The following is a 281,686-nucleotide window of genomic DNA, read 5'->3' as shown; positions in this document are numbered from 1 at the left end:
GTAGTTGTAAAGGCTAGCCTTGCTCAGACAAGTAGGTTTTGTGCTTCTTTCTCCAAATTAGTCTAATTCAGGAAGTACAGTAAATTTTCATTTGCTGTCCTCCCTTTTGAAAATGGTCATTCAGAGCCACGCCCGCCCGCTTCTGCTGCAATTAGACAGATGTATGAGCTTTTTCCTCGGATGGACCCTAGATTTCAGCAGGACGCATGGAGAGGCAAACGCTTTATGCAAATTAGCATCACATCATAATTTGGCCTCAGAATGGAAACAGTTTGAACTTCTTTTTTTTTTTTTTTTTTTAAGCTATGTGGCCGAACTTCTTGATAGTAAAATACGAGGAAAACGGGTGGTGATCGGCGATCTAAAGTAAAGCCCTGTTAGGACTCAGGACCAGCGCTGCAAGGTGCTTTCACATGGGCTGGGGTGGTGCTCAGCCGCCGCCCAGCTCAGGGGACGCCCTGCTGTTTGTAACTAGTTCCCAGCCTCTGAGGACGCCATTTGCCTTCCATTTCCATCTTCAAGAACTTGAACCAGCATCTTATTAATCCTTTAAACCAGTGGTTCTCAACCTTCCTAATGCCGCGACCCTTTAATACAGTTCCTCATGTTGTGGTGACCCCCAACAATGAAATTATTTTCGTTGCTACTTCATAACTGCAATTTTGCTACTGTTATGAATGGTCATGTTAATATCTGAGATGCAGGATGTATTTTCATTGTTACAAACTGAACATAATTAAAGCATAGTGATTAATCACAACAACAAAATGTAATTATATATGTGTTTTCTGATGGTCTCAGGCGACCCCTGTAAAAGGGTCGTTCGACCCCCAAGAGGTCACGACCCACAGGTTGAGAACTGCTGCTTTAAACTCTGGGGAGAATCTTCCAGTTCCTACACTCAGATATGCATCCCTTTTATTAAAAACAAACAAACAGTGCTGATAGCAGGCAGTGTGTTTAAACTGCTTTGCAAATATGATGTATGGTAGGAATGTCTCTCAGGAGGAAACACTCAGCCCTTGGGCCAGGGATGTATCTGTTTCCGTGTTAATCAAGGGGAAGGCTAACCAGGCGCACCTGCAGCAAGATGACCTGGCGGGTCTGGTGTGGTTGGTTTTTCTGTTAGAAAGTAAAGGCCTCACAGGCCAGGCTTGTTCTTCTCTCCTCTGGGAGCGGAACCCATGATCCAGGGCAAGGAATTTGCAGGTGCTGATCCCTTCGGAATGCGCATGACCTGCCCGAGGAATCTGAGAAATGACGCCAATAAGCTGCCCTACTTTAGAGTAGTCATTCCATCTAAATATGTCAATCCTAACTTTTTTATTCTCGGATGTGATTGCTGATGTGTATATTCTTCCTTTTTCTTCTAACGGGCATCTGTATCCTTGTGGACATTTTGGAGAGAGCTTTTTCTTGGACTCTCCCATTTACAGACTCTTTCTACGCTTTCACGGTGCGGTTCCCTGCTTTTCACAGATTGCTGAGACGAATGTCTTTCTGCTTTCTTCTTATGGTAGGATGACAGCAAAAATAGCTCACTGAGCTGTCAGTTTTACCAGTTAGATAAGACACTTTCTTTATTACGGTGTCAGGGACGATCTTTTCAGGCTATTTCTCAGTTATTCTAAGAGCCAAATTTTGTAAAATGTCCATCAGGAATGTCCGTCTCAGACGCCCTTTGTGTAGCCTAGGCCTTAGGCATCCCCGCGCAGGAATGTCCCGGTTCCCAGAGCAACCGTCGCCATGGACCGACTCTCGCACATGCTTCTCAGAGGTTTGGCTTCTGCTGATGACTGGTTCTTTCTCACTGTCCACTCTGGGGACTGCTTGGTTCTGTCATATCCCCTTTGCGTTTGGTGACCTGGCAGATTCTCTCTTCCATAGCAGCTCACCTTCTCCTGGCCCCTTATATGGAGCCAGGTTTCCAATCACAGTCAAGTGGAAACAAAATTATTAAACTCAGTTCTCCTCTTCCAAAAAAAAAGAAGGAAGGAAGGAAGGAGGGAGGGAGGGAGGGAGGGAGGGAGGAAAGAAAGAAAGAAAGAAAGAAAGAAAGAAAGAAAGAAAGAAAGAAAGAAAGAAAGAAAATGGTCATTCAGTAGATTCACTATTGGTGAAGTAAGGGTTTACTGAGAAAATTCATAGAGCTAATTGAGTTTTAAGAATGATTTTGAAAAATGTGCATCATGATACATTGTTCCCAATGGGGTGCAGTCTTTACTAGAATCACTTACCCAACTTGTCTAAAAATGATTGTCTCTAAATACATGCAATTCACCACCACCCCCAACAGTCTCTCAATGTCACAACCTCTGACAAGCTGAGGAAAACTGTGAGGCATGATTACATTTAATCTACTTTGGAAATAAATGTTATTAATTTTACACTGTGAAGCATTGCGATGCGTTGTTAGCATTGCTTGTGCCAGGATAACTAAATCTACTGATGTTTTGGGCTCTTACACTTGCTACTCAATTTCCTAACAATTTTGTAAAAGTGATGTTAAACTTTTGTTGGCACAGAGCATTTTATTTAATTGTAGGAAAATAATGGAAATGTGTGTGTAGGTAGATAGTGAAATAAATCAACTGAAACACAGGCCTCACAGCTTTTTTAAAAGCACAACTACTGTATGGCTTAAATTTAAGTATGTGCACAAATACATGTAACATGTACAGGATGCAAGGTCGTATGGGTACAAGGACAGATGATGGGGGAGTGTGTACTAACATGTACAGGGTGGGGCCAAAGTAGGTGTACAGTCTCGAGTATGTGAAATAGCAAACTAGCTAAAACAAGGGCAAAGTGCGCATATGATACTGATGGGAATGAAGATTTCAAGACCACTGGGCAGCTGGGATGGTCTTCCCGCTCCACCCCCTGCCCCCAACCCATTCACAATTGTCCTCAAACCTAACATAATAAAATCAATTGTTACAATTATTTTTTCTTCCACAGCATGACTTTGTGCATATATCACATGATAAAGTACAGGTGAGTTTTAAAACCTGTATTGTTATTCTAGCTAGTAAATGTATAACATATCAAATTGAGTGTTAGGTAGTAGCTGTAGACATTTTGAAGCGAGCTGTAGAGTGCTTTTTATTATATTATGAGAGGCCCGGTGCACAGATCGTGCACAGGTAGGGTCCAGCCGGCTGGCTCCAATCAGGGCCACTTGGGCGGGGCCGGCCACAGGAGAGACCCTGGGTGCTTGGCGGGTCAGCCCTGCCTCCTGGTCAAACTCTGGTTGAACTCCTGGTCGAGGGAACAATTTGCATGTTATCCTTTTATTATATAGGATTAAAGTGAATGAATTGTTTTTGTCTTAAGACCCATAACACTTGAGTTATTGAGGATCCCAAAGAGTATTTGTTTATGTGGGTTATTTGCTATTTACTGTATTAGAAATTAAAATGGAGCTTTAAAAAATAAGTCCACTGTATTTTTAAACAGTTTTTATTGCGTTACTGAAATTCTGAGCTGGATAATCCTTTGTTGTGGCAGATTGTCTTGCCCACTACAGGGTATAATATGCAAGACAATATGAAAAATAATTATTTTCCGCACCAAAATTTGAGTGGACATGTGTCATTAATTTACATTTTTGCAAATTTTTTAAATGTCTGGCTTAATAGAAGACACCTGATTCTCATGGATATTCTGTCTGCAATCATTTATCATTACTTCAGTCATCTTAATCCTCTGCTTTGAAGAAGTGTTAGGAAGACCCAGCCTCATGTAGCTATCTGGCTAGAAAAAGCTGTATTTACAAAGACTCAGATAATTGTGATTATCCTTTGACATTGGACCAAAAGTCCACAACTGCTGGTATTTTTAAATTAGGTACAATGGAAATTTAAATTATACCCATGAACTGACAGTAGGTACTCTGTTAAGTTCATACCGATTGATCTGTCTGGTAAACCAAAGGAATCTTTCACTTGTACATTATTTTATGATAACGTTAGTCATTTGGAGAGTATTGGTCCACTTTCTTACTACAGTGTCCATACCTCCCTTTTGTGAGTATCACCACCAATCTTGCCAGAAAAATCTCTTAAGTATTGAAAAGCTGCCCAGCAGACAGAGCAAGGCACACATTGTTTCCCTGGTCGAATAGCTCAGTTGGTTTGAGCGTTGTCCTCAGATGTCAAAATCATGATTTTGATCCACAGTCAGGGCACATACAAGAAATAATCAATGAATGTGTAAAATTAAGTGGATCAATAAACAGATGTGTCTCTTTTTCTCTCTCACCCCCTGCCACCTCTTATTCTATTTCTCTGAAACAAAAACGAAGAACAAGAAAGACAGTCCATGTTTTCCCAAATCCTGATTGTTAGCTTGATAGCTTGATAAATGTACAATTTACTTTCCTTGATGTGACAGGCTCACTGTTTATGTTTTGAGAGAATGGCAGTTGTATTCTCAGGTAAAGATGTAATTGTAAGGAAAGAGTGGCTTGTTCTGCTCACAGCTAAGGCACGAGCGCTGTTCCTTAGCACAACCACATCTCAGTGTGCAGAGTGCGTAATGCACACCCTCCCCCTGTTGAGAAGGTGAAAACAGGATCCACGTTTCATAATACTCTTCCTTTGTATCAAGGGCGTCCTGAAGTGAGGCAGAATTAGTTTTCCAACTGCAAGTGGCAGTGAAGAATACGCTGACTGCCAGCACAGTGTGGTACCACTGCCTTCATCCATGTCACACACCAGTTTTGCTCATCTTTGATTTTATACAACATTTCAAAAGTCAGTGTAGACTCAGGCAATGCCTCAATATTCCTCTAGCATGAGTGTTGACTGCATGGGCCTCCTGAGAAATAGGGCAGTGGTTCTCAACCTTCTGGCCCTTTAAGTACAGTTCCTCATGTTGTGACCCAACCATAAAATTATTTTCGTTGCTACTTCCTAACTGTAATGTTGCTACTGTTATGAATCGTCATGTAAGTATTTGATCTGCAGGATGGTCTTAGGCGACCCCTGTGAAAAGGGTCGTTCCACTGCCAAAGGGGTCGCGACCCACAGGTAGAGAACCGCTGGTCTAGGGGCACCTAACCCCAGTGGCCTGCAGAGCTCACTTGTTCCAATGAGCAGAGTGTTTTAGTGCGGAGAACGTTGCAGTCAAAAGACTGGTCACTTCTAAAATAGAAAGGCGCCTTTTTAATTCAAACCTTTAACAGATACAAGAACAAATTCACAATAAGAATGTAATACAGGAAAATAACAAGTGGAAAAACAGGACATAAACATGAATGTCATTCCACATGAATTAAAATTCTAAACACATTGTAGCCCAGCACTACTGCTTTATAAAGTGTTCTTGTGTATTCCAGTGTGAGCTGGAGGGTGGAACCATATTTGGTTTACCAGCATTGCCTGTCAGGGAGGGTCAGTGGTTTTGAAGGCAACTCTCGCTGGTCATTGCAGAAACCATTGCACAGGATTTGATGTACTGAGTAAAGAGAAGTCTGGAAACCCTCTTACCGAGTCAGTTTGTCAAACTGCTTTGTGGAAAGTTAAGCTTCCCCCTGAACCCCGTCTCCACTCCTCGATGATGTGTTGCTGAGATACTAACATTTCCTGAGTAAGGTTTTCAAATGCATATTCTTGTTTTATAGAGTTGGACGTAAATCGATGGATATTTTCAATGAGAGAACGCACCCCTTCAGAGTAAGTGTCAGTTTTATTGAGGTTCTATTTGTCTCTCCTACTGTGGTGTTTATTTCATACTGATCTGCTCTGAAATGAATTATTAGAAGAAAACGACTCCCTCCAGCTTGAAGTCAAAATCATCTTTTCGGTCTTCTCCCCACGGCACGCTGTCTCTGATGATTTTACAGAAGGAGGCTGTGTGAGGCCACGTCAGTAAGAACTGGGCCACAGCTTTGTGTGGTCAGGGAGCTAACGTGAGTCAATGTGCCCCAGATGAGGAAGTGTATCGTTCTTAAAGAAACATCTCAGGAGCCCCAAACAATATAAATGTCTGTAAATAGACCTACAAGGTATGTTAAGACTCTTTGAAAAAACGGAGGCAACTACTTAAATTTTAAACCAATTAAAATGAGAGGATTTCCTGCTTCCCTCGTCTGAAGCTCTGCAGCGACATGTAGCTGGTGCCTCCTGGGGAGCACGGCACAGCCAGAGCCTTGGGGTCACAGGGACACGAACATGTGTTTTCAGAGCTGGTTGCAGAGAAGAGTGACATGGGGTCAACATGCCTGTGAGCCTAAACATGGTTTACATTTCGGTAGACTTCTGTGGGTGGGGGGAGGGAGAAACATACATAACTGTATGCAGGTTGTACCTGTATCTGTGTTCAGTAACCGGTGAGTATAGAATCAGTGTTGTTTAAGATCATTGTTTATACCTCAAAGACTAAAAGAGCCCTAGCTGGTTTGGCTCAGTGGATAGAGCACTGGCCTGCGGACTGAAGGGTCCCGGGTTCAATTCTGGTCAAGGGCACATGCCTGGGTTGTGGGCCCATCCCCAGTAGGGGGTGTGTAGGAGGCAGCTGATCAAAGATTCTCTCTCATCATTGATGTTTCTATCTCACTCTCCTTCTCCCTTCCTCTCTGAAATAAAAAAAAAAAATGACATTATTTTTTCAAAAGGCTGAAAGACATGTCACCTAATCAAAATTATTTTAGGGACAGGTGGGCAAAGTAGAAGGCTGCTAGCATGAGAGCTCTCATGTATCTTCCTTCAGTGGGCACTTATATTGCCTTTTTTCTCTTTTCAGCACGAAATACTTACAACGGACCACTTTCTGCATGACCCTGACCTGCAGACTGTCTACAGATTTGTCTGTGCCCTTTTCCGTGCTGAACTCCTCACCGCTGAACATGCGATTGTGACCTTGGTAAGACAGCTCTTCCCGAGGCTGCTTCTCTGTCCCGGGCACAGGCGATGGTCCTGCTGTGCACATCAAAGCAGGTTCCCGACATGATCCTCAGAACTTTATTAAGAGAAGCTATGAAAGGGAGTAAGCCACACACAGTGGAGCTAAATAATCGTTGGGATTGGAAGTGTTACCATTGCAGTTTCTATCACAAACAGTTGCTATTAAAGACATGAGGGGAGGTTTCGGTTTCTTCCCCCAACTCCCCACCCAACCCCAAGAGCTTATATTCTAGTGAGGAAGACATATGTAGTTTTTTAATGAGTGTTTTTAAAGAGATGAACGCTTCAGGTGGTGTGAGCACCAAGAAGATAAAGCAGGATGAAGTGGTGAGGTGATCACAGGGGTTTCCTCTTTTAGGCAGAAAGGTCAGAAGAGCCTCTTTAAAGAGGAAGCATTGGAACCGTGACCTGGCTGAGCGGAGGGAGATGAGCTCTGGCCTGTGGGCAGGGCCCGAGGCACGCTTCTGAGACGGGCACAGGGTTAGTGTGTTCAGGGAGCAGTGAGGTGTGGCCGTGTGGTCAGAGTGTGGAAAGAGGAAAGAAGATGAGGTCACAGACGGGCAGTATCCTGTCTCCTAGGGCCTGGAGGCTTGCCGGCCATGGGAAGAAGTTACGTGATATTTGTTTGATAGGAAACCTTCGGCAGACAATGAGTTGGGGGTGAAGTGCTCTTAAGGAAAGAGGCTACTCTGACTCCTGGGGAGAAGAGAGTGTTGTTGGAAGTCCGAGTGGAGGCAGTAAAGTCAGGAGTCAGTAAGAGGCATACAGGTGAGAGGTGCCCAATGCACTGGAAAGCGATCAGATTCCACGGAGAAGGGGAGGCCAGACCTGCTAGCAGATCGGAGCAGGCTGGCTCAAGTGGAGGTTTTTGGTCCCAGCAACTAGACAAGTGGCCGTGCCCCCTATGCTGTTAGGGATGGCGGGGGAGTGGGCAGTGAGATGAAGAGCTCTGTTCGTACTGCGAAGGCTCCGATGCCCTTAGCAATAGCAGTTTCAGTGGAGTGACAGCGCCAGGGGCAGACTAAAGTGGTGAACGAGAGAATGGGTTGTCCTCTAGCTTTGGCTGGCCAAGCAGTGTCTGTAGAACATAAGGATAGAAGGAATTTCACCCTTGCCAGATGGCTCAGTGGATAGTGCAGTAGCCCGCACACCAAAGGGTCACGGGTTCGATTCCTCGTCAAGGACCCCCACCTGGATTGCACGTTCGATTCCTCTCCCAAAACAAGCAAGTGTGTGTGTGGGGGGGGGGGGGGGGCAGCTAATCGATGTCTCTCTCATATAGATGTTTTTCTCTCTGTGAATATCTCTCTCTCCCCACTTCCCTTCCTTCCACTCTTTCTAAGAATCAATGAAAAAATATCCTCCCATGAGTTTTAACAAAGAAAAAAAAAGAATTTCAAAAATGGATCAAATCTGTCATTTCTAACACTTCTAATCAAGCATTTACACTGAGCTAAAGTGAAAGACCAGTGCTCTACTTTTGCAGATTTTCATGGAAAGGCTGTTGGACTATGCACATATTGACATGAAGCCCACTAACTGGAGAAGAATACTTTTGGGATCCGCCCTTCTTGCCTATGAGTATTGGGACAAACAGACTGTGTGGGGCATGGACTACTGCCAGCTCATCAACAACATCATTACCATCGATGACATGTGAGCGCTGCTCCCAAATTTCCTTTCCCACTTTATTGAGCTCACCCCTGTGGGCAGGCTCCCCTCTGCTCGGGCAGGGGCAGGGCGCTGAGCAGGGCAGGACGCAGCCCCACCTGGGAGAACACGGTTGGAGCCTGACTCCGTGCCCGTCAGAGGTCAAGTCCTAAAGGGGGCTTAGTCCAGCCAGGTCATCTGTCTTTCCTGTTTCTGCTTTTCATAGTTTAAAAAGTGCAGCCTGTCCTGTCAGGAGGACTAAGGTGAACAGAAACTTCCCTTTCATCCTCTGCTGTTAGTCGCATGCACTGGGTGGGGGATGGGTCCCCTTTCCCATCAAATGTGGCTGATTTAATTAATTTATTTATTTATACTTGAGGAATCCTTGTTGCCTCGAGAGTGTTGCCCCTCAGATAGTAGTGGTGGCTTCCCATGGATCCCTTCACGGCGGTGGTGACGTGCCCGCTTCGTTTGTTGGTACCTCTCTGCTTCCACAAGCCCCTTCCTGTGATGGGCCTGGTGGAAATGCCTGCAAGTTGGTTAGGGCCCAGGAGCAGCCTACATCACTCCTTTCATCTGAACACTACAGCGGGCCCTGGTCAGTGAGCCCGGAGCACGAATCCACAGCCGCACTCAAGGGATTCTGAGCCCCAAGTCAGCAGCAGGAGAGCAAAGGGGGGCGGTCACCTCTTCACACTCCTCCCAACTCCAAGGGCTGGGATGCAGGAGGGACCTCAAAGAGCTGCACCTGGTTTGATGGTTACAGTCTTAGTACAGCTGGGTAACCTTTACTTCTTTCAAAACACAATTTAGAGTCATTCTTGTAGCACAGAGTGACATTTTTGTCGGTAGCCCGGATGACTAAAATGTTCTGTGTCCGTTTTGTCTCCTCCTCCTCCCCTAGGAATGAGATAGAACTATATTTTTTACGTTTAATTCGGTTTAATACTCAGATCACTGGCAGAACGTATGCCAGATATTACTTTGACCTTCTAGCCATAGCCGAGAAACACAACGTGCATGATCTATTTGAACCTTTTTGCAAAGTAGAGCGCAGAACCCAGAGGTAAGGCTGTGGAATCACTAAGTGGGGTTTTCTGTCTGTCACCTAAGCCAATATCTGTTGATAAATTCTGTGAAACAATGATTAGGAAAATGAAAAGCATTATAAAGTTAATACATTAAATAAGAGCTTTTTAACTCTTTCACATCATATATCTTTTTTTTTTCCACTGTTGCAACTCCTCTTCTACTATGGTGCTGTTCTCAGAATGTCCACAAGAGGGCACTGTTGCACCTAATCCCTTATTAGGGTGCTGTTGTCAGAATGTCCAAAAGACAGCACTATTGCAACACCTCCCTGCAAGGGCTGGAGCGCTCTAGGTCCATCCTTTGGGTTTTCTTTTCAGACTGGCAGAATTCATTACTAGGGTGGTGTTCTGAGAATGTCCACAGGAGGGCACTATTGCAGCACCTCCCGTATTAAGGTGCTGTACTCAGAATGTGCACAAGAGGGCACTCTTGCGACCAGTCTGTTACTTTGGTGCGATTCTCAGAATGTCCACTAGAGGCACTATTACAACACCTCCCTGAAAGGGCTAGAGCACTTGAGGTCTATCCTTTGGGTGTTCTTTTCAGACTGGAAGAATTCATTACTAGGGTGCTGTTCTCAGGATTTCCACACGAGGGCACTATTTCAACACTGCCCTGCAGGGCAAGAGCCCTCTAGAACTGTCATTTGGGTTTTCTATTCAGGTGGGCAGGATTACTAGGGTGCTGCTCTAAGGATGTCCACAAGAGGGCACTATTGCAACACCTCCCTTACTAGAGTGCTGCTCTCAGAATGTCCAGAAGAGTCTCCATTGAAAGCCCTCCCTGCAGGAAAGAGCCCTCTAGGTCGAGGGTTTTCTTGGAAAAATGATTCACAACTGAATTGGACACATTTAAAATGGACGCTTTCTGTGGTACCTTGGTGGCACTTTAGAATAAAATGTGTTTCTACCATAATTATCGTGCAAGTGGAATCGGTCCTTCTGATGCTGCAGTCATTAGGCCTTCCCCACCTTCCAGGGAAGCTCAGCACATGCCCCCTTCATGACAGTTTGCATGGAGTGGAGAGTGACTGGTGAAGATTGGGCAGAATTTGAACAGCTCACAAAACACTGATTGTGCCCAAGTGTCTGTCTAGTGTGTTTACGGAACAAATGTTCAGGCACCAGACGGTACTGTTCTTTGCTGTCACTGAGAACCCAAAATTCAAGTAATTCTAAATTCCCTTGCTCTGCCAATCTAATTATAGCCCTTAAGGGACTTCCCTTAGTGAATTTGCAGAAACAGGCATCCACAGAACCTAGCAGTGTAGACCTCAGCTACCCAAAGGGGCAGGAACGGTGCGCTATGTAAAGGAGTGTGAACGTGTGGCTCTCAATGATGCTTGTTTTAAAGGGTTGGAACCCTTTTATTTTTTAATTGTGCCTTCTTTGTATTTGGTTTCCTTTCCTAGGCTATTTCCAGAGGCAGTCAAGGAAAAGACCTGGGCAGACCTGCTATAGAAAGATCTCTTAGCGCTGACAATGTTATTGGCATGCAACACACCAAAGCCATGCTCTCTAAAGAAAATCAGGGGTTGTAACATCATGAGACCCTCATCTACAACAACTACAGCAATGCCACCTCTCCTTCTCAAAAGCAGTGGCAACAAGCAGTTAAAGAGATAAAGGAGGTCCCTGGCCGGCTTGCCTCAGTGGTTAGACCTTCAGCCCATTCACCTCAGGGTCCTGGGTTCTATTCCCAGCCAAGAGTGTGTAACTGGGCTGCAGGTTGGATCCCTGTTCCCAGTCCAGTCCCATGTAATAGGAAACAGTTAATGTCTCTCTCATATAGATGTTTCTCTCTCTCTGTCCTTCCTCCCCTCCCTGCCTTCTCCTGTCCCTCCCTCTCTTCATCCCTCCCTTCCTCTCTTTTTAGAAATTAATGGGAAAAATATCCTAGTGTGAGTATTAGCAAATTAATTAATTAATTAAAATTTAAATTTAAAATTAAATAAAAACCAGGAATAAATAAGAGGTTTCCCTCAAATCTTAGTGAAATTTTAAACTTTGATTTTGTGTGCTTTGGCATCTAAGGCACCCCTGCAGAAGTATAAATGCTACAGAATTATAAAACACCATTTAAAACTTAATTAGAAAACTTTGCCAGAGAGATCCAAGATGGCAGTTAGGAAAATGTGGGTAATCGCCGCCTCCCACAGCGACAGCAAAATGACAACTAAGTTACAGGACAACCGTCAGCCAGCACCACCTGAAATCTGGCTGAATGGAAGTCCTACATCTAGAGAGTAAAGAAGATTGAGACTGGTAGGAGGGCTGAAGGCATGGAACTGGATGGCCTGGCGCCCATTAGAAGAGCAAAAAGAAAACAGATTCCAAAAATATGAGGATTGTGTAAGGAGCCCCTAGGACAACTTCAGCCATACCAACATTCACATCATGGGGTGGCTGGAGGAGGAGACAGAGAGCAAGTTATTCAAAATCTATTTGAAGAAATAATGATGGAAAACTTCCCCTGCCTGGAAAAATAAATAGACTTACAAGTCCAGGAAGCACAGAGAGTCCCAAACAAGAAGAACCCAAGAGCCCCACACCAAGACACATCATAACTAAAATGCCAAGGGTTAAAGACAAAGAGACAATCTTAAAAGCAGCAAGAGAAAAACAGTTAGTTACCTACAAGGGAGCACCAATATGACTGTCTGATTTCTCAACAGAAACTTTGCCAGAAGGAGTTGCAAGAAATATTCAAAGTAATGAATAACAAGGATCTACAACTGAGATTACTCTACCCAGCAAAGCTCTCCTTTAGATTTGAAGGTCAGATAAAGAGCTTCACAGAGAAGAAAAAGCTAAAGGAGTTCATCACCACCAAGGAGGAGGAGGAAGAGGAGGAGGGGCTGGGGGAGGGAGAGGGAGAATGGGGAGAAGAAATCAAAACTATGAACAATAAAATGGCAATAAATACAAAACTACCAACATAAAACTCAAAATAAACAAACAAGGAATCTACTGAACAAAATAAATTGATGAATAAAATAGAACCAGAGGCATGAAAACATGGAACAGACTGGAGAAACTCAGAGGAAAGGGGGCAGTGGGGGTGGGAAGAGATTATCCAAAGATCTTACATGCCTTTATGCATTACCCATGGACTCAGACAATAGGGGGGTGAAGGCCTGGGGCAGGGCAGGAACCGGGTGAAAGGGGACAATGAGGGGCTAAAAGGGACATCTGAAGTACTCTCACCAATAAAAATTAAAAATAATAAGAGTTTAATTACATTTCTCTTAAACTGATTTAGTTTTGTAAGTTGTAAATATTAAGCTTTTAATTTTCTGTTTCAGCCCCCTCGTGAAGATGGCGACGATTGGCTGGAACAAAGAAATGTAATATTTAAATATTAAACATTATGGTGGTATCAGCCATCATTGGATGAAACAAAATAGTTTAATATTTAAATATTAAACATATCAAACATTTTTGATTCAGCTATCTTTGATAGAAACAAAAATACTTAGTTTTAAATATTAAATTTTTGTTTCAGTCACAATTGGCTAAAAATATTAAAATTTTAAGAGTGAACATTTTTGTTTCTGCCAATATTTGCATCTTTAAGAGGGGTCCAAAACGATTAACATTAAAAGCTAAATATTTAAAATTTACCAAACTAAATATGTTTAAAAGGAATTTAAACTTCCAAATGATGTTTTATAAATCTGTAGCATTTATACTTCTACAAGTGCCAAAGATTAAATTTCACTAAGACTTTAAGGGAATACCTTGTATTTTTATGGAAATGTCCTCTTTTAAAAATAGTTCTTTGAAATGGGGATCCGAGGATCAAACTGGAATTATAACTAAAACATACAGGAGCGATTTTCAAACATTTTCATGTCATGGAATACGTAAACTAATTACAAAAATTCTGCGCACACACTAAAAAACATTTTCTGCCTATCTGACAGAAACAACATATATAATTTTTATTCACTCACTCGAGACATTTTTTGGTCTGTTGGCTGTTGCCTTTTATTTTTATTTTATTTTATTTTATTTTATTTTATTGTGACAATCTAAGGGAAAAGAGGTCAGTGCTCCCTATTAAATAGTCAAGTATTGCATGTTATAAATTTTTTGCAGCAAATAAGTTGAAAGTAATAGAACTAGAACAAAACTCAAAAACATATTAAACACACACACACACACACACACACACACAAATACAAATATCCAGCGCCAACAATGTGAAATCCACAATGCCTGTCAGCCAATAAAAAAAACTCCCAGGCAGGGAGCAGGGTTGGGGGCGGCGGGGGTGGGGGGGGGTGGAACTGGGTGGTTGGAGAGGGGGTCGTCGCAATGAAAGAAAAAAGGGGACATCTGTGATACTTTCAACAATAAAGATAAATTTTTAAACATAAACAACATGCTTACCCATAAAAAAAGAAACAAACAGAGAACCAAGATGGCAGCATAGGTTAACGCCGGAGTTTGCTGCTTTGAACAACTACTTCAAAAGTGAAACTAAAAGACGGAACGGACATCACCCAAAACCACAGGAACGCTGGCTGAGTGGAAGTCCTACAACTAGGAGGAAAGAGAAACGCATACGGACACTCAGAGGAGGCGCAGTGCTGAAGTCAAATTCTGAGGTGCGGAGTGCGCGGAGCGGGCTGGCAGCGGAGGGCACGGTTGGTGTTTTCAATCGGGAGGGAGTCGCAGACTCTGAGCTCCAGATACGGGCGAGTCTTTAGGGACCCAGACTCAAACGGGAGAAGCGGGACTGTCTGGCTTCAGTCAGAGCGAGTGCAGCTTTCTCTCCGAGCTTTGCAGCGGGTGCTGGGACTCAGAGAGGCAGAGCCCCTGGGGACGGGACTGAGAGCTGCCATAACTGCTCTCTCCAGCCCACCCTGTTGATCCTGTGTGACCCGCCCTGCCCAAGACCTGCACAGAGGCATTTGCCAGATAGCCTCAGGCAAAGGCTAGATTAGCACCTCCCTAGAGGACAGAAGTTCTCTCACTGCAGACACAGCTGATTCTCATAGCCACTTGGCCTGGAGGTCAAACCCTCCCTGGTATTAGCTACAACAATCAAGGTTTAACTATAAGACTGCTCACAAAGACCACTAGGGGGTGCACCAAGGAAGCATAACAAAATGCGGAGACAAAGAAACAGGACAAAATTGTCAATGGAAGATATAGAGTTCAGAACCACACTTTTAAGGTCTCTCAAGAACTGTTTAGAAGCCGCCGATAAACTTAATGAGATCTACAAGAAAACTAATGAGACCCTCGATGTTATATTGGGGAACCAACTAGAAATTAAGCATACACGGACTGAAATAACGAATATTATACAGACTCCCGACAGCAGACCAGAGGAGCGCAAGAATCAAGTCAATGATTTGAAATGCGAGGAAGCAAAAAACACCCAACCAGAAAAGCAAAATGTAAAAAGAATCCAAAAATGCAAGGATAGTGTAAGGAGCCTCTGGGACAGCATCAAACGTACCAACATCAGAATTATAGGGGTGCCAGAAGATGAGAGAGAGCAAGATATTGAAAACCTATTTGAAGAAATAATGACAGAAAACTTCCCCCACCTGGTGAAAGAAATGGACTTACAGGTCCAAGAAGCGCGGAGAACCCCAAACAAAAGGAATCCAAAGAGGACCACACCAAGACACATCATGATTAAAATGCCAAGAGCAAAAGATAAAGAGAGAATCTTAAAAACAGCAAGAGAAAGAAACTCAGTTACCTACAAGGGAATACCCATACGACTGTCAGCTGATTTCTCAACAGAAACTTTGCAGGCCAGAAGGGAGTGGCAAGAAATATTCAAAGTGATGAATACCAAGAACCTACAACCAAGATTACTTTATCCAGCAAAGCTATCATTCAGAATTGAAGGTCAGATAAAGAGCTTCACAGATAAGGAGAAGCTAAAGGAGTTCATCACCACCAAACCAGGATTATATGAAATGCTGAAAGGTATCCTTTAAGAAGAGGAAGAAGAAGAAAAAGGTAAAGATACAAATTATGAACAACAAATATGCATCTATCAACAAGTGAATCTAAGAATCAAGTGAATAAATAATCTGATGAACAGAATGAACTGGTGATTATAATAGAATCAGGGACATAGAAAGGGAATGGACTGACTATTCTTGGGGGGGGGGGGAAGGGGTGTGGGAGATGCGGGAAGAGACTGGACAAAAATCGTGCACCTATGGATGAGGACAGTGGGTGGGGAGTGAGGGCGGAGGGTGGGGCGGGAACTGGGAGAAGGGGAGTTATGGGGGGGAAAAAAGAGGAACAAATGTAATAATCTGAACAATAAAGATTTAATTTAAAAAAAAAAAACAAGGAAACAAAAAAAAGAAAAGAAAACCTATCCAACACATAAAGAAGCAAGGAGAATATTATCTATAATCACAAGAGAAATCAGTCAATTGAACAAGACAGCAGACAGGGACATTTAGAGAGTTGTTATAACCATGTAAGAAAGTTTGGGCATGTTAAGGTGGGACAGGGAAGGAATAAAAAGACATGAATCAAACTCCCAGAGATGAAAGAGCTTGAGATGAAAACATGGAATGGGATTAACAGTCGACTAAATACCACAGAAAGAAAAGATTAGTGAACGTAAATACATAACAGAAAACTACACAAAATAAGACAGAAGACAAAGAAAAATAACAGTATCAGTGAGCTATGGGCCAACTTAGAGCAGCCCAATATATATAATTGGAATCCCCAAAGCAGGGTGGAGGAGGAGGAAATGGTGATACAAAATGTTTTTCAAAATATTAACCAAAATGAAGACTGTGGCGCCACATTTATAAAGGGCTGAAGGAAAAATATTGTCAACATAGAAATCTTTTAATGATACAGGCTTTTTTGTTATATAAAACCTGAGAATATTTGTCCCCTGCAAAACTGCACCACAAAATTGTGAAAAGAAGTCCCTCCCACATAAGAATGATGGGACCCAAAGAAATCTGATACTACTTGAGAGAATGAAGGTCTCTAGGAACAATAACTAGATGGGTAAATATAAAATCATTTTCTCATTTTAAAATGGCACTAAAATAAGATGATTTGACTTTGGGTGGTGGGCACACATGCAATATACAGTTCATGTATCAAAGAGATGTTCACTTGAAGTCTGCGTGATCCTATTTACCAATATCACCCCAATGAATTTAATAAGAAATAAAAAATAAATCCCTAGATAAAGCCTAAGGACATAATCAACCCTATAAAAATTTATGCAACAATATTTCCTACATAGCTTTAATAATAAAAATTGAAGCAATCTAAACATGCAAAATGAAATAAATGGTATATCCATGAGGAATATTATATATTCACTTAAATTGTATCTATAAGTTTTAATAGTTTGGGGAAATAATTGTGCCAGAATATAAATTTATAAAATAAAGGGTATACTGCATTGTATTTTACTGTAATTTCACCCCCTGAAGAACACATTGTGCAGCAAGAAATGGAAGGGTAGGTACTAAAATGTTAATCATCGTTCAGGGTAGTGAGACTATGCGTATTTTTTCTTGTTTTTCACATTTCAGAATTTGTCTCAAATAATAAAGAGGTGTTATTTTGAGAATGAGAAGAAAGGTAAAAACTAGAAAAACATTTCTATGGAAAATGTATTCATACCGCAGTTCAGAAATCTACCAAAAGTGTATGCATTTATGCTCTAAACTAAATCCATCAGGTGCTTTTAAATATACTCTTATGAGAGTCAGATGATTCAGTTCTCATAACCCCTACAGGTAATTTATTCCAAAGGATAACAATCAAAAAACTTGAAACTTAACTGCAATTTTTGGTTTCTATTTGAATCCATTATAAATTAGTGAGTTGTGGGAATATGTCTATATCACATTCTAACTCCTCTTTCCTTTAGTAAGCAACTGGGTCATTTCATCTTTATCTTCTTGTGTTATTTATCATCCCTTGATTATTTTATTCTCTATCATCTCAAGTTCTTGGGGTGCTAATCTCCACTTTATTGTGTCCCGAATCTGCCACACAGTGGATCATTTTCCCATGCAGTCTATAGATTTAATTGTGAGCACATCTTTAGCAAGGTGCATTGGTTTTTTAGATATTCCATGTGCCTTGACTCATAAAAGTGTACCCTAGAGAGATTGTGCATTTGCTTCTGTCATAGCTCTTCAAATTCCATCCCATTCAGTTTCCATTCTTATACTAATACCTGGCCTTCAGAATTTCAAACCATATGACCAGTACTAATTCAGATCTTACACGTTGGCGAGGGTTTTAATTTCTCAGAGGAGACCCCTTCTTATGCACAAAACTGCTAAGGCACAAACTCTTTTAGACCCTGGATGTGGTCTGTCTAGTGCTCTTGTCACAGTGGGACCAGCTCTCCCAGGGTGCTGCTTTTAACCAGCAGTCTGAGTTCTGGCCACTTGCCTGGTGTGAGCCCTCATTGTGGCCTCCATCCTGGTATGGACACTAGAGTTCCAGCCCATGGTCATTCGGACCTCTGCCTGGCATCAGTGCAGGCGGGAATTCATGGACATCATTTCATACGGGTATAACTGTAGTGTTGAGTTCCATCTTCTGTTATGACCCCCAGGTGTTTCTATTCAGAAAACAAACTTGCTGCGTTCTATACAGAATCCTACTGTTGGGAGTGGGAGCAGTTCGGCTATTGAAACTTTTGGAGTGGGAAGCGTGGCCTCAGCTGCATTTTGAGTTCAAAAAGTTTCCTAAACAGGACTCTCAGACCATGTTATTAGCACAATTGGTGTGTTGCCGTCTGTTCTGAGGAGGTGCACAGGCATTAGCCATTCACAACTCCTGGAGCATCAATGTTTTCAGTTTTTTACCTTTTAAAGTAAATACAAATCTCTTCCTATTTGATAACATGATTCTCACTTTATGAAATTCTGTATGTGTAGAAATGTTTTAAATATCTTTCATGTGTGTTGAGTTTGGCAAAAAAAGAAAACTAGGAAGTAGGACGTTACTCTGGACTGTCAGCATCACCCTCTTAGGTGTCATCTGAAGGCACCCTCCACACAAGTTATTATCAAATTCATCTTTAAAAGTAATCCCTGTGCTTTATAACAAGCAGAAAATGACACTTACTTTCTGTATCTTTTCCGAAATTTCATTTTCATTAATTCCAAAGTACAGTTTCTTCAAATACATAATTTCTCACGCACCTGAAATGGTTGCCTAGCTACCGTAAGAGGAAAATGAATTGGTTCTCTTCCCTCATGGCAAGTCCATGCCTACGCCTCCGCCAACAGCCCAGTAAGGAAACTGCCGCCTGCCTGTGGGCATCCCCACCTGTGCCTCTTCTCCAGGCCAGTGGCACCCTTGCTCCTGAGAGCTCTGGCCCTGGCGCCCATGCTCTCCGTGTGGGGAGGAAGATGTGACGTGTGGAGGGTTGGGGACAAGGTAGGCACAGCCCAGGGGCAGTTCATTGGCAGGTTCTCATTTCTATCTATATCCCTGAGATGAGGTTCCCTCAATTATATGACCCCTAAACAGAGTAATAGTGGGAATTATCTTTCAAAAGCAAAACTGTGTCTGACTGTATAGGACATAACCAAGCCTTTGTAAGCTCTTTTTGTCATTTGTCACATCATTGGCTTTAAGAGCGTTTTCTAAGGGAAGGGTGGGGATGACCCTTCAGGTGCTGCCAGGACGACAGGCCTTCAGGTGTCCGCTGGGCACTGCACTGATCTGAGACCTTTCTTCATGCAAATTTCCCTTTTCATCAAGGATCTCAATTCAGTGATTCTTTCTAAATGTTCCTCCTCTTTGCCCAATAGGTGAGTCTAAACCTCTTCTTCCAATTCCATGTCTCATCTCCACCACTACTGAATTTCCCACATGTATCACCATCCTTTTGGCATGGTTTCTATAAATGCTGACTCCGACTAATACGTAGCTTGTAGACCAACAGCATGCTTGTGTAAATTCCTAGGAACTGCCCTGGCTGGTGCTGGTCAGTGGTTAGAGCGTCCACCAAAGGGTCACGGATTCGTTTCCAGTCAAGGGCACGTAACTGGGTTGCAGATTTGAACCCTGCCCCGGTTGGGTGCGTGCAGGAGGCAATAAATGTGTCCCTCTAATCTTGATTTTTTTCTCTCTCCCCCTCATTCCTTCCTTTGCGCTCTCCATAAAAATCAATGGGAAAAATTTCCACGGATGAGGATGAAACAAAAATCCTAGGAACTATCTTCAGAAGATACAGAATCCGACCTTCAATCACCCCAGTTCCAGGAGTTTTGCTGACCTTCAGCCGCAGACCCAGGAGGACCGAGCCCAGGAGGACCGCGCCCAGGAGGACCGAGACCAGGAGGACCGAGACCAGGAGAACCGAGACCAGGAGGACCGAGACCAGGAGGACCGAGACCAGGAGGACCGAGCCCAGGAGGACCGAGCCCAGGATGACCGAGCCCAGGAGGACCGAGACCAGGAGGACCGAGCCCAGGAGGACCGAGACCAGGAGGACCGAGCCCAGGAGGACCGCGCCCAGGAGAACCGAGCCCAGGAGGACACACACAAGGCCATCGCTTGACCAGTTTCAAGATGTGTGGGATGGACTGTGCAGGACTCATGCAGAGAACTTTTCCGTCCCCTCCCCTTGATATCTTGTTTGCTTTCCCTCTCCTTCCCATGAACAGCCCAGCCTGCACTGAGATGTTGAGACGGACTTTGTGACAAGAGCCTCCCCATCTTCTTCTTCGTCGGCGCTTGAATAAACCACGTTCCTTTTTTACCAACATCTGTCTCGTGAGTTTGGCTTTCATGGCCCCAGGCTCCTGAACTTGGGTTATGGTTAAAACCGGTAAAGTAGGTGATACGGCGATCGGACCAGGACCTTGGTAAGTCCCAGTGGGCCCAGCCTGGGTCCCAGAGGGCTGTGGCAGGCTGACTCCATGGCAGGGGTTGCAGGAACTTCCTAGCAGCTGCCAAGAGCTCTTCAACTCATTGGCGTCTTGCTCTCCCTCTCAGGGCATCTGGCACCTAAACTCTTCGCTGGTGAAAGGAAACGGGTGTCCGGGGAGTCAGTGGACTCCAGAGCTGGGTATCGTCTGGTGTGCAGAACCAGGAGCCACTGCCCGCCGTTTGGGGTTCTTTGAATCCTTTTGGATTCCCTGGGAATCAGTAGGCACTGCCTGGTGGCAGACACGGCTCAGGGACTAAGAAAAACCCCAGTTCCCAGGTGTGGGGTTTGGTGGGAGCACCTTTTGGTTTTGGTATTTGAATTTTGGTGTATTGTTTGCTTTTCTTCTTGCCTACCTCTTGTGGGGTGTCTTACTAATCTTGATTTGAAGTAGTATTACTTGAAGAAACTTGCATAGGAGCCATGCTGCTATCGAGGTGCCTGTCCTTCCTGTTTGTCTAGCTGTAATTCTGTGTGTGAACCTTGACTGTTAAGCATGGGGGCCTCTGCCTCAGTACTGAGTGGCAGACCTCTGGGTCTCTTTCTGGCCATGAGTGGTCCACCTGTGGTTATGAGCCAATGGCCAAGAAAAATATGATTTTTTTAATTGTAACACATCTTGGCCCGTGTATGTTTTGGAGTTTGAAGAGCAATGGCCCCTAAATAGTTCTTTAATCCAGCGGTCGCCAACCGATGGTCCGCGGGCCACTGGTGGTCCATGAGGTCCGAAAGGTTGGCGACCGCTGCTTTAAACTACTATACTATTTGCAATTGAAGTTGTTTTGCCAAAGGCCTGGTAAATGTGATATGGTCTGTTCCATGCAAGCTTTCATGTTGTTACATCATAAGAATTCTGCTCAGAAAGATCCAGATTAGTGGTTCAAAGAGGGGGGGAAAGTACGTATTTCCCTCCCAGACAGTAAAACTCACGAGGAAAGAAGTCTTCTAAACACTCTAAATCGTCCTCCTTGAGGCCAGGGGCTGACTCAGTCCAGGGAACAATGGGGAAATTAATGCCTCCCCAAACCCCACACAGGCTGTGCATGCAGCTGGAGCGACTGCCCCACCCCCTGAATGTGAAGGGGAAAATGGTACTTTTAAATGCCAGCTGCAGGGCCTGGTACCCCCCTGCCGTTTCCCAGCTTCCCGGGAGTTGTCAAGGTCAGGTTATCTCTGTTATGGCTCTTTAAATATGTGAGTGTGTTTGTCAATTTAAAAATAAAACATGTTTCTGAAAAGTATGAAATGTTTTTAGTTGTCACTAAAAATTAAAATTTACAAGAATTTAGAATTCTAAGTTGTAAAAAAAAAGCATATGCTTTTGATAATAAAAAGTATAAGTTAATGCAATATTTTTTTAAAATTGGAAGAAAATTGTTCTTAAGTTAGTTATTTCTGAATGAGTTAAAAAAAAAAAAAAGAAAGTGACTAAGAGAGACACAGAAGGTTCATGGATGTCACAGAAAGTTCATGCAAGTTGCATAGGGTCTTTGCAAGTTGAGGAAGGATTTGTGGAGGTAAGGAGCAAAAGGAGAAAGAATAAAGGAAATTGAAAAATGAAAGAGAATTTTAAAGGGGACATACATATTACAGGAAGATAGGACAATGAAGGAGGACTACTCCTGAAGGTAAATGGGAATGGGGGAGGGGGAATAAGGAACAAAAGAAGGTCCATAAGTAGTAAAACAGCGTGGCAGTTTTAATGACAAATGAAAAGGCCAGGAAGCTCCACTTAATTTTTCAAAACCAACTGTAATTTCCCCATTGGAATCCCAGGTACAACTGACACTGGGGAACTAATTAATCGCTTTCTTAATCTGATACACTTTCATTTCGAATTCTAAATGTTATCTTAAAATGTTGTTACCAAAAAAGCAAATTCCTTTGTCAATTGCATTTAGTCAAATCTATTGCCATGTCATTTTAAAGATTTTTTGCCATTTATACACAGTCATTCCTTAACTCATGCATTTGCAAAAATGTTACATCTTCTGACTTATTCTGAATATGAATTTCTAAGAATAAATTTTCCGATCATACCTTTAAAATAAATAAAGACTTATGGAACTCTAAGAAGTAACTGGAGTCATAGAAAGACTGTGAAATAATCAAGATAAATAAGAATTGATTATGGGACTGAATAAACTGAAAATAATTATTGTTTATGACTTTGTTCAAAATGTTGCTGATTTTTTTATTTTTGTCTTTGTTTTCTTAGACCAGTTTTGTGAATTGTACCTTAATAAGCAATATTAAAGCATATTTTTCTCCAAACTTGATCTCTCCAGAATTTAAAAACTCTTTTAATAAGTGACTATTCTTATTTTCATGGCAATATGTTTGTTTGCATGAATCCAGTAAGAATTTGATGTCTTCATAACAGACCAATTGCAGTTTTATTAACCAAGACTTTGACTGAAATGTTATGTTTGCGAATGTCATGCCTAAATTTTAAATGTTGGCAAAAAACTTTAAAAAATAAAGATTGACTTTAAAGCCAAGAAAAAGTCCTTTGGGAAAATGTCCTGGTACCTTTCCTGGGAAATGACAAGGAAAGAACCTTAAGAGATTTTGGTGAACTTGAAAACATGAGGCGTTTACCCAAACCTGTAGGTATTACAGGCAAAGCCTGATGGCAACTGTGTGGCTTGGCTTTTTGCCCTGAGAGGCTATTTAAAATTCAATCTGAAAATTTATTGTGAAATTCTAGCAAAACAGATATTTAAAGGCCTATATAACTAATTGCTCTTCCTATTGTGGTTATACAAATAATAAGGCTAAATTGAAACTGGACTTAATACACTAAATTAATTGGTTATAATTTGACTGTTTACTAAAAATAATAATTTTTTAAAATAAGTTTCAATAAAATCTATAACACAGTTATAGATATTAGACTCTAATACAGTTAATTGTCAGTAAAATGTTATTTTTTGCCTATAACCTAGACTAGCGCCTACATTTTCCTAGTTTTCTGAAATATTTTGGACATAACACTCTAACTTCCATGGAAATGAAATAAAAATTGTAAGTGGGGAATTGTAACTCATCCCACCATTCTTTTGACATTGTTTCTATAAATGCTGGCTCTGACTAATATGTAGTTTTTAGATAAGCAGCATGTTTGTATGAGAATCCTAGGAGCTAACTTCAGAAGATACAGACCATGACCTTCAGTCATCCCAGTTCCAGGAGATTTGTTGGTCTTCAACCATAGAACAGGATGATGTAGAACCAAGATGACCAAGACCAGGATGACATGTACCAGCCCATCACTTGACCAGTTTCAAGATCCTTTTTGGAATGGACTGTGCTGGCCTGCACATAGAGGACTTTTCAACCCCTTCACCTTGATATCTTTGTTCTGTTTGCCTTCTCCCTCCTTATAAAAATCTCTGCCTACACTGAGATGTTAAGATGGCCTTTGCAACAAGAGTCTCCCATCTTCTCAAGTGTCTGGCACTTGAATAAACCACTTTCCTTTTTCATCAATATCTGTCTCATGAGTTTGGCTTTCAAGGTGGCAGGCAGCTGCAGGTGACTTTCAGTTACATTATTACCATAAATCTTCTCCCTGTAATTCACAAAATGAGTCTACATGGGTTTTACATGAGCCAACTGCACATTTATTACTTTGCCTTGTGTTGACTATCGACTACAATCTTCTAAGTCATAACAGGTGAACTGATGTGATCAATGCAGGAATGGTAGAAATGACTGTGACAAATTTTCAGAAAGACAAACATGGCTTGGTATATCACTTGTGATGGAAAAGTATTCTAACATATAAAAGACATCTGAGCCCTAATTGGTTTGTCTCAGTAGATAGAGCACTGGCCTGCAGAAAGAAGGTCCCTGGTTTGATTCTGGTTAAGGACAAATGCCCGGGTTGCAGGCTCGATCCCCAGTAGGGGATGTACAGATGCTTTTACTATAAAAGAATTTTGCTATAAAAGAATTATTGAAACAATTGGCCAAACTTAAATGGGGACCACATATTATTAGGTGGCATTATTAATTTCTGGATTTGGGCTATGTTGGAAAGCAGTCTTATTTGTAGGGAAACACAAAGAAATAGTTAGGGGTGATGTGGTGTAAAATTGACAACTTACCCTCAAATGAGTAAGGAAAATAAAATTCTTTGTACTTTCAACAATTCTGTTGAGTGTTTCAAAATTTAAATTATTTCAAATTTTTAAAAATAAAAAAGTGCATTCAGAAGGGTCAAGAATTACATTTATATTTATACTATCAGAAGCAGCATTACCTATATCAGAAAACTAAAAAAAAAAATGAATAACAATTTTAGATGATGACCTCAACTGTTTAAAAATATAGAAAAGTTATTATAAAGAAATACATTAAAATGTTAATGGTATGTAGATCTATGTGGAAGGACTATGGTTTTGTGTGTATGTGTGTGTTTTTTGGTTTTTTTTTGGGGGGGGGGGAGCAGTAGGAGGATTTGCATTATATACAGAAAGAATGGGAAGGCCCACTAGAATCAAGTAGTAGAATTTAATCATAAAGCTGATAGAAGTAAGGAAAGGGATTAGATGAAATATATATAGTAAATAGCAGGATTTAAGAATAGAGTGAAATTGGATCTATATCTTTATTTTCTGATAAGTCAACTATGCATACTTAAACTGTATTTCTCATACAACCTAGACCTGAAATGCAAGCTAATGACTTCCTCTGTTGCTTAGCAATAGAAATAGTGGTGGGCTCCAAAGCTGGAGGAAAGCTGATTGCAGTGGATTTATTAAGAAATGGTCAAGAATATACCAATACTGCCTACTGCTATACCATGGGAATCCAAGGGTTTACCAAAGTAATTTTTTAATTTTTATTTGACTCTCTGTGTGTAATGTCATCTTTAGTTAAAAAGTGAGTTTAGTCTTGATTTTAAGGATGAATTTTAACATGTACTTTAATCTTTCTAGGAATCTTCACTATATAGTCTAAATTTGGTTTTAAAATCAAGATATAATTCAAATAGCATACAATTCACCTTCTTAAAGTATTAGTTTGGTTTAAAAGATCAGTTTTTAACATGGCACAAAAATTTCACAGAGAAAATAAATCTTTTTTTTTTTATTCTTTTTTTTTTTAGGTTCGGTGTTCAGACAGTTTTACTTTTTTTTTAATTAAATCTTTATTGTTCAGATTATTACATTTGTTCCTCTTTTTTCCCCCCATAGCTCCCCTCCTCCCAGTTCCCACCCCACCCTCCGCCCTCACTCCCCACCCACTGTCCTCATCCATAGGTGCATGATTTTTGTCCAGTCTCTTCCCGCATCTCCCACCCCCCTTTCCCCCCCAAGAATAGTCAGTCCATTCCCTTTCTATGTCCCTGATTCTATTATAATCACCAGTTCATTTTGTTCATCAGATTATTTATTCACTTGATTTTTAGATTCACTTATTGATAGATGTGTATTTGTTGTTCATAATTTGTATCTTTACCTTTTTCTTCTTCTTCCTCTTCTTAAAGGATACCTTTCAGCATTTCATATAATCCTGGTTTGGTGGTGATGAACTCCTTTAGCTTTTCCTTATCTGTGAAGATCTTTATCTGACCTTCAATTCTGAATGATAGCTTTGCTGGATAAAGTAATCTTGGTTGTAAGTTCTTGGCATTCATCACTTTGAATATTTCTTGCCACTCCCTTCTGGCCTGCAAAGTTTCTGTTGAGAAATCAGCTGACAGTCATATGGGTATTCCCTTGTAGGTAACTGACTTTCTTTTTCTTGCTGCTTTTAAGATTCTCTCTTTGTCTTTTGCTCTTGGCATTGTAATTATGATGTGTCTTGGTGTGGTCCTCTTTGGGTTCCTTTTGTTTGGGATTCTCTGCGCTTCCTGGACTTGTAAGTCTATTTCTTTCACCAGGTAGGGGAAGTTTTCTGTCATTATTTCTTCAAATAGGTTTTCAATATCTTGCTCTCTCTCTTCTTCTGGCACCCCTATAATTCTGATGTTGGTACGTTTGATGCTGTCCCAGAGGCTTGTTACACTATCTTCGTATTTTCGGATTCTTTTTTCATTTTGCTTTTCCGGTTGGGTGTTTTTTGCTTCTTCACATTTCAAATCTTTGACTTGATTCTTGCAATCCTCTGGTCTGCTATTGGGAGTCTGTATAATATTCTTTATTTCAGTCAGTGTATGCTTAATTTCTAGTTGGTCCTTTATCACAACATCGAGGGTCTCACTAGATTTCTTGAGGATCTCACTACATTTATCGGCGGTTTCTAGAAAGTTCTTGAAAAACCTTAAGTGTGGTTTTGAACTCTATATCCAGTAGTTTGCTTTCCTCCATTTCTGCCATTTGTGTCCTGTTTCTTTGTCTCGGCATTTTTTATACTTCGCTGTGTCGATAGAGTGGCTTTCTGTGCTAAGTGTCCTATAGGGCCTGGTGGCTCAGCCTCCCCAATTACCTGAGGTAGACACTCTTGGTGCACCCCCTTGTGGGCTTTGTGCTCAGTCTTGTTGTAGTTAAGCCTTGATTGTTGTAGGTAACACTGGGAGGATTTGACCTCCAGGCCATTGGCTGTGAGAATCAGCTGTGACTACAGTGGGAGAACTTCTGTGCTGAAGACACCCTTATGGGGCAAGACTTGCTTCAGTGGGGCTTTGGTGCTCGCTGAGTCTTTCCCCTGAGTGTGTCCCTTATGGATTTGCGGAGTTATAATTGGATGGTCCCACTCTGACCACTGAGTACACTGGCTCTTGGATCTAAGGAGGTGCTAATCTAGCCTCTGCCTGAGGCTACCCTGCAGAAGCCAGCTGTAAAGCAATGCAAGTTGCCCTGGGGCCTTGGGCAGCTGCAGTTTGTTAAGTAATTTTCAGATTACAAAGGTCCAGGCCTTTCGTATGCAAAAGCCTCCATGCCCGGCTTGGGCGGGGCAGAGCCCCAGGGGATCAACTGGGCGGGCAGAGTGAGTAGTATGGCTGCTCTCAGTCCTGTCCTCAAAGGCCCTGGCAATCGCTGCGTGTGCCTCAGAGAGCTGCCCTCGAGTTCCGACCAATGCCAGACAGTCCCGTTTCTCCCGTATGAGTCTGGGTTCCCAGAGACTCGCCCAGAACTGTAGCTCAGAGCCTGAGACTCCCTCCCAATTGAAAAAGACAATTGTGACCTCAGCTGCCAGCCCTCTCCGCATGCACCTCTGCACCTTTGTATTTAACTTCCACACCACACCTCCTCTGAGTCTCGGTATGCTTTTCTCTTTCCTTCTAGTTGTAGAATTTCCACTCAGCCAGCCTTCCTGTGGTTCTGGATGATGTCCGTTCCGTCTTTTAGTTGTATTTTTGAAGTGGTTGTGCAAGGCAGAAATCTCCGGTGTTTACCTATGCCGCCATCTTGGTTTTTTCCAATAAATCTTCTTTTAAATAATTCTACAGAATTTTGTGTGTGTGTGTGTGTGTGTGTGTGTTTTAAGGATATTCATATGTTAACATTTGGAAGGAAAATGATGAGTTGAAATGAATGGGGAAAGGTCTGACTGGCTCCTTCATTTGCTTTAACTACGAGACATCTGACCTGGCCACCGCAAGCCAAAGTAGTAAAAGTAAAGTTGATCTTCAATGGTAACCCAGCCCAATTTCTTCCCTTTCATTTATTTTCTCCCCCCCCCTCCCCTACTTATTCCCCATCACTTCCCTGTGGCCCTACCTCTGGACAAAATCTCTTTCCCAAATCAGAATCCACCTTTGGGCTGTATTGTTGTCATTGGTGGTGTTTGTTGACCCTCAGAATCCACTGAGCAGTCGCTGTGGCTCAGGCTCTGTCAGTGGAGCTGTAGGGAGTCATGTCCCATTAGCTACTGCTCCTGGGAAGCAAGTCCCAGCCCTCTCAGGCATCTTCATGGTCTCCCATGAGCCGCAGGCAGCCTGGTACAGGGAAAGACCAGCAGTTTGGAATCAGGCAGGATTGACTGAAACACTGCTTTGCAGTTTACTCTGTGTGAGATTCTGAGCAATTTCGCCAAGTTTCTAAGCCTCCCTTTCCTCTTGGTGAAATGGTTGTTAAGAGTTCCAGCTTTGTAAGTGTGATGTGACTAAGGTTGTTTTCCGTTTGGGTTAGTTTCCTGTGGCTGCTGTAACAAATCACCACAATGTAGTGGCCTAAATAATACGGCGTTGTTCTTGTAAAAGTCTGGAGGTTAGAAGCTTAACATGGGTGTTACTGGGCTAATAGCAAGGTGATGGCAAAGCCATATTCCGTCTGGAGCCTCCAGGGGAGAATCACTTCTTTGTTTTTCCAGCTGTTAGAGGCCGCCTGTGCCCCTCCCATCCCTCCAAGCTCTGCTTCCATCATCATATGCTTTTCCTTGACCCTCTTATATACAAGGACCATTGTGATTTCATCCTGCCCACTCAGATAATCCAGAATAATCTCATCTCAAAATCCATAGTTACATCGGTAAAGTCCCTGTTGCCATGAAAGGTGACCTATCCCAGATTCTGGGCTTTAGAACATGGATCTCTTTGGGGAAGGAGGGCATGAGTTGGCCTCCCACACTTTCCTCACCGATTTCTTAACCCCCTGCTGTTCCCCGACCTGGACAGAAGCCTCTCTTTCCTGTTTGAGTCTCCCATGGCTCCTACTCTGGCCTCCACACTTCCAGCCATCACCTTCTCTTTTTCTTCCAGTCCAAATCCTGACTCCATCCCATTGGGTAAAAATAAATAAATAAATCCCATTGAGTCAAAATAAACAAACAAGCAAACAAATAAATCCCATTGGGTATATAGTAGCTCACCATTCATTTGGCTCACACGCTGCCTTCCTGGCATATATTTGTGGCACTCAGGCACTGAATGTATGTTGAATGAATAAATGTCCGTTACCATACCATAAGCTAAAAGAATATCAGTAAATCATGGAAATGTGCAGCATAGGGAAAGTAGTCAATCCTGCAGGTCTAGAAAAAAGGGGAGGTTTTGTAATGCAGGTGAAGGGGACACTGGAGAAAGCTTGAATCACAAGCAAAACCACTGGCGATGGGGACGCGGCAGAGTTGGGCCAGTTTACAACGGAAGAAGAGATCAGCAGGATTAGGAAGGGCACAGAGTGCCAAGGAGACTTGAAGGGCTGGGGAAAAGCCTTACCAAAACTAACAAAGGGGCAAATATTTTTGCAAAAGGGTCCCACCTTATGATTAAGATGCACAAATATTGCCCTAGCTGGTTTGGCTCAGTGGATAGAGCATTGGCCTACAGACTGAAGGGTCTTGGGTTCAATTCTGGTCAAGGGCACATGCTTGGGTTGCAAGCTTGATCCCTAGTGGGGGACAGTGGAGGCAGCTGATCAATGATTCTCTCTCATTGATGTTTCTATCTCTCTCTCCCTCTCCCTTCCTCTCTGAAATCAATAAAAAATACATATTTTTTAAAAAACACTTTCTTTAAAAAAAAGATGCACAAATATTTATAAAAACATAAAGATGCACCATTGTTAGAGAAATTATTCTAAACAGAATAATCAACCCCAAATCATTCTATGCATAAGTATTAGTGCATTTTACTTTGGTCACAAAGATTACTTTTTAAAATATATAAAATTTTAAACATAGATTTCCCATGTGATCCAGCAACCCCAAATCTGAGTATATACCCAAAAAAATTGAAAGCAGAGATTCAAGCACATATTGGTGCACCCATGTTCACAGCAGTGTTATTCACAACAGTCAAAAGGGAGAAACAACCCAAATGTCCACTGAAAAGTAAGTGACTAATCAAAACATATGTGCATACAGTGGGATACTGTTTAGCCTTACCAAGGAAGGGAATTCTGAGACATGCTACAACATGGATGAACCTTGAGGACATTATACCAAGTGTCACCAAAGGACTGATACTGTATGATCCACTTACGATGTCCCTGGAGTGAAAACCATGGAAACAGAAAGTAAACTGGTGGTGATTGCCGGGGGTTGAGGGAGGAGAAATGAAGAGCTAGTGTTTGATGGGTAGACAGTTTCACTTTGGGAAGATGGAAAAATTCTGGAGCTAGGTGGTGGGGATGGCTGCACAACAATGTGAAGGTATTTAATTCCACAGAACTGGACACTGAAATGTTATGTGTAAATTGTCCTACCATTTTTTAAAAAAATAATGAAAAGGTAGCTGAAAATATCATCAGCTTATCTATATCTATTTATATTAAAACCCTGGGTGCAAGCGGCGGCTCTGGAGCTGGCTGCGGGTGCAAGCAGGGCCAGTGCTGGCAGTGGGTGTGAACAGCAGCTCTGGCACTGGCAGCGGGTGCGAGAGCCGGGCGGATCCATAGCGAGTGGGACCAAAGAATTTTCAGTAACCACCAGAGGCTCATCCTGATGACAGCGACCAGCGCTCCTCCTTGGTCTGGCACCCCCACTCTCTTGCTCCACCATCCCGCCATGTCCAACACTCGCCATGTTCCATGCATGCCCCCTGGTGGTCAGCACACATCATAGCGACCAGTTCGGTTGTTCTGCCATTCAGACTATTTGCATATTAGCCTTTTATTATATAGGATTTTTTTTGGTTAATCCTCTTCTGAGGATATTTTTCCATTGATTTTTAGCGAAAGTGGAAGACAGAGGAAAAGTCAGAGAGAACCATCGATGTGAGAGAAACACACACAGGGCGACTGCATACGCCCTGACCAAGGCCTCGGCCAGGGAGGAGCCTGCAACCAAGGTAAGTGCCCTTGATCAGAATCAAACCCGGAACCCTTTGTTCCACAGGCCAACACTCTATCCACTGGGCCAAACTGGCTCGGGCTCGGGCATATTTTTAAATGGAGGGTATTCTTAAGTCTGCAGACCCTTATTTGGGAGAAGGCAATGGTTAGGAGTGGTGGAATCCAAAGAGGGGAGGAGCTCTGTTTGATGTCCCATAACCCCACCACCCCAGGGAAGTGAGTGAGTCCTCTAAAAGTCGGACCTCTCACCAGGGCCGTGCTCATGGCAGCCCAGAACCAACTTCTGAACTTTCAGGAATTTTGTGAATCGGTTGTTAAACTGTTGGTAGCTTGAAACCAGCCACAATGACAGTATTTGTATCACAGAAGTCTACACACTCTGCAAATGTTACAAATCAGGACTTCCCACCACCACCTGCTAACACTGTCTGTTAAACGTTTACGTGTGATGAACAACATAAGCTGATGCACAAAAATAGATCCAGAGACATAGAAGCATTGAACAGACCGTCAAATCCCAGAGGGAAAGCAGGGGAGGGGCGGGGTAAGAGATTAACCATAGGACTTGTATGCATGCATAGAAGCATAACCAATGAACACAGACAGTAGTGGGGTGAGGGCCTGTGCTGGGGGGTGGGAGTGGGCGGGGAGAGGTCAACGGGGTGGAAAGGAGGCATATGTAATACTTTCAACAACAAAGAATTTAAATTTATAGGGGAGGGTGGGGATAGGGGGAGAGATCAACCAAAGAACTTGTATGCATGCATATAAGCCTAACCAATGGACACAGACTCCAGGGAGGGGTGAGGGCTTGAGTGGGGGGAGGGGGGGAGCAATGGGGGGATAAGAACACATATGTAATACCTTAATCAATAAAGAAATAAATTATTTAAATTATTTTTAATAACAAAAAAAATGAGATTTTTATCTCTTTGGCAGTCTTTTAATAAAATAAAATGAAAGTGAGTTCATTTTAATTGATGAAAGAAACATGGATTCATCAAGTTGGAAAGGCAAATAAACACTGTTTGGGGCAAAAAAAATATAATAATAATTTAAATTTTAAATTAAAAAAGTGTTTACATGTGTACCACTGCCTCTAACTTCATATCTTCTCCCTCCATTTCCACTGGAAAGGCAGGGTGAAAGGAAGCTTTTTCCCCGGGAGCTGCTCCAGGCAGGGCACCTGCAGCCACTCCCAGGACCAGCAGGGCCCGGCCCAGGACCCTTCCGTCACACTCCACACGATGGACCCAGATCTCCAGACAGACCTCACTTCCCTGCCTGACACTTCTGTCCCCGTTGCCCAGCCTGGATCAGCCCAGGCCCCTAGGTGCTGAGCTGGAACTGCCAGGTTTGTCAGTGTGGGGCCCGTAGACCCTGACCGTGGCCACACTGGGGAGAACTCACACCCCAGTCCTCATGCAGCCAGATGGGGAAGGAATTTCCACTCCACCCTCCAGTGGGAAAACCACGGGAGAAACATCCAAGTCTTCTCTGATGGGTGCGCTTGGCATAAAAAATCAAGGGTACCCAGGTGAGCCCTCTTTTCTCTCTCCTGGCTCTGCCCACCAGAGCAGGCACACCGCTGAGGGGGCAGCTGGTGAGCCCATAAAGCCCTCCTACCCAGCTCAGGTCAGAAGTAACGCTCATCTTGTGGTTGGTGCCCATGATCACCCTCAGTCTGCCACCTGCACCTTTCAAGTGGTTCAGACTCCAAAGGCAGGAAAAGGAGCCCCTAAAACCTAAGCCATCTGTGAGGCCCCATCTACCTCACCCCTTCACATCCTATTGCTCGCCCCTTGTTCCCCCAACCACACGGACCTTCCTCCAGTTCCTGGAAAATGCCAAGTTCACCCCCAGCTCAGCATCTTTGCCTTTTTCATCTTCCTCAGTGCTTCCCAGGGCTGGTTCCTCCTCCTCTCAGGTCTTGGCTCAGAGGCCCACTCTACGAAACATACGCCTCCATCATGTCACCCTGGTGTATTGTCTGGGTTTCTGAAACTGTGATGTGCTCACCTGTTACCACCCTGTCCCCTCAGGTCCTTTCCGTTTGGTTCAGTGCTGTGACCTAGCACCTAGGACAATGCCTGCACAATCGCAGAGGCAGAAATGTGTGTTGAATAAACTGACTGTTTTGGGGACAAGAGAAAATGAGTATTTTTCTTTATTTTGCTTTGGGGGTTTTTTAATCCTCACCCAAGGATATTTTACCATTGATTTTCAGAAAGAATGGAAGAGAGAGGGAAAGAGAGAGAAATATCAATGTGAGAGAAGCACATCGATTGGTTGCCTCCTGCACACACTCTGACCAGGGCCTGGCGGGGGGGCAAGAGTGGGGGGGCAGAGGAGCCTGTAACCGAGGTGCTTGGCCTGGATCGAATCCGGGACCCTTCATCCACAGGCCAATGCTCTAGCCACTGAGCCAAACCAGCTAGGGCAAGTGTTTTTCTTTAATAGCAAAATATAGATTACGAAAAACTTGAAAATACAAAAAAAAAAAATACAGTTTAGAACCTTCATTAACATTTTGATCACAAAAGACGAGTCACGCCTGCACTTCTCGTGTCTTCTCCGTGCATGTAGGTAAAATCAGTGGTGTGGGGTGCACATGCAGACCGTCCTTCCAGGCTTCCTAAGGGCCCTGGCTTCTCAGGACCCCCTGACTCCTAACCACACTCCTGTGCGCCCACCCTGTTTCTGAGGACCGCCCTGAGAATGCCCCTTCACGGAAGACCTCTGGGGCTCAGTAAAGTGTAAGGCTTTGCAGCGTAAGCATGAGGTAACGATGGCCTTCCCATTTCCAGATGTGGGGCCCAGACTGGCCGATGTCAGAAGCCACACACTGACCATTCCAATTGTCTGGCAGTGCAAAGCCTCGCTTCTCTCTACCTTTGGCCTGCGGGCCGTCTAGCCTAATTCCCTGCCCTCTGCAAGGTGCTCGCTCACTCATGAAACTGAGGCGGATCTCAGCCAGGTGGAGTCATACCCACCAGTCCGTAGACTCTTTGGGCCCGGCCCTGAGGATGACCAGACAGCGGGGCAGGCCCTGACACAGGATCCTCTCCGCCTCCTGACCCTCCCACCCCAGCCCCTGCAGCTCAAGGACCCTAAGCCTGGGCATGGTGCGGCAGGAGGAGAGTATTTCAGCCGGGGAGAGCGTTTCCAGAGCGATGAACGGGGCCTGCAGGCACAGGCTCTCCAGCGCCGGCATTCCCTCCAGCACAGACAGGCCGGCGCCTGAGAGGCCCGTGGCCGTGAGCCGGACCTTCCGCACATCCCGGAGGTGGCGGCTGATGGCCAGGAGGGTGCTGTCGGCTGACAGGGCACAGCCCAGCACCTCCAGCCTCCGCAGGGAGCTCAGCTCCTGCAGGCTGGCATCCAGCCCGGCCTCAGTCACCCGGTAGGCACCGCCCAGCACCAGGGAGCGCAGGGCGCGGAAGCACGTCAGGCCCCGCAGGTGCTCGTCCCGAAAGGCAGGGACGCGGTCCAGCACCAGGCACTCGAGCAGGGGCAGCACAGGGGGGTCCCGCGCCTTGAGGAGCCAGGCCATGGGGATCTCACAGCTGTGCAGCTCCAGCGTCCTCAGGGTGCAAGGCAGGCTGGTGACTGGCACCACGCTCAGGTCAGCCCTGTGCAGGCAGAGACGCTGGAGGTTGGGGCACTTCTGGCCCAGGGCCCTCATCAGGGCTGGGGACAACTGGGAAGCCTGGGAGCCTGCGGACAGGTAGCCACACAGCCGCAGGGAATGGAGTCTGGATGCCATGTACCGGCGAAGGAGGTGCCACATGACTTTAGGCCGCATCTGTAAGAGCCAAAGATAGGGGTGAGGAGGTGAGAGATACAGGGGATCGTTCAAGGTCCCCGCCTGCCTGGAGTCAGACAAGCCCCAGCTGGGGTTCTCCTGCTCCCCTAGAATTGTCCTTCCACCACCAGCCTCACCTCATCAGACACCCCTCCGGGGGGAACAAAACAGTCTAACTCCACCACTTTGACTCCCAGAACTGAACAAAAGCAGTGAAGGAAAGAGAAGATCATCACACATCTGTCTTTAGCAACAGAGTGGATTCTCATCAGGTTCTGGAACAAGTAAAACAGCAAAGCAACCCCCCGGATTTTTATCCCGTTTTTAACGACCACCATGGAAAGAAGTAAGCAGTGTAAAATAAAACTGAAAAAGGCTCCAACTGCCTAGGTTTTAAAAAACAAAACAAAATGCCATAGCCTGATAATAGCGAAAGCTGCCAAAAATTTATCCCAGGAAGTTAGACTTAGTAGAAAACAAACGGATAGGGGCCGGATCAGGCTGGTTGGCTGCTGCAGTGCGTGTCATAGCCACCCCTCATTCTGCCGTTCTGGTCGCTGGGCTTTTATTATATAGATCTCTCTCTCTCTCTCTCTCTCTCTCTCTCTCTCTCAAATCAATCTTTAAAAAATAGTGTGTGAATAAAGCTCATTGTGGGTGGATACAAGTAAAATAGCATTTAATTATCTAAAGAGTAGCAATAGCATTATCTAAACTTTAGAAACACATTAACAATACCGTATGTTGCTAATGAGCACACACATAGGAAATGAATAAAAACGCCAAAGGAAGGCCACGATTCCATTTTAGAATAGTGGTTACCTCCGAGGGGGGTTTCAAAAAGTGCAGGAAACATATCAATAAAAGTTGTGTGTGTGTGTGTGTGTGTGTGTGTGTATATGTTTCACATGATCGCTAGTAAATAGGGCCAAAGCCTAAAACAGGTTAAATCTAGGTGGTGAGTACCTATTTATCTGAAACCATGTTATCCTCTACACATTTCTATATATTTGAAATAGTTCATAATAAAAACAAGAAAAGTAAAATGCAAATGACAGAAAGTGGAAATAGTTTGTTTGCACTACTCGGGAAGTTAATTCTGTTGACTGTGGAAAATGATTTCCCCGTGAAGACCCGGTAATAATAATCCTAAGTGATCTGATCGCCAGCCAGCATTGATCGTACGCCGACTGACACTCGGACACGGAGCCCATCCGCGCGCTGTCCCGGCTGTTTACATTTCGGAGGGGGGAACAGGCCGGAGGGCGCAGAGGAGTGGGGTGCGCCCCCGGCGCCTCGGCTGAACCGGCCCAGGCCCGCCCGGCCTACGCACTCACCCTGCAGACGGTCAGGTCGACGTGCCGCCACAGCCACCGGTCGCCCACCAGCCTCTTCCAACGGTGACAGACCCTGAGGGGGGGGACCGCCGTGAGAGCAACCCGACCCGGCCTGGCCCTTCGCCCCCGCCCCGCCCCGCCCCGGCCCCACCGCGGGGCGAGGCCGCACCTGGAGAGGCGAATCCGGTCCCGCACCGGGAGGTAAGAGAAGATCTCCAATATGACCGAGTCCGGCAGGTCCGAAAGGGTGGCCATGACCCCGCCGACTCGCATTTCCCCTTCGGGGTAAGGGAACTCCGGGACTCGCCCCGGGGGCGCCCCCGGAGGCGGGGGAGTGGGGTGCCAGCTGGGAGGTAGCCACGGCTCCGGTAGCCGGTGGAGAGTGTTAGCTTTCCTTCTGAGCGAACGCGGGGGAGTCCCTGCCGGAGATCTGCCCCGGCCGCCAAAGAGCCTTCAATTTCAAACTAGAAGTAAGCTGGACTGCGAGGCTGGGCCGCGATGACGTAAGGGGGCGTGGTTAGGGCGGTGACGATAGTCGGGGGCGGGGACCAATCCGGAAGGCGTGGTTAGGGCGGTGACGATGGGCGAGGGCGGGGACCAATCCGAAAGGCGTGGTTAGGGCGGTGACGATGGGCGGGGACGGGGACCAATCCGGAAGGCGTGGTTAGGGCGGTGACGATGGGCGGGGACGGGGACCAATCCGGAAGGCGTGGTTAGGGCGGTGACGATGGGCGGGGACGGGGACCAATCCGAAAGGCGTGGTTAGGGCGGTGACGATGGGCGGGGACGGGGACCAATCCGAAAGGCGTGGTTAGGGCGGTGACGATGAGCGAGGGCGGGGACCAATCCGGAAGGCGTGGTAGGCGGTGACGATGGTCGGGGGCGGGAACCAATCCGGAAGGCGTGGTTAGGGCGGTGACGATGGGCGGGGACGGGGACCAATCCGGAAGGCGTGGTTAGGGCGGTGATCATGATCGGGGGCGGGAACCAATCCGGAAGGCGTGGTTAGGGCGGTGACGATGGGCGGTGACGGGGACCAATCCGAAAGGCGTGGTTAGGGCGGTGACGATGGGCGGGGACGGGGACCAATCCGAAAGGCGTGGTTAGGGCGGTGACGATGGGCGGTGACGGGGACCAATCCGAAAGGCGTGGTTAGGGCGGTGACGATGAGCGAGGGCGGGGACCAATCCGGAAGGCGTGGTAGGCGGTGACGATGGTGGGGGGCGGGGCGGGGTGGGGACCACCCCCGGAAGGCGTGACTGGAGCTGTGACGGGAGGTCCGGGAGCGGAGCCGGGGCGGTGATGAGGCCGAAGCCGGGGTTAGGCGGGCCTGGACCGAAAGGCTGGCTGAGGCCCGGGAGCAGATCGCGAGTCTTGGAAGGCGGGGCTGGGAAACAAGGTCCAGCTGGGAGGCCGGAGCTGCGGCGGTGAGGACCCCTGGCGCGGGGTTGGGGGCAGAGGACCTGGCGGAGCGCGAGGCTTCCACTTTTTAATACTTAGCAATGCTTTTTGATGCATATGCACGAGGATACATTTGTTGAAGTGGAGTAACTTAAGAGGCGGGTGAAGTCCTGGCCGGTTTGCACGGTGGATAGAGCGTGGGCCCGTGGGCACGTAGCCAGTCAATTCCGTGTTCGATTGCAGACCCCATCGCGGGTTCCACTCGCGTGCGCGGGAGGTAACCAATGCACATCTATGTTTCTCTCTCTGTCTCTCTCCCTCCCTTTCACTCTAAAAATCAATTTAAAATGTCCTCGGGTGAGGATTAACAGAAAAATAAAGAGCTCTCATAAAAAAAATAAAGGGCGTGTTGAAATTTCTTTTCGATTGATAGTGACAAATTGTTCTCACAGAGGCTGAGTTGACAATCCCATCAAATATCACTCATTTTTAAAATAGCAATTCATAAGGAAAGTAAAATTTATTGAAACATTTTCATATGAGTGTTCAGGTTGCTTCCAGATTTACCACAATTATTGGAGTTAAGGTTTCTTTTTTATATATGTATGTATGTTTGTACATGTATATGAATGTGTATGTATTGTAGGGGTTCAGAACGAGTCACCTCAAGATGTGCCTCTGAGGTATGGAGATTGTTTTGAGCTAAAGGCAACTTAAGCCTCCAGCGCATGAGAAACTTGTGTTCCTCCCTTAACTTCCTATGACTTGAATTAGGGGGCTTGTGTATAATAAGAAATTGAGGTAACTTCGCCTGCTTGTAGGACAGGGCAAACTTCTATTTGTTAAGCATCTGCTCTTCCATCATCCTGCAAAGACCTTGGAGTCCCTACGGCACCTCACCTCATCCCCAGCGTGGACTGTCTATTCTCATTTTTCCTTTGTCTCTGAATCTCATGCATTTGGGGTCTCATGTATGAGGTACATATGTATGCAACTGATAGAAAGTGGAAATAGTGGCAATAGTTGGGGGTGGGGCAGGAACCTGGACCAAACTCAAAGACATTTGGTTATTTTCTCGTGTTAATCTGATGCCCATGATTAAACCAGCTGAAAGAACCTTTAGAGGAAAATTTCTTCCTCCCCCACAGTGTGTGTGTGTGTGTGTGTGTGTGTGTGTGTGTGTGTGTGTGTACGCCTTCTGTGTTTTTATTTGTATAAGATAAATAACCAGGAGTCACTTTGATGACTCAAAGGTCAAATAAAGTTTAGTTTTGAATAGGTTTTGCTAAATCACACCCTCAAGAACCTACAATGGCAATAAACAGGTTTTTAATACAATATGCACTAAAGCAGGAATTGGAGCAGTTGAAACTGTTGTCAAAAGAAATGCAAAACTCATTAAGATGGATACATTAAATATATACATTAAATTTTGTGTCAATTATATTTCAATAAAGCTAAAAAATACATCTGTATGCTCACACTTATCCATAAATAAGAAGTAAAACACTATGATTTTCACATATTAGATTAAGAGATGAAGCCAGGAAATACCCACACTGGCCTTGGTGTGAGGCGACAGACCCTCTCCACCAGGGCAGGCGGGCATAATTGACGCAAACTCTTTAAAGACAGTTTGGCAATATTGATTGTAGCCTCTGTTGGACCCAATACTACTACTTCTAGGATCTCAAATTGTCAAAAAGAGTGAGGAGGGTCTTTCTGTGCTGGTTGGAACAACCTATAGGATATTGTTTGCTTTTAAAAAAAGTGTAGAGAACAGTGTATGTATGTATGTGTGTGTGTGTGTGTGTGTGTGTGTGTGTGTATATATATATATATATATATATATATATATATATATATATTTCCTATGTTTTTATTTGTATAAGAAAGATAAATAACCAGGAGTCACTTTGATGCCTGTAGATATCTCTAATTCCAATAAAACAGATACACAAGTAGTTGTACATAAAGGCCTGTAGAAAAATTCAATTGGTTGGGCATCGTCCTGAGCACCAAAAGGTTGCTAGTTCAATTCTCTGTCAGGGCACCTGCTTGGATTTCAGGCTCGATCCCTGGTAGGGGCATGCAGGAGGCAGCCAATAGATGCCCTGCTCTCGCATGGATGTTTCTCTTTCTCCCTCTCCCTTCCTCTCTCTCTAAAAAAATCAATAAAAAATATTTAAAAACTAAATCATTAGCCCTAGCTGGTTTGGCCCCGTGGACAGAGCGTCGGCCTGCAGAGTGAAGGGTCCCAGGTTGTATTCCAGTCAAGGGCACATGCCCAGATTGCGGGCTCCATCCCCCGTAGGGGGTGTGCAGGTGGCAGCCGATCAATGATTCTTCCTCATCATTGATGTTTCCATCTCTCTCCCTCTCCCTTCCTTTCTGAAATCAATTTTTAAAAAAATACCTAAGTCATTAGTTTCTGCCCTTTGACATAACTCAAAGGGTCCCTGTCTCTTTTGAAACATGTTAGCACATTTGAAGATGCAGAGATTATCTTTAGAAAATGGGAACTTTCGAGGATGGTTGTTCCTGGGGAGGGGCTGGGGAAAGGGTAAGCAGACCTTATGTGCTGTGTATATACTTTTGTACTTGAATTTTTACCAGGTGCCAGTATTACCTTTAAAAAACATAAATTCCAGCCGCAACCGGTTTGGCTCAGTGGATAGAGCGTCGGCCTGCGGACTGAAGGGTCCCAGGTTCGATTCCGGTCAAGGGCATGTACCTTGGTTGCGGGCACATCCCCAGTAGGAGGTGTGCAGGAGGCAGCTGATTGATGTCTCTCTCATCGATGTTTCTAGCTCTCTGTCCCTCTCCCTTCCTCTCTGTAAAAAATCAATAAAATATATTTTTTTAAAAAACACATAAATTCCAAATGTTTATTAATAAATCAAACCCTTTGGTATTTTTCCTCGACAAGACCACAGAAAACAATGCTTCCCGCTCTGGCAGCCATCTTGTGACGGGGAGAAAAGGTCAAAAGGATTGCGCGGAGGTCAAGTCACTTGGCAGGACCCAGGACCGCAGCCCAGATCTTCCTGATGCCAGAGCCTGGGCCTCTCCCACACTGTTCCACGGCCTCCATCTCCCCTGGAAACCCCATACCACCATGCAGCGGGGATGCCTCCTGGGCACCCCACCACCACCACCACCGCACCTGTCAATGCATTGCCAGGACCTCGTCATTGGTCTTTTCACTTGCCCTCTTCCCCTATCGGACTGAACTCTGAGGTGGCAGGACCACCTTGGTCACTGCAGTATCCCCAAGGCCTGCCGACACACTGAGATGTCGGGGAAAGGGGCCCCCTGAGCGACGCCCTCCACCCCTAAGATTATTCCCCCGGGGTGAGCCCTGGGTGGGGGGTGGCCTTGAAGTTCAGCAGGACCCAGGTGTCCTGCTTTCGCAGTTACAGGAGGTTCCTAAGAACCATCTGCTGCCCTGCCTGCAGAGTGAAGGGAGAGGATCCCCGCATCCAAGCCCCTTCCTGTGGGTCGGAAACCGGGAAACAAGGGAGCAGAGGGGGGCTGCCCAGCTTGCTCCTGGCGTCATGACCCCGAACTCTCCTTCCTGGGAAGCACCCACCTCCCCCAGAAGGAGCAAATCTGGCTGCAGAGCCTGCTGCCTCCCAGACAGGGGGCTGGGGCTGCCCTGGCCCTGCAGCGGGCAGTCACTGCGCCCCTTCATGGGAAGCCCCAGTTATAATTACCAGAGTGTGGGATGGACAGGAAGGGTGGTGTCCTGTGTCCTGAGGCTCTTCTCCCCCTCACGTGGGTTCAGCGAAGTGTCTGTAGCCCTGGCAGCCTAGGCCTGGGACTTCCCATTAGCCCACCTGGAGCTGGGAGCTGGGAGCTGGGAGCTGGGAGCTGGGAGCTGGCAGCCCGCAGCCCGCAGCCTGCAGCCCGCACCCCCAACCCCAGGATCCGCACCACGCCCCATGGAGCCCAGCCCCCAGCAATCCCAGTCTTTCTTTTCCTCCCCTTTCAATCCCCCCCCCCCTCCCCGCCAGCCCATAACTCAGCATCATGATCCTGTGCTCGAGCTATCTTTGATCACACATTGAGAAATTAGAACTTTTTAAAAAAAAACATTTACTCCTCCACCCCCGCCCCCACCCCTAATTACAAAAGTAACATATGTTCGTTGTAGATAATCTGGGAAAATACCAAAAATCGAACAAGGAAAATTAGCCTCAGCAATTCCATCTGGTGGTGTCAACGTAAGAAACATCCAAACCTGTAGAGAATTTTTCTAAGAGTTTATCTGAGCCAAACTGATGGTCTGTGCTGGGAGGCAAGATCTGAAATGCTCCAGAGAATAACAGCTTTTATGCATTTGAAATTAAGGAGGGAACCTTCATGCAGATGAGAGAAAGCAAGGCGGGGATTGGACTACCTGACAGTTAACAAGATTACGTGCTCTCTCGCTGGGAGCGAAGCTTATTACAAAGGTGATAATCTAGGTGCACAGAAACATGGACAGCGCTTGCTTAAAGCAAATTTAATTTTACAAAAACATCATAGGCCTGGGACGAGACTACCCACCATGACCGCCCAGTTTGGAATTTGTGATCAGAGCACCCTGCGAGATTACTTTTTTCATCCATAGATTTTAGGGAGGGAGGCCCCCTGTCTCATCGGCCCTGCAGTACAGGGGCTACAGGGCGAGTGTAAGATCTCAGAGCGGGAGCGACCTTTCTTTAAGACAAAGGCCTGGAAGATTTTGCATGTGCTGTTTCCAGCTTCTTTGCTGATGTGGCCGGTTAGCGCTCAAAGTCCATTCTAATAAGGGGTGGCACCCAGGCCAGGATCAGGCGGTTCCCTCTTTATTAACTACTAGAGGTCCGATGCCGGGCATTCGTGCACTGGAGGGGGGTGGGGGGGGGGTAGGGCATCCCTCAGCCAAGCCTGCTCCCCTTACAGTGGGGACCCCTGGGGGATGTCCGCCTGCCCGGCTTCTGGCTGAGCAGCGCTCCCCCTGTCGGAGCGCACTGACCACCAGGGAGCAGCTCCGCATTGAGGGGCAGCTCGCGCATTGAGCGTCTGCCCCCTGGTGGTCAGTGCGCGTATAGGGACCAGTCCTTCGTTTGCATATTAGGGTTTTATTATCCAGGATAGTCTGCACGCAGGTGTCCGCAGGCGGCAGAGCAATTGCCAGAGGGGAGGCCCGGTCCTGGATGAAGGCAGGGGCCCCGGGATGGCTGCAGGGCCCCACCCGGCTCCCCGTAGCTGCAGCGAGAGGCTCCGTCGGGCTCAGCAGCGGCAGGTCACCTACCCCTCCCCGCTGTCGCTCGGGCCCCTCTAGGGTCCTCACCAACTGACGGTGTCTCCCCACAGCGAATGGCGCCTCAACCAACGAGCTGGGCCCCGGCCCCTGACCTCTGACCCTCCCTCCACGGGGCGGGACCCCCACTGGGCCCGCGCACCAACCGCAAGGGTCCCCCTGCGGGGTCCGGAGCCCCTAAGCCGCGCCTGAGGCCCGCACTGCACGCCACCGGGGTTACGAGGCCCCGAGGAAGGGGCGGGCGCTGCAGGCTGCGCACTTCCGCTTCCGGTTCCCAGCGCAGGCTCCGGCCACCGCTCCGCTGTCGAGCGACGAGGTTGTGGCGTCGGCTGGTTCCAAGCGATTCGAGGTGAGGGGTCGGTGGGGCGGCCCCGAGTTGGAGAAAGCTGACGGGGTCCGGCCATCGACAGTCCAAGGGCCTGAGGGGGCCGGCGCCTGGGCTCCGCGGTCCCGAGGCGCGGAACTTGGGGCCCCGGAGGACCCGGGTCAGAGGGGGTGGGAAGTGAGCCTAAGTTTCAAGCTGAGGTCTTGGGGTGTGGGGGGCCCTTAACGTGCTGACTCTGCTGCCCCCAACCCCCGCCCTGTGTGGCTCCGGACAGGATGATCGAGGTGGTTTGCAACGACCGTCTGGGGAAGAAGGTCCGCGTGAAGTGCAAGTATCCACGGGCGGCGGAGAGACAGTGGCCCGGGGCGGGGGAGGGGGCGCGGGGCGGGTGTCCGTGCTGCGGGGGGCGGGAGGGGTGCATCTAGCCCTGCAGCGCCCCGCGTCCTACCGTCCTACCGTTTCCCTTAACTCCTGGGCGCCAGCACCGATGACACCATCGGGGACCTGAAGAAGCTGATCGCCGCCCAGACGGGGACCCGTTGGAACAAGATCGTGCTGAAGAAGTGGTGAGCGCGGCGGCCGAGCCGGGTTCGGGGGTGCGGGGGCCAGGCCGCGGGTCCGGACCGGGGCGCGCTTGCCTCCAGGGTGAAGACCGCCCGCCTTGGGTTTCGGTCTGAAAGGTGTCTGTCCCGCAGGTACACGATCTTTAAGGACCACGTTTCTCTGGGCGACTGTATCCTTTGTGTGGTTTCTGGAGGACGGGGCTCCACGCCGCGCCCTGGTCCTTGGTTCAACCCGGGGTCTGTCTGTCTGTCGGAGGCTGTGCCCTAAGGAGTCTCCCCGAGTTTGTAGCACGCGGTGAGCATTTGGAGCAGCGGTTCTCAACCTTGGCTGCCCATTAGAATCACCTGGGAACCTTTTTAAAATCCTGATTTCTGGGCCTCATCCTCCGGAAAGTCTGTTTCTTTGTTGTGGGGCGGGGCCACAACATTACTAACAAAGAAACAGAATTTCCGGAGGATGAGGCCCAGAAATCAGGATTTTAAAAAGATTCCCAGGTGATTCTAATGTGCAGCCAAGGTTGAGAACCGCTGATTTGGAGAATGGGAGTCGTGTCAGTGTTTTGCTGGGCGAGGAAGGTGGTAGGTTGGTCAAATATTCTGAGGCTTAGAAGACACTTTGAAGGAGGTCGCAGTGGAGTGAGACTCCGCCATGCCTGCGGCGCAAAAGGAGCATGAAATGTCATAGTTTGTGCTCTTTCCAAATCAAAGTGACCCGGCCCAGAATGGCCTCCTTGGCTCCGGGCCGAGCGAGCAGGCCGCCCTGGCCCAGCCGTGAGAGGTGAAAGGCGGGGCCGAATCCACAGCGAAGGCTCCTTAACACCTTCCCTCCAGATGAAATCCATGATGGGATGAACCTGGAGCTTTATTACCAATAAAGCGGAACTCCTTCCCCGTGCCCGGTCCCCCCGCCCCTCTCCTCCCACTCTCAGCCCCAGCCCTGGTATGGATGCTTGTTTTTAAAAAGTCATGTTAATAAAAACGTAGAACAGCTTCACTGTCGTCATGTTTGACTGAGGCCTGTCTGGTGCGGGAAGGCTGGTATCTGGTGGTCACTGTACTCTCAGTGCCCAGCTGCCCATTCAGAGTTCAAGACTGACTGGGCCGGTGAGGGAAGAGCGAGCCAGGAGACTGGGAGGTGGTGTGAGCTTGTGGAGGGCAAGAGGCCTGAGGTGATTGTCACCCTAAGAGGCCCAGGGCCCGCTGAGTAGGGACAGTGATGTGGTTAGGAATACAGGCTCTGGACTGAGACAGACTATGGGTGGAATCCCAGCGCTTATGTCAACAATGACCCTGGGCAAGTTCCTTGACCTCCCTGAGCCTCCATTTCCTTTTCCAAACTGGAACTGATAGTTCATGGTCGTGCTGCAGAGTGTGGCCGAGATAAAATGAGGTTAAGCATCTACAATTCTTGGCACTTATGAAATCCTAGTGGACAGAGCAAAACAGCGTGGCATAGGCTGAATTTTGACTGATGATTAGTAGTGGGGTTTGGGGTCGTCGGCTTCCTTTGATCTTCAGTTTCCTTTTCTAAAATGGGGTACCATGATGACACCCACATATCATGAGAAATGCAAGAGAAATGCAGTTAGAGCAGCAAGGATGTCTGTTACATGGTGTTACCAGCTGGCTCCAGTCTTCTCCCAGGTGTGAGCAGTCAGGACACCAAGCACCCCACCTCTGTTCCCTTAGCCACAGGTCCTGGGGCCGACCTTGTCCCTGTCCTTACCAGAGCCATATTCTGGAACCCTTCTCAAGAGCTTCACCCAGAACCTTGCTCTGTTCTTTCTCCTGCACGCCCCACACTGTATTGACCTGTCCTATCCTCCTCAGTAGCTCAACACAGTCAGCTCTAGCCCACTGCTCCCCCTGACACCCCCCCTGCCCCCAAGCTCCTGCCAGCCTCTGCCTTCCCTTCACCACCAAGCTTCTGGGGAGATGACCTGCCAGCTGTTTGGGAGGCTGCTGGCCTGGATTCTGTTGAGAATGGTTTCTCTTTGGTCTCTCTACCTGCCTCTTGGCTTCCCTTCTATCGCTAAGACATGTCTGTTTCCCACTACCCTTAGAACTCAGTATCCCCCTCTGACCTGTTAAAAAAAAATTTTTTTAAACTACAGGATGGCCTTTTATTAACCAACTAGAGGGCCGATGCATGAAATTTGTGCAAGAGTAGGCCTTCCTTCCCCCGCCTGCCAGCACCGGCTTCCCTCTGGCACCTGGCACCCAGGCTTCATCCAGAAGGTTGTCCAGAAGGACCTCTGGTCTAATTAGCATATTACGCTTTTATTATTATAGACTAGAGGCCCAATACACAAAATTCATGCAAGAGTAGGCCTTCCTTCCCCCGGCTGCCAGCACCAGCTTCTCTCGCAGAGGGAGGCCCTGCCCACCTGCCACAGCCTGCCTGTTGGTGGCCTGGCCCTCCCTCTGAGGGGTGATCATGGGGTGATGGCCGGGCCCCCGACCAATTGCATCACACCCGCCTTGGCTGGCCTGGTGCCAGTGGGTGTCATAGCAGGTCCCAGATGGTTGTTTTGCTGTTTGGCCATTTGGTTGATTTGCATATTATGCTTTTATTATATAGGATAGATGTCACCCCAATAAATTTAATTAAAAATATATAAAAAATTAAATATAAGGCCTCAAGTAAAACAAAATAAATAAACTACATGACAGCCTTGACAAGGTGATTCCTTATCATTTCAAATCGGCATAGAAAATGTGTGCAAAAAGTAAAGCCCTTTTCCTCACCCCTTTTTCTCCTGAGGTCAGAACTTTTTCAGCGCATTTGTATAAACTTCAGTTTTACTTTTAAAAGATAACTATGCAATATCTGCTTGTAAAAAAAATCCAAATGCTTTGTCAAACATTGTTTCAGCCCTAGCTGGTTTCCCAGTGGTTAGAGCTTTGGCTTGAGGACTAAAGGGTCCCAGGTTGGATTTGGTCAAGGGCATCTGCCTCGTTGCAGGCCCATCCCCAGCCCCGTCAGGGAAAGTGTGGGAGGCAACCAGTCAATATCTCTCTCTCACATCAATGTTTCTTTCTCTGTCTCTTCCCCCTCCTTTCAACTCTATAAAAATCAATGGAAAAAAATACTCAGGTGAGAAGTAAAAACAACAAAAATTGTTTCATATTAACATCCCCCCTCCCACCACTGGCAGTTATTAACATATTTGAGTGAATCCAGACATTTTCTGAAATCTAACCTATAGTTTTTGTAAAATTGGGATAATTATACATTCTATAATATTCACATACTATGCATCAGTTTGTTTTTGTATGCTTTTGATATCCTTCCATGTAAATTATATGTCTCATTCTTTTTTCATTGGTATTTTTATTGATTATTTTTTTACATATAAGGGCAGTTTGGAGGGATTCTTGTGATGATGGAACTGTGGTGGTGAATGCAGGACTCTGTCAGAAACAATGTAGGAAGGAATGGAATGCAGGCCGTCTAATGAATCTGCTTGTATTACAAATGAATCACATGACCACACTGAAGAAGGTGGGGAATATACTTTATTGGAGTAAATCTGGATGATCCTACTCTTTTGGAGCAAACTGAGTGCTTACTGGTTTCCAGTTGTATTTAGCTTGTGGTTGGAATTTGAAAAAATGAAAACCTAAATAAAATAGGTGAAGTTCCCTGACTATTCAGGTGAATACACACACACACACACACACACACACACACACACACACACACACAAGAAGGTGGGAAAGACAGCTGACCTAAGTTTGGGGAAAGTGTATGCTAGGATACAAGAAGGCTAAAGACAAAAAGAAGTGTAGAAAAACACTGCACTCTAGTTGGTAAATATGTTTCTCACAGGGACATGATTTAACAATTCTGAAACGTACGTATGTATCCACACACATAGTTGAACAAATGGGCAAATATATTGTAGGTAGTGAGATCCAGGTTTCTCACTGCTGGAGAAGCTACAAATAGCCTAGCCAGCGTGGCTCAGTGGTTGAGTGTCCACCTATGAACAAGGAGGTCATGGTTCGATTCCCGGTCAGGGGATATGCCTGGGTTACAGACTAGATCCCCAGTGTGGGGTGTGCAGGAGACAGCCAATCAATGACTCATCATTGATATTTTTATCTCTCCCTCATCTTTCCTCTCTGATATCAATAAAAATACATTGTTGTTTTTAAAGCTAAAAATAAAATGAGGCAGGAAGGATGGAAGGGTGTTGTTAGAATGAACTTGTGGAACTGGATTAGAGTTAGAGGCATCAGTGTGGACTCGTGGTTTTTATTTACTATGTATATAGACATGCAGATATGTGTGCATACATATATTTTCTTGCTTTTTCCACTTAGAGGGACCAGAAGCAGTGACACCCCAGGTGCAATGAGCATGTCCAGCACCCAGATCTTTGTTTCTAAATAACATTCTCCAATGAAAGGAACTAGAGCTTCTTGGAGAAGTGATTGGTTCTAGAGCTAGGGCAGGGAAAATACAAGCTGGGCATGGTGTATCTAGTGGTGTCAGGAGGTAAGAAGTGCCAGAATAAAAAGGATGGAAGCATGTTGAAAGGGCACAATCTCAAAGTATCCCTCGAAAGTATTATTACAATAGTAAATTCAGAAATTGCCTTAACCAAGTGATCAACGTTAATATTGCAAGTGTGGTAGGCAGCCTCTAAAATGGCCCCTAATGATCCCCTCGTCGTTGTGTATTCACATCCTTGTGTAATCCCTTCCTCTTGAGTACAGGCTAGAGACCTAGCTTCTAACAAGTAGAGCATGGCAAAAGTGGTGGGATATCACTTCTGAGATGAGGTTGCAAAGAAACTGGCTTCTGCCACTTGCTCCTTGATGAAACTGGCTGCTATGTTGTGAGCTGCCTTATGCAGAGACCCCCAAAAAAGAACTGCAGTCCTCAGACAAACATCCTGTTAGTACTTGAATCCTGCCAGCAGCCACCTGAGAGAGCTTGGAAGTAGATCCTGCCCCAGTCAAGCCTTCAAATTAGACCACAGCCACCCCTACTGACACCAGCTAAACTGTGCTTGGATTCCTGACCCATAGAATCTGTGAGAAAATAATTGTTAATCCACTAAGTTGTGAGGTAAGTGTTATTGCAACAATAGATACCTTAATACAACCAGGAGTAGATTGCATACCAGGTATGATGCACTGAAGTTATATCGTCTCTGTGGTATCCTTCCCAAAAATGTATAACCTCAATCTATTCATGAGAAAATATCCAACAAACCCTATCATGATAAAACATCAGAATGGGCATTTTGCTATTCAAAAGTATCAGGATCATGCAATACAAGGAAGACCTACAAATTGTCACATGTTGGAAGAGACTAAGGAGATGTGACTGTGGATTTAAGTCTAGTCTAAAAGTATTATACTGCCCTAGCTGGTTTGCTCAGTGGTTAGAGCGTCAGCCTACGGACTGGAGGGTACTGGGTTCGATTCCAGTCAAAGGCACAAGCCTGGGTTGCAAGCTTGATCCCCAGGGTGGGGTGTGCAGGAGGAAGCCGATCAATGATTCTCTCTCATCATTGATGTTTCTATCTTTCTCTCCGTCTCCCTTCTCTGAAATCAATAAAAAAAAATTTTTTTTAAGAGTATTGTACCAATGTTGATTTTTTAAAATGTATCTTTATTGTTGAGAATATTACAGATGTCCTCTTTATTCCCCATTAACCCCCTCCACACTGCTGCCACCCCCCATGTTGATTTCTTAATTTTGATAATTACTCTATGGCAGGGTTTCTTAGCTTTGGCACTGGTGGCTTTTGGGGCTGGATAATTCTTTATTGTGGGGGCTGTGCATTGTAGGATATTTAGCAGAATCCTGGGCTTCTACCCACTAAATGCTAGTAACAATGACACCCCCCCCCCCATTTGTGACAACCAAAAACGTCTTAAGACATTGTCAAATGTCCTTTAGGGAACAAAATCACCTCTGGTTAAGAACCTCTGTTCCGTTATTAGCATCTGCTAATACAAGGGAAGGCTGGGTGAAGGCTATATGAAATTCTATCTTCTATACTAAAACCTTTATACGACTTTTGTAACTCTACCCTAACTCTAAAATTATATATTATTTAAAAGATGATTATGCTAATACATGCTCATAAAAAATGAAAATGGCATCATTTAAGTTGTTCATTTCTCCATCTGTATCACCAGTGGTAGTTATGACATATTTGATTGAATCCAGAAATTTTCTGTGATGTAAATCTATAGTTTTTACACCGTTAATTATACATATTCTAATACTGATACTGTTCATTGGCTTGCTTTTTTATATTCTTAATACTTCGATATATTTCCATGGATGATGTCATTAAAGAATTTTATTTTTTTCATTTTGTTATGCCTTTCCACATAATATAATTGCTATGCTGTACTATTATTTGCTTTTTTCCACCCAGAAAATACATCCCTGCCATGTATGGGCCAGGCACTGTTTTGAGTGCTTTACATAAATTAACGCATTTACACTTTACATCAAAGATATGCATGAAATATATTTTATTTCTTACCCTCATTTTTCAGGTGGGAAAGCTGAAATGCAGAGGTTAAGTAAGTAATTTGTTCAAGGTCATAGGAAATGGTAGAGCCAGGCTTTGAACTTAAGCAGCTCTTAACCTTCTACCGAATCCTGTCTCTCCTTTCCTGTGAACACGTTTCCCTCGTTTTCACTGTGCCTCGTTCTTTTTAGTGATCACATGAGGGCCCATGCTGTAGATGAACTGTAATTGAACCCTTTCCTGTTAGTCTCTTTTACTTCTATACCTATCTCCAGCCCTGGGTCCCCAACCATCTCCTCAGTGTCCTGTGGACTCCATTTTAAACTGACTCAGATTGAACTCATCATCCTCCAACCCTCGCCTCCTTCTGTGTCCCCATCTGAGTGGCAGTGCCAACACCCACCAGTCATCAGGATAGAGGCAGGAGCCAGCTTGAGAGGGGATAAGTGAAGGTGTTTGGGTCAGTGGCACAGGCAAAAGGTTAGCTTTGCACAAAAAAATAAAATAAGGGTTAGGCTTGAACATCTGAAGTAAAGAGGTGGGAAGAGGGAGGATGGAGAAGCCAGATTTAGGCTTCTGGTTATTAGATGCTTATCACCAAGGCAACTGCGTTGCTATGGCAACAGTAAAGCCAGCACCGCATCTCCAAGCATCTGGTCGGCTGCCCTTACCTCCACACTAGCTTAGACGCTTCCGTAAGGTGGGCTGCGGCCCTCCGGAAACGGCCTAGGGACGGGAACCGCGGCTGCAGTAGCCAATCAGACAGGCGCTGTGGCTCAGGACGCACGGGAGGGACGGGGCCTCCTTTGAAGCTTGCAGAAGGGAGTCGAGAAGGCGGGAGTGTCTCCCTTCCTCACCACTTAGAGGCCCGAGGAGAGCGAGGGGCGGGGCCCAGGTAAGAAAAGGCGGGGTGGGTACGCCCGCTTTCGCTTTTGCCCAATAGAAAGCCAGTCAAGATGCCCAATGGGAGTCGCCGCCAGGCCCGGTGCAAGGCGCACCCCGCCAATAGGCGGCGGCGCTGGGCGGGCGCGGGCGGCGGAGGCGGTGCGCGGAGGCGGAGCAGGCGCTGCCGCAGGAGGGAAGATGGCGGACGAGGAGAAGCTGCCCCTCGGCTGGGAGAAGCGCATGAGCCGCAGCTCAGGTGCCGCGGGGGTCCGGGCTGGGGCGGGGCCGCGCGGGTCTGCGGGAGCGGGAGCAAGGCTCGAGCTCGCCCTCGGGCGCGGCGCCGCCGCCCTATTCCCGTGGGGTCCTGGCTCCGCATCCTCCCGGTAACGGCCCGGCCCGCCCTGCTGAGGCTTGGAGCCTCTGGCGCCGGGAAGCCGGAGGAAACAGGCTGGGACCGGGCCGGGGAGGCCCAGCGCGCTGCGGGGGCGCGGGGAGGGGCTGGTGATCCCGCGGCCTTCCTCCCGGCGATGGCCCTGGCCCTGCGCACCGGGCTGACACCCTTCGGCCTAATGCACCTGACCTCGCCGGGGAACGTCTCCGCACCCCGCTGGCCCTGGGGGTCCACCTCCGGGGGAGGACACCCGAGGCCCATGCTTAGGGTGTGGCCCCGGGGTGCACCCCGCCTCGGATGCACAGCCTGCTCCTGCTACCACGCCGGCCACCCACACCTAATGCTGAGCCCCTGTTCTTGGGTCCGATGTAAGGCTTATCCATAGTAATAATGTCCACAACAGGGTACTTTTATCAGCTGCAGGCATTGTGCCGAGCGTTTTCAGTGTCTTCTCTGATTGGCCACAACTCTGGGCAGTTGGCAGTCATTGCTCCCATTTTGCAGGTGAGGAAACTGAGGCCAGAAAAAATGAAGTTTACCCAAAGTCATTCATGGGGGGGGGCGGGGGGGCTGGGTTAGAATCCAGTCATTTTGACTCCAGAGCCCCATGCTCTTGTCACTGCAAACTGCAGAGCAGCAGGCCCTGCATCTTGTTCCACCCGTCGTTGTCCATAGTAGTCATCCTCGCAGTAAGAGCTCTGATGAGCCCTTTGTGTGCATCATCATGGACTCTCCACATTAACCCCATGAAGTTTGACGGCCTCATCTCTCACTTCACCGCCACTTTTCAAGGAGATGGAGCCCATGGCCATGGTTTTATAGACCTTCCATGGCTCAGCTCTCACTCACCTTGCTGTGGCATAAACCTGATGTTCTGCCATTTCTGCATGACTTGACCCTGACAGTCCTTAGGGCGACATCCAGCCCTTCACAGGGCTGGGCACAAGCCCTCCATGTAACCCAGTGGAATGACACCCCTTTTCTACTGGGTCCCTCGCACTTCAGGTTTCCTGTGTGCCGTGTTTACTCCATGCTCCTCAGTCGCTGAGTAACGTCTGGCCCCTTGCAGTGTCGCACAGTCCGCTGTAGGGGAAAGAGCAGAGCTTTGCTGTCTGACGCCATGCCTCCCTCCATAGCGTGCCTGAAGCACAGTAGACACTCAGGAAACACTGCCTAGGTTTGTCCTCTGTAAGATGGAGCTAGTGATGGCTATCACACTCTTAAATGTGAGCCGGGAGCCATCCTAAGCACGTTACAGATGTGAACTCATTCAGTCCTTGCAGCAGCCCAACAGGCAGGTCCTGTTGTCACCTCCACATTCCAGGTGAGAAAGCCGAGGCCTGGGGAAGGTAGATCATACGGTGAGGAAGGGGCAGAACCAGGTTTGAGTAGGTGGTCTGACTGCTGAGTGCATGCTTTGAACCACTTCCTCTCCCCGGCCCTGGTCCACCTCTGGGGTGGGGCTGGCTTCTCTGTTGTCACCTGGCTCATTCAGCGTTATCAGTGACTGAAGTTACCCTGTCCTATTTGCTTGGCGGGTGGCGATCTGTCCCCACCTGGAATGTTCGCTCCCTAAGGGCCTGTGGCATGTGGTGGACACACAGGGAATTTGCTGAATCATGGCGTCTCCTAGGCCAGTCCCTTATTCTGGCCTCAGGGTGGTGTCCTATGAGCAGTCCCAGCTGAATATCCACCTCCTCTCCCTCCAGGCCGGGTGTACTACTTCAATCACATCACGAACGCCAGCCAGTGGGAGCGGCCGAGTGGCAACAGCAGTGGCAGTGGCAAAAACGGACAGGGGGAGCCTACCAGGGTGCGCTGCTCACACCTGCTGGTCAAGCACAGCCAGTCACGGCGGCCGTCATCTTGGAGGCAAGAGAAGATAACCCGGACCAAGGAGGAGGCCCTGGAGCTGATCAACAGTGAGCAGAACTGGAGACAGGATTGGGGGGGCGGGGGGGGGGCCCTCTCCCTGAGGGGCCAGAGCAAGCCTCGTGGAAATCACACCAGGCCCTCTACCCCAGCTTGCTCAGCTGTGAGGTGCTGCATTGGCCGACACAAAAGTGCCTGCACGTGACGTGAGCCTGGCCAATGGCCACCTCTGCTTTTTCTTTCCTTCCGTGGGGGTGGGAAGACCCAGCGTTGGGGCTACCAGACCCCTGTAAGCTCTGTGACCTTAGGGGCCCAAGTCACCTCCCTGAGACTCAGTTTCCACCTCTATGAAATGGGCATCGTCATATACCTGCCTCTGAGGGTGGTTGTGAAAATTCAGTGAGAGAAGACGGTGCGTGGCGCACGTGTGCCCTCAGTCAGTGGGAGTGATGGATGATGCTGTCATCGAGCAGGCCTCTGCGGTGCACCAGGAGTGGGTCTGGAGGGGGAGGGAGGTCGGAAAGGTAGCCGTGCAGAGCTGGCTGCAATTTGTAAGTTCATTCTGTCCGGAGAGAGGAGGCTGTTCTTTGCTCTCTTCTGTTTTCTCCGCAGTCTAGAACAGTGGTTGGCAAACTTTCTTACGAGGCCAGATGGTAAATATTTTAGGTTTTGCAGGCCAAACAGTCTCTGTATGCTCTGCTTTGTAAAATGATAGCGTTAGACAAAAGGTAAACAAATGGGCGTGGCTAGATGCCAGTCAGACTCTGTTTACAGAAATAGCGAGCCTGCCGGTCATTGTTGGCAGAACCCTGCCCTAGAGCTGTCCACTGCCTACATCGGCGATGTCCACTGAAATGAATTAAAATGAAGAAGTATTAAAAATTGGTTCTTCAGTCGTGAGGCCACACTTTAAGTGTTCAGTAGCATCGTGTGGCTAGGGCTGCATCTTGTACAGCGCAGATAAACATTTTCATCCTCGGGAGAAGTTCTTGTTGGACGATGCTAGTCTGGATCTCACCTGTGATTTCATCATCCACTCAGCCTCTCCCACCAGAGACCCCAGACCTCTCCCTGGCTGCTCCTACCCCACATAACTGGTCCCTCATCCATGCCCAGACAGCCTGAGTTCCCATCGGGCTCTGCCAGGCCCTGGCTGTGTGACCTTGAGCAAATTGCCTAACGTCTCTGAGCCTTAATTTCCTACCTGTAAAATTAGTATAATAGGACCCACCTCACAGGGTAGTTGTGAGGACTCTGACCTAATACAGTAAAGCACGAATAACAGACCTGGCACCTAGTAAACGTTCTATAATTACTCGCGGTGGTTATGATTGTTGTTATTAACACAAGCCTGGCAACGAGTACACAATAGTCCGTATTGGCTGTGTTTAGCTATCATATCACTTGGTCCAGTACTTGGTTGGTAAGATATTACTTAACACACATGCATACCCCCTCCCCCATATGGTGTCTGGCATGATAAATGGCACCTGTTAGCCTCATAACATTATAGGGAGGATCTTGGTTCTTGCACAGAATCTGAGGCCGATTAAACTCGCCTCCTAAGCTGTATGAGGGCAGGGACTGGATCTGTTCTTTCCCCGTTTCCCACTGCCCAGCACACAGCCTGGCCCCTGTGAGCACTCAACATTGTTCGTGAAGCAGTAGGAAACAGGATTCCTGGCAGAGGACATGACAGAAATAAAGGCCTGGAGCTGGGCTGTGAACAGAACTCTGGAAGGCTGTGCAGGGGGCTGAAGAGGGACCACATCGTTCAAGAGCAGGTCCTGGCCAGGTTGAGGAGGGCCCAGAGCAAGGCAGAGAGTCAGGGTCTTTCCTGGTCATGCAGGAAACATGGCCAAGTGTGACCCGGAGAAGGGCCCTGCAGTGGTGCTTTCACAATAGTGTGGCTGGAAGTGAACGGCCAGGGAAGCCAGAAGGTCCAGAGGCCAGGTTGGCTGGGACCAACTATAAGTGATGAGGAGGTTTGGGGGGGGGGGGGGGGGGGCGTGGCTGCCTCAGGGAAAAAGGAGGAAGCGAGTGGAGAAAGCCCAGAGAGAACCTTGAGATGACATCTTGGGTCCTCCCAGCTCAGGTGGTCCCTGTTCCAAGGCTTCTGGACCAGAAGAGAGAGAGACGTTAACAGGCATTTGCGATTGAGTGACAAGAGGTACCACTGGTAGAGAGGACGTGGAGAGAGATGCAGTCTGAGGAGGGACTCACTAAGTCTGAGGGCCTGAGGAAGAGCCATTGGGAAGGCAGCTGGGAGGGGGCTGGGCTAACTGTCAGGCTGTGAGGCCCGCCTGGGATGGCAGGTGAGGGTGCTTCCCATCACTAGGGGGGCAGGTGTGCGGTAGGCTGACACTGCTGTGGGCCTGAGGGTGCTGAAGTCAGCTGGGTCTTGGGGAGGGTAACTTGGGAGAGGGTGCTCCCCGCAAGCAGCTGGGCCCTGGGGCCAGACCTTCAGCGGATGCAGACCAGGGTTAGCAGGGGGAGGGCATGCCCACCTGCGCTGGAGGGCCTGGTGGAAGCTGTGGGAGGAATTGCAACTACAGATGATGTGACTTGAACTTGGAGGTGGGTGGGAGGGGTGGAGCGTATTCTGGAAAGATTTAGGAGGCAGAATCCAGAGGAATGGGTGGTGGATTAGATGGGTGGGGGTGGGGTAAAGTCGGCACCAAGTAGTCTGACCTGGAGTCACACAGAGATGGATTCTGGTGCCAACTGCGTGGCCTTCAGCAAGTGTCTTCATTTTCAGAGCCTCGGTTTCCTTTTCTGTAAAATGGGGGCAAGGCGGCCATAAAGGTGCAGGGAGTGCTCAGAAGAGCAATGGGCTCAGTGTCTGGCGCTCACTGTCTACGTCAGGGGTCCTCAAACTACGGCCCGCGGGCCACATGCAAATACAAATATTGTATTTGTTCCCGTTTTGTTTTTTTACTTCAAAATAAGATATGTGCAGTGTGCATAGGAATTTGTTCATAGTTTTCTTTTTTAAACTATAGTCCCGCCCTCCTACGGTCTGAGGGACAGTGAACTGGCCCCCTGTTTAAATAGTTTGAGGACCTCTGGTCTACGTGCTGGAGCCTTGACCTCAGTCAGGCGTGTGTGGTGGGGGCCAAGGTCAAGACCAGGCCTTTGCTCTCTGGCAGCCCCTGCTGCTTCCCCACGGCCGATGGGAAGAACTCGGGCCCAGGAGAGCTTTGGGCAGGGGTGCAGGAGCTGGTGGGCTCAGCGGGCAGACCCTCTGATGACCTTGGGCAGTGAGCTTCCTCTTCTGCCTCCGTGTCCTGAGACACTGAGATGGGGCTGGGGCAGGCCTCCTTCAGGGCTGCTGGGAGGGAGCAGTGAGGTGCAGGCTGTGGTGCCAGGTCAGCGAGCCTGGGCGTTTGGGCTCCTTTTTTCTCCCGTGGAAGAGAGTGTTCCCCTGTCAGGGGCTTGTTCCAGGTGATCAGGAGATGAGGATTCAGGCAGCACACTTTGTAGCTGGCAGCCGGGTCTGGAGCCTCATCAGTACCCATTTAGAGCCAGTGCAGCCCGTTGCCCAAGGGGACAGGCTGCCTGCAGTGAGCCAGTGCTTCCAAGTTTTCTGCTGATGCCCCTGTTCTCAGCGCCGGCTCCTCTGCAGCTGCTGGCCTGTGGCCAGGAGCTATCGGAGATCAAGAACTGGCTGCCTGTAATCCTGGTGTCCTTGTCTGAGGAGGCCAGGCCCTGGAGAAGCAGGGAAGGAGAGCAGGTGGGGAGGGCTTCTCCATGACCCAGTCCAAGGATCGAGGGTCAGTTAGTGCTGTGGTTCAAGTCTTCCCCCCCAGGGCAGTGACTCCCAGCCTGCTGGCTTCAGGCTGGGTCTCTGGTCTCTCTGGGCCCTTTCTGCTGGGTCTGGGACTTCTGGGATGACAGAACTAAACCGTTACCTTTTTTCTGTCCAGGCTTCTTCCCTTGTTTGTCTCCAAACCTTTTTAGGGTCAGAGACCCCCTATTTGTTCACTCACTTCCCTCCGGTAATTATGCTGTCATCACAAGGCCTGTCCTTGGTGTGTGCCCATGTGGAGGGAGAGATGGAACTCTCTGGTGTCTCTTATAAGAACGCTAATTATTGGACTTCACTTAACCTTAATTATTTCTCCAAAGGCCCATCTCTAAATACAGTCACATTGGGGGGTCAGCACATTAATTGGGGCACACATTGCAGTCCATATTGTGGGGACCGATAGCTAGTACCTGTCAAGGGCTTGCTCTGGGCCAGGCCCTGCTCCAGCAATACCTTCTTTACGCCTCACAATAGCCCTCCAAGGTAGGAGCTGCTAATTAGCCCATTTTGCAGGTCAGGAAAGGAAGGCTCCAAGAGGGAAAGTCACCCACCAGGGTCACAGGTTCAGGAGCAGTAAAGCTGGGATCTGAACACAGCAGCTAAGGTTCCAGGTCCACCCGCTCAGCCTCAGGGCTGTGTTGTGATCTGCCAGCAGGGGCAGAGGCTGTTCTGTTGTGCATCCTCTCAGGAGTTCCCGAACTCCCCGAGCAGGTGGAAGGTGCCGCTGCAGACTGGGAGCTCCGGGTGAGGCTGCTGGTCTGCCCGGCTCCTGTCCCAGCCGGAGCTCCGCTGGATGGGGGTTGGGTGGGCGCTGTCTTGGTGACTGGTGTTGACACGGTCAGGTGAGGCCAGGGCATTGCCGGGAAAAGGCCAGGGCGTCTGGTTTGTACTTTCTGTCTTGCCTCCTCTTTAGTATTTGGGCCTGAGGGTCACAGAAAAGGTATGAGATTCTGGCATTTCTGCCTACAGAGCCCAGCGGCGGATCCCTCTCCCTCCTTCCCCGTGGCCTGTTTCTGTCTCATTTATTCATGAATTCCTTCAACATTAGTGAACATCTGCTCAGTGTATAGTGCCAGGTGCTGGGGACACAGCAGTGAGCAAGGCTAACCCAGCCCCCATCCTCCTAGTACAGGCAGGCCACAGACGCCCAAACAGGACAGTGTTAAAGCAGGGCCCAGGGGAGGCACCTCACAGAGCGGGGTCTTGGGGCGCGGGAGTTGCGGGGCGGAAGGCAGCAGGCCAGCTTCAAGTGGTAAGAGATGCCCGAGCAAGGATGGCGTGTGGGCACCATCAGGGCGGCGGGTGGATGGGGCTGAGGGAGCCGAGAAGCAGGGTGGGGCTGGGAGGGGCACCCTGTGGGGTAGAAGAGTGGAGCCGAGGGGACACAGGAGTCTGAAGGTTCCCTTGCATCTTGGCTTTTGGCCAAGACCAAACTCCTGAAGGTCAGCCTCTAGAACAGTGGTTCTCAACCTTCCTAATGCCGCGACCCTTTAATACAGTTCCTCAATTTGTGGTGACCCCCAATGTCATTGTCACAAATTGAACACAATTGAAGCATAGTGATTAATCACAAAAACAGTATGTAATTATATATGTGTTTTCCGATGGTCTTAGGCGACCCCTGTGAAAGGGTCATTCGACCCGCAAAGGGGTCGCGACCCACAAGTTGAGAACCGCTGCTCTAGAAGGTGAACTGAGGAGGGAAACGTTTTTTTAAAATATCATTTCAGGCTCCATCTGAGCAGAATGTTTTCTGAGAGAGCTGGCTGCTCGGAGGAAGATTTGGGTGCTGTGAGCTATGGGGCAGGGAGTGGTTAAAAGCTTGGCTTTTGCCCAGGCCAGTGGTTATAGCATCCGCCCACGCACTGAAGGGTCGGGGGCTCAAATCCTGGTCAAGGGCACGTACCTGGGTTACAGGTTCAAGATCCCCTACCCTATTGGGGCGCACGCAGGAGGCAACTAATCAATGTGTGTCTCTCACATCCATGTTTACCTCTCTCTCTTCCTCTCCCTCCCACTCTCTTCCTCTTCCTCCCACTCTCTCTAAAAATCAATGGAAAAAATATCCTCGGATTAACAAAAACAAAAGGCTTGACTTTTATCTGATTTTCAGGCTGGTAGCGCCTGCTCACACACACACCGTGTGCTTCTTGGCAGGCCTCTGGTCTTGAGGGTCCCTGCAGTTATGCCCATGGCCCAGCTGCTGGAGGATGGGGCCAGGTGATGCTTGGAGTGGGCTCAGGTCTCGACCTGGCTCTGCAGGTGCTGCGCATGTGCGGACAGTGTGCCTCTTAAAGGCAGGCAGGTACACATAAAGGGGGTGTCAGGATTCCCAGGCTGGCAAATTGAGGTCCAGACAGAAGAGAAGAGGAGGAACCTTGGTGCTGCGAGGGGGAGGGCAAGGAGATAACTGGGAGTCCAGGGAGAGGAGGAGGAGGGGTATCCTAGTGACATCTGGTGTCGGTCAGAGGCACCACCTAGCAGCCCAGGGAGGTGTTCCAGCCACACCAGGGCATTGTGGTCAAAAGCCACCACATCATGCCTGCCAGAGCGAGTGGGCCTTCTGCCTGAGCAAGCAACACACCAGACCAGACTGCGATGTGCCCGCGAGGAAGACCAGGGCTGGGCAGGGCAGGGGGAAGTAGCGACAGCCTCATCAGGGGTGTGTAGCCCACATGGAAGGGAGAATGGTGACAGCAAGTGACATTTCTCAAGTTCTCTCTCCGTGTCCGGCACTGTGCAGCATGTCACTGTGGTCTGCTGGCAATGACTAACAATTCAGACTCAGAGGCAAAAGCATGGTGAGGACAAGACAAGAGTGACAGGGACATGGGGAAGGCAGGGGTGATGGGAACGGTCGTGGGAGCATCCAGCAGATCAGACACCAGGACACTGGCTGCTGCTGTGATGTACAGTGAGACAGGTGATAAGCATACTGTCATGGGCATGCCATTCAACTGGGGTCCCTGGCAGATGGGCGACCGTGACCTTGAGGTCATACAGGAGTCCGAGAGAGCTGGCTGCTCCGAGGAAGATCTGGGTCCTGTGAACTATGGGGCAGGGGTGGTTAAAAGCTTGACTTTTGGCCTGGCCAGTGGTTAGAGCATCATCCCATGCACTGAAGGATCAAGGGTTCAATTCCTGGTCAAGGACACATACCTGGGTTGCTGAATTCTTGTTATATTTGTGTGGACTGGGGAGAGTGGTAAAGGGAGCAGGAGTTTAGGATGGGTTGTGAGACCAGCATGGCTGTTGAGGTTACTGCAGGGTCACAGTGCACATGCGTGTGGAAGACACCACTTCATGGACTCCGTGCCTCCAGGCGTGTGCAGGGAGAAGGCATTGTGGCTGTGTGTTAGCATGTGGGGGTGGCGACTATTCACATGTGCATGCATGTGTGCGCATACGCAGAAGAGCAAAGGTGGCACAGCTTCGTTCTGAGGGGTGTGCCACCGTTCATCGAGCTCTCTGCCCTGCCCCGCCCCGCCCCGCCCCTGACATGGTCTCCCATGTGCCTCCTGTCGTGTGTGTCCACAGGCTACATCCAGAAGATCAAGTCCGGAGAAGAAGACTTTGAATCTCTGGCTTCACAGTACAGTGACTGCAGCTCGGCCAAGGCCAGGGGAGACCTGGGTGCCTTCAGCAGAGGTGCGCAGATAACGGGCACCACCCAGCCCTGGGGACCCTCTGGCCCCCCCCGCCTGCGGAGCAGGGATGGGACCTGTTCTCTGCCAAGGGCCATTGGGTATTTATGACATCACTCACGGGCCATACAAATTATCAACTTAAACATTAGCCTGCTCATGTTTGGTCAAACATGTGATTAACTCACCCCTAATGCCTGGGCAGGGCCAGACCAAATGACTTCGCAGGCCTACACTGCCCAGCGTTCCCCCACCTGCTGTAGAGGATGGGCTGGGTGGCCCCTGCGGCACACGCCTTCAGGGTCCACCAGGTGGCAGCACAGCCCTTCCTCAGGCTCCAGAGGCTGCCTTGCAGATAGAGGCTGGGATGACTGCAGAGCCTTCTCCCGAGTCATTCTCTCCTGGGTTGGGGCGTCAGTCTGTGTTTCTTTGCACATTTTTCCCGTCACGGGCCCACCAAGCTGCATTTTGCCTCTCCTCCAGTTGGAGGTATAAGGCAGGGCCCCTGCGAGCCCCAGGGTAGTCTCCCATAACCTCTGCCCACCTTTACTGGTGGGGAACCAGGGGTGAGGGTGGATGGGTTGGATCAGCAGCTCTGAGTTTAGGGCTGTCTGGTTGGGCCAGTGGGAAGGGAGGAGCAGAGGGGACCAGCTGACCACCACCTCTTCTTTGTCTTCCTTTCCCTCCATCCCCAAGTTGCCCAGGATGGGGTGAGGGGTGGGGGGTAACCAACCAAGAGCTGCCGCCCACCCCGGAGGCAGACGGAGCAGACAGGACAGATGATATGGCCGGGGCTGGGAGCTGGGTCTAGGGAAACATTCATCACTGAAGTGCATCTCTCAGCACAGCAGCAGCAGCTCTGCCTGACGTCCCTCATGCTATCCTCAGGCTTCCGGGGCCTCTCTAATGGCCCTGCCACCTCCAGCTGGGCTGCTCAGCACTGTGACGGGGCCATAAACCCAGCGACAGATGAGTGGGACACTGGGCACAGGCGGGAGCCCCATCTGGCCGTCCTGCCTGGTCCGAGCTTCTGCCACGTCTTGACCCCCACGCATCCTCCCTTACATTTTCCCCAGGTCAGATGCAAAAGCCATTTGAAGATGCCTCCTTTGCGCTTCGGACCGGGGAGATGAGCGGGCCCGTGTTCACGGATTCCGGCATCCACATCATCCTGCGCACGGAGTGAGGGGGCAGGTGCCCAGGCCTGGCCTTGGGATGGGGCGGGGCAGGCAGGGTGGCTGGGCCTGGAGGCCCTGCTTACTGCTGCCAGCCGAGCATGGGCGCCTCTCCCTGCTGATGTCACACAGTATTTATTGTTCCCAAAATGGCTAGGAGAGGGGCTCTGCACCATTAGGGTCTCCCTGTCGGACCCAGGTTGGGGCTGTCCCCGCCAGATTCCCCCCTCTTTTGGAATTGACTTTGGAAGGACAGCGGTGTGGGGGGGCTCCCAGAGCTCCCAGACCCAGGGGGTGGGGGTGCCCTGTCCCAAAGGGCAGGCCTAGTTAGCTGAGCTGTCCCGTGTCCAGGATGGGGTAGGAGGGCCTTACGTTGTTCCTGGTTATGCCATGTTCCTCTATTAAATCGCAAAACACAGATGCTCTGTGTGGGGCCCAGGCTGCTGCTGCTGTGGGCCCTCTGAGCAGCAGTGCAGCACCCTCACACCCTCCATTAAACCTGGAACCACTGCTCCGCTGTCCTGTGTCTCATTTCCTCCCTGCTGAGTGAGGGCGCACTGTCGGAGCAGGCCTCTCCCGCCACCCCTAGTGTCCAGCCTGCGCGTCCTCCCTGAGAAGCCTCCACATTCTGGGCCTGAGGACAGCCAGGAGTGCACCCCAGCAGCCAGGCCCCAGGGAAGGGGGCACCGGTCAGCACCAGCGGCCCTCAGACCTGGGTGTTCCCGAATGCAAGGACCCTGCCTGGACCCCACAGCCTGGACTCAGCAGGTCAGATGGAGCTGGAGACCTGCAGGGGATCCTGGGAGAGCCACACACACACACCCCACCCACAGGCACCCCAGTTAGAGTGAGTGATGCCCGCACCCTGATGCTTCCCTGTTGCAGCACAAGCTCTTCTGGCAGGTTGTGCCTGGGTCCTGCCGCCTCTGCAGATGCCGGGAGGCCTTGTGCTGGAACGGGGCAAGGAGGCTGTGAGAGCAGAGGGGATCCCTGTGGCTGACGGGGGAGGTGGTGGGCTCTCCCTCTTGGGGAGGGGGCTGTGGGTGTGGCCTACCTGCTCTTCATCCCTTCCCCACAGCTGCCCCTGTGCCAGGGCCTGGGCTGGGGACTCGGAGTTCATTCTGGGAGTTATGGGCCTGTTAGGTGGTTATGCCCACTCTGCTGACCCCTTAATGGGGACTAGCCTGCATCAGGGGGATAGCAGACTGCCAGGGGTTGGGAACCTGAGCAAAATAGGGCCTTGACTGGCTTGACCCCAAGGGAGGCAGGAACCCAGGGCTGAGTCTCAAACAGTCACCTGGGCGGACTCCAATCTGGCAGGTTTCTGGAGCAGTTGCTCTCCGCCTGCCGCCTGCCGGAGCATTTGTCATTAGGAAGCTTAATGAAGTTCAGCTCTAGTGGGCTGGGGAGAGTCAGCTAGTTGGCTGCACCTCCTGGCAGAATCTTCCATCGCCTTTGGGGGCCACAAGGCAGGCAGGCAAGCAGCCCCACTGTTTGTGTCAACAGTTCTGTGGTCAGGGGAGTAGTCACTCCGCTCCTGGCCCAGTGGTGCCTCTGGGAAGGACCAGAAATGAGTGCTGGTGGGGCAGGAGGGTGTCGGAGTTCTGCTTTAAGGCGAAGGGCCTCTGGAGAATGGGCACTTTCAACACCAAAGGCCCAGAGAAGGTGTCCCCGGGCCCCCAGGTGGCTAAGACGCTGCCAGGGAGAGGGGTGTGATTTTCTGTCCTGGTCTTCGTGGCACTCCCTGTCACTTTGGGCATCCACGTCTCTCACGAGTGCATGTGGCCGTGTGTCCCTAGTTGTTCTAGGTATGTGTCCATTGCGACCCTGGGAGTAACGCCCTTCCCATCTCCCACCTCCCCAGTCTGGGTGTGCCCCCTCCCTGCCTTTGTCTAGCTGTGCAGCAGCTGAGACCCAAACACAAAAGAGCGTCACTGTTAGATAAACAGGTCCCCAGAGCCCACTCAGTGTCAGGCTGATTCACGGTTCAGTGGCTGTGGCTTTCCTTTCCTGCTCCACATCCCCCCTTCGGCCCAGAAGCGAGGTCAGAAATCCCGGCCTTCGGGGTGGTGACAACCGTGTAGCCTTCCCTCCCAGCTGAGCTCCGTCCCAGGGGACTGTGCTCACTCCTCTGCCCTGTGCACCAGCCCCGGCTTCTGTGGCCACCAGGCAGGGCCAGTGCGGGTCCCCTCGACTCAGGGAAACGCTGGTACTGCAACCGTGCTTTCCCAGTGGAGCAGGTGCACACCCAGGAGGGGAGTCAGTCAGCAGGGGGGCGGGTGAAGTATTCCTGCCTGCCCTTTGTTGGATGTACTGTTGGCCCTGGAACAACACGGCTGTTACGGGGCACTGACCCTCGTGCAGTCAGCCCCCCAAAACTTAACTAATAGCCTACTGTTAACTGGAAGCCCCGTGGATGATACAAACAGTCAGTTCACACGTATTTCCTAAGCTATATGTGTTATGTACTGTATTCTTGCAGTAAGCTGGAGAAAAGGAAATGTGCTCTCCCTCAGCACACACCCTTCTCCCTCTTCCCCTAGGCCAGTGGTCGGCAAACTGCGGCTCGCGAGCCACATGCGGCTCTTTGGCCCCTTGAGTGTGGCTCTTCCACAAAATACCACGTGTGGGCGCGCACGTGCAGTGTGATTGAAACTTCGTGGCCCATGCGCAGAAGTCGGCATTTTGTGGAAGAGCCACATTCAGGGGGCCAAAGAGCCGCAGTTTGCCAACCACCGCCCTAGGCGCATGACCGCTGCCCTTCTCTCCTAAGCTCCAAGGGTCCTTTTGCTTCTGTAACTTGCTTGCTCACTTCTACTACCTCTGTAACTCTGTAAGTAAACTTTCTCTTATAGTTTGAAAAAAAAAATTCTAAGGAAGAGAAAATACATTTGCTGTAGATGTGACAGACACACACCCACCCACCTATGCCTTTTCTCATGCGCGTCTCCAAGTCTGTGTATATTTTGGACAAAGATTGTCGAACTCAGCATCGCAGTCCCTCACCTGACGTTGGGAAAATTCGCTGTAGGAGAACAACGCCCTCACTCCCCACCCCACTGCCCTGCTCACCTTGGAGATTTCCTCCGAATAAACACAGTCGGAGGGTGGCGGGCAGATAGATGTTCTGAGTGCCCCAGCCCGGGGCCTGTCTTCTAAGCAGGTTCAGAGCAAAGTGCCTTTCAACATGTCTACCCAGGGATCGATTCTTTTCCTGTCAAACTTGTTAATTTAAATGGAAATTAATTGCTCCTCTTGAACATTTCTTTAAAAATTGGTTTTAAATGAATGCATTAGGCAGTCACATTTATTATTCATTGGTTTCCTTCACAATATGGCCCCGGTGTCCCGAGTTCCCGGAGATGCCAGCGTGGAGCGGAGATGATTTAATCAAGGAGGCCATTAATTAGAGCTGAGCAGCTGGGGGACGGGGTTTCCACCCAGAGGACCAGGTTTCACAGCCTCTGGCCTCAGCGGGTGGGGGTGGGGTTTGGGCCAGTGGGTTCTTTGCACGGTTTCTGCTCAGGAGTCAGTGGGGACCATATATTGTGGTGGACAGTCCTACCTTTGTTCCTGGCCACCGGCCCAGAGGTCCCTCTCCCACTCGCTGCTGCTCATCCAGGCCACCGGGGACCTGGCAGAAATCAAGCCTCCATCTGCTCTTCCCTCCCGTGACCACAGCGGCCCCCATCTCTGCGTGATGCCCTCTCACACCCCTTCCTGTCTCCTAGCTTTTCCTGTCCTTCGCCTGCAGCAGTTGCAGTCTCCGCGTTGGGTCCTCCATGTCAGGCCCACGCCTGCCCAAGCCCGTTCCAGGTAGATGGGGTCCAGGTGTGGGTGTGTTCAACTGAAGGCACCCAGTGCACCTCCAGGCTGTTTCTAGCCTTTTGCTATTAACAAAGAACAGGTGTGACTCCTATAAAATGATTTTGAAATTACAAAGCAAAGAGAGAAGAAAAAGGAAAACTTCTGTGTCCCACCCACTCATACCCAAATTCTAGAAGCAGCCAAATGGTTAAAACCCCATTTAAACAGTTGCCAGAGGGCTCAGCAATGCACCAGACTGATCAATGAGTGAGAAAATGATGGCGAATATTCATGTGAGGCCAGTTTTCATTGCTGCGACAGAATTCTCAGGTGTTTGGATCAAATTGCTTTTCAACAAATTGTTTTCCATTGAAACAACTTTGCCTACTTTCCCAAAGGGCTTGGCCGGCCACCTCCCCCTTCCCTCCCCCCCTAGGCTGGGCTTCCCTGCCCTGGTTCACAAAACTTGCTGCATGGGACAGGGCCCAGCGGGGATGGGTCTCCAGGCTCAGACTTACCCTGCACCACTGCCTCCTCCGCCCCTCCTGGACACACAACAACCAACGCATCAAATGTCAAAGGTCCCGTTTATTCCGGCAACCCAGAAAGGAAAGGTGTAAATAAAAATAAATCCATGCACTCAACTCCTTGGCGGGGAAGAGGAGAGGTTCAGAGAGAGGGAGAAGGGAATGGGTGGGAGGGAAGCAGAGAGGGGAGGGAAGAGAGGCAGAGACAGGGAATGATCTGGAGAGTCAGATCAATAAAAAGAAAGAGGGACGTCAATAAAGAGGCAGGATGACAGAACTGGAGTATCAAAATCAGATCAATAAAGGAGAAGACACATTGAGAAAATGCACCAATAGAAATACAGAGGCAGAGAATGAAAGCTGGGCAAAAGGCAGAGAGAGAGAAAAAAAGGACAGGAGGGGAGGTGGGGCAGGACAGAGACAGATCAACTTGAAGGGACACAGGCAGAGTAGAAAGGGCCCCTGGTGGGCCTCTAGGGGTCCCCAGCAGTGCTGATGACGTGGAAGAGGGTGACATTGTAGAGCACCTGGTGGCCGTTGTTCCAGGTATAGAGGGCCCGCTCCCGGGGATTGTAATCCAGCATGGAGATGTGGGAGTACTGATTGTGGAAGGGCACGTCTGTGTACTCGTAGCTGGACGTGTTGGTGAAGTAAGCAAAATAGACCTTGGCCCCGGCCAGGTGGGAGTTGGTCACGTAGAGCACGCCACAGATCATGAAGGCCTCACCAGCGCTGCGCTTGGGGTAGCCAGTGTCCCAGGATCGCATGACCTCAAGGGTGTGCGGGTCTAGCCGACTGACCACAATGTTGCCAGCATTCTGGTTAGTGGTGTACACGGCCCAGAGCCCGCTCTCATCTACCATGAAGTCCATGTCAGAGAAGCCACCCCAAGAATAGGGGAAGGTGTTGTTGTAACCAGCCCCCGGAAGGCTCCTCTGCACCAGCACGGAGCGTGAGCGGAAGTGGTACTTGACTACCACGTTGCTCTGGTACTTGTTGTAGAACAAGGAGCCATTGTATACCACATGGCCTGTGCCTGCCCAGGGCTGGGGCAGCAGATGCTGGATAAAGTTCTGGCCTTTGATGAAGTCTCCCAGAGTGCGGAACTCCAGAACGCGCCGGCCCTTGTAATAGCCATCCATGTACCAGACCTATGAGAGAGCCACTGGTCACTGGGGGACCACTGCCAATGACCCAAAGTCTGCAGCAACCACTCAGGAATCAACCATTAGGGATCAACAGTCACTAAATGGTCATTAGTGATCATTCATGACCTATCATAGTCACAGTGATTGGGATCATTAGATCAGGGAGTGCCATTGTTCTTAAAACACACACTAAGTGGACAGGGCTTGACCCCTAAGGATCAGGGGAGATTTCAGTCTCTAGGGACTCACTGGACCTGGAAATTTACTGGTCATTGGCTATTGGATGGTTAGTGGTCATTGGACAGCCATTGGCTGATGAGAGGTCACTTGAATTCCTTGCCCATGGTAACCCCTGCAACCATGAGATGACCAGGCCTGTGATCAGCACCTTCATCATCTTCATCATCACTCATCAGCATATTCATTAGCCCTAGAGCTCTTACTAGGGCTGGTTACTGGGCTACGCATCTTAAAAACTTCAATGCCAACATCATCACGACCCTTTTGAAGATAAGGAGACTGCGTATCCAAGACATGAAGGAACCCTGGTCAGCTAAGAATTGGTGGAACTGAAATGCAAATCCAAGTCTGATTCCCAAACCCAAGCTCTTAACCATGTGGTTGAACCACCATAATCCCTGGGAGGCCAATTTTCATGGCAAGGATATCAGTCACTAGCATATCAGTCACTAGTCACTGGGCAGTTAATGAATGGTCCCTCTAGATCAGAGGTGATTGGCAATTGTGGACTCAGAGGCCACTGGAAATCCAAAGGTCACTGGTGGTGCTGAGTGGAGGGTTGGAGGGAGCTCTAGTTCTTGTGAAGGCACAGGTTACTAGATAGTTACTTAAAGGTCAGTGGTCATTGGGAGCTGGTCAGTAGTACCAGTAACCATTAGTCTCTATTCAGTCATCAGAGGTCAACAGACTTGGGGATTCATAGGGCTGGAAGGTCCTTGATCACTTGGTAGTCACCAGTCAAGGGGAGGTGCAAGGGCTCTGAAGATCCAAAGACACTTTGGGCTACAAGAGAATCATTGGTGTGAAATCACCAGGCACTTATGGGCAACCACAGGCTGTCCCTCCCAGGTTCCAACCCCTGCGGTGGGCACAGTTACTCACCCGGCTGTCCGCACTGGGGGCCATCGTGTCGGTCATCCAGGAGCCGAAGCGGGACCCCATGGCTCGAATGGTGATGGGGTTACTGACCCCAGTCAGCTTCCCACAGCCTGAGAGGCAGGAACAGGGGGAATAAGGGAGTCAGGGGTGGAAAGAGCCCAAGGGAGGCAGAGCCAGGATGAAGTGGGACTGGGAAGAGGCGGGACCAGGGGTGAGAATGGATCCAGAGATCTGGCTCCAAGATGGAGTTAAGTTGGGGGTGAGGGGCTAGAAGTCAAAGGTCAGGGTCATTTTCAGCTTTGGGGTCTATTTGTGGCCTTGGGAAGGGAGATCAAAGGTCAAAGTTTAGATGTTAGAGGTCAACATTGTTTGGCTTCTGCATACACAGGTGGTACTGGGATTAGATATGGAGGTAAGGGGTCAAGGTCAAGGGTCAAAGCATACCCAGCTTCTGGGCGCAGGCATGGAGCCGGGCCTCCAGAGCCATCACCCGCTGCTGCAGGTCCTCATACCCGTAGGCACCCATCTCCTCCTGGATGGCTGCAAGACTGCCGGACAGATTCCTCACCTCTTCCCGCAGGCGCACAACAGTCCGCGTGTCTGCCTTATACTGCTCCAGGACCGAGCTCAGGGGCAACAGCTCCGTCATCCTGTCCTTCAGTTCCTGCTCACCAAGACGGAACTGTCGCTGATCCCTATCCCTGACCTTTAACCCAGACATGACCCCAACCTTTGACCCACAGCCTCACCCCCTGTCTTTGACATTTGGCCCATACTGGACCCTAGATCCCAGCCAACCCGCAGTCTTCCCAGATGCAATCTCACACTCAGAAAAATGGGCAACATTCCCAATTCTTCCTTTGACCTCTGACCTGACCCCAAAGGACCCACCTGGAAGCTCTTGGCAGAGAGGGACCCATCAGCTGCCCGGAGCCGCGCATCCAGGCTCCGCATGAGGGTCTCCATGCTGCGCACGTACTGGAGGTCACGGTACGTCCGCAACTCAAGGACCTCCATGGACTGGGAGACATTTTGGACCTAGGAACTGGGAGGGTTAGAGACAGCCAGACTCCTGCCCCCAGCCGACCTTCTCCTCCCCTGATCTTACCAACAGCCTCCCAACGGCAAGCCCATCCATCGGCTCCGCCTGGAATGGCCACCATCGCTTTTCACCTCTCTCCTCTCCTCCCTCACCTCCTGCTCCCACCCTAGCCCCCAACAGTCAGTTCTCCATAGAGCAGCTAGAGGGAGTTTTTCAGAAGGAAGACTGGATCTCCCTTCCTCTGCAGACTCTGCAGGCTGGTTCTGCCCCCTGGCCTGCCTCTCTCCATGTGCGTCCACTCCAACCACCAGCCCCTTTCACTCTCACAGATTCTAAGTTCCTTTCCTCCTCAGGGTCTTTGCACTCACTGATCCCTCTACCTGGAGCTCTGTTCCTGTCGTCTTCCCACAGCTGGCTCCTCCTCATCATTCAGGTCTCAACTCCAGCATCACCGCCTCAGACTAGCCTTCTCTGATCACCATCTCAAGTCGATACCCACTCCCCCCTCACCCAGTTATTATCTTCCCAACTATGACTGTTATCTGAAACGGGCTTATTCACCTGTTACCTTCAGATGGGATCCTCAGAGGCAGACCCGGTATCTAGCATGTCCACGGCCAAAGCTCTAGTGCCCAGCATGGGTCCTAAGCAGATTCTTAATAAGCACTTTTTGGCTAAGTGACTAAACTGAAATTTCCTAGCCCTTGGCCTCCTACCCCAGACTGAAGGCCCTCTAGCTCCCACCTCCACCTGGGTCAGGTGAACTCGAAGGCAAGTTGTTGAAATACACAGACTTTCCACATGACATTGGAAGTTCTCAACAGCCAGATACCCACCCTGGCCACCGCAGAACATGATACAGCCATTGTAAACAATCAGGGACATCGCATGGATGTCCCAAACTGTTGGGGAAAGCAATTCTGGTGTAGCGGGTAGGGCAGGATCCCGCAGAGTTAATAGGTGGGAGACTCTTTTGATGACAAGGGTCTCTTCCGTTCTCTGCCAAGCCTCAGCTTCCTCCATTATAGGGTGACGGTGGGAGGTAGCTGGGCCCTTTCAACACCAACATTAGAACTGTCGAATGGGCAGGCAGCTGGGCAGTGGCAAGGGCAGCAAGCAGTGTATAAAGGGCACCAAGTCTACATTGAATGGGGACCATTTTCCATTGGTCATGATCAGAAGGGGAAGGAATCTTTATATGAGCCTCTTGGGATAGAGGGTGAGACCCCTCCTCAAGGGACACAAAACACCTTCTTAGCAGGTGAGTACGACAAACTAAAGGGCTGAGTGGGGCGTGCACAGTGAGGGTGGAGTTCACACATGCAGGAGACAGATGCTGCCACTGGGTCCTCTTTCCTACTGGAGCCCACACAGAGCTCAGCTTCTCCGCCAAAGAATCACTGGACAGATACTAACTAAAATGCCCATCTGGAGGGGAGGCCGGTTGTCTGCCGGCTCCGAATGACCTGCGTGGCTAGACATGGCCCTGGCTGACCTGGACGGGGGCGAAGGGCAAGATGAGAATTGGGAGACTTCTCCGAATTCCCCAAAGAAACCAGAAGCTTCTCACCTTCTCCATCAGCTGCCGCAGCTCCCGGCTCCTGCCATCCCGGGCACAGGTGCTCTGTGCGGGGATCACGGCCGTGCAGATGCATTTCCCGTCGGGGGCCTGGGCCGAGGTATACAGCTGCCAGCCTTCTTCTGGGCTTTGGAAGAGGGTCTGCGGGGAAGTCACGGATTAGGGAGCAGGAAGCCAGTGGGGGACGCACCCAGCCCTCTCTGGAGGAGAAAGGGGAACTGGAGAAAAACGGATGCCTTTTACTGGATCCCTGGAATGTGCAGAGTGACTGATGCATGGGACCCCATATTACAGATGACAAGGTTGAGGTACAAAGAGTAAAAGGACACAGCAAGGAATTGTGGGATCTGAGCCCTTCCACGGGCAGGAATTTAATCGCTCGCACACATTTGCACACACACAACATTGCCTCCGTAACCACCATTAGAAATAGGGCTGCTCGTACCCCCAACCCCAGACCTCCCTTTCTGCTTCCTCAGCCCAGAGACACATAAGCTCCGGATACACCTCAGAGACCACCAAGCACAGCCCTACTGTTGTCCCCTCCCCATATCTGCCCCTGCTCCTGGAAATGGCCACAGGGTGACAATCCTCAGGGAGACTTCGGGCCCTTGAATAGAAGCCACCACCTTAAGACTCCTCCCAAGTAAAACTTCAAGTTAGTTGATATAGCTCAGGTAATTCCGGGATCTATCGTGGTCGTGTTTGCAAGCCATGATCCTTGGAATGCTGGTGATCTTACCAGGTGAGCTGGAAAAAGGGTCCTCTGTGCTCAGGTAAGTCTGTGCATTGTTCAAAAAACACTGACTGCCAAAACTCTGACATTTCTTTTAGCAATATTGTTTTCTGATTTACCTCCGGCAAGGAAAAGGAAAGAAAAGTAAATCAGACTATATCAAACTAAAAAGTTTTGCACAGCAAAGGAAACCATCAACAAAACAAAAGACAACCTACTGAATAGAAGAAGATATTTGACGATCTATCCGATAAGGGGTTAATATCCAACATTTATAAAGAATTCATACAACTCAACACCAAAAAAAAAAAAAATCTGATTAAAAAATGGGCAGTAGCCGAAACCGGTTTGGCTCAGTGGATAGAGCGTCGGCCTGCGGACTGAAAGGTCCCAGGTTCGATTCCAGTCAAGGGCATGTACCTGGGTTGCGGGCACATCCCCAGTAGGAGATGTGCAGGAGGCGGCTGATCGATGTTTCTCTCCCATCGATGTTTCTAACTCTCTATCTCTCTCCCTTCCTCTCTGTATAAAATCAATAAAATATATTTAAAAAAAAAAAAAGGGCAGTGGATCTGAGTAGACAGTTCTCCAAAGAGGACAGACACATGGCCAATAGACTTGACAAGATGCTCCATGGCCAGGTAGCTCAGTTGATTACTGATTCGGGTATTGTCCTGATACGCCAAAGTTGCAGGTTCGATCCCTGGTCAGGGCACATACAAGAAACAACCAATGAATGCATAAATAAGTGAAACAACAAATCGGTGTTCTCTCTCCCCCTCGTGCTTCCTTTCTCTCTCTCAAATCAATCAATAAAAAACAAATTTTTAAGGATTCTCAACGTCACAATAAAAAAAAAAAAAAAGACCACAATGAGATATCACCTCACACCTTTCAGAATGGCTATCATCAATAAATTCAACAAACAACAGTGTGGTGAAGATGTGGAGAAAAAGGAACCCTCATGCCCTGTTGGTAGGAATGCAAATTGGTGCAGCCACTGTGGAAAATAGTATGGAGGAGCCTCAAAAAATTAAAAATGGAACTACCTTATAACCCAGCAATTCCACACCTGGGAATATATCTGAAGAAACCCAAAACAGGAATTCAAAAAGATATATGCACCCTTATGTTCATTGCAATGTTATTTGCAATAGCCAAGATATGAAAGCAAGCTGACTGCCATCAGTAGACAACTGGATAAAAGAGATGCAGTACATATATACAATGGACTATTACTCAGTCATAAAAAAAAGAATGAAATCATTTGCAACAACATGGATAGACCTAGAGGGAATTGTGCTACATGAAATGAGTCAGACAGAGAAAGACAAATACCACATGATTTCACTTATATGTGGAATGCAAAGAACAAACAAAACAGCAACAGACTCATAGGTGCAGAAGACAAACAACATTGCCAGATGGGAGGGGGGTTGGGAGGGCTGGGTGGAAAAGGTGAAGGGATTAAGAAGTACAAATAGGTAGTTACAAACAGTCACAGGGATGTAAAATACAGCATAGGAAATATAGTCAATAACATTGTAATAGCTATGTATGGTGTCAGGTGGGTATCTGGATTATCAGGGGGATCACTTCTTAAATTATATAAATGTCTAACCACTATGCTGTACCCCTGAAACTAATGTAAAATAATATTGAATGTCAACTGTAATTGAAAACTAAAATGAAATTTGAGAAAGCATTGACTGCCCCTGGCTGGAACATGCTGGGCCTCCAGATCAGGCCCCTGGAGCTTCTGGAGTTAGTCACAAGTCCCAGTCCTTTTGTTTTCTATCAGGGCATGATGGCCTCATTTTGTTCAACAAGTATTTGTTAAGCGCCTACTGTGTGTCCAGCTCTGTTCTGGATCCTGAAATCACAGAGTGAACAAAACACACAAATACAAAAGCTCCTCTAGGAGTACACATTAGAGAAACAGAAATCTATATATATAAAAGCCTAAGCAGCCTTCCAACTGTCCGACCGGTAGCTATGATGTGCACTGACCACCAGGGGGCAGATGCTCAATGCAGGATCTGCCAAGCTGCTGTGATTTGACAGCTGTGGTTCTCCAGGGACACACCCGGAACCAGAGAGGAGGGAGCCTGATTCTGAGGTGTGTCACCCGAAAACCGCCCTTTTGCAATCTGGGACCACTCGGGGGATATCAGAGAGCCAGTTTCGGCCAGATCCCCACAGGCCAGGCCGAGGGACCTCACTGGTGCATGAATCCATGCACCAGGCCTCTAATAAAGAAATAAACTATTAAGTAAATGTCCAGTATTTAAACGGTGATGAGTGCCATAGAGAGAAGTAATGCAGGGAAGAAATGATGGGGCCACAGGGTTAGAGGTGGTTGGGGTTGCAATTTTAGGGTGGCCTGGGAAAGCCTCCATGAGAAGATACATTTGAGTCAAGACCTGGAGGAGGAGAGGGAGAAGCCAGGTGGCTATCTGGGAAGGATGTTCCATGCAGAGAGAACGAAAGGTGCAAAGATCCAAGAGGCAAGATCCAGCCTGGCGTGATTAGGAAACACGGGAAGGGGCTGGTGTGACTGGAGCAAAGGGGTAAGTAGTGGTGCGGGGCAGGGAGGAGGGAGAGGAGAGCAGGGAGGGGACAGGGCCACATGTTCGGGGCCTGCAGGCAGTGAGGAAGATTAAATGTTTGCTCTGAGTGAGGTGGGAGCCATAGAGGGTTCTAAACAGAGGATAGACGTGACCTGAGTCAGGTGCTCCCCCTGGCTGCTGTGGGGGGAACAGACTGTGGGGGTTAGGGAGCAGGATGAGGGCAGGAGACCAGGGTAAAGGTGACTGCACGTCCAGGGAAGAGATGGATGGTGAGCGTAGAGGTGGAGAGATGACAGGTGGTGAACAGAGGTGGGAAGTGAAAGATGCTGGTCCCATCCAGGATGTATTCCTACAGGCACTGAAGAAATTCTGATAAAAGCCCAAGTGTTTTACAGAGAAACAAAGCCCTATAATAACTGATCATTTGCAAGCCATTAACTAACTGAGCGCCCAGCAGAAGCCAGGCTGTGTTATGCATAATCCTGGAGTCTCCAGCTATTATACGCCCACCCTTTTCTCTCCCACTCAATAAAGTCTTTTTTTGAAAAGCGTATTAGAATGGGAGTGAGTGATATAATTGTACAGACGAGCTTGACTCCTCACTAATTTGTAAGAAACTACTGTAATTCGTCATTGTTTGTGCCTATGTACAACCTTCTGAAGTTGGCAGAACCCCTGTTTACAAGCCCATGTCTTCCCTGTGGAGGAATGAAGTCACTCGCCTTCCCAGATGCCCCTGCCCGCAGGTCTGATTCAGGTGGGGCCAACAATCCTGCCTCTGCAGTCTTGGCAGCAGCGCCCGGATCACCCAACGCCAAGGGCTTTCTCTGGTGGTCCCAGCCCGCTCTGCCGTTGCACTGGGCAGCCTTCTCCCGCCCGCAGGCCCCATCCATGCCTCGTAGGAGTTAGCGATGAATACCTCCCTCTCGCCTCCCTGGCAGGAGAACTCTGAGCTGTGCACAGTACTGTTTCCTAGGGGAGCCCATTAGGACCTGTACTCCAGGTGCCCACAACAGCACGCTGCTCACCAGCTCACCCTGCATGGGTTTCCTTCCCTTCTCCTCACTCCCCGCACTGGTTTCCCTTGGGATCACCTCCCAGGGGAATACTTGTGCTCAACTCTTCTCCACCTCTGCTCCTGAGAGCCCAACCCAACACAAGAAGGGTGAGTCAAGAAAGCTTTCCCCTAGTTTCTGGAAGACCGTAACTAGCTTCGCCTCCTTTCACAACAAATTCAGTTCTTAAACCACACACACACACACACACACACACACACACACACACACACACAGCAACAAACATGAGTCCAAGCTTCCCCATCCACGTTCCCTGGCTCTGATCCCCAAGCAATTTGGACGGAACCCCCTCAAAATTCTCACTTGTGCAGAGAGAGACCAAGCTGCCCAGTTCAACCTAATTAACTTCTCCTCCCTACATCCCCTCGGCTGTGCTTTGCAGCAAACAATCCTCGTTCTCTCAACAACTGAAATACTGAATTGCAAAAGAGAAGCGGGATTTAAGTGGGAGGAGAGGCGGCCTCCGCGGCTTTCCTAAAATAATTGTCTGCGTGGACACCCCTGGCCATGCCAGAGTGCTCCCTGCAGCAGAGGAATTAAATGCCTGGGGTTTGGCCGCCAACTCTCAGCATGGCAGAGATCGCCAGTCGTCAGGTTCAAGATCAAATACCACACAGGCAAGTTCATGTCCCCAGGCCCACTGGGATGTCCTGGAAGGCTTGATGTTTGAGGGTCCTAGCGCCTGCTCTCCCAGGCTGGGTTTAGCTTGGAACCAAAGTCATGAACTCTTGGAGGTCACAGACCGAGGGACAGAGCATGGCCTGTGCCATGGGAAATGCTGTAACAGCAGGTGTGGGAGCCCAGGGGTGGCCTGTCTCACCTCAGATGTGGCAAATGCTCCCCAGAAGCCAGCCGCTGTCTTGGCTGAGACACTGGTTCCAGAGTTTAATATTCCTGCTAATGGCCTCTAAGAGAGTAAGCTATGTGCTCAGTGGCCGCTCCTCAGATTGTCTTTCTGGCTGGGGTTTTTCAAATACTTTCGCCGAGGCTGCTGCCCCAATTAAGCCGATGTCTCTCTAACAGATTCAGGATTGGCTGAGTCTGAGAAATTCACACAAAAAATTTCTTGCTGTCACACCCGGGTCTTAGTGCCCAGCTCCACCACCCACGCCTCGGTTTAAAAACAATGCCTGGGTCGTCCAGGGCTGAAGGGATTGCTCCGAGGTCCTGGGGGCAGCCAGCCAGCCAGCACTGGCTGCGGGGGACTAGCCAACAAGAACAGAGCAAGCAGCTGGCTCTTAATAAGACAAGGATATTATTGCATTTGAGGCTGGACAATTTAATCAGGAAGCAGAAGTGGCTTGGGGCTTATACATGCATTTGTACCCCGCCTCGTTCCAGAGAGGACTCGAGTGGTTCACAAGGATGTGTAAAATACCACAGACCGCGCCAATTAAACAGAGGAGTGGGAAGTAGGTGATTCTGGAGGACCCTCTGCCAATCCCAAGCCAAAGCTCGAGGTTTCTGCATTTGTATCTGACCCAGCCAATCCAAGTCCAAGAATTCAGCCCAGGGGAATCATGTGGACGAACAATTGCTACAAGGATGCTTGTTAAAGTCCTGGGCAAAACTGGACAGCTGGCATTTCTCCCTCATGTTGTCCAATCAGGAGTATTAATTTCAAAACCTAAGGTGCATTCACAGGAGGGAAAACCATGCAGACATTCAAGTTGGGGATTAGTGGGGATTTTTATTGCCATCTTCAAGGGTATCTTATTTTCTGAGTTTTCCACAATGAATGCAGATTGGTCTTGCAAAGATTTTTTTTTTTTTTTTTTTTGCAAAGGAGAAAAGGAAGACAGAAAAAAGCAGGGACATGGAGCCAGAAGCGAGGCTAAGAAAAACTGATCCCTTAAGACCCCGAACAGCCAGCATATGCTTGGGCCATAAATTTGGCTCCTAGCTCCTTAGCTGCCAACTCAGAAAAGGAAAGCTGGTCATTTCTGCGGCTCCCAGTGTCCTGAAAGCAAGTACACCAGATGCTCAGGAGAAAGCTCAAGTATTTTGGTACCAAGAACAGGCAAGGATCCCTCCCACGGTCCTTCCAAAAAGGAGTCTGTGTGGTGTCACCAGCATCTTTCCAGACACCACGCTTACGATAGAAATGGCCCCTTCCTCTGCTGTCTCTTATTCCCACTCACATGGTAGAGGAGAGCCACACGGTCAAGAACAGTGTCCTGGGTCCGGCTGCCTGGGTTTCTGTCCTGGCTCGGCCACTCACTTGCTGTGTGACCCGGACAACTCAGTGAACCTCTCTGTGCCGCCACTTCCTCATTTGTAAAATGGACGTGATCACTGTGCCTACCTCGCAGGGCTGCTGGGAAGCTTGCATGTGTTCACACTAAATGCACGAGCAATGAGAACAGTCATCGGAAGTGCTTGCTGCTATTGATGATCGATTCTAACCCTCATGACACTCTGACTTCGTGAAGTTAAAATGGTTGGAGCTTGAGTCACTAAGTGGAGACGATCTGGAAGGACTGATGGAAGTCCTGTGGAGTTGGGGCTGAGGCTGCAGTGGTGAGGAGTCACGGAGAGTCCCATGGCGCTGAGGAGTGAGCGAGAGAGGGGACCCGCAGAAGACGGGCAGAGACGCTCGCTGCGTCTGGTCCCCACGCGGCCCGGCGGCTCCCTGTCGTAGGACATGGCCTTGATGTCGTTTGGCGGAGGCGAGTCCTGCTTCATCTTCACCAGCAATCAACGAGGCTCGCAGTGCCGTGTCCTCTCTGTGCCATCTTCTCGTTGCCCGACCCTTGCTGGAACACACCATGCTTTTTCTCACCTCCAGGCCTTTGCACTGGCTGGACCTTCTGCCATCAACAGTCTCACCCATCTCCTGGCCGGGCTCCCTCTTCCCCGTTCCTGGGGCTCAAGCATAAATGTCTTTTCCAAAAGCAGCCTCTGCTGTACCTTTTCCAGCCACCCACCTCCCATGGCATCCTGTGCTTTTCCTCCTAATCCAGTGGCTCCCAACCTTTTATTGGCCATGCCCCACCTAAGCCTCTCTAGAATCCTGATGCCCCCCCTCCCCCGTGACATGATTCTTATTATTCAAAAAGTGAACTCCTATTCACGTGGAGGAAGCCTAAAAGGCCATTATCTTGGTCTAAACAAGTTTCCAAAGACCACGGCATCCATGAAAGAGAAAAATAAGAGAATGAAAGGACAGTTGAAGTACTGAGGAAGAAACCACTAAGAAATTGTTTAAAAAAATAATAATATGAAGTGATATGAAAAAATAGCAAAGTTGCAAAACATATAATAGAGAACTTAAATGTCACTATATATATTTATATACTGTATATGAGGCCCCTAGAACCATAAGAAATGCAAAAAAATCACTGTTAATAACTCATTCTTGAATTGCCCCCCTTAAAAATCAAATTGCCCCCCTGTGGGCGTGTGCCCCACCTTGGGAACCACCGCCCTAATCCTTCTATTTCTTACAATATGTTAAGCATTGTTCTAAGTACTTTGCATGTTTTAACGGATTTGATTCTCACCCAGTGCTAGGAGGCAGGCACGGCCATTCCTCCTCCTCTGAGAAGCAAAACAACTGGGTGCAAGAGGGCTCGTGTCTCTTGACCAGCGTCTCACAGCCTGCAAGTGGTGGACCTGAGATTCGAACCCGTGCCATCTGGCTCCAGTCCGCAGCACCATGCTTCACCTCCCCTGTCCTCCTGCAAGCCTGATCACAGTTAGGACCTCATGGGTGTGAGGAATTCTGTGTGCTTTGCTCATCACCTCTGTTGTACCTTTCCCCAGGCCTATCACAACGAATGTTTGTTGAATGACTGGATCTAGTCGGCCGGTGGGACAGAGAGCGAACATCGCCGCAGATCTCCCGTGCGTTTCCCCTCTGTCTCTCCCGAGGAGGCATGTGCTGAGATCGGGCTGCAGACAGACGCCCCTTGGGCTCGGAGCAGCGTGGCTTCCCTCAGAAGGGTGGCAGGATGGCCGCGACGAACGATCGGGGACACGCTTGCCTGCCACTGCTGAGCTATGACAGGAGCCACGTCCCTTTGGAGGGCTTGAGATAATCGCAGGCTGCCCCTGTCACACCTCGAGGCATCGGGCAAATCCTCTGAGTGATAAGCTTGACAGGCCTTAAAGAAGATATCAGCTCATCCACACCGAGAGGGAGAGCTGCGGCCTCCCTCAGCCTGAGCAGCTGGGGCTCTGCCTGTGAGAGCCCGTGGCTGGGGGCGGGGCGGATGGGAGAAACCTCTCTGTCCATTCATTCACTCACTCACTCACTCATTCATTCACTCATTCATCCTTTCATTCCCTCACAGTGTAATTAACCCATCTTGCCCTGAGAGGCTGTCCAGACTGGCAGCACAGCACAACCCTCTCTAAAGCCACCCAAGTCTTGGCAGAACACCCCAGCGCCCCTGAGCCCCAGTCCAAGCCAGTGCTTATGTTCTAGCATGCCTTCGTGTCTGCCAGCACAGTGCCGATGTGGACCAATAATCAATGAAACAGACTTTCTCGGGAAAGGCAGGAAGAGACACAGGACTCTGAGTTCAACTGGCTTCCTTCCCTGGAGCCCGGGGAAAGGGTGGAGGAACTTGCCTTGTGCAAGGATTTACAAATACGAAGACTCAATGTAAATTCAGAAATGAGCCAAGATTTGGAAGCAGTCCAAGTGCCCACCCGTAGATGAGTGGATTTAAAAAAAAGGGGGGGGGGCTATAATACATTTACACAATGGAATACTACTTGGCCATAAAGAAGGAAATTTGACCTTTTGGGACAGCATGGAGGGACCTGAAGGGTATTATGCTAAGTGAAATAAGCCTGTCAGAGAAAGACAAGTGCCATATGATTTCACTTGTATGTGGAACCTAATGAACAAACAAAATAGAAACAGACTCACAGACAGAACAGACTGACAGCTCTCAGAGGGGAGGGGGGGTGGGGCAGGGTAAAAAAGGTGAAGGGATTAAGCAAAGAAAAAAATCATAGACACAGACAACAGTATGAAGATCACCAGAGAGAAGGGGGGTATCGAAGGTAGGAGAGGGCAAAGGGGGGATAAATTGGGATGGAAGGAGACTTGAATTTGGGTGGTGAACACACAATACAATATACAGATGATGTATTGCAGAACTGTAGGCCTGAAATCTGTATAATTGTATTAACCAATGTCACCCCAATAAGTTCAACAAAATAAAATAAAAACTTAAATTTTTTTCAGAAATGAAAGAGGAGAAGTTACAATGGACACTCCAGAGATACAAAGGACTGTGCAAGAATGCTATGAAAGGCTGTACAGCACCAAACTCTATAGCCTAGAAGAAATGGGCAAGTCTTTAGAAAGACAGCCTTCGTAAACTGAATCATGAAGAACTGGGAAATCTAAACAGACCAATCAAAAGTAAGGAAATTGGAACAGTCATCAAAACCTCCCCAAAAATAAAAGTGCAGATTTAACACCTATCCTTCTCAAACTCTTCCAAAAACATTGAAGAAGAGGCAATACTTCTTAACTCATTTTATGAGGACAACATTACCCTGATACCAAAACCTGGCAAGGACAACACAAAAAAAGAAAATTACAGATCAAAATCTCTTGATGAACATAGATGCAAAACTCCTAAACAAAGTACTAGCAAATTGAATACAACAATGCATTAAAGAGAGAATACATCACGGTCAAGTGGGGTTCATTCAGGGGTGCAAGGATTGTTCGACATATGCAAACCAAGCAATGTGATACACCACATTAATCAAATAAAGGACAAAAGTCATATGATCCTATCCATAGATGCAGAATAAGCATTTGACAAGAGACAACATCCATTTATGATTAAAGCACTCAATAAAATGGGTATAGAAGAAAGAAAGTACCTCAATATAATGAAGGCTATCTATGACAAACCCTCAGCTAATACACTCAATCGTGAAAAACTAAAAGCTTTTCCTCTAAGAACAGGAACAGGACAAGGATGCCCGCTCTCACCACTTCCTCAGCATTCTCCTGGAAGCCCTATCCAGAGCAATCAGGCAAGAGAAATAAATAAATGACATCCAAATTGGAAGGAAGAAATAAAATTGCTACTTTTTGCAGATGACATGATTCTACATATAGAAAACCCTAAAGGCTCCACTAAAAAAACTATTAGAATCAATAAACAAATACTGTAAAGTTGCAGGATACAAAATCAATGTACAAAAATCCATATATACTATATACAACAATGAAATGTCAGAAAAAGAAATTAAGAAAGCAGTTCCATTTGTAATTGCAACAAAAAGAAGAAAATACCTAGGAATAAGACACATGAAATGGGTGCAGTGGTTACAAACCTGGAGGGAACCCCGGCTGGTGTGGCTCAGTGGTTGGAGGTTGTCCATTTACCAAAAGTTGCTGGTTTGATTCCTGGTCGGGGCACATGCCTGGTTTGTAGGCTCAATCCCTGATGGGAAGCATGCAGGAGGCAACCAATGGATGTTTCACTCTCACATCAATGTTTCTCTCTCTCTCTCTCCCTCTCCCTTCCTCTCTCTCTAAAAATCAATTTTAAAAAATCTTTTAAAAAATGATCAAGAGAGGTATCTCTGATGCAGAGGACCTCCCCGATTCCATCCCCCCCCCACCCCCCACCCCTGGCACCTTGAGGAGGGAGAGGTCCCAGCCCCACACTTGGCCCCTCAAGGCACCAGTGCCCACACACAGACTCACAAACACTCACCCTAAGCTCCAGAGAAGGGACACCAGCTCATAAAGCACCAGGGACAGACCAGCCGGTGTGGCTCAGTGGTTGAGCATCAACCTATGAGCCAGGAGGTCACGGTTCGATTCCTGGTCAGGGCTCTTGCCTGGGTTGCAGACTTGATCCCCAGTGGTGGGAAGGGGGCGGGAGGGGGGGCATACAGGAGGCAGCCAATCAATGGTTCTCATCATTGAGGTTTCTATCTCTCTCTGCCTCTCCCTTCCTCTCTGATATCAATACAAAATATATTTTTTAAAAACTTTTTAAGGCACCAGGGATGTATGAGGAGGAACCGAATTCTCCGGCTTCAAGGCGAGGGCTGGAGGGGCAGCTCTCTCCGGGGCAAAGTGCTGGCCGGCAACATTGTTCCTTTGTGGAGCCCTCCACATGCGCAGCCTGCAGGCGCAGGTCGGTGCCAGATCTGAGTCGCCATCAACCCAGCCAACACTGATCTCCCCGCCCTAGCGATTCTCTGATACCCACCTCACCCAATTCACGTGCCTGGCCCGAACCTTCTTCAGAGGCTAATTCACACAAGAGGCGCTGCAAACCTTCCTAAAATCTCTCAAAGGTCCCAAAACCCCAAACAAGCGATGGCTGGCCTCCAAGTGCCCCGTCCCTCCTGCTAACTGGCCTCCAGACTGGCATGAGTGGTCACCAGCCTCGGTTCACAGCATAACCACGCCCAGGCCCCTCCAAGCCTAGCACATACAGCTACCAACTTCAGAGCACTTCCCAGCTTCCACCAGGTGGTCAGATGGAGTGGCTGACCTTCCACCGGGAGGTCAGATGGAGTGGCTGACCTTGGCCTGCCTCTGAGCCCTTCCCAAGAGGCTCCAGAACCAACACTCCTGGTGGCTGGGGTCAGACCGCACCAGGGCACCACACAATTAGTGCCGCAGATGACATGCGCGAGGGGTGGGCTTGGCAGACACCAGAGTCCTGCTAAAGCGATGCAGCTCTGGAAGACCAGCCCACACACAACTGAAGTCACAGCCAGTCCGCTCAGCCAGTCCTCCTGAGGGTCAGTCTCACTCACTCATGTGCCAACTACATCGGGGCTCATCTACAAGAGGAAGGGACCCCTACCCGCACCAGCGACACCCCTGGAACTCCTGGCTCAGGTGATGAGTGAGAGTGCGCCACTGGGCCCCCAGGACACCTACTCCATAATGCCGCTCTGACGAGACTAGGAGATCTACCTACCACACAGAAGAGGCAGCCGCAATGAGGAGACAAACACACATGTCTAAAATGAAAGAAAAGGGGAAAACTCCAGAAAAAGAACTAAACAAAACCGAGGCGAACAGTTTTCCAGATGCAGAGTTCAAAGCACCAGGTATAAGGATGTCCAATGAACTGAGGGGAGGAGTAGAAGGGAAAGAGAAGTGGAGGATTTCTTCGATATTTGGAACCCAGGTAATGGAGCGGATGAATGGGGGTGCCATTTATTGAGCTGGAGAACGCTGGAGGAGGAACCCATGGGAAGTGGGGGAGCAGCAGCTGTGGGGAGGGGATGGAAATCAAGGCATGTTCAGGTCATGATGCCGTGACCACATTCAAGGGAATATGTGAAGTCGGCAGCTGAGAAGGAGAGCAGAGAGATGTGTCTTTGGGTGCTGTCAGCAGACGGATGGGATCAAAAGTCACAGGAATGGATGAAGGAGTGGGCCAGGCACCAGCCACCCGCCACCAAGGTTTTCTGTTTTATTTAACACTTACAGAGCTCACACTATGCTACAGACTGAATGTTTCTGTCTCCCCAAAATCCATACGTGGAAACCTAACCCCCCATGTGATGGTATTTGGAGGCGGGGCCTTTGGAGTGGAACTCAATCCCTGAGGACACAAAAGACTCGGGCTATGACCAGGAATCCAGTTCTTAGACACTGAACCTGCCAGCGCCCTGATCTCGGCTTTCCCAGCCCCCACAGGTGTGAGAAATAAATGCCTGTTGTGTAAGTCACACCGTTCTTTGGATTTTTGCTACAGCAGGGGACCCCTTTCTCTGCCTCCTGTGCTCAGCACTGGCTGCACCTCCGCTGTGGCTTCAGCTCCCACTGGTAGTCACACTCCTGGACTTCGTCTATATCACCTCTTCCATCCTCTTCCATCCGACCCCCAGTCCCGGGGGCGGGGGGTGGGGGGGGGGGTGGGAGCGGAATAGAGGCTCTCTGCTACTGCTACTGCTCATCTCTGAGTATCAGCTTCATCTTCTCTTCAGTTGCTCATCTCTTCCATCATCTCGGTAACCAAGCCCTGACTTAAAATCCCTGAAATACCTAGAAGAGTTTTATTTCTCTAGTCAGCCCCTGAGAGCTGCTCACTAAATACCTGTGCATCAACAGGTGGTTGTAGAGTTTAACAGCTCAGGCTGCTTAGGTCCAAATTCTGATCTTTTCCTTCCCGTGTCACCTTGGACAAGTAGCTTAACCCCTCGGCGCCTCTCTTAACCTCTCTGCTTACTCATCTAAAAGTTGGGATCTGCCCGGCCGGCGTGGCTCAGTGCTTGAGCTTCGATCTATGAATGAGAAGGTCACGGTTTGATTGCAGGTCTCGGAACATACCCGGGTTCCAGGCTTGATCCCCAGTGTGGGACATGCAGGAGGCAGCCGATGGTTGATGTTTCTATTGTTGATATTTCTATCACTCTCTCCCTTCCTCTCTGAAATCAATAAAAATACTTTTTTAAAAAAATAAATAAAAGTTGGGAGCATAATGGCTGGGCTTTACAAGACTGTTGTCAGGATGGTGAATTAGTACAGTGGGGCCTTGACTTACGAGTTTAATTTGTTCCGTGACGGAGCTCGTAACTCAAATTACTCGTATGTCAAATCTTAAAGTGAACGAGTGAGACACATGATGCTGGGCTGATGTGGCGTTCACTGTGACATTCGCTGCACCAACTAGCGGTGGGGTATCTGAAGCTGGCTCGTCACCCGAATTTTAGCTCGCAACTCAAAGCAAAAAATCGGCCAAGAGATGACTCGTATCTCGAAAAACTCGTTAGTTGGGACACTCGTAAGTCAAGACCCCACTGTACGTCAAGAGTCAATCACAGGCCCTGGCCAGTGTGCTCAGTTGGTTGGAGCATGGCCCCGTGCACCAAAAAGTTGCCGGTTTGATTCCCGGTCAGGGCACATACCTAGGTGGTGGGTTTGATCCCCAGTGGAGGCCCATATTGGAAGAAACCAATTGATATTTCTCTCATACATATCTCTCTCTCTCTCTCTCTCTCTCTCTCTCTCTCTCTCTCTCTCTCTCATCAGTAAAATATATACTCCAGTGAAGATTTAAAAAAAAAAGTCTGAGAAGTAAGGGGGGAGGGGGTCAGGAAGAGATTAAACAAAGATCTCATATGCATTACCCATGAGCACAGACAATAGGGTGGTGGAGGCCTGGGGCCAGGTGGGAACCAGGCGGAGGGGGCGATAGGAGGAAAAAGGGAGATTGTAATACTCTCAAAAATAAAGATTAAAACAAAGGAGTCACACCAGCACCGGTTTGGCTCAGTGGATAGAGCGTTGGCCTGCGGACTGGGGGGTCCCGGGTTCGATTCTGGTCAAGGGCATGTACCTGGGTTGCAGGCACATCCCTGGTGGTGGGTGTGCAGGAGGCAGCTGATCGATGTTTCTCTCTCATCGATGTTTCTGACTCTTTATCCCTCTCCCTTCCTCTCTGTAAAAAATCAATAAAATATATTTTAAAAAAAAACAAAACAAAAAAACAAAGGAGTCAATCACAGCACCTGGCACTGTGCGAGTGCCCGCCCAGCGACGGGGAGCCTTTACATCCACTCACAGAAACAGCCCTGTTCCAGAATTGTTCCCTGTTCCCCGCCGACTTTTTTAAAATAAACTTTTTCTTTTGGATTTATAGAAAAGTATGAAGATAGCACTGAGCTCCCATATGCCCCTCACCCAGTTTTCCCATTAACCTCATTACCTATATCCACGGTCCATGTGCCGCAACTAAATAGTGCGTCACCATGACTACACTCTAGACATTATTTGGATTTCTCCAATTTCTCCACTCATGTCCTTTTTCTTTCTTTTTTTAAAAAAAAACATATTTTATTGATTTTTTTACAGAGAGGAAGGGAGAGGGATAGAGAGTTAGAAACATCGATGAGAGAGAAACATCGATCAGCCGCCTCCTGCACACTCCCTACTGGGGGTGTGCCTGCAACCAAGGTACATGCCCTTGACCGGAATCGAACCTGGGACCCTTCAGTCCGCAGGCTGACGCTCTATCCACTGAGCCACACCGGTCAGGGCTCATGTCCTTTTTCTGGTCAGAATCACACCCAGGACCCCACGCTGTGCTGAGTCGTCGTGTCCCCTTAATCCTCTCCGGTCCACAATCGTTTCTCAGTCTTCCTGGCTTTTCACCACCATGAGCATGTTGAGGACTCGCGGTCGGGGATTGTATAGAAAGCCCCGCTGGCTCGTGAGGGCAGGAACGGAGTTCGAATTGTCCCTGCGTCTCCCCAGCCCCATGCCGGCACGCAGTCGCGCTTCACCGCCGCTTCCTGAACGAATGAATGCATGAATGGCAGTCATTTATGGCTTTATCCTCCCACACTCCGCGTTCTGCAGACATCCCTGCCAGAGGCTAGCTCTAGAAGAGTTCACAGCGGCAGAAAAGCCCTTCTCCTTTCAGAAAGAAAGATCCACTTTTGATCCCTTTTTGTAGACATCAAGGGTTCACTTCTTTAATATTGTACCAAAGAGAAACAGCTACATTTGCATCCGACAGTCACAGTTTTCAAGGCGAGCCGGAGAGATCTTTCTAGCAAGGCGGGGTCTCTTCCTTCACAGAGCTGCCCCTTGGGGTGTCTGTTTCTCCCTCCACCACCTTTGGGCCTCTGGCAGGGGCGGAAGGAAGTGAGGGGCCCCGGGAGTATCCACACTGGGACGTCCTCTTTGCCGCAACCCAAGGAAGCGTAGAACCTCGCAAAGGGTTCTAAGCTCTACTTCCCCTCCCCCCTGAAAGGCCCAGTATTTACCACGGGGACCGAGCGGCCTGCCTTTGGGTACACAGAGGGTGCCCTTTTTCTGACATTAGCTGGTCAGAAGTGGGAATTCCCTTTCACCATGCAGGCCTGCGGGCCTGGCTGCTTTTTCTTTCTCAGCCCTTGGAGGCCAAGCTGAAGGCAGGGAAGGTAAGAGAAATGCCCACGGTGAGTAATTTCCCCATCACCACGGTCCCTGCTGCGGGAAGACGCCGGCCCAGCTTTAATCTCTCGACTGAAGTTTGTCAGAAGTAAAAATGAGCCTGGGTGAGCTCTTCAGACACTTGCCTCGACGTACAGGAATTCAATTTCTGGCACGGGCATAAATTTGCAGCCATCAGCGCCTGTGGTGGGGGCTGGGGCTGGGCACACTGGCCGGGGATAGATTGCTAAAATCAATCCGTCAGCACGTGGAAAAGGTCGTCATGGGGTAAATTTATCTTCCGTGGCTGGCCAAAAGGCATGTCACACGGGTAGCTGCAGCCGCCCCTGCGCAAAATGGAGGTGCTTGCTTGTGAGGCTCCCGGGGGGCGGGCGGGCGGGCGGGCGGGAGCCGCCTGGGGGAAGGCCTTGAAGACTGAACAGTGTAGCCAAGGAAAGCAGCCCCGGGAGCCTGGGGGTGGGGTGGGGGCGGAGGAGAGAGTCTGCCAAGCAGCGGCTGCATCCCTCCCCTGAATCTGGTGGCTCCTCTGGGTACCCCTGATGTTATGGATGGAGTTGTGTTTCCCCTAAATCCCTATGCTGAAGTCCTCACCCCCAGGCCCTCAGAATGTGACTGTATTTGGAGACAGGGCCTTTACAGAAACCACATGAGGGGAGGCCCCAGTTCAATATGGTTGCTGTCCTTACAGAGAGATCAGGGCACAGGTATGCCCAGAAGGAAGACCAGGTGAAGACAGGAGGAGGGGGCCATGGGCAAGCCAAGGGCAGAGGCCTCAGCTCAGGAACCAACCCGGTCTCCTAGCCTCCAGGATGGTGAGAAATTAAATCTCTGTTGTTTGAGCTGCCCGGTCTGGTATTTCGTTCTGGCAGCTCGAGCAGACCGCTACCCTCTCCTGCAGCCGCAGCTCCCCTTCGCTGCTGACCCCGGGGTCTTCAACGCCCCCTTGCTTGTGCTCTTACCCCTGCCCACCATTCCGAAGAGTCATCTGTTGGATTCTCTCTACTCATCCTTTTTGAGGGAGCCAGGTTTCGCACCGGGACCCTGCCAGACATAGTCTGTGGAGCGGGGCCACACAGGGTCTTGAATAATGGACCCAGAGTTCACCCTGAGGGGGTGAGAAGCCACGAAGGTTGTGTGTATTGGTTTGCTGGGGCTGCCATCACAAAGTCCCCAGACTGGGGAGCTGAACAGAAGTTTAACTGCTCACCATTCTGGGGCTGGAAGCCCAAGAGGAAGGGCCGCCAGCGCTGATTTCCCCCAGGGCCTCTCTCCTGGGCTTGCGGGCGGCCACCTTCCCCCTGAGTCTCCCCACGGTCTTCCTTCTGTGCCTGTCTGTGTCCTAATCTCCTCTTACTCTTTTTAAAATATATTTTATTGATTTTAGAGAGGAAAGGAGAAGGGGAGAGAGAAACATCAATGATGAGAGAGAATCATTGATTGGCTGCCTCCTGCACGCCCCCCACTGGGGATAGAGCCCGCAACCCAGGCATGTGCCCTTGGCCAGAATCAAACCTGGGACCCCTCAGTCCACAGGCCGACGCTCTATTCATTGAGCCAAACCAGCTAGGGCGCTCCTCTTACTTTTTTAAAATATATTTTTATTGTTTCCAGAGAGGAAGAGAGAGAGAGAGAGATAGAAACATCAATGAATCACGGATCAGCTGCTCCTGCAGGCCCCCTACTGGGGATCAAGCCCACAACCCGGGCAAGTGCCCTCACCTGGAATCAAACCGTGACCTCCTGGTTCTTAGATTGATGCTCAACTACTGAGCCATGCCAGCTGGGCCTAATCTCTTCTTATAAAGACACCAGTCGTATTGGCTCAGTGGTTCTCAACCTCGGCTGCACATTAGAATCACCTGGGAATCTTTTTAAAATCCTGATTTCTGGGCCTCATCCTCCGGAAATTCTGTTTCTTTGTTACTAATGTTGTGGCCCCACCCCATAACAAAGAAACAGAATTTCCGGAGGATGAGGCCCAGAAATCAGGATTTTAAAACGATTCCCAGGTGATTCTAATGTGCAGCCAAGGTTGAAAACCACTGGATTATGCCCATCTTAATAACCTAATTTTAACTTAACTATCTCTTTCAAGGCCCTTTCTCCAAATACAGTCACATTCTGAGGTCCTGGGGGCGAGGACTTCAACATATGAACTGGGGGGCGGAGGGGAGTTCTGCCCATAACCGTGTGTGAGTAGGGGAGGATCTGGTCAGGAAGATCATGGAGGTGGACTGGCCAGGGCCAGACAGACAGAGATATCTGCCAGTGAACTGCAGGTGGGTACCTGGGGGGCTGAAAACTCCATCTCAGGATTTTTCCAGAGCTTTCAGAGAAATGAATCCCACAGACAGAAAACAGCTCCAGCCGGCGGCAAAGCACGTCTCCGCTCAGAGGGGAGGGGGCCTGGCGGCCACCTGGGTCAGGGAGCTCTTTGTTAGGGAGAATGGGCCCGGTGAAGGGAAATCGATTCTGGCTAAGCGCTGAGCAGCTGCTCCCAGCACAAGCTGCGAGGGAGAGGCCCTCTGCCCCGCTCCTCCAGGGCTGGGACAGGAGCCAGCAGGAGGCTGAGGGATGTTCTTCCAGGTGGCAGATCCCAAACGGGCCTTCAATCAACACACACTGTGGCCGCCAGTGCCTGTGTCCATCTGAGCTGGAGTTTCAGCATCACCTCCATCCTGGGCACTCACCAGAGACCAGCCTCATGTAGCGATGATCACTGTCCCCAACTTGCCAAGCGCTGCCCGTATGCCAGACACTCTACCTGCACGACGTGTGCCTGAGGGACCTCCTAGCGCCACCTCCTAGCCGGGTGACCTTGAGCGAGTGACTTAAACCTCACTGTGCCTCAGTTTCCCCATCAAACAGAGCTAACGGAGGTTAAATGAGTGCCCGTGCAGAGCTCTGAGCCACACAAACAAGAGCCGTGTAATGTCGGCTGCTGATACTGTCTCCGCTCACCTCGCAGCAGCTCCGTGAGGTTGGCGGCGTTACAAACTGAAGGTCAGGGAGGAAAAGTCAGGTGGCAGTGGCTGGTGCGCCACCAGCCTGTTAAGGGTCAGAGGTCATGCCTGACGGCTCATGGAGGAAATTGAACGTGGGGAATTCGGTGCTGAGGAGCCAGAAGGGTGGAAAGAGGGCAGGGGAGAAGGTAAAATAACTTAAAGAAAAGCAACTGCAAGAAGCTGCAGGGCTAGCAGGGCAAAGGGAGGAGTAGTGTGACTGAGCCCAGGCTGCCTGAGTGGATGCCAGGTGGGCACGAGACCCAGGGAGGAGACAGGCCCTGCCTGCAGCAAAGAAACTGGGAGAAATCCCTCAGGTCCTTTCTTCCTCCCGCCTCTAAGCTCCCACCACGGCCTTCTATTGGCTGAATTTAACAGGAAGCCAGTGAGCAAGGAAACCTGAAAATGTAGTTTTCAGCCAACTCCCCTGAGACAGAGAACAAGGGAAGGGCGAGGAAGGAATGGATCTGAGGGACACCGGGTAAATGACCAGCTAGCTAACAGGACTCAGGACCCAGGCTGCCTCCCTCTAAAATTGTCTTAGTTACTGAACTACACACTCAGGGAGCTTTGGCTCATGTCTACTGTCCCGTTTCAAACCCTACCATAAGCCTATGAAAGAACAGTGATAATGCTGGATCCTTCTTGTCCAAAGTTAAGAATTAAGTTTAAAAGTCACCTCCTCAGGGAAGCCTCCCCTGGTTGCCCCCTTAAAGAAACCCTTCTCAGTCCCCATCTCCCAGCCTGTCGTTTGTCATGGCAGAAACCACACTGTATCTTTGTTGGCTGATGTGGTGTATGATCCACGAGGAGGGACATGTACAAGGACCTCACGTCTTGGTCTCGACCATGTTCCCAATGCCTAAGAGCACTTGGCACGTAGTAGGTAATTCATCAATATCTGCACACATTTTTAAAACCTTGAGGTAATGGTGCTTGCTCTATAGTATATTAAGTGGCAGAGCTGGAATGACAAACCCAGGTCTGTGAGCTGTACAGATGCTGGTATTTCCTCTCTGCTGCACTCTTGTAGCTGCCCCAGGACTCTTCGAACTCTGTGCATCCTCCAGGGCTCAGAGTAAACATCACCACCTCCAGGAAGCCTTCCCCATCCCTGCAGACAGGTCCCGAGCTGCTGCTGTGTGTGTCTCTACAGTTCCCTGCCCCTCCCCTCTAGCAAGTTTCTTATATTTTATTCTCTTCCTTGCCGAGGTGAGAGTCTGTGTGTCCTATTAAACTGTTAGCGCCAAAGGGGCAGGGCTGAGGTCTGTCTGTCTTTTTTTTTTTTTTTTTTTTTTTTTTTAGGTCTTTCTACTTTCCCACTGTGGCCCCAACACCAGCACATGCTGGACAGAGTAGGCAGGCATCATCAGGTCAGGAATGAATGAACGAATGAACGAATGTCTCTTGCACATGGCAAGTCCTCAATGTCACCTCTTTCTGCCCCGCTCCCCACACACCTTCTGTCCCATTCCCTCAGGATCCCCTCCCTCCTTCCCCTCCCTCTTGGAGTGGGTACAGGGGCTCTGGGATTTTGAAGGAGGCACGGGGTTTAAGGCAGTTGAGTACAGCTCCGAAGCACATAGACCCCAGAGCCTAGTGACCTGAGTTCAAATCCTGCCTCCTCCACATTCTAGCTGTGTGAACTCGGGTAAGTGATTTAACTTCTCTGTGCGCCCATTTCCACATCTGCAAAACGGGGGTGAAAGCTGTGCCGTCCCCTAGGGCCGTGGGAGAATTAAAGGAGCCATTCCGACCTGTGTCGGGGCAGCATCTCTTCCCCTCAGCTCCCTTCTGCAATTCCCAGGCAATCTGGGAAGCGAAGGGCTAAGGCTCTGGCACTTCATGAATCCAGAAAGGATCTCAGCTGTGTCGGCGGAGCTCCGGTGCCAAGTTGGCCTGCTTTCCATACCGAGAGAGCTGAGAACAGGCCCTGGTGTCAGACACCCAGGCTGTGATTGGCACGAATGCCTAGTGCTCCTCTGACCCTCTGTGGGGGAGCCTGGGGCGCTGCCCAGATCCCCTCCCGCCCGGGTGCACCCACCCTGCAGCTGCTGAGAGTGAAGGCCCGCAGCTAGCACCCGTGACCTTCTCTGGAGACCGGCCCTTGGCTTTTGGGAGCCAGCACACCCTGGAGACACCGCGGAGGTGTTCCCCACCCCCGGGAGCAGCCAATGATTGTTTGATGGGGGGGCCCAAAAGCCCACCCCTTCGCAGTACAATTTGCCTTCTGGAGGAAACCCCACCCCCATGGATCAGGCCAAGCTTAGGCCTTACTGGAAACTTCCTCCTCGGCCAACCCCTTCCCCACTCAGTTCTCCTTCGCTTCGGCCCCACTCCCAGTTAATCATGCACTCCAACTCCCGTCTCAGGTTCTGCTTCTCAGGAACCCAACCTAACATGGGGGCGGGGGGAGAGGGGGGACAAATACCATTCAATGTAACGAGTATTTATGTGGGCATCCCTTCAAAGCCCAAAGTCACACCCAGGCACTAAGTTCTGTCATTTCCACCTACATAGGCAATCTGTCAGCCGACCCCGAGAGGACCTCTCGCTTCAAAATGCACCCCACACCCTGCCCAGTCCATCCAATCTACATGTGCAGCGCCCGTCGCTCCCCGAGGCTCACTCGGCTGCGTTTTTCTGTATAAAATTCCCTACTCCTTGGCCCTAGATTAAATGCATCCTGTTTCTTGCCTGTCTCCTCCATGGGCAGGATGATTTTCACTTTGTTCAGTGCTGTGTTCTCCCGTCAGAATAGTGCCTGGCACGTAGTAGGGACTCAATAAACACTTCTGGAATTAAAGAATGAGTTCTTGAAATGCATTCATTTACAGACGGTTTTCATTGTCTCTTCCTTGTACAGCTTCATCATCAGAATCTACTCACTGCTCCATCTCCCAATGACCATCGACCCAGTACAGTTGCCTCTGCCCTGGCCCCCTGACTCCCACCCTCACCTCCCATCGTCTGTTCCCACCACAGCAGCCAGAGGGCACCTATGAGCACCTGAGTCTGGTCACTTTTTTTCTTTCTTTCAAATACAAGCGAAAGTTTGTTTAGAAAGTCACAGGGGTAGAAAAGGGGAGCCAGCTGGGCTGTGTGAGCTCAGGAAGGAAGTTACAGAGGCAACGCAGGGCCGGCCCTTGGAGCTTAGGAGTGAGAGAGAGGGCAAGAGTACGCACCTGAGAAAAGAAGACGGGCGTGGGGGGGGGGAGAGAGAGAGAGAGAGAGAGAGAGAGGTCACATTCTTTCTCATCTCAAAACCCTGCATGGCACTCATCCAGTGTGGCTCAGTGGTTGAGCATTGGCACAGGAACCAAGAGGCTGCTGGTTAGATTCCAGGTCAGGGTACGTGCCCTGCTTGCTCGATCCCCAGTAGGAGGCATGCAGGAGGCAAATGATGTTTCTCTCTCATTGATATCTCTCTCTCTCTTTCTCTCTCTCTCAAAATCAATAAAAACATATTTTTTAAAAAATCCTGCATGGCTCCCACCTCACTGGGGGTAAAAACCAAAATCCTCCCCATGGCCCACAAGGCCCAGCAAGATCAGCCGGGTCACCTCCCGCCCCTCACGTGCTCCATACTCCCCTTAGCTCCCTGTGCTCCAGCCACACCAGCCTCCTCGGCCTCCTCGCTGCTCCTGCGACACCCAGAGCACATTTCTTTTACACCCAGTCCTTGCACAGGCTATGCCCACTACCTGGAATGTCCTTCTACTGCCTTCCAATCTTTACTTAAATGCCATGTTTCAAGAGCACTCCCCTGAGCTCCGCTCTCCCCCAGTCAGACTACATGTTTCTCAGTACTAGTTGTTCCCCTGCTTTATCAGCCTCCAACACATCGTTTGCACATTAATTTTGCGTGTTACCTTTCTTCCCCTCCAGATGTCAGGCAGGGATTTTTTTACCTTTTTCTGTTCGTTGCTGTGTCGCCAGCACCTAGAGTAGCGTCTTGCACACAACAGGCACTTAGTACCTATTTGTTATTTTTATTTGTTGGTTTTTTTCTCAAATATATTTTTTATTGATTTCAGAGAGGAAGGGAGAGGGAGAGAGAGAAATGGAAACACCATTGATGAGAGAGAATCATGGATCGGCTGCCTCCTGCACGCCCCACACTGGGAATCGAGCCCGCAACCCGGGCACATGCCCTGACCAGGAATCGAACCGTGACCTTCTGGTTCATAAGTCGATGCTCAACCACTGAGCCACGCTGGCCAGGCTATTTGTTATTTTTAAAAATCTGCACAGACCCTACGAGGCAGGGACTCTCAGCATCCCCCTTACATAGATGAGGAAACCAAAGCCCAGACAGGGGAAGTGCCATGCTTAAGCCGTGGGTCAGAGGGTGGGCCCATGAGCTGAGGCCGAGGGCCTCTATGCTGTGTGTGTGTGTGTGTGTGTGTGTGTGTGTGTGTGTGATTCCATGCAGCTTGTAGTGTGTGCCCATCTGAGCCCAAGCGCCTGTATCTGCCTGAAAGTGGACACAGGAGGCTGCCAGACAAGTTCAGGCAGATTTTGCATGTCAGTGTCTATGTGTGGAAGGGAGGCAGTGGGGCCAGGCAGGTGCGAACGCGTGTCTGTGTTCAACCGTTGTGAACGGGTGCATGTGTGACAGCGCGCTGGAGGACGGGAATGCGTGCGTCCACAGCCAAGCTGTGTTTGTGCGCGTGTGTGCACGCGTGTGAACGTGCACAGGGTAGTTCTGCGAGGCTTGGATGGGGCTAGAGCCAAAGTTGAAGGAATGTGGTGGGTGAGGGAAGAGCCCCATCAGCCACAGGCCTGTTATTTATAGACGTATCCTGGTTCATAAATTCCTTTTTTTTTCCTCTCCCTCACTGCTAGGGCCCTATAAATATTCATGAGTTTCCTGCCTTGGAATATTTAAGTAGTTGGAAGGAGGGAGGCGTGGGGCAGGCCTTGAGAGGAAGGAGAGGGCCCCATGTGGTGTGGGGGGTGGGGGGGACCTGCAGCGGGGAGGATGGGGTCTCCCTGGATTTGCCTTCTCCCCTCCAGCTCCCCTTCCACGCTGCAGCTGGCAAGATGGGGAAGGTTTTCGGCCAATACGGAGACCTCTCAGTGCCTGTTATTATTCTTCCCCAGTGTCTGTGGAGAAATACCGCCCACTCCGGGGGCAGGGAAGGTGTCTGCGCTGTTGTCTCAGCTCTGACTCTAGCTCCAGCTTGGAAACTTGTTACCCTGGGACCCCCCAGCTTGGGAGGGAGGGGGAGACCGCTCAGATGTGCCACAAGACAAAGGCACTCTGGAGGCAAACCAGGCGGAGGGCCTGTGTGGCCTCCTGCCTCATCCTATGGAGAGGAACAGGTCACAAAGACTGGTCCATACGAGAGGGAATAAAGTGTGCATGCCTGCACTCCATATGTGAGCGTGTTAACCCTCGGAATGTGTAAGAGACTGGCAGTCAATAGAAGTGTCCACAAATTTTCTAGCTCTTCTCCCTAGGACTGTACGTGGGTGCTGTGTGTGTGTGTGTGTGTGTGTGTGTGTCTACTGTGCCGTGACGATGTGAGCCACCGTGTGTGATGAGCCTGTGCGGAGTATGGGCATCACTCTAGTCTGTATGGATGGAGGGATGGCCACCCTGGGCCTTCTAAGCTGTCAGCTCTGCTGAGCATGTTTCCAGGTCCTTGGCCTGAGCTAGCTTAAACCTGGGTCCTAGGATAAACTGGCATTGGAAAGTTCACTTGGCTTCCCCTCGTTAGTCCGGGGATATGCCACGTCATTTGCCATGGACACTAATCCCAGAGGTACTCAATAGTTTGAGCAAAGTGGCTCAACAAGCAGGGAGACCCCCCACAGGGCAAACCTAATTTCCCCACGATCAGCCCATTTTCTGTGTCTGTCCTCATGAGCTCTGTTCCGGTCTATCTCAGGAGGTGGGTTCAGCACCATTCCACCTCAGTACTCAGGTTCAACTCTGCTCTATCCCAGGAGCTGAGGTAGGCCTTGTCTATCGGAACCCTGCTTCACCCAGGACCCGGACTCTGTCCTGGTCTCCCAGGATCAAGTTTGTCGTTTTTGTCTATCCCCAGATCCAAGTTCAGCCCTTGTCTATCCAGGGCTTAGGTTTGACCCTAGTCTGTCTCAGAGTCAGCCATGGAGTATCTTAAGACCTCAGGGGAGCCCTAGCCGGTTTGGCTCAGTGGAGAGAGCATTGGCCGGCAGACTGAAGGGTCCCTGGTTCAATTCCAGTCAAAGGCACATGCCCAGATTGTGGGTTCGATCCCCAGTGTGGAGAGTGCAGGAGGCAGCCAATCAATGATTCTCTCTCATCGTTGATGTCTCTCTCTCTCTCTCTCTCCTTCTCTCTGAAATCAATAAAAATTAAAAAATAAAATAAAATAAAGACCTCAGGGGAATATCCCTGCTCTGTCCCAGGACTTGAATTAATCCCTAATCTCGAAACTGAGCTGAGCCTGGTCTATTTCAGAACCCATTCTCCACCAGGTCTGTCTCAGTATCTGCATCCACCTTCCTCAACTTTCACAATCAAGTGCGAAAGCCATCGCTAAAGTCTCCTTTTCCCGAGCATCTCCCAACTCATGGAGCACTTTCCCCCAAGTGCTCAGGACTCTTGGATGAATGTCCACTGCAAATGATTGGTGGGACTAAGGACTGCTGAGGGTGAGGGGATTTTTTCCAACGCCATGATCTAAGATTCATTAAGGTGGATTATGTGGGTCCTTTTCAAGGATTATTACAAGGCTTTCTTGATGGGCTATTATGAACGGCATTAATTTTCAAAAAGTTGGGGACTTTATGAGAACCCATCATGAGGCTACCTCATAAATCCTGGAGTTGGACAGCCCCATCCGAGCCCTCTCTAGGCTCAGATGCCAAACCCCGGGCCAGAAGTTCAGCAGGGGACTTTGAAGAGGGCGCTCTTCATGGGAAGGCCAACACACTGAACAGGAAGACTTGAAACATTCTGCATTCTCCTCCACCCGCCCGTGAACTCCCAGAGAAAGCAAGAGCCATAAAATGAGTCTCTTCTCCCCTGTGGTAATGGATGAACTTTTGCCCCATCCTGGCCCCTCTCTCCTGTTATAAATGGAAGAGCTGCCCTTCATCTTAAGGTGGGTGCAGCTACTCTTCCTTCGTTCCTCTTCTACCTTCTTGGGAATCTCATATCGTCAACATACTGTCTGTATCTTGCATATTCAACCTCTTCCTCTCAAGAAGCACTTCCTCTGTAGTTAAGTAAACTGAAGTCTCTCCTATTAAAAAACAAAACGCCTTACTTGACTGGTCCTTTCATCTGTCCCCTCCTTCTCCCCTCCTCTTCTTAGATGCCTACACCACTGCCTCCATTCCCTCCCTTCCTGAACTCCCTCCTCCACCCCTCCTATCCAGTCTCTGACCTGACAGTACCACCAACATGGCTCTTGCAAACTCCACTGCAGTTTCTAAATCCAATGGATGCCTTCCAGCCTGCCAAGTTTTGTGACCTCTCAGCAGCATTCGACTCTGTTGACTGCCCTCTTTTTCTCTATATGTCTCCTTCCCTTGGGCACCATCACATATACTTGCACGGTTCCCTCCTAGCTCAATGCATCTCCTCTGCAGACTCATCTTCCTCCACCTGGCTGTTACATGTTACTCTAGACCAGTGATGGCGAACCTTTTGAGCTCGGCGTGCCAGCATTTTGAAAAACCCTAACTTAACTCTGGTGCCGTGTCACATATAGAAATTTTTTGATATTTGCAACCATAGTAAAACAAAGATTTATATTTTTGATATTTATTTTATAGATTTAAATGCCATTTAACAAAGAAAAACCAACCAAAAAAATGAGTTCGCATGTCACCTCTGACACGTGTGTCATAGATTCACCATCACTGCTCAAGACCCAGGTTTCTCTACCTGAGTGCTATTGATATTTTGACCAGAAAACAATTCCGGGCATTATAAGATGCTCAGCAGCATTCCCAGCTTCCACCAGTAGTTTCCCCTCCCAGTTGCAACAACAAAACATCTCTAGACATTTCCAAATGTCCCCTGGGTGCAAAATCCTAGCTGAGAACCACTGCTCTAGACTCAGCCTTGGGCTGTCTCTTTGCCTCGATCTTTCTCTAAGGGTTCTTAACCCTGTCAAACCTCCCATCACCACCTGCATACATATACATCCCCAGAACTCCAGATCCACATATACAATGGACTTCTTGACCCTCACCTTTGGATGTCTCAAAAGCATCTCAATCCCAGCATGCTCAGGCAGTGGGCATGCAAGCCATTATCTCTTCCATGTCACCATCCCCACTTCCCAGGGTGAATGGTTCAGATGTCCAGGCACTATTCCCTCCCCGACTCCTACTCCCTCATCAAGTCTAGTTGACTTTAATGCCTAGATATTTTTACACTTCATGCATGGTTCTCCATCTTTATCACCACTCAATGATCCAAGCCACCCCCATAATTCAGAAAGTCTCTCTGGTCTGCCTTGATCTACCCTTTCCCTTTCCAGTCCATTCTATACATAAGAGCCTCAGAGAATTTTTACAATGCATATCTGATCATGTTATCCTCCCAACCAAAAACCTCATTGGTAAATTCCTTTTATTCTTAGGATAGAGCTAAAACTCTTTAACATGGCCCCGAGGCCCAGCAGGTCTGCCCTTCAGTTACCTCTCTGCTTTCATCCTACTCTGTCTTTCCCCTCCAAGGCCTTCTTTAATCTGTCACACTGTCCACACTTCCTCTCACCCCCAGGGCCTTTGCATAAGCAGTTCCCTCTGCCTAGAATACCCTTTGCTTTCTGCTTCAGATCTCAGCTCTTACTTCCTCTGAGCTTCCAAATTAGATTAAATCCTCCTATTAAAAGCTCCTATAACACCAAGGATCTTTTCCTCAAGCTGTTATCACAGCTGCCGGTGATATCTGTGAAAGTTTGATCAGACCTGTGTCCCGTTCTGAAGGAAGCTCCATGCATCCAAGTCTGCTGGGCTCACCATCTTAACTGCCATGATGGGCACCTAGTAGGTCCTCAAAAGTACTTGTTGAACAAAAACATGGTGGGTGAATGGCCCCGCTGCTCTCAGGATCGAGTTTGAGTGGCGTGCCCTGACATCTGGCTCTCCGTCACCTCAAGGTCTACGCTCTCAGTCTAGATAAAGATTAGAGCAGAGACTGGGGGGCAATAGATGCCAAATGGGGAGCAATGATCAGCAGAAGCTGGGAGTCAGAGGCAGGAATGACCAAGAGAATATAGGCCCCCAGGAAGGGTGGTGGTGTTGGGGAGACACTGGCTTTGCACGGAGCATGGAAGGGGTCAAGCCATTATCTCTCCCTGGTTATTAAGGCAGGGTGACCAGCTGACATCTGGTCTGCTCTTGTCCTCCCGTTTTTTAAAATTCTCCCTACGCCTCATGCTTCTCTCCAGCTACCACCCTGTTTCTCTGTTCCTTTCTCTCATCCCTCACATCTAATCCGTCAGCAAGTCCTGATGGCTCTACTACCAAGACATGAGCCGAATCTCCCCACTGCTCATGATTCCAGATGTTTCGGTCTGGCTCAGCCACCACTGGCTTTTGCTTGGACTCCTTCCTGATCTCCCTGCTTCCACTCTCTCTCCCTGGAACCCATTTCCTGTAACAGAAGTTAGAGCAGTGGTTCTCAACCTTCTGGCCCTTTAAATACAGTTCCTCATGTTGTGACCCAACCATAAAATTATTTTTGTTGCTACTTCATAACTGTAATGTTGCTACTGTTATGAATCGTAAGGTAAATATCTGATATGCAGGATGGTTGTTGGCGATCCCTGTGAAAGGGTCATTCGACCGCCAAAGGGGTTGCAACCCATAGGTTGAGAACCGCTGAGTTAGAGGGACCTTTAAACATTGGGGATCAGATCATGGAGCTTCTCCCCACTGCAACTTGCCCAGCGGCCTCTCATTTCATTTAGAATAAAAACCAACAAATCACTTTGGCCCGTGAGGCCGTAATGCAGTGTCCCCTGCCAACCTGTACCACCTCATCCCCTCCTCCTCTCCAGCCACCCCAGCCCTCCCTTTCCAGAAGGCAGTCACCGCATTCATTTCCATTCAGGGACATTTGCACTGGCAGTTCCCTCTCCAGAACGTTCCTCTCCTGTCCTTTCCAAGGCCGACTCCTCATCTATCAGGTTTCTGTACAAATGCTGCCTCCCCAAACTTCCAAGTATAAGATGAATAAGTTCTGGGGATCTATTGTGCAGCATGGTGACTACAGTCAACAATATTGTGTTATATACTTGATAGTAGATTGTAAATGGTCTCACCACACACACACACACACACACACACACACACACACACACAATTATGTGAGGTGATGGAGGTATTAACTAACCCTAATGTGGCAATCATTTTGCAATACACACATCTATCAAATCATTTCATTGTACACCTTAAACTTACACAACGTTATACGTCAATTATATCTCAGAAAAGCTGGGGGGGGGGGCGGGGGGGAAGTCACCTCTCCAGAGAGCCTACCCCAATGTCCCAACAAAATGAGGTTCTCTGGTCACTTTCTTTTCTCTCTCTCTCTCTCTCTCTCTCTCTCTCTCTCTCTCTCTCTCTCTCTCCCTCTCCCTCTCCCTCTCCCTCTCTTTTTTATAGCACTTAACTATCCAAGATGAATTTGTTTGGTTATTTGCTTCCATGCTTATTGTGTCTCGGTATAAATAAACATCACAAGATAGAGGCAGACCCAACATATTCACAGCTGTGTCTCAGCACCTACGACAGTGCCTGAGCCTAGGCACTCAGTCAGTTAGTCCAGTGAGTGAATGAATGAATGAATGATGATGTCTATCACTGCCTCCCCTCCCAGTGCCCCTTCCCAGAGAATGCCCTTACCTGTAAATCCCTCCGAGAGGGAGCCCTCCATACCCACACGTTCCCAGGGGCCCAAGTGTCCAGTCTCAGAGAATGGGAGAGTGGATTCCTGATAGACGTTGAAAGAGGTAAATTCTCCAGTCCAGGGAGTGGGAATTGAAACATGGAGGTCAAGGTGATTAAAAGGGGCGGGGCCGTGGAGCTAAAGGCTCATGGGGGACCAGAGGCTGCAGAAACCCAGAGTCATGGGCAGGCTAGAGTGCGGGGTGCAGAAACAAAGGCTGCTCAGAGCGGGGATTTGCTTCTAAATCCAAAGTAGCCCCAGCCCCACCGCCATCCCTCTGCACAGCGCTATGACTGGGTGATCACTTCTCACGCGTTTGTTTATGACTGGCCTCTTCCCACTAAAATGTCAGCTGCATGAGAGCAAGCATCGTATCCCTCTCGTCTACCTGGTGCACAGTAGGTGCGTAATAAATATTGGCTAACTACATTGAGAAATGGGCGAGTGAATTATCGTTTTCCAGGTCTCTGGAGCCTCAGCTGTTGGATTTTATGAGATTCCCTGCATTCATTACATGAAGGTCCTATTTCACTGGGCCATGTTAGGCGGCTTTCTATTCCCAACTGACTCTCGGATACCCTCCCACCCCTAGGCAGACAGGCCGGAACTGAGATGCTTGGAGGCAAATGAGGATGAACAGAGGTGTCGGGAAAGAGCCCACCGTGAGAGAGGAAACCACGGTTTTCCAGGGCTGACTCTCTCAAGGGAGAGCAGAGAGGCACAGATGATGCTGGGAGGCTCGAGGGACACTGGGGTAGATGCCAGGTCAGGCAGGGCGGGGAGAGGAAAGGCTGGGAAGCTGGACACCAAGGACCAGGGTCCACCTGCATTTCATGTGGTAATAGCGATTCTACTCAATGACAATGATGGTCCCTGACATGCACTGGGCTCTTCCCTGTGCCAGGGACCACGCTGAGCCATTTCTGAGCACTGGCTGCCCCAATTAGCTCTGATGGGAGGGGGGTGTCGACAGGGTAGAATCTCCGCTAGGACAGCCAGATGAGCAAGGCTGGGCTCAGGGCTCTGTATTCTTGGCTGGTGTGACTCTGGACTTCCCGTGTGACTCTGGACTCTTGTTGGCTTCAAATCTCACTTTGCCAGAAGTCCAGAAATGAGGAGATTTGGCTATTTGTATCCCAAAATAGTGGTATGTAGGTGTTGGGGCACACAGGGCTTCTGTGACTGTGGACATCCATGTTTATCCACAGGCCCCTGTGAGCATCATTCTGGACACACGTGGACCATCTGGACACATCTGTGACTAGCCATGTATATCGGTGCACGTACCTGTAAACCCAGACGAATGCCAGTGTGCATCAGTGGACAAGTGCAAGTGTATGTGCACCTTGCACTGTTGCCATGGCCATGAGCATTGCCTTCATCAGACACGTTCACAGCATTGCTATTCCCATATACTCGGTACAATTCATGAGCCCGCAAGTCAATCTTGATATGTGTATAGCAGATATACTTGTGTTTACCTGCCTCTCTCCTTCAGCATTCGTGTCCATGTGCCGCCCTATAGCCATGTATGTAAATGTGCATTGCCTAGACCTGCAAACAGCCCTGCCACAGAGAGCCCATCACACAGGTGAACACCTCCTTAAAAATACTCCTCATCTGCCCTAGCCAGTTTGGCTCAGCGGATATAGTGTCAGCCCGGGGACTGAGGGGTCTCGGGTTCAATTCCAGTCAAGGACACGTACCTCGGTTGCAGGCTTGATCCCCAGCCCTGGTTGGGGCGCATGTGGGAGGCAACCAATTGATGTGTCTTTCTCACATCGATGTCTCTCTCTCTCTCTCTCTCTCTCTCTCTCTCTCTCTCTGTCTCTCCCCCTCCCTTCTACTTTCTCTAAAAATCAATGGGAAAATATCCTTGGGTGAGGATTAACAACAAAAGACAGAAATAAAAAGAATAATAATCCTGGCCCTCTGTTGTGTTCTGAACAGCCATAGACACATGTGTTTGTCCACCCAGAAGCCACGGACATGTCACACATGTCCACTTAAGAACATGCATGCCCTTCCAGGTGTGATTCTCTGCATCCATATGCGTTGCCTGCCTGAATCTGGAAACATGCCCAGACTCCTCTCGGTAGGCAGGGACATCTGTGTACATTCCACCGGCTGCCCTCTGAGGGCTCCCTGACTAACTCATTAGCATTGCAATCAGCCGCGGAATCCATGCTTCACAAATAAGCCTGGGATCCTGCTGAGGTCACAGGGCACCGACCAGGGCTAATGAAGCCAGCCTCGCGGCCAGCGGGGGGTGGGGAACCCCAGCCTCCCTCCCGGAACAGCCAGGGAACACACTCACCAACCAGCACATTCCCCTTCCTCCGACTGCACCAAATGTCCCAGCCAGTGCCTGTCTGCAGAACCGAAGTCACATTTCAAGATATTTCGAGCTGACGGCCCCAGCACTGCCCTGGCACCTCACTAAGGGCTGCATCACCAGAGCTGTCACTGCTGGCGGCTGCACCACTCGCCGGGGCACGACACTGAGGGTTCCATCCACAGACGTGTCGTTTCACTGAGAGCTGCATCACCTCGTTGGACGTTACTATCAGGGCTGCAGCAGCACGCCTGTCTTTACGTGAGGACTGAATCGCCCTTTAGGTCACACCGCCAGGGCTCCAGGCTGATAATTACACTGAGGGCTTCGTAACTAGAAGGTAACAATGGAAAAGCAACATTTTCCCTCTGCACTCGGGACTCCTCTGTGTGGGGTGGGAGGGGCAGGCAGAGGTGAGCTTGAGAGGCCATCGGAAGGGGGCTGGTGAACAGCCATAGATACATGTATGTATACAATGCACATTTACATACATGGCTATAGGTCAACGGGGGAAACTGAGGACTCTGAAGCCATGCACCGAGGGAGGGAGGCCACAGAGGGCAGAGGGGCGGACAAGAGCTGGAACCCAACCCTTCTCGTTCACCAGTGCTGAGGGGCTGGGGCCGGGGGGTATGGCCAGCTCCTCCTGGAAGCTGTAGACATTGTCATGCCTCCAGTCTCCTGGCCAGGGGACCTGCAAGACACACCTGGCCATGCCCTCGAGGAGAGATGCCCCCGGCACGCGTGGGCACGCTGAGCTCAGACATTCTCCGAGACAGGCTCTGGCCTGCGCCTACGTGTCCCATGTGCTCAGACGTGCCCAGTGGCATCAGACTCTCCCTACACAAGCGGCATGCCTGCCACAGAGACGTGCCAGACATGTTCAAACGTGCCGTGATCGACCCTGACACGCAGGGCAGGCTCCATGCACAGGCACACGCCCCGGCACGCGCTGAGTCTATACCCATGTGGCCACCTTGCCCTTCCGGATGGATTGACGGGGCGCGGAGAGCAGGCTGTTATAAATTAAACATTGAGACAGCCATCCACTCGCTGGCTGCTTCTCTCCCAGGAGGCTGCGGGACTACCGGGTGGAGGAGAGGGCAGGGGAAGAGTGGCTCGCTTAATTAATTAGTTCTAATTGAGATATCTTTGTAAATATCTCTTTACTGAAAGACAGGAGCCCGTCGCTTCCTGGGAATTTGCCATCTCTACTTGTCTCCAGCCCCTGAGTAGCGCAGAAATGACAAGAAAAAGACAGCGCAGTCCAAAAGGCTGCCTGAACCTTAGCTGTGCTTCTGATAATGACGGCGGGCAACGCTCAGAGATGCAAGAGATCCAGGCAGAGTGGTGGGCAGAGAGACGGCGATCCAGGCGGGAGAGATGGGGGAACTAAAACACGGGGGGGGGGGGGGGGGTGACAGGAGCCGGAGACAGTGACACAGGCAGAGAGGCAGAGACACAGGAACAGGGAGCGACAGGCGGCGAAACTTCACAACAGGGAGGACCAGAAGCGGGGACAGACGGACCCACGGCTGGGCAGACAGACCTCCCTCTGCCTTCTCCCGGTCTCCCCATCTCCTGGGCAAACCACCCACTGCGGCAGCAGCAGCAATCACGCCTGATTCCTCTGGCCTTGCCGCCTTCCCCTTTGCTCTCCCTCCCCCATCGCTCCCGCAATCATCTCCCTTGTTCAAAATGAGCTGCTGCAGCTGCAGCCCAGACAGCTGCTCCATCCCGGAGCCAGCACTGGGGCAGGGTGGCTGGATCCTAGAGGGACGCACGTCCTCCTGGCGGCAGGGGAGAATGGAGATGGGGCGGGGGAGATGGGGTCACTGGATACCCCCAGAGTCCAATACCCTTCAAGGGCTTGAGATGGTCTGGCTCGTCCTGTCTCCTGAATCCTGCCCAGCACCCCCCACAGGGCCTGGCTCCGTCCTGGCTCAAGAGCTTTCTCGGGTCTGAGAATTCTAGTCTCTCCCCCACCCCCTGTCAGGGTCCTGGACGTAAGACGCAACTCTGGCAGCATGAAAATAGGCTCTCGGAGAGAGAAAGACAGACGGACAGGCTAAGAGACAGAGATGAAAGAGATAGAGAGACAGAGACACCAAGAGACAAAAGAGAATCAGAGTCGAAAGAGACAGAGACACACAGACAGAGACACACAGACAGAGACACACGGAGAGAGACACAGAGACACACGGACAGAGAGGACAAAATAGACTCAGAGACACAGATAGAGACAAGACAGAGAGGGGAGAAAGACAGTATGACAGACAGACAGGCAGACAGAGATCATCATCAATATTGACTCAACAAACATTTATTAAATGTCTGCTGTGTGTTATGAATACACAGGTAGAAAGAGAGAAGGAATAAAGACAGTATGAGGGGGGAGAGAGAGAGAGAGAGAGAGAGAGAGAGAGAGAGAGAGAGAGAGAGTGAGAGACTCTCAAAAGACGAGAGTTTAAAAATAGAGACGCGTTAAGGCTGAGAGAGACAGGGACTGGGAACCAGCCTGCCCCCCCTGGTCTCCCCGGGGGAGCCTCTTCCCTCCCACGCGTGAACACATCCAACCCCACATCCAACTCTCAAAGCGCCTGGGCCCCCAGAGGCTGCCTCTCTTCCTCGCCCAGCTTGGGGCTGCTCCCTGGCCGAGCTTCACGCGGAGGCATCAATCACCGGGACCAGAGGTGAGAGGATGCCGGGCCTGGGAGCCACCCAGAGGCAGAAACCCGCGCCTCCTCTGGCAGGAGAGGAAGCCGGTGCTCCCCTCACGCCAGCGGCCCAGATCACCTGGCCTTGAAAGCTGCCTGTGGCTCTGCCTGGGTGGGCAAAGGCCACACCTAAGCCATTTGTATAGGTGTTGGCATCACACTTGGGGTGACTGGGTCCAGGGTGGTGGTCACCTAAGGGGTTAAGGCTCCTTCCTACCTTACCAGATCCTCAAACACACCCCCACCCCCCCTCCCACTCCAACACCTTCACAACCCCCCCACCCCCACTTGGCCTCTCTCCCTCCCCTTCCCCCGCTCTGTCTTTGCTTTATTTGCTTCGTGTCTCAGGGCAAATGCCATCTCCCCGGGAGCCTTCCCCGACCCTCTTCCCAATCGCATCCCTCGCGGTTCTGCACCAGCTCCTTCCTCGCCCATCAAACGACAATTACACAGCCACTCATGCGGCCCGTGCCTCCCCCCGGAGCTGTGCGAGGCGGAGACGAGTCTCTCCTGTTCGCTGCTGTGCCCCTGCCCCACCCAGGACTCAGCACGGGAGGGCTCACACTGCTCGTTGGGGGCGACTGCCCTGCTCTTCGGTGGCAACACCACGCCAGACATGTGTGTGGGAAGCTGGCAATGTGCACACTTTCTGGACACTCGTTCAGACCAGGGCACGAGAAAAACTGCTTTGGGAAACGGGCCCCCCTGAGCCCTGGGAGAAGACGCGGGTCACAGGGACACTCACCCAGACTCACGGGTGTCAGTGGAGGAATGAGGGGCCGTGGCCTTCCGGGCCAGAGCCGGGACCGTTCGGAAAACACCTCCCGCTTGAACTGAGATGTTCCCGGTGACAAGCCAGAGGGGCAAAGTTTTTGCTCACATGGCATTTCCAGTCCTGATGGTGGTAAACAAGCCATTACCATGATGATTTCCGATCGTTATGAGTACTGGGCAGAAAATAGAACAGGTTCACAGAACAGCGGGACGTGTGAGCCCAGGCCGTCAGGGACATCTTTCGGAGCAGGCGGCATCTGAGCTAGGACCTGAGCAGTGAGAAGCTGGCTGCAGGGAGGGTTACAGGAAGGGTGTTCCCGGAGGGCGGCACGGCAAGTGCAAAGTTCCGGAGGCGGGAACCAGAAGAGTGTAGGACCCGGCCAGTGTTGCTCAGTGGTTTTGCAGGTGGACCCATGAACCAGGAGGTCACGGTTCAATTCCAGGTCACAGCACATGCCCGGGTTGCGGGCTCAGTCCCCAGTAGGGGGTGTGCTGGAGGCAGCCGATCAATGATTCTCTCTCATCATTGATGTTTCTATCTGTCTCTCCCTCTCCCTTCTTCTCTCTGAAATCAATAAAAACCTTTTAAAAAAGAGAAGAGCAATGTGGAGGGATAGATGAGTGGTCCAAGATCTGAGATTCGGGCAGGTAGGATCCTGTCATAATAATGGTGATGGCGAGAAATAACAATAGCTAACTTTTATAGGCACCTTCCATATGTCAGGTATAATGCTATAAGGTACATTCAGCTATTATCTCCATTTTATGGATGGAGAAACTGAGGCTTCACAAGCTGGGCCAGGGTAAGGAGTTTAGATTGTTTTGTGCAGGGGAGGTGGGCAAAAGTTAAAAGGAAGCAGATTTCACACTCAGAATCTTGAAGTATTTTCCAACAATTAGGTCTCTTGGAAAAAAAGGCCATAGGCAGCCTCATATTAATTCCTGACTCCAAACCCCTCCAAGGCTCCATCTTGGACACTCAAGATGAAGTACAGGCACCTCGAGCAAAATCCCTTCGTGACATAGAGCCTTCTGACCACTCGGGCCACTTCCACACTCCTCCCAACCTGGCGCCAAGTCTCCGCCCACTCTGAACTGCCTCTGAGCCTCTGAGCCTCTGTCCATGCTGTTCCTTCTGTCTGGGATGCCCTTGCTCTGTCTTCATCTGGCCAGTTCCTTGAAGACACAGTTTGGGCATCACCACCTCCAGGAAACCTCCACTGCACGCCGGCTGGGATCAGGGCCCCTCCTCTGCCCCATAACACTCCAAAACATCACTATCATCTCTGCTGATGAGACTGCGATGTGACTGAAGTTGGGGGAATTGTTCATTTTTATATTCCATAGTCTAGAGCCCTTCCCAGTATAAAGAAGGTGTTTAGTAAATATTTCCTCACACTTTGAGGTGTTTGAGCAGAAGCTGTGAGTCCACGATTGGAGCAGGTGTGGTCCCAGGGGAGCTCCCCAGCAGGGAGATTGGATATGGCAGGTGTGGTCGAATCCACAATCACCTACTTTTCTCCACCTCCTGGGCCCCTGCTCTGGTCCAGTCCCCATCCTCACTCACCTGGACCAGTGCAGTGACCCCTCCCTGGTCTCCCAGTTCCCGCCTCACTTCCTGCTCTGCCCTTCCCACCAAGGCCAGGGAAGCTGAACACCTGAGTCAAGTCCATCCCTCCTCTGCTCAGAACCCTCCTTAACATCCCATTTACTCATTTAACAAGTATTTCTTTTTTAAAATATATTTTTATCGATTTAAGAGAGGAAGGGAGAGGGAGAGAGATAGAAACATCAACGATGACAGAATCATTGATCGGCTGCCTCCTGCACACCCCACGCAGGGGATTGAGCCCACAACGCAGGCATGTGCCCTGACTGGGAATCGAACCATGACCTCCTGGTTCATAGGTCGCCGCTCAAACACTGAGCCATGCTGGCCGGGCTTAACAAGTATTTCTTAAACACAAAGTGTGTATTAGGCCCCGGGCTAGGCATTGGAGCTACAACAGTCAACAAAAATTGATTTTTTAAAATATCCCCTCCTCGGGTTGCTGACATTATAGTGGGGAGAATAAAACAAGATAAATAAGCCAAATACATAGAGTATATTATAAGTTAAAAGAGCAACGGAGAAAAGGAGAGCAAGCAAGGGGAGGCGATATATGAGGAGTTTCACGTTAAATCTGAAATCCTACAAGGCTCCCCATCCCAACCATGATGTGGCTTCTGCAATCTGCCCACCCTCATCTCCTCACACCCCACCCCACCCCCCTTGCTCACTCTGCTCCAGCCACACTGGTTTCCTCACCGTTTCTCCAACATTCCAGACATATTCCCACCTCAGGGCCTTTGCACTTGCTGTTCCCTCTACCCATAATTCTCTTCCTCTAAGCCCATCTCACTTCCTTCAGATCTCTGCTCAAATGTTGCCTCCTCACAGAGAGGCCACTCAATCTAAACGTCCCCCTCGTCACTCTCCACTCCGCTTTTGCTGACTGCTGTGTTTCTTCATTGCACATTTCAGCACCTGAAACAGTGTAAATTTTCCTATATATTTATTTCTCCCCACCCTGCCCTAGGATGTCAGTTCCATGCGGACAAGGATATCTGTCTATTTTGTTCACTGTTGTATCTTGATACCTAGAATAGGGTCTGGCACCTCATAGGAACTTAATACATAGTCACTGAATGAATGAATGAATGAATGAATGAAGACACCCTCTAAGAGAATTCTTGTCACTTAGGATAACTGGAGGAGAGACTGAGCGCAGCAGGGCAGTATTTAGGGTTGTTTACACATATCAGACCATTCCTCTCCACACAGGTCATGGTAGCACCACACTTCTTACCCTCATTGAGGTTAGGCATGCCATGTGACTTGCATTGACCAATGAAATGTGAGCAAAGTAACATGTGTTACCTTCAGGGCAAGGCTCTAGGAGCTGAGGGTGGGGGGTGGATGGAGGACTGCTGTGCCTTCCCTTTCCAGTCTCTGTGATTAGGTCACCATAGAGCCTCCATCACCCTGGCCCCCTGAGTGACCACCATGGACAGTGCTCTCCAGCCAACAATGGATACGCAGTGCAAGAGAAATAAATCACTGAGACATGGGGCTGCTTGTCACTGTGGTGTAACTCGGCCTCTCTTGACTCATATAGAGTATCTGGGGCCTTTTCCTCCTCGAAACTGTCAAGAAAAGACATGGATTCTGCACTTGGGTCCTTCACGGGAAGGTCCTCAAAGAACATTTTGCTGATACCTGCTCAGCCCCTCCCCATTCCTCTCCTGAGGAAGGGGGTCCTCCCCAAGCAAAATAGCCTCCTCCATCTCCCCTTTCCTCCCTGCAGCCCTTAAGGATGAGGGAATGGACGAGGACATAACATATAAGGTGCAGGTAACTCACTCCAGGCCCCATAATGACGGCGGCCGCTCGCAATGAGGCTGACAGCGTTTAGTCTGCTTCTGGATTTATGACGCCCAGGTGAGCAGCCATTCCACTGAAGGCTCCCACCCCACAAGAATGGTTTATGGCTGGGCGTTGGCCAAAGATAGCAGCAGTGGCAGCTTCCTCCCCCTCCTTTCCAGAGATGGTCTGTAACACCCTCTCTTAGAGTCTCTCGGAATGCTAAGTTGCTCCTCTGGATCAGATCGGGGAGGGGAAGCCAGAGACAAGAAGGCCCAGAGAGTCTGGGCTCACCAGCTCTCACACCTCACCACTGAGGTTCTTTATTCAGCCAAATGCCAGCGTTCAAACTTCCGCCTTATAACTGGGACTTCTCACTACCCGCGCTCCTGAACCCATCAGCTTACTTACCCATGCTGGTCCTCCATACCTTCTTACAACTCCTCCTTACTAAGCACCTACTATGTGCCTAGTCACTTCCCTTTGTTCTTCCCAATCCTTAGGAAAGTGGATTATTGATTTAAACACTTAAAAATATTTATTCCAGGCATATGATGTGCTTGGCTACAACGGCAAGCAAAGTACCTCCTCCTTACTGAGCACCTATCTCAGCAATTTTCAACTGGTTTGCTGCAAGAATTTAAAAAACATGCAACACCTGACTATTTAGTCTGGGGCACTGACCTCTTTTCCCTTAGATTGTCAAATAAAAAAAAAATGACAACAGCCACCACCACAATAGCCGTCTGGCATGAATGAACCAATATTATACCTTTTTTTTGTTGTTAGCTCAGCAAAAAATTTATTTTTAGTGTGCCGCAGGATTTTAGTAATGAGTTTATATGTGCCATGAGATGAAAAAGGTTGAAAATCGCTTAACCTATGTGCACCCAACCATTTGTTTCCATGTGAAGGTTGAATCCTTGAATCCTTATGAAGATTTGATTGTTGATTCAGCCACTTGACAAATACAGGGTGTCCCTGTATACACACTTTAACAGCTGACAGCTCAATTTTGAAAATTAAATGTATTTTTAAAGATATTTTTTTTATTGATTTCAGAGAGGAAGGGAGAGGGAGAGAAAAGCATCAATGATGAGAGAGAATCACTGATCAGCTGCCTCCTGCACACCCCCGACTAGGGGTCAAGCCCACAATACCAGCATGTGCCCCAATTGATTGGCAATCAAACCATGACCTCCTGGTTCACAGGTCAACGCTCAACCACTGAGCCATGCCAGCCCTGGGGGGTGGGAGGAATAAAATGTATTTTAATAACCACTGCCTTTCTAATTATTCAAAGTGTGTGTATACATTTGGGGGGACATTCTATATTTATTGCATCAAACCTTAGGGTTCAGTAGTGAGCAAAACATTGAAGTCCACATGGGTCCGATGGTTTAATGGGGAGTCTGACTCTCCTTGACAATGGGGAGTCATTGTAGCCAAGCTTAAAGAGATCAAAAAATTTCCCTCAAGGTCATTCTGCTAGTAAATTTCAGGGCCAGAATTCAAACCCAGGTGTCTGACTTGGAGTCCTATCTCTAACTGAGAATCTATGTCAGGCACTGGGCTGGGGCTTTCAAGCATACATGTGCTTGACACAGAGGAAGCACTCAATGATTTTGTTGACTAAACAAGATGGATGGAGAGATGGATGGATGGAAGGATGAATAAATAGAGGACAGATGAAGAAATGGTTGGATGGTGGATAATGATTGAATGGAGAGATAGGTGAATAGATGGATAGAGAGATAGACAGATGGAAGGAGAAATGGAGAGACAAATTATGGCTAATGGATGGAGAGGTGGATGAATAGATGAATGGAAAAATAAAAAGATAAATGGATGAGTGGATGGATGGATGGATGGATGGAGAGATGGATAAAAGAATAGAGATGGGTGAATGGATAAAGATAGATGGATGGATGGATGGATGGATGGGAAGCTGGACAGTAGATCTGTTAACCATGACAATTCTGCGAGGTAAGAATCATCATGCCCATTTTATAGATGAATAAACTGCACAGTGGTAAAGTCACTGGTCCAGAATCAAGAGCAAGTCATAGAGCAAGTTGGGAGAAAGTCTGGATCCCACCTAGGTCTATGAGACACTTCCAAGATCCTTCCAGAACACCCTCATGTCACAGTTCCCTCCCAGGTCCCGGGCATCTCACTCCACAGAGCCCTCTGGCAAGGCTTAGTGAGACTCAGGGATGGGGTGGGGATCAGGGATGGGAGAACTATTAGCTTCAGCAGGCAATTCCATGGAAGCATTGATCAAGGTGCTATTAACTACGGATGGGCCAGAGTGGGGACCAGGGCTGTTTGAGTGCGCACACACACACACACTAATATTTACAGAAAACACATGGTACACAAAGGAATCCACCCACATACATATAATACAAGGTAGGCATAGATACACACTTGCACATATATGCACACTCTTCTGAAGACATACATGTCTACACTTAAAATGCACATAAAACACACACATGCATATGTACATACTTGTACAGACACACATGCACACACAAAATCATAACTCAGGGACCCACTCTTACACACTTATGTACACATTCCTCAGACATAGCATATGCTCTCATTTACACACCACACACTGCACATAATCCATGCACACATTTACAAAAACTCTCACTCCTAAGATGGTGGGGGAGAGGAATCTGGCTTCTAATTTCAATGAGACACCATCATCTTTCTTGCCCCTCAGAAGGTAACAGCAAGAAGGCTGTCTCATGCTCATGTATACAGACTCACATGTGCACATGCAATCACATAGCACATGCAAACCCACAGTCAGGGACATACAGCTGCAGATACACACTTAGGTGCATCTGCATCTGGACACACTCACCCAGGGACACACTCACACTCGTCCTGGGATGCACCCTTACACACGAAGATACACTTAGACCCTCGCGCTGGCAAAACACATAAACTTTCTCGCAGCCCCCTTTCACACACACCCCCCCCCCCAGCACACTGGAACTCATGCAGGGATGGACACACCAGGATGTACTTTGAGACACACAGAAAGACACTTTCACACATTGGCTTCAAGCCTGAGAATGTGGCCTGAACGCCCTCACTTGTGCCAAACCCAGTGCCATTTCTCCCCAGGGGCTGAGCCCAGGCCTGGGCCCAGGGCATGGCACCGCCTCTCCACTTGCCTGAAAGTCTTTGGAGCAAAGACCCCTTTTCTTCCATGGAAGGCATAGGAAGCAGCAGTGTGGGAGCCATCGGAAGCTAATCCGCGTTTGCTGGCGAAGTTGGGGGGAAATCAAGCAGGAGAGGGAGCCCGAGCATCCCAGCTCCATGTAAGGGGAGGAGTCCCGCAAACAGACTGAAGAGGGAAGGGGTGGGAGGGACGTAGCTGGAGGAGGCTGAGGGAAGTTTTCCATGGAGGATGCCTTCCCCCGCCCCTCCTCAGGACACCAGGACCACCATTATAAACCCCCCCCCCCTCCAGCTCTGTGGCAGGAAGGCTAGAGGGTGAAGGTGATGGAGGATAGGATGGCATGGGGGAGGGGGCAACACTGGAGCTTCTGGGGGCAGCGTCAGCCCCGCCCAGTCGGAGACCCTTCTGGGAGGGCAAGTTATGGGAATAAATATTCAGCACGTGGTAAAGCAGGTAATGAGGAGGGAGATGCTGAGGGGTGGGGGTGCGGGGGGGGGGGGGGGGCAGGGGAGAGAAAAAGAGACACAAAAAAAGATTCAAAGTCAGAGACAGAGCAACAGAGACAGAGGCAGGGAGAGACAGAAACAGAGAAGCAAACCACAGGCAAAAGAACAGACAGACAGAGAGACACGCACACAGGCAGACAGACAGACAGACACGGGACTATTCAGAGACACCGACGCAAATAGGGAGAGATCCTGAAGGTGGAGGCACTCGGAGCCCCGAGGCTGCCCCATTCCGAGGCGGGGTCCCCCACCCCAACCTCCGTCCCGTCCCGCTCAGCCCGGACCCCCGCCGCCTCCACCCCGGGCGGAGCGAGCCTAGGACATCGTTGCCACTCGGACGCTGCTCACTAATAAGAAGAAATAACAGTAACAGTGGCGGAGGGTCCCCGGCCCCGCCGCCTCGGCGCCCCGCCCCCAGCCCCGAGAGGGCGCCCCCGGGCCGGGAAACTGGGGGCCGGGGGTCCCCGGGGGTTGCGGCGGCGGCACGGGCACCACGCCCCCCGGGAGCGCCCCCCGCGCGGCCGCCACTCACGATTTTCTCGGAGGCGCCGGCGCGGGACACGGTGCCGTTGAGCCCCACGAGAGAGGGCAGCGTCTGCGACATCCAGTTGGTGACCATGGCCATGGTGCTCAGCACGGCCCCGATCTTGAGCAGCGGCACCGACATCGCGCCCCTGCCTCATGCCCCGCGGCCGCCCGCCGCGCGCCCCGCTCCCGCCCGCCGCCTGGCGCTCCGGCCTCGCCGCCCCGCGGCCCCGGGGGCGCGAGCGCGAGCTGGGCTTGGGGTCGGGCCGGCCGGCCGGGGGGCTCCGGGACGCGGGCTGCGGCTCCGCGCGCCGGGCGGGCTCCGCTTATAAAGCGCCGGCTCGGCCCCCGCCCCCTCCCGCGCCTCCGCGCCGGGCACTTCCAGCCGCCGTGACGTCACGGCCCAGGCCCGGAGCCCGGCGGGGGGCGGGGGGAGCCCCGACGGCCCCGCTCCCCTCCCCAGGCTGGCCGCCCCCCGCCCGGGGCCGCCCCTCCCGGAGAGGGACCCCCCGCCCCCCGCCCCAGCCGCGGCATCCCCAGCCCCGCCCCCGCGGTCGCCCCCTCCCCACCGCCGGCGGGGTTCCCGGGCCACCCCCGCGCACAGACTCCCCGGCGCTTGGCCCCGCGACCACCCCGCGCCGGCAGGGGACCGGAGTCCCAGTCCCGCTCCTCTCCGGTGAGGGCAGCAACCCCGCTCGCTAAAACAGGGGACACAGGTGTGAGAGTCTGGGGGGCAGGATGGTGCGCCCCCAGGAATCCAGCGGCCCAGAGTCTCCTTCTCCTTGGGAAGGGGCGCTCCGGGGACCAGGGCCACTCGGGTCGTTTCAGAACCGGGGAAGCCGGAGTGGCGGGTCGGAAGCCAGTAGACGCGGTGACTTGACAAAGGTGCGGGAATGGGGGTCACTAGGGCAGCGAGGATTCCCCGGTGCGCCGGGGGCGGCATGACGGCCGGGCACAGCGGAGACCGGCAGCCTTTTGCAGTCAAGTCCCAGGCGGCTCTCCAGGCGCAACTTGAACTTGGAGAGGGGGCGGGAACCGACCCTCGGGACCCCCCTCCAGGCCCCAGGACTCCGGGCCCGGGGGAACCGGGCGTGCAGAGCCCCCGCACCTCCCACCCCCGCACCAGCCGCGGGCGGGGGCGGCGAGGCTGCCGGGAGGAGCGCCCGGCCGGTTCCATTTCCTCTGTTTCCCCTGCACTCACGCCCCCTCCTGGCGTCCCCGCATCACCTCGCGCCGCCGCCGCCCTCAGTCCGGGCCGCCGCTGTCTGGAGGTGGCGATGACTCAGGCTTTTGCAAGGTCTCGCCTGGGGAGCAGCCCTGAACACGGGGTGCGTGCCTTGAACGGTCCTTTTCTTCTGAGCTTAGCAACAGGGAGAGGCAGGTTCTGACTTCCAACAATGACTTCTCTCTCTGCCTCAGTTTCCTCATCGGCCAAGTGGGTGGTTGCAAGGACCACGGACCGCATGTGTGTAAAGGGCTCCAGTGTCCTGAGGATCAGTGAAAGCTACTGAGCACCCATGTCCCAGGCACCGTGAACAACAAACAGAATGCCTGCCTTCGTGGCGCTGAACATTCTGTGGGGTGAATCGGACAAGAAGTAAGAAAACAAACGTAAAATAAGACATCGGGGTTCGGGTGGGGCAGATAAATAAATACGGAGTAAACCTTAAGCAGGGTGGTTTGGGAAAAGTGACATTTGAGCAGAGATTCAAAGAAGGTAGGGAGGGAGGGAGCCATTTGGATACCTGAGGGAAGAGTTCCAGGCAGTGGGAACAGCAAGTGCAAAGGCCCTGGGCAGGAGCATAAGTGTTCAAGGACCAGGGAGGAGGCCATTGTGATTGGAGCAGAGTGAGCTGGGGGAGAGTGAGGGGGAGCTGGTGCTTGTAAAGCATTTTGCAGAGTGTCTGGGACATGGTGTTTCATATATAGTAACCGCTGTTCTTTTAATATATATATATATTAAAAGAACAGCGGTTACTATATATATATAATTGATTTGGGAGAGGGAGAAATAGAAACATCAATGATGAGAGAGAATCACTGATCAGCTGCCTCCTGCACGCCCCATAACGGGGATCAAGACTGCAGCCCAGGCATATGCCCCTATTGGGAATCGAACCGTGACCTCCTGGTTCATAGGTCGATGCTCAACCACTGAGCCACACCCGCCAGGCCGCTGTTCTTATTATTATTTGCAACTGACATTAAGCTTTAAAAAATGAGATGTGTCCTTGCCTACTTGTACTACAGCTTGCATTTATGAGTGCTGAACACTGCAGATTTGCTTGCTGAGCAGTCGTTACAACCTCCCATGGAAAGTACAGCGACTCCCCTATTTACAGGTGAGAAAATAGGCTCAGCGAGGAGAGGGGCCCAGCTCAAGGTGACCCAGCAGGTAAATGGGGCCCCGGGATTTGAACCCAGGTCTGATTTTAGATGCCAAAACCGCTGGACTCCAGGCCCCCTGGCTTAGAGAATTTGGAAGCCAATGGTAATCTCACTCAGCACTGGCGCTGCAGAAAACCGCCCTCGCTCCTTTAGCCAAGCTTCTCCACCGAGTGGTCTTCTCTCACACCTGCCCTTGCTGTCTCCACTTCCCCCCACCTCCTCCATCTTCCCAAAACTCCTCACCAAAGTGGCTAATGACCTTCCAATGGCCAGTCCCACAGCCTCACACGAGCCCTCACGTAGTCACTCTCATGGGTTAGTCTTCATGGATCATTCCCTCCTTCTTTTTTAAATCACCTGATCACCTCCATAGATGAGAAAATTATAGTTTTTTAAAATATACATTTTTAGCCCTAGTTGGTTTGGCTCAGTGGATACAGTGTCGGCCTGCGGACTGAGGAGGGTCCCGGGTTCGATTCCCATCAGGGCACATGCCCAGGTTGCGGGCTCAATCACCAGTAGGGGGAGTGCAGGAGGCAGCCTATCAATGATTCTCTCTTATCATGGATGTTTCTATCTCTTTATAAATATATTTTTATTGATTTCAGAGAGGAAGGGAGAGGGAGAGAGATAGAAACATCCATGATAAGAGAGAATCATTGATAGGCTCCCTCCTGCACGCTCCCTACTGGGGATCAAGCCGGCAATCCAGGCATGTGCCCTGTCAGGGAATTGAACCGTGACCTCCTGGTTCACAGGTCGATGCTCAACCACTGAGCTACACCGGCTGGGCCATTCCCTCCTTCTTGAAAGTAATTTGTCCCTTGATTTCAGGCACCTTATTCTTTCTTCTGCCCCCACTTCCCTAGCTGCGCCATCACTGTCTCCTACCTTCGACCTAAATATTTGTATTTTCCAAGGCTTGGTCGTAGGTCCCCAGCCCCTCTCACTCTCTACACTTAGCCCAGCCAGTGGTTCTCAACCTTCTGGCCCTTTAAGTACAGTTCCTCATGTTGGGACCCAACCATAAAATTATTTTTGTTGCTACTTCATAACTGTCATGTTGCTACTGTTATGAATCGTCATGTAAATATCTGATATGCAGGATGGTCTTAGGTGACCCCTGTGAAAGGGTCGTTCAACCGCCAAAAGGGTCGCGACCCACAGGTTGAGAACGGCTGGTAGACCATCATGCCAGAGTTTGGGTTCCATCTGGCCCCAGGACCTTAGCACTTGCTGTCCTTTACCCAGAACACTATCACCACAGATACACGTGGTTTGCTCATTTACTTCGTTTATATCTCTGTTCTGTCATTGTGTGGGGAAGATACATGCCCTACCCTTCTCCGGAAAACTACATTTCCCAGTTTCCCTTGCACACTGGCTTCCTGTTAAACTCATCCAATGGGAGGCAAGGGAGGGAGATTGGAAAGTGGAGAGGAAGGAAGGAGCCACGGTATTTCTCTTCTCTGCTTCAGCTTGGGGTGCGGTGGGGTATTCTGACTGGTTGAAGCCAACTCCCACACAAGAGCCCTTTTCTCATCACATCACCCTTTGTCATGTCCCTCTAACAGCTTGGTACTGTGGCTTATTGCTGGATTCCCTGATCATTCTATCAGTTTGGCTTCTCAGCTCTTCCATCTCACACTCAACCAATTTCCTGTGTTAAATCCCCTCTTTGATACCCTAGAGTAGTTTGTTTCCCTGACTGGGCTCTGAGTAATATGGCCATTACAGACCTTCCCTGGCCGCCTCATCCACACCACTCTCTGTCCTTTACGCGGCTCTATTTTTTTTTGAACAGCATGTGACATTCTATTCTTTATGGTCTGTCGGCTCCATTAGACTTGAATTTTAACAAGTCTGTATTTTTCACAGCTGCATCCCCAAGACTTCGGGCAGTAATTGGCCCAAGAAATTGTTGACTGAGTGATTAAATACATCTACAGCTGAGGCCTCCCAGGGGTATATCTACAGCCCAGATCTCCACCTGGAACTGAGACACCTGTGCCCACCTGCTTCTTGGACAGCTCCACTTGTGTCTTTCACAGTGGGACTGAGAGCAGGTGGCATCCACCAGAACAGCCTCAATCAAAAAGGCAGGACTGCCCTGGCCGGGTGGCTTAGTTGTTGGAGCATCATCCTGTACACTGGAAGGTTGCAGGTTTGATTTCTGGTCAGGGCACATACCTAGGTTATGGGTTCAACCCCTGGTCCTGGTGTGTACTGGAGGCAGATGATTGATGTTTCTCTCTCATGTTGATCTCTCTCTCTCTCTCTCTCTCTCTCTCTCTCTCTCTCTCTCTTTCTCTCTCTCTCCTTCCCTCCCTCCCTTCCTCTCTCTCTAAAATCAATAATAAAAATGTATCTTTGGGTGAGGGTTAAAAAAAAAAAGGCAGTACCAAGTATTGGTGATGATGTGGCAAAACCAGAACCTATTGCAAGTGGGAGTATAAAATGCTGCAACCACTTTGAGAAACAATTTAGCACTTTCTTTAACAGTTAAACAGAAACTTACCATAAGACCCAACAGCCAAAACCGGTTTGGCTCAGTGGATAGAGCGTCGGCCTTCGGACTGAAAGGTCCCAGGTTCGATTCTGGTCAAGGGCATGTACCTGAATTGCGGGCACATCCCCAGTGGGGGATATGCAGGAGGCAGCTGATCAATGTTTCTGCTATCATCAACAAATCGACAAGTGCTGGAGAGGATGTGGAGAAAAAGGAACACTTGTGCACTGCTGGTGGGAATGCAGACTGGTGCAGCCACTATGGAAGACCGTATGGAGTTTCCTCAAAAAACTTCAAATGGAACTCCCATTTGACCCTGTGATCCCACTTCTAGGAATATATCCCAAGAAACCAGAAACACCAATCAGAAAGGATATATGCACCCCTATGTTCATAGCAGCACAATTCACCATAGCTAAGATCTGGAAACAGCCTAAGTGCCCATCAGTAGATGAATGGATTAGAAAACTGGGGTACATCTACACGATGGAATACTATGCTGCTCTAAAAAGGAAGGAACTCTTACCATTTGCAACGGCATGGATGGAACTGGAGAGCATTATGCTAAGTGAAATAAGCCAGTCAATGAAGGAAAAATACCACATGATCTCACTCATTCATGGATAATAGAGACCATTATAAACTTTTGAACAATAATAGATACAGAGGCAAAGGTGCCTCAAACAGATTGTCAAACTGCAGCGGGAACGCCGCGGAGGGTTGGGGGACAGGAGGTAGGGGGGTAAGAGATCAACCAAAGGACTTGTATGCATGCATATAAGCATAACCAATGGACATAAGACACTGGGGGATAGGGGAGGCTAGGGGATTGTCTAGGGCGGGGGGAAAAAATGGACACATATGTAATACCCTTTGTAATACTTTAAGCAATAATAATAATAATAATAATAATAATAATAAAAGACCCAACAATTCCATTTACCCAAGAGAAATCAAAACATGTGCATGGAAAAGCTTATATATGAATATTCATAGCAGCATTTTTCATAATGAAGGAAACCATCGAAATGGCCATTGACTAGTGAATGGATAAAACTGGTCCACACATATTATGGAATGCCATTCAGCAACAAAAAGAAATGAACTACTGACACATTCTACAATATGGATAAGCCTCAAAATATTTGGCTAAGTGAAAGAACCAAACAATCACTAATTTCAAACAATTTCATAACTTCAGGTGAGAGTGAGGATGGGCTGAGATGGGCACGAGGGATCTTTTGGGGGTGGGAGGTGATAGAAATGTCCTAAAACTGGATGGAGGTGATGTTTGCACAACTCTGTCAATTTACTAAACGCCGTTGAATTGCACACTCGAACAGGTGGATTTTATGGTATGTAAATTATCCTATATAATAAAAGCCTAATGTGCTAAGTGTCTGGTCATTTGGTCAGCCGTTCAACCAATCAAAGCATAATATGCTAATGATGTGCTAAAGCTGCTCAATTGCTCGCTATGACATGCACTGACCACAGGGGGCAGATGCTCCAACTGGTAGGTTAGCTTGCTGCTGGGGTCTGGCCAACCGGGACTGAGTGAGATGTGCCAGACACGCCCTGGAGCCCTCCTGCAGTCCCTCCCTGGCTGGCCAACCTCCCACATCCCCTCCCAGCCCCGATTATGCACCAGTGGGGTCCCTCGGTCTGGGCTGCTCCCTCTCCCAATCCAGGACTCCTTGGGGGATGTTGGAGAGTGGGTTTCAGCCCAATTCCACAGGCCATGCCAAGCGACCCCACTAGTGCACGAATTCGTGCACCGGGCCCCTAGTACCTAAATAAAACTGTTAAAAGAGGGAACATTCTTAAACTTCCCCTGCAAGGCCCCTTCCCTGAGGTGCCCTGTGCTTGCACTGACATGAGAATGAGTTCTTCCTTAAATTGTGCACCCGATGCTCCTTGCTTCCCAGGAATATAGCCCGGGTGTACCCATAGTTAGAAACTACAGGTCTTGCTCCATTTTACCCCTGTGTTCTCTCTTTCTACTCCGCCAGTCAAGCCAGCAACAATGCTGCTGATTTTGATGCAGAAATATCTCCAGAGTGTCTTCCCCGCTCCATCACCATCATCACTCTAAGCATGGCGTTTGGGAGTGCTGTGGATGGAATGTTTGTTCTTCCAGCATTCATATGTTGAAGCCCTAACCCCCAAGGCGATGGTATTAGGAGGTGAGGTGTTGGGGAGGTGATTAGGTCATGAGGGTGAGCCTTCCCGAATGGGGCGGTGCCCTTCTAAAGAAGACCCAGAGAGCTCCCTTTCCCCTTCCCCCATGTGAGGAGGACACAGCAAGCAGGCACTATCGGTGAGCCAGGAAGTGAAGGCACCATATCTGCTCGCACCTATATTTTGGACTTCTCAGCCCTCCAGACTATGAGATAGAAATGTCTTTTGTGTGTGTGATATAAATCTATGTTGTTTATAAACCACCCAGTCTGTGGTATTCTGTTATGGCAGCCTGAGTGCACTAAGACTGGGAGCCATGGGAAGTAATGTTTTATTTCCTGAAAATTCCCAGGAGGAAAAACATTAACAACTGTCAGAAACAATAACAATTATTGCTAAGGTTTATTAAATACGTGTCAAGTACTGATATCATGCAGTGATATACATGAAATAACTCATTTAACCCTCAGAATACCACTATGAAGTAAACGTGATTCTAATTAAAATGAGGAAATAGATGCACAGAGATGCTAAGAAACTTTCCCAAAGGCCCCCAGGATTCTATTCCAGACAGACAGGTTACATGGTGCTGAGTCCATCCAACCTATTCATAGAGGAAAGAATTAATTTGATCCCTACCTCACATCATATACAAAAATCAATTCCAGGTAGACTGTACATCCTAAAGGTGAAAGGTAAACCATAAAGCTTTTAGTAGAAAATATAGAAGGATATCTTCATTACTCTGAGATAGGCAAAGGTCACTAAAACTGAACAGTAACAAGCACTAACGAAGGAAAAAAATCACCTGAACTACATTAAAATTTTAAACTTTTATTGATCAAAGATACCATGAAGAGAATGAAAAGACAAGCCACAGAGTAAGAGGAGGTATCTGCAATCCTATGTCCAATAAAGAACTCATATCCTGATTTTCTATTTATATAAAATATGTATAGATATAGTCCTACAAATCAATAAGGAAAAGGCTGACATCCTAACAGAAAAATGGGCAAAAGACTCGAACAGACATTTCACAAATGGAAATACCTGAGTGGTAAATAAACATGTGAAAAGGTAGTTAGCACTATCAGTCATCAAGAGCTGTAAATTAGCCTGGCTGGTTTGGCTCAGTGGTTGAGCATCGACCTGTGAACCAGGAGGTCACAGTTCAATTCCAGGTCAGGGCACATGCCCGGGTTGTGGGCTTGATCCCCAGTAAGGGGCCTGCAGGAGGCAGCTAATGGTTCTCTCTCATCATTGATGTTCTCTCTCTCTCTCTCTCTCTCTCTCTCTCTCTCTCTCTCTCTCCTCTCTCTCTCTCTCCACTCCATCCCTTTCTATCTGAAATCAGTAAAAATATATTTTTAAAAAGAACTGTAAATTAAACCCATAAAGTGATATCACTGCACACCCATGAGAATGTCTGAAATGAAAAAGACAACCCCAGGTGTTGTGATGATGTGGAAGAGCTGGCCTCTCAGACAGTGCTGGTGGAAGAATAAGTTGGTAAACTCTTTGAAGAGCCTTCAAAAGCTTGGAAGGCTGCTGGGTAATATCTCCTAAAGCTCAATATACCCACCCAAAGACCAGCAATCCTACTCTTAGGTATATACAGTTGAATCTCACTATTGGCAGGTTTTGTATTGGCAAGCTCGCCTACTCATTACAATTTATTTATAACCCCCCAAATCAATAGTCGCAGGGTTTTTGTGGTCATTCGTGGACATGCACAGAGTGGCAAAAATTTGGTCACCCACAGCCATGCTCTGCCTTCTTGTTCCAGCTCTCCTAACTGTAAACATGTCCTTTTCAGTCTATTGAGTGCCAAACTGTTCACATTTTCATGGTTTTTATTGGTGATTTCTCTACTTTAAGCAGCTCCTACGCATAGCGCTGAACGGCTGTCTAGCGTCTCCAAGCACAGGAAGGCTGGGGTGGGTCTTCAGGAGAAAATATGTCTGGTCGATAAATTTCATTCAGGTATGAGTTATACTGCCATTGGCTGTGAGTTCGATGCTAATGAACCCACAATTTATATGAAATAAGGTGTTTTAAACAGAAACACATATAAAACAAGGCTGCTATTGTTTGGTCCACAAATATGTTGTGACCAGAGGCTTGCAGGAATCTAACCCTGCAATGATTCAGTATTTGTTAATTCAGTGTCCACTGGGTCTTTATAGAACACTGGAGGCCCGGTGCACAAAATTCATGCACAGGTAGGGTCCCTAGGCCTGGCTGGTGATCAAGGCTGATCTGTGGGGCGACCGGCAGGACGATCGGGGGGCCCTTGCTGGCACCTGCTGTGGCTGGCCTGGGGCCTGCGGGTTGGGGGAAGCTCCTGCATTGAGCATCTGCCCCCTAGTGGTCAGTGTGCATCATAGCAACCGGTTGTTCCGCCGGTCATTCTGCTGTTTGGTCGATTTGCATATTAGGCTTTTATTATATAGAACACTAGAGGCCTGGTGCACAAAATTCATGCACTGGGGGGGGGGGTCCTTCAGCCTGGCCCACACCCTCTTGCAGTCTGGGAGCCCTCAGGGGATGTCCGACTGCCGACTTAGGCCCGCTCCAGCTGTGAGCCTGACTTCTAGCTGAGCTGCACTTACCACCAGGGGGAAGCTCCTGCATTGAGTGTCTGCCCCCTGTGCACATCATAGCAAGCGGTTGAGCGCCTTAGCATATCATTAGCATATTAATGCTTTTTTTCTTATTGATTTTTTTTTTTACAGAGAGGAAGGGAGAGGGATAGAGAGTTAGAAACACCGATGAGAGAGAAACATCAATCAGCTGCCTCCTGCACACTCCCTACTGGGCATGTGCCCACAACCAAGGTACATGCCCCTGACCGGAACCAAACCCAGGACTCTTGAGTCCGCAGGCTGATGCTCCATCCACTGAGTCAAACCAGTCAGGGCAGCATATCACACTTTGATTGGTTGAATGGACGACTGGACAACCGGACACTTAGCATATTAGGCTTTTATTATGTAGGATAACTACTGTGAATGAAGAGAATCTACTGAACACGTATAGCCAAACATCCTTACAGACATGTGTCAGAGTGTCTATGTCAGCACTGTTTGTGTCAGCCACAAACGTCACCAACCCAAATGCTTAAACCAGATATGTCATGGTATATTCACACAATGGAGCACCACAAAGAGATGAAAACACACGATCCATCACAAAACAACCATACGGAGAAACACTATGCGGAGCAGAAGAAACTGAATACCAAAAACTACACACTTCATGACTTCATGAGGTTAACAAGTGGGTGAAACCAGTGTGGTGAGAGATGTCAGCTTAGTGGTCGGTGACTCTGGGGAAGGGGGGTGGAGCGGGTACCTGCAAGGAGCATGAGGGCGCCTCTGGATTTTTGCAAAGTTCTGTTTCTTTTTCTTATAATATATTTTTATTGATTTCAAAGAGGAAGGGAGAGGGAGCGAGAGAAAGAAACATCAATGATGAGAGAGAAACATCAATCGGCCACCTCCTGCACGCCTCCCCCACTGGGGATCGAGCCCACAACCCAGGCATGTGCCCTGACCAGAATCGAACCGTGACCTCCTGGTTCATAAGTCGATGCTCAACAACTGAACCATGCCAGTCGGGCAAAGTTCTGTTTCTTTTTTTTTTTTTTTAAATATGTTTTATTGATTTTACAGAGAAGAAGGGAGAGGGATAGAGAGTTAGAAACATCGATGAGAGAGAAACATCGATCAGCTGCCTCCCGCACGCCCCCTACTGGGGATGTGCCCGCAACCAAGGTACATGCCCTTGACCGGAATCGAACCTGGGACCCTTCAGTCCGCAGGCCGACGCTCTATCCACTGAGCCACACCGGTCAGGGCCAAAGTTCTGTTTCTTGACCTGGTGCTGGTAACACTATGTCACCTCAAGACAACTTATCAAGATGCACCCTTACGATCTGTGCAGGTTTTATGTCAAGAGAAAATGTATTCAAAAATATGAATTAGGGCACCAAGCATAAAACGTAAGTCCCGTCTCCGATGGGCAGCAGGTAAAAAATAGTAGAGCTCTACAGTGGAAACGCTAGAACTCACACCCCATGCAGAACTCCGTGTCCTTGGCAGCAAGCCAAGTGGCCCCTGTCCTCCGGGCCACCTCGGCCCACACGTAACGAAAGGCCTGAATTCATGTCCGCGCACACGCCGCTCTGCGTCCCTCAGAACACAAATGGCGTGAGCCTTCTAGCCTGTGGCTGCTTTTGGGTTTGTTTTTTGTCTTGGTTACAGCAAGTTTTGGGAAATGGTGTTGAAATATGTCTCCTTTGATTCCCTCCTTGGAAGAGCTGTTTTTTCTCTCCTCTCAGCGCAGTCTTTCTCCTGTCGTCTCTGCTTCTCGCCTGGTTCAGAATTCCAGGAGGAGGTGGGAAGGAGCCAGGCGGCCTTGTTGAGGACTCAGACAATGAGAAGCGCCCTCCCTCGGTTCACCACCCCCAAGTGTTAGTCTTGCTGCGCCTCTGGTTGCCCCCAGTCTGCCTCAGGCCTTGTCAGCTCCTGAAATAATTCCGTCTTCACACCTTTACTCTTCCCACTCCTGTCTGTCTTCCATGTTATAGCAAGAGGCTCTGTCCCTCGCACAAATCCAACCATGTCTCATTCCTGGCTTTAAGACCTCTTTAAACAGCAACAACAACAAAATACAACCCAATTTAAAAACCGACAAAGGACTTAGCTAGACATTTCTCCAAAGAAGATGCACAAATGACCAATAAACACCTGAAAAGATGCTCTCCATCACTAACCCCCTAATGAAAAGCAGATCAAAGCCACAGTGAGATCACAGTGAAATGCAGATCAAGCCTCACCCCTTGAGGATGGGCCAGAATCAAAAGTCAGGTAAATAACAAGTGTTAGTGAGGATGTGGAGACATTGGAACCCTTGTGCACCGCTGGTGAGAATGGAAAACGGGGCAGCCACTATGGAAAGCAGTCTGGGAGTTCCTCAAAAACTGAAATGCATCACTGGCTCCTGGTGCTGCTTGTGTGCTCATTCAGGGCGGGCCTGGTACGTCTTTTGTGAAGCGATTCCCACACGAGTCAACAAAAAGCCCAAGGAGTCAAGACTAAGAACATGATCATGTTTATTTGAAGGTGTCGGGGCAGGATGGTTCTGGGTACAGTTTAGGATTAGCCCTAACCGGTTTAGCTCAGTGGATAGAGCGTCGGCCTGCGGACTGAGGGGTCCCGGGTTCGATTCCAGTCAAGGGCATGTACCTTGGTTTCGGGTACAACCCTAGTAGGGGGTGTGCAGGAGGCAGCTGATCGATGTTTCTCTCTCATCGATGTTTCTAACTCTCTATCCCTCTCCCTTCCTCTCTGTAAAAAATAAATCAATAAAAAATATATTTAAAAAAAAAAGATTTACAAAAAGATTAAGAGGCATACGCCACTTAGAAAACGAATGAAGGCCTATTGTGAAAGACAGGGTTTGCCAATGAGGCAGATCAGATTCTGATTTGCTGGGCAGCCAATCAATGACACAGACACACCTGCACAGGTGGAAAGGGAGGATGAAGGTACAACTGACGTGTTCTGGCAGCGGAAGGGAGGTGTCCACCACAAAGGGAACCTGCTACTTTATCCAGAACTCGGTTCCTCCAGGCCAAGAAGACATTCTCAGTTAGAATACCGCCATTTTTCCCATCCCCATCCCCTTATTGTGCACAAATTAACTGATGTACATACACAGCATTTGCATTTTGTAAAATAAATGGCCAATGGTATGTTTTGATCGACATCAAATGGAGATGGGCTGGGGAAAATACTGGTTCTGTGAAAGGACCCCCTTCTCCATTAGTGGAAACTCATGCAGCTCTCATCTTTATATCCCAGTAAGTTATTTTGCTCTCGCTGTTTAACAACAGCAACAAAAAAGAACACCATAAAGATCCTTGCACACCTTGTTTGATTGCAGAATTTTAATGTTTTTCATTTATCGTTGTAAAACTAAGGACAATTTTATAACTTTTTTGTACGTAGCTGTTACATGGAGGGCAATCTGTCTTTAAGTAAGGATACATTACTCTAAAAGAAATGAATCCTAGATAGTTTTCCCTTTAAGTCAAGCATCTTGTTGTTTAAACTTCTTGTTTAAAATGAAAAAAATAAAAACACCTTAAGTACATTATTACCATCTAATGCACAGTCCCACTTCTGATATATATTCAAAAGAGCTGGAAGAGCCCAGTTGGCATGGCTCAGTGGTTGAGCATCGACCTATGAACCAGGAGGTCACGGTTCGATTCCCGGTCAGGGCACATGCTCAATCCCCGGTGGGAAGGGTGCAGGAAGCAGCTGATCAATGATTCTCTTTCATCATTGATGTTTCTATCTCTCTCTCCCCCTCTCCCTTCCTCTCTGAAATCAATAAAAATATATATGTTTTTTAAAAAACTGGAAGGTCTTGAAAGATATTTGTCCACCCAAGTTCATAACAGCATTATTATTCACAATAGCCAAAAGGTGGAAGCAATCCGAGTGGCTACCAAAGGATGAATGGAAAAACAAAATGTGGCATATACATACAATGGAATATTATGCAGCCCCCCCAAAAGATTGAAATGCCTTTTTACAACATGGATGAACCTGGAGGACATCATGCTAAGTGAAGTAAGGCAGTTACAAAAAGAAATATACTGTATGGCCCCACTTATATGAGTTTACTAGAGGAATTAGATTCGTAGAGACAGAAAGTAAAATGTGTGTCAGGGGCTGGGAGAGGGAGGATGGGGAGTTATTGTTTATTGGGGACAAAGTTTCAGTTCAGGAAGATGAAAAGAGTTCTAAACATGAGTATACTGCCCTGGCGGGTTTGGCTCAGTGGATAGAGCGTCGGCCTGCAGACTGGAGGGTCCCAGGCTCGATTCTGGTCAAGGGCACATGCTTGAGTTATTGGCTCAAATCCCCAGTAGGGGGCATACAGGAGGCAGCCAATCAATGATTCTCTCTCATCTACCTCCCTCTCCCTTCCTCTCTGAAATCAATAAAAATACATTTAAAAAAATAAAATAAAATAAAACATGAATGTATTTAATACAACTGAATTGTACACTTAAAATGGATAAGATGATAAATTTTATGTGTATCTTGCTGATTTTTTTAAAAGACCTTCTATTGAAACACACACACTGAGACATGCACACACATTCCATTCCATGGCCTCGTACTGTCAGCTCAATAAATTGTAAAATCCTTAACCAGCCTTCAAGGTCCTTATAGCCAGATTACAACCTACCTCTCCACGCTCCCCTCCTTTCTCCCCTCCCCATGCGCATCACCCCCACTCCACCTGATCCCTGTGTTCAGAACCCTCCGTGTGCTGTACGCATTGCTAGCTTGGCCAACAACCTTCTTCTGCAGGGAATGTCCACCCTCCAATCTTCACTCACTCATCCTTCAAGGCCCCACTCAAATGCCACCTCCTCCAGGAAGCCTGCCTGACTCTGGACATTTTGCACATGGACCCTGTGCCTGCGGCATGCTCCCCAAGGTGGCCCTGAGAAGCCCTCCACATCCCCAGTGCCTCACTTGCTGTCTTTCATGTAGGAATTACTAGAGAAATCGGGAATAGAAAGAATCTGGCTCATCGTGTGGATATCATGCGTTTTTCTTGTGAATAACCGCAGCTCTCTCAGGGCCTAAAAGGTCAGGAGCTGTTTGCCATATTCAGTGGCTTCGGCGGACTTTGCCTTTTGGTTTCTGTCTTCTGCATTGTGACTCCCTGTCTTCCTTGCCCAGGATTGTTAGGACTGTGTGCAAAGGGAGAGTGAACAGCCACGGAGAGAGTCTATTCTGACTGCCCTCTGCTGCATCTGGCTCCTCCTTGCTTCGTTGCTGAGCTCTGCATGGATGACTATAACACAGAACAGGCTTCCACGCTGGGTGTGAAGACACGTTGATGTTCTCAGACGAGAGCTCCCAAAGAGTGGGAACAAAGTCTCCTGCTCCTGTCGCAACTCCCTTCTCCCCAGCACAGCCAGACCCAACATCACAGAAGCGAAGTCTTCCACCCCACCCCTCGGCAGCTCAAACTGTTGCCCAGCCTTTGGTGTCTGGTTTGAGGTTCGACACAGAAGGCTCCCAGTGAATGTTCCTAAGTGAACACACAAAGGCACTGACAGAGAATTCTGGGGACACAAAGTCACTGCCCACCCCAGCTGCTGGGCTCAGGGGAAACACACACACGCCCACATGGGCAACACAGAAGGACACAGAGCCACTGGTGCACATGCCCACAGACACGAATATGGCACACACGCCTCTGTGCCCAGCTCGGTCAATGCCAAGTGCACAATCCTAAACACACACCCACAGGCACTGCAGACACGCTCCTTTAGAGCCAGGGTTAAGGTGAGGCAAGTAATGCTAGTGGTGCAAGTGCAGAGCTGGATTCTGTCTTTATTTAAAATTTTGTTTATGGCAGATTTTTTGGATGAATGTTTATGTTCTTAAGATGCTGCAGTAAGATATTCTCTATCTTGGTGTTGGTGCTTTTGGGCACCCCTTCAACTTTGCACCAGCGGCGAGTGCTTCACTTGCTTCACCCTGGACGGGGCCGTGACACACACAGGGACATCAGCCAGCACAGCTTTGCCACAGTCACTCACACACACACACACACACACACACACACACACACACACACACACACACACAGTCTCTGCACAGACCTCATCCCACCACTAGGTGTCACCCAACACCAACCCCGATCTTCCGTGGGAAGAAAATACCCAATTCATTTATTAACTAGGAGTCCTTAAGATTTCCTTTTACTTCCCTCCACCTGGGACATTCACATTTTCCAAAGGGGCCTACTAACACGGTGTCTTAACTCCAAATAACGGTGCTCGGTAATGGGGGAATTCAGGCACAGTGAAGAGCAGTTTTCCTAGTGCTTCATACCCAGGAGCAGTGGTTGACTAGAAATGGGTAGGGGATGGTGCAAGGGCAGTGTTTCCCCGACTTTCCCGTGGCACAATAGTCCCACCGTTTGAGAAAGAAAAGATTCTGGGAGGACGAGGGGAATTCATCCACCCATTCATTCATTCAACAAATATGTGTTGAGCACCTGTGAATGAATAAACAACTCGTGTAAAGATAGTGATGAAGGCTATGCAGAAAAATACATCTAGAGCTCAGAGAATGACAGTGGATGTTCAAGGTGGGCCTCTTGGAGGAGGTGCCATTTAAGCAAAAGGAAAGAGAGGGGATCAAGTAGCTGCCTGGGGGAACAGTGTCCCAGGCAGAGAAAATGGCCCTGAGGCATGCAATCCAAACTGAACTACTACTCCTGTCCTATCCCATGGGCACCCCAGAAAAGAGGTGACCCCAAACCCAGATAGTGCCAAAGATGTCGCTAGATCTTAGGGAAGATCTGGTGGTCAGGAAGGGGGCATCTTTCCCACAGGGAAAGCTCTCTGGTAGCTCCAAGGCACTCATGGGCCACACCTAGAGCATCCCTGACAGAGCCTGGAAGGACGGACGACTCCTCTGACTGGTGCTACTCCCCTGCTCTCAGCCCACAAGTTTCCATGTGGCCTGCCCCCTCCTGACTTCCCGGGTCTCATCTCCCCACAGCTGCCCTTTGGCTCACTCCTCTCCAGCCACACCAGCCTCCTTGCTGCTCCTCAAGCTCACCGACTTTGTTCCGACCTCAGGACCTTTGCACTTGCTTTCCCTGCCTTGAACGCTCTTCCTCTGGACACCAGAAGGCTCCCTCGCTCGCCTCTTTCATGTGTGGCCTTAGATATCACCTCCTCAGAGATACTGTCCCTGGCCCTTCTGCTAAAATAGCCCCCACCCACCGCCGTCACTCTTTAATTCCCTCCCCCTACTTCTTTATGACGCTTGCGTTGTATTATACGTTTAGCTTTGGCATTGTGTTGTGTATCTATTCGATTCTTGTCTGTCTCTCCTGCAGAAGATCGGCTCCAGGAGAGCGAGGATTTGATTACTTGGTTCATGGCTGCATCCCAGTGCTCAATCCTGTCGGCTGATTGAATGGACGAAAGAATGCTGCCTAGAACGGACCCCTCGGTGGTGCCCAGGGCCCAGCAGGGACCGAAGAGGGAGCTCTGGGAAGCGATGGAGGGGGCGGAGGGGGGACAGAGCATCCATTCCTCAGACCCCTTCCCTCCCTGGGGCGTCGGGCTGGTGGGCAAGCTGCGGGCTGAGGGCGGTTGACGCCACTGTATTGCCCGAGGTGGCAGCCGGCAGGAACTGCAGCCCGTGGTTGGACCTCACTAGCCCCGCCCACCCGCCTTTTAGCCCCGCCTCCACCGACCCCAGTTTAGCTCTGCCCCCAGGAAACCTCGTGTTAGCCCCGCCCCCAAACCACACCCTCCCCGCCCTGGGAAGTGTAATATTTCACACACTCTCCCGCACCCCTAGCCAATCTTGGCTGGAAGACAGGAAAACCAGAGTTCCTAGGGGCTAGCAGGTAGCAGGGGCGGGGGGCACCAGGTGGTGGTTCCAAGGGTACTTCTTGGAAATCAAATTCAACTTCACTCCTGGTTCATTCTTTCCCAGCAAATTCTAAAGTATAAGCCTCTTTTGGTCTCTTGTCTCTTTCTCAGTTTACTCTACTTTTCTCTGGTTCACATACGGGGTATCCACTGAGCACCTACTATGCGCAGCCTGAGCTTGCTTCCTATCCCACCCAGTGTGTGGGTCCAAAGATGGGAGGACAGAGGAGTCCTTGAGGAAGGGGGCTCCACAGCCTCTCCCTGTGGCTTCAAAGTCCTATCTAGAGTCTGACCGTCCCTCCCAGTGCCCCTTTCAGGTTGGCGTCCAAGGGTCTGATTCCTTTCTTCTCTTGGCCAGGAAAGAGGATGTGCCAGGACTGGTTCCCTTGGAGCTTCTACCTAAACCCCCTCCTAGTGCCTGCACAGGTGCTGTCCACGCCACGGAGTGGATTATTTTACAAGAGGGTAAACATGTGGGCGCTGAAACCAGACTGCCTCTGGAATTCTAGCTCTGCCCCTCCCAAGTGTCCTGAGCTTGGGCAAGTGACTTAATTTCCTGTGCCTCAGTTTCTCCGTCTGTTAAATGAGGGTAACAATAGCATCCACCGGTGGAATGCTGGGAGGATTCAGTGACTTCATTCATGCTTGTGCTTGAAACGGTGCCCAGTACATAATAAGCACTTAATAAACGTTAGCTGTGATTATCAGTTGGTTTTTTCCAGTTCCAGCTTCCCTCTGAGTTCCTACAGATCTGCGAGCCCGGGGATGCTCCCACCCCCAAGATGGAGGAGGAAAGAGGTTTCCCAATGGCTGGAGAAAGCTTGGACCCCCACATTTAGCAAAATCCTCCAAGCCGGCCGAAGAGATGGAGCAACATGGAGAGGGAGACCTGCTTCTGTGAAAGCACAAATGGAGTGAGTGCTCGAGGCACCACCAGCACACACACATGCACACGAACACGCACACGCACACGCACACGCACACGCATGGGTGCACACATCTGCACACACCGCTAGGTACTAGCGTGCTTCTTCACACCCCCTTTCAAGCGATTTACTCAAAGGCACCAAACACGCACCGTCACCCCAAAGCTACACACCTGGTCACAGACATTTTGTAGGACACCCAGCCAGGTGGACAGAGTCACGGGGACACTGTCACACGCCGTCCTTTGCCCCCCGCTACAGCTGCCCACACTCCGCCAGGGTCAAGTCCTGCCTTGCTGCCACATCCCCACTCAGACACCCAGACCCCAGGCACAGCCGCACAGCCTCACATTGTCACACCAGACCCCAGGCACAGCCGCACAGCCTCACATTGTGACACCAGCCCCCAGGCACAGCCCCCCGCGGTCACGCAGACTCTTCCCCGCGCACAAACACCCCCCCCCGTCACACCCACTCGCGCACAGCTGGACCCACACCAGCACAGCCACACAAACTCTCAGGCACGCCCAGCCATGACACAAAGGCACACGTTTACCCCGCACCCATCAACACCCCTCACACATGTCCCCGTCACTCACTCACACGTGAGCCCCGCCCCCTTCCCCACCTTGGGGGGTGCAGGCGAAGAGTGGGGGGCCTCCGACGCTGGGCACCTCCAGCCACGATGGGGAGCAAAGGGTAAGCAACACCCCAAAGCCCCCTGAAGTCCCCCCCCCCAGCTCCAGCGAGATGGCGGGCGTGGTGGGCTCCGGGTCACCGAGGAGTCGAAACCCTAGAAGCTGGGGTCAGACTGTCCCCCAAAGCATCCCAGCTGGAAGCTGGGTCTGAAGCCCGACTCCTGTCCCCCAAAGCCAGCGTGCACCTTCCAGCCCCTCCCCGCGGCGCCCTCCGCCCCTCGCAGCCCCGGGGGCCTCGCGGAACCCCGAACCCCGCTCCTGAGGGAACCCCGGGAGCCGCCCTCCCCCCCGGGAGCCCCCCGCGCCCGCACCTGCCTGCCGGGCCCCTACCTGTCCGGCGAGGCCTGAGCACAGCAGCAGCAGCAGCAGCGGCGGCGGCGGCACCGTGAGCGGCCACATGACGCGCCCCCCGCCCGGCGCCCCGGCCCCCCGCCCACCCCCGTGGCGCCTCCGCGCGGGGACCGCCACCAGGCGCGACCCCGCCCGCGCGGCCGGGCGACCCTCGGCTGCCGCCTCCCCCGCCTCCCCGGCGGCCGAGTCCGCCCCGCCCCCGGCCCCTCGCTCGCTCCGAGTCTTTGTTACGGGCTCCGCCCCCAGCCCCGCCCCCAGCTGGTCTTTGGGCGCCGACCCAGGGGGTCTGGGGCCCGGGATGTGGGGGAGCCCGCTCCGGGGTCGGTAGCTCCAGACCAAACCCCGCGGCCCCCCAGGCCATTATGCAGGCGGGTCACGGAGATGGGGGAGGGGTTCCATCACGTGTTTGTCAATTTCGCCTCCCTGGACCTTTTCCACGTTGCAAATGGGGGCAGGAGGGGGACCAAGAGGCGCGGGGAGTAGGAGGAAGGCCTGAGAGCAAAGAAGAGAAATTGAGAGGCTCCCCCCTAAAGACCTCGAGAATCAAGAGAGAAACTGAGGCAAAGCCTGTGAAATTGGACATGGGGGGAGGGGTGTAGTCGATGCAGACTGGGGTGAGAAGCAAGACAGGTCGCCTGAGAGGACCAGAGGCCGATGGGGGAGCAGCAGGGTGGGCCTGGTGCCCAAAAGGGGCACCCTGTTTTCACTCCCCTCCCCCAAGTCCCACTCCCCAGGGCCCTGCCACTCAAAGTCTCCCCTCCCCTGCCACACCTGGGACAGTCTCTTACTCCCAGTTTCAAAGGCCCCAGAGGTGAGACCAACTCTTGAGAGAATCAAAATATTAAGGCTGCCTTCAGGCAAATGATTTGCATATGAAGAGCGTCCTGGCCCTGCCTCCAGCCTTTCTCTGCGTCTTCCCACCATCGGGTCTCCCCAGGCAACTCCCCCCCCCCCCCCCATCACCCCTCAGTGGCTTTTTTTAGGGGGCAGCAAGCAAATCAGGTTACAGAAGAATCAGCCATACTATGGGGCAGGCCTGGCATTTTATCGACCCTCCTGTGTGCCAGGCAGATCACACATTATGGATGGTTTTGTCAAAGCAAGGAGGAAGAGCTCGGTGTCCAGTAGAACCTGGGTTCAGCCCTGGTTCTGTCACTTCTTGGCCATGTGAGCTGAGGCAATGAGCATTCCTTCTCTCAGAAGACCTGCTTCCTCCTAGAATTGCTGAGAGACGTCTGTGAGCACCGAGCCAGCGCTCAGTCCCCGGGGGGCTTCACTACAATGAAGCTTGAGGCTGACGACACTGGCTATGGGACCAAGGACACCAAACAGAAGCTGAGCCAGGAAAGGCATCCCATCCATCCCTCTACCTCCTCTTTCCAAATCAGAGCTGGTCCTTTGCTGACTCCCCGGGCCAAGCCTGCAGTAGGCATGGGATGGGAGAGGGATGTTGGTTGGTCTAACCCTCAAGCTCTTGACCAAGAGTGGGCTGTGGTCAACATTGGTGCGGAAGGGCCCTGCTTGTCCCTCTCCTACAGGGTAATGGCCTTGTTCGTGCTGTGTTTCAAGACGGTGACAATGTCCTTCGTGGGCTCTGGTCACTGAGATGTTCATTGTCATGGTCAAACTATGGCCTGCGTTGTGTGGTTGGCATTGGTCAATATGCGCAATCAGGTGGTATATTCCCCACCTGATTTCTCTGTATCAAGGGAGATGGACCCTGAAAACCACATGTTCCAGGCCCTGGTCACCCCCTACAAACTATACTTCCCAGGCTCTGCTGCTTCTGGCTAGGCTCAGCCAGGGAGGCCTGAGGGAGGTTGGCAAGTGGGAAGAAGGAAGCCAGAATATAGCTCCCTCTCTCCCCACTTTGGGTGTCTCTAGAAGTAGCTGTTGTGTCTCCTCTGTGTTTTCAACCACACTGGACAGAATCCACCAGGGCTCAGCCCCTGGACTCTGGTGACCACCTCCTCTCTTTGCTGATGGCAGCTTACTAATCTAGAGTTAATTCATCTTCTACCATTTGCTCTCTTTTTTAAAAAATTATATTTTATTGATTTTTTACAGTGAGGAAGGGAGAAGGATAGAGAGTAAGAAACATTGATGAGAGAGAAGCATCAATCAGCTGCCTCCTGCACACCCCCCACTGGGGATGTGCCCGCAACCAAGGTACATGCCCTTGATCAGAATTGAGCCTGGGACCCTGCAGTCTGCAGGCCAATGCTCTATCCACTGAGCCAAACTGATCAGGGCCTCCCATTTGCTCTTAAAGTTTAACTGACACCTCTGTTTTAATCCACATATTAAATGTTTGCTATTGAACCACCTGAGGTGAGCTTTATCCCTCTGACTGAACACTGGCCAATACATTCAGTGCTGTGGTCGTGACCACAGTTATGGTCAGTGGCAAACTCAGTGTCCTGAGCATGCTGAGGTCAGTGTTCTGTTGAACTGTGATCTGGGCTGCCATCAGCATCCTGGTTCTACTGGAGCCAGCATTGTGGTTAATGTTGTGGTCTCCACTGGTCATTCCTGGTTGTGTTGCGGTCAGTGTGGTAATCGGTTTCTTGGGTATATTGTACTCAGAGTCGCAATCACTGTCCTGGTCAGGTTCTGACCTTGCTGTAGACCGTTACCTAGACATGCTATGGTCAAAATTATGATCAGGTCCTACTGTGGTCAAGGTCATACTCAGTGTCCTGGTTGTACTGTTGTCCACTTGAAAGTCAGTATCATGGTCAATGCTATAATGAGCATGGTGTCTACCTTCCTCTGGGATCAGTGTAGTGGACAGAACTGTAGACCATCACTGAAGAGAGATCAGCTTCTCTAGGACCTCATGCAGCAAAACTGATCGACCAGGTGGCTCAGGGTCTGGCACAAGGCAGAGTCTGCTCTCCGCCATATGCAGGAGGCCAGGTTGAGGGGCATTGGATCCCCACTAACTCTAACCACCTAGCGAATAGGTTTTCCTAATTGGTATTTGAGCAGTCATTCAGTCATTGCCTCTACTATCCTGTGACCCCTTCCTGTGTCCAACCAGAGGATGATATAGTCAAGGCCTTTATTTTCCCATATCCAGCATAGGGCCTGACCAGAGAAAAAATTACCAAGAATAATTTAATGGCCCTAGCCAGTTTGGTTCATTGGATAGAGCATCAGCCTGTGGACTGAAGGGTCCCAGGTTTGATTCCAGTCAAGGGCACATGCCTAGGTTTCAAGCTTGATCCCCAGTAGGGAGCGTGCAGGAGGCAGCCAATCAATGATTCTCTCTCATCATTGATGTTTCTATCTCTCTCCCTCTCTCTTCCTCTCTGAAATCAATAAAAAAATATTTTTTTAAAAAAGAATGTAATAAGTGAACAAATCTACAGCATGCATGTCTACACATGCCTTTGCTCTTGCTGATACCTCTCTACATATTAGTCAGGCTCCTTAGTAGCAAGTGGTAGAAAGGCAACTTGAACAATCTTAAACAAAAAAAGGCATCCATTAGCTGACATTAAAAAATTCAGGGGTAATGGAATTCAAGCATAGTTGGATCCAGGGGTTCTGTTACATCATCAGGATTTTGTCTCTCATTTCTTGTCTCTGATATTCTCCACAAGTGATTCCATTTTAGCGAAAGATGGCTCCCAGGAACATCTTCCAAGCTCCACAACTTCAACAAAAAGAGAGAACTTGCAAAGCAATGACTCTCATTGGTCCATCCCAAGTCATGTGCACATCCCTGAGCCAATCATGGGTTTGGAGCAATGTATTATATGGCTTGGCCAGACCTCCCTTGTAGATCATTTCCTGAATCCAGAGAGTGAAGTTAGCTTCATTCAACCTATACTGGATAGAAAATAAAGGCAAGTATGGGAAGTAGAAGCAGACATGGAAGTTTTGCCATTGAAAGGGAAAGAATGCTGTACAAGCAAAACCAAGAGATAGCAAGTGTTGAGGCAGCCACCCCCCCCAACCTCATAATGTGCAATCCTATACTACAGAGGTTGCAAAGCTAAAAACTGTTTTTGCAGACTTCCTTGCAGCCCCACATCTGCATGCCAATTAGGTTCTATAAAGTGGAAGCATGAGCCCAGCCAGCATGGCTCAATGGTTGAATGTCAACCTCGGAACCAGGAAGTCGTGGTTCAATTCCCTGGGGGTTCTGGCTCGATCCCCAGTAGGGGGCGTGCAGGAGGCAGCCGATCAATGATTCTCTCTCATCGTTGATGTTTCTATCCCTCTCCTCCCTTCCTCTCTGGAATCAATAAAAATATATACTAGTATATTTTTTAAAAGTGGAAGCGTGAGATGTGTGCGGGAGAAATGGGTGGAGGCGTCTTGCTTCTGCATTGCAGTGGCGTGTGGCAAACACATTGTGGAGACCATGGGTTTTCCTGCCGGAATGTTACTGTCTCCAGTCACCAGTGCCACCAGCTTTTATTGAGCGACAGTTGCAAGTGACAATGATGGTAATTTCCAATTCTCTAAATTGCAACTATCATCATGTATTGTGTTTTTTTAAATAGTTTTATTGAGATATAATTTACATACATACAATTCACCCTTTAAAGTAGTTCCATGCTTTTTGGTATATTATGGGATTAATTTTTAAGTTGTAGTAAAATATATATAACATAAAATTTGCCATTTTAATAATGTTGTAGTATACAACTCAGTGGTATTAATTACTTCTGCATTGTTGTGCAACCATCAATACTATTTCACCTCCCCAGATACTCCATAATTATTAAGCAATAATTAAGCAATAACTCCCCATTCCCCCCACCCACCCTGTAACTTCTAATCTGCATTCTGTCTTTTTGAATTTGCTTATTCTAGATATTTCATATAAGCAGACTCATACAACATTTGTCTTTTAATGTCTGGCTTCTTTTGCTTTGCATAATGTTTTTGAGGTTCACCCATGTTGTCAGAATTTTCTTCCTTTTTATGGCTGAACTAGAGGCTCAGTGCACAAAATTCGTGCATGGGGTGGGGGGGTATCCATCAGCCCGGCCTGCACCCTCTCGAAATCTGGGACTGCTGACTCCTAACCACTCACCTGCCTGCCTGCCTGATCACCCCTAACCACCTCTGCCTCGGCACCCACACCCGGGACCCAGGTTTCCCTCCTCCAGCCGGCTGCAGGCACCCGGGACCCCGGTGGCTTTGCCCGGGCCCCGGCTTTGTCAGGAAGGACTTCCGGAATGACATCTGGTCTATCAAGTCTAATTAGCATATTACCCTTTTATTAATATAGATAATATTTCACTGTATGGATGGGCTACATTTTGTTTATCCATGATGGTGTATTCTTGAAGTCAGTGGTTCCCAGAGGGTGATTCCCCACCTTCCTGTAGATAACAGAGGCAGGAGGTCCTGGGGGGTCAATTCAGAAGTGATGTTCTATAGCCAGTCATCCTAAAGGCTTAGCCCAGAATCCCGTTGGCCAGCCTTTCTGCAGTTTTGTAAGCACCCAGTTCCCTGGTTTGGGTCTTTGTTTCCTATAGTGAAACCCTGATTGACATGTGCTTGGAATGTTCATTCCGTGACCTGTCTGGAGAGGACCCCATCACTCACGAAGCCCAAATACTCCGGGCTGTGTGTGACCTACTCTGCACTGCACCCCTTTAATGAGAACCATCCCCACTCATCAGACTCCCACTAAGAACCCCACACCAGGCTAAGTCCTCTCCATGCGTTATTTCCTTGAATTCTTAAGATGACCCTGTAAGGGAGGACTTATTATCTCCAATTTAAGAACAGAAAGTTCAAACCTCGGAGAGGTTAGGTAACTTGACCAAAGCCACCATAAAACAGCAGATAGGGGATTCAAACCCAGTTCTGTCAGACTCAAAGCCAACTATTGACCTCTACAGTATTATATTGGGTTGTTTGTTGTGCATTCTTCCTTTTCCACCAAATCCACGTAGGCCACTGAGGGTCAGTCCTGCTGGGGACCCCTGGGAGAGACAGTAGAACCCATGCCTCAGAGTTGTCCCTGGGTGTTTGTTCTCCAGGGCCCGTGGTTATTGGAGGAGGGCTATGTCCAGGGGCGTCAGCTCCTCGGCATTTCTGGCCTGGCCGGCATGTGAGCTGAGGCAGCCCCGAGGCTGGACAAACAGTGCACAGAACATGTGAGGGCTGAAGGGATACAGGCAGGGCACCAACATCATCTGGCTGGGGCCCATTGCTCAGATGGAAAAATTGAGGTTCAGAGAACTTAAGATGCTTGACTAAGGCCGCAAAGAGGATGTACAGCAGAGCTAAGACCATGATTGAGTTCATGTCTGACCACAGATGTGAGGCTCTTTATGCTGTGTTTGCAAGGGAACACCCTCTAGTGCTCACGAGGCATCGAGGAGGCCTGGCCCTGCCCAGGTGAGCTGAGCATCATCTTCACCCCTCCAGGCCCAGGCCTCCCAATCCCCCTTCCTTGTGCTCACACAGAATAGAGCACAGCCCCTTTCGAGTCCAGAAGGCTCCTGAGGGAAGCCTGAGTTTAACCTCAACTCTTGGAGTTCCCCATGTACCGTCCCCACCATTCAGCCCCGTTTTTTCCTACTCATGGGCATTTCTCACTGTGGAACTCCTGCCACTCTGAGACTTCCTTACCTCCAGTCACCACAGACACACACACACACACACACACACACACACACACACAGGCGTGCTGAATGAGCCAGCTGCGGGGGTGGGAACTTATCCCCAGTTGCCCAGGCAAACTGTGAACTGCCGCTCAAACATGCAACATGGGCACACTGTCACCCAGGGACACACACCTGGGCACATGGTCCAGGCACATCACACCCACCCAGCACAAGCACACACAACAAACAGCCAGATACACATTCCGGGCACAGGGGCCCACAGAAGCATACACCCACCATCAGATGGTGGAAGAATATCAGAGGTGAACCAGCCACACTTACCCAGCACTCACAAATACAGCGACCCATCACACACACAGACTCCCCCAACAAAAAATACACACACCTCGTGATTCAGGCACACAGCCCACATGCAGAGATCCCAAGTATAGACATGTAGACCCCACACCAACTCACACATAACCCACAACCTAGTCACACAAACAACATGCAATATAAACACACAGTTCACATACATAGAGAGTCATAAAACAGACATACAGTTAACACATGCACAGACCCATAGATGTCACACAAAACAGGCAGGCAGTTCATATGCAAACATACATACAACATAAGCACATAGTTCATACAAAACACACCCGTACACCAACAATTCAAACACAATCACACACATAAACACAGCACAGACAGTTCACACACACACACACACACAGACCCACAGAAACCCATGACATGACACACCCTCTGACATGTGTATCCAGGCCAGGGCAGCGTGGGAATGAGGCTGTGAGAAGGGGCGAGGTGACCAGGATGACTCAGGGGGCCTCTCTGGGGGAGGAGGAGGGGGAGGAAGGAGGGGGGCTGGGCAGGCATCCAGCACATGTGATTCCCATTACAGGCTTGGGAATTGAGGGATGAGCTGGCTGGACAAGGAGACCCAGCATTGCTTCCCAGCCCTGCCAAACCAGGAAGGAACAAGGCCCCAGTCCAGGGTTACAGGGCCGGAACTTGGCTCAGAACCAGAGTAGCTCCTACCAGGAGTGGCCTACCCTTAGGCAGGCCTGATGGGCTCACTCATTTCAACCTCTGCAACAGCCCTAGGAAGGGTTTTACAGGAAAGAAAAGTGAGCTCAGAGAGGTTAAGCCACTTGCCTGAGGTCACACAGCAGGAAGTGATGGACTGGGAAGGGAGCCCAGGTCTCGGTACAGTCCTGCCCCAGCCAGGAGGTAGATAGAAGGATTCCTCCGTTCATCCACGAACACAGACCAGGTGCTCCTTCCAGGCCCAGCCTGCACACAATTTGTGGCTATGAACAGGGCAGCCTCTATCGTTAAGTAGGTGAAAGTTAGGAGTGTGGCTTGGCAGCTGGCTCAGCATCATCCTGTGCATCCAAAGGTTGCCGGTTCTGTTCTGGTCAAGGCACATACCTGGGTTGCAGGTTCAATCCCCAGTCAGGGCACGTACAGAAGGCAATCGATCAATGTTTCTCTCTCTCTCTCTCTCTCTCTCTCTCTCTCTCTCTCTCTCTCCCTTAGAGTGTCTCAGGTGAGGATTTAAAAAAAGAAAAAGCAAGTTAAGATTGTGGTGCATGCACAGATGGGCAGAGTTCTCTGAGCGTGATTGGGGGCCCTGACCTAGCTTGGGGGGTCCAGGGTCAGGGGATGACGCTGCAGCTGAAACCTGAGGGAGGAGTAAGAGCCAGCAGGCCATGGTGGACAGAGAGAAGAGCAGATGCAAAGCTCGGCGGCCCACAGGTGCAGGAGGCGAGGTCTCCTCGCAAGGAGGTATGGTGACAATGAGGCCAGAGCTGCCAGATGGACGGACTGGACTTTATCTGGGGGCCAAAAGGGAACTTCAGGAGAGTGACGAGAGGAAAAGGACATGGTGACGTTTGGGCAAAGCGTGAACATCCTACTCAGGACGAAACCCTGACTTTCCATTCTTCGGCGTTATACGCCCCAGAGACATTCATCCTGTGCACAGACAAGCCAGGATGTGTGAACAGGAGCAAAGTGGGAAACAGCTAAAAGGTCATGAGGAGGAGAAGAATAACTATGCTGAAGCAAGCATTTATTTTTTTAAATATCTTTTTATTGATTTCAGAGAGGAAGGGAGAGGAAGAGAGAGATAGAAACATCAATGATGAAAGAGAATCATTGATCGGTTGTCTCCTGCATGTCCCTCACTAGGGATCGAGCCCACAACCCGGGCACGTGCCCTTGACCAGAATTGAACCCAGGACCCTTCAGTCCACAGGCCAACGTTCTATCCACTGAGCCAAACCAGCTAAGGGCTGAAGCAAGCATTTAAAAAGCAATTAAAAAGACAGGACTAGAAATACTTGTGTCTACTAGTACATAGGTAAGATACAAAAAAAAGAAAAACCCAATTGAATAACAAAGCAAGTTGCAAAAGAAAATGTTCAATACTGTACAGTTATAATTTAAAAACTTGCCAAATGATGTGTGTGTCATCCATGGATACAGCCTGATTTGCCGGAAACATGGAGAAACCCTCTGAGCAGAAGCTCCCAGGGGAAGGGGAAACAGGGAGTTAGTGTTAATGGGGACAAAGTTTCAGTTTGGGAAGATGAGAAAGTGCTGGCGGCGGGTGGTGGGTGGTGGGGATTGTGACACAATAGTGTGAATGTACTTAATGACACGGAACTGGACACAAAAATGGCTAAGTGGTAACTTTTATCTTACGTGTATTTTACCACAATTTAAAATGTTTAAAAAATTCTCCACACTCATCTCTCCACCCTTGGTGGGGAAAGGAGGGGAACGGAAAGGAGAGGCATGCAATGGCAGAAATGAACGTAGGAGGCGGCAACTATGTGTGTGACGCTTTATTTCTGAGGTTGGGTGGTGCACACACAGTGTTCATTGTAAAGTTCCCCCGTGTGTGTCTTCTAGAATAACAGCAACACCTTGCAGCATTTACCACACGGCAGGCATGGTTCTAAGTGTTAGAGCTAATTTAACCCTCACACAGCCTGATGCTACCGGTGCTATGATTCGCCCCACTTTACAGCTGTGACGACTGCGGCTCAGAGGGTTGAAGGTCACACCTGTGATAGTGGAGGGTTAAGACTTGGACCAAGTGCCAGAGGCGTGGATGCATGGAACAGAATGACAGATCTCAGAGGGAAGGAGGGTGGAGGGACAGAGAAGTGGTCAACCACAGAACATACAGGCAGATAGGCATAGCCCATGGACACAGACAATAGAATGGAGAAGACTTGGCGGGAGGCAGGGGCTGGGTGGAGGAGGGCAAAAGGGGGAAGTGGGGGGCATCTGTAATACTGTCAACAACAAATTTTTTAAAAATATATATTTTATTGATTTTTTTACAGAGAGGAAGGGAGAGAGATAGAGAGTTAGAAACATCAATGAGAGAGAGACATTGATCAGCTGCCTCCTGCACACCTCCTACTGGGGATGTGCCCGAAACCCAGGTACATGCCCTTGACCAGAATCGAACCTGGGACCCTTCAGTCTGCAGGCCGATACTCTATCCACTGAGCCAAACCGGTTAGGGCAACAATAAATTTTTTAAAAAACTTGGCTCAGCCCTAACCGGTTTGGCTCAGTGGATAGAGCGTCAGCCTGCGGACTGAAAGGTCCCAGGTTCGATTCTGGTCAAGGGCATGTACCTTGGTTGCGGGCACATCCCCAGTAGGAGGTGTGCAGGAGGCAGCTGATCGATGTTTCTCTCTCATCAATGTTTCTAACTCTCTATCCCTCTCCCTTCCTCTCTGTAAAAAATCAATAAAATATATTAAAAAAATAAAATAAAAACTTGGCTCAGCTGGTGTTGCTCAGTGGTTGAGCATTGACCTATGACCTAGGAGGTCATGGTTGATTCCAGGTCAGGGCACAGGCCCTGGTTGTGGGCTCAATCCCCAGTAGGGGGCGTGCAGGAGGCAGCCGATTGATGATTCTCACCATTGATGTTTCTATCTCTCCTTCTCCCTTCCTCTCTCTGAAATAAATAAAAATAAAACTTGGACCAAGTGGCTTAGCTCCGATCACTACATCACACTGCCTCCATCGCCTTCCATATCTCATCCATCGGTGTTGTCCCACTAGGAATGTATCTGAGAAGAGCTCGGGTCTTTGGAGGGGGCATGAAAAGGGGCGTGAGGAATTTTCTGGGGTGCTGGAAGCAGTCTACCTCTCGCTTAGGGCGTGCAGACAATTGTCAAAAGTCAGCCAACAGAGCACTTGAGATCAGTGTGTTTTATCATATATTGTGTGCCTCAGTGAAAGCAATTTTTACAAAAAGAAATATGCCCGATTGAGCAATCCCCCTTCCAGGAAGACATATCCAAAAGAATTGAAAGCAGGGTCAAAGCAGCATTACTCACAGTAGCCAAGAACTGGCAGCAACCCGCGTGCCCATCGATGGGTGAGATAAACCAGTGTGGTCGGTCTGTGGGAGGGAGAGTATTCAGCCTTAAAGGGAGGGAGATTCTGACACCAGCTACAAAGTGGGTGCCCCTTGAGGACAGTGTGCTGCGTGAACTAAGCCAGTCACAAAAAGACAAATCCTGTATAATTCTGTTTATAGGAGGCCCCCAAAGTCAAATCCACAGAAACAGAAAGTAGAATGGTGAGTGCCTGGAGCTGGAGGAGAGGGGGTGGAGGGGGAGTTACTGTTTCACGGGGACAGAGGCTCAGTTTTGCAAGATAAAAAAGTTCTAGAGAGCTGTTGAATAGCAATATGAAAACCTACCACCACTGAACTGAACACTTAACAACAGTTAAGATGGCAAACGTTATGTTATATGTGGGGTTTTTTTTACCACAAAAATTAAATAAATAAGAAATAGACCAAGCGGGGAGGGGCGGGGGGGGGGCGGTGTATAAAGGAGGAGAGAGCAGCACCGAGGCAGAATAGGGCAGCCTCACGGTCAGTGTGGTCTCTGGTCGGCTCAGCTTCCCCTGCCTCCACTGTCACCTGCAAGGCTCAGGCCCAACCTCTCAAAAGGAAGCTCTGGTGTAGGGGCCACTCAGGACACCAGGCCAGGCACCTGCCCTGGTGGGGACAGGGCCCTGGTGAAGCTACATGGCCCGTGCCTGCGCGTGGCTGTGCGAGACGTCACTGGCTCCCTCCCTCCCTCTGAAGGAGCCGCTGCTTCAAGGATGCCTCCCTGGAGGAGGCTTTCGGCCTGCCTCACTGCCTTCTTTTTCCCCACGGTGCCACCCGACGTCTCCTATCTGTATTTGCGTACTGCCTATCAGCCCCACTGGGGTGTCCATTTCACCAGGACAGGCATCTTTGTTTTGTTCACTGCTGGATCCCCTGAGCCTAGAACAGCCCCTGGCACATAGTAGGTGCCCAGTAAATCTTTGTTGAATGAACGACTGAATGAACGTGTGGAGACGGGGCGGGGATCTCGGAGGTGGTCATGACGGAGTTTCCCTGGGTCTGTAGCTTATGTGTTGGTGGACGTCTCTGTGCAGGGCTGCGTCCCTCTGCGTTCCTAGCGTGTCTCTGTGTGTGACAACGGGCGTCTCCCTGCAGGTGTGGCTCCATCTCTGGGTGCGAGTTTGTGAACACAGTTGTTTGTGTGTATGTGTATGAGAGGGCTCTGGATGTGTGTCCAGGCACAAATGGGTGTGTGCCGCTGTGTGTGTGGCCTGCTATTTGTGTCAACGTGTCTGATCTGGCTGAGGGTGTAGGGGTGTGTATAACAGGGCCTGCCCCCTGGGAGGCTGCCTGTGGGTCCTGGATGTGGCCTGCAGCTGTGGCAGGGGAGGGGGGGAAGTGAGGGATGAGATGAGGGTCTGATTCCCTGGGCTCTTGGTCTGTGTGTATATATGTAAAATCTGCTACTCCACCCCCACCTCCCCAACCATGTCTGTATAAAGCTGAAGATGCCTCCAAACTGGCTGCCTCACCCAGCTCCGTGCTCGGAACAAGGGGGTGTAATTGCTCTGGAAGTGATTAATTGTGGCTGCTGAATATGCAAATCAGCTGGGGGCTTTCCCAGCAGCGCAGGGTGCTGGCATGGCTGCTGAGTAAGTACACAGAGCTGAGGGAGCTGAGCCTGGGAGGTTCAGAAGTCCCTCCTTACACCTTTGTCAATTACCCTTTAATGTAGCAGCACCGGCTTTCTTAGTTCTTTAACGAGCTTTTAGCTAATTAAAGAGTTCTTATTACACTATTAATTGTTCCTCCCTCCAAAATACCTGCACCAGGGTGAGATTGGAATTATCAAAGCTAATGCCAGCTGATCTGTATTCAAACCCTGGGCGGTGTATTGGATGTATATTAATATATATAAATACTAGAGGCTGGTGCACGAAATTCGTGCACTTGGGGCAAGGGGAGTTCCTCAGCCTGGCCTGTGCCCTCTCACAGTGCGGGAGCCCCTGATTGATCTCCCCAAAGAGGTAGGCCCTGCCCACCCATCCAGGGCTCCTCAATGGATTGCCCCAAAGAGGTAGGCTGGAGCCAGGGGATCCCAGCCTGGGGACCCCTGGCCTCACCGCGTGGAGGCAGAGCCTCCAGGACCTGCCTCTGCGGCTCCACATGGAGCTGCTGGGACCCCCGGCCTCGCCACGTGGAAGCGGCTCAGCCTCTGCGGCTCTGCGCACACACAGCCCTGCCCACCCATGCACACCCGCTGTGCATGCAGCCTCCTGGTGATAGATTGTTATGGTGTGAGGGCATCACAGCGTGAGGGTGTGACGACCACATAGACTTTTATTAGTATAGATATGTATTTTTCATCCTCACCTGAGGATATGTTTATTGATATTACTTTAGAGAGAGAGAAAGAGAGAGAGAGAAACATGGACCCATACACACCCTGACGAACTAGGGATGTATTCTGACCAGAAATCAAATGCAACCTTTTGATGTACGGGACAACGCTCTAACCAACTGACCACCTGGCCAGGGCAGATGTCATTTTGTAAATGATAGGAAAAAATTCTATCAAAAGCGATGACAGGGGTTTTTTTTAGCAAAATTTCTCCACCTCTTTGTTCTTCAGTTTTCTCATCTGCAAAATGGGGATAGTAATAGCAACTTCCATTAAAGTTGCGAAGAGGAACAAATACATTCATCCAGGGAAAACATTTGATGAACAGTGTTTGGCATGTACATGCTCAGTCATTAGCATTATCATTATCATTATTAACAATGTCAGTTGAACTAATCATGGATCATGTGTGCGTGAGGATATGGTCTATAAGAAGGGTTGAGTGAATGGTTCTTCTTAAGAAAGTGAGATAAATTTGATCTGAGTGTAGACAGCCTTAGAGGAAGGGGATGAGGAGGGTAGGCAGGGAGAGATGTCAGGGAGGGAGAGATGAGAGAGGGCAGCAGAAGGGCAGGAAATCCAGACCTGGGGAGAGCACACGTCCAGTGGCAAATTCACAATGGTGGGCAGTTTTGAGGATAAGGATATTCCATATTAAATTTTACCTTGTTGATTGTCCTGCAATGATTCCTCCTGGTTCACACCCATGTTCACATGCTGACCTTCAGTAAATGTTAGATGCATTCACTGTATTAGGATAATTAATGTTAGCTGCTATAACAAGCAACCCTTAAAAATCTCAAAGGCTTAGCTCTGGCCGGTGTGGCTCAGTTGGTTAATGCATCTTCCCTTGTACCAAAAGGGTCTTGGGTTCAATTCCTGGTCAGGGCACATATCCAGTTGTCAGGTTTGATCCTGGTTGGGGCGTACAATCGATGTTTCTCTCTCACATAGATGTTTCTCTTTTTCTCCTTCTCCCTTCCTCTCCAGAATCAATGAAAAACATATCCTCGGGTGAGGATTAAAAAAATAATAATATTATCAAGGACTTAAAGCAAGTTATTTCTTGGTCATATCTGATGGAGGTCTCCTTGGTAGCATTCCTCCAAGCAGTAACTCAGGGAACCAGGCCCCTTTTTAGTTTTGTATCTGATACCTCCATCCTACATATGGGATCTCCAAAGTCACCATGGAGTCACCATGGAATGGGGAGAAGATCATGGAGGACTACGGAGAACTATGTAGGACAGGGGTCCTCAAACTACGGCCTGCGGGCCACATGCAAATACAAATATTGTATTTGTTCTCGTTTTGGTTTTTTACTTCAAAATAAGATATGTGCAGTATGCATAGGAATTTGCTCATAGTTTTTTTTTTAAAACTATAGTCCGGCCCTCCAACGGTCTGAGGGACAGTGAACTGGCCCTCTGTTTAAAAAGTTTGAGGACCTCTGATGTAAGAGGTTTTATGACTACCCACACCCACATTAGCCCAGACTCAGTCACACAGCCCAAATCTAACTGCAAGGGAAGCTGGGAGATGTGTCCTCAGGTGTGCCCAGGAAGAGGAAATAGCTCACAGCATCGGTGTTGCCATATACATTCTTGAGGTAAAGAGATAAAGATGTTGGGAGAGAAACTGAAGGAAAGCAGGTCCAGGTCTACATTTGGGTTCATAGAAGAAAACACAGGGTGAGGAAATCAGCAAAAGCAACAAATCAGGAGAAACAGCATCCCTTCCAGACCCCTCATTGGTATTTGAGGGTTTCTGGGTTCTTCAATGTGTGTGGAGTACTTCCTCAAGACCCCTTAAGACTCTACATGACTCTGCCCTCACATCCTTCATGCCTCCGCTCAAACGTCACCTCCTCAATGAAGCCTCTCTAACTGCCCACCCCATCACTATCTAGCCATGCAACCTGTTTGATTTTCCTTCACCACCACCACTACTTGAAATCACATCCTATATAATAAAAACCCTGGGTATAACACCACGACCCGAGGCTCGACCAACCAGAAGGAAGTCAGTCCTGCAGGGGTTGTCTTGGAAATGGCTGCACCCTCCCCGAGCTATTTCCAGGAGCTGTTTCAGGTAAGGGCAAGGTTTGAGGCAGAAACCCGCCCTCGAGCGCGGAGGCATATCTTTATAAAGTGTGCCGTGCCAGCACGGCCAAGGGTGAACCTGAGTGGGGGTGGCTGAAAGGCTTAGAAAAGACAGACAAGAGAATGAAAGCTGGGTCTCGGTGGGACGCTGCTTCTCTGAGAGACAGCAACCACGCCCACAGCTGTGTCTTTATTTTATAGCAGATGCCACGAGGCAAAGTAAGGGCGTGACCAAGATGTTTACAAACATTCTCCTGGGTTTCAATCCTACTCAACTACATGCATCTGAACTCTATCAAGCCTACATCACTCAGGCACGTGGGGCCACGTGTTTGGACCATAGATTCAAGCTTACAACTATAGCTGTTGGCTATAATTGTGCTGGGAGGGCCCTGCCCTCCAAGCTGGGGCTTGCACGTGGCCATGAGAGGACCATGCCCTCTCATCAGTCCAAGGCTTGAACCTGTCCAAAACACTGTAGCGGCTCCCCACAATAAAGTTTTAATACATTATATTAGAGGTCATGGTGGTACTGTTTTACCCACAGCGTCTACAGGAATTGCTGCAAATTTACTTCTTGGTGGAAGCACCTTTCATTCCCAATATAAATGACCAACTCGATTAAATGAAACTTCAATTTCTAGACTTGATATAAACAGTGAAGTGGCTAAAACTATTAAAAAGGCCCAACTTCTCATTATTGATGAATGCACCATGGCATCTGGTAGTGCTATAAACACCATAGACAGATTACTAAGAGAAATTATGAATTTGAGTGTTGTATTTGGTGGGAAAGTTCTCCTTCTTGGAGGGGATTTTCGACAATGTTTCAGTATTGTACCACATGCTATGGGATCAGCCATAGTACAGACGAGTTTAAAGTACTGTAATGTTTGGGGATGTTTCAGAAAGTTGTCTCTTAAAACAAATATGAGATCAGAGGATTCTGCTTATAGTGAATAGTTAGTAAAACTTGGAGATGGCAAACTTGATAGCAGTTTTCATTTAGGAATGGATATTATTGAAATCCCCTGTGAAATGATTTGTAATGGATCTATTATTGAAGCTACCTTTGGAAATACTATATCTATAGATAATATTAAAAATATATCTAAACGTGCAATTCTTTGTCCAAAAAATGAGCACGTTCAGAAATTCAATGAAGAAATTTTGGATATACTCGATGGAGATTTTCACACATATTTGAGTGATGATTCCGTTGATTTCACAGATGAGGCTGAAAAGGAAAATTTTCCCATCGAATTTCTTAATAGTATTACTCCTTTGGGAATGCCGTGCCATAAATTAAAATTGAAAGTGGATGCAATCATCATGCTATTGAGAAATCTTAATAGTAAATGGGGTCTTTGTAATGGTATCAGATTTATTATCAAAAGATTATGACCTAACATTATCGAAGCTGAAGTATTAACAGGATCTGCAGAGGGAGAGGTTGTTCTGATTCCAAGAATTGATTTGTCCCCATCTGACACTGGCCTCCAATTTAAATTGATTCAATGACAGTTTCCCGTGATGACAGCATTTGTGATGACTATTAATAAATCACAAGGACAAACTCTAGACAGAGTAGGCATATTCCTACCTGAACCTGTTTTCGTACATGGTCAGTTATAGGTTGCTTTCTCTCGAGTTCAAAGAGCATGTGACGTTGAAGTTAAAGTTCTAAATACTTCAGCACAAGGGAAATTAGTCAAGCACTCTGAAAGTGTTTTCACTCTTAATGTGGTGTACAGGGAGATATTAGAATAAGTTTAATCACTTTATCAGTCATTGTTTGCATCACTGTTGTTTTTATATCATGCTTTTGTTTTTTTCATATCATGTTTTTGTCGTTTTGTATCATGCCTCTGTTGTTATATCCTTCTGTTACTGTTTATTTATTTATTATTTAATATATAAATAATACATTTATATATTATTTTCACATACATTTTACTAATTTCCTTTCATCTCTTACACTTCTATTATAGAGAAAGGGCAAATAGCAATATTAAAATATTTCCGCTAATTAATTCCCTTTTAATGTGCACAAATTTCGTGCACCAGGTTACTAGTTTATATAGAATTATCATCTCCTTCAGGAGTAATATTCTGAGGGCAGCAACTACATCTGTCCCTAGCATCTGGAACAGTGCTTGGCACTGAGTAAACACTCAATAGAATGAAACAAATGAGTGTGTGATGAGTGAACTCATCAATCAACCTTGGGACATCAACACTCTTCAAGGCAGTAAGATTCTTCATGACATTTATTGCATAAGGGAATCCAAGACAATTACTCAGGTGACCTTAGTGGATCCGGTGTCAGGAGAAGTAGGGTAAGCTCCGGGTTTGGGGAAAGCACTCCCCCCAACCTACAACCTCTACCCACCCAACCTCACCTGACCCAATTCAACACACATGCTCTCCATCACTCCTACCTCAATTCAACAATCTCCATTACCTGGTGAATGGGTAGACAAAATGAAATACTGTCTATATATATAAAAGCCTAAGTGAATGAACGACCAATCAACTGCTCAACGCAGGAGCTGCCCCTGGTGGTCAGTGCACTCTCACAGCCAACCTCCCGTGGCCGGCCAACCTCCCGCGGTCCCTCCCCCCCAGTTGGCCAGCCCCAATTGGCCCCAACTGCTGGCCAGGACAAGGTATCCCACCGATGCACGAATTCATGCACAGGGCCTCTAGTTCAACAACAAAAGGAATGAAGTATTGATGCATACTGCAGCATGAGCCTTAAAACAATGATGCTAAATGAAAGAAGCCAGACACAAAGGGCCACAGAGTGTAAGATGCCATTTACATGGCATGTCCAACATAGGCTAGTCCATAGAGACAGGAAGATTAGTGGTTGCCTACTGCTGAGAGGTTTGGAGGAAATGAGAGTGGCTGCTAATGGATACAGGATTTCTTTCTGAGGTGAGGAAAATGTTCTAAAATCGATCGTGGTGATGGTTTCACCCGTCTGTGAATGTACTAAAAACCATTAATTGTATACTTCAAATGAGTGAATTATGTGGTATTGAATTACATCTTAATAAATGAAAAACTCAACCCAACATCTAATCCCCAATTCAAGCCACCTCAGACTCAACTCTCATCTTAACTGATTCCAGCTTGACTTATCAAACTGACAATTCCCACTCCCTACCCATAGCAACTGCTACTTACCTCTACTCGGTTCATCCTACATCTCAAAGCAACCCTAATTCAATTTAATCCAACTCCAAACCCTGAACTCAATCCACTCATTGTCCATCCTCCACCTCAACAAATATCGTCACAACCCCAGCCTCATTCAACTCACTCCAAACCAACCTCCAGTTCAACTCATCCTCAACCCATTTTCAACCCCTAAATTCCAGCCCCAAACTCACTTCAAGGCTCAACTCCTAATTCATTTCTCTTCACCTCCAACTCATCCTGACTTGCTACCCAGACCTTTGACATCTAGTCCTTTCATTTCAAATCAAAACCACATCCCATGTCATCTCTCCATGTATCCCCTCAGCTCAAGCCAGTGTCTCCAGGACTAATCAAGATTAACATGGAGATCTTCCTTTCTTCCCTTCTTTCTTCCTTTCTTCCCTTCTTTCTTCCTTTCTTCCTTTCTTCCTTCCTTCCTTCCTTTCTCCCTCCATTCCTTCCTCCCTTCTCTCCTTCCCTCCCGCCCTCTCCTCTTTTCTTTCTTTTTTCTTTTTATATGTTTTATTGACTTTTTACAGAGAGGAAGGGAGAGGGATAGAGAGAAACATCGAGGAGAGAGAAACATCGATCAGTTGCCTCCTGCACACTCCCCACTTGGGATGTGCCCGCAACCATGGTACATGTCCTTGACTGGAATCGAACCTGGGACCCTTGAGTCTGCAGGCCGACGCTCTATCCACTGAGCCAAACAGGTCAGGGCTCTTTTTTCAAGTTTGATGCCTTCCTAATGGGTTCACATTTTTCCCAGCTTTACTGAGATATAATTGACATATATAACATAAAAGATGTAAGTCTAAGGGGACAGTGTGTTGATCCGCATATATATATTGCAAAAAGATTCACTAACACCTGCATTACATCACATAATTATTCTTTATTTTTTTTTGTGGTGAGAAAAGTTAAGATCTACTCTCTTAGAGATCTAGCTATTTTCAACTTTTCCTGAGTTAATAAACAGGCCCACCACCTCCAGTGAGTCCCATTAGAATTGGGTTCCCCCACCCCCTCAAACCACCTCCACCAAACAACACGATTAAGATAGGTGATGGCAATACCTCAGGTGACACCACAGACAGACCCTAAGAAAGATGCGGGCAGCACCAGATGAAGGACACAGACAGGGACACAGTTCAGTGGTTTATTCTCAGACTTGAGAAGCCAATGATGCCCTGGGGAGGTGTGGGGAGGGGGTCATGCTAGAATCTCTCTCATCATATCCCAGCCTTCTGTGAGGAGGAAGCAGATTAAATACATAACAGAGGGGATTTTCCCTTTTAATACAGATCCCGGTATAAATAGGACAGCACCATTAGGATCCTGATTCACCCCGCATCTTGGTCCCCCAGCCATCTGGCTTGGTGAGATATGAGGGGGCCTGCATTCAGAGCTGGGCTGAGGCAGCCAAAGGGATACACAGCTCAGTCCAGGCTAGTCTCCCTTCCCTCTGTGGTCTGACTTCAGTTCCTTCTCTCTGAACCCACCTGACAAGAGGAATGAGGGGAGGGGCCCAGCCTGGGATCAGGAGACGTCCAGTGCTTAACTAGGGGCAAGGGTAGCACCAAAGGGTGTTGGGGCACTGCCTGAGAAGGGAAAGACAGGGGTGGGGGCACTCAGCTCTGAATTAGAAGTTCGTGCGTGGGGGACCCGGGTGGGAGTGGTGGGTGGAATGGGCAGGGAGGGGAGAAAGACTGCATCACTCCAGCGGGGGCGGGGGGGATCGGGGGGAGAGGCTGGACTCCTGGGCCAGGGGAGTCCAGCCCGCAGCCCCGGGAGTGGAGAAGGGACATGGTCTGACCATGACGAGCAGACTTCCCTCTGGTCACAGGCACAGGAGACGATAATTATGGCGGCTTCAAAGCCTCAGCACCAAGTGCGCCCCAGCTGGGGCTCCCTCGCGGCCCCGCCCGCGCCCCAGGCGCTCAGCTGCTGAAGCAGACGGGCCCCAGCTCAAACCCGAACTTCTGGTTGGTCTGGCCGAAATCGGTGGCCGCCACGTCCCACAGGGGCAGAAAGCCCGCGCGGGAAGAGCTGAACTCCAGGAGGGTTTGGGTCTGTCCCTTGCGGAGCTGGCGGGGGAAGACACAGACGGGGAGTCAGGGGGGCGGGGAGCGACGCCCCTCCCTGCCCGGCCAGCCCTGCCCCTCCCCCTTACCCGGCAGCCGTCATAAGGGACAGTGACGGTGGCTGCTGCCGTCTGGTTGAAGGACAGCTCCTGTCCGTTGGTCCCCAGGAAGCGAAGGGCGCGGCCGTGGTCGCCGGCGGCCTCATCCAGCCAGGCAGCCGCGTTCTGGCAGGAGTAGGCAAAGCTCTGGCGGGCGCGGGCGCTCAGCAGCTTCAGGAAGGTCAGCTGCACCACGTTCACCGGGGACCCGTCGGCGTCCACATAGGAGAACTGGGGTGGGACAGGGCAGCCGGTGAGGGCGCCCCCTGCGCCCCGCCATCCGGCCACTCTTCGCTCTCCGGTGAGCCCCTGGGCATGGCGGCTACTGAGCGCTGAAAATGTGGCTGGTGAGCCCTGGCCCGTGGCTCAGGGGTTAGAGCAGGGGCCCATGCCCTGAAGGGTCTCGGGTTGGATTCCTGGTCAAGGGCATGTACCCGGGTTGCAGGTTCGCTCCCCGCCCCCCAGTCAAGGAGCAGGTGGTGGAGGCCTGTGCAGAAGGCACCCGGTCCATGTGTCTCTCTCACATCGATGTTTCTCTCTCTCTCTTTCTCCCCCTCCTTCTCTCCCTCCCACTGTCTCTGAAAAGCAATGGAAGAAATATCTTCAGTTGAGAGCATTAACCAAAAAGAAAAATGTGACAGACTGAGAAACTATTTTTTAACTGTGTTTGTTTAATTTTAATTTTTAACTTAATTATTTAATTCAAATTCTTCACTTAAATTCGTGACTCTTAACTTAGCCTCCACCCAGTTATCGGAAAGCTTAGGCTTGGAACAAACTGACTATGGGGGTCTACTTTCGCAGCTGCAGGTTTTATGAAATGTAAGTATAGATGGAGCATTTCCAATGAAATTTAGCTTCCAGGTTACAATGTCCTGTGAAGGTAAAACTTCTATTTAAAAAAAAAATGTAAAATGCCTCCACGATCTTCATATTGCTCTGCCAATATTCTGGATATGTTGGGTTAAATAAAGTATATTATGCATATGTCACTGGCTTGAGACAATGAGCTCCATAATGCAGCCTTCGACTTCCTTCTCTTTCCTGTCTTATTTCCACATCCCCCGACTGATATTTTCTGGAATCGCCTCCTAGATCTGAGAGGAATCCAAACCAAGAAACCGACTTACATTATACCACAGCTTTATTTGTTTCCTTGGACCGTCTGTTTCCTTGGTTATATTCCCAGGAGAATATCAACTTCATGAAGTCAAGAACTGTGTTTAATTTGCTGCCATGTTCCCAGTGCTTAGTATATAAATATACATTACATAAAGGAGTCCCAAACTGAACCCCAGATCCCTCGCCCCTTAAACCTGGTCTTCTCCCTTACGTACCTCGGCGCCTCATCAGACATCCTATTCCCCAATCAGGAACCTGGGCAGGCCTGTCTCCTCCCGCCCCTGCAGCTCATCAAGGACAAGGTCCTATTAGCTTGCCCTCTTTGCTTTTGTTCCAAGTCACGCTCTCCTCTCTATCCCCATAGCACCAGCCCCAGCCTGGATCCTCTCCTCACTCTCCTGGATCAGCACATCCGTCTCTTCCTGGTCTCCCAGGCTCCAGTCTCAACAACCAGCACCAGCAGCCCCAGAGGCATTTCTCTAACACAGAGATGTGATCTGGGCCCCTCCCTCACTTAAACATGCCCCATGGCTCCCTACGGCCCCAGCTCTTTCTGGGGAGATGGGCCTCGCCTCCACCCACCTCCCAGCCTCTCCTCTAACCACATTCCCCCTTGCACTCCCTAAAGCAGAGCACGTGGCTTTTCCTTCTTTAAATTCACCAGGCCCTCTCTTGACTCTGGGCCTTTGCACATGCTGTTCCCTTGCTTGCAACACTTTTCCTTGTCCCCCTGAACTTGCTAACCCAGCTCACTCTTTTGGTCTCAGCTGAGCTGTGACTTCGCCCAGGGAGCCTCAGGTCCTTCCAGCACTGACTCTGGTTTCCACCAAGCCCCTTGCTTCCCCCACCACACATCTGATGCTGCCCCACCCCCCTCCCTCCCCAGCCTACAGCTCACCAACAAGGCACGTCTGTCCTGTTCCTCTCACCCCTCGTAGCCCCTCTCCCAACACCGCACGCTGGTTCCCGCACTTTTCATGCCATCTGCCCCCTCGCCTTCGGCAACTCACCTTCTTCCCTCGACGGAATGTGCTGTACCAGCTTCCCGGCTTCTCCTTGGACCAGGAAGCCAGCTTCACCTGGGAAAGGGCGGGAGGGTCAGTAGCAGGCGCCCACCATGTCCTTTCTGCATCTACCTCCCATCCATGAAGGCTGCAGGTTGTATCTGGGACTGACGGGCCGTTGTCTGGCCATGGGAGTGGGCTTGGCTGGTGCACAGGGCAAGGCCCAAGGGGAGGGGACCCCGCGCTCTGAGGCAGCCCTCAACTGATGGCTGACAAGAGGTGATGAGGTGGTGGCTAATGCCCCAGCTTCCCCTCTGCCCAGGTGGGCCAGCTTCCAGGTGCCTCTACCCTGTTTCCCAGAAGTCCTCAGCGGAACCGAACCTTGGGTGCTCACTGGTGACATATTAACAATACCAGCTGCCTCTCTCCATTCCTCTCGCATCCCCCTGTCCCCTCCTGCTGCCTCCTGGGATCACCCCCCCCCCCAATAAATGACTTGTCCACAGTCTGGGGAACCCAAACCTAGAACCTTCCTCACTCCCTCTCCAGCTTCTGTCTGAGCAGGAGGAAGGTGAGCTGGTGTGGGATCAGGCCTGGGATGTCAGCAACTGTGTAGAGATCAAGTCCTGCATTCCAGCCCCTGTACCTAGGAGGTCTGAGTGCCGCTAACCCAGGACTCTGACCAGTTAAAAATAATAATACATCAGAAGAACATTACTATGCACTTTTGCAGGTCCTATGCTGGCTGCGTGTTTTACCTGCAGTAGAGATATTAGCGCGAAGCCAGTGTTTAATGAGTATTTCCTAATACGGGCATCGGTACTGCGATTGCACAGCCACCCTGTGGGGTTGGTGCTTGCTTATGCCCATTTTACAGATTAAAACACTGAGGTGACAGGCTCCGATTCCAAGCCAGGTGGTCCAGGGCTGGTGCTGCTCGCCCTCTTCTAAGCCTGGTGCTCGGTGTGAGAGGCGGTTGGCTCAGAGCTGCCTGAGGGAGGAGCCCAGGATTCTGGGGGACCAGCTGACCTCACCTCTCAGCCTGCAGCCTGGAGGACAGTGAGCCCACGGGGCCTTAAGATAGCAGGTCAGAGGAGGCAGTAGCCTGGTGGTTAAGGGCTGGGGCTCTGGGGGCAGACTGTCATGGGTAATCTGGTCACCTCTCTGTGCCTCGGTTTCCCTGTCTGGAGGATGAAGACAGAACTAACACAGCTGGTGGTTGGGCTCAGTGAGTGAATGCATCTAAGTTACTAGAACGGGCCTGGCACGGTCTGGGCAAGCTCCGTACAAGCGGGGGATGTGTGTGTGTGTGGGGGGGGGGGGGGGGGGAGGGAGTTTGTCCTCCGTTGCAGCCCCAGCACGTGGCACACTAGATGCTCCATAAACGTGGGTTGCGGGAAGGCTACGCTCCCTGACGAAGCCTGTGCGGGGGCGGGAGGCGGAGCAGCCCTTCCCGGTGGCGGGAGGATGGGGCGGGACCCGGTCCCCGTTCCTCCGCCCACCGTCGCCCCCAGAGGCACTCACGGTCTCAAACTTCTTGTCGGGGTAGAGGCAGGTCTCTCCTCCCGCCGTGAAGTTGCAGAAGACCCTGAGAGCGTCCCGCGCGCAGCCCTGGTTGGGGTCGATCCAGTATTCCCCTGCGCAGAGCCGGGGGCGGGTGAGGGGCGGGGGAGGGCGGCCCCACGCTCCCCGCCCGCCGGCCGGGCAGGACCTCACCATCCGGCAGGTGCGGGTGGTTGCGGTGTAGCTCGCCGCACACGAGCCCCGGGCGCTGGGCAGTGCCGGGCGGGCGCCGCAGCTGCTCCAGCTCCAAGCTCAGCGACGTGAGAGAGGCCAGCACCTCCTCCAGGCCGCCCTCCGGGGCCTCCAGCACCCGCGGGCCGGGGACCGAGCGGCGGCGCCGGCGCAGCCCGTGCAGCTCCGCGGGCGGACCCTGAGCAGAGGTGGGGAGGGAGAGCAGAGACCAGGGCGGGAGAGACAGGGAGGGACGCGGAGGCAGAGAGACAAGGGCGGGAGAGAGGAGAAAGGTGAGGGAGAGTCAGAGGAGAGTCAGGCAGAACAGGGACAGGGGGAGGTGGAGACAGAGACCCACAGGCGGGACAAGACAGAGAACGCAGAGTTGGGAGAGATAGAAGTACAGGAGAGAGAGAGAGAGAGAGAGAGAGAGAGAGAGAGAGAGAGAGAGAGAGAGAGAGAGAGAAGTATTTGAGACAAAGACAGAGAAAGGCCAGGAGAGACAGAAGAGTTGGGGAGAGAGACAGGGAGGGAGGATGGATTGGAGAGAAGACGCAGTCGGTGTTCCATGGTTACCCCCTGATCTCTCCACACACAGCCAGATCCGTCTTCAGCTTTCAGAGCATCTGCCTCCTGAACATCTGGCGGGTGCTCTGCCTCCCCTGAACTTCTGGTGGATGCCCTGCCTCCCCTGAACATCTGGTGGGTGCCCTGCCTCCCCTGAACATCTGGTAGGTGCCCTGCCTCCCTGGACATCTGGCGGGTGCCCTGCCTCCCCTGAACATCTGGCGGGTGCCCTGCCTCCCTGAACATCTGGCGGGTGCCCTGCCTCCCTGAACATCTGGCGGGTGCCCTGCCTCCCTGAACATCTGGCGGGTGCCCTGCCTCCCCTGAACATCTGGTGGGTGCCCTGCCTCCCCTGAACATCTGGTAGGTGCCCTGCCTCCCTGGACATCTGGCGGGTGCCCTGCCTCCCCTGAACATCTGGCGGGTGCCCTGCCTCCCTGAACATCTGGCGGGTGCCCTGCCTCCCCTGAACATCTGGTGGGTGCCCTGCCTCCCCTGAACACCTGGGTGCCCCACCTCATTCTGAGCACTGGGAGAACCAGTGGGTACACTCCAACCCTCATCCCTGGGGAACTTACCGGGGGACCCGGGGGGCCTGGAGGGCCAGTGTCTCCACGGGGGCCCAGAGATCCCTGTAGGGAGAAACCACTTGGGAGTAAACTCTGTCTATGGAGACCCCTTCCTGCCAACACATGTATGTATGCGCGCACACACACACAGACACACAGACACACAGACACACACAAAGAGACACACACACACAGAGACACACACACACAGAGACACACACAGACACACACAGACACACAGACAGACACACACACACACAGAGACACACACACAGAGAGACACACAGAGACACGCACATAGACACACACACACAGACACACACACAGACACACAGAGAGACACACAGACACACACACACAGAGAGACACACACACAGACACACAGAGAGACACACACAGACACACAGAGACACACACAGACACAGACAGACACGCACAGAGACACACAGAGACACACACACAGAGAGACACACAGAGACACGCACATAGACACACACACAGAGACACACACACAGAGACACACACAATCACAGACACACACACACACACACAGCCCTAGGGCAGGGACATGCAACTTCCAGCACCAAGAATAAAGCACGCATTTTCCTTCCATGTTTTAACGACTCTGAAATCAGCATCTTAACCTCTCTGGCAGGTCACAGTTCTTTGGCAGAATTGTTTTCGTCTATAGCCGTTTATAAAATAAGGGTGTATCTTACAGCTGATGGCATCTTAGATTTGATGAAGTACCATGGTAGGTGTTGAATGTGTGACTGAATGACTAGACAAATGAATGAATGCAAAGGAATTGAGGGTTCCGGTGCGCTGGAGGGGTGGAGAACTGAAATAGGGGAGCCCGGGGAGAGGGAGTACTTACCGGCCCCCCCTTTGAGCCCTTCTGTCCCAGAGGGCCCTGTGGGGGAGAGACAGAGAGATGGAGTCCTGGCGGCTCACCATGGTGACCCCACCTCACCGACCCTTCATACTCACTGCCACGCCTGGGGGCCCAGGGGGGCCCAGGGAGCCACTGGGGCCCGGGAGACCCTGGAGAAAGGACAGCAGGGTCATCACTGACAGGATTCATCTCCGTGACCCAGAACAGCCTCCAGTTCCCTCAAGACACAGCCTCAGCCTCCAAGCTCCCAGATAGGCCCCCATTTTCCCCAGACACAACCCCTAGCATTCCAGACCCAGGCTTCCCTCACCCCCACAGTCTACAGACAAGCCCACCTATGCCCCCAACTGTCCCGCCCCCTCCTTCGAACACATTCTTCCCACTTGGGGCAGGACATACACTCACCGGTTCTCCCTTGGGGCCAGGAGGGCCCTGCACGCCTGGCAGCCCCTGATCCCCTTTCTCACCAGCCTCCCCAGGGGCGCCAATGAGGCCAATCAATCCGATGTGGCCCTGGAGGACACAGGAGGCGTGTGGGGAGGGAGAAAAGGGGGTGCGGGGAGGTTTTCTCCTAGAGCCTTGGGGCAATGCATTTGGGGAACAGAGGAGACCCCATGGGAATGGAGGTAAATGAGGGAGGGGGATAATGGAAGGAGGTATTCTTACCTTTTCCCCCTTGAGGCCAGCATCTCCCTTCAGCCCTGGGAGGCCAGAGGGCCCCTGCAGGGGGAAGGAGAATCAGTTGCTGAGACTCAAACATAAAATCTTAAGATTTTATGCGGATGATGGCGGGTGGTCAAATGGGAAATTTCCCAGACTTCACAGGGAATTACCAGGGATGTGCTCATGGGGCTGGTCAAGAGGGAGGAGGGGTGACAAGGGGTAATGAAGGGTTTGGCTGGAGGATGGCCAATATGGGTGCTCAGTGGTGGAGATCCTGACCCCGTGGTGGCCAGTGTAGACTATCAAGACTGATGGTCATGCTGGCCTGTAGAGATGGAGGGGCACTGTGGTCAGTGTAGACCACCAAGGTACGTGGTCAGGATAGATCGTATGCATGGTCAGGGGAGACCTGCAGATAGTCAGTGAGGGGCCATCAGCACCCACGGTCATTCGATGGTCACTGAGCAGTTCTTATGCCAGAGCCTTAGGGACACAGAAGTCTCTTACCAGGGGACCAGGAGGGCCTGTCTGTCCAGGAGGTCCCAGGAGGCCTGGTTCACCCTGGGATGAAACAGAACATGGGGAACTGCTCCCTGTCAGAACCCGGTGTGGACGCTCTCCCCCACCCAGGGCCAGCCCCTCCCGATTGTGATGAGAAATTAAAAGTGTGCGCACACAGGGGGGTCTGGTCCCACCCCCTCCCCACCCCTGTTCCCGCCCCACTCACCACAGGGCCAGGGATCCCGCGAAGACCCTCGGGCCCAGCATGTCCAGGGGGCCCTCGAGCCCCCACAGGGCCTGTCCTCCCTACGGGCCCATCAGGACCTGGCTCCCCCTAAAATAGATGGGGCAAGAGAGGGGGCAGAGAGTCAGGGTGCACCTGCCTCCTGACCGCTAACCAAGAATCTTCAGGGAGGGGGAGGGAACTGGGGCACCTGTGGCAGTCACCGGGCCCCTCCCCATTCTGATGGCCCAACTGCTGGCTGAGGGGTCAGGGCAGGGACCACTCACCTTGGCCCCTTTCTCCCCTTCTCTGCCTTCTGGACCCAGGCGGCCAGGAGGACCCTGAGAAGGGAGAGACCGTTAGAGGGGGTCCTTTAAGGATGAGTGGGAGGTTGTGTGAGTGAGTGGGGGCCTGTGGGGGTAGGGGGCTGGTGGGGGTGAGTGGGGGGGCTGAGGAGGTGAGTGGGGGCCTGTGGGGGTGAGTGGGATAAGGTTAGGGCCAGGGCAGCCAGGAGCCAGGTCATCACTCACCCTCTTTCCAGGGGACCCTGGGGGGCCGGGCTCCCCAGAAGCGCCAGGCGGACCCTGTGGAGGTTATAACACCAGGATAGAATTCGCTAGCATTGGTTGAGCATGACTACATTTCAGGATACCTTTGACCCAAAGCCAGCCTTACCCAAACATCACCCAGCACCAGCCATCTCCTGCTTCCTCCCTCAAGCGTCTCACATTCATGGTGAGGCCCCAGAGAGGCAAAGCAGGCACACCTACAGGGCCCTGGGTACCGCAGTAACGCACTCCTCTGGCCACCCAATGCGCCTACTCTCCAGCCCAGCCCCTTCTCCCAGCATCACATCCTGTTCCCTCACTCACCGGTCCTCCAACATCACCAGGGTCTCCCTTCTCCCCTGGGGGACCATCTAGACCCTGTGGTGGGAGGGAGGGAACAGCGTTGGGAGGGCTCATGGGGCACATGAGAATGTGGGGTGAGGCTGGGAGGATAATGAAGATTATTTGTTCCAGTGACCTTGTCTAGGTCCAGGGGGTGGGGACACGAGGACACCAGGTCTGTGGGTGTGAGTGGGGGCTTATGGGAGTAAGTTGGGGTGAGTGGGAACCTGTGGGGGTGAGTGGGGGTGAGAAATAGGGAATTTGATGGGGACAGGAAGGCTCACACCCACCGAAACTCCAGGGTCTCCAGGGGGTCCTAGATCTCCTGGGAGCCCTCTGGGGCCCTGGAACACAGAATGATGAGTAATCACATCTCAGAATTATTGCACATTCATTCATTCATCCATTCATTTAACAGATAAATGGTGCCGGGCACAGTTCTGGTTGCTGGGGATGCATGGTGAACAAAACACAACATTTCCGCCCCAGTAGAGAGAACATTCCAGTGGTTAATGGGGGCAGGTGCTGAGCTAAGAACCTGACATGCATCATCTCACTTCATCCTCCCAGCAGCCTCCCAGCTCAGGACGCACAAGTGGAACTGACCCAGAGGGACACAGCAGGGGGTGGGGTGGAGAGATCCAAATGGAGGTCCCCCTGACTCTGAAGCTCCTCACTGCCCTGCCACTGAGTGCCTCCCCGCCCCCCCGTCCCTCCACCCCCCCCCGTCCCCCCACCCCCCCCACCCCCCGCGACGCTGTGGCAGGAGGGTCTCAACCTCTCCCTGACGACAAATCCCACATCAGCGCCAAGCTCGACCTTGCCATTCCCAGCATGGTTAGAATGATTCCATGCGGAAGCAAGTGTCACCCCCCAATGACATATAACCACTGTATTTTCATGCTGATTCATTCATTCAATCAACCATTGAACCATTCATTCAGCCACGTTCTGGTTGCTCATAGAATCTGCACCCTGGAGGACAGGACGCCTGGCTGGAGGTTGCAGAGCCGGTTGGAGTAAACACGAGTGCCCCTCCCCCAGCTCCCCCTTCTCCTCCCCCAGGACTCACCACGTTCCCTTTGGCTCCATCTTCTCCAGGGGGGCCCTTCTTGCCTGGGGGTCCTGCCGCCCCAGATGGGCCTGTGTCCCCCTTTTCACCAACTTCTCCCTTGGGCCCCTTTGCAGAAACAGAAGTCAGAAGAGCCTGGACTCTCCAGGGGTCAAGGTTCGTATGCCTGGATTTAGGAATCGGGTGGTCTGGGATTTTCTTGGGGTCAGGGGTCAGAGTAGCCTAGACTTCCCAAGGGTGGGAAGTCAAGGGGATCTAGGACTTACAGGAGTCAGGGGTCAGGATAGAACAGTTGCCTAGAGGTCATGGGCAAGGTTGGTCTCTAGCCCATATGCCACCCTTCAGTGAATTAGAAAAGGGGTCCCCTGTGGGAAGCTCATCCCGAAGCCAGGGCTTATGTCAGACCCGGGCCCCCACCTACCCCTCGGCCCCACACCCTTGTGCAGTGTACAGCCTGTATGCAGCACTGCACCTCCAAGGCTCTATCATCAAGGTAGCCCGGGTGCCGACATGGGTCAGTGGGTGAGTTAGGACTCCCCAGAGGGCAAGGTGGCCTGAGATACCCAGCAACCAGGGGTTTCTTGGGATGGGTGCAGGGGCTCAGAAAATAGTCACTCACTGGGATGCCTGGGGCTCCTGGCAGCCCTGGGTCTCCAGCCTCCCCTGGCTCACCCTACGGGAGGCAAAGTGAGGGTTCAATGTTGGAAGACAGGGAAAGGCTCCCCGGGACAGCACCCCCAATCAGAAATGGCTGTGCCTCCCCAACCCTGTGTAGTCCACTGTCCTCTCTCTCTCACCTTCTCCCCCACAGCACCGGGCTGGCCGACTCCTCCACGCAGCCCTGGAGAGCCCTAAAGGGACAACAAGGGATAGAAGTGAGCCTGGGACCCCAACCTCCACTTCTTGGAAACAGATGTCCCCCCCTCCGATGCCCTTCCCCCAGCCCCAGAGTCCTCACCTCTGGTCCACTAGGGCCATGGGGACCCCGAGGACCTGGAGCTCCATGGGGACCCTGTGGGACAGTCAGAATAGCATCAAGTGACCCCATGCCCCCCCTCAAAGGCTCTAGTAACCACAAGCACCACCCTTGATGCTTGTGACTCCCATGACCCTTAAAGTGACAATGTGTCTTGTGATAATCCCAACATCAATCTAATGGTCACCCTCACCCTGCCACTACCCTCCCCCTTCCACCCTTCCCCCCATTATCCATACCATGGACCCCACGTCTCCAACCTCCCCCTTTTCTCCAGGAGGGCCTGGCAGTCCCTGTGGAACAAAGAAGCAAGATTGGGGCAAAGGGTGTGGGGAACCAGAGGCCACACCCCCAAACTCAGACACTCACCTGCAGGCCAGGGGGGCCAATCACCCCCACGAAGCCTCTCACTCCATCATCTCCTTTCTGCCCAAAGAGGCCTGGGGGTCCCCGGCGTCCCTGAGCCCCGTCTGCTCCCTGGGAGAAGAAGAGGGCCGGCAAAGTTGGGGTCCAGGTCAATGGTTGGAAATAGGCTCAGGGTCAAAGTCAGGATTGAGGTTGATGGTTGGAATCAGGGTTGGGATTAACTGTGGGGAGGGTCAAGGTCAGGTTTGGAGTTAGGGGTAGGGGTGTGGGTTCAGGGTCAGAGTTTGGGAATGAGTTCAAGGGTTGAGTCAAAGTTTTGAGTCAGGTTCAGATGAAGGTAAAGATCAAGAGCAGGGTTCCAATGGGGTTGAGATGGAATTTAGGGCTGGGTTTGGAGTTGAGGCCAAGGCCAGATTCAAAGTTTGAACTCAGGTTTGAGGTCAGCATTGCAGGGTGGGTTGGGGTTGGGGTTTGGGTAGGACTGGGTCAGGGTTTGGCTAATGAGGCATTTATTTGAAGACAAGGTTTGAGTTGGGATTGAGGTTAAGGTCTCAAGTAGGGTTGAGATTTGGGCTGAGGTTCTGGATTGAGTCAGGTTCTGGGGTGAGTTCATACTGGTTGCCAGCAGGGAGGAGTAGATTAGGGTTGGAATTGAGTCTGGGCCCGAGTCCAGGTGTAGGACACTGTCCCTTCCCATCGGGGATCCAGGGGGTGGTCGCAAAGCCAGGAGCACCTACCGGGGAGCCTGGGTGTCCCACAGGACCCCGTATCCCTGTTGGTCCAGGTGGACCCTGGAGGAGGAAACAGAGTTGAAAATCCCTTAAGTTCAAGATTGGAGGTTGGCACTAGAGATGTCAGTCATTGTCCCCTGCCCACTGCCCCCAGCAGGAAGCCACAGCTGCGCGCACACCCCCACCCTGTCTTCCTAGCCGCACACCCCCACCCTGTCTTCCTAGCCGCACACCCCCACCCTGTCTTCCTAGCCGCACACCCCCACCCTGTCTTCCTAGCCGCACACCCCAACCCTGTCTTCCTAGCCGCACACCCCCACCCTGTCTTCCTAGCCGCACACCCCAACCCTGTCTTCCTAGCCACGAGCTGATGGGATCAGACACGGACATCTGTCCTAAGCTCGACCCATCAGGCTGTTCCCCAGACATCCCACCAGCACCAGGGACTGATTCTGGCAGCTGAGGCTGAAGTGCCAAAGGGATGTCTCAGAGCCATGCAGCGTCACAGCCAGAGAGAATGACATGCCACCAAGGAAAGGCAGAGGCGAGAGCAGCTGCCCCGGCGCCCTCCCCGTCCTCCGGGCCCCAGCGGCTCTGTTGGCCTCTTCATTTCAGGTACTTGCTTCTGTGACTCGCAGGTGTCAGGATGGGGCTCAGGGAGGGAGGAAGCTCCACGGCCTCCCCTCCGTCCCCCTACCTGGCCCATCTCCACACCCCTCTCCCCTCCCTGAGGACTCACCGCCAAGTGGGGCCCCCACTTACCGCATCCCCCTTATCGCCTTTGCTCCCCTTGTGACCAGGGGTACCCACTTCTCCCTGCAGAGGAAACAGGATGAGGAAGGACCCCTGCCCCTCAGCCCCCCCCTTCTCCAGCCCCTCCCTCTCCATGAACTCTCACCTTGTCCCCTTCCTCGCCTGAAGGCCCGGCAGCTCCTGGGGGCCCTGGAAGCCCCAGGGGCCCTGGGGTCCCATCTTGGCCGGTGGGGCCAGGGGGACCACGTTCGCCCTGATGTGGGAGTAGAGGAGGGACGTCAGGGCTAGGGCAGGAACGGGGTCCTGGTATGTGGAATGGGGTGGGCAGAGCACTTACCGGGGACCCCTTCTCGCCTGCAGGGCCAACAGGGCCTTGGCCTCCACTTTGGCCAGGAAGCCCAATGCCTCCTGCGGGGCCCACAGGCCCACGCTCCCCAGGGGAGCCCTGGAAACAGGGGTGAGGGGTCAGGAAAAATAAAAATAACAATTTCTCCTTTCTGGAGGTTTTTCAAGCTGCCAAGCACTGAGTTTAAGGGATTACCAGCATTTATCCTATCTGTTCCCCAAAAAGCAGGCAGAGGACGTTGTGAACACTTAAGTCAGGGCAAGTGCCTCCTCTAACCACAGCCCTCAGGGCTTCCTCCTCAGACAGAAAAAAAAGAGAAGTCCTCCTGGCAGCCCGCCAGGTCCTGCACAACCTGCCCCTGACCCCTCCCTGCCCTCACGTCCTCCTACTTTCACCCTCTATCACTCCCCTCCAGCCACAGGGTCTCCATGCTGTTTCCTCCAATAAACCAGGCACGGCCCAGCCTCAGGGCCTTTGCACATGCTGCCCCTCCGCCCGGAATGCTTTTCTCTGCACCTCCACAGGGCTCCTTCCTTACCTGCTCAGTCTCAACTCAAATTCTCCTTCTCAGGAGGCCTTCCCTGACCAGCCTGTCTCAAATGCTCTCCCCCCCCCCCCCTCGGTCTCTGCTGCTTTGTTTTGGGACATTCGTCATTGCTCATTTCTCCTCTCCCCAACTAGAACGTAACCTCCAGCAGAAAGGAGGGTTTCGTTTTGCTTTTTGTTATATATATATATGTATATATATATATATATGATTGATTTCAGAGAGGAAGGGAGAGGGAGAGAGAGATAGAAACATCAATGATGAGAGAGAATCACCGATGGGCTGCCTCCTGCATGCCCCCCACTGGGGATCGAGCCTGCAACCCAGGTATATGCCCTTGACTGGAATCGAACCGAGGACCCTTCAGTTCGCAGGCCAACGCTCTGCCCACTGAGCCAACCCAGCCAGGGCTAAAAGGGAGGTTTTACGTGTTCTTGTCTGGCACACAGTGAGCATGTGTCAGGGCGGTCATCTGGTTGAGTTACGCGATAACCTATGGGATGGGCTATGTTACAGATGAGGGCACTGAGGCTCAGAGTGACATGACTGCTCGGCAGTGAGTGACAGAGTTGGATGTGGCCCAGGCCTGTCTGACTCCAAACACAGTGGACTTCATCATGACAGCTCCCAGCTTCCCAGACACCCCAAGTTCCTCCCCCCTGCTCCCTACCCAGCAGATGGGGCTGCACTTACATTGGCACCGGTGGGACCCGGGGGGCCCTTGTCACCCTTCAAACCAGTAGGTCCCTGGAGGAGGAGATGATTCACAGTCAAAAGACACCCCCCCCAGGTACCCCCCAGGTCCTGTCTTCACTTTGGGGGGCTCATAGTTCCCACCTCCTTCCAGGCACTGAGGTTTGGGGGAGGGCGCGGTCTCCTCCAGGTCCCTCCTGCTGTCATGCCTTTATTTTCACAGTCGTCCCCCCCCCCCCACGATGCCACACCATGTCCCTGCCCTGAGCCCCCCACTTCCTTCTCTGCTTCAGGACCCAGCACACACAAGAGGGCTCCAAAGGATACTCACAGGGTCCCCTGGGGCTCCTTGGGGGCCAGGGAAGCCCTGCGGTCCAGGTGGGCCTTCCTTCCCAAGGGGACCCAGCGGCCCCAGGTCCCCCTGCAGGAGTGCGGAGGAGGAAGGTCAGGCTTCGAGAGGGTTGTCGCCCCCAGTCTGTGAGCCTGCCCTCCCCTGTGGGGCTAGTTCTGAGCCCTCGATAGGGCCATTGAGGGGCCTTTGGGGCCCCTCTGCCAGGTCTCCCACAGGCAGGGTCTCACCTTGGCCCCCTCTCTGCCCTCCAGTCCAGGGAGACCTTGTTCACCAGGAGGGCCGGGAGGGCCGGGCGGGCCCCTCTCGCCCAGAGGCCCTGCTTCTCCTATCTTTCCCTGGAGAGGAAGAAGGCGCATCTTGAACGGAGGTAGTCTGGGGTGGGGGGTCTGTCTGAGATCCACTTCCCCCCCCAAAATATCCCCCAACTGGTACAACACTGGGGAAACTTGTGGGGTCCACTCTGACCTGAGGACCCACGACGCCGGCTGGACCAGGTGGGCCTGTTTGACCTTGAAAGCCCTGGGAAGAAACATTAAAAGGAGCTGTCACATGGGGGTGGGGGGCGGGGGAGAGAAACGGAAAGCCCAATGGGGTCAGAGGTCAAATGGTCACTTACCAATTCTCCTCTCTGTCCAGGGTGCCCAGGTCGCCCGTCTTTCCCCTGGGGGCCCTGAAGGACAAGGCGGGAGAGAGTCGAGGCACAAATAAGGAGCCTATCCGGGCCCCAGCTCCCGCCCACCCTCACCGGGGTGAGTTCACTTACAGGGGGGCCCTTCGGCCCAGAGAATCCAGGGGGCCCTTGTAGGCCTGGGAGGCCCTGAAATAGAACAGAAGTCATTACTCACCCCCTTGCCTGGCTGTCCTCAGCTCCACATCATGACAAGAGCTAGCACACACTGAGCACCTTCTGCACGCCGGGCACAGGGCCCGACACAGAGTCATTTCATTCACCGCTGCAGCCCGTGGGGTAGGGACCGTGGTTAGTCCCATCGTGCAGAGGGGGACGCTGAGGCCCAGAGAGGTTCAGTGATCTGCCCAAGGTCACACGGAGGTAAGTGGCCAAGGTAGGACTTGAACTCATGGCTCTGACCTCAGAGGCTGTGCTCTTTCCACTGCGTTAATGAGGAGGCTAAAAGGCTAATTCCAATGTAACCCTGATATTTGGAGGGGGGTGGGGGGGGTGGCTAGCAATCTGAATCCATGCCAGCCAGCCCAGTGTACATTCTTGATAACCTATAATTCACTACCTCTTTCCCAGAAACTGGTCTTGCAGAACCTGTTACAGAGGCCATAAAACTGTGGACAGTGCACTGCCCCAGAGGGAGGGCTATTAACGCTGGCGCCAGGCCAGACCATCAGATATGGCCTGGAGACCCCCAACACCTGGGGGCCTTCTTGCAAAGCCCATGAAAAGGACCGGAAGCATAATCCATATTTGCGGGACAAAGACCCCAGAAAGATATAAAAGAGAAGCCCCCTGCATGTTACTTTACTCAGATTTGGAAAGTTATTCCCTGAGTCCGCCAGTGTAAATAAACAGTGTCACTCCTTTTCTCTAAAGTGTCCCTTGGTTTTTCTCTGGTCTCCTGCAACATTATAATGTCTCCCTACCTCCTGGATTTGTCTCCTCCCCAGAAACACTCCCACACACACACTCCCCACACACACACACTCACACACACTCACACACACACTCACACACTCACCTTTTCTCCAGGGATTCCAGGGGCCCCGTCCTGGCCCACATCGCCCTAGGACAGAGTGAATGAGATTCAGGCCGCAGAACAAACTCAACTGGGAGGGCCTGGGAGGGACTGGGGAGCCTGGGCAGAGGGTCTGCCTGGGGAGCCTGATCGCCCACCCATCCCATACCTTGGGGCCGAGTGGCCCTGTGGAACCCGGTTGCCCCCTCTCTCCACGGGAGCCCTGAGTAGAAAAGAAGCAACGATTAGAAGTGAGAGGGTGGGGGGCCTAGGAGATGAGATCAAGTCCTCTGGGTCCCATCCCTCTTGTCCCACCAGGGACACCGACATAACCCAAATCCTCTTCCTTGCCCACTCTTGACCTCCCCAATTCCCCTCTCCTAGTCTCTCCTTCCAGCCCTGCCCCCCAAGACCCTGTGGGGTGGGGTAGGCTCTCCATTTCTTACAGGCAGTCCCCGCTCTCCTTCCAGTCCTGGCTGCCCGGCCTTCCCCTGGAAAATCAATCAGGTGAGGGGGAGCAGAAAGGAGTTACGGTGCAAACACATGACACAAACACACAAAGGAACCCAATCACAGACCTAGAAAGATGTCTGCCACCATTTATTCACAAGCCTTTCATTCTCTCTCTCACACACACACACACACACACACACGATCACACAAGGATCACAGACATGTATGAGTGCACCTATAGGATCCACACATATAAGCATGTTTGTCCACGCGGACACCTGTTTATCATAGTTGCACCCGTGACTGCATGCCATCATGACAAGCACTGGGTGATCGCAGCCTCGGGCGGACATGTGAAGCCCGTCATGCAACATGTCCCTTGACCACGTGCACACTCAATGTAAACACATACATGCATGGGTTTATGTGACTTCATGGTCCTGGTAAGCACAGCACATACATGCACTCGTGTGCATATGCACAATGTCCGTTTACTCAGCAGCAATGCACACAGAGCTGAGTAATGCATGCATGTGTACACAGTCGCTCAGTGTACACAGAAACACACACACATGTATATCGTATCCTTTCACACACGTATGCATGCCCCTCACACACGTGTATGTCCACAATCACACACTGTGTGCAGGCTCACGCCCCGTTCACTCAGTCACAGGCCCACAGGCTGCAGCACCCAACCCCACCCCATCTAATCTGCACTGAGAGGCACACGGGACACACGTGCACACATGTATGCAGGGGCACCTGAGCCACAATGCCAGGCAGGGTGACCTACATGTCCTGCATTGCACATGGGAGGAAGTATGCCCTCAAATGCTTCCAGGCATGCAAACAGACACCCAGCACCCCCCGATCAGGCACAGCCACGGATGCTGTCGTCCAGGTAAGCCCTTCCCTCCCTGCCCCTCACGACTCACCCGCCTCCCTTTCTCTCCTATTGGCCCCAGGGGACCAGCCAGGCCCGTGGATCCCTGAATAGAGAGAATCGGAGAGAAGTCGTGGGGTGAGGAGAGTGGGTGGTGGGCTACACTGGCCCCTCACCCCATTCAACCACCCCATCCCATCCTTTCAGGCCTTTCCAGGCCACTGATTCCAGAAGCTTCTTTGGTCCTCCAGCCCGTCTCCTCCAGAGCGGCCTTCTGCACTCCTCTCCTCTCTCTCTCTCTCTCTCTCTCTCTCTCTCTCTCTCTCTCTCCCCCTTTGCTCACTCCACTCCAGCCGCACAGGCCTCCTCTGAGGACACAAATACACTCCTGCCCCAGGCCTTTGCATGGCCGCTCCCTTCGCCTCAGATGCTCCCCCCCAACCGCCCCCCAGTCCCCACGGGCCGCTACTCCTCATCACTTAGACATCACGCAGGCGGCTGGCTTCCTGCCACTTTCCTGACCACCACATCCTCTGAGTCACCCTCCGTCTACCGCACTGTCCAATTTTGTTTCCCCATCATATTCGCATTGAAACGACCTTATTCACTTGCTCCCTATTCAACATCTGTTTTCCCCACGAGGACACAGCGCCGTGGGGCCTCCTCGCCTGTTAACTAACCCGCTGCAGCCCTTCCTGCTCTGCCCTCCACCGGGGAAGGCAGCACAGGCTCTGACGTCCCTCCTGCCTCTCACGGTGCTTGCGATCCCAGACCCCCACTGTGTGGCCCTGGGAAAATGGCCTAACTCCCTGGGAGCCCGGCTCCCTGTTTGTAGCCAGCCACATCCTCCTCACAGGGTTTGGGAGGCTTCCGTAGGGTGCAGTGTGGAAAGTGGTCTGCACGGTGCCTGGCACACAGTAAGTGCTCCAGCGAGGTCAGCTGTCTTCGTCGTTGTGATTCCTGATGATTACGCTCTGCTGTGGGCTGGGTAGCCCCCCTCAACATTCACACCTGCAGCTCTACTCCCCCCTGTGACGGTATTCGGAGGTGAGGCCTTTGGGAGGTGTTAAGTCATGTCAGCGGAGCCCTCACGAATGGGATCTGGGATCGTTGCCCTTAAATAAGAGACTAGATGATCTCTCTCTCTCTCTCTCTCTCTCTCTCCCTTCCCCCCACCCCTGGGGCAGGGGGAAGGGTGCAGGAGACAGCTGATCAATAATTCTCTCTCATCATCAATGGTTCTCTCTCTCTCTTCCTCTCTGAAATCAATAAAAATTTATTTTTTAAAAATTGCTGTCAACTTAGGCAATGGCCAGGATAACTGTGCCAAAAGCATGGAACTCTGGAAGGATCTACACTGAGATTTCTTCCCAAGCGTCCCTAAGCTTCTGCTCCACTTTATATAAACGAGAACTATAAATCATTAATGATGTAATATGGGTGTAGCTGTGGCAGAAAGACGTGTCTAATCAGTAGCCTCATCCATCAAAACACTGGCAAGCAATGTACATTTTTACATAAGTGCATTTTATTGTAAGTTATAACTAATTCAAGATATGTAAGATATGTCTTTTTTATGATTCTCCTCCTTGCTGCTTTGTTTAAACCAATTTCAATCACACCAAGTAAGAAGGATCCTATAAATTTTTTATCATAAATATTGTCATTATTATAATCAAATGGATGAAATAAATAGCACTGGCATCTCCGTTGTGCAACTGAAAAAAAATGGGCTCAAGAAACTTGCCCAGAGAGCATTTGAGATCTTGCTTCCCAGCAATTGTCCTCAGTTTGGGTTCCAATAAATTCTTATAAAAATTCAGAGAGAGAGAGAGAGAAAGAGAGAGAGAGAGAGAGAGAGGGAGAGAGAGAGAGGGACTTGCCCAGGGTTACTTAGCAAGTAAGGGGTGGCTTGCCCAAGGTCACACAGAAGCTAATGAGAAGGTATTTGAGCCCAACTCTGTTACCAAAGCCGATACCTTATGCTGTTTATCAATGACCCAGGGGCGGAGTGCTCAACTCCGGGGCCACAGCCCAGACCCCCAGATGTTAATCAGGCTCTGAACCCTGCCCTTGCCCACCCTCAGCCCCCTGGCTTCTTACCTTAGGGCCTGGACGTCCTGGGTAACCTGGGAGGCCTGGCACCCCAAGTTTGCCCTACAGAGGAATTGTGGAACAAGGTTTAGAAATTGCAACCTGGACGTCAGGGGGGAGAGGGCAGGATGGCTGGGGCATATGGAAGGCCCAGCAGGGTGAGATCCTCTCTCCACCCCCCCACCCCCACTCTCTAAAAATCGATGGGAAAAATATCCTCAGGTGAGGATTAACCAAAAACCAAAGCCTGTGGCATGCGGTGGCTATGGGAACAAAAAGCAGGTGGTGTGCATGGCATTGCTCTGTAATGCTGAGCGGAGGAATCAAAGGAGATGGTAAGGAGGGTCGCAGCCTCCTGAGGTTGGAGAGAAAAGGGCAGAGGGCAGAAGGCAAAAGGCCAGGAAGCTGTGACCACAGGATGAAAAGCTGAAGGGTAGACTGGAGGGGTAACCAAGGTCCATTCACCTTCTCCCCAGCTGAGCCTGGGGGCCCCTCCTCACCAGGCAGCCCCTCCTGCCCTTTCAGCCCTTCAGGACCATCCTCTCCCCGGGGACCTGGGGGTCCCGGGTGCCCCTGGAATAGAAAGGAGAGGCCCTCAAATCCGTTCCTTGTCACTCTTACTCCATGAAGCCCCCCGTCTTTGCCCCACCTCACCCCCTCCCTGTCTTCCCCAAGTCCCCCAAACCCACCTCAAGGAGATCACCTTACCCGATCTCCTTTAAGCCCCCCATCACCCTTGAAGCCTGGGAAGCCATCCTCTCCCTGAATGGGAGAGAGTACAGAGGTCAGAGGTCAGGGTTCAGGGGAGGTTCACAGGCAGAGCCCCCCTATTAGGGCTCCCCCACAAGGAATCCCCTCCCTTCTCACCTTCTCGCCTTTCTCCCCCTGGAGGCCCCGGTTGCCAGAGGTACCCTGGAAAATAAAGAAGCTCTCAGGTCCTTCCCCTGCTTAATTAAGGAGGGCCCCAAACTGAGTCCCCTGCCCCCCAAAGCAGGTTCCCCAAAGCCAAGAGGATGCTGGACTCAAGTGGGGTAGGAGCAGCCCACTAGTGTGTATGCGGGAAGCTGCTCCCTCCCGCCCTTTCTCACTGGCAGCCTCCCAAGGTCCTCTGTGTGGGGATGTGCAGGGAAGGCCAAATTTCCAAGTAATTCATTGCCATCTCCAGGGACACTGTGTCCACATTTCCTCCTGGCAGGAGAAGGAGGATGAACATTCCGGGCCCCAGCCTCACTCTGAAGGCGAAGGAATGCTCCCCATTGTACTGGCTACATGTGACTCTGTGCCTGGCAACAAGGCAGGTCTGTGCTTGGGAACAGCGAGATGGCTCGGTGCGAGCCCAGATGCCGCTCGCACCGAACTCTGGGCTCCGGCGCCAGGGGAAGCTGCACTTGGCTACAGTGTCCCTGAGCTCAGAGATACAACGAAATGACAGTAGGATACCATCTAATGACGTGTTTTGACAATAGCATGACTGTGTCTCCTTCCACAGAGAGACACAGTGTAACCGAGCTCGCTGACTACAGTGAAATTGCACTGGGGTGTAATCTCCTCTGTGCTTTGACAACAGCCTGGCCTTCTCCAGGTTCCGAGCGACGCACGCACGTGACCACAGTGTAACTGAGCTTGGCAACACCTGTTCTCTGGCCCTGGCGAGAGTGGAACTGGACTCAGCTGTCACAAAGGTTTCAACTACATATAGCTACGCCTGACTACGATGTAACTGAGCGTGGCCACCCACAGGGCTCCGTGGCCTGCTGCCCCATAGCCTCCTCCCTGGTGAGAGTGTAACCAAACTTGCCTACGATGCAAAAATGTGAAGAGCTGCCTCTTGGCTACCACCGCACTCTGTTCTCAGACCACAGGTAAAGTGTACCTGTACTTGGCTACAGTGTAACTGGATTTGGCTACCAAATAGCTGTGACTTCCCATGTCCCTGTTCTTAGTCAACGGTGACCTCTATTTAGCCACAGTGAGGCTCTCCGCTGGTCCCCACATCGCTGTGCTTGTAGATGGCGTGACTCTGGGCTTGAGCTTTAAAACAACCCCTGCCTGGCTACAATGTGCTGGCCTGGCCTTGGACGTGGCATATGTGCTCACAGTGAAATGGGTTCGGCCTCAAGTGGACTTAACTGTTCCCAACCTCAAGGCAACGACGACACTAGAATGCTGTCCTTTGGCTGTTCAGCTCCAAAGTAACACACATGCTCCTGTATCTGGCCGCTCAGACCCAAACCTCACTCTCCCACTACACCGTGCCTGGCAGACTGACTCCGCTCATCACACATGCAGGTGTTTCCGATGGAGCAGGTTCCCCAAAGCCGATGCTGACGAGTCACCTACCTTCACACCCCGAGGCCCAGGATACCCCCGCGGGCCGGCGGACCCTGCTGGGCCCTGCGGAGAAGATGAGATTAGTGCCATCCTGTCCTCCCCCCTCCCCTGCTCTCAGGGCCCTCATCTCTCTCCTCAGAAGCCCCCGACTCCTGGCCCTGACTTACCAACCCTTATCCCCAGCCCAGCCTCTCTCCAGATCACTTACCTGGGTCCCTTTCTCTCCTGTGGGCCCCTCGTGGCCTGGGTGACCCTGGGGGGAAAAACATCCTAAGTCGTCAGAGACCCACACTGACCACCCAGATTCCCAAGCCTCCCTTTCTTCCTCCTCCTTCCGGCACCCAGCTCTCACCGGAGGGCCATCAGATCCTGTGAGGCCTGGAATTCCCGGGTGTCCGGGGGGACCCTGAAAGATAGTGAGCAGTAGGAGACAGAGGGTCTCAGCGCCCGGGTTCCACCAGGAACATGACGCCACATCAGGATTCCAGAGCAAGCAGATCCCTCACAGGACATCTAACCCCAGCTCTGCCCCAGCCCCCTGGCCTCCCTGGGCCTCAGAAATCCTCTGCCTCTGGGCCGGGTGAGCCAGGCATGGAGGAACAGTGTGCGCCATGTTGAAGTGGGGGCTCCCCAGCCACACCCCTTTCTTTAGAAGCCCCTCCCACCCACAGCTTCATCTGAAGAGGGAAGGGCCTTGGCCGGCATGAGGTGACTCCCTCTGTCCCACCAACGCCAACGGAGGCAGCCACTGACCCAGCTGGGCCCGTCAGACTCTCTCCTGAAATGTACCGGAGAGCAACTGGGATCAGCTGGATTGGGGTCAAGAAACTACAAGGTCATAAGGAGCCTTGGTGACAAAGCAGCTCAAGATCACGTAGAAGTGAAAGTCGGGGTAAGGACACACTGAAATGCGTGCCTGCCAGGGGAGAAGAAACATGGGCAGGCAGAAAGCTGGCAGCACAGGGCCCAGAGAGGGGGCTTTCCTGACCCACGACTCTTGGTAATATTTTCTATGACCGGCTTCTGAGGGTTCCCCTGGACCCTGACAACACCCCCTTGTGTGAGCTAGCTTTGGTGGCTTTCAGTTTCTTGCCACCTACCCTTCCCCAACAATGGCACTGTGTCCCTCTGCCTTGTTTAGGAAATGTTGTGCCTTATCATTATCCAGAGCTAACAAAAGGGGCCGGTGGGAGCTTTTCCTGCAGAAACAAGAGCTGGGTGGGGGAGGGGGAGACGGAGCTGTCACTCACCTTCTCCCCAGGAGTGCCAATGGGTCCCTGGGGGCCAGGGAGTCCCTGGGGACATAAAAAAAAAAAAGAGGGTAAAGGAAGGGGTGGCGAGTGCTGCAGCTGGGGGAGGGGGGCGGTCTGTGACCTGGGCTGGCCATCACCACCCACATTGTTGGGAAAGGTAGCTCAAACCTGGGACCCGGGATTTCCCTGCTGTCCTGGGGGTCCTGGTTCTCCTGGAGGACCCTGGGGAGAAAGGGGGGTTTGGTGAAGCTGGAGGGGATCACGCGTTGAGGTGTCCGTGAAGCTGAGGGAGGGGCTCATGGGAGCAGACAAGGATATGGGCGGTCATGGGGTCGGAGGGTAGAGCACGTACCACATTTCCTTTGGCACCTGGCGAACCGTCAATTCCCACCGCGCCCTGCGGGAGAGAAGCCGTGAGATGGGAGACACGCAGGAGCCTCCGTCTGAGTCTGCGACACTGCGCGGGTGCAGTGGGAAGTGAGTGCACAGAGAAGAGCCGGCAGCAGGAGTGGGCATGCGGGGGAAGGTGAGAGGGCAGCAGGATGCGGATGCAGAGAGACAGTGGTGTTCTCACCGGGCTGCCCGGGGGCCCAGGGGAGCCTCTGGGGCCAATCAGTCCTCGGGGGCCCTGCAAGGAAGTAGGAGCATTATCCCCGCTTCACTGCTCTGAGGCCCCATGACCCTGACTTCCGTCCCCTGCACCAGGCAAGGTGTCCAAGGGTCCCTGATACTCACGGGCTCCCCAGCCTGGCCAGTGGGCCCCGGAGGTCCCTCTGCTCCCTGTGGGAAAGCATCATCATTGGGGGAGAGGGGAGGGGAGAGGGAGAAGGGGAGGGAGGGGGGAGGAGGAGGGGGAGGAAGGACCCTTGGAGAACCACCGCCCCTCATCTGGGCAGCCCCTCCCAGGGGCCGGAGAGGCAGGGCCTGGGGCAGGATCCAGTTGATAAGCACATGTGATTGGATTCAGGCCTCTGACCCCAAACCTGGACCCGCCTCTCTGAGCCTCACCTCCTAACTCCAGTGCTAGCCCACAGCTCTCCCTCTGTCTTTTTTTTTCTTTTTTTTAAGAATATTTTTATTGATTTCCAAGAGGAAGGGAAAGGGAGAGAGAGAAACACCAATGATGAAAGAGAATCATTGATTGGCTGCCTCCTGCACACTCCCCACTGGGGATCGAGCCTGCAATCCAGGCATGTGCCCTTGACTGGAATCAAACCTGGGACCCTTCAGTCTGTAGGCCGACTCTCTATCCACTGAGAAAACCCAGCTAGGGCTCTCCCTCTGTCTTTTTGAGCCTCGCAGGGGCCTCCTGGCCCTCCGGGTCAGACCCTCACCCCTCATCCTGTTCCTTGAATACTCCCCTCCTCTCCGACTCTCATCCTGGCTTTCCAGACCAAGCCATCTCCTAACTCCCTTCTCAACTTACCTTCTTACCATCTTCTCCTGGGGGACCAGGCCGCCCCATATGGCCAAAGTCACCCTAGGGTGGGACCAGAAGGGAGTTCAGTGTGGAAACGTGGGGGGGAGAGATTAACACACACACACCCCACCTCCCCAGGAAAGAAGATGGGACATGAAGGGTGAGGGCTCAGAACCAGGGTTGGAAGCTCTGACACTGGGGGTGGGGAGGGGCTCATGAGTATGGGGAGGGGTTGGGCACGCGGGGGGGGGGGGGGGGACCTCACACACTCACCCTTTGGCCCTGCTCACCAGGCAGCCCTGGAAGGCCATCAAAGCCTCTGTCGCCCTGCACAGAGAGACACCAGCTGAGCCTTGAGTCCTTGACCCTGACATTTCCTCAGTCCCAGTCCTGGCCCCATCACCCACCTTGGGTCCTGTGTCCCCGGGGAGGCCCCGAGCCCCGTCTGCTCCAGAGCGGCCCTGTGGGGGGAGTGACATCATCAAGATACCCACTACATTTACTGAGCATCTTCTGCATACAGAGTCCTGAGCTGGGAGCTTCTGTATTAATCTCACCTTCCACATGTACCTCAAACCCACCCATTACTCTTTGCAACCGTTGCCCTTTCTCTAGTCCAAGTCACCATCGTCACAACAATTAAGAAGCCTCAACTTCAGTCTCCAGCAGCTGCCCTGCTGTGTGTTTCTCATGGCACTTAAAACTACCTGGAGGGATCTTGTTCGTTATTTCCCGCCTGTGCCAGACTTCCCTTTTGCACATGCTGTTCCTTCTCCTGGAATGCCCTTCCTCTCCTGTTTGCCTGGTTCTACCCCAGATTTCAGCTCAACCTCATTTCCCTGGCAAGTCCTCCCTGCCTCATGGACTGGGCCAGACTCCTGTCATACGCTCAGGGGAGCTGCCTCAACTCTTTGTCCTCAACTCTTACCCCACCAATGACACCAACACGCCCTGGGAGCAAAAAGCTGAGGCTGGTGTTGGGTGTGGAGGGATGGGTGAGAGATGACCTGAGGACCTAGGAGTCACTCACCATCTTGCCCTGCCGGCCAGGGGGCCCAACAGGTCCCTGAAGGCCTCGGGGACCCTAGAAGAGAAAGAAAAAGAGAATGGGAAGGAAAATAAGAAGCAGGAAGGACTTATTTTAGATCATTCCTGAGGAAGGGTAGTAGTTGCAAGCGTATCCCCGCCCCTTCGTCATTTTCCCCAACTAGCACTTTATTTCGTGGCCCTAAGGGAAGACCCTTCCCATGCAGTCCAGTCCCCACCCCCGATCTTACCTGCGGCCCCGTTTCTCCCATCTCTCCTTTCTGACCTGCATACCCAGGGAGACCCTTGGAAGAAGAGATGGGGTAATGCCATTAGAATAGGTTCCCCCTCTCCACTGGCGTATCTCCCGTTCACACAGCCTCTATACTCACCACAGGGCCTGGGCGTCCAGTGAGCCCCACCGGGCCAGGGGGCCCTTTCATGGAGAGCTGGAAAGACAGAGGGCAACAGAGCCTCAGCTCTCCCATGAGACTCCAATACCCCCCGACACACACACACCCCACCACAGTCCCCACCCCGCCAGAGGGGGTCTTCAGGAGACAAATACCTCCCTGTCCTCACTAGCCCTTCATTACCCGTATCTGTGCCATTCCCTCGATGTCCTTCCATCTCCACCCCCCGCCCCGTCAGTCCCTTGATTGTCCTCCACGCACCTGAGCCTGTTGCATTATTGCCTGAGCCTGGGCCTGCTGGAAGGAGACTGGGGGTCCTTTGAGGGAGCCGCTTGCAAACTGGAACTAGCAGGCAATTGGCAGTGAGGGGAGCCCCAGAGAGAGGCCCCACCCCCCAAAGCTATGCCACCCTATCTCCTTCTTACCGGCATCATGATCACAGTTCCCGGTAGGCCCCGGTGTCCATCCATGCCAGGGATTCCTGGGTGGCCAGCAGGGCCCTAAGAGAGGAAGAAGGGGACAGAGAGAGACAGGGGTGAGAGGTAGAGATGGAGGAGGAGAGGGGTGAAGACAGGGAAATAGAGGGAGGGAGGCAGGGAGAGACAGAGAAAGATGGAGGCAGGGAGAAAGAGAAAGAGAGGGTAGGCAAGAGAAAGACATAGAAATGGAGGGAGAGAGCCGTAAAAAGTAGCAGAGCCCCTAGCTGGTTTGGCTCAGTGGATAGAGTGTCGGCCTGTGGACTGAAGGGTCCGGGTTCGTTTCCAGTCATGGGCACATGCCCAGGTTGCAGGCTTGATCCCCAGTAGGGGGCGTGCAGGAGGCAGCCAATCAATGATTCTTTCTCATCATTGATGTTTCTATCTCTCTCTCCTTCTCCCTTCCTCTCTGATACCAATAAAAAAGTATTTTTTTAAAAGAAGCACAGACAGAAATACAGAGAAAGAGACAGACAGAAGAGAGACAAAGAAACAGAGACACGGACATAAGGAGAAAACACAGATAAAAGACACTCAGAGAGAGAAACAGGGAGAAAAGCAGGAGACAGAAGACAGGAGGGGAGCCCGAGCTGAGTGACAGTTCACGGGGGGGGGGGGGGGGGGGAGAGAGGAGGGGGAGGGGCCTGAACCAGCTCCAGGACGGTATCCCCGGCCCCGCCGCTCAGAACCACGTTCAGACATCCATGCTGCCCCCCTCAGCTCCACCGCCTGAAACCTCACTCCCCAGACGGATTCACCCTGGGGGAGGCTCTTACCGGTAGGCCGGGGTCCCCAGGGAACCCTGGGGGTCCAGGAGGGCCTGAGGGGCCATCCACCCCCTGTTGAGGACAGAGGAACAGAGGTCATGAGAAGTGCAAAGTTTGAACCAGGCTGACTTCTGACCCACCACTGACCGTGACCCCATGCTGACTTCTACAGCCAACCACCGAGCCATTCCTGGCCCCTAATACTATACGGACCCCCAGCAACCCCCTTTACGCCCCAATTCCTATTCTGGCATCCCTTGAGCCTCAACCGTCCAATAGTCTTCAAATGACCTGACAATATCACATTCCAACTCCTCACCTCAGGGGCTCAAACACCCCAACTGGAAGAGAAAGACAGGAAGAGAGGAATGCAGCCCTGACTCACCCGAGGTCCTGGGGCTCCTGGGGGTCCCTCGAACTGCCGTCCCTGAAGGAAAAACGAGTGTGACTCCCCTTCTGGCCCAGATTCCACCCCTTCCTCCCAGGCCCAGGCCCCTCACCTGTTCAATCACTGCAGGTTCTCCTTTGGCTCCCTTCTCTCCAGCGTCCTGGAACAGGGGGTGGACAGAAAAGAGATGTGAGCCCTGCAACTCAGACAAAGAACTCCCAGCCAACCAACCTCACACTCCACACACACACTCCACACACACACACACACACACACACACGTGCATGCATGCACACAGGGCCCATCCTCCGAGCTGCCTGGGCTGTCCTTTCTTCAACCAAGATGTTCTGAGCAGCTCAGCTTCCAGCTGCCGCCTGGCCAGGGAGCGTCAGGTGAGAGCGCCACGCTAGAGCCTGTTGTGCGGTCCTAACCCTGGAGCTGCCTCTCACCAGCTGACAGGTGGACAGCAACGCATTTAACTTCTCTGGCCTCCCCTGCAGAGTCGGTGGGTGAATGATGGCATCCCATGACAAGAGGCATCCCGTGAACATAGGAATACGTTCAAACAGTGCTTGGCACAGCACAGGCACTCGGGGTAAGTTCGTTAGAATTCTTCACCTCCACCCTGTCCAGCACCACAGCTAGATCTTGTGCCCAGTTCTCTGTCTGCATTAGTTCCCTGGGCGAGTCTATTCAATTCCTTGGCTAAAGAGAGCCTCTCTCGGTGGGCCAGTCCCCAGGGTTTATCTCCAGCCTAGACTGTCTCCCTTGAACACCAGAATCTTCTAACGTGACCAACCACCCACTTGACATCTCCAGTTGGAGGCCAAACAGGAGTTGCCGAGTTAGCACATCCAAAATGAGATCCTTGGCACCTCCGACTTGCCCCTCCCTCAGGCTTCCCCATCTCACTCCACGGTCCCATCGGAAATCTACCGTCATCCTCATATCTTCCTCCACCTCCAGCAGCAAGACCAAAATGGAGCATGACCCAGATCTGTCCTCCTGTTTCTATCCCCACCTCCGCTGCCCTCCTCCAGGTCACCGCAGCTATTGCGGAGACTACTGGTTTCCCTGCTGCCCCTCTGGCTCCCCCTCTGGTCCACATGCTGCTCAGCAGCCAGAGGAGCGGTTAAGACTCCCAATCAGATTTTGTTCCATCTCCAGTGGCTTCTCATCATGCTTAGACGAAAAGTTGAATGAATCACCCCACCCACAGAGCCGTCTATTAGCACAATGTCTGCCACATTGGCACAGTGTCTGTAGATAAATATTTGTCAACTCCACTGGGGTGGTAGGAAGGCATGCTAGGCCAGATAAAAATAAGGCAAGAGGGAGAATGTGACCCTGTGAGGCGCCCCCTGCGCCTAACCCAGTCACCCAGACTCACAGGAAAGATGTGGAACTGAGTCTGGGATGGCTGTTCTGCTGCCCGGAAGTTGGGGCCCATGGTGGGGCCGTCTCCTTCCTCATCCTCTCTGGCTAAATCAGTCTCCAGGGTGCCCAGTTCATTTTCACTGTCAGGGTCCAGCCCCTCCTGCGGACATTAGGACAGACCAAAGTTTACCCCTGATCACCTGCCTCCACCACTGCCCAGGGACCTTCCCTTCCAGCCCCACCCACTTCCCACCAACCTCCATGATGGTGACATTGCGGCCAATGGTCACAGTGGTGGCGATGACCAAGGGCGTGGGAGTCGGGGGCAGCGTTGGAGCTGTTGCCTCTGTCTTGGGGATGTCAGTAGAGGTCTGGGGAAGGGACACGGGAGGATCAGGTTTAGGGCCAGGCCAATTAAGACAAAAAGGAGGCAAAGGAGGAGATGGGCCCTGCCCGCCTCCCAGTCTGGGGAAGTGGGAGAAGCGGATTCCCAGAGAACATAAGAGGCGGGGAGGGGCTGGCCACTAGAGGCGAAGGTGTGCTGGCTGGACCAAGACAGCCAGCAGGGGGAGCGCTCCTGCGTGGAGGAGGAGGGCTGGGCCTGGTGTCGGAAGCCTGGAAGACAGAGCGGGGCTGGCTCCAGAGCCCACTGAGCAGGGTCAAGGCCCAGCACTCAGGGCCAGGCTCCCGGAAGCCTATCCCACATGTTCTCTCCCCAGGCGAGCTCCCAGCCAGCCAGCCAGGCCACAGTGAGGGAGCGGCAGCGCCTCTGGCCTGGACAGCTGCAGAGGAACTGGGTCAAGAGTACAAAGAAGACAGTGGGGGCCCAGGTAAGGGGCTGAGGAAGGGGCTGGGAGAGGCAGCTGCCCCTGGGGCCCCTGCTCTGGGCCTGAAATAATAAGCCTTTCTCCCCGCTAATACCAGAAGCCGATGTAGTCAGCCAGTGCCCCTGCCCTAACCAAGGGCCCCAGCCAATGGCCTTCAGCAATGACCCCTGTGCCCTGGGACCCACCAACCATCAATCTCTATCAAGGATGTCAAATAGTGCTCCCAATTTCAATTACTGACTCCCCAATAAATAACCCTCACCAGTGGCCCCAAACAGTCAACCCCAAGGAATGACAGACACACTGATGAACCCCAGCTACCCTTAAACAGGACCCTCATCAAGATCCTTCTAATAATAAGGTCCTTGTCCTGAGGTGGCCCCTCCCTCCAGCCCCCCAGAACTTGGGGGCAGAGATGGAGCGCTCATGAGACAGAACCAGCACCCCCTCCCCACCACCCAGTCACCAGTCAGCTAAGGTAAATCAAAAGTCAGGATGGAGACTGAAAGCAGAGACCTTCATCAGTGGGAATCAGGAACCAGCAGTCAGGCAGCCAGCGCTCAGAGGTGAGAGGTCCAAGGTCCCTTACCCGGTTCCCCAGGGAGCCAAGCGATGGATCCAGCGTCAAGGCTTCCTTGTTCTTCTTCTTCCTGCCCTTCCCCTTACGACCTCGCCCTTTCTTCTTCCCCTTCCCCTTCCTCTTCCGTTTGGGGGGAGGGGTTTCTGGCTCACCCTGGGGGGCCTGGGAAGAAGACCCCAGTCAGACCCAGTGGCCCCCCGTGGGGGCCTCATCACTCAGGTCCCTCGAGGCCACGTTAGCACATCGCCCACTAATCCTGTGTCTTGAAGCCAGGGCTCATTCAGCTTTATGATCAAGGTCACCCATGCCTATGATCTGTTGGAGGGCAGGAGTCACTCAGGCCCGTAGATGGGGCTCAGAATTCACTCATCCCTGAGACCCGAAGAGCCGGGGCTGACAGCCTGTGACCTCAGCACAAGCCTCTCACTCACCCGGGTGCCTGCAGGGTCCAGGTGGTCACAGGCAGGAAGGTACCGCTCACAGGCCTGGAAGGCCGCCTGAGGATCTGCGCTGATCAGCAGCTCCTGAATGTCTCCCTGGGGAGAGGGTGGGACACAGGGAAGGAAGCCACAGGCTAACTCTGACCCCCAACCCAAGCATCGAGGCTCGGTGCTTCTCCACCCAGAGCACCCTAAGTATAAGGAGGGGGTGGCCCGCACCACAGCCCCAGTGACCCCTCAGTTCTCCAAAACTGAGAGAAGAGAGATTCTACCAGGGTCACAGCAAATCACAACCGCAAAGCACACCCCTCAATATCCGTCCCATCAGGGGCATATGTGTTCCTTCGCTCTCAGGTGTCAGGTGACCGTCAAGGTGCCGGGAGAAGGGGAACACCAGGACGGAGGAGCTCGCTGGCCTCCTGGAGGTGGCACACATCACAGTCACACGCAGCACCGTCGCCAGCCACAGTCGCCACACCAAAGGCACACCTGCCACATGGCCACTCAACCTCACGCCTTGCCCGCACCCAACATCATACCCCCCCTCCCCGCACACAATCACACGCCATCACAACCAGCACAGTCCCGCATCACAGCCTATCCTCCCGCCACAAAAGCCAAATATTCGCATCACAAGTGATCATTTCGTGGCTCTAGAATCTCACAGTCACACACCACAAAGACGCGCAGGGACGCATGGTGCTCCCTGCTCTCCGCTTCCTGGCAGGAAGCAGAAGCTGGACATCCCCATCCTCTCATCTCTCCTCCAGATCAGGCTGTGGATAAAACTTCTGCCCTCCCGCTGCCTCAGTGTCCCCTCTCATGAAACACCTACCTCAAAGCTCTCCTCTCCGAGGTCCTGGCTCCCCAGCATCGTGAGTCCCGCTGTGCTGATGAACCGAGGGCCCTGGCCCAGCACCGGGGGCTGAGGGTCACAGTCAGCCACCAGGGTCGCGGCGCCGCCATCCACGCTGACCGCCACCCGGTGCCACCTGCAGGGAGACGTCTCCGTGGGGGGTGCGTCTCACCCCGCCACTCTGTGGGCCCTCGCTCTCCCTCTACTCACCTGCCATCCAGGAGGTTGACCTGCTGGGGGAGGGGTCTGAAGGAGCCACCTAGGAGACCCAGAGCTGGCCCCAGCGCCAGGCCCAGCTGCCGGGCACCATCCTCATCATAGACGGACAGAAGGACGGACTGGTTGGCTGGCTGGCCCCGCAGGGTGATCAGCACAGAGAAGTTCTCAGGAAACTGTTCATCTGAGGGGGTCCGGGGGGAAAGGGGGAGACTCAGATGACCTGGAAGTGACCCCTGCTCCCGGGATGACCCCCAGTCCCTCCCACACTGACTTACCTGGAAAGAGTTCCCACGTGGGGACGCCCAGTGTGCTGGCCTTGCCCACCCTGAATGCCCGGTCGCCCTCCGGGACCCTCTGGGGGCAGAGGCCAGGCCCCTCGGGGACCCCAGCCTGGCCCCCCCGCACGCCCAGAGCCTCCAGCACATCCACGGGGTCTGCTGCAGAAAGAAGCAGGGTGCATGGCAGTTAAAATAAGCCCAGGCCTCCATGTGAGCGGCTCAGGTCTGGGGACCCAGCTCCCCCCACCACACACACACACACACACACACACACACACACACACACACACTGTGTTTATGGGTCAGAGAGAGGGAGCAGGTCTGGGACCCTCACCCCCCTCTCCAACCCACAGCTGTTGCGGCCCCATGAGCCTGTTGACTCCTGTTTTGTTGTGTGTTTTTTCCCCTTGGTTTTGGTGAGAGAAAAAACACTGACCTAGTTCTGGGATGAATCAAAGCTTCCTGGCCTGAGCCCCAGAGCCAGACTGTCCCCCTCTCCGCACTCCCCCGCACCAGCTCCCTGGGGCAACTTCCAGGCCTGGAGCCCCCTTGCCAGGGGAAACCCACTTGGAGAGGATGGGGCCCCTTGCGTGTTCCTTCCCCACCTCCTCCCTCTGACCACCACCTCTCCTGACCGCTGCCTTCTGACCTCCTCCTTAACCACCGTCACCCATGATCTCCTCCCTGGGACCACTCTTTCTCTGGCCATCCCCTCCGACCTCCTCCCTCTGCCTATCCCAGTCATCTGACCTGTGACCTCCCCATTTTATCTCCCTTTGTCTTCATTATGAACCAAGGTTACCTCTCTGATAACCCCCTGACCTCCTCCCTCTGACCTGTTCCCTCTCATCCCAGCAAAGGAAGGAACTGGTCTGGCCCAATCAGAGCCCAATCCAAACAGTTCTACCAGCCCCACCCCTTGCAGCCCAGGCTGGCCAGCAGTAAGTGGAACCACATGGCTGGGCAAGAGTGGGTGGGGCTACCCCTGGCACAAAGCCCCTGCCCGACCTCCCCTCCTCTCCACCCCCAGCAGACGTCCCACTGACCCCCTGACCCAGCCTCTTGGCAGGAGTCAGATTCTACTGGATCTGCCCATGACCTCAGCTTGGGGGCGGCTCTGCTGACCTCACCATTGGGAACCAGGATAGGGGCCCCCGAGCTGAGGGAAATAGGGGCTTGGGTGAGGGACCCCATTCCAGCTTCTCCTGGGTCAGACTTCATTCTGCAGACTCCGTAGAGCCTGTTCCAGCCTCTTACCCCAACTTCCTTCTGCTCTTTTTCTTTCTTTTTTTTTTTTTTTATATCTTCTCTCCCCCACCCCGCCCTCCCTCTGCCCCACTTTCTGTCTCGGTCTTTCCAGGTCTTTCTCCGTGTCCAGCTCTGAATCAGTCTCTCTCTTCCTCTCTCTCTCTCTCTCTCTCTCTCTCTCTCTCTCTCTCTCTATTTTATTTGATCTCCTATCTGTCTCTCTCTGCATGTCTCTATCTCAGTGCCTCTCTATCTCTCTGTATCTCTGTGTGTGGACTGTTCTCTCTCTCTATCTCTCCCCCCACCCCCCATCCTGCTACCATCATCAGCCCCATCGCTAATTGCCTGTTCTGTGGCTGGGCTGTCATTAAAAGGTATTTGGGTTACAGACCCCTGGGGCTAAGATCTGGGCTCCCAGGCTCTGCTAACCACAAGGGTCACTCCCTCGTGCAATGACCATCCCAGCTGCCCCCTCTCCAGGCTGGGGCCCAGGGGAGGGCTGAGAACCAGCATCTCAGTGTGGCTCTCCCAGGCTCCCCTCTCATCCAGCCCTCAGTCTCTATGCACAGGGACAAATCTCCTCTCTACCAGCTGCTCAATCACATTTAAAAAGTCCTTCCCAGCATCTAACCCAAATGCCTCTTGCTTCAGTCCTGTGTCCCTTCTGAAATGACCTTTCAGAAACTGACCTCCCTTTCTTTTCATGGCTGGCTTCGTGACAAGAAGACACACAAGAGGCATTGAGTCTTGCCTGCAGTAAGGGGGTGGGGGTCTGTCAAGGACCCAGCCCACCCTTCCCCCACAGACTCTCCCCTTTGGTAGTCAGGGTCCCAGGGAGACGTTGGGTGGGGTCCAGGATGTGGAGGGAGGCAGGCAGGGACCAGGCTGGGACATGGCTGGGATACCCTCAGTGTAGGAAAGCGTAGGTGTGAGTGTCTGTGCAATGTGTGTATGTGCTACTGTGCGCGTGCGTGAGATGGTGCATGTGTGTGACATTCGTGGAGCAGAGAATGGCTAAGACGTGATCTGTGGTGTCCGTGCGTGTGAGGCTGTGGCCGGTGATGGAAAGATTAGGTCCAGTTCTGTGACTTGTGGCTGTGTGTCCATGTGAGTGGGGTCGGCAGTGAGGTCTCACAGGTGATCTGTGATTGTGTTTAGACTGGAGTTGGGGGCGTGCGGTAATATCTGAAAGCGTCGCCAAGCCAACGTGTGGGTGACTGGCTGTGAATGTTGACCATGTTGTGTGGGTGCCCGTGGAAGCATATGTGAGCGTTTGAAAGCGTAGGAGGGTGACAAAAGCTGTGGCCGTGTGCGGGTGACTGATGGGGCTGCCTGAGCGTGGGCACCGGTGTTTAACATTCCTGGTGTCCCAGGGGCTTGCATTCTGAATAACTGCCCGAGATTGGACGCTAGTGTGGATGAGTGAGCGTGGGAATGGGGCATAGGCCAATCTGGGGTTATCCACGTGAGCAGGCACCTCCCTGAACTTCAGAGAAAATGGGGTGTGTGTGTGTGTGTGTGTTGGGGGTCTCAGTGTATCTTAGGGAGGGGATTCCAAGAGGGCCTGCCTGGAGTCTCGCAGACCGGGAAGCCCTCTCGATCATCACTTGAGGGACCAAGATCTTCCCAACCGCCAGGTGCCCCGCACCGGGAACCCTGCCTGGGGGAAGGGGGGACGTGGCACCCGGCCAGAGGAGCGCAGCTGGGCGTGCGTCAGCGCTGACTCAGCCCTCCGGGGGCCCCCGGGACCCTTCGGAGCGGGGGGTGAGGGGGGGGCCTCCTGAGAAATTCCTCGGGAAAAACACCCTAGGCCCGCTCAGGGGGGGAGCGAGTTCCACTCCTGCCCCCGCCCGAGCTCCGCCCGCCCCGCCCCCCGCCCCGCCCCGCCTCGCCCCTCACCGCGCCCTCCCAGGGCCCTGTCCGTGGTGCTGATCCCGGCTCTGGGGAGCGCGGCGTGGGGGGAGGGGTCGGGGATGGGGGAGAGGGGGTGGGCGCGCTCCCATCGGGGGCAGAGGAAGAAGAGGGAGAGTAGGGTGCAGGCATTTAGGGGGAGACGCGAAGGGAAGTCTGAATCTCCCATGAGCCCCCTCCCATGCTCGCCCCCCTCGCCGTTACCCTCAGAATCATCCGCTTATGTCTTCGTGGGCAATTATTTACTCTCACACACTCGCTTCGGGGATCAGCCCGTCACCACATCCAGACAAGCGTCAACTCTCGCTCTCAAGCACACACACGGTTTCCCTCCAAGCGGCCAGACACCCACTGCTGCGCACCGCACACACACACCTGTAAATTGCCTTCTTTCCCCTGCACCCGCCAGCGAGACACGGCCCCTCGCTTCCCCGCCCCCCAAATCGCCCAGCTGTCACACCCCCAAATCGCCCGGAGCCGGACAGTCGCACACGGAAGCCGCGGGCAAGGCGCACGCCTCCCCCTTCCCGACTCCACCCCGCCTTGGGGCGCCTCGCTGGATTCTGCACTCCGTGTCCTGCGCCCTCCCTCCGGGCTCACCCGCCTGTGTCCGGGGCAGAAGCTGCAGCGAGGCCAGGAGCAGGCAGAGGCCGGCCCGCGGCTGGCCTAGGCCCCGGCGACTCCCCATCCCGGCGGGGCCCACACCCAAGGTCGGGGACCGGCCGGGCGGCTGCGGGGAGTGGCGACTCCACGGCTCGGTGCACGCACTCGCGGCGGCCAGCTCCACTCGGGACCAGCGGGAGACTGCCCGAGACCCCGCCCTGGCCTCGCCCTGCACTCCCGCGCCCGGCCAGGCGGGACCCGCGAGAGGGGGGGTGGCTGACAGCTGGTGGGTTGAGTTTGGAAAGTTTGTGCTGAGCGCTGATTGGGCGGAGCCCTGGGCCGGCGCTGGGCCCGGCTTGCCCCACCCCACTCCGGAGGAGGAGGGTCACTCCCACTCAGCCTCAGAATTCAGGGTTCCCGGCTTCCCCCAAACCCTTTCCTCCTAGCAGGCCCCCTCAAAGGAGCTCGTAGCCTCCTTCAAACTTCAGCCTCCATCCCGGCCCTGGAATTAGGAGGTACAGCTTTATACCAAGTTCTTTCTGTGCCTCTGAGGCTCCCTAATGGGATCTCAGCCTCCTGCCAACCTCTTACCCACCTGCCTTACCCCAATCGCTTAGCCCCACGGAAGACGTACTGCCTCACCCCCACACCTTCCCTTCAGGTTCCTAAACAAGGGGTCCTCTTCCCACCTTAAACCTCACCCCAGATTCCACAATGAGGCTCCCAGACTTGCCCCAAACCTTCACCTGTCCTCCCACATTCCAGAATTGGATGTCCCGGCCCCTTCCCACCTCCCCACAGATTCCCAAGCACCGGCCTCGCTTTCCCCCAAACTCCTAACCTTCAATAAAGGGTCCCACCTCCATCCCCAGCCCTCCTCTGCCCAGCTCAGGTCCCCAAAAGGATGCTCTACCCCCAACCCCAAATCTACACACATACCCCCATTACATGTGGGTGTCTGACTACACCCCAAAACAGAGCACTGCCACAGGGAGGAGCGGTTCCCTGCCATTCTGGGGTGGGTCACAGCCCCCCCCCCTCACCCTACTGGGACCCCCCAGGGTGAAGAGGCCCCAGGGCGTCAGGTGGAGCTGTCTGTGCCATTGAACAGGAGCAGGCGTGTGGGGTCTGAGAGCTTCCGCAGGGAGGAGCCCAAGGGGCGGGCGTGGCCTGGGCCCTGAGCTCCCCCTTCACCACCCAGAGAGAGAAGCCAGCAATGCCTCCCTCCCAGCCTCTGGCTCCTCAGACAAAGAGTCCCTGTGTCCCTGGAGAGGAGGGGGTGGGGGCCCATGTGGCCTGAGGGGCAGATGGGGACTCCCGGGGTAGGGGCAGCAGAGGGAATCTCCCCAAGCTGCTCCTCCTCCCTCCCCGGGGACATCTGAGGCTGAGCCTCTCATAAGGTTTCGGCGCTGCCTTGCCCTGCCTTGCGGGGAGGTTTCTGCTGTATCTGCGGTATCTTCTGACATTCCTGTGTGCATCGGAAAGGACCCCACTGAGACCACCCTCTCTGCCACCTCCTTTCCCTCTCTCCCTCCAATCAGAGACTCTGCCCAGAATAGAGACCACAAGAGGATACTCCTGCTAATCCCCCCCCCCGCCCCCCCCCCCCCGGCTTCCTGAAACTCCCTCCACTCTGAATAATGTACAATCATAATAAAAAGCCCCCAGGTATGAGTGCAGCAGTGAGGAGAAGAAATTTTTACAGATAACAGAAAGGGGGTGTGTTGGGGTTAAGGAATTCCCCCCAGTGCCTGGCCTGGGTCAGCTCAGAATCAGGGCCTCCTGGGGACCCTTCACCCTGCGGGCGGTCCGTCCTGAGGCTGATGAGGGAGATGGGAGGCAGGAGGCAGGTGCTGCCAGCAGAGGTCATACTTCCAGGAAGGGATCAACATGGCCAACCTTCCCCGGACTGTACTGATCTCAGGCTGCTCATCCGGAATTGGCCTGGAGCTCGCAGTGCAGCTGGCTCGTGACTCCAGGCAGCGCTACCAGGGTAAGGGACCCAGGGCAGGGCAGAGAGGGCAGGGGTGGGCATGGCCTCCAGGACCCTCAGCCCCCTTGGCACTATTTCCACCAGCCCTTCCCTTCCGGCCGCATTTGTGGGCTCAGGGAGGACCCAGGACCCGTGGAGGCCCCCTGCGCACCTCTCCTTGGGAGTCAACCCCTCATCCAATGAACATTTCTTGAGCACCTACTGGATTCCAGGCACTGTTCTAGGTGCTGGAAATACAGCTGTGAACGAAACAGACCCTGATTTGTTGTGTAGTGGGGGAGGGGAGGGAGGACAGACAACAAGCAGGTTTTAAATTTTTATAATATGTCTACTGCTAATGAGTGCTAAGAAGCAAAATTAAGCCCTACCGGTTTGGCTCAGTGGATAGAGCGTCGGCCTGCGGACTGAAGGGTCCCAGGTTCGATTCCGGTCAAGGGCATGTACCTTGGTTGCGGGCACATCCCCACTGGGGGTGTGTGCAGGAGGCAGCTGGTCGGTATTTCTCTCTTATCGATGTTTCTAACTCTCTATCTCTCTCCCTCTCTGGAAAAAAAAAAAAATCAATGAAATATATTTTTTAAAAAAAAAAAGAAGCAAAATTAAGCAAAAGGAACATGGTGGGTGGGTGGTAGTTTTAAGAGGGCTGATCAGGGGGGTTCGGTCAGGCAGTCCCTAGGGCTCCCCTTCCCCAGCCCTCCCCAGATTACTGCTCCAAGATAAGCCTCTTAAGTGAATCTGACCTTGAGGTCTCAAGGGGTCCTAGAGGACTTGGCCTCCTGCAATTCTGGAGTCATCTGCCCCAGTCTGCACCCCACCCATGGAGACCTCTGGCCCAGAGCAGGCCGGAGTCAAAGTGGACAGAGGGCTGTTACTTAAGAGGAGGCTGCAGGGGGTGAGGGCATTGTCCCAGTTGGCAGCACTGCTTCTCCCAGCCCTCTCTCCACCCTCTGTCTTAGACACAAGCACAGCTCGGAACGCGGCCGTCTGAGTGCCAGTGCGCAGGACAGCCGCTGTGCCGCGTGTGTCCCTGGCAGGCGGAGTGTATGAAGCTGCTGAAGGATACGTTTATTGAGTGCTGACAATGTGCCAGGCTAAGGGCTTTGCATCTAGTTAGATATTTAATCCGAACAGCACCCCTATGAGGTGCTCACTGTCATTTGACCCATCTTAGAAATAAGGAAAGCCCTGGCCAGGTAGCTCCGCTGGTTAGAGCGTCGTCTGGATACGCCAAGTTTGGGGTTCAATCCCTGGTCAAGGCACATACAAGAGTCAACCAATGGATGCATGGATTCTTAGAGCAATGGATCTAACTCTCTCCCTAAAATCAATTTTTTAAAAGAAAATAAATGAGCCCTAACTGGTTTGGCTCAGTGGCTAGAGCATCAGCCTACGGACTGAAAGGTTGCAGGTTTGATTCCGGTCAAGGGCATGTACCTTTGTTGCGGGCACATTCCCAGTAGGAGGTGTTCAGGAGGCAGTTGATCAATGTTTCTCTCTCATCGATGTTTCTAACTCTCTATCCCTCTCCCTTCTCTGCAAAAAATCAATAAAATATCTTTCTTTAAAAAAAATAGATGAGGAAACGGAGGCACAGGCTGCCAAAGGTTCTTGCCAAAGGTCACCCAGCTGCAAAGTGGCAGAACCTGGATTGAACCCAGGCAGCCTAGCCCCTGGGACCATCCTTGTCACTGTACTGCATGCAGATGCATGTGGCCCCATTCACCTGTGCAGCACCGTGAGTCACACAGGCCCACAGGCAACATGCAAATGCCCCTAGGGAGCATGCCTGTGCGATTGTGGGTGCGCACATGGGGGGCGTGCTCACATACAGGCATGTGAGCTCAGCACTCTGATCAAACCAGGTTCAAATCTCAGTTTTAACGCTACCTAGGGGTGGGACAGAGAGGAAATGCAGCCTTGTTGAGCCTTAGTGTGTTAATCTATACGATGGGGATAGCTTTACCTACCTGTTCTGGTTACCATTGCTAAATAATAAATCAAAACTTACGGTGTAGCCCTAGCCGGTTTGGCTCAGTAAGTAGAGCGTTGGCCTGTGGACCGAAGGGTCCTGGATTCGATTCCAGTCAAGGGCACATACCTTGGTTGCAGGCTCCTCCCTCCTAGCCTGGGCCCTGGCTGGGGCTCATGCAGGAGGCAACCAATCAGTGTGTTTCTCTCACATCGATGTTTCTCTCTATCTTTCCCTCTCTCTTCCACTCTCCCTAAAAACCAATGGAAAAACATCCTCAGGTGAGGATTAAAAAAAGAAACAACTTGTAGTATGAAAAACTATCATCATTTATCTCACAGTTTACAAAGGCCGTGAACTCAGAAGGACTCGGCTGGGTGGTTCTGATTCAGGGCCAAAGGCTACAGCTAGAACGGAGGAGGCTGGAGCATGTCAGGGCTCGGACAAGCATCTCCCTCTCAGGAATCTCAGCGGCTTGAGTTTCCTCCCCACCTGGTGACCTCAGGACCGCGGGGCTGCCACAGGGTGGCTGAAGGCAGCCAGAGTGTGAGTGTGCCAGCAAACAAGGCAGCGACTGCAGCACCTTTTCTGGCCTCAACTCAGAAGCCACGCAACGTCACTAGCCCCATAGTCTATTGGTTCACAGCCAGTCACAGATTCAAGGAGAGGGAAAGAGAGTTCATGCTTGATGGGGGAGCAGCAGGTTCTAGACGAGCACATGCAACGAAAGATGTCATGGCCATCTTTGGAAAAATGTTAGTGATCTGATCATAGGGTTCCTGTGCGGATTTGAGATGGTACTTATAACAGTGTTTAGCACAGTGTCTGGCACAGAGTAGGTATTCAACAAGTTGGAACTCATGCTGATGATGTAAATGTGTATATCATAGCTGCATGTGCACATAGCACATATGTTGACCCTAGATGTCTATGCATTTCTCCTCAAAGCAATCTGTTTTATAGTTATTTTATTGTCTGGCCTACTAGGCTGTGAATTCCATGAAGGCACAGACTTTATCTTATTTTATGCAAGAGTGTCAGCACCTAGAATAGGACATGGTATGTAGTAGATGCTCAATAAACATGTTGGATGGACGGATGGGTGGATGGACGGACAGACAGACGGACGGACAGATGGATGGATGGATGGATGGATGGATGGATGGATGGATGGATAAGCATGTAAAGATATGTACACAAGTGTGATTCTGTGGATGTGTGGAGAATGTAGGTATGCAGCTGTCTCCATCCCTCTGTGACTGCTCAGGCAAGACCACAGAAACATACAAGTCCATCCTTAGGGGAAAGGAGCCAGTACCTGCCCCAACTGTTTTCTGTCCCCAGTGGTGGCCACCATGAGAGATCTGGGAAAGAAGGGGACACTGGAGGCAGCTGCCGGGGAGGCTCTGGGTCAGACCCTCACCGTGGCCCAGCTGGACGTGTGCAGTGATGAGTCAGTGGCCCAATGTCTCAGCTGCATCCAGGGAGGAGAAGTGGACGTGCTGGGTGAGACTGAAAAATCCCTGAGGTCACTCGTCCCCTCCCTGGCCTAAGCATAGATCCTCATCACAGCAAGGCCCCTCAGTGTCTGGGCACCAGCTCTCTTGCTTCATCAGTATCCTCTCGCCCTGAACAGAAGGGGTAGACCAGTTGGCCAAAAGCCCAAGTCTTAATGGGAATACTGGAAATAAAATGAAATCTCAGGTCAGAGAGATTTTACTTAAGAAAACTTCTCACACATGGAGAACATCATATGTGGTTTGATGAATCATTTGGGGAAGGGAGCATGATGAAGAAGCAGCTCATGATTCCATAACCACGTCTAAGGAGGGTGGGTATGGCTGTTTTGAGGTAATTGGGGTCAGAGTTCAATTGCTCATGCATTAAAAGTGGAGGTTGTTCCCGGCAGCCCTTCCCAGGGTTCAGGGTCCCCTATAACAAACGTTGAATTATATGTGAAGATCATCAAGGCTCCACATTTGTCCACCCCCAAGATACCCTGGACTGACCTGGGTTTGGAGTGGGCAGATGGGGTGACTCAGGGAGTGTCCCCTGAGGAGTGACACTGGAAGGGTTGGGGGACTGCAGAGTAACCCTCAGCTTCTCCCCCTCAGTGAATAATGCTGGCGTGGGCCTGGTGGGGCCCCTGGAGGGGCTCAGTCTAGCTACCATGCAGAAAGTCTTTGACACCAACTTTTTCGGAGCTGTCCGTCTGGTCAGAGCTGTGCTTCCTGGCATGAAGAGGAGGCGGCAGGGACACATCGTGGTGGTCAGCAGTGTCATGGGGCTGCAGGGTAAGCTCTGGGGCCCTCCCCGGGGAAGTCCCCCGGTGTCTGACCTTCCTTAGCTGGAAGGATGGCAAATAGGTTTTAGCTCATGTTCTAAATGAGCCCATGTTGAGAAGGATTCTGAAGCTCAGAAGGAACAATTCTGGGAAAGATGATCTACGTCTGCCCTGGTGCAGGTCTAGGCAGTGGTGGTATAGATGCTGCCAATGGCCATCAACATCCCAGCACCATCCCCACTTCCGAACACCTCCAAAAATCTCTCCCAGCCACCGCCCAATCACACACACACACACACACACACACACACACACACACACACCCCAGAACTCCTCCTGAGATTCCTCCTTGACAAACACTGGCCACCAGGCCACAGAGGGGCCTAAGTCTGGGATTCTGAAGTTCCTCAGAAGAGAGAGCAGTGATTGACAGTGACGTCTGCCATGGGCCTGCAATGGGAGCCACCTACTTGCCACCCATGCTCTTGGGTTTCTCCTCCTCGAACCCCTCTAGACTCTCTTCCTCCCCTGGGCGGTTTCTCGGATCTGCCCCTCTCCCCAGCTGTCCCCTAGAGAACCCGCCCTATTCCTTATCCTGCCACAGAGAAGCTGCATTTACTTCGCTCGGGCGCTTTGGCCCCTCATCCAGCCCCATTTACTGCTCAACAGGACTGAGAAGGAGCCGGCTGATCAGGGCTTGTTCTCAGGGCCTTGGGATCCCAGACCCAAGTGGCCCCCAGGGGGAGGAGGATGGAGGGAAGTCAGAGCATTTCCTGGGCTGAGGGCTGAGGGCTGAGGGCTGAGGGCTGAGGGAGCACCGCTGGGAAGCAGTGGCACCTGGGATGCCAGGATAGCCTCCCCCTGGCCCCATGTGCTCCCATCACACAATACCATACGCCTGTGAGTTTGGCCCCCCTGATAGCTCCTCATTCCAACCCTCAAACCCTCTTCGTCTGTCTCCCAAAGACCCCTTCCCTCTGGACCCACAAAACCCATCACCCAGACCCCAAAGGGTCGCCTTCCTCCAACCCTCTCAGGTGTCGTGTTCAATGACGTCTACGCAGCCTCCAAGTTTGCCCTGGAAGGGTTCTTCGAGAGTCTGGCCATCCAGCTGCTCCAGTTCAACATCTTGTGAGGCGGGCCCTTGGGCAACGAGGGGAAACAGAGGGGGGGGGGGGGTGGTTAGGGGAGGCGACAGGGGCAGACAAGGAAAAGGGGGTATGGAGGAGATGGGGGCCGGAGGGATGAAGTAATGAGGGGGAATGAGGGGTGAGAAGGGAAGAGAGACAGTCATGAGCCAGATGGGGTGAGAGTGTGTTGGGGCACCAGACCCTCCCCCGCCCTGCCCCCAGCATCTCCCTGGTGGAACCCGGCCCCGTGGGCACGGCCTTTGAGGAGAAGCTGCTGGAGCAGGTTTCCACCGCCCGGTTCCCAGGCGCCGACCCCGACACCCTGCGCTACTTCCGGGACCTCTACCTCCCAGCCTCCCGGGAGCTCTTCCGCTGTTTGGGGCAGAGCCCCCAGGATGTGGCCCAGGTGAGCAGGGGACCCCAAGACGCGGATTAGGTACGTAGGGGGCCCTCCCTACAGAACTGCCGTCCGGCCGGAGCTCAGGGCGCCACCCCACAGGCCATCGTCAAGGTCATCGGCTCGGCCAGACCCCCCCTGCGCCGACAGACCAACGCCCGCTACTGCGCCCTGACCGCGCTCAAGGCCGCGGACCCCTCCGGCCGCCTGTACGTGCGATCGGCCCACCGCCTGCTCTTCCGCTGGCCGCGCCTCCTGGGCCGGGCCCTCCGCTGCCTGGCCTGCGGCTGCTGCCCCACCCGGGTGCGGCCTGGGTGAGCCTCGCCCACCCCTGTCCACTCCTGAACAGCCAGACCTCCCCAGTGCACACCCAGGTCAGAGGCCACACGGGCCATTCACTCATTCATTCATTCACTCACTCACTCATTCATTCAGCAAATTCAGCCTCCAGGCACAGACCCTCGTGGTCAGGGCTGGGGCAGAGAGAAGGGACCCAGGACTTTGGGCTGAGGAATCCAGAGCCAGGAGCTGGTGCTGCGTCTGGGAAGGCCAGGGGGGCTTCCTAGAGGAAGGGGCATTGTCCATGGACATTGAAGGGTGAGACAGGTTGTCTCTCAGCATTTCATTATCTTGGGCCTGGGAATACAGGGATGATCCAAACACCTCCATCACCCCCCCTCCCGGCCCCTGCAATACACACATGCATAGAGCTGGGTTCACCAGGGGGTCTCCAGACTTCTCTGGTTACACACACTCCATCAACAAAACGTGTTTGTGCACACACCAGCAATGTACATAAGCTTTTCACAAAATATAGATTTGTAACCACTAATAATCTCTATATTAAATATTTAATACAGCTCAATTTCTTATGTCTAAATAAAAAATTAAAAAGCAATAGGGTCTGCTTCACACCCATTAGAATGCCTAATATCAACAACAAAAAAATAAAACAGAAAATAATAAGCGTTGTCAAGGATGTAGAGAAATTGGGACCCTTGTGCATTGTTGGTGAGAATGTAAAATAGTGTCGCCCCTATGGAAAACAGTGTGGCAGTTCCCTGAACGATGAAAAAATTATTATATAACCCAGAAAGTTCATATCTGGGTGTGTATTTGCACACCCACGTTCATAGCAGCATGACTCAGACCAGCAACTCAAATGTCCATCAGTGGATGAATGAATGACCAAGTGTGGCCGATCCATACAGGGAAATGCTACTCAAACTTAAAAAGAAGTGGACATGTGTCTGCCATGGATGAAACTCGAGGACATTATCTAAGTGAAATATGCCTTCACAGATAGACAAATACTATAGGATTCCAATGATATGAGGTCCCTACGGTAGGCAAATGCATAGAGACAGGAAGTAGAATGGTGGGTGCCAGGGGCTGGAGGGAGGCGGGGGGGGTGGGGTGGGGAGTCATTGTTTAATAAGGGAAGAACTTCAATTTTGCAAGATGAAGGGTTCAGGAGATGGATAGTGATGACAGTTACACGACAATGTGACTGTACTTAACACTAGTGAACTGTACACTTAAGAACATTAAGATGGGTCCTAACCGGTTTGGCTCAGTGGATAAAGCGTCAGCCTGCGGACTGAAGGGTCCCAGGTTCGATTCCGGTCAAGGGCATGTACCTTGGTTGTGGGCACATCCCCAGTAGGGGGTGTGCAGGAGGCAGCTGATCGATGTTTCTCTCTCTCATCGATGTTTCTAACTTTCTATCTCTCGCCCTTCCTCTCTGTAAAAAATCAATAAAATATATTTAAAAAAAAAAAAAAAAAAGAACATTAAGATGGGCCCTGGCTGGTGGTCTCAGTGGTTAGAGTGTCAGCCTGCACAGGCAGGGTCTTGGTTCAATTCCCAGTCAAGGGCACTTCCCCATCCGGGCGTGCGTAGGAGGCAACCAGTGGATGCATCTCTCTCATACCAATGTTTCTCCACCCCACCCCTCTTCCGCCTCACCTCCCTTCGACTCTCTCCGAAGAGCAATGAGAAAAATATCCTCAGGTGAGAATTAACAAAACAAAAATGCTAAGATGCTAAATGTTGTGTTATGTATCTTTTTACCACAATTAAAATGATTTGAAAAGGGATAGGGGTCCCACCTGAGTCCCCAACAAACGATCCCAAGTTTCTTGGCCCTCCTCCGGTGAGTCTGGAAGCAAACGGACTCTGGGGGACTCTGGGCAGGCGACTCCCTGGCCTCACCTTCTGTGAAGCAGGCTTAGCAGCGATGGCGAGAAACACCAGGACAGGCCCCTGCACGGCTCCGCTTCCCTTGGGGTTTCTGCTGTGGTTCAGGCTCAGCCACCACCTCGGCCTGCCCATCTCCGGGGAACATTTTTTTCATTCATGTTTGCTCTGCAGCCTCCTCAGGCGGAGGCACTCAGAACCTCCCCAGGCCGTCAATGGAGAAACGGAGGTTGTCAGGGGCAGAGGAGAGGGATAGGAGTCAAGCCCAGGGCCGTCCAACTCCGTTTCCGCTGGTCTTCAGGGGTCTCTAGGGACCTGGAAGAAGGGAAATTGAGTCTGGGGCCTAGGAAGAGATGTCTGAGAGATGGGGGGGGGGGGTACTTAGTATGTTTTATCAAATTAAGTTCTCTCTCCTCTTCCTGATTGGATTTTTGAAACCATGTTGTAATACCTTTAAAAGAACATATGAAAATAGATAGTGGGGATGGTTGCACAAGCGTGAATATACCCAAATCCACTGATTCTGCACTTTAAAATGGCAAGCTTTATGGTACGTGAATTACATCTCAATTTGGAAATTGATTTTTAAAAGGCCATATAAAGCGCACAGATGCAGGAGGCCTTTGGATCGCCCCAGGAGGCTCGCCACCCCTCCACACACACACCCCAGTACCTCAACCACTCCCCTCCGCCTTTGCCTCCCGGTTGGTTGTGTTGGCTTCTGCCAATGGGATGCCCAGGTAGGAGATCAGAGGGTAGGAGGAGACAGACCAGCGCTGTCCAGAATCTCTCCATCTAAGGCTCAGCTCCAGCTCCTGAGAACCACCCCTCCCCTAGCCCCTTTCAGCTCAAGATGAAGATGGGACCCACAGCTGCCAGCAGAGGGCACTGCGCCAGCCGCCACAGGACTCCCTGCCCTGCCCTGTCCTTTCCTTCATAATCGCCCCTCAGGACTCCCCATGGACCCACTTGAGTGTGCTCTCCCTTCCATCCAGGATCCTGGCCGAGGTCACACATGTGCCTCAGACAGCAGAGGAGCAAAAGGCGCACTTGCTAGACCACCAAGAGAACATTATCGATATTCGCGGCCTGCCTTCCCCCAAAGGTCTCCAAACGTCCTGAATTTTATGCCCAACATTTCCTTGCTTCCTAAAATCTCCTTTAACTAGATCATCTTAGGAGACAAATTGCTCTCTTTGTCAAGAAGGAAAAGCCACCCTAACTGGTTTGGCTCAGTGGATGGAGCATCGGCCTGCGGACAGAGGGGTCCTGGGTTCGATTCCGGTCAAGGGCATGTACCTTGGTTGCGGGCACATCCCTAGCAGGGGGTGTGCAGGAGGCAGCTGATCTATGTTTCTCTCTCATCGATGTTTCTAACTCTCTATCCTTCTCCCTTCCTCCCTGTAAAAAATCAATAAAAATATATTTAAAAAAAAAAAAAAAAGGAAAAGCCATCATAGTCACCATAAGTGAAGCCGAATTGGATATTCATTTGTGGGTAGGCATACAGTAACGCAAACCCCCCCACTCATAGACTTGCTGTGTGAAAAAACACCAGCCCTTCCCTCCCAGCTTCTCTTGCGGCTAGAGGGTGAGCGTGTAAGCCCCATTCCACTCAGCAGATGCATATGACTTAGAATCGAGAGGCGGCCACACAGAGGAGGCAGGATCCGCGAGGACACGTGGCCGAGGAGACAGGAGCCGTGTATTGCCAGGCTTGACAGCAAAAGCTGGAGCTGCCGGCTGGTTCCAGGGGCGATGGTTTAAGCTGTGGCCTCAGCTGCTGCCCTGCACTCCCACTTCGTTCCTTTTCTTTTTTTCCTTTTTTTTATCCTCACCCAATGATATGTTTTATTTATTTTAGAGAGAGAGGAAGAGAGAGAGAGAAACATCGATGTGAGATAGAAGCATCCATCGATTGCCTAAGTATGTGCTGTGACCGGGAATTGAACGTGCAACCTTTTGCTGTCCGGGATGACGCGCCGACCAACTGAGCCAGCCAGCCAGCCAGGGTCACTTGTTCCTCTTTATCTTCCAAGGCTGGCGATTGCATGAGCCCCCAGCATCCAGCCAATAAATTCCTTTGCAGCTTAAATCACCCTGAGTCAGTTTCGGATGCATTTAAGGAAGAAGCGTCACCGATCCAGATGGCAGCTATAAAAATAAGTGTGGGGGGTGGGGGAGACAACTGTTATTAACTAGCTGGACGCTTTTGCTATTTTATTGTTTACCACGGAGTCAACAGAGATTGGCAGTTCAAAGAGTGTTCAAGACACACCAACCTTTGCCTCTTTATTTCAACACTCATACCTGATCCCCCTGTCTTCCCCATCGTAACAAAGATAAGTTCATTCCTCCGGTGGCTCCGGCCAAAAATCTTGGAGTCATCTCTAGTTCCTCTCTGTCACACCTCACAGCCAGTATATCAGGAGATCTTGTTCACGTGACCCGCAAAATACATTCAGAACCAACCACGTCGCACACCTTCGTGGCCTCCACACTAGTCCAGCCACCGTCATTTCTCCCTTGGAGTATTGCACCAGCCCGCTTCCCCTCCCGCCTTCTGCATTTGCCCCTACAATCCACTCTCCACATAGCAGCCCAGGGGAGCCTTAAAAAGATCTTTTGAATAAGTAAAATGTTCACAATGGTGGGGTTGTGTATTTTTTTTTTGAGGGGGGGGGGGTTTACATAATTAAAGGATTTTTTTAAAAAACAATTCTGCCCTGGCCTGTGTAGCTCAGAGGTTAGAGCGTTGGCCTGAACACCAAAGGATCTGCAACCAATTGATGTTTCTCCCTCTCTCTCTCTCTCTTCTCTCTCCCCCTCCCTCCCTTCCACTCTCTCTAAAAATCAATGGAAAATATATTCATGGCCCTCCTGGTGTGGCTCAGTGGTTGAGCATTGACCTATAAACCAGGAGGTCATGGTTCAATTCCCAGTCAGGGCACATGCCTGGGTTGTGGATTTGATTCCCCAGTAGGGGGCGTTCAGGAGACAGCCGATCAATGATTCTCGCTCATCACTGATGTTTCTATCTCTCTCTCTCCCTCTCCCTTCCTCTCTGAAACCAATAAAAAATATATATATTTAAATATATATATATATATATATATCCATGAACGATAATTTATGCAATCAGTCCTGTACTGATGAATTTTGGATTTCAGGTCATAGTAACAAAGGACATACCCAAAATGATTCTACTAAAACAGAAAAATAATGTCACCCCTCTTTTCAAAACTCTTCGACGGTTTCCCCTCTTACTTAGATTCGAATCACCAACCGTCAGGCAGGTCTCCTACAGGATCTCATCCCTGAATACCTGTCTCAACTCATCTCCCACTCTCTCCCCTCCACCCACTTCCTTCCAGGCACGACGACCTCCTTGCTGCTCCTTGAACATGCTGTGCACACTCCCGCCTCAGGGCCTTTGCACTGGCTGTTGCTTCTGCCGGGAATGCTTTCCTCTGATGGCCACATGGTTTCCTGCTCCACCTCCTTAAGTGCTCAAAGTCACCAACTCAGAGAGGACCCCCTGACCCCCACAGGTAGTACCCTGTCACTCCATCCCCTCAAACTGCTTCCTTCCTCATCACTGACATACGTGCTACAGCTACAGTCACAGTTTGTTTCTTGCCCATCTCTACCCACTAGAATGTCAACTTCACAGAGAGGAGATTGTTGTCTGTGTGCTCGGCCGTATCCCCAGGATCCACTACATGATAGATACCCAAATATCTGATAAATGAATGAATGAATGGGTAAGTTAACACGTTAACATGAGACTCTCCCAGCCCTGGGCCACGGGTGGGACTGGAAGTGACTAAGCTGGGCACCTCCTGGCCGCACAGTCCACGCCGAGCGCTCCTGACACCTCCGACCTGAGCCACCAAGAGCACTTTCCTCGTCTGTAAAATAGAGGCGTTGCCGGAGAGAAAGTGCCAGAACTTAGTAGCTGTTTCAGAAATGACAGCCCTTCGTCGTGGGGTTCCTATGGGTATTATTCCTGGCCTCCTGGGCCCAGCCCGGCCTTTCCCGGGAATCCCGGCCTTTCCCGGGAAGCCCCGGCTGGAAGCCCTGGAGGAGGCGGCGCAGGGGAAACAGACCGCACATCCCTGCAGGGCCGTTCCTCCCGCGCCGGCCTCTTCGCGGCAAACGCGGGCTTCCAGGGAGAGGACGGCCGGCGGAACCTGAGCGGCGGCCGCAGCTGCTCCGGGCGCGCGGCCCGCTTCCCCTGCCTCCACCGCCCGCATTCCTCCTCGGCGCCGGGCCGGAGGCTAGCTGGCGCCCTCTCGTGGCCAAGCGAGAGGCTGAACTTGACCGTGACCGGCTGGAGGGGGCAGGTGACGCCCACAGCTGCTCTCCCCACCTCGTACTTACCCTCCTCCTGCTCCCCCGTCAGCCCGGGTTCAGGAGCTCAGCTCCACCGCTGAACTGCTGCGTAACCCTGGGAAAGTCACTCAACCTCCCGGTGCCTCAGTTTCCAAGCTGCAAAATAGGGGGCAGGACACTTCACCCTCCAGTGCCTGGGTTTTTCCATCAGCAAAATGGGGCCGTGGGTTAAGTTGCTGAAAGGATTAAAAGAGACAGTCCTGCCCTGACAGGTTTGGCTCAGTGGATAGAGCGTCGGCCTGCGGACTGAAGGGTCCCAGGTTCGATTCCGGTCAAGGGCATGTACCTTGGGTGCAGGCACATCCCTAGTAGGGGGTGTGCAGGAGGCAGCTGATCAATGTTTCTCTCTCATCGATGTTTCTAACTCTCTGTCCCTCTCCCTTCCTCTCTGTAAGAAATCAATAAAATATCTTAAAAAAAATAAAGAGAGAGACAGTCCTGGGCCGGCCAGTGTGGTCAGAGGTTAAGCGTTGACCTATGAACCATGAGGCCAGCATTCGATTCCCGGTCAGGGCACATGCCCCTGTTGCGGTCTCTGATCAATGGTTCTCTCTCACCGTTGATGCTTCTATCTCACTCTTTTTCTCCTTTCCTCTCTGAAATCAACAAAACATATTTTTTTAAAAAGAGAGAGACAGTCCCGGTGGGCGTGTCTACAGTAACTATCCACTCCAAAAGGGCAAGAGTTTTGTCATGTTCACTGCTGTGTCCCCAACGCCTACAACAAGGCCAGGTACACAATAGGTACCCCACGCACAGTAATTGAACAAAGGCTTGTCATTCTTCTTTGGGGGAACCTGGGGTGGGGTGGGGTGGGGTGGGGTAAGAGGGGACAGTTGTATGAGATGAGAGTGTCTGCTACCACTCGCTCGCCCAATACCTGCTTTTGTCTCCATCCATTTGTTCATTGGATGGCAAGGTCATATCCCAACAGGCACCTCCCCCACCCTGTTTGCTTTCAGTGTTTGCTGTCTCCTCTGCTGTTCATGGCTGAGAGCTCTTTACACCTCCTACCTGAGCCAGCAAGGGCACTTTTTCCCTTCCTGGAACCACCCCCAAGTCAAACAGAAGCTCAAGGGAGCCACAGGCCTGAGCATGCTTCAAAAAAGGCTCGGATGTGCCCACCTGGCAAGGATTCCCACTCGGAAGACAGAGCCACTTGAACTGCCTGAAGAAGCCCCGCCAGGAGAGAAAGTGGGAGGGACTGAGGCTAGCACCTCTGCGCCACTTGCCTTTGGACAACACCCTGTCCTGGACCTGGGAGGCCCCGGGGCAGGGGGGAGAGGGGGTATGGACACCTGGTGCGGGACCAAGATGGGAAGGAGACGGCTCATCCCAGCCAGAGGAGAGCTGGCCAGAACCGGTGGAGATTCCCTGAGAGCCTGGCCCACCCCAGATGAACACCGAAGTTCTAGAACCTCCTAAGTTAGATGTCACCTGCTTCACCAACCCAGGCCTTATTTGGTTCTGCTGATTCCTTGCTTCCTAAGAGATTGTTTACCACGGATGTAAGCGCCTTGCCCGTCCTCTTAGCTCATCCGTGTGCCACAGCGCACGTGGCTCACCTCCTGGGGCCTCGGTTTCCTCATCTTCACAATGGGTGCTAATTCTTACTTCAGCACGGCTGTGAGACTTACGTGAATGTACACAGAGCATGTAAAACAGCGTCTGGCACATAGTAAGTGCTCAATAAACCCCCGAGGAATCAATAGCTAGATGCTACCTGCCCCCCTTGTTCCGGACACACGTGGGGCTCCGGTGCTCTGCAAGGACGGCCTGGAAAGTCAGCACGCGCTGAATCTAACGCACAGAGGCGGGGGGGTTAAGAAGAAGGCACGCCTGCGGCCCAGGAGAGATTCTGTCTGTTGTGGTCACTGCTGTGTCCCCAGCATGCTAAGTAGGGCTGGGCTCCTGGTAGATACTGAATGAATCTTTGTTGGATAAATGTATATCATCGTTGTTTGGGGAGATCTGGGGCCCTCCAAGGGGAAGACCCCCCCCCCCTGCCAAAGCTATCAGCCCTGAGTTCCCAGAAGAAGGAAAAACCAGACAACCTTGTCTGCAACCCCGCCTGCTTCTGAGAGGCAGACACCACAAAGCGGCCCTTCATCTTTAATGGGCTCTTTAAACAGCCAGAGAGAATTATTTCCGAACAGAGAAAGCTTTCTTCCAGAGATGCTTCAAGCATGATGTGTTTCTGTCCCCGGTTTAATATGTATAATTTGCCTTTGGAAAAGGAGCCCAGAAGAGCTTCGCATGATTTAGGGACAAAGGACAATGGTCACATTTTACAGAGCATAACTGTCTCCTGCAAAGAAGGAGAAAGATGCTGGGTGCGGAAAGATCCAGAGCAAAAGGCGTGGCTCCGTAGAAGGAGGTGGTCCAATGCTCCAGGAGGTCGGTCACTGGTTCGATTCCGGGTCAGGCACATGCCCCAGTAGGGGCACGCAGAAGGCAGCAGATGGATGGTTTCTCTCATTGAGATTTCTCTGTCTCTCTCTCCCTTCCTCTCTCTCTGAAATCAATAAAAATATCTATTTTTTTAAATTAGCCTGGTCGTGGTGGCTCAGTGGTTGAGTGTCAATCTATGAACCAGGAGGTCAGGGTTTGATTCCCTGTCAGGGCACATGCCCAGGTTTCAGGCTCAATCCCCAGTGGGAGGCATACAGGGAACAGTTCATCAATGATTCTCTCTCATCATTGATGTTTCTATGCCTCTCTCCCTCTCCCTTCCTCTCTAAAATCAATAAAAATATAGATTTAGCCCTAGCTGGTTTGGCTCAGTGGATAGAGCATCATCCTGAGAACTGAAAGGTTCTGGATTTGATTCCGGTCAAGGGCACATGCCCGGGTTACAGGCTGGTGGCCAATGATTCTCTCTCATCATTGATGTTTCTATCTCCCTCTCCCTCTCCCTTCCTCTCAGAAATATATATATATAATTTTTTTTTAATTTAAAGAGCAAAAAGGATCTGAGCCGTGCATTTCTTAGAAGGTCCCATTATGGTGGACCCTGGAGCTACACGGCTAAATGCCTTATGGCTGCTCCAACCTGTGATTGGGAAATAGATATGTTACTGTCCCTGGTCCCCCAGGGGAGGCTTGGCTGAGAAGAAGGAGCAGCCACTCTGCTCCCATTGAGTCTCTGGGGATCCCCTCCCATGTCCGTTAGATATTAACTCAGCCAGGCCAGGCCAAGGCAAACAGGCCAGAGCCGGGCGGATAAGAGGACAGGCATCTGTGGCCGGCGGCCCACATCACCGTCCCACTGCCATGGATGTGCCCTGGTCCCTGGGGTTGATTCTGCTCCTCTTGGGGATCCCCCGCACCCATGCTGAGCCACTGTGAGTCTGGGAAGCTGAGGGGAACCTGCCTACCCTCTGTGGTCTTCATGACTCCCCGCAGGGGACCCCGTCGGTCTCTGCCGTTGCCTCCCCCACTGGAGGCCCCTGGGCCCTGTTTGTCTGTCGGCAGGTATATCCTGGTGACCCCCCGAGTCCTGCGGGTCGGCAACCCTGAGAACATCCACGTGCAGGCTCACTCGGACTCCGGGCAGCCCCTTACCGGGACCCTGGAGGTGAACCTCACTGTGTGGGACTTCCCCCTGAAGAAGGCGGAGGTGGCCAGAAGCCAGCTCACTCTCTCACCGGAAAACCACTTCATGAGCCAGGCAGCCCTGATGGTAAGAGACGGGCCAGCATGGGTGGCCACAAAGGGCGGCTCCAGGCCGGCAGCAAGGGAGGAGAGTGGCAGGCTCTAGGGGGGACTTCCACTAGATGCGCTAGGAATAGACGCAGGGCATGGATCTACTTAGTGCTCCCCTTATGTTCTGTCCATTTAGAAATCCAAAATCCCTTCATCTGGGCTCCCAGAAGGGCCATGATTATTAGCCTATAATATAGGTCATACGTGATTCCTCTGTGCTAATTATAAAGGCGCCCTCTGCTGGTGACTTGGAAAACGGACTGGACTGTATCTCCGCTTGGAGGCAATGTCCTTGTGCAGGAGCAACCTGCATAGCAACACGACCTTGCTCCCAAAGGCAGAGCTGGAGGGCCCCCATTCAGTTGGCCCAGGGCTTTGCTCTCAGGGATGGAGACCCCAGCAGGGCCTGAGGAGTGTGGGCATCTCTCCCCAGGTTCCCGAGAGCCTGGTATACCCCCCACAGCCAGGGCAGCAGCATGTCATCATCCGGGCAACATGGGCACCCACCTCCACCTCCTCGTTCATGGAGAAGGTTGTGCTGGTGGCTCCCCATGCTGGCTACATCTTCATCCAGACGGACAAGACCATCTACACCCCTGAGCACATGGGTACAGCCTCTGCGCACTTGGCCTGGAGCAGACATTGCCTCTGCCCCCAGCCTCCCCCAATGCCCAACGTATCCCACCTGCCTAGGTCCCCCCACTGCCCAAGACTAGAATGACTACAGCCCTCTCCAAACTCTACCCAACACTCAGCGTCTTCCTCCTCCTCCAGTTCAGTACCGGGTGCTCACTGTGAACCACAAGATGGATCCTGTGACCAGGACATTCACTCTGGACATCAAGGTGGCCTCTCCTGTTGGCAGGGTGGGTCCCAGGCACTGGGGTTATATCGTGTGCTGAGGGCCTGGGGGATGAACCACCCACCCGCTGTCCCCGCAGAACCCGGAAGGGATCACTGTGATCAGCCAGGATCTGCTGGCCAGCAGAGGTATCTTCGCGAGCTCCTTCCACCTCCCAGAGCTCATCAGGTGCCCTACTGGGAGCCCTAGGGCCGAGGGGGGGGGGCGGGGGGGACCGGGTGGGGGACCTCCTCAGTCTCCATCTCTCCTAACTTTCTGTGCCTCAGTTTTGGGACCTGGACCATCGAAGCCAGTTACCAAAGTGCAGCCAAGCTGAAGTTCAAAGCAGCCTTTGACGTGAAGGAGTATGGTGAGCAGCGTGGGACGGGGAGGGCGAGGTGGGACAAGCCAGAAGCAGGGCTGGAGATGCAGAGGCGGTCTTGTGGCACACCTACTGTGTGCCAGGGCCTGGGCTGGGCGCCGGTGAACAGGGATGCACGTTCCCGTCCTCGGGGGTGGCCAGGGTCACCAGGGGAGGAGCAGGACAGGGAGGGGTCAGGGCGAGGACGGTGAGTGACTGAGGGTGTCCACTGCCTTTCGTCCGCCCAGTGCTCCCTTCTTTTGAGGTCCGGCTGATCCCAAAGAAGAGCTTCTTCTACCTCAGTGATGACTCTCTGTGTGTGGAGATCCAGGCCTGGTGAGTCCCCTCACTCTTAGTCTGGCCTGAGGACCAAGGACACCAAGAAACTGAAGGGACCCTAACTGGTTTGGCTCAGTGGATAGAGCGTCGGCCTGCGGACTGAAAGGTCCCAGGTTCGATTCCGGTCAAGGGCATGTACCTTGGCTGCGGGCACATCCCCAGTGGGGAGTGTGCAGGAGGCAGCTGATGGATGTTTCTCTCTCATCGATGTTTCTAACTCTCTATCCATCTCCCTTCCTCTCTGTAAAAAATCAATAAAATATATATATTTTTTAAAAAGAAACTGAGGGGTAGTAAGAATTGGGTCACGTGTATAGCACTTGGGGCATCATGAAGGCACTTTCTGACACCCATCAGATATTCTGGGTCACTCTCATCGTCCCACGAGGTTGTACAGACCACATCTGCCACCTGTGAGGTTGTACAGACCATCCCTTCAGGCTTCTGGGGTTGTACAGGCCACCCTGTCTACCTAATGGAGCGCCCCACATCTCATGGTGTGGACCACCTCGGAGGGTCCACAAGGTTGCACAGGCACCTTGTGAGGTTACCCGGATCACCTCTGAAGAACTATGAGACTACGAATGTCATATCCGCTGCCTGTGGGGTTTACTGACCATCTCCACAGCTCTATGAGGTTGTATAGGCCATGTTGTCCACCTAAGCTTGTCAGGGCCATGCCTGCCACTTCTTAACGTCATACAGACCATGCCTGAAGCTTTATCATGTTGCGCAGGCCACCTCTGCCACCCCACAGGTTGTCCAGACTCCTATGTGGCTCCAAATCGTAGTACAAGATACCTCTACCATCTCGTGAGGTTTCACAAGCCACATCTACAACTCAACAAGGTTTTATGTAACATATTTGTCACTTCCCAGGATTTTGTGGGTCAGCAATGAAACCTTAGCTTCCAGGGGGCCGCCTCTGCCCCTCCCCAAGTTTCACGGCCATTGTTGCAGCCCTCTGAGATCATACAGGCCGTCTCTGCAGCCACGGGAGGTTGTGCGGTACTTCAGAGCCAGTGGAGTGTCTCTTTATCCCCAGGTATATATTCAACAAGCCAGTGGACGGACATGCCCTGGCCATCTTCGGGGTGAAGCTGGGCTCCCGCCGGATCGCCATTCAAAGTTCTCTACAGAGGGTGGAGGTAACCAATTCGGACCCCTCCCCAGCCTCCTTTCCCCCCAACCCTCCTTCACTTCCCCGCGAAACCACCTCCTCTCCTCTCTCCTGCCCTGAGAGCAGATCTCTAGAGGCGAGGGTCACGTCTCCCTCCAGAAGGACACGTTGATGGCTGCATTCCAAGGCCCAGAAGAGGACTTCATAGGGGCCTCGATCTATGTCAACGTCACCGTGTTCTCCTCAGGTGCTGCCCTCACCCAGGCCCACGGCTGAGTTCAGGACACTGTGTTCCTTCTCAGCCCAGACATTCTGCCCATGTGACCTCCGGTGGCCTCCTGCCTGAGTTTCCTCATCAGAGAAATGGGGAAATGTCAGAGGGCTGGCAGGAGTTGAACTTGTGTTGCTGTCTTTCCCTGTCATCATCTCCAGCATGTGCCTCCCATACCTGCTGCCCTGCCACTCCCCCAAGAAATTAAATTTCCTCCACAGACCTCATGGTCCCCTCTCTCTACAGGGGGTGAGATGGTGCAGGCCGAGACCTCAGCGGTGAAGATCGCCCGAAGCCCATACAACATCAAGTTCACCAGGACACCCCAGTATTTCAAGCCGGGGATGCCCTTCCATTTTAGGGTCAGAGTCTGAGTTCACTCCACCTAAGGACTCAGGGGCCCCTCCCTCAAACAGCCACACCCCAGAAATAAAAATCCACATTGGATTCACCTGCCCCCAGTCTTTCTTAGAGTTGAGTCCATCATGCCCCCAGATTAATCTCAAGGTTTCCTCAAGTCTTAACCCATGCCTTCCCAAAGCACAGAGAGGGCTCCATAATTTCTCTATGGGAGCTTAGGAGTCACAGTCAGGCTGGAACATGGTGCTTAAGGGTTTATCTTGAGGCTACATTTGCACGGCAAGCACGCTGTTTTCTCATACATTCATTTGGGGTGACCTTGAGATGTTTGATGGGCATTACTTTAGTCCCAGTCCTGCTCTGTTCCCCCCCACCCAAGCCCTCCATGTCTCCTCCTACTGCTCCACCCCCAATTCCACCCTACCCTCACCCCACAGGCACACCAACACCCAGGGCTACCACCTATGGATGTGTGCAGCAATGCTCTAAGGGTGCCATTCACAAAGACTCTAGTGTGAATGGTATCCCTGGTGTTTGCTCAGTGCACAACTCGCACAGCTGTCCAAGGCAGTCCTATCCAGGTGGCCTTCACAGCTCCCACCTCTCACAGCAGGCTGCCCCCAGGCCTGTCCTTTATCTCACACCACACTCCTCCTCAGGTCTTCGTCTCAAATCCTGACGGGTCCCCAGCCTCCGGAGTTCTCGTTCGCTGCCAAGACCGCAAAATGTACACCTCACCCAGTGGGGTGGCCACTCTGACCATCAACACAGATGCACAGCTGAAGCAGCTCCCTATCCAGGTACCAATCCGATGGGGCAGAAATGGTGGGGTTGTTTAAAAGGAAAGGATTGAGAGTTAGTCGCCCATCAATCTCCCCAGGTGGTAACTGATGAGCATCTCCGGCCAGAGGATCAAGCATCAGCCAGGATGACTGCTTGGCCTTACTCAACTCAGGATGGGTCAGGGAACTTCCTGCACATAGAGGCGAAGACGTCTCACACCGAAGTTGGCAGCAGCCTCCAGCTGAGCCTCCACACAAGGCATCTGAACCCCGCAGCCAAGGATCAGATCACTCACTTCACCATCCTGGTGAGGGACTAGGACCAGGGCTTGAGCCAAGGAATTCTTTCCCTGGAACATTCTTGGGTAGCTGAGTTGGAGGAACTGTGAACATGGTATGAAGGTGGGACCCATCTGGGGTAGGCTCAGGCCAAGGAACGAAGCAAAGGGACTGAGGGCCTCTCTTGTGGGCTGGCCCTACCCTTCTTATCCTGGCTTCCCCTGTTTTTAAGGTCCTGAGTAAGGGTCAGATTGTGTCTACCAAACATCAATTAAAATGTCACGGGAGTGTCTACACATCAGCCATCATTGATGTGACTTCAGAGATGCTGCCCTCCTTCCGCATCCTGGCCTTTTATTTACTGCCCAGAGGAACAGGCCAGAACCCTGAACTTGTAGCCGATTCCATATGGATTGATGTGAAAGACAGATGCATGGGGACGGTGAGCCAAACTCCTTAAAGTTGTACATCACCATCATAAAGCTCGGGAGAGGGTCTGTCCAAGTTCAAGGGCTCCCAGCCTAGGGGCAAGTGAGTGTAAGAGGAAGAGATGTGGCTTTAAAAGCTCAACCTAGGGCATGGCAATGATGCAAGTAAATGTGTGGAGCTGGAATTGGTCTGGTGGAGTTTCCTAATGCTCCATCAGAGTTGTAGGCAACATGAACCTGAAAGTGAACTTGGGCCCCTGGCCAGTGTGGCTCAGTTGGTTGGGCATTGTCCCATGCACCAGGAGGTTGTTGGTTCAATTCCTGGTCAAGGGCACAAGCCCAGGTTACAGGCTGAATTCCCAGTAGGGGGCATGCAGAAGGCAGCCAATCAATGTTGTGCTCTCACATCAATGTTTCCTCTCTCTCTCTCTCTCTCTCTCTCTCTCTCTCTCTCTCCCTCCCTCTCCCCTTCTTCCTCTCTCTTTGAAAATCAATAAACTAAAAAAAAAAAGTGGACTTGGGGAAGCCCCTTGGCAGTCTATAAGCCCTTTTTTATGACATATCTCTTTTTCCTGGCTCAGCTGAAGGTTGGCTTAAATCATGAAGACTCCTTCAGTTCTTTGGAGCCCAATAGCAAGGTGGACATAAAGGTGACAGGTGATGCAGAGGCCACAGTGGGGCTTGTGGCCGTGGACAAGGCTGTTTACGTCTTGAACAGCAAACACAAGCTCACACAGAAGAAGGTGAGTACATGTGCATTTGGGGTCAAAAGGTCTCCTGGACATTCTAGCTGGAGTTTCATCTTCTTCAGCTGTAAAACGCAACATCAACGGTTGCAAGGACGCAAGTAGCTAGGGCACAGCATAGAGATTGGCAGGTGGTAAGAACTCAATCAATGGCAGATAGTGTGAGAATTACTACTTGAGCCAGAAATTGCAGTGCATTATTGCTCCTTCCCTGGAGGGTCATACAGGCTCCAAGTCCAGGTTCCTCTCTGGCCCCCCAGGTCTGGGATGTGGTGGAGGAACACGACATTGGCTGCACCGCCGGCAGTGGGAAAGACGGGCTTGCTGTGTTCAAGGATGCTGGGTTGGACCTGAAGATGAGCACAGGGATGGACACCTTGGCAAGCTCAGGTACAGGCAGGGGGTGGGAGGTGGGCAGGAGGATGGCAGGGATGGAGGCAATGCTGTCTAGTGGTTAAGAACATGGGGTTTGGCATCAAACAGATGGGCTAAAATTCAGGATCTTGGCACTTACCATGGGCCAGTCACATTTCTTCTCTGAGTCTGAGTTTCTCTGTCCATAAAGTGGGGATAATAGTACAAGTAACTCACTCTGTCTTAGTTGAGGTATATAGGTTTGTCCATATGAATCAGAGATAAAATAATAGCAGCTCAAATAAGATAGAAGTTTATTTCTTACTCAGTCACCATCCAGAGGTCATTCTGGGACTCAGGCTGCTTCTAGCTTATTGTTCTGCCATTTTCCAAGATAGCACCTCATCAGAACCTCATTCCAGGCAGGAGGATGAAGAGAAGAGGGAACGAGAGGACACTATTCTCACATTCATTGGCCAGAACTCAGTCACATGGCCCCACCTAGGCCCAAGGGACGTGTACTGGGAAATGTACTCTTCATTCTGAGTGATATATATAAAGATGGAGGTTTAGTTGCTACAGATGAGAGGAGGAGGATGCATACTGGGGACAACTAGCAGTGTGTTCTTTCAGCTATAAATAGTTATATCATGAGTTTCTGTCTACTGCAATCGATATGCACGATTCCACTGATAGAACTCTACGATTCCAATGATTGTACTCACTTTACATAGCTGGCGAAAGTAACCCCCAGCACCTGGCCGGTGTTGCCCAGTGGCTGAGCGTTGAACTATGAACCAGGCGGTCACGGTTGGGTCCCCCATCAGGGCACATGCCAGATTGCAGGCTCGGTCCCCTATAGGGGGAGTGCAGGAGGCCTGTCGATGATTCTCTCTTATCATTGATGGTTTCTATCTCTCTCTCCCTCTCTCTTCCTCTCTGAAATCAATTTTTAAAAAAAAAAATAATAATGCCCAGAGAGGTTGTGACTTGTTGAAGACTGCATAGCTTTTCCGTGGTGAATCTTAAGTATGAGGTACCCATGGAATAAAATGAGGTGATGAGCATCACCCACAGGGCATGCAATACACTTCATCAAGGGTGTTGGTAATGATCTTGACAGTTGTCCTCATGCTTCCCTCTGGCCTCCAGACTGGCACTGCCCCCAGAGCCACCCTCCCAGCCGCCGCCGCCGCTCCCTGAAGAGCCTGGAGACCAAGAGGAACGCAGGTCAGAGCTAAAGCTGGATGTCCCCCTCTTGGCTCCCTGACCATCCTGGATTCATCAGGGCTTAAAACAGCAAACTGAACCCATTCTAGGTACTTCACGCAGTCAGGGAGGGACTTAATCCTAGGAATTTGGTGCTTTCAACATTACTTGACTGGGCTATAGGAATGGAAAGTTGAAGGCTGGCTGCTCACTGGGACTCAGGATCACCCCCTGCAGTTCTTGCAATGCATGAAATCTCTGGAAACTTCTGACAATATTTCTCATGAGATAGTGGAACATGGAATTTTTCCCATTAAAAAACCCACACAGACGGAGGCCCACTCCTTACTACGCTGTTGCAGGGGAACACTCTCTGTTTCTCTTTCACAAGAGCATCTCGGGGGCAGAATCTAATTCCATCCAGAACTCCAGCAGCAAGAGAGTCTGGGAAACCTAGCTTTCAGAGGTCAGATGGAGAAGGGAATGTAGACAAATGGAGAAATCGGTGCTGAGTGCCAATGGATAACGTTTAGCTCTGGGCCCGGCGTTCAAGGACGGTGGGAGGCACCGCTGGCTGGTGTCAGAAGCATGTGTTCTATGAGCATTAGATTTTTCCGTCTCTTTGAGCAATGCTAGGAGTTGGTGGAACTAAATGCAAATAAGTAAAGTGTAATAAAAATCAAGGTAAAACCCTAATATAATTTCCATATCAAAAATCATGCTAACCTTCTGGAGAGAGTTTGTAATATGAACTGCTGTTTTATTTATGGCACTGATCCGTTATACGATTTAACTATGGATCTTCTAGCCGTGTTGTAAGGTGGACAACAAGATTTTTAAATTGCTATAATTACAGCGAGGTTTATGTTTTTTACAAATACATCACGAAAATTGGGAGCCGAAGTGGCATCTTTTAGACATAAACATGGCGATACCAATCTTGTCAAAAAGGAGGACACGGAGGAGGCGGGGCGGGGAGGGGAAGAGCAGCCGCCTGGAGTCTAGTCCCAGCCCTGCCACTGGGAGGTGTGTGGCCCTCGGCCAGGGAACTGACCCCCGTCACTCAGCTTCCCGATCAGAGCCCCCCATATGGGTTCAATGTGAGCTTTCAGGGGGAAGATACAGGCAAAGTGCCAGGACCCGCATCTGCCTGCGGCGTTCCGGCTAAGCAAGGCCAAGTATGCATGCCCTGAGGCGGCTGGCCCCCAGCGTCCTCAGGCCCTGCTCGGCCCCTCCTTGTCCCTCTTAACCTGCCCGCAGTGAACAAGTTCAACACAGAGCTGGAGCGCAAGTGCTGTGAGGCTGGGCTCCGAGAGAACCCCGTGGGGCTGTCGTGCGAGGAGAGGACCCGGCATGTCCGCCCTGAGCCGGCCTGTGTCGCTGCCTTCCTGAGCTGCTGCCACCTGTCTGCGGCCCTGACTCAGCAGGCCCTGCAGGAGGAGCTGCTTCTGGGGACAAGTGAGGGGGACACGGCAGGAGGCACAGGGAGGGGGCCTCCACCAAAGGCCTGGAGCGCCACGGGGTCCAGGGGAGATTCGGGCCACGGGAACCTTGCCTGGGAGGACCGCGCCTCAGAGCTGCTGGGCCGACTGACCCAGGGAGAGGGGCAAAGGCGATCCCAGCCCACGTCTGCTCCCTGCAGCGGACGAGGACGACGAGGACTTCGAAGACATCTTCCTGGACGACCAGCCTGTGCGGACTCTGTTCCCTGAAAGTTGGCTCTGGAGGACGTTTACGCTGCCAAAAAGTGAATTGCGGTAGGAACACGACCCCTCTCCCCAGGGGTTGCCCCCCCCCTCTCTGCGGCCTGTCCATCCACGCGTGGACGTCCATCGTGGCCAAGGCCCCCAGCGGTGCCACTGAGTTCTCGGCATGGCCCCATGATAGCACCCTCCCTGGATGGGAACGCGGGCCCCAGTGGTCCCCCCAAAAGGAGGACCCTCTGGTGATGACGCCTCTCCTGGGGTGACCCACTCAGCCCTCCGTAGTGATGGTCCCCCCAGGACAGAGGGTCTGTCAGGCAGCACCCACTCAGCGACGCCCTGCCCTGCCTCTGCCAGGAGGAGCGTCTCCCACACCTTCCCGGTGACCCTGCCCGATTCCATGACCACGTGGCAGCTTGTGGCCGTCAGCCTCAAGCCCGGACAAGGTGACCCCGCAGGCCCGACGCTGAGAAGCTGGGTGTCCAGCCCCGGGGCCGCAGCTTCTGCTTGAGCTCAAGTCCATCTCCTGGTCCTAGGTCTCTGCGTCTCGGAGCCTTTCGAGATGACGGTCAGGAAACCGTTCTTTGTGGATCTGAAGCTGCCCTTCTCCGTGGTCCGGAACGAGCAAGTCCAGATCCAAGCCGTGCTGTACAACTTCCTGAGCCGCCAGGTCAAGGTGAAGCCTCCGCGCCACCCCCCCCCCCCACTTCCTGCCAAAACACCGGCCCATGTGTCTTCTAGAAGGGGAGGGAGTGTGTCATTATCCGAAAGGGCCAGCCAAGTGGGAGCCTTTTTGGAAGACTTCTAAGATATTTCCTTTCTTTTTTTGAAACATATTTCTGTGGATTTCAGAGAGGAAGGGCGCAAGAGAGAAACATCAATGATGAGAGAGAATCATTGATCAGCTGCCACTAGGGATCCAGCCCCCAACCCAGGCATATGCCCTGACCGGGAATCAAACCGTGACCTCCTGGTTCATAGTTCAATGCTCAACCACTGAGCCACACCAGCCAGGCGAAGATATTTTCTTATTGAAACCTCTCCACAACCCCAGCAGATGGGTGCCTTTATTGTGCTTTAGAGATGAGGAAACTGAGGCACAGAGAGGTCAAAGGGCTTTCTGAGGTCACCCAGCACAGACATGGCAGGAGGGGTTTGAACCCAGACAGGGTCTTTGCTATCAACCCCTATGCCGTGCTGTTACCTACTCAGGACTCTCGGGCCGGGGTAGGAGGGGGGTGTGACTCCAGGGTCCTGGGCCACCCATGCATCAGGACCCCGCCACTGCCCACCTGCCCCAGGTCCGCGTGGAGTTCCCCCACAAGGAGCCGCTGTGCAGCGCATCAAGGCCGGGAGCCCCATCCCGCCAGGTGGTGGTCTTGCCCCCCACCTCCACCAAGGTGGTGCCTTTTGTGCTTCTCCCGCTTGAGATGGGCAAAGTGGAAGTGGAGGTCAAGGTCCTAGGCTCCGGGATCCAGGACCATGTGAAGAAGACGCTCCTGGTCCAGGTAGTGGATCCGCCCAGGCCATGCTGACAGCGGCACCTCCCCTGTGTGGTCATGGGAGGGACAGGTGGGCCCAGGACCAACAAACAGGCCTCCCGGATGGGAGCGAGCTGAGAGAATCGATGTGAAAGTTCAATCACAGAGCCCCCACTTCACAACTTTGGAGTCAGACCTGGGTTCAAATCTTGACTCTTCTGTGTGACCTCACTCAGGCAACGCACTTAACTTCTCTGAGCCCCCATTTTCTCATTGACAGAATGGGGGTGATCATCACAGCCATGCACAACTAGAGGCTGTGAGAATTACATACGACTGTGCATGACCCATCAATAATACTTTATTTTCTTAACAAACACATGATGAGGCCTTACAATATAGCGCTTTAAGGATATTAACTCATTGCCCGGTCGGTGTGGCTCAGTGGTTGAGCATCAACCTATGAACCAGGAGGTCATGGTTTGATTCCTGGTCAGGGCACATCCCCGGGTTGCGGGCTTGATCCCCAGTAGGGGGCAAGCGAGAGGCAGCCAATCAATGATTCTCATTGATGTTTCTCTCTCTCCCTCTCCCTTCCACTCTTTTTAAAAATCAATAAAAGCCCTGGCTGGTTTGGCTCAGCAGATAGAGCGTTGGCCTGCGGACTGAGGGGTCCCAGGTTCGATTCCAGTTGAGGGCATGTACCTGGGTTGCAGGCACATCCCCAGTAGGGGGCGTGCGAGAGGCAGCTGAATCGATGTTTCTCTCTCATCGATGTTTCTAACTCTCTATCCCTCTCCGTCTCCCTTCCTCTCTGTAAAAAATCAATAAACTATATTTTAAAAAATAAAATAAAAATCAATAAAAAATAAAAAGAATATTAACTCATTGGACCCTCAGAACAACCCTAGGCGGTAGGGACTATTATCATCTCCCTTTTATGCATGAGAAAACTGAGGCACAGAGAGGTTAAGTGATTTGCCCGAGGTCACACAGCTAAGAAGTAGAAGAGCTGGGATTTGAACCCAGATATTAGGACTCCAGAGTCTGCGTTCTCACCAGCTGAGCAAAGCTTCCTCTTACTGTCATTGCGACTGTTACTTTTGCTACGGCTTTTAACTTGCTTCCTCCTTGCCTCCCCACAGGCAGGGGGCAAGATAGAAAAAATATCTCATAGCTTCGTCCTGAACCCCCAAGGTTTGTGGAGTCTGCAAAGGGCATGTGGGATCCTGGGGACATGCCAGGGCAGAGGGAGGGGTTCAATGAGGTGCTCAGGCCAGGGGGTCTCTGTGCCTTCTGACCTCCCTGGCCCCAGAACCTGCTTGTCACAGAAGGTTGTGTCCGCTCAGGTCGGCCCCAGGTGGAGCTGGTGCCAAGAAGAGACCTTTTGAACAAGATGCCCAATACAGAGGCAGAAGTGTTTGTCAGCGTCCAAGGTGCTTAGGGCACAGCTGGCTCCTGGGGAGGGGTAGGTGGGAGGAGGCCGGGGGAGGAGGGAGCTGGCTCCTCCAGGGCGGCATGGGCACCGCAGCAGGAGGGGCTGGGAGTGCCCATGTGGAGTGATCAGAAAGCTTAGACCATTCCCAAGACGACCCTGCCCGCCTGGCAGGGGACATCCTCGGTGAGACCATCCTGGGCAGCCTGACCTCCAGAGAAACACACGAGCTGCTGAGGGTCCCGACCGGCTGCCCCGAGCAGACGCTGAGCGGCCTGACACCAGTGATCATCCTGACCCGCTACCTGGACGCCACGGGCCAGTGGGGCAAGGTCGGGGTGGAGCACAGGGACCAAGTGATGAAGAACATCGTCAGTGGTGAGGCCCTCCTGTGACCCTGATGAGGGTTTCTGGGGCTCTTTGGGAGGGTGACTAGGGTACCCCCAGGTTTGAGGAAGGTCCCATGGGACCCTCCCAGACAATAGCACCCAAACTCTGACTCCTCTCCCAGATGACAACCTGATACCAAGCCCCGGGTGACCCCCTAAACAGTGCCCCTAAAGAGTCATCTCAAGGTGACCCCTAGATTGCCCTTGAACTCTGAAGTCCCAGGTAACCTCCAACAGTGACCCCCAGTTATTCCTTCACAGGGACCCCCTTCTCAGGTTACAATCTAACAACAGACCCCTAGTTCATCCCCAAAGCAGCAACTCCCCAAGGTTGTTCTATTCAGACACTGTCCCAGGTTACACCCAGTCAGTGCCAGGCCCTGGGTCAACTCCAGGAAACCCTGAAGCAGAAAATTCCAGAACAATCCCAGTTACACCTGAATGCTGACATTTCCCAAGGTGACCCCCAAACCTCCAGGTAACAACCAGAGATGAATGCCTCTAAGTCCACCCGGAGCCCTCCAGGTAATTTGGACATCGACCCCCTCTTCCCAGCCACTCCCAGACCCCAACTCTCCATTCAGGCACTCTCACCAGCAATCCCCAGGGGACACCAGGCACTGTCACCCAAGCAGCAAACCCTCAGGTAACCTTCAGATGTAATGCAAACAGCCGGGTTCAGAATGTACCTGAGAGGTGTCCCCACGAGCCTATACCCAAGAGTGGCCTCCTGAGTCTACACCAGGGGTGTTCAAACTTTTTAAACAGGGGGCCAGTTCACTGTCCCTCAGACCGTTGGAGGGCCGGACTATAGTTTCAAAAAAAAACTATGAACAAATTCCTATGCACACTGCACATATCTTATTTTGAAGTAAAAAAACAAAATGGGAACAAATACAATATTTGTATTTGCATGTGGCCCGCGGACCGTAGTTTGAGGACCCCTGGTCTACACACACTCACTGAAACCTCTAGTTTGCAGCCAAAGAAGAACCCCCGAGAAAATGCCCTGCTGGTGTGGCTCAGTGGTTGAGCATCAACCTATGAACCAGGAGGTCACGGTTCAATTCCCGGTCAGGGCACATGCCAGGGTTTCAGGCTCGGCCCCCAGTAGGGGGTGTGCAGAAGGCAGCTGATCAAGGATTCTCTCTCATCATTGATGTTTCTCTCTCTCTCTCTCCCTCTCCCATCGTCTCTGAAATCAATACAAATATATTTTTTAAGAAAAGAAAATGCCCAGGTAGTGGCCCCACAGGGTACCACCTTCCCTGGGTTTCACCTTCCATGATCCCCCTGAGCAGCAGCTGCCAGCCTCACCCCTCCAGATGGGTGGTCTCCCAGGTTTCTCCTGGACACGTGCACACTGCTCTGGGGGTCACGCCTGGCTCATACGTGTATAAGTCCCTCCTCCAGGTTGTACCTGGAATGCATCCCCAAGTCACACGCACACCCACACCCTGCTCCTCCAGATGATCCCAGCCACCCCCCAACATCAACTCTCTGGCTCTCCTGCCAAGACCTCCTCCACCTGTTTCCCCAGGATATACCCGGATGCTGACCCACCGGAGCGCAGACGGCACCTACCACATCCACAAGGGAAAGCCGGGAAGCACCTGGTACGGACAATGCGGGGTGGGGCGGGGTGGGGCGGGGTGAGGTGAGGGGGGAGCTCAGGGGGCCAGCCTGGGGCTTGATGACCCCGGGAGCGTCCATGCTGTGGGTCCTGGGCAGGCAGCCTGCGGGCCAGCGGCCTTGCACGCAACGAGGCTCAGTGTGAAGCAGTGAGGTCCACGGCGTGGATTCCTGCCCAGTGTGGGTGCCCCGTCTAGAACCCCTTGGCTGCCCTTCCCCGTGATCGCTCCCCCCTCGCCCTCCCACAGGCTCACGAGCTACGTGTTCCGAGTTTACGCCCTGGCCTACTCCACCATGACCTTGCAAATGATTGACCAGCGCTCTCTCTGTGACATTGCCAAGTGGATCATCACCCAGAGGCAGGCCGAGGACGGGCAGTTCTTGGAGGAGGGCCCCATAGTCATGGCGTCCATGCAGGTGCCCACACCCCCACCCCTGTCTGAGTTGGTCAAACAAGCCCAGGGCTCTGCCCGGTGCTGGGAGACTTTCAGGCCCTGCCCTGTGCTCAGGTAGAATGAGAAAGGCAAGCAGCCGAGGCCCAGCGCCCAGCATTTCCTCCCCTTGCTCTGGACCACCCTGAGCTTGTTTACAATGTGAGTCCCCTTCTGAAAATATGACTGGACTCCCCCATCTGGGACCCCAGCCCTCCCTCACCCTCACTTCCAGCAGTCGTCCATCCTGGCCCTCCTCCCACTGGGCCTGAGTCCTCCCTGGCCCCAGCCAACACGCCCGTCCCTACCAAGTTTCCTCCACAGGAGCCTCCAGAAACAGCTTTCACACAGACCGGGAGGTCTCTCCTGCTCAAACACCTTCTGTGGCTCAAGTTGCCTTCAACAGTATCTCTACTATAGCTCTTCTGTATCTCTTCGCCAGCCTCTCCCCTCACACCCCAGGCTCATGGGTCCCTCCAATTCACTTCCATGTCTCTGCCTATGCTGCCCTCTTTTCTTTTCACCCAGCCAAATCATGTTTTCTTATTAGATTTAGTTCAGACATCGCCTCCTCCAGGAAGTCTCCCCTGAATGCCAGCCCTGTGCCTGTCTCTATCATTGCATCTACACACATTATTCATTCACTAGGGGCCCAGTGCATGAATTCATGCACCTTGAAAGGAACTGTGGGCCGAGAGGCTGAGGTGGGCACAGGGGCGGGTCTCAGCCCATCCTCTGCACCCCCACCCGGGCCCTCCCGCTGTGGCCTCCAGTCCCCTGTCTGCCAGCAGCCCTGCTCCTGCTCCTGCTGCTGCTGCTCCCACGTGCTGACAGCACAGAGTGATTGGGACTAGCCGCTAGCCTGGTCCTCCCTCAGGAGTAGGGGGAGGTGGAGAAGCCCTCAGGGGTGATTGGGGCCAGCAGCCGCTTGCATCTGCTGACAGTGCCAAGCATTCAGACAGGCACTGGGCACCGAACAAAGGAAGGCCCTGGCCAGCAGCTGGAAGGCCCCGATCAGCCCTGATCACATGCCAGGCCTAGGGACCCTACCCGTGCATGAATTTCACGCACCAGGCCTCGAGTATTAATATAACCCATTATGTAAATTAAAATATAAAACCAACCTCCGGCAGGTTTAGAGATGGCCCTCTATGAATCGAGTCCAGTCATATTTTCAGAAGGGGAGGACAGTGATAGCACTTCCTGAATTGAAATTACCATCAAAGTTCAAAAAGCTGCCCTAGCCAGTTTGGGTCAGTGGACAGAGTGTCGGCCTGTGGACTCATTCCCTGGTTGGGGCTCATGTGGGAGGCAACCAATTAATGTGTCTCTCTCACATCAATGTTGTTTCTCTCTCTCTCTCTCTCTCTCTCTGTCTGTCTCTCCCCCTCCCTTACACTCTCTAAAAATCAAAGGAAAAAAATATCCTCAGGTGAGGATTAACAACAACAACAAAGAGCTGACGATGTTCATTTAAATTTTGTAATGTTTTTATTGATTTCAGCGAGGAAGGGTGAGGGTAGAAAGAGATAAAAACATCAATGATGAGAATCATTGATCAGCGGCCTCCTGCATGCCCCCGAGTGGGGATCAAGCCCACAACCTGGGCATGTGCCCTGGCTGTGGGAATCAAGCCATGACCTCCTGGTTCATGGGTTGACGCTCAACTACTGAGCCACACTGGCCAGGCTGATCATATTCATTCAACCACAAGCCAATCTCATTGAAATCAGGACTGCCCCAAAGGAAATGCTCTGTCAGCCATGCATGAGCTGATCTGGTGTCTGAGACCAGTTTAAATCCGGTACATGAAGAAGTCATGAGACATCTGTGATAAACAAGGCAGTGGCCAACCGTGACTCGTTAGTAGCTTTTTTGAGATACGCTATCATGTCTGCCCTTCTGCACTCTCCTTAGTGACAGCGAAGATCATGTTTGCTTCAGGGATGTACTTCTTGGGATTCTCCTATCACTCCATCAGTGTGGCCTCTCCCCAGGTGATGCCTTTGTTCTTGTTGGCATCTGTGTAAGGAAATCCAGTGGCCTGACCTGCCTTTCACCCAAATAGACGAGAGGGGGGGAGAGAGAGAGAGAGAGAGAGAGAGAGAGAGAGAGAGAGAGAGAGAGAGAAACATTGATGTGCAAGAGACACGCCAGCTGGTGCCTCCCACACCCACCCTGACCAGGACTAGGGATCAAACCTTGACCAGGAATCGAACCTGCAACCCTTTAGTTCATGATGCTCTAACCACTGAGAAAAACCAGCCAGGGCTCAATATCACCCACTTTTAACTCCGCTGTGTACTCTGTGCCCTTCGCTCACTCACCACTCTCATAGCACATGACACGGAGGCTCCCACTCACAAGCCGAGCATCCTGCTTTCTAAACTGACCCTCCGTTTCCTTATCAGTAAATGGAGCTGCTGCAAGAATGCTCCGAGGCAGTGTAGCGAGCTTGGCACAGCACTCTCGATGGCTGCTAGCTCTTGATAGTAAGGCAGATGCCACACAAGCGAATCTCAAGTCTCTCTCTCTCTCTCTCTCTCTCTCTCTCTCTCTCTCTCTCTCTCCCTCTCCCCCTCCTGCTTTCAGCATCATTCGGCCCAGGGTTGAGCACCTGGGAGCTTTGTAAGGTCAGGCAGGAGAGGTGGGGGAAGGTGTCTCCAAGACGTTAAAGGGGCCATGGGTGTGTTCTGCATCCACAGGGTGGCTACCGAGGCTCTGAGGCAGACGTATGCCTCACAGCCCTTGTTCTGATCGCCCTGGATGAGGGGAAGGAGTTGTGCAGCTCGGAGATACCGGTAGGACCCAGAGAGGGGGGCGGGGCGGGAGGTGCAGGGTAAGGATCCCCCCACCCTCACGTTCCTCTCACTGCATCCCTCTCTTCTCACTCCCAGACCCCTTTCCTCTGACCACCTCCCTCCAGCCTCCTCTCTCTGACTCTCTAGGATTTGGTTGCCAGCATGGAGAAAGCCAGGGCCTTCCTGGAGCGACGCCTCCCCGACATTCAGAAAACCTTTTCCGTAGCCATAGTCTCCTACGCTCTGGCCCTCACCAAGAGCCCCCGAGCCAACGACCGCCTGGACAGCTTTGCCAGCCGCAGTGAGTGTGTGGGGTCACTTCTTCTGCAACTGTGTTAACCAGCCATGGGGGTGGGGGAGGGAGATTGTGCCCAGCCATGTCTGACTCATCATATAGTATCTATTGAACGCCTATGGCGCGCCAACCCCTGACCTCAGGCCCTGAGAAACCAGGGTGGACAAGACTTCTATGGTCACTGCCCTCGAAGTCCCCACCATCCCTGGGGAGTCAGGCAGAAGACAAACAAATGAATGGGAAATTACAAATTGAGATAAGTGCTGGGATGGAACATATGAAGTGGGTGGGAGAGATCACAAGGGGAGAGAAGCATGGATTGGGGGGCTAGGGGGGCTTCTGTGAAAAGGGGACCCCCTCAGATTAAACGAAGGATGAGAAGGCCCACCTCTGTGAAAGACCAAGGGCATTCCAAAGCAGGCCAAGGGCAGATGCAAGTGCCCCCAAGTGGGAAAGAGCTTGGCAAGGTCAAGGATAGGAAGGTCATTAAATGTGGGGCATTGGAAGGGGTCTGCCTCCGATGGCCTGCCCTATCTCATCCTTTTTCCGTCCTCTCCATCCCCCAAGTCAAGAGGAGTGGCGTTAGGGGAACTCCCTCTCAGTGGGGCTGCAGGGACCTGGAGAGGCTTCCTTGTAACTCAGTTTCCCCGTCTCTAAAGAGTTAGAGTCTGTCCCTTAGCGTGATTCTGAAAGTACGATGTCCGCGTGCCTCCTCACCGAGTTTCACTTAAAGTAAGTGCTCAGCAAAGTAGCAGATGAGAACAACTGGGCCGGATAACACAGGAGAGGACAGGTTTAGGTAAGTGGGCCCAGGTCTGGGTAACAAGGTGGGCATGCATCTCCGGACCTAGACAAAGCCTACTGGCCGGTAAAAGACAAGGACTGGAACTCCCTGTACACCATCGAGGCCACGGCCTACGCGCTGATGCAGAAGCTGGAGCTGGGTCTGCACAACGAGACGTACGCCATCGCCAAGTGGCTCCTGGAGAAGCGGGAGCTGGGCGGCGGCTTCAAATCCACCCAGGTGACCGGGCCTGCGAAGGGTGGGGGCTGGGCCGGAAGGGGTGAGGGGAGAAAGCCGCCAAGCACGGCCCATCGGAAGCTGTCCGTGGTGCTGACTCGTCTCCCGGGGCGCTGTCTGTGGTGCTGATCTGAGGCCCCCATCCCAACATCCAGACCACGGTGGTGGCCATCGAGGCCCTCACCCGCTTCAGCCAAGCTGTCCCCTTCGAGGGTGTCCAGGATCTCCGCGTCCAGATCAGAGCCCCCAAGAGATCCCTGAACGTGGAGTGGCTCATCGATCAGAACAACGCTTACCAGCGGCGGTCGGCAAAGGTAAGGCTCTTGGTGGCAGACAAGAAGTCCAAGCAGAGGTGGCATTGGGTATGAGGTCAAGAGTCATGTTCCTGCCAACCTCATCCCCCCATATTCTCTCACACCCTGGTTATACTGTCAATGCATTGGTTCATTTATTCTACAAACATTTTCTGAGCACCTGCTGTGTGCCAAGCATTCTTCTGAGCACTGGGGATATATGAGAAAAGATCTGTGGCCCCTGCTCTCATGGAACTTACACTGTAGAAAGAAAGACAGTAAATATATTCTATTTTAAGCTTTCCTGAAACAAGGGAAAGAAATAAATGTGTAAAGGAGAGAATAACTTGGTGTGGGGAGTAAGGTGATCTCCATGACCTTACTCCATGGAGGAGGTGATATTTACCTTCAATCATTTGATACATCTTTATTGAGGACTCCTGTGTGCCCGTCATTGTTCTAGGTACTAGGAATATGGCCATGAACAAGAGAAAAAAATAGAATTTTATATTTTGGTGAACAAGGCAGGCAATAAAGAGATGTGAATAGCCCTGGTGGTGTTTCTCAGTGGTTAGAACGTCCACCTACATACTAAAGGGTCATGGGTTCGATTCCAAGTCAAAGGCACATACCTGGGTTGCAGGTTCAATCCCTGGCCCAGTCAGGGAGTGTTCAGGCAGCAACCAATCAGTGTGTCTCTCTCACATCGATGTTTCTCTCTCTCTCTCTCTCTCCCTACCCCTTCCTTCCCTCCCACTCTCTCTAAAAATCAATGGAAAAAATATCCTCGGGGAGGATTAGCAAAAAAATTTAAGAGATGTAAATAAGTAGAATGTAGTGTGTTGAGTGGTGGCAAGGTCTATGGGGGGAAATTAAGCAGGAAGGGGGATGAAAACATCAAGGAGTTAAAATTTTAGGTAGGATGGGTAGGGAAGGTCTCACCAAGAAGATGACATTTGAGCAAAGACCTTAAGGAAATACAGGAGTGAGCCTTGAGGCTATCGAGGCAGAGGAGACAGGAGGTGCAAAGGCCATGTGGCAGGGGTTTTCCAAGAACAGCAAGGAGGGGAGATGGGATTGGGTGTGAATGTGCAAAAGTTTGCTCTGCCTCCTGAAGGAAACAAGAATAGATGCAGAGATGCCAGGTAGAAGGGTCTTTTGGGGGCTTCACACACAGAGAACTTTGGAGACATTGCAAAGTGGACAGAGTGGACACAGCCTGAGCTGGCAGTTGCAGGTGTTCTGTGACAGAGCAGACACCACGAGTGCTCTATCAAGAAGGCAAAGTAAAACCATCTCTCCCCCCCACCCACCCTCCTACATTGGAGCCATGTTTTGCTGCTTCCTCTGCCCTCAAATCCTCCTCCCCCTTTCCTCCAGTTTTCTTCCGAAGACGACCTAGAGATCACAGCCAGTGGCAGCGGGAGAGGCACCATATCGGTAGGTCGGGGTTTCATCCTCGAGATTCTTAGCGGGAGCCCAGGGTCCCCCTAGTTGGTGGGAATAGGGGCAGGTCTAGACCCCAAGACAAGATCAAAATCAGCAAAAAAAAATTTAGCTACTGTTCAGGGCACTATTATTTGTTATGAGCCAAGCTAAGGATGGACTCCATGCAACGGGTGGGGAAATAGAGGATCAGAGAGGTTTTTCCCTTGCTGAGTCAAGAATCAAAGAAGGTAGAGGTCGGAGGTCATTGGGCCCCTCTGCCCCTCCCATGCTGAGTCCCTGAAGGGGTATCTCCTTCCTTGCCCCATGGAGGGAAGATTCTCTGCCCAAGGTGATTCCCAATCCCCAGAGGCTAACTCCACCCTTCCCCAGTATCTGACTCAGCGGCTTCATGACATCTTCTGGTCCCGTGCCCTGGGCCCAAGAGAACAGCCCTTTGTGCACCAAATTTAAGGAAGCCTGTTTCTGCCAATGGAGTCATGATGGAATCCCGCCATTGTGTGACTTTGGGCGTGTCACATTTCTCCTTGAGCTTCAGTTCAATTTAAATTCATTGAAATTAAATACAATTTAAAATTCAGTTCCCCAATCACACTAGCTGCATTCCACATGCTCAGTATCCACACGTGGCCAGTGGCCACCGCATGGACAGGACAGATAGAGGCCATGGCTGTCTTGCAGAAGATCAGAAGATTCTATTACACCGAGCTGCTCTAGGCTCCGTAAGGTGTTCTGACCACTGCAGATTGAGGAGGGTGGATGTGGCTGTGAATTCTCCACAGGGGCAGACCCCTGGGCAGGCAAGGGCTGGCCAGAGGAGGAAAGGAAATGTGTGTGGATGGGTTCTGATACCTCCCTGCCCTGGCAGGTCTTGACCATGTACCACAGGTCCCCAGAGTCCTGGGAGGACACTTGCAACCTATACCACCTGAATGCTACTCTTCATAGAGCCCTGGAAGGTAAGCCTGGACCCGAGGATACCCGAGCCTTCTTTTCTACTTTTTATTTTAGCTATGGTTCAATAAACACACTTATTGCTTTATTAGCCATGCAACAAGTATTTATTGAGGATTTACTATGAGCCACGCCCTGTTTCCTGGCCCTGGGAACATAGGCATACACAAGAAAAATATCCCCTCTTCTCTTGTAGTAGAGGGAGACAAACAATGATGCAGCAATAAAAACATATTATTCTCTTACTGTTATTTATTGATAACATAAATGAATCTGCATTATAAAAAATAACCATATAACGTAATAGCAGTTGACAATACCATACAAAACAAAGCAGGAAAAAATGGCACAGACTTGGAGGAGATCCAGGAGAAACCCTCTGAGGAAGTGGCACTTGAGCTGAGACAGGAAAGAAGCTTGAGAGTGAGCCAGGAAGGATGTGAGGGGAAACATCGCAGCAGGCAGAACAGCAGCTGCAAAGGCCCCTGAGGCAAGAAGGAATTCACCTGGTTTGAAGCACAGCGAGGAGGTCAGTGTGGCTGCAGAGAAGCCATGGGTGGAGTTTTAGGAGAAAAAGTTGGAGAGATGACGAGGCAGATGACGTGTGGGCCACAGTGAGGACGTCAGTGTTTGGACAGAGTGCAATGGGAGCCACGGGGACTTCTGAGCAGAGGAGGGATGTGACTTAGCACGGGTTTGTGTCGGCTCCCTCTGGTGGCTGTGGACGGAACAGACTGTAGAAGAGAAGGGTGGGAGCTGGGAGACTAGGAAGAGGGGACTGCACTGGTCCAACAAGAGGTGATGGGGGTGGGCCGGGGGAGTCTGCGGATACGGTCAGAAATGGGGGGATGCTGGAGCCTCCAGTTTGGGGGACCGAGGAGAGAGGACGCTGCCATTGGGAGCTCACTTGTAGGAGTAGGAAGAACAAGTCTCACCAGGCCCAGGGCGTTTAGGGACTAAAAGTGACCAAGGCTTTGGTTTGGGCCCCATTCTTTTTTCTTTTTTTTCTTTTTTTTGGGAGGGGGGGGGGAGGCATTTCTTTTAAAAATCTAATCTAATAAAAGAGAAACATGCAAATTGACCATACCTTCACTATGTCCCAAGCCATGCCCACCAGCCAATCAGAGCAACTATATGCAAATTAACCCAACCAAGATGGCGGCTGGCAGCCACGGAGCTGGAGCAAGCAGGAGGCTTAGTTGCCCCGGCGATGGAGGAAGCCAAGCTTCCTGCCTGCCCTGGCTGGCTGTGGCCTCCGCTAAAGGCAACAAAATTTCAATTATAGAAGAAAAATAAATCCCAGATACCTACTTCCAGCCAGCCTCCACTGGGAGCTTGGGTGGCTGGGGGCCATGGCCAACCTGCAAATAGTCATCAGCCCCTCACCAGACTGGCCAGGCACCCCAGCAGGGACCCCCACAACCTGAAGGGGGTGTGGCCACCCTGAAAATGGCCCTCAGCCCCTCACCCAGGCTGGCCAGGCACCCCAGTGGGGATCCCCACCCTGAAGGGGCTATGGCCAGCCTGCGAACAGCCATCAGCCACTCACCCAAGCTGGCCAGGTGCCCCACCCTGATCCAGGACACCCTTCAGGGCAAACCAGCCAGCCCCCACCCATGCACCAGGCATATAATAAAAGGGTAATATGCAAATTGACCCTAACAGCAGAACGACTGGGAATGACTGGTCACTATGACACACACTGACCACCAGGGGCAGACGCTCAATGAAGGAGCTGCCCCCTGGTGGTCAGTGTGCTCCCACAGGGGGAGCTCTGCTCAGCCACAAGCCAGGCTGACGGCTGCCAGCACAGCTAAGGATGTCTGACTGCAGCTTAGGCCTGGTCCCCGCTGGCAAGTGGACATCCGCTGAGGGCTCCTGGACTGCCAGAGGAATGTCTGACTGCCAGCTTAGGCCCAATCCCCCGGGGAGAGGGCCTAAGCCAGCAGGTGGAGATCCCCCTAGGTGTCCCAGACTGCAAGAGGGCACAGGCCCGGCTGAGGGACTCCCCCCCCCCCCACCCCGAGTGCACAAATTTTTGTGCACCGGGCCTCTAGTAATAATAATAATAATAATAATAATAATAACAATAGATGGTTATAAAATGCTGATCAGATGCTGTGTTAAGTGTTTTACTTGTATTAACTCATGTAATCCTTACAACAACCCTAGTGAGTTGGGAATATTATAATCAGATTAGGAAACTAAAGCACAGAGAGGTTAAGCAACTTTCCCTAAGTCACACAGAATAGCCGGGGTTTGAACCCAGGAAGCTAGCTCTAGAGGCTGTATTACCCAGCCTCTGAACTTCTGCCTTCTCTCTACAGAAAAAAAAAGTGGGAAAGAGACCTTTCAACTTCGGATGGAAACAAGGTCAGGGCACCAGGGTCTTGGATTTGGGGGGAGAAGGCCTCACTTCCTGGTATCCAGACTCCTTAGCAGCTCTCCCTGTGTGCTGATTGGAGGGTGGGAACCAACTAAGCCTGCCTCTCCGTGCCTGCCCCCTCATTTTACATCCCATCCTGCCCTCCCCTGCCCATTCCCCATTCTGCCTCCTCCCCTGCCCATCCATGCTTGTCTGCCATTCAGCTCCCATCCTGCCATGTCCTGGGATGGGGTGGGGGCGGGCCTACCATAATGAACAGCCCCCACATTCCCAGAGCTGTCTCCAAGCCCCACAGCTCTTCCTCATCCTTATCCTTCATCGTCTCTAGACATTCCAGTCCCCAATCCAGCCCTGCTCGGCCTCCCAAATGCCCTCTCTCAGGTCTGCCCCAGAGAAAAACATTTACTGAGTGACTACTGAGTATCAGGCTCTATTCCAGGATCTAGATGTGAGCAAGGCAGTCCCTCTCTGCCTGGTGGAGCTCACAGCTTATCAGGGGAGACAGACAATCTATACTAATAAAAGAGTAATATGCTAATTAGACCAGGAGACCTTCCAGAGACCTTCTGGATGTCCTTCCAGACAAAGCCATGGTGGCGGGGCCGAGGCAGAGGAGTTAGGGGCGATCAGGCCAGGATGGGAGGGCAGTTGGGGGCAAGCAGGCCAGCAGTGCAGTGGAGGGGGGAGGCAGTTGGGGGCAATCAGGCACAGAGAGGTTAAGCAACTTGCCCTAAGTCACACAGAAGAGCTGGGGTTTGAACCCAGAAAGCTAGCTTCAGAGGCTGTATTACCCAGTAGGGGTGGGCAGTTGGGGGCGAGCAGGCCAGCAGGGGGGGAAGTTGGGGGCAATCAGGCCAGCGGGGCGGGACAGTTGGGGGTGAGCAGGCTGGCAGGCAGAGTGTTTAGGGGTGATCAGGTAGGCGAGCTGTTAGGAGCCAGCGGTCCCGGATTACGAGAGGGATGTCTGACTGTCCCACAGGGATCAGGCCTAAACTGGCAGTCGGACATCCCCCAAGGGGTTTCAGATTGGAGAAGGTGCAGACCAGGCTGAGGGACAACCCCCCCCCCCCCGCACGAATTTCATGCACCAGGCCACTAGTCTATAATAATGAAAGTGTAATATGCTAACTAGACCAGACATCTTTCTGGACATCCTTCCAGACAAAGCCAGGGCTGCAAGGGAAACCCTGGTCCCGGGTGCCAGAGGGAAGCTGGCGCTAGCAGCTGGGGGAAGAAAGGCCTACTCTTGCACGAATTTCGTGCTTTGGGCTCCTAGTAACCAAATAATCACCCAGAATCAATGTAAAGTGACAACTGTGATTAAATGTGGCAAAGGAAAGGTCCAAGAAGAGACAACAGGGCAACTTAGAGAATGCTCTGATGTGTGGACTGGAAAAGGCCTACCAGAGGGAGTGATGCATCAGCCAAGATTGCAAAGATGAAAGGGTGCTTCAGGCCCTAACCGGTTTGGCTCAGTGGATAGAGCGTTGGCCTGTGGACTCAAGGGTCCCGGGTTCGATTCCGGTCAGGGCATGTACCTTGATTGTGGGCACATCCCCAGTAGGGGGTGTGCAAGAGGCAGCTGATTGATGTTTCTCTCTCATCGATGTTTCTAACTCTCTATCCCTCTTCCTTCCTCTCTGTAAAAAATCAATAAAAGATATATTTAAAAAAAAAAAAAAGGGTGCTTCAGGGCGAAGAGGGAGACGTGAGGATCCCAGGCAGAGAGAACATATGCAAAGGTCCAGAGGAGAGAGCCTGACACTTCAGAGCAATCAAATGAGGGCTGGGATGGAAGAGGTGAAGTGAGGGCGAGATAAGGCAGTTGGTAGAGGTGGTTAAGCAAGGAAGTGACATATCAGGTTCTTGTTGTGAACGCTGTATGCTTTGGGGGGCAGCGGAGTGATGGGGAAACCCAGGAGGAGGCTACCGCACTGGTCCATGTGAGAGATGATGGCAGGGGCAGTTGGGGGAATGGGCAGGAGGAAGAGAGACTGGACCTGTAAAATTCCCAGGTACCTGGGTGATCGAGAGGCCACAATGACCATCATGGAGGTTTCCCTGCTCACTGGCTTCTACCCCAACCATGATGACCTCAAACAGGTAATGTAGGTCCCACCCGCCCTCTGCTGAGCTGGATGGGTGCCCTGGCAGCATCCCATACTCAGCGTTAGCACAGGGCAGAGTCTAATCCCTCGTCAGTGACCCATGGTCACTTCTGGTTGCCTCCCTGCCTGGCCTTAGCCAAGTGCTACCCTGATTGTGCCTCAGTTTCCCCAACACTGGGGTTGGTCGGACAAAGACTGGAAGTGCTTAGAATTACTTCACGTTGACTGGAGCTCCTAGGGCCGCGGGTCCCGGGGGTCTCAGCGAGCCTGCAGCCCTCACCCTGTGCCCCAGCTCACCAGCGAGGTGGAGATGTATGCGTTCCAGTACGAGACCAAGACGAAATCCAGCGACAGCACCGTGGTCCTCTACCTGGAGAAGGTGAGGAAGGCCGGTGTCCACCACAGGCTTGTGGGCAGCCTGGTGGGCAGAGAACCACGGTCAGCAAGTTTCTCCTGAGTGGTGTTGCCAGAGAACCGTGCCATCTGAAGTCAGCGCCCAGTAGTCAAGGCCACGTGTGTGGTCAGTGGTGATGAGCAAGGCCTGTGGTCACTGGCCCTGGTCAGCTCAGACAGGACTCCCCTCCCCAGCTCTCCCACCAGGAAGACACGGTGCTGGGCTTCCGGGTCCACAGGATGCTGCCCGTGGAGTTTCTGCAGGCCGCCCAGGTCACGGTCTATGACTACTATGAACCCTGTGAGCCGGGGGCTGGGGGTGGAAGGGTGTCACGAGGGGGAGAGGCCTGTGAAGGGCTGGGCCAAGAGGGAGGGCAGAGGAGCCGGGCAAGGAAGTAGGGCGTGGCTGAGAGGGGCCTGGGCATGGGGGGCAGAGGGGGACAAGAAGGGTGCAGGAAGGAATATAAAGGGTGTGGCGACAGGGAGCGTGGCCTTTACGGATGGTCCGGGTGGTGGGTGTCCTGGAAAAGTTTGGGCGGAGCCTAGAAAGACCTGGGCGTGACCTGCTGGGAATGGGGTGGGCAAGGGGGCGGGGTCTTCTAAGGGGCGGGGCTTATTGAGGGTGGCTGGGCAGGGCAGGTGGGCGGGGTCTGCGGGGGACGAACACGCTGGGGGCGGAGCCAGGCGGGCACCCAGCCCCAGGACCGCTGGCCCAAGCCAAACCCGGGCACGCGCCGGTCTCGCAGCCCGGAGGTGCAGCTCCTTCTACAACCTGCCCACGGAGCGATCTGACCTGCGGAAGATCTGCTACAAAGACGTCTGCCGATGTGCTGAGGGTGAGGTCATGGGGACGTAGGGCCAAGGCTGCCAGGCTGGGGGTCCAGAAGCCCTTGGTCACCTCCTGAGTGCCGCCCGGCTGATGAGTGTAGGCACGATAGGAAGACAGAGACACACAGAGAGAAAAGGAGACCCAGAGGCAGATTGGCACGCATACGCCCAAGTCCCACCGAGGTTGGAGGAAGGCCAGGCGCAGAGGCCTGGGGCCTGATGGGGGTCTGGTGGAAGGAAGCCCCTCCCCCAGCGCGCCCGAGCAGCTGCCCCTCCCCCTCCAGAACTGTGCCCGACCCAGAAGAAGGACAGCAGCTGGATGAGGCAGGAGGAGCTCCAGGTGGCGGCCTGTGAGGCAGGCATGGACTTTGGTGAGTTGTGGGAATGGCAGGAGGCAGGAGGCCCACCTGCAGGCCAGACACCAACACAAGCCCTCCTGTCCCGCCTTCCCCAGTGTTCAAGGCCAGGCTGGAGGCTGTGGAGGCCTCTGCCTCCAACCCCTACATCTACTACAACATGCAGCTCCAAGCCATCATCAAGAGTGGTACGTCCCAGGTGGCAGAAGCGATGGGTGGGTCCCTGCTCTGGGAGGGCCAGGCCTGTGCATGCTCATTGGGCATACACTGGGTTTCCTCTCCTCCAGGCACGGACGCTGCTGCCATGCCCCTGGACATGAAGAAATTCGTCACCCATGCCTCCTGCCATGACTCGCTGGAGCTGCAGGAACAAGAGTCATACCTCATCATGGGCCGGACGTCAGACCTGTGGAGAGTCAAATCTGAGTATGTGGGGGCCTCCTGTGCCCTGGGGACTCAGCCTGGGCCCCCTCCCCTACTGCAGCCCAGTCCCTGGTGTCAAAATCTCTACTGCATTTGTCAGTAGAGTCTTGGGTTTGAGAGCCACACTGAATGGAGGTGCAGGGAACACCATTCACACGGAGACGTTGTAGAAGGAGATGTAGATCGGTTTCCCAACGGGGGGTAGTAAAGAGTCAGAGGAAGGGGAGCCTTTTTCCATCCCCAGATGAATGGACTAGAGGCTTGGGGACCCAAGATGGCCCTGTGGCGTGGACACTATAGGCCGATGCTCTGGGGGGCTGCCAAGCAGGGCAGAGGGACAAGGAAGGGAAGTGTCCATGCCTCTGGGGGCACCAGGCTCTCCTCACCTTTGCTCTCCCTTACCCACAGTTACAACTATGTCCTGGGCAAGGAGACGTTCCTCATGCATTGGCCAGCGGATGGGGATGTGAAAAAGAAGGAATTGCTGGGCCAACTGGAAGGATTTTCAGAGTACATGAGCACCCATGGCTGCAAGTCCTGAGATCCTGGGGCGTCCACTGCTGTCGGGTTGTCTCCAAGCAGGCCCAGGCCATTGGGCTTAACCCCGGATAAAGAACATGGAACATCATACTCAAGCTCCAGACAACTGCTCCTGTTTCAACGTTCAGCGAGGGCCCTGCAGAGCCCGCCCTGGCGTTGCTTGCACCTGCCTCCTCCTCTCTCCTACTCCATCCCAATCACATGGCCTCCCTTGTGTCTTTTCAGCACCCAAGTTGACTCCCACCTCAGGACCTTTGCACTTACTGTCCCCTCTACAGGGTACACCCTTTCTCCAGATATCTGCGTGACTTGCACCCTTCCCTTATTTGGAGGAGGTATTTAAATGTCACCTCCTCAAAGGTACTTGCTTCAATAACATATCTAAAACAGACCCCCTCTCATCACACTCTCTTCCCTTACTCTGCTCTATTCCCTCAATAACACTTATAAATATATTGTATATGATATGATATCCATTGGTTTGCTTATTAAATGAGCGTTACCCCTGCCCAACAAGGTCCGCTCCTTAAGACCAGGGATGTATCTGTCTTGCTCACTGTGGTATTCTGTTCCTACATCAGGGGCTGGTATACAGTAGGTGCTCGAGAAATTGTTGTGAATGAATGAATGAATGAATGAATTTGGTCCTCACCCTGCACCTGATCCTGAGGGAAGCTTGATGGGTAACCCCAGCAACTGGGGAGCCAAGACAAGGGGCAAAGGAGGATGAATGAGTTTCATCAGCATGGACTTGGGTGGGAGTGGGGAACCTGCCAAGCCAAGGCAGCAGCCCATCGGCCCAGGGACACCCCAGGAATGCTGGAGGGACTGCGAGACTCCCAGAATGGCTTGAACTTGGTGTATGAGGAGGGGCTGAAGGTGAGAGGGAGGAAGAGAAAGATGGGACTGAGGAGGCCGACTTCATAAAGGACTTTGAATACCAGGCTATCGGGCTTGGTCATTACCAAGGGCAGTGGGCGCCACTGAAGGCTTTTGAAGCAGCAGAGGAATGTTCCAGGCCTGAGGTAGAAGGCCCAGCTGGTTGACGGGTGGAAACTGAGTTGATGGCACAAGACCTGAGGGGGAGGCTGGAGAGTTGTTGTGAGTGTTCGATAAACATTTACACCTGCCGGCATGGCTCAGTGGTTAAGCGTCTGTTGTAATGTACCCCGCGAATCACACAAGGACGCCTCAAGAAATCGAATTAAAGAGTCACATTTATTGCAAATCCGGGACTATGAGGGGTCATTTCACTCTCCCAGATCTCATAGTGCCCGCCCCAGCCCCAACTCCAGACTTACAGAGGCAAAGATCACAAAGGTATTGATTACATCCCAGGGTTTGGAATGAGGAACCTGGTTTGCAAAAAGCAGTTTACAGACTTAAGCATGTTATCTAAATTATAGTTTTGGGTCTCGGGATCACTGAGTTGACAGAAACACATTATCTAGAGCCCTCAGGGCTTGGGACCACTGAGCCAACAGAGATACCTTATCTGGAGCCCTCTGACCTTGGGATAATTGTGCTGTCCTTCCCAGGTACAGAAGAATGTGCTTTGATAACCAGTATGACCACAATCAATGGGATATTCACATTACAATCAATAGGGTATTCAATCGAATGGGATAATTTATATAATTCAGAAAATCAAAATAACTTTTCTATTATTTTAGCAAGCAAATAAGTACAGAAACCAAATAGCAGGGTTAAAGTTAAACTATAGTTTCTACCTGAGATGATTGCTACCATACTTCACGTCGACCTATAAAGCAGGAGATCACAGTTTGATTCCCAGGCAGGGCACATGCTTGGGTTTCAGGCTCGATCCCCAGTAGGGGGTGTGCAAGAGGCAGTCGATCAATGATTCTCATCATTGATGTTTCTATCTCACCCTCTCCTTTCCTCTCTGAAATCAATGAAAATATAACACACACACACAGGAGGGAGAGAACTACACAGTGGTTCTACATTCCACTTGAAGTGGTAAAATATTAATTCTAAGTAGACCATGCAAACTACAGTATGTATATTGTGGTCACTAGAGCTACCACTAAAGATAATAAAAACTCAATAGCTAAATTCATTCTAAAAATATTCAAATAATCCAAAAGGATGCAAGAAAAAAAAAGAGAGAGAAGAATAAAGCAAAGGAGATAAGCAGAAAATAAATAATAAAATGGTGGGCCTACATTCAACCATATCTGTCGAGCCTTGAGATGACAGCAGTCCTAGCTGCCACCACGGCTGCCACCGGTGAGAAACCTTAGCGCTGAGGCACTTTGCTAAGTAAGCTGTGCTCAGATTCCTGGCCCACGGGAACCACGAGGAAGTGACGGTTTGTTGTTTTCAGCTGCCGCCTTTGGGGATAACTTGTGCCGCAGCAGTGGATGATGAACACAGTAGCCATCTCTGGGAAACACAGCCGCCGCCACCTGGTCCCGGCCAGCATCCCTGCGTGGTTGAGATCTCTCAATGAGCCTGCATCAGTCTTGCTCTCGTCGAAGGCCTGGTCTCTCTGCCCCGCTCAAGCATGGCGAAGCTGCACCGTCACCCAGTGGCCCATGGTGAATAGGTAAAGAGGGAGGATTTACTCCCAGACGGTTTTACCCCAGATCTCAGGGTCTGGTCACGTTGGCATGCACCTTACTTCTCCATAAGGAGATGTCTTAAGAATGATAACCAGCCTTGGACGGTGATTCCGGTTGGTTTGTTTGTTTTTGTTTTAATATATTTTTATTGATTTTTTACAGAGAGGAAAGGAGAGGAATAGACAGAAACTTCGATGAGAGAGAAACATGAATCAGCTGCCTCCTGCACGCCCCCTACTGGGGATGGAGCCCGCAGCCAAGGTACATGCCCTTGACCAGAATCGAACCTGGGACCCTTGAGTCCGCAGGCTGTCGCTCTATCCACTGAGCCAAACCCTGGTCAAGGGCATGTACCTGGGTTGCAGGTTGGATTCCCAGCCCTGGTCAAGACACCTTCAGGAGACAACCAATCCATGCATCTCTCTCACATCGATGTTTCTCTCTCTCCTTCCCTCCTTCCCTCCTTTGCACACTTTCTAAAAATCAATAAAAAAAAATATTCAGGTGAAGGTTAACAAAAAAAAAGAAAGAAAAAGAATGCAAACCACCGTTTCCCTGTCTGCTGTCCACGTTCCCACACTGACTGCATTGCCCCACCGCCGCTCAGAAAGTCTCATCACTACTCTCTCCTCCATTGGAATGGCAGCTCCTGGTCTGTTTCCCGCTCCACCAGAGTAATTGTGGAGGAAGACTGTCCCATGACGTGGCCACTGCCAACCCTCAGGCCAGGTCCAGCACAGAGACTCTTTCCCATAAATCCCTTAGAGATCGTGTCTGACCCCTCCCCTCAGCCCTGGCCCTCCCCCGGGCAAGTATGTAAGGCATTTTCTCCTTATGTTTTCCCCTTCTCTGGGGCAGCTCATGCCCCAGGCCCACATCCACCCTGCCCTGTCCGAATGGCCCCTTAGAACCCGCCACATGGCACGGAGGCTCTCCATGTCATGTTGCCGCCACCCAGGGCTTGCCCCATGTGGGGCTCCCGTAATAAACTCTCGATGTGATGATGGAATTGCTGGCCTCTTTCTCTGGCCTCTCAGCCCTGGGACATTTTATGTCCCAGGAATGTCTGGCACTCAGCATTTACTGAATACAGAAGACCGGCAGGCGGGGGAGAAGTGGAAAGTCCTGCTTTTCCTCCTTCTCCCACCCCAAGGCCAGGCCCGGAGGTTCTCGCACTCACACACCACCTCCTCTGCATACTGCCCAGACGGCCCTCCACCCCACCAGGACGTTCCAGGGGGCACTGTGATCTCTTTGTTGATGCTCCTGGGAACTTGAAGGCAGAGTGGATATCTCCTGTGTGTCTCGTTCTCTCCTCCAGCCCTACAATAGGCACAATTGCTATGATCCCATTTTATGGGTGAGCAAACAAAGCCCTTCTGTGGGTTCCGTCATGGACTCAGGGTCGTAAGTGGCAGAGAGGCATGTTGAACTCGATCTGAATCCTCCTTCCCCCTGCCTTAAAACAAAACTCAACACAAACTTTTTAAAAAATATATATTTGTATTGATTTCAGAGAGGGAGAGAGAGACAGAAATATCAATGATGAGAGAGACTCATTGACCGGCTGCGTCCTGCACGCCCCCTACTGGGAGTCGAGTCCGCAACCCAAGCATATGCCCTTGACTGGAATTGAACCTGCGACCCTTCAGTCCACAGGCCAATGCTCCATCCACTGAGCCAGACCAACCAGGGGTCAACACAAACATGTATTGAGTACTTAAGTGCAGGCTCTGGTCTAAGCACTTCACACACATTAACATCTTTTCTTCTCCCGGCAACTCCGTGAGGTGGGGGGGCTGCTGTTCCTCCCATTTTGGAAATGACAAGGCAGAGGCCCTGGAATGGAGCGCCCAGCAACAATGACCCTCTTCTGATCCCAAACCCGCCTGCTCAGACACCGAGACATATTTTAAAGCTATTGTTGTTCTTTGAACAGCATTATCATGAAATCAGATAGAAAGATAAGTAGTTTAAAGAAAAATCGGGATGAGTATAGATCAAATTCAATGGGGATTAGCCCTGGCCAGTTTGGCTCAGTGGATAGAGCATCGGCCTACAGACGGAAGGGTCCCGGGTTGGATTCCGGTAAAGGGCACCTACTTCGGTTGCAGGCTCAATCCCTGGCCCTGGTCGGGGCACATGTGGGAGGCAACTAATCGATATGTCTCTCTCACATCGATGTTTCTCTCTCTCTGTCTTTCCCCCTCCCTTCCACTCTCTCTAAAAATCAATGGAAAAATATCTTCAGGTGAGGATTAACAACAACAACAAAAAATTGATAGGTGTTACCCCAGGGGCAAGGGCAATGAGATACCCTCTTCTATTATTATTATTATTTATTATCATTATTATTTAAGAATTCATGAAGAAATTCTAGCAAAAGAATTCCCCCAAAGGGGACATATAGGAAAGAGAATGTGCCCCACCTTTCTCCTTCCTCAGGAACCAGGGCTGTCCACGATTTTCTCCCACATCCTGTGTCCCCGGGCCCCATGGTCACAGGCAAACCCATAACTTACTGCTTTCTTTTCCTGTGTATACCAGTTCCCTTTCTAAATCAGACATTTCGTAATGTTTAACTTTTGCAATCAGGGAGGAAAAGGCAAAGGATCCTGTTGTTTTGTTTTGCGGGGAGGGAGCTATCCATGAATTTGAAATTGCAAAATTAAAATATAAAGAGATGAAAACGACCTGGCTATCCCAGCCCTCAGAGCTAAGGGGTTGGTGTGGGCACCTCATTCGCCTTCCCAGTACCTTTCCCTCGAGCTCTCTGGAATATAGGATCAAAGTTTAACTGTGGGCCCTGGCTGGTGGGCTCAGTGGTTAGAGCATTAGCCCATTCACCAGCATCATGGGTTCGATTCCCAGTCAAGGGCACGTACCTGTATTGCAGGTCAGGGTGCATGCAGGAGGCAACCATTCGATGTGTCTCTCTTACATCAGTCTCTCTCTCTCTCTCTCTCTCTCTCTCTCTCCCTCTCTCTCTCCCACCCCCCACCCCCCCACCCCCGCCTCCTTCCCTTCCACTCTCTCTGAAAAACAATGGGAAACATCCTCAGGTGAGGATTAACAACAACAAGAAGCAAGCACAGGTCCCTGATGGGTTGCTTGACGTCTCCTAAATCCAGTGTGTATTTGACACTAGCAGCACATCTGGATTAAGACCTGCCACATTCAAGGGCCCAGATGCCAATGGCGCCCCTGTCGGGCGGCACAGGCCCACGGGGTTTATCCATATCAGCTCCCGGCACCCTCACAGCAACTCTATTCCCATCTCAGATGGCAAGAGGCCCGGGAGGGTCAGGCACTTGCTCAGAGAGCCAGCCATGGACTCAAACCCCGGCTGCCTGGTTCCAAGTGCACCCTTGACCTCCGTATTTCTCATCTTCAGGCTCAGCTTGAAGGGGCATTGCAGTCAGGGGCCACGCCACTCTGAGCTGGTGCCCTGCACGGACTGCTTCATCGCTCTGAAACTCAGGTTCCTCGTCCGTAAAAGGGACAGTGGCACCTAAGAAAGAAGGCTTGATAGGCTCAAGCCTAGAGGACACCCCAGTCAGCCTGGCATCCAGCGAACCCTGGATACACTCGGGGTATTTTTGCTGCTGTGATTTCTCCACTCACCGAATTCATCTGAGCAGAGCCCCAGACGAGTTACCCCACTTGTGCACATAATGCATTCCTGGAAATCTGCTTGAAGCCGGTTTCGCAAAACTCGAACAACAGGTCCCTGTGTTGTAAAGGGCATTCTATTTACTGAGTACTACGCAAATTATGAAATCCCAGATTACTTCTTACCAGTTAAGTGTCATTGTCAACGATACATTTCCATGCCCCGGCCAGTGTGGCTCGTTTGGATCGTCATCTCGTACACCAAAAGGTGGTGGGTTCAACTCTCAATCAGGGAACATACCCAGGTTTCAGGTTGGATCCCTGATCAGGGCCCATGTGGAGGCAACCAATCGATGTTTTTCCCTCATATGGATGTCTCTCTCTCTCAATCTCTCTCCCACTGCCGCTCTCTAAAATAAAATTTAAAAGTTATATTTTAAAAAAACAAAAAACAATAACAAAAAAAGTTCTATTTCCAGGGTTTCATACATGTTGTTTAAAAATAATTGGATTAAAATAATAATAATAATGATAATTGGATTTATCATACTGTGCATATTTTGGTTCTAATTACAAAAGTGATGGAAGTTTGTTGCTGAAAATAATTCAATTGTTAGAGAACTATGCAATGTGGAAAGGACAGGTGGTGTGGAGACCCACATGCAGAAATGCCCACAGGTGGTTTATGGTGCCCAGGAAGGGACAGTGCCCCCAAGGTTGGCAAGGCCCCAGCTGTCAAAGCATCGGAATACAGAAAGTGAAAGAAAGGGTTGGTTCCACATGTGCAATGCCTGCGTAGGTTTCGCCAAGTTGCCTTGCCAAAGGTTCTGCCAAGCATCCGGTGCCGGAATGGCCCCGGTGAGGACGAGACGGCCCGGTGAGGTCAGGATGGCTCCAGTGAGGCCGGGACGGCCCCGGGGAGGTTGAAATGGCCCCAGTGAGGCCAGGACGGCCCCGGTGAGGTCGGGATGCCCCCGGAAAGGTTGAGACGGCCCCGATGAGATCGAGACTGCCCCAGTGAGGTCGGGACGGCCCCGGTGAGGTCGGGACAGCCCCGGAAAGGTTGAGATGGCCCCGGTGAGGTCGAGACTGCCCCGGTGAGGTCGGGATGGCCCCGGTGAGGTGGAGACTGCCCCGGTGAGGTCGGGACGACCCTGGTGAGGTTGAGACGGCCCGGGTGAGGTCGGAATGGCCCCGGTAAGGTTGAGACGGCCCCGGTGAGGTCGGGACGGCCCTGGTGAGGTTGAAACGGCCCCGGTGAGGTCGGTCGAGACTGCCCCGGTGAGGTCGGGACGACCCTGGTGAGGTTGAGACGGCCCAGGTGAGGTCGGAATGGCCCCGGTAGGGTTGAGACGGCCCCGGTGAGGTCTGGACAGCCCTGGTGAGGTTGAAACAGCCCCGGTGAGGTTGGGACGGCCCCGGTGAGGTTGAAAAGGCCCCGGTGAGGTTGAGACGGCACCGGTGAGGTTGAGATGGCTCCAGTGAGGTTGGGGCACCCCCGGTGAGATTGAAACGGCCCCAGTGAGGTCAGGACGGCCCCGGTGAGGTTGGGACAGCCCCGGTGAGGTTGAAACGACCCCGGTGAGGTCAAGACGGCACCGGTGAGGTCGGGATGGCCCCGGTGAGGTTGAAACGGCCCCGGTGAAGTTGGGACAGCCCCGGTGAGGTTGAAAAGGCCCCAGTGAGGCTGGGAGAGGTCAAGATGGCACCGGTGAGGTCAGGACGGCCCCGGTGAGGTCAGAATGGCCCCGGTAGGGTTGAGACGGCCCCGGTGAGGTCGGAATGGCCCCGGTAGGGTTGAGACGACCCCGGTGAGGTCGGGACGGCCCTGGTGAGGTTGAAACGGCCCCGGTGAGGTCGAGACTGCCCTGGTGAGGTCGGGATGACCCTGGTGAGGTTGAGACGGCCCAGGTGAGGTCGGAATGGCCCCGGTAGGGTTGAGACGGCCCCGGTGAGGTCGGGACAGCCCTGGTGAAGTTGAAACAGCCCCGGTGAGGTCGAGACTGCCCCGGTGAGGTCGGGACGACCCTGGTGAGGTTGAGACGGCCCAGGTGAGGTCGGAATGGCCCCGGTAGGGTTGAGACGGCCCCGGTGAGGTCGGGACAGGCCCAGTGAGGTTGGGATGGCCCCGGTGAGGTTGAAACAGCCCTGGTGAGGCCAGTGAAGTCGGAATGGCCCCGGGGAGGTTGAGACGGCCCCGGTGAGGTCGGGATGGCCCTGGTGAGGTCAAGACGGCTCTGGTGAGGATGAAACAGCCCCGGTGAGGTTGGGATGGCTCCAGTGAGATTGGGACAGATAATGGGGACCAGTATAGACTGATGAACAGGGGTAGATACAGAGGCAGAGCAGCACTGAACAGACTGTCAAACTACAGTGGGAAGCCTGGGGAGGGTTTGGGAGGGTGGTTAAGAGATCAACCGAAGGACTTATATGCATGCATATAAGAATAACCAATGGACACAAGACACTAGGGCAGGGGTGGGCAAACTTTTTGACTCAAGGGCCACAATGGGTTCTTAAACTGGACCGGAGGGCCGGAACAAAAGCATGGATGGAGTGTTTGTGTGAACTAATATAAATTCAAAGTAAACATCATTACATAAAAGGGTGCGGTCTTTTTTTTTTTTTTTTTTAGTTTTATTCATTTCAAACGGGCTGGATCCGGCCCGCGGGCCGTAGTATGCCCACAGCTGCACTAGGGGGTAGGGGAAGCCGGGGAATGTCAAGCGGGGGGCGGGAGGGGGGGGAAGGAGACATATGTAATACTCTTTGTAATACTTCAAGAAATAAAAATTATTTAAAAAAAAAAAAAAAAAAAAAAAAGAGGAGAAACCAAGATGGCAGCATAGGTAAACACCGGAGTTTGCTGCCTCGAACAACCACTTCAAAAATACAACTAAAAGACGGAACGGACATCATCCAGAACCACAGGAAGGCTGGTTGAGTGGAAGTTCTACAACTAGGAGGAAAGAGAAAAGCATACTGAGACTCAGAGGAGGCGCAGTGCTGAAGTAAAATACTAAGGTGCAGAGTGCATGCGGAGCGGGCTGGCGGCTGAGGGCGCTGTTGTTGTTTTCAATTGGGAGGGAGTCTCAGGCTCTGAGCTCCAATTCCGGGCGAGTCTCCAGGGACCCAGACTCATACGGGAGAAGCGGGACTGTCTGGCATCGCTCAGAACCCTAGGGCAGCTTTCTCTCCATGGGGCTTGCAGCGATTACTGGGACACTGAGAAGCAGAGCCTCTGAGGGCAAGACGGAGAGCAGCCATAATTGCTAACCCCGTCCTGTTGATCCTGTGGGACCCACCGCACCCAAACCCTGCAGGGAGACTTTTGCTGGATAGCCTCAGGCAAAAGCTAGATTAGCACTTCCCTAGAGATCTAGGAGCCAGGAAGCCCAGAGGTCAGAGTGGGACCATCCAGTTTGCAGCTCCGTGGAACCATAAAAGACATGCTCAGGGGGCAGACTCAGTGAGCACCAAAGCCCCATCGAAGCAAGTCTAGCCCCAGAGGTGTGTCTCCAGCACAGAAGTTCTCCCACTGCAGACACAGCTGATTCTCACAGCCAATTGGCCTGGAGGTCAATTCCTCACAGTGATAACTACAAGATTCAAGGCTTAACTACAACAAGACTGTGCACAAAGCCCACAAGGGGGTGCACCAAGAGTGTCTATCTCAGGTAATTGGGACACTTAGCACACACATGCTCCAGTTGTGTCCACTTCCTCCATAATTAAACAAATGGTCACCAGCTTAGACCCCTACGGGTTCAGCTGAAGAGTTGCTTTCGGGTCAAGATTTGCTGCTATTGGCACGAGCTTTATCTCCCCCCCTTCTCCTTTCTCCTTAATCACACTGACCTTTAGCTTCCTGCAATGAACCAAATCCCTTCCCACCTCAGGACCTTTGCACATGCTGCTCCCTCTGCCATGAACGCCTTCACTTAGGTAACTCCTATTCACCCCTTGAGCAGATTATTGCAATTAGAAGGGGAAAAAAAACCCACTGTTTTTCCATTTGTAATAATACTAGAGGCCCAGTGGGGTCCCTCAGCCTGGCCTGAGGGGATTGGGCTGAAACCAGCTTTCTGACATCCCCTGAGGGGTCCCGTATTGTGAGAGGGTGCAGGCCAGGCCAAGGGACCCCACCTGTGCACAATTGAGGCCGGGGAGGGACCATGAGAGGGCTCCAGGGCGTGTCCAGTCCATCTCGCCCAGTCCCGATAGGCCAGACCCCAGCAGCAAGCTAACCTACCGGTTGGAGTGTCTGCCCCCTGGTGGTCAGTGCACATCATAGCAACTGGTGAATGGTCCAATGAATGGTGGGACACTTAGCATATTAGGCTTTTATTTTATAGGATGACCAGCTTCATAGTGTTACTATGAGGATCAGAGGAGATACATAGTTTAAAACACTTGGCACAGTGTTTCAGAAAGTTTTAGGATTCAAATCAAGAAGCACCTCTCCAATGAAGCCCTCTCTGACCACCCTACTCAGGTCAGGTTCCCATGTGTTATCCTTTCTCATGGATCTCTCCATTTGGGAAGGGGGGAATATACCATAAATATGATTAAATAACTGCTCGCAATATTATCTGCTTCATGTTTCTCTTTCCCATTAAGACCATGATTCTGGAAGGGCAGAAATGGTGCCCAGCACCAAGCCCTCCCCGTCAGAAGCACTTGATACATTCTGTCAAATTAATGAGTAGCCCTAGCTGGTTTGGCTCAGTGGATAGAGAATTGGCCTGCAGACTGAAGGGTCCCGGGTTTGATTCCGGTTAAGGGCATGTGCCCAGGTTGTGGGCTTGATCCCCAGGAGGAGGCATGCAGGAGGCAGCCAATCAATGCTTCTTTCTCATTATTGATGTTTCTAGCTCTCTCTCCCTCTCCCTTCCTCTCTGAAATCAATAAAAATATATTTTAAAACAAAAAAAAATTAATGAATGCATGGATCAAATAAGCTGCATCTGTGACTCAATTATACTAAAGTGTCAGAGGCTACACTTCTTATCACTGTTATCAGCCTATCCATTTCCTCCCTTTCCACACCTTTTTATAAAGACAAAGGATAAAATGTTGAAATGCTCACGCCACTGCACAAACAAGCCACATCTGGCCAGGCCAAGATGGCCCCAAATCTCAAACAGAATTATTGGTGGGTAGGCAGAGCCCCCATGTGATCGCTGGGAATGTTTGATTTCATGTTTATTACAATGCTATTCTGTTTGTCCTTCTAGATCAGCTCTCCCTCTCCTCCCCCAAGTCTGTGCCTGAGAGGCTGACAGCATGGGCTGCTCCCTTGCTGGCCTTGTTTTCTGATGCAATCACTGAGCGCTCCAGCAGGAGAGGAAAGGGTGGGAGGAGAGAGAGGGCATAGGCTGAATCTAGTGACTCAGTTTTAGAGTTCAGAGGTGAAACCATGTAACTTCCCAGGCTAGGTCATAAAAAGACACTACTTTTGCCCTAGCCAGTTTGCTCAGTGGCTAGAGTGCCAGCCTGCGGACTGAAGGGTCCTGGGTTCGATTCCGGTCAAGGGTACATGGTGGTGGGCTCCATCCCCAGTAGGGGGTGTGCAGGGGGCAGCCAATCAATGATTCTCTCTCATCATTGATGTTTCTCTCTCTCCCTCTCCCTTTCTCTCTGAAATCAATAAAAAATACTATTTTAAGAAAGAAAAGAAAAGAAAATTTAAAAAGATACAACTTTCACCTGGTTTTCCTTCTCTTGGATCGCTTGCTCTGGGGAGGCCCACTGCAAAAATGGGCATATACCCAAACACCTCCAGAAGGGAGAAATTAAGGCATTCCACCAACAATCAGCATTCACCTGCCAACCATGTGATGCGCCACCTAGGGAGCAGATCCTTCAGATGACTGACCCCAGCCCTTCAGATGACTGCAGCCCCCACAGACACCTTGATTGCAACCCTGTGAGAGACCCTGAGCCAGAAAAGCTTGGGAAAGATGCTCCTGGATTCCTAACCCACGAAAACTGTATGAAATAACGCTTGGGGAAATTCGTTATGCAGCAGTAAAGAACTACTACAACCACTAACAATAGCCCCATCCTTCTGCCCCAGAGCCTTTGCACTTGCTATTGGCTCTGTCTGGAACTCCCCCCCCACACACACATACCTCCTTCAGGTCTTCCCTCAGATGATACTTCCCATCACCTTCCCTGACCCCCTTTCTCCATCTCCCTACGTCTGTCTCCCTCACTAGAAGGCCAGCTCTTTCTTTTGTCCCATGCTCTGTCCACAGTACCTGAAACAGTGCCTGGCACAGGGTAAGCACTCCATGTGGTGGCCATTATTATGAGAATCTAACATTCCTGCTTCTTGTCATAGTTAGATCAGTCTCCCACCTGTTTCCTGCCCACTGGGTGTCCACCCTAACCAGCTGTGACCTCCCCCTCCATTGGTTAAGTAGCAATTGGCAACGATAATAAGAAAGCCCCTCCATGTCTCCCCACTTCCCTCTGGTTAAAAATCCCAGGTCCTCCGTACAACCTACAGGCCCCCATCCCTGCCTTAAAATTCCACCATCAGCCACACAGAATCCTGAACTGTTTACAATCACTAATAGTCTCCACATCCACAAAGCTTTGGGGATCAAGCAGAAAACATTAGAGTAACTATTTTTTAAAATATGTTTTTATTGATTTCACAGGGGAAGAGAGAGAAACATCAATGATGAGAATTATTGATTGACTGCCTCCTGCACACCCCACACCAGGGATGGAGCCCACAACCCGGGCATAAGCCCTTGACCGGAATTGAACCCGGGACCCTTCAGTCTGCAGGCTGACACTCTCTCTGCTGAGCCAAACCGGCTAGGACAGAGTAGCTATTTTTTAATCTCATTTTTGTTTGCTAAAGAATATCTTTATGTAATAAACATAGTATTATAAAATAATCTACAGAATTTATTGGTATAACTGTACTTGTATATTATTTGTAAGTAAATATCCAGCTGGGGGTGAAGCTTCAACATTTTTACTGATAGGGGTGCACAATTGGAAAACAAATTTAGAATCATTTATCCTAATGCAATTGCCCTCCGCCCCCTGACCCCCGCCACCGTCCCCCACCCCCCACCCAGGACATCTGGCATTGTCTGGAGACATTTTCCGTTGTCAACCACTGGGGGAGGGGTGCCCCTGGCATCTAAGGGTGGAGGCCAGGGATGCAGGTCAACATCCTACAGTGCACAGAGCAGGCTCCAGCACAAATAACTCTCCAGCCCAAAATGTCACTAGTGAGGAGGTTGAGAAGCCTGGCCTAAAGCACCAGACTCTCTGTTGATTCCGGCGTCTTTGCACCGGCTGCTTCCTTCTCCCCACTCTTCCTCATCTAGCTAAATTTACTGCTAAAACCTCAAAGCTCAAGCTGCCCCCTCCTCCAGGAAGCCATCCCTGCCGCCTCTAAGCTGGGCCAGAGCCCCTCCTAAGGGCCCCTCCAGCCCCCTGTGCCGAGCGGGTAAGAATCAGCTTGGATCCAGGGAGTCTCAACCTTCAGATTTACAATGCAAATCCCTGCAGCCGCGGACCGCCGGGTTCGGCCGCCTGCTGGGACCAGGTGCTTTTCACAAGCGCCTCCCCCATGCCCCAAGGCCTGTCCCTGGGAACCCGCAGCGGAGGCAGCCCGGCGCTAGTTCGCCTACTAGTTTGCAAGCGAGGATTCCACCCGGGGTCTCAAATCCTGGCAAATATACACACGCGCGCGCGCACACACACACACACACACGTAGGATGTAGTCACTATTTTCATCCCCATTTTACAGAGGAGTACACTGAGGTTCAGAGGGGACCTGGCCAGAGACTCAAGAAAGACGTAGGGGTCCAGGTCCTCGTTAGCGCCTGATCCTGGGGGGAGGGGAGAGGGCGAGGAGCTGAGGGACCAGGAGCTCGAGGGGGCGGGGGCGCGCACACCCGCAGCGGCCTGGGGATGCGGCCCCGCCCCCACGAGGGACGTGAAGACGCGGACCCCGCGCAGCGTGGGGACATGTGACCGACCGCAGCGGCCGCGCCGCCTCCCCACCCCGAGGTCTGCGCGCTCCGCCGCCGGGTGCAGACCCCCGCCGCCCTCCGCGGTTTGGGGCGCAGAGCAGAGGCGGAGCCAGGGCGGGGCCAGCGCTTCATCCTCCCCTCGCCACCCACCACCCACCACCCACCCATCGAAAGCGAAAGGGAAGGAAGGGCGGGGCCTGCCGGAGCCCCTCCCCTGCTCTGCGCGCGGCTGGACCGCGGGGCTCGTCCCAGCCGGGGGGCGCGGAGCGCGCAGTGCGGACCCTCGCGGGCACCTGCGCGGTGGCCACCATGTCTCAGGAAGGTGTGGAGGTAGGAGAGGACTGCGGCGGGGCCGGGGACCCGCGAACGATGCCCGGGAGGGACCAGGGCCGCGGAGGGGGCTTCGCACTTCCTGGGGACACCCTCCGAAGCCCAGACCTTCCCCCGCTGGCGCTCGTCCCCACTCCCCACCCCCGCAGGAAGGAGAGTGGCGGCCCCCTCCCCCAGAGCGACAGGAGGCCTCCTCGACGAAAAGCGGGGGCCGCAGGGTCAAGGGTCAAAGGCCAGGGGCTACCTGGCCGGCCCCCCTCCGAGCCTGGGAAGCTTGCCCCAGTCCGCACCCTCCCCCAGTGTCCAGTGAGGACTTTGGCTTTTTCCAGGAAATGCCACGGAGGATGGAGATGGGAGGTTCGGAGGCCAAAGCTAAGGGTCAAGTTCAGGCAGGGAGAAGGGTGTCTAGAAATGGGGGGAGGGCAGTGGCTCTCCTCCCCCCATCGGAGCCCCCCTGTCCCCACCCCAGCTGGAGAAGAGCGTCCGGCGCCTCCGGGAGAAGTTTCATGGGAAGGTCTCCTCCAGGAAGGCGGGGACTCTGATGAGGAAATTTGGCAGCGACCACACTGGAGTGGGCCGCTCCATCGTGTACGGTGAGCGGGCGGCGGGCTGGGGGTAGGGGGCATGGTCTGAGGAAGGCAGGAAGAGGCCTTGAGATCCTCTCTTGGGAGGGTCTGGGGACCTGAAACTCCCACAAGGTCTTTCAAGGGTCCTTCACTTACACTTACTCTCCCCACCAGGAGTAAAGCAGAAAGATGGGCAGGAACTGAGTCACGACCTGGATGCCCAGGTAACCTGCCTCCCGCTCCTCAAAGGACAGGGTAACGGGAGGGAGAGCAGGGGGAACCCGGCCCGTCCATGGCGAGCCCCTCGGGGCACTGCCACGTCACAACTCATGGTCCAACCACATGTACTCACTCCTCAGTTGCAGGGAGCCTGCAGACAGAAGATGTCCATTACATGCTGATGCTATTAAATGGGGGAGAGACATGGAACTGGGCAGTGACGGGAGCCAGGAAGAATGTCATCATAGAGGAGGCGAGAGGTCAGGGAGAGCTTCCTGGAGGGGGTGTTGCCAACTCTTCAAGGCTGGAGGCTAGTGATCCCTGGGCATGGAGGGGTCAGAAAGGGCCGACCTGGAAGAGGGAATGGCTGAGTGAATGAATGCAAACAGGCTGGGATGAGCAGGAGATGGGGCGAGAGAGGGGGCAGAGGAGCTCATGTGTTGAATGAATGAGTGAATGAATGAATGAAAGGCTTTGAGGCACAGGAACATCATGACCCCTTTGCCCTGTGGTGGCTTTGGTAGCTGATGCACTGTGGATTTTGCCTGCCTGAAAAGCCCAGCATAGAGCTGCTAAAGAGTATAATAAAGCATGTATTATATTCTTGCATTTATACCTATAAAGAGTATGATAAAACATAATAGCAAAGAGCCCTGGCTGGTGTGGCTCAGTTGACTGAGCGTTGCCCTGTGCACCAAAAGGTCTCCAGTTCAGTTCCCCCTCAGGGCACATGCCCAGGTTCCGTTCCCAGTCGGGGTGCATACGGGAGGAAACCGATTGATGTGTCTCTCTCACACATCAATGTTTCTCTCTCTTCCTCTCCCTTCCTCTCTCTAAAATCAATAAAAACCTATTTTTAAATAATAACAGTAAAGAGTAGCATTGATTGAGCACTTCCCTTGCAACAGGGATAAGGCAACGGAGACACAGAGTGATGAAGTCACTGCCAGGATTACGCAGCATGCAGGTGGCAGCTGGGATTTGAACCCCAGCCACCCAGTCAGGGTCTGAGCTCTGAGATACCCCTCCTTAGGGACCCAGCTGAAAGTCATGGAGCCGGGGGGGTGGTACCTGCTTCTGTCTGAGCCCAGCGCTGGAACACGTAGCCTAAAGCAGTGTGGCCTCAGAGGGGCCGCCTGTACCAGCGCCAACAAGTGGGTGGCATTTGCGAGCAGGATGGGAGCACGGGGTCCAGGCCTGCGCCGCTGCACTCTCTCGGGGTGATCCCAGGCAGGCTGTCTCCTGGCTCTGGGTCTCGGTGTCCCCATCTGAACAATGAGGGTAACAAGTATGCTCACCTCCCAGCACTGCGTAAGGACAGCAGGGGTCACGCACCTGGCTCTAAGCTAGCGACTGCTGCTCCATCAGCTCCTTGTCAGTTAGGGACCCTCCGTTCTTATATGGGGCCGGGACCCTCCCCCAACAAACAAGGTGAAAGAGGCCTGAGCTGAATCCCCAGCCTCTGCCCCTGGTATCTCCACCCAGGACCCACCGGAGGACATGAAGCAGGACCAAGACATCCAGGTGGGTCCAGTATCTGGGAATGGGGGAGGCGGAGCAGGGAGGACCCCCATGGGGGAGAGGGGTACATCCTAGGGGCACGAGGGGGCCCATCTGTTGGGAGTGTGGAACTGACGTATGTTTATGTTGTTGGAGGAGGGCTGACCACCCTCTCGTGCTCACCACCACCCCACCACCCCCGTCCCACAGGCAGTGGCAACCTCCCTCCTGCCGCTGACGGAAGCCAACCTCCGCATGTTCCAGCGTGCCCAGGAAGACCTTATCCCTGCCGTGGATCGGCAGTTTGCCTGCTCCTCCTGCGACCATGTCTGGTGGCGCCGTGTGCCCCAGCGGAAGGAGGTGACAACCCAACCCCGGGCCTTGACTCCTTGACTGTCGTGTCCCCCATCCTCAGCATCTGAAGCTCTGACTGCAGATGTTCAGCCTCTGAGAGTTCATCCCCAATTCCCCACCCTGAGCTGGACTTCTGACCTCCAGCTCGAGCTCAGCCCTTACCCCAGAGCTCTGACTCCGCAGTTTGACAGCTACCACAGAAATCAAAGCTGACTCCAAAAACACAACCCCAAATCTGGCTTCTGAACCCCCCTGACCAGTGATGTGCTCCTGGCAAATGCTTAAGAACCAACTCTTGCAGCATAGGCCTGGGATGGAGCCTAGATTTGTAGTGTTTACCAATTTCCATGGTGTAAATATTCCCACTTTGGCCAATATCAAGCTACCAGAGTTCTCTTCTGAGAGTAAGCCCACACCCTTCTCCACACCCACAGGTGTCTCGGTGCAGGAAATGCCGAAAGCGCTATGAGCCAGTACCCGAGGACAAGATGTGGGGTGTGGCTGAGTTCCACTGCCCCAAGTGCAGGCACAAGTTCCGGTGAGGATGCTGACCCCCACCTCGCCCCTCAGCCCTGCCCCACCCCAGCCCTGCCCTCCCTGCCTTGGCCCCACTGCAGTCCAGCTTCACCCTCACGCTCAGACCCTCATGGCCCTGCCTGCCCACCCTGCCTGCCCACAGGGGCTGGGCACAGATGGGGTCCCCATCCCCTTGTTATGGGTGTGGCTTTCCGGTGTATCCGACACGGATCCTCCCTCCGCGCTGGGACCGGGACACGGATCACCGCAGCACCCACACCCACTCCTGCTCAGCTGCTGACTGCTTCAACCGGCGAGGTAAGGATAAGGACCTGGCCTGGCCTCCCCCAACTCTGGGTGGGCTACTTGGCTTTTACTTCAGCCCCTTCTTCCCTGTCTTCTCTGGTGCCCCGAGTCTCTGTGGCCTCCAACGCTGCCTCCCATTGCATCAGCCACCTTCCATGGTCTCGCACATGAGGCTCTGTATTCTTGGTTCCTGTTTTGTCTTCTGAAGTCTCAGGTGATGCCCATGTCCCCGGGTCTCCTGTGGCTTTGACACCTGTGACTTTCACGTCTGAATTTCCTGTAGCTCTGAGTCTGTATCCTCAGCCCCTTCCCTCCCCAGAGCGCCCTTGGCCTCAGCCCCCTTGTCCCCAGAGTCTCATGTGACTTCAAGCTCCAGGACCTCAGAACCCCTCCTTTCCCAGAGCCCCATGTGCCTGGGACATCCTGCGCACATCCCAAGAGCCGGAAGCAGAACCACCTGCCCAAAGTCCTGTACCCCAGCGACCTCCACATCAGCAGTGGCTCCACGGTAGGCACCTGCCTGAGCCAGGGGAGCCTCCTAGAACACCTGGACAACCTCATCCTAGAGGACCTGAAGGAGGAGGAGGAGGAAGAGGAGGAGGAGGGTGGGCCCCAGGAGTGACCCGTGCCAGGTGTGGATGCAAACCAGACACAGTCTGTAGATATTTTGTGTTGTTATAAAATATGAGCTCAAACCGAGATCTGAGTGCCCTTGGGGAGCCACACGGGTTGGAGATGTTGGCAGGGGGATTCCTGGGTCCTACTTTCAGAGTCCTGGGGAGCAGATCCACAGTGGGAGGGTCTGTGGGACGGGGCTCACACTGAACCATAAAGGAGGTGTGGCCAGGACAACTTGGGCTCCTGCTGACAAACATCCCCTGGGGGACAGATGGTCACGGCCTCAGGGGCCGGATCAGCATGGCCGCCTTCTTGAGAGAGTAAGCCCCGCCACGAAACTCAGCCCAGTAGACACCATCCTGGTAGCGGTTGCGGTAGTGGCCACCACGGTGCCACACACCATTGAGGTTGGAGTGGGCACAGGCATGGTACCACCAGCCTCCCCGGTGGTACAGGGCACAGTTACCTGAGGGGAGAGAGAGAGTCCATGTCCTCTCACCATAATAAAAGCTTCTACCAGTACCTCACTAGTGCAAGGCTTTAGCCAGGCATCCCCTTCCCCACTTCCCCGCCCCCTGCCCCTGCTATCCCCCCCCCCCCCACCGTGGGCACTTTCTTCTTCAGAGTAATGGCCTTAATTCCTTCCCTATCCCCTTACCAAAGTACAAGTCACACTTTTCCTATCCTTTCTGCAAACGAGGATCTCTACCTCTCATTCCTTTACCAGGGAAAAAAAATTTATACTTTCTTTCTAAAATAGCGGTTCTCAACCTGTGGGTCGCGACCCCTTTGGCGGTCGAACGACCCTTTTACAGGGGTCGTCTAAGACCATCCTGCATATCAGATATTTACATGACGATTCATAACAGTAGCAACATTACAGTTATGAAGTAGCAACAAAAATAATTTTAGGTTTCTGTTCTCTTGCATACCCTTACCAAAGAGAAATCTTACCCATCCCTTCCATTCTTTGACTAGAAGTACCATCTCCCTTACTCCCCGCCCTCCCCTTCCCTTCACCCCCCCACACCCCAATAAGAGCTCCTTACCAGAATAGGAGTCCCGGTCCCTATCCACAGTGCTGAAAGGCTTGTCATTGTGCCAGGAAAGAGAGTCTCCCGCATCTCCATGGTACTGGCCCAGCCGTAGGCGGTAGTGGTCACTCTCGGGCTCCAGGGAGAAACCATCATAGTGGGCGCGTGCACCACGGCCTCCCCAATCCTCCAGGAGCACCAGGAGCTCGTTGTCCCCACGGCTGGTCAGCTGATGCACAGGTTCAAGGCCCAACCAGTATTCCCCATCAGGCTGCCCAAAGCCCGCCTGGCAGGAAAGTCAGGAAGTTAGGAACAGGTCCCCTCCCCTGCCCAGCCCTGCCCCTGCCTACCTGCGCTCACCTTGTAGTGCTGCCAGGTAGTGAAAAAGTTGACGGAACCATCTTGCCGCCTCTGGATCACCGTCCAGCCTCCACCCTCCAGCTGTTGCTCACACCATGCTGACACCACGTGCCGGCCCAGTCGCAGCTCATACACTCCACTCTGCCCATGGCCTGCCCGGTGTGCCTCTGCACAATCTTGCCATGGGCCTGTGGGCACAGAGATATGAGTAGGTACAGCCTGGACCAACCAACCCCTTATTGAAATAAGAGTCCTAATTTGCACTGGTCCCCTCACCAGAATAGCAGTGTTCTCTCTTCCATTCTCTCCTCAGAATAAGTGCTCCAGTACCGATTTCCTTACCCTGAATAAGACTGAGTCACTCTTCTCTCACTACAGCACAGGTAGATCCTGGAGTTCTTAAATCCTAGTAAAATGGTCTCCTCACCAAAATAAGAGCCCTGAACATGGCCCTCTGAACCAGCTCAAATTCTCACCAAAGTAGCAGTCTTAAATTCCCTGACCCCTCATTAAAATAAAAGCGCCTCCTTCCCTGTTTTCATACCAGAGTAAGAATTTTGGTTTTTATCAGAATAAGAGCCACAGCCCCTCGTTCAGTCACCAGGGTAAAATTTCCTTCAGTCCTCTCACCGTGAGAGGACTATACCATTAAAATCCTGGCTCATCACACCCCCAGCAGCCCTGCCCTCATCTTACCTGCTGGCTTGGTGGGGACTGCAGGGTGCCCTGCAGGTAAAGGAAAGGCCAGGGTCCCCTGCTGTCTCAGGGTCTGGTCTCTCTGGGACTCTGGGGCTGGGTTTAACCTGCTGTTGTCACTGGTGCCACCCACCAGACTGACTGGAACCACCGGTACCAGGGGTGGTGGCAGGACCTGGGTGACCAAGAGAATCATGTGATTGCATTAACCCTCAGCCCAGGCCACCTTGGGCTCCTCCATCTCCATCTCTCAGCATCCAGATGGCTAGGAGGTCAGGCAGGGGCAGGAACTGATCCTCCCCAAATGCCCAATTCTAGCTTCAAGGACGGGCAGAGTTGAGCTTACATTCCCCCTCCAGTGTGCACGGCTTAACCGATCCGTGCCTCCAAATCCTTTTCTTTAAAGTGAACATAATGAGTGCCTGCAGCAATGAGGAGTAACTTACCGAATGCTTTCAACAACCCTGTAAGGTAGGGACTGTCCCAGAGCAACAATCTCTTATTCAAAACCCAGGCCCAGGCACGTGCCAGAATTCAGAATACTATGGCAGGAGTTAGGGTCAGTAATATACAGCCGGTATTGTAACATTCCAGAACACCTCCACAACATGGGGCTTGGGGCTTTATCCACATAATGTGCTTGCCTGAAGGATTCTAAGACTATTCATGTGACGTGGATAAGTAAAGACTTTACGTCACCACCAGTTGAGTTTTGACCCGAAGGATTGTAGGGGGGAAATGTAGGAATCTGGGTTTTGGAACTTTTCGGGTTCGGGGGGCCCATCTTCCAGGCAACACGCACGGGGAGTGGCGGCGGGGCTACCGCGTGGGTTACCTGCTGCTGCCCGCCCGCGCCCCCCGCACACCGGCGCTCCAGGCGGGCGATGAGGCTGCTCTGCTGGCTGACGAGCTGGGCCAGCGCCCGGAACTGGACGTCCAGCTGGTGGAAGCGGACGGCGGCGCGCTGCGCCTCGGCGGAGGCGTTGAGCACGCGCTCCCCGAGCAGGGCCAGCGCCGCCGCGGGCTCCGCCCCCGGGCCCGCGCCCGCCTCGTGCTGCAGCTGCGCGCGCAGCTGGCCCAGGCGCGAGCTCAGGCCGCGGCTCTCCTTGCGCAGCGCGCGCACCTCGCCCGCCACCTCGCCGTCCGCCGCCGCCCGCCGCTGGAGCTCGCGCAGCAGCTCCTCGTGGCGGCCCACGCGCGCGCGCAGCGCCGCCACCTCGCTGGCGTTCACGGCCTCCGGGGCCGGGCGCGCGGCCGCCGGCCCGCTCCAACACACGGCGCCCGTGAACCTCTGCTGCGGGAGCACGAAGGTGTAGGTGCAGCGCGGGGCGCCCGCCCGCGCCCAGGATGCGCCCAGCAGAAGCAGCAGCTGCAGCGCGCGCAGCCCGGGTGCCCACATGGCGGACCTGCAGGCAGAGGACGGAGGGGAAGGAGAGGGAGGCCCCGGAACCCAGACTCGACCCCCAGCTCTCAGGCCGGGCCAAATCCAACTGCTCCCAATGCGCGTGTTTACACCTGCGTGGCTCTGGGCCCACCCAGGCCCACCTCGGTCCTCCCACCCCAAGGCTGGAGGCTACCTAACAACGGGATCCCAGCCAGGCCTCTCTCCACTGAGTTCCAGGCATCCTGCGGGGCAGCATTGGTTCAGCGAGCATTCACTAGTGCCTACTGTGTGCAAGGCGCTGGGAATATAGTCGGAAACAAAATAAAATTCCTGCCCGGTGTGCAAGGAACAAAATAAAGTATGAGGTTAATAAAGTTTTAGATAGCACTCAGTGCTAAAGATAGAGATCAGAGAGACATGAAGCAATTTGAAAGGAGGGAAGACCTGCTAGAGAGGTGACCTTAGGGATGTCTAGGGGAGAAGAGCAGCCCTGGCAGGGGGAACAGCATGTGCAAAGGCCCTGAGGCTAGATCACGCCTGATGTATTAAAGCAGTGGTTCTCAACCTTCCTCATGCCACGACCCTTTAATACAGTTCCTCATGTTGTGGTAACCCCCAACCATAAAATTATTTTCGTTGCTACTTCATAACTGTCATTCTGCTACTGTTATAAATCGTAATGTAAATATCTGATATGCAAGATGTACTTTCATTGTTACAAATTGAACATAATTAAAGCATAGTAACTAATCACAAAAACTATGTAATTATATATGTGTTTTCCGGTGGTCTCAGGCGACCCCTTGTGAAAGGGTCGTTCGACCCCCAAAGGGGTCGCGACCCACAGGTTGAGAACCGCTGTATTAAAGAAACCTCAGGAGGCTGGAACAGAAGCAGGGCAAGTATGGTTAGAAGGGGGTGAGGTGGGGTGAAGGGCAAGTCTCACTAACTCAGTCTAGTAGTGGACACCCATTTCCCATGTCCTCATCAAAACTGTCTGGTGCCACACCCACACCCCAACACCCACATGCCCCAGGTCTGCTGTGTCCCCCAGGTGTTCCCCAATTTACACAGGTGACCTCCTATGAGCCTCCTCACTCAAGGTTGTGTACTCGTAGCCGCCACCTCTGACCCCGTAGGGTCCACACACGGGCCCCATTGCCTTCATTCCTGGGTTCACACCCTCTGAGATGGGGACACACCTGACTCCCATGTACACTTGCCAACCCAGAGCACATCTCAGGTGTCCGCACATCACCCCTCTCTGTACTAAGTTCTATGACCTAACCCGCACGTCCTGGTGGCAACACGGGCACATGTCCATGGTCTTTATCGTCACACACATTGCCTCGTTCACACATTCACCAAACACTCCCTGGGTGCCTGTTGTGTGCCAGGAGCCGTTCCAAGCGATGGGGACACAGGCATGACCAACACAGACAAAATCCCTGCCCTCATGAGCTTGACATCCTGGTTGGGAAAATGGACGATGGACAGGTCAGAGGGTGATAAGTGCTTAGAAGGAACCTCAAGCCGGGAAGGGGTGGGAGTCCTGGGCTGGGGTGGGTGTTTTAAATAGAAGGGTCAGGCCTCTATTTAAAGAGAAGATGACACTTGGATGAAGACCTGAAGGAAGAGAGAGAAGGGGAAGAGCATTTAGGCAAAGGGAACAGCAGTGCAAAAGCCCTGAGGTGGGAGCTTGCGTGATATGCCCAAAGCATAGCAGGGAGGCCTGTGTGGCTGGAAAAGTGAGCGAGGGGGAGAGTGGAAGGAAGGAAGAAGAGAGAGGTGAGGGGAAATGTGTGCAGGACCCTGAGAACCTCCAGGAGGACTTGAGTTTTACTCTAACTCATGTGAAAACCAGGAGGGGTTCTGAGCTGGGAAAAGGCCCGTTCACGACTAAACTCACACACCAAGCAGGAGCTTCCTTCCAAGGGCAGCAGGGAGCAGGGTCCTCTCCTAGCGCACCGCCCCCCCACCCCCCACCCCCGCCCCGACACCAGGCCCCACTCTACAGAAAAGGACTGCATTTTCTGGAGCTGGAGTGTGTACCACCCACTGCCTACCAGGGTCTCAGCCTGAGGTGGGGAGGAGGCCGGGGAAGCCCTCCAGCCAAGGAGAGGCCTAGGTCTCCCACAGGACAGAATCGGCCTCCACCTGCCCTCCCACCCTCCTGCCCTCTCACCTCTCACAACCAAGATCCCGAATCTAGCGAGGAGGCCCGTGGCAGGCACAGAAGTCAGAGGAGGAGCCAAGGGTCCAGCAGGGGCCTCTGAGCAGGGGAAGGGAAGAGGCCAGTGGGAGAGCAGGGGGGAGGAGACTTGGTAACCCCCCAACCCTACCAGCCCCCCATCAGAGCCTGGGACTACAGCTGGGATGCTGAGCCCAGGAGCTCTAACTGTAAATATTTAGCATTTTCCGCATGAGAATTGAGGCCAAATTGCCAGACCCTCCTGCCCAGGCCACCAGAGCCTGATAACACAGGTCAGTGCCCTGGACATTCCCCCCGTAGCACAACACAGAGCGTGGGAGGCTGCAGGCCCCAGGAAGCCGGGAAGAGCCAGCATCAGACACATGCACACGCACAGAAAAGGACAACAGCCAACATCAGCAGTGGCACCTGCTGTGTATTGGGCGTGACTCTAAACGCTTTACACCTTTTATCTCATTTAATCCTTGCAGCCTGAGCTGGCTTCTATGCGTAGCCTCATCTTGCAACAGGGACAACTGAGCCTCAGAGAGGGAGTGACTTGCTCGCGGTCCCACAGGCCAAAAGGGTCCACAGTGGGATCTGGCCCAGCAGCTTGGCTCCAAAACTTGCACATGTATATCGCGACAGTCACACACCCCTTTGTGCGCATAACAAGACACGCAGACCGCTGCACAAAGCAGCAAAGATAGACAGATAGAATCTGTGTGTGCGTGTGTGTGTCTGGGTATTTGCCTGGCACGTGCATACACACACTTTTTCCAAAGACGTAACTGGAAACATGACACAGATTCAGGCAGCAGTGTTCAAAATATGTTCACACACACACATATACATCACAACTTAAAGGAAAAGATCCTGCCGAAACCGGTTTGGCTCAGTGGATAGAGCGTCGGCCTGCGGACTGAAAGGTCCCGGGTTCGATTCCGGTCAAGGGCATGTACCAGGGTGGCGGGCACATCCCCAGTGGGAGAAGTGCAGGAGGCAGCTGATCGATGTTTCTCTCTCATCGAATGTTTCTATCTTTCTCCCTTCCTCTCTGTAAAAAAAATCAATAAAATATATTTAAAAAAAAAAAAAAGGAAAAGATCCTGTGGACTGATTGTGTCTGAACCTGTGTGCCAGGCATTTACACACCCAGGTACACGCAGTCACACACTGACAAGCACAGAGATGCAGATCAGTGTGCTCCCAGTTGTCTAGTGAGACACTGATACCTGCCCCCACCCACACCCTAGTGCACGTGTTTCCACTGTCACACACTGTCACATCCTCACACTGGGAAAGTCATGCAGGGACAGAAGCAGGCAGAAGTCATCATCCAGCCATTTTTCAGGGGTACGAAAAGACTCACGCAGAGCCTCCAGAGCACAGGTCTGGGATCTGCAACCCGTGCGAAGGCCTCCTCCACCAGCAGCCTTTCCTGCGTTCCGTTCCTACTGTCCTCAACTCGCAACCCAAGTGGACTCCTGGGCTGAAAGAGGAAATGGTCCTCCCAGATCTAAGAGAGGCTGCCAAGCTGGACTCCAGCCTGGACTGGGGCCCCCCACCCGCAGCCCCCTCCAGCTTCCCCCATTGGCAGCAGAGAGAGAAAAAACCTCTTAAGTGACAGAGAGGCTGACATAAGCGCGAGTCTGAAAGACAGGGAAGGGGAGAGACGTGGGGGAGATGGGGAGACATGGGGAGTCCAGAGAGAGAGGATATGAGAGAAATGGGGTAGGGACAGAAAGAGAGAGAGAGAGAGAGAAAAAGAGAGAGAGAGAGAGAGATGGAAAGAAATAATGAAAGTGGCAGAAACAAAGTTGGGGAAGAGGGAGACAGGGAGGGGACAGATGGGGAGGAGGAGGCAAAGTGGGGGAAGAATTGGGGAGGGGGAGACAGAGGAAGCAGGAAGGCAGCTGGGGGAGGGAAGGCAGATGGGAGAGGAAGCAAATGGGACAGGGAGAGAGATGTTGGGGGCATCCCTTCCCCTCACCCCAAGGTTCTGGGGAAGAAGCCAGAGGCCTGAGGCCAAGACTGGGGCTTTGAGCGGAAACCGGAGATGAATTTTTCACCAAGCGCCGAATTGCTTTGAGTTTCCAGAGGTGATGTGGAGTTTCCATCCTCAGCTGGTGTGCAGACAAGACCCTCTGGGGAGGGCAGCTGGCCCTCAGGAGCTGGGGGCCCAAATGAGTAATCGACCATGGCGCTACTCCCTTTTCTGGTTGCTCCCCAAGTGCCTGGTGCCAGTGTGCCAAGCACTGGGCGTACGTACATCGTCTCTCTTAATTCACGAGTCAGGACTTAAATGACTTATCATATTCACTTTAGGATACATTAGAAGCCTCGGGGTGCAGACATTGGTTCTCAAAATCGCACCTCTGGCGGAAGTGACCGAGGCGGGATTCGAACCTGCGCTTCATTTCTCGGAGCGCTCAAAAGCTCCGGAGCCGCGCGGCCCCGCCCCGGTTTCCACGGAAACAGGCACCAAGTGTCTCCATAGCAATACATCAATGATTTCCCCACCCCGCGCACGCTATCTGGTGCGTATACCCATACGGTGACGTCATCGTTCAGCGACGCCTCACGTGACCACCTCTCCAGCGCCGGAAGTGAACGGCACGGCGCCGGAAGCGGCCGGCGGAAGGTCCTCGTGGAGTAGACGCCAGCATGGGGCAGTCGGGGCGGGTGCGGTGCGGCGGCCCGGGAGGCGGGCAGCACGGGCGGGGACCCCGCGGAATCGCAGGGCTCACCTGTCGCCTCTCGCCCCTGTAGTCCCGGCACCAGAAGCGCGCGCGCGCCCAGGCTCAACAACGCAACCTCGAGGCCTACGCCGCGCAGCCACACTCGTTCGTGTTCGCCCGGGGCCGCGCGGGTCGCGGCGTCCGGCAGCTCAGCCTGGACCTCCGGCGGGTCATGGAGCCGCTCACCGCCACCCGCCTGCAGGTCTGCACCCTCCGCCCACTTCCACTGACCGTTGAGGCTGCGAGGGTGCCGCCAGCCTCGCGGGGCCTCATTTTCCTCGGCTAGAGAAAGGGTCCCTTACGGGGACCATCGTCCCTGCCTCAGCTTTGCGGGGCATGAACGCGCTCAGCTTAGGGCTTGGCCGGGTACCTGGAGTTTGTGGGTAAGAGGGGACTCTGGAATCAGCAAAGTTGAGTTGGAAACTTGACTTCTCTCAAAGGCCTGCAGCAAGTAACGTTTTAAACACGCTGGGCTTCTGTTGGCTCATTTGCAAAAGGGGGCGATGCTCGGTGAGCAAGGACAGAGGCAGCTCGCTAGGCGAGACAGTGCTCTAGGCGAGGCCAAGGGTAGTCCACTCCCCTTTTCAGAAAAATTAGATGCAAGAGAGGGCATAGCAGTTTCAGCTTAGGGTCTTTGCTCAAAAGAGGAATGACTGATCATTTCTTTTTTTTTTTTCTTTTTCTAATATCCAGATACGCAAGAAAAATTCTCTGAAGGATTGTGTGGCAGTGGCTGGGCCCCTTGGGGTCACGCATTTCCTGATATTGAGCAAAACGGAGACTAATATCTACTTTGTGAGTGGATCCCTGCGCCCATCTCCCCCATACCCTCCTTCTCCCCCAGCTCTCTTGATGAACCCATGTGCCTCTGAGCTGCCATGATTCTGGCTTCAAAGTAAACGCTCTGAAGAGATGGGGCAAAGGTTCCCACTCCTGCTCCCCACCTGGATGCCTCCACCCTCATTGATCCTTTCTTTGTAGAAGCTGATGCGCCTCCCAGGAGGCCCCACCTTGACTTTCCGGGTCAACAAGGTAAGGCTCAGAGGTGAGGACCATGTGGGGTAGGAGCTGGGGTGGGGAATGACGCCCGCCATGCGTGGCCGGTGGTCACCCCCTCCTCGCCCCGCCCTGCAGTACACACTGACACGTGACGTGGTCTCCTCGCTGCGCCGCCACCGCATGCACGAGCAGCAGTTCACCCATCCCCCCCTCCTGGTGCTCAACAGCTTCGGCCCCCTGGGCATGCACGTGAAGCTCATGGCTACTATGTTCCAGAACCTGTTCCCCTCCATCAACGTGCACAAGGTGGGCAGGGCCTGCGTGGTGGCAGGTGTGGGTGGATGGGGCAGGTAGCAGGTACCACACAGGCCCTAGGGCTGACTGCTCAGAACTCACCTCCCAGCACTGAGGCTGAGAGTTCTGACTCCCAAGGTCAAGTCTCACTTGCATTCTATGTCATGGGACTCCCTTTGAACTGCCTTCCCATGTGGCAGGTGGAAAACGCCAATGGTGCTTGCTTTTTTTAAAAAAATATATTTTCATTGATTTCAGACAGAAAGGGGGAGTGAGAGACAATCATGGATCGGCTGCCTCCTGGACACCCCCTACTGGGGATCGAGCCTGCAACCGGGGCCTGTGCCCTTGACCGGAATCGAACCTGGGACCCTTCAGTCCGCAGGCCAATGGTGCTTTCTTGAGTGCTAGTTTAAGCAGTGTCCGTTGTGTTGTCATGCCCCACCTTAGGGGAACTGAGGCTGACAAGTGAGGTTACTAGTCTGAGGTTAGTTATAGGCAACAGTTCCTAAGCCCTGGCACCAATGGGCCTCAGATTCTGCTTGTTGGAGATGATCATCGGGGAGTTGGAGTGGGCGGCCTTGGGCTGGAACCAGGTTTCTAGCCAGCAGTCCATGGACACCGCTTGCAGCCCCATCAGTCCCTGCAGGGCGTGGCCTGGCCTCCAGTACCCAGTGAGGCCTAAAGGCAGCTGACATGGCGCCGTGCCCCTTTCCAGGTGAACCTGAATACCATCAAGCGCTGCCTCCTCATCAACTACAACCCTGACACCCAGGATCTGGATTTCCGCCACTAGTGAGTACAGGCGGGGGAGGTGGGCTGTGCTGCTCTGTGTGCGGCTGATGACAGTGCTGCTACTGAGACTCCGTGATTGCTCAGTCTCAAAGTAAACGCCCTGACGCACCATGAAAATGGGAGAGGGTAAGACTGGCCCCTGACTCTGTGACCCCTAACCCCCCACCTCACTCACTCCGGCCTCTGCAGTAGCATCAAAGTTGTCCCTGTGGGCGCAAGTCGTGGGATGAAGAAGCTTCTCCAAGAGAAGTTCCCCAACATGAGCCGCCTGCAGGACATCAGCGAGCTGTTGGCCACGTGAGGAAGGGGCAGAGTGGGAGGCTGCCATGGTCTAGGGCAGTGGGAGGCAAACTGCGGCTCGCAAGCCACATGCGGCTCTTTGGCCCCTTGAGTGTGGCTCTTCCACAAAATACCGACTTCTGCGCATGGGCCACGAAGTTTCAGTCACGTTGTACATGTGCGTGCCTGCACGTGGTATTTTGTGGAAGAGCCACTCAAGGGGCCAAAGAGCCGCATGTGGCTCGCAAGCCGTGGTTTGCCGGCCACGGGTCTAGGGGACCCCAGGAGCCTGGGGTTCCCTGCTGAGCTGTGTGTCCCTGGCACAGGGGTGCGGGACTGTCAGAGAGTGAGGCAGAGCCCGATGGCGAACACAACATTACGGAGCTACCCCAGGCCATTGCAGGGCGCGGCAACATGCGGGCCCAGCAGAGCGCTGTGAGGCTTACTGAGGTGAGGCCCAGTGGCTGAGGGGACTTCCTCCAGCAGCCCCAGCCCTGAAGAAGGACTGACTCTTCCTCTATGTCCCTCCAGATCGGACCTCGGATGACGCTGCAGCTTATCAAGATTCAGGAGGGTGTCGGGGAGGGGAACGTGCTCTTCCATAGTTTCGGTGAGGTCAGGGCTGGCGGGCACAGGGCCTGGGGTCTGAGGCCCCCCAAGGAGGGCTGTTAGGTGCAGTGGGCACACCTGGATCTTGGTGAACCGTTTCTTCTTTCTAAGTGCACAAGACAGAGGAGGAGCTGCAGGCCATACTGGCAGCCAAGGAGGAGAAGCTGCGGCTCAAGGCCCAGAGGCAGGACCAGCAGGCCCAGAATGTCCAGCGTAAGCAGGAGCAGCGAGAGGCCCACAGGTGTGTGGTCGGCGGGTGGGGCAGGTCCCTGGTGCAGGCTGCTACACTGACCAGCACTCCTCTCCTCCAGGAAGAAGAGCCTGGCGGGCATGAAGCGGGCACGGGCAGAGGCTGATGGGGACAGCGATGCTGAGGACCCTGGGGCCCCCCCAGAGGCAGAGAGGGCTGGCCAGCAGGAGGAGGAGGATGAAGCGGAGTACTTCCGCCAAGCAGTGGGCGAGGAGCCTGACGAAGGTGCTTGGCAGGGATCGGTGCAGCCGGGCACTGGAACCTGTCCCTGCCCAGGTGACCCTGACACCATCTTTCTTCACAGACATGTTCCCAAAGGCCCAGCGGAGACGGTCCACCAGGCCTCCAAGCAAGAAGCAGCGGTTAAAGCAGCGGAGGCCAGACCGTGGCAGTGACCACAGGCCTCCAAAAGCCAAGGGCAGGCCCTGGGGGACCCAAGCCAAGCTGGGGCCTCGAGGGGCTGTTCAGAACTATGGCCGAGGCCGAGCACAGCCACCCAAGAGAGTGGCCTGAGGCTGAACCTGAGCAGTGGGTGAAATGCCCCAGATTGGGGCCCCAGAGATGCTGCCCTGGGCTCCTGCCTGGGTGTCCAGGTGCAGCCCTGTTTCCTTTCATAAAGGAGCTGGTTCCCCAACCTTCTAATAAACACTGATTTCCCATGAGGCAGAGGCTGCAGTTGGAATGGGGATCAGAGGCCGCTGGGAGCTGGGCCTGGAAGTGTCGAATGCGGGTGTGGAGCTCCGATTTGATCATGGTGGTTGGTCCGGTCTGGGCCCTGGGCTCCTTCCCAACCTCCCTCAGACGGAGGTTTCCTGCCTGCCCAGGCCAGGTCTAGGGCGCCATGAGGAAGGAAGTGTGCAAACGGCTGGCTCAACAAGATCTGACTGTGTGGGCGGTGGGTGGACCTGTGGAGGGAGGGGCCAACAGGCTGCTGTTCACTGGGGGTGGGACCCGGACACACTGTAGGCAGGAGCCCCAAAGGCAGGGCGAGGGCCATGGCGGACACGATCTCAGGTGAGGAGGGAGCACAGGGCCCTGGCCCCTGTGTACCCCGGGCTGGGGGTGGAGGTGGCAGTGGGGATGGTGTAAGAAGCACGTCTGAAGCCAAGAACTAGAACAGGAAGGCAGAAGTGAGAGGGTGGAAACAGTCTGGTGAGGGAGGTCTGTGCACACCCTCCCTTCAGAAGGGACTGGTTCCTGGGGGTTTTACTTCAACAGTGATCAGAGCTATAGACTGTTTTGAGAAGATTAGCAGGGGAGGGGACTATGGGGTGCAGAGGAAGATGAGCCTTCAGGACGTCCATGACTCAAAAAGAGCCGCCAGCGCAAAGGCCCTGAGGCACATGTGCCTAAGAAAACCAGGAAGCAGACTGGAGGTCGCCGGGAGCAGGAGATGAAAGCCAGTGGGTGGGAGCCAGACCTCCCTCAGGGCCTTGTGGGATGAGGCACGCACTGGCTTTTCCTCCCAGGAAGGAGGGACCCCTAGAGTGGCCTCTGAGCAGAGGCACGGGCCCGATAGGTGCTCACAGGCGCCCTCTGGAGGCTCGGGGAATAGATCAGGTGAGTGGAGCCGGGAGACCCGGGCCTAGGCTACTGTTGGTCCAGACAGATGACATGGGCTGGACACAAGTGCGTTAGGGGTGACCGTGAAGATGGGTACTTGATGGTGGATTGCAGTGAGGTCTGAGGCTCCCCTGACTCCTGTTCTCCATCCCAGTCCTGATGGCTCCCAGCCATTATTTCCAGTTTACATGGGTCCTTTGAGGGCAAAAATTCCCCCTGGTTCTTCAGGGTGCAGGACCCCAAGGGAGCCAAGGGAACTTGTCTTCTGGCCGTTCTAGGCCTGATTCCCTCCATAGGAAGGAGCTGGACTCATCAGAAGTCCTCTCAGAAAGGGGTCATGCAGGCCTGGTGCACAACAGGTACTCAGGCCTGATCGACAGCACAACGCAGCTCTGAAAGCAGAGGCTGTGCTCGGCGAGGTGGGGGGCAGGGCTCACTCAGCCACACCCTCGCCCACAGGTGCCCCACCCTGCCCAGCCAACATCTCAGCAGCGGCTGATCGAATCCTCAGTGGCTTCCAGGAAGGCTTCCTGTGGCCCATTCTGGTGACCGAGTTCCTGGTGGCAGTGGCTGGCAACAGCCTGGCCCTCTACCGCCTCGGCACACGGGAGCAGCGCCCATGGCACCCAGCTGTGATCTTCTCAGCCCAGCTGGCTGTCAGCGATCTGTTCTACGCCCTGACACTGCCCCCGCTGGCTGCCTACTTCTACCCACCCAAACACTGGCGCTATGGGGAGGCCATGTGCCGCCTGGAGCGCTTCCTCTTCATCTGCAACACGCTGGGTAGCATCATCTTTATCACCTGCATCAGCCTCAACCGCTACCTGGGTGTCGTCCACCCCTTCTTCACCCGCAGTCACCTGCGTCCCAAGCACGCCTGGGCCATTAGTGCCGCGGGCTGGGTGCTGGCGGCCCTGCTGGCTGCACCCACACTCAGCTTCTCCCACCTGACGACACCACAGCAAGAAGGCCGCTGCTCCGTGTCCAGGCCTGAGGCCTGCATCAAGTGCCTGGGGACTGCGAGTGACAACCAGCTCAAGGCCTACACAGCCTATAGCCTGGTGCTGATGGCACTGGGCTGCGGCCTGCCGCTGCTGCTCACCCTGGCAGCCTATGGCTCCCTTGGGCGGGCCGTGCTACGCAGCCACGGCATGACGGCAGCCGAGAAAATGCATGTGGTAGTGTTGGTGGCCAGTGGTGTGGTGCTCTATGCTGGTTCCTATCTGCCCTACTTTGTCACACGTGTGATCAACGTGTCTGCCCGGCAGCGCTGGAGAGCCCGCTGCCCGTCCTTTGTGGACGAGACTCAGGCTGTGAAGGCACTGGACCTGGGGTCCTATGTGGGCCACCAGGTGACGCGGGGCCTTGTGCCCCTGGCCATCTGCATCCACCCGCTGCTCTACATGGCTGTAGCCCCCAGCATAGGCTGCTGCCACCAATGCTGCCTTGGCTGCAAGGAGGGCCGGGCCTCAGAGAATGCCGAGAGCTCCAGCCAACCCCTGCCCCTCACTGCCACAGACACCAAAACCTTGGGGCCCCCATCCCCTGAGCTGAGCCCATGACCTGACCTATTTTGAGCCTCCTCCCCACAAGGCACTGGAGCCCAGCAGCCGAACGGGTGAGAGCACAGCAGGGGTCAAACCACTTCCCCAGAGGCCTGTCATGGGAGCAGCAAGCACTCAGACCAGACAGGCAAGAGTTCTGCCCCCAGCGCTAACCATGCGCAGGGCCACAGAGCAAACCTACGCAGGGGAAAGGGGAGGGCTGCCCCCCGCTGCCACAAGTGGGTGATATTCAGGTATAAACAGGACACGCATAGGGCAATTGGAGCCTTTTTATTGCCCTTGGAGTTCCCTGCTTTTGGAGGTCGCCTTCTGTCGCCACAGGGTCCTGGGGCCAGGAGCCAAGCAGCAGCAGCAGTAACAGCTGGTTTAGTTGGTGGATGGCCTAGAGAGGAAGACGGGAGTGATGAGAAGGGAGTGTAAAGTGTGGGGGCTACAGGCCCCAAAGGGAGTCCCAACCGCCACCCCTCTCCTGCCCCGCACAAAACTGGGGCCTCAGTGGGGGCGGGGCAGGACATATGGAGCTCAACCAGCAGTGACCAGCCTGACCCTGGATGGCAGTGGCCCCTCCTTGAGATAAAGGACAATAAATGACTTGCACCTCACAACAGGCTTGGCAATTATTCAACTGGTGTGGGGCTGTGTCAGCTGTCACATGGTGATGGGGCAGGGGAGGGGTCTTACTTGGCCCACTCAACGTTGAGGATGAGGTGGTCGTAGCCAAAGCCGGACACTCCGGCAATGGCGCGGGCAGCGTCCTCACGGCGGTGGAAGCTGATGAAGGCAAAGCCCTGGGGAAGAGGAGAGAAAAGGGAGTTCAGGGCTCAGCCAGACGGATGACCCCTCCCCACTCATGGCCACCAACCCACCTTGGACTGGCCGGTGGTCTTGTCCTTCGCCAAGTAGATGCGGGAGATGGAGCCGAAGGGTCTAAAGAGCTCTTGCAGGTCTGTCTCACGGGTGTCCTCTGACAGGTTGGTGACGCGGATGGTGGCATTGTCATCGGCTGGGCATCGGGCAAGGAGAAGCAGCCGTGAGTGGCTGGGCCAGCTCGGGCCCCACCCACAGGATAATCACTGGGTGCTGGGAGGTGCCTGCCCACGGGCCATCAGCAGGGTCCCTCACTGCCTCACCTCTGCGGTTGGGCTGCATGGACTCCCCACGGCGGCTGGCCCCATCCCGCAGGCTCGGTGGCACGTACTTCCCTGTCTTGCTCTGGGCCGCCTGCACAGGCTCCAGCTCTGGAAACCAAAAGCACAGTCGGGTGAGGCCTCACCCTAGCACAGCAGAGGGACAGACCCACTCAGGTGCTGTCTGTCAAAGCCCCAGGCATCCGGTTGGTCCCTCAGAGACCTGGTGGCCATGACATAAAGGTCACATCCAGGAAACCAGCAGCACACAGAGCAAGAAGCCATAGGTGTTAATACGGTCTGAGGAGCCCACAGGGTTGAGAGCTAGAGGAATGCCCGCCTGGGCCAACACAGGGGAACACGAGCACATGGGGCAGGACAGTCCCTGGGTCCCACACACACGTCAGTAAACAAGTATGCCGCACACACAAGTCAGATGGAGACTTGTGCAAACTCAAACTCACCATCAGCAAATCACGCTGAAGGATGTGGACTATGGACAGTCACGTGTGTGAGACTACTCGTAGGTGTGCGTGTGCATGCACAAAAACACGCACGGGTGGCAGCCGTGTCCATGGTGGACAGACACGGCACACTCAAGTCAGGACCATCACAAAATCAGCAGAATCACAGGGGGCAAGTCTCACATACAGCGGCCCACCATCTCCCAATCACGCACAGTGCAGTTACACACACAGGATACACACGGGTGATTCTCACAGCCCCCAACAGGAAGCGACAGGTGACACCACCAGCAGTCACAGCAGCCACCTGGCTAGTCTCTCACACACAGAAACAGGGACGGTGACCAGAGGTGAGGGGCACAGCCCACTCACACAAAGCAGGTGACAACCTAGGACTCACACACAGCACCTCCCCACCCCACCCCACTTCCTCCCTGACCTGCCAGCCACACCCCCGGGCCCCGTCACCTCCAGGCAGTTTCTCCTTCTCGCCGGTGGACAGGCCCAGCTGCTCAGCCAGCTCCTTCTGCATGGGCCCCAGCGTGTCCTTGTAGGGACAGCGGGTGGTCCAGTGGTCGCCCTTGCAGATCCGGCAGGACACGATCTTCTGGCCCTTGAGCTTGTTCATCGGATCCTCCTCCTCCTGGCAGTTCAGATCCTGGCAGGGCAGACGAAGGCAGCTCAGAGGGGGAAGCCACATCACCACCACCAGCCTGGTGACCGCCACCCGCCCTGTTGCCCACGGACCTCCTTGCTGGTGATGAACGTCATGGACACATCATCGCTGACCGTGGTGGTGGCCACATTGGGTCCTGGCGGGTCAAACTCCGAGTTCCCAAACTTCTTCCAGTTCTGGGCTCAGGGCAGAGGGGGGACAGGTCAGGACAAGGGCGGAGCAGGCAGGCCCTCCCCTCTGGACCCAGGGCCCACAGGAGCCCCTTCCAGGGTGTCTTGGCCTTAAATCCCCTTCTGCACCCTCTCCAGATGCGTGCCAGACCCTAGTTTCGCGTCAGCTCCAGGAGGCCGGGGCAGCTCTCAGCCTCATGTTTTCAATGAGCAAAGGAAGCTCAGGGGGGAAACAGCTGCACAGCCAACACTTCCTAGGGGGCCAGGCAGGGGTGGACCAGCTCCCAACAGGGAGTGATGCTCAGAGGGGTGCAGGGGTCACTCAGACTCGAGGGGCCTTGGGCTAAACAACCTGAGCCTCAGCTTCCTCCCCTACAAGGTGGGGACCACAAATGCTCCCCTCCTCCCTGTGTTGCTATGGGGGTCAAAGGAGAAAACTCCTCCTACAAAGCCTATGGCAGGGTCTGGCACAAACTGTGAAGATAACTGTGCCAAATCTATTTACTGCTATCGCTTCTGCTGCTGCGACCACCTCAGGGGAGCTCTTGACGCTGTTCCTCCTGGTAGAGACGCCAAGCAGAGTCAGAAACAACCTCCCCCACGCCTGGACTTTTGGGGACCCCAACAGAGTGCAAACACCCCTGCGCCTCAGTTCTCCAGTAAAATAGGTAAACCAGTTACACTTTTCCCTTCTAAAAACAAAGGCAGTGGGAACAAGAATTCTTCATTCCTCTGAGTCGGCCCTTAGGGACCCCCAAGACCAGGCAGGAGCAGGGTCTTACCTTCCTCCTGGCAACTGCCTTTGAGGCCTTCCGGGTCTCAATTCTGAAGGTGCGGACAATCTGCACGGGAGAGGAGAGGGGTGGGCTTCCTGTGCCCCAAGGCTCCTGGGCCCAGGGCACCGCTGTCACCAGCCCACCCCACACATACCTCCCGCCCCTGGTCCGGGTGCCCCACCTCCTCACCCAGCCTCACCTTGAACTTCTTGCCATCTTCGTCTATCTTGTACTCGGTTACTGTCTTGATGTTCCCATTGATGACCTCCTTGGGTGCTGGAAGAGGAGCTGCAACAGGGGAGGAGGCAGAGGAACTGAGCCCTCGGCCATGGGGGTTAGGAGGGCAGGTGGTTAGGGGGAGCGGTGGTCCAGGGAGGGAGCGGAGGGTGTCACTCACCTCCTGGCAGTAGCTCGGGCTCTGGGCTCGTGTCGCCAGTGGCCAAAGGGATCCCCTTGAGAAGCTCGCTGGTGACGCATTTGTCTGTGAGAGGCGGCGTGGGGAGAGGGATGGAGTGGAGGGGCAGGAGTGCCCAAGCTAAAAAGGGGGTTGGGATGATGCCCAAACCAGGAGCTGAAAAAGGCAGGACCGAGGCCAGAGGACTGGCCAGGAAGCGCCCTGGGATAGCCGTGCGGGGGCCCGCGAGCTGGCTGTCATCACCCGGAGCGATCGCCAGGATAGGGTCTCCCTGGCATGGAGGCAGGGGCAGGCCACCGGGGCATCTGGGCGCTGGCACAAGGCCGGAGGCAGGCTGTTACAACCCGCTCCGCGGAGCAGAGGAGCGGCTGAGGACTTGGGCGGTGGCAGGGGAGGAAGAGGGGCTGGGGCCAGGGCACATCGGGACCTGGCGAGCCTGGCCATGTAAGGATGGCGCGGGGCAGAGCGGGCTGTGAAGGGAAATGCGGGGTCTGACGGCGGTGACGAGGTGGGGGGCGGGGGCTGGAGCGGGCGGCAGTGGCCGGGCTGGGGGGAGGGGGGGCCGCGGCGCCCCGGGGCGCCCCGGCGAACTCACCGTCCTCTACCTCCTCCTCTACCTGGTCGGCCCAACTGGGCTTCGAACTGCGGGGACAAGTTCGCAGAGTCAGCGAGGCCTGGCTCCCGCCGCCGCAGCTCGCCCAGGCCCCAAGCACCCTCTAGGGCTCCCCCAAGTCGCCCCCCGGCCCCTCTCCCCGGCCCCCTACTCACTCAAAGTCTCCGGTGGGCATCGCAGAACTCTTCCACGCAGCCCAGGCCTGGGCCAGAGACCGGAAGTACGGGGGAACAAGACTTCCGGTGCGTGGCCTACACCAGCCCGCCGCAGCGCCCACAGCGCCCCCTGCAGCCAGGGATGCCCGCTGTGCGAGCGGCTGGGCGCTGGGACCCAAGCAGGTAGGAGCAGACGCGGATCTCAGGGCTTCCAGGGTGGGCAAACTTTTTGACTCGAGGGCCACAATGGGTTCTTAAACTGGACCGGAGGGCCGGAACAAAAGCATGGATGGAGTGTTTGTGTGAACTAATATAAATTCAAAGTAAACATCATTACATAAAAGGGTACAGTCCCTTTTTTTTTTTTAGTTTTATTCATTTCAAATGGACGGAATCCCGCCCGTGGGCCGTAGTTTGCCCACGGCTGGAACCCATTACCTTTAAAAAAAATTTTAAATCCCAGACAAGAAAAGGACTAGAGGAAAACACACAAGAAAAAAAGTAAAAAAGAAAAAGAACCAAAGGGATTTATCACCACCAAACCAGTATTACAAGAAATGTTAAAGGGACTTCTTCAGGAACATGAAAGAAAAAATATAAAAATGTGAATAATAGACTGGCAGTAACAACATACCTATAGAAAACTACTTTAAGTGCAAATTAATTAAGTGATCCAATCAAAAGACATAGGGTAGCTGAGTGGGTAAGAAAACAAGACCCTCACATATGCTGCCTACACGAGACCTGCTTCAGATTGCAAGACACAGACTGAAAGTAAAGGGATGGAAAAAGATATTTAAAGCAAATGGAAACAAAAGAAAAGCTGGGGTAGCAAGACTTATACCACACAACACAGGTTTTCTTTTCGTAATCTCACTCGAGGGTGGTGAATTTTCCACTGATTTTTTTTTTAGAGCGAGTGGGAGGGAGGGAGAGAAGGAGGGAAGAGAGAGAGAGAGAGAGAGAGAGAGAGAGAGAGAGAGAGAGAGATTGGTTGCCTCCCACACTCACCCCAACCGGGGAATTGAACCCATGACCCTTCAGTGTGGGCAAATGCTCTAACCACTCAGCAACACTGGCCAGGGCCAAACTAGACTTTTTTTTTGTTTGTTTAAATATATTTTATTGATTTTTTACAGAGAGGAAGGGAGAGGGATAGAGAGTTAGAAACATCGATGAGAGAGAAACATCGATCAGCTGCCTCCTGCACATCTCCTACTGGGGATGTGCCCGCAACCCAGGTACATGCCCTTGACCAGAATCGAACCTGGGACCTTTCAGTCCGCAGGCCGACGCTCTATCCACTGAGCCAAACCAGTTTCGGCGACTTTTTTTTTTTTTAATATATATTTTATTTATTTTTTACAGAGAGGAAGGGAGAGGGACAGAGAGTTAGAAACATCGATGAGAGAGAAACATCGATCAGCTGCTTCATGCACAACCCCTACTGGGGATGTGCCCGCAACCAAGATACATGCCCTTGACCAGAATCGAACCTGGGACCCTTGAGTCCGCAGGCCGACGCTCTATCCACTGAGCCAAACCGGTTAAGGCTAGACTTTAAAACAAAGGCTATAACAAGAGAAAAGAGAGACCCAACAAGTCCACTTCTGAGAATTTATCCGAAGAAACCCAAAACACTAATTCAAAAAGGCATGCTTGGGTGCGAAGAGATCAACCAAAGAACTTGTATTTATAAGCCATGGACATAGACAATAGGGTGGTGAAGGCCTGGGTGGGGGCTGGGGGCGGGCTAGAAGAGTTCAATGGGGAAAAAAGGGGACATATGTAATACTTTCAACAATAAAGATTTTTTTAAAAAAGACATGCACCCCCATGTCCACTGCAGCATTATTTACAATGGCCAGATACCAAAGCAACCTAAACGTCCATCAATAGAAGAATGGATAGAGAAGAGGTGGCACATATATACAATAGAATATTACTCCACCATAAAAAAGAGTTAAATCTTGCTATTTGCAACACCATAAATGAACCTAGAGGGTATTGTGCTAAGTGAAATAAGTCAGACAGAGAAAGACAAATACCACATGATTTCACTTATGTGTGGAACCTGGAAAACAAAACAAATGAACGAACAAAACAGAAACAAACTCATAGATACAGAGAACAGACTATTGGTTATCAGATGGGAGGGGGTAGGCGTTGGTGGTATAGTGATGAGCATAGCTGCCTTCCAGATGGGAGGGGATTGTGGGGATGTGTGAAAAGGGCCAAGGGATTAAGTTGTGCAAATTGCCAGTTATAAAAACAGTCACAGAGATGTAAAGAACAGGGAATGTAATCAATAATACTGTAATGACTACGCCTGGGTCAGATGGGTACTACATTTATCAGGGGGATCACGTTGTGAGTTATATAAACGTCTAATCACTATGTTATACACATGAAACTAATGTAATGTTGTGTGTCAACTGCAATTTAAAAATAAACAATTATTTTAAATTTTTAACTGTCAATTATACCTCAATAAAAATAATAAAATAAATAATACTACCAATAAAGCGCATTCGTTAAGCACGTACTGTGCTTAATGAATCACTTCCATTGTGCAGCTGAAAAAACTAAAGCTAGTCTTCCTTGTCCGGAGAGAACTTCTCTGGTTCAGATGAGCCAGATGTCAAGTGGCCCCCTCAACCACTCTCCCTTCTTTCCTTTGCAACATTCTTGGCTCTCTGATATCACCTTTTCCATTTATTTGTTTATTGTTCAGCTCTCCCTTTAGGGCATGCATTCTTTTTAAAAAATATATATTTTTATTTATTTGAGAGAGGAAGGGAGAGGGAGTGGGAGATAGAAACACCAATGATGAGAGAGAATCATTGGTTGGCTGCCTCCTGCATGCCCCACACTGGGGATAAAGCCTGTAACCCAGGCATGCCCTAAACAGGAATTGGACCCTGGCTTCCTGGTTCATAGGTTGACACTCAACCACGGAGCCATGCTGGCCGGGCAGGACATACATTCTCAATATGGTCAACATGGCTCCCACGGGGGCCAAAATTAATTCTTGGGGGGCAAAAACCCCCTCAAATACTACAATGGCTTGTGGCCTTCTAAAGCCAACCAACCCCCCAAAAATTTAAATAAAGCCAACCCATCCAAATAAGTATTTAATTTCCATAATTAGAGAGAAATTGAATGTAATTGGATTGAAATTGATTTAAATTTCGAGATAATTCCATTTTTCCCTTTAGAAGGGCAATGATGAAAAAAAGTTTGAGAAACACTGCTCTAGAACGTCTGCCACAGAAAGCAAACATTTGCCTGCTTTGCTCACCTCTGGGTCCCCAGCACCCACAGGGTACTTGCTCAGTTAATGGGCGTTTGGGGCAGGGTGGGAACCATACTATAAAGGATTTTTAAACCACACTAAAGAATGTAGGCTCTTTACCCTATAGGCTGTGGGTGTGGGTGAAGTCACTGACATATTTTGAGTGGTAACCCAGTGTGACCAGATGTTCTTGTGAGAAAGATTATTCTGGAAGCTTGAAGAGGATAGAGTGGAAAGGATGAATTAGCAAGAGGCCTGAAGGAGACTGGGGAGATTAGTGAAAGAAAGAGGGAGGTCTGGAAATAAGGATGAAAATATGAAGTTTGTACAAAGAAGCATGCACATGTGTGCACTTGTTCAAACTTACTCCAAGAAATGCAAAATCCAAACAACATACCAATGGGCAAAACTTTTAAAATGTGATGTTACCCAATAGTAGCAAAGATGTAGAGAAGCATTCACACACTTTGTCAGGGCATGAAATTAGGCAAACTTTTTTGGATTGAAATTTAACATCTACTAAAACTTGAACTGGACAGATGTCTTTTCCTTTGAGCCAGGTAGTAATTCAACCTGTGATGAAAACTTGTAAATGTTTGCAAAGATGTGAGAATACGATATCCATGCAGTATTGTTCATGATAGCAAAGCCCAGAAACGCCCAGGTCTCCATTCATAGGGGCTGCTTAAACAGATTGAAATATACTCTGCCATAATCGATGAGATGTTAGGAGGCCTTTAAGGAAGTAAATCCATTTGTGCTCATGTTAAAACAAAAGCCAAGAGGAGGAAGCAAGATGTAAAATGGCATATATTATGGGAACCAATTTGTGTAAATTTTTAATAGCGTATAGATATGTAGATGTATGCATATCAGAAAAGGAATATCAAATTGTTCCTGAGGGATGCTTTGAGAGGAAGGCATCAGGGGAGAAAAGCTTCTTTTAGCCTTTTCTGTTACATTTAAAGTTTTTACCATGTGTATGTATTACTTTGATTTAAATGTGAATAGATACATAAATATGAAATCACTTACTTTATATACATTAGATATTATGTAATATGTACTTATGTAATACATGTGAGATGTAACATGTGCATGTATTTTTTATTTTTTTATTAATTTTAGAGGAGAGAGAGGAAGGGGAGGGCTAGAGAGATAGAAACATCAAAAGAACCTGTAATCTGCCAACCTGGAATTGAACTGGTGACCTCTTGGTTCCTAGGTTGATGCTCAACCATGGAGCAGGAGGCAGCTGATCAATGATTCTCTCTTCATCGATGTTTCTATATCTCTCTCCCTTTCTCTTCCTCTCTGAAATCAATAAAAATATATATTTTGCCTGAACCAGTTTGGCTCAGTGGATAGAGCATCCGCCTGCAGACTGAAGGGTCCCAGGTTTGATTCTGGTCAGGGACATGTGCCTTGGTTGCAGGCACATCCCCAGTGGAGAGTGTGCTGGAGGCAGCTGATCGATGTTTCTCTCTCATCAATGTTTCTAACTCTCTATCCCTCTCCCCTCCTCTCTGTAAAAAAATCAAGAAATATATTAAAGAAATAAAAAAATATATATATTTTTAAATATATTTTTTTATTGATTTTTTACAGAGAGGGAGAGAGACAGAGAGCTAGAAACACCAATGAAAGAGAAACATCGATCAGCTGCCCCCCGCACACCCCCCACTGGGGATGTGCCCGCAACCCAGGCACATGCCCTTGACCGGAATCGAACCCGGGACCCCTCAGTCCGCAGGCCGACGCTCCATCCATCGAGCCAAACCGGTTTCGGCTAAAAACATATATTTTTAAAAAGGCTGGAAAACAAAGACTATGCAACCATCATGAATAAAAACTTAGCTAGATGTTGCTTCCATACACGTACCAACCCTGGAGAGAAACTGTGATGCCCAGATAAGATTAGCCACTAAACACGGGTGCTTCTGGGTGTTTCCATTTGGCCTCATTTTTACTTCCTCTTTTTATCTTTTTCTGTATGAAATACTTTTGTTGTTGTTGTTGTTAATCCTGACCCGAGGATATTTTTTCCATTGCTTTTTATTTTTTTTTTTTTATTAAGGTATTACATATGTGCCCTTATCCCCCCCATTGCCCCCCCCCCCCCCCCCCCGGGCAGGGAAGGCCTTTCTAAACAAGCAGAGAAATATAAATCTAATCCCTAAAAATAGAGTCAATATGGCAAAGATATGACTCAAGATGAAAGCAACACAAGCAGAGGTAAAAAATCCAATGCCAGAACAGCTCCCAGAGAAGACAAAGTCCATGTCACATCAGGGGAGGAATGGGTCCTGTGGCCACCAGACACATGGAGTGTGGAATCACTCCTTACAAAACGCTAAGGAGACGTTCTCTCCTCCCCTGACAAGGACTAAGGGGTCAAGGGCAGGGCAGGCTGAAGGAAGTTGGTATTGTGGGAGGGGCAGCCACATGCTCTGTGACGGAAATAGGAACACTTTTATACTCGATAACCTCAGAGCCTCTTCAGACAGTTCCCCGAGGAGATGATGGGAATCTGTCGGTGCAGTGCTGTTTGCACAGAGGCCAACCCCTAACTGCTTACCAGAAGGAACTTGGTGAGTTTAGCACTTGCAGTACATTTAGCCCTTTAGTCTAGAAGACCTGGGCTCCTAGTGGGCGTTACAGGCGAAGGGCCTCCGAGGACACCAGGTGTAAGAGCACATGCAGGTCGAGCAGCAGGTGCCACTTACCCTCCTCCTGGTGGCCCTCGGGTCACGGGGCTGGTGATGGACGCTTCTTCGTCTGCTTCTGCTTTGCTGGCGTCTTATAGCAAGTCCTTCCCCAAAGACAAACCAAGGAGAAGTTTTGTTCACCTTAGAATTCAGGACTGAGTTAGGCTGGAGGCCCAGAAAGCCCACCTCCAGGTTCTTCTTCTTTTTTTAAAATATATTTTATTGATTTTTTACAGAAAGGAAGGGAGAGGGATAGTTAGAAACATCGATGAGAAACATCGATCAGCTGCCTCCTGCACACTCCCTACTGGGGATGTGCCAGTGACCAAGGTACAGGCCCTTGACTGGAATCGAACCTGGGACCCTTCAGTCCGCAGGCCGATGCTCTATCCACTGAGCCAAACAAGTCAGGGCCCACCTCCAGGTTCTTAAGCAAATAAGGGGTTTGTCTGGGGTGGCAGGCCAGGGCTCCAACTAACTTTTTTGTTAATCCTCACCTGAGGATATTTTTTCCATTGTTTTTTTACAGCGATTGGGAGGGAGGGGGAGAAACATTGAGGCAAGGGAGACACGCATTGGTTGGTTGACTCCTACACACATACCCCAACTGGGGCAGGGGATCAAACCTGCAACCCAGGTACGTGTCCTTGACTGGGAATCAAACGCATGATCCTTCCGTGTGTGGGCCAACACTCTCACCACTGGGGGTGGCAGCCAGGGCTCCTCTC

General features: G+C 51.9%; 12 protein-coding genes across 18 annotated transcripts; 7 read left to right on the top strand and 5 right to left on the bottom strand.

Moving 5' to 3' along the window:
- Positions 1-32,198: 32,198 nt before the first annotated feature.
- Positions 32,199-36,866, bottom strand: FBXL12 (F-box and leucine rich repeat protein 12). 2 transcript variants are annotated; one of them, XM_081092103.1, is made up of 3 exons: positions 36,570-36,866; positions 36,401-36,473; positions 32,199-35,063 (listed from the first exon to the last, which is right to left on the bottom strand). In XM_081092103.1, exons 1-3 carry the CDS (start codon positions 36,671-36,673, stop codon positions 34,242-34,244), a joined length of 999 nt encoding a protein of 332 aa, XP_080948229.1. In that variant the 5' UTR covers positions 36,674-36,866; the 3' UTR covers positions 32,199-34,241. The 2 variants fall into 2 exon arrangements, with proteins under 2 accessions (XP_080948229.1, XP_080948228.1); XM_081092102.1 differs by having other exon boundaries at positions 36,401-36,866.
- A 6,030-nt stretch (positions 36,867-42,896) lies between these two features.
- On the top strand, positions 42,897-44,970 carry UBL5 (ubiquitin like 5). The gene is made up of 5 exons (XM_081092104.1): positions 42,897-43,440; positions 43,691-43,747; positions 43,899-43,982; positions 44,112-44,149; positions 44,811-44,970. The coding sequence occupies exons 2-5, from the start codon at positions 43,692-43,694 to the stop codon at positions 44,852-44,854; spliced, it is 222 nt and encodes a 73-aa protein (XP_080948230.1). The 5' UTR covers positions 42,897-43,440; position 43,691; the 3' UTR covers positions 44,855-44,970.
- Positions 44,971-51,505: 6,535 nt separating this feature from the next.
- On the top strand, positions 51,506-62,770 carry PIN1 (peptidylprolyl cis/trans isomerase, NIMA-interacting 1). The gene is made up of 4 exons (XM_081092101.1): positions 51,506-51,626; positions 53,471-53,683; positions 60,979-61,089; positions 62,162-62,770. Exons 1-4 carry the CDS (start codon positions 51,569-51,571, stop codon positions 62,269-62,271), a joined length of 492 nt encoding a protein of 163 aa, XP_080948227.1. The 5' UTR covers positions 51,506-51,568; the 3' UTR covers positions 62,272-62,770.
- A 3,865-nt stretch (positions 62,771-66,635) lies between these two features.
- On the bottom strand, positions 66,636-134,752 carry OLFM2 (olfactomedin 2). Of its 2 annotated transcripts, none has more exons than XM_081092100.1 (6): positions 134,661-134,752; positions 71,474-71,623; positions 69,753-69,899; positions 69,306-69,525; positions 68,865-68,971; positions 66,636-67,745 (listed from the first exon to the last, which is right to left on the bottom strand). In XM_081092100.1, exons 1-6 carry the CDS (start codon positions 134,727-134,729, stop codon positions 67,068-67,070), a joined length of 1,371 nt encoding a protein of 456 aa, XP_080948226.1. In that variant the 5' UTR covers positions 134,730-134,752; the 3' UTR covers positions 66,636-67,067. The 2 variants fall into 2 exon arrangements, with proteins under 2 accessions (XP_080948226.1, XP_080948225.1); XM_081092099.1 differs by lacking the exon at positions 134,661-134,752 and adding an exon at positions 115,138-115,433.
- A 19,764-nt stretch (positions 134,753-154,516) lies between these two features.
- On the bottom strand, positions 154,517-191,191 carry COL5A3 (collagen type V alpha 3 chain; the record flags this gene model as incomplete). The annotated part of the gene is made up of 67 exons (XM_081091080.1): positions 154,517-155,458; positions 155,545-155,784; positions 157,686-157,754; positions 159,204-159,316; positions 159,396-159,612; positions 160,559-160,612; positions 161,427-161,462; positions 161,540-161,593; positions 161,850-161,957; positions 162,111-162,164; positions 162,615-162,668; positions 162,835-162,942; positions 163,119-163,172; positions 163,362-163,415; positions 163,704-163,757; positions 164,012-164,065; positions 164,794-164,901; positions 165,413-165,466; positions 165,591-165,644; positions 165,752-165,805; positions 166,009-166,062; positions 166,139-166,246; positions 166,873-166,926; positions 167,629-167,682; positions 167,765-167,872; positions 167,957-168,064; positions 169,206-169,259; positions 169,537-169,626; positions 169,785-169,892; positions 170,023-170,076; positions 170,174-170,227; positions 170,321-170,374; positions 171,264-171,308; positions 171,430-171,483; positions 171,707-171,751; positions 172,652-172,705; positions 174,703-174,756; positions 175,159-175,266; positions 175,402-175,455; positions 175,561-175,605; positions 177,034-177,087; positions 177,233-177,277; positions 177,377-177,430; positions 178,275-178,319; positions 178,446-178,499; positions 178,630-178,674; positions 178,852-178,905; positions 179,013-179,057; positions 179,704-179,757; positions 179,971-180,024; positions 180,105-180,158; positions 180,728-180,781; positions 180,975-181,028; positions 181,116-181,172; positions 181,398-181,481; positions 181,562-181,636; positions 182,389-182,451; positions 182,765-182,806; positions 182,880-182,927; positions 184,158-184,304; positions 184,402-184,515; positions 185,561-185,713; positions 185,983-186,087; positions 186,827-186,983; positions 187,058-187,247; positions 187,342-187,503; positions 191,104-191,191. The coding sequence occupies 67 exons, from the start codon at positions 191,189-191,191 to the stop codon at positions 155,312-155,314; spliced, it is 5,250 nt and encodes a 1,749-aa protein (XP_080947206.1). The 3' UTR covers positions 154,517-155,311.
- Positions 191,192-192,996: 1,805 nt separating this feature from the next.
- RDH8 (retinol dehydrogenase 8) lies at positions 192,997-199,197 on the top strand (the record flags this gene model as incomplete). The annotated part of the gene is made up of 6 exons (XM_081093186.1): positions 192,997-193,099; positions 196,413-196,574; positions 197,183-197,362; positions 198,390-198,483; positions 198,705-198,888; positions 198,982-199,197. 6 exons carry the CDS (start codon positions 192,997-192,999, stop codon positions 199,195-199,197), a joined length of 939 nt encoding a protein of 312 aa, XP_080949312.1.
- A 9,549-nt stretch (positions 199,198-208,746) lies between these two features.
- LOC308520171 (complement C3-like) lies at positions 208,747-237,728 on the top strand (the record flags this gene model as incomplete). The annotated part of the gene is made up of 41 exons (XM_081092709.1): positions 208,747-208,817; positions 208,948-209,155; positions 209,612-209,786; positions 209,953-210,044; positions 210,120-210,208; positions 210,307-210,389; positions 210,629-210,716; positions 211,765-211,867; positions 211,966-212,086; positions 212,357-212,472; positions 213,130-213,270; positions 213,351-213,560; positions 213,764-213,973; positions 214,541-214,702; positions 214,966-215,095; positions 216,212-216,289; positions 217,529-217,726; positions 217,911-218,025; positions 218,329-218,417; positions 218,508-218,647; positions 219,273-219,479; positions 220,598-220,649; positions 220,802-220,888; positions 221,062-221,265; positions 222,817-222,892; positions 223,157-223,325; positions 226,045-226,140; positions 226,288-226,441; positions 227,287-227,459; positions 227,612-227,770; positions 229,130-229,189; positions 230,064-230,154; positions 232,477-232,522; positions 234,551-234,638; positions 234,936-235,022; positions 235,232-235,337; positions 235,783-235,872; positions 236,149-236,235; positions 236,319-236,408; positions 236,508-236,646; positions 237,052-237,728. The coding sequence occupies 41 exons, from the start codon at positions 208,747-208,749 to the stop codon at positions 237,182-237,184; spliced, it is 5,013 nt and encodes a 1,670-aa protein (XP_080948835.1). The 3' UTR covers positions 237,185-237,728.
- A 13,670-nt stretch (positions 237,729-251,398) lies between these two features.
- On the top strand, positions 251,399-255,880 carry SHFL (shiftless antiviral inhibitor of ribosomal frameshifting). The gene is made up of 8 exons (XM_081093204.1): positions 251,399-251,720; positions 252,190-252,313; positions 252,461-252,510; positions 253,991-254,029; positions 254,216-254,365; positions 254,794-254,897; positions 255,039-255,193; positions 255,583-255,880. Exons 1-8 carry the CDS (start codon positions 251,700-251,702, stop codon positions 255,801-255,803), a joined length of 864 nt encoding a protein of 287 aa, XP_080949330.1. The 5' UTR covers positions 251,399-251,699; the 3' UTR covers positions 255,804-255,880.
- A 116-nt stretch (positions 255,881-255,996) lies between these two features.
- On the bottom strand, positions 255,997-259,288 carry ANGPTL6 (angiopoietin like 6; the record flags this gene model as incomplete). Its single annotated transcript, XM_081093202.1, has 5 exons — positions 255,997-256,265; positions 256,849-257,119; positions 257,194-257,381; positions 257,890-258,064; positions 258,725-259,288. 5 exons carry the CDS (start codon positions 259,286-259,288, stop codon positions 256,075-256,077), a joined length of 1,389 nt encoding a protein of 462 aa, XP_080949328.1. The 3' UTR covers positions 255,997-256,074.
- A 4,775-nt stretch (positions 259,289-264,063) lies between these two features.
- PPAN (peter pan homolog) lies at positions 264,064-268,093 on the top strand. 2 transcript variants are annotated; one of them, XM_081091498.1, is made up of 12 exons: positions 264,064-264,149; positions 264,237-264,407; positions 264,899-265,000; positions 265,187-265,237; positions 265,340-265,510; positions 266,217-266,293; positions 266,483-266,590; positions 266,899-267,022; positions 267,104-267,182; positions 267,293-267,422; positions 267,493-267,656; positions 267,736-268,093. In XM_081091498.1, exons 1-12 carry the CDS (start codon positions 264,132-264,134, stop codon positions 267,942-267,944), a joined length of 1,404 nt encoding a protein of 467 aa, XP_080947624.1. In that variant the 5' UTR covers positions 264,064-264,131; the 3' UTR covers positions 267,945-268,093. The 2 variants fall into 2 exon arrangements, with proteins under 2 accessions (XP_080947624.1, XP_080947625.1); XM_081091499.1 differs by lacking the exon at positions 265,340-265,510 and having other exon boundaries at positions 264,086-264,149.
- A 297-nt stretch (positions 268,094-268,390) lies between these two features.
- On the top strand, positions 268,391-271,160 carry P2RY11 (purinergic receptor P2Y11). Its single transcript, XM_081091500.1, has 2 exons — positions 268,391-268,445; positions 269,454-271,160. Exons 1-2 carry the CDS (start codon positions 268,427-268,429, stop codon positions 270,554-270,556), a joined length of 1,122 nt encoding a protein of 373 aa, XP_080947626.1. The 5' UTR covers positions 268,391-268,426; the 3' UTR covers positions 270,557-271,160.
- On the bottom strand, positions 270,815-275,018 carry EIF3G (eukaryotic translation initiation factor 3 subunit G; the record flags this gene model as incomplete). Of its 4 annotated transcripts, none has more annotated exons than XM_081091503.1 (11): positions 274,956-275,018; positions 274,783-274,829; positions 274,170-274,253; positions 273,972-274,060; positions 273,779-273,838; positions 272,898-273,002; positions 272,619-272,808; positions 271,690-271,797; positions 271,426-271,562; positions 271,241-271,347; positions 270,815-270,941 (listed from the first exon to the last, which is right to left on the bottom strand). In XM_081091503.1, the coding sequence occupies exons 1-11, from the start codon at positions 274,973-274,975 to the stop codon at positions 270,926-270,928; spliced, it is 963 nt and encodes a 320-aa protein (XP_080947629.1). In that variant the 5' UTR covers positions 274,976-275,018. The 4 variants fall into 4 exon arrangements, with proteins under 4 accessions (XP_080947629.1, XP_080947627.1, XP_080947630.1 ...); XM_081091501.1 differs by having other exon boundaries at positions 274,170-274,307; positions 274,956-275,003; XM_081091504.1 differs by lacking the exon at positions 270,815-270,941 and having other exon boundaries at positions 271,237-271,347; positions 274,956-275,007.
- Between the last annotated feature and the right edge of the window lie 6,668 nt (positions 275,019-281,686).

The sequence above is a fragment of the Myotis nattereri genome, assembly GCF_964212035.1.
Source record: "Myotis nattereri genome assembly, chromosome: 5".
NCBI classification, from domain to species: domain Eukaryota; kingdom Metazoa; phylum Chordata; class Mammalia; order Chiroptera; family Vespertilionidae; genus Myotis; species Myotis nattereri.
This window is presented reverse-complemented; position numbering and strand designations above follow the sequence as displayed.

Coding starts and splice junctions, on each gene's coding strand:
- FBXL12 (XM_081092102.1), bottom strand. CDS start 36,673: ATGCGAGTCGGCGGGGTCATGGCCACCCTTTCGGACCTGCCGGACTCG. Junction 35,064..36,400: donor TCGACCTGACCGTCTGCAGG/GTGAGTGCGTAG, acceptor TGGCTCTTACAG/ATGCGGCCTAAAGTCATGTG.
- UBL5 (XM_081092104.1), top strand. CDS start 43,692: ATGATCGAGGTGGTTTGCAACGACCGTCTGGGGAAGAAGGTCCGCGTG. Junction 43,748..43,898: donor AAGGTCCGCGTGAAGTGCAA/GTATCCACGGGC, acceptor CCTGGGCGCCAG/CACCGATGACACCATCGGGG. Junction 44,150..44,810: donor CCACGTTTCTCTGGGCGACT/GTATCCTTTGTG, acceptor CCTTCCCTCCAG/ATGAAATCCATGATGGGATG.
- PIN1 (XM_081092101.1), top strand. CDS start 51,569: ATGGCGGACGAGGAGAAGCTGCCCCTCGGCTGGGAGAAGCGCATGAGC. Junction 51,627..53,470: donor GCGCATGAGCCGCAGCTCAG/GTGCCGCGGGGG, acceptor CTCTCCCTCCAG/GCCGGGTGTACTACTTCAAT. Junction 53,684..60,978: donor GGCCCTGGAGCTGATCAACA/GTGAGCAGAACT, acceptor GTGTGTCCACAG/GCTACATCCAGAAGATCAAG.
- OLFM2 (XM_081092099.1), bottom strand. CDS start 115,272: ATGTCGGTGCCGCTGCTCAAGATCGGGGCCGTGCTGAGCACCATGGCC. Junction 71,624..115,137: donor CCGGCGCCTCCGAGAAAATC/GTGAGTGGCGGC, acceptor ACTTCCCCGCAG/ACCCTCTTCCAAAGCCCAGA. Junction 68,972..69,305: donor TGCCTGCGCCCAGAAGCTGG/GTATGCTTTGAC, acceptor CCTGCCTCTCAG/GCTGTGGGAAGCTGACTGGG.
- SHFL (XM_081093204.1), top strand. CDS start 251,700: ATGTCTCAGGAAGGTGTGGAG. Junction 252,314..252,460: donor GGGCCGCTCCATCGTGTACG/GTGAGCGGGCGG, acceptor TCTCCCCACCAG/GAGTAAAGCAGAAAGATGGG. Junction 255,194..255,582: donor TGACTGCTTCAACCGGCGAG/GTAAGGATAAGG, acceptor CTCCTTTCCCAG/AGCCCCATGTGCCTGGGACA.
- PPAN (XM_081091498.1), top strand. Junction 264,408..264,898: donor TCACCGCCACCCGCCTGCAG/GTCTGCACCCTC, acceptor TCTAATATCCAG/ATACGCAAGAAAAATTCTCT. Junction 267,657..267,735: donor GGGCGAGGAGCCTGACGAAG/GTGCTTGGCAGG, acceptor CTTTCTTCACAG/ACATGTTCCCAAAGGCCCAG.